This window comes from Sminthopsis crassicaudata, chromosome 1 (genome assembly GCF_048593235.1).
Source record: "Sminthopsis crassicaudata isolate SCR6 chromosome 1, ASM4859323v1, whole genome shotgun sequence".
NCBI lineage: Eukaryota > Metazoa > Chordata > Mammalia > Dasyuromorphia > Dasyuridae > Sminthopsis > Sminthopsis crassicaudata.
This window is the reverse complement of record NC_133617.1, coordinates 738,662,850-738,895,566: the sequence shown is the minus strand read 5'-3', so window position 1 is coordinate 738,895,566 and position 232,717 is coordinate 738,662,850. Positions and strand designations below refer to the sequence as shown.

Here is a 232,717-nt window from a genome sequence, read left to right as displayed (position 1 = left end):
ACCCAAGTTAAAATTATCAACAAAACCTGGTTTGACCCGAGTTATCAGTGAGCCATCCTGACAGTTCAAGCTGCATTAGGCAGCTGCGTTTCATTGGACCGTAGTGCCGACCTTAATGCCTTCTGGGGAACATGAGGAGAGAGTTTAAAATAAACAGAATATTTAAATGTAATCTGGTAAAACCGGCCTTACAAGATTAGACCAGATGATAACATGACTGCTTAAAAATTACGCAGTGTGCAGGATTGGGCAATGATCAGCTATGATAGACCTGGTTCTTCTCAGCAGTTCAGTGATCCACGGCAATCCCAATAAACTTTGGATAGAAAATGCCATCTGCATCCAAAGAGAGAACTATGGACACTGACTCTATACTATTTTCACTTTTTTTTGTGGTTTTTCCCTCTTAATTTTTCTTTCCAAACATGATAAAAATATGTTTTAAAAAAGAATATACGTTTAACCAAAAAAAAAGTTTTTTACATGTAACTGAGGAAAATAAAAATAGCTAAATACATAACAATGCTGTTTCAAGCACCTTTGAAGGCTGTGAAAGAACATGAGCAATTTGGAAGCCAGCTTGCAGCCCTAATTATTGTAAACTAACTTTCCCACTGTCTTTGCATATATTCTTATCAACAGGCAGCAGATTCTTTGGAATATCGTGTCATTCACGAGACAAACCCCACAATAGTTTCAGAGAGTCAGAAAGAAGAAATTATTCCCTCCGTGAGTCTTCATTATATACATATATGTGTGCATGTGTGTATATATATATATATAGAGAGAGAGAGAGACTATATATGCATAATGAATTACTATTCATTGCCATATAATACAGTACATAGATACATTATTATATAATGCATTATGTGTAAGATCGTATAGATAGACCTAAATATAAAATACATTATCCAGAATTCATACAAGGACATAAGGACATTTGCCTGATTGACATAGGCCAAAAGAAGGGCAGTTTGAGATGTATATCAGCAGGTGAGTCAGTCTAATTTGGAGAACCCAAACGCAAGCATTGAATGGGTCTGTTGTAGCTATTGTTCATGGTCGTTTTCAGAGAGGAGCAATTACATCGCAGGGCTGACTTACTTGTGAGTTGGATTTTTTACAAAGTTGTTAGCCCCATTCTCTTTTCCTGACTCGTCAAAGACCGCGGCAAGACAAAAGTCTTGATGAATGGGGATGGCCTGGGATGCAGTGGATGACCATGGGGTCTCAGTGCTCCCAGTGCCTTTTGGTGGAACACCTTGTTCTCCGTCACCCATTTCACCTGGCAAAGGTTTCCTTGCTAGGGGTAGACATCCCTCTCACTAAGGACCCATCAGTTGACTGACCTGTTTCAGCCGTTCTGCCCAGATGCTACCAAGGGATGGTTGACACAGATGCTTTCTGAAGCCACAAGTGAGAACCAGTGCCAAGGTGGACACCAGAGGTGGATGAGCAGTCCTGAAGAGGCTCAGCAAGCCTTCACATCAGGGATCCCAGCCCCCCCCAATACCCTTACACACTCCTGTAACTCTCCTGGCTTCCTTGGAGCATCTCTGGTCAGCCTGACCTCTACCGCAAGCTTTTGGGTTAGATAATTTTATACTCACATAAAACTGGGTTCAATGAAGGATTATACTGTTTTCCCCATAATCCTTTCTTTTCAAGCTTAAATCCCTAGCTAAAGTATAATTACAGAAATAGAAATCCAGGTTATTATTTCAAAGGGAGTTCATTAAATAACCTGATTCAATGACTCATCTAGCTAGAGCCTGATAGAATTCCTTTAAGAAGGGTTAGGGGCCAGATTGGAGACAAACCCTTCCTAATGTCTCATATCAAAGGGATCGAGTTAAGTAGTTCTCAGGGTCTATAAGTCAGGGAACTTAAATGTACACCAGAAAATAGGTACCATGTGAACATGAGTATCACAGAAATTATGATTCCTTCAGTATCACTAAAATTGAAAGAACTTAATTAAGCAGAGTTATAATCTTTTTTTTTTCTTTTTTTGCTGAGGGAACTGGGGTTAAGTGACTTGTCCAGGATCACACAGCCAGGAAGTATTAAGTGTCTGAGGCCAAATTTGAACTCCAGTCCTCCTGAGTTCAGGGCTGATACTCTCTCCATTGCACCAACTAGTTGCCCCTCAGAGCCATAATCTTAAGAGATATCCCCTAAGGAGACAAATCTTGATAGACTCTATAAGTAAACCAAGTCAGGTTATAGAATAAACTACACTTAGAATTTTCATAATGGCCTGATTGAGAGGGGAAATTGATATATCAGTAAAATAACCAAGAAAACTATGTGCACAAGTAGCTAGGAAATAACTAAATCATTTTGGGGAGCTCAGACTTCTCTTTTTGCTTGGGGGATGTTGGTTGACATTATTTCATTAAGTCAGATTTTGGTCAGGTGACATTAATATAAACAGAAGACTTTTAGTTGACCAAAGACTTATAGGAAGAATGACTCTGATCTCCAAACAGAGCATTGCCCTCTGTCAGACATAAATACAATATAATGATGATCATAAATATTAAATAATTTCAAGTCTCCTTGTTCCTGGTCACCCCCCCCCACAATGGCCATTTCATCAGCAACTCTGGAGGGGGATATTCCTAGCAGTTTTGCTTTTCTGATTCCAAGTTACTTGCAGAGATTTCCTAGGCAACTCTGCTAAAGTACTCAATAGATTCAATACGATTTAGTACAACTTCCTAAATTTGGTTTTCTAGTTACAAGCTTATGTGGTGCAAACTAATTCAAATCTTATGTAATTTTTACCCTTACTAAAAATAATTTTTAGATTAAAAAAATGATCTTAATAAAAATTTAAAATGATAAAATCTTAATAAAAATAAAAATAAATTAGGAACCCATAATGTACTCCAAAGTTCAGAGACTTCCAGTTTATACATACCACTTGCCCTACTTTTATTTGAACTCTGATGGACAATGCCATCAACAAGCTGAAAGAAGAATCTTAAAAGGATCTATATATGCCCTTTTGTCTCAATATTATAAAAAAATTTTAATAGGAAAAGAAAACATGATTTAAAATTTTTCCTTATAACATAATTTTACATTATTGCTAAAATGTATTGAAAGCCTCTAAATCCCATTAGAAACATTCAGAAGCTAATCACAGGTAGGTAAATAGCAGTAAGATAGATCCTTGTTCTCAGAGAAAAAAGTGTAATCATATTGTTTTCCTAATGTGAAGTTTACTACTCTATTTAAATTTAAATTTGTGTATCTTAGCCTATCCCCCTCTTTTGAAGATATATTTTATGTCATATTATCCAGAAAGGAGGAGATATTTTAAGGAGCTAACTTTTAACAAGAGGATGAAAAGCCTAGAAAGTCATCTTTTGTAGTTCAGTCATTTCAGTCTTGTCCAATTCTTCATAACCCCACTGGAATTTTCTTGAGAGAGATACTTGGCAGAGATTGGCCATTTCCTTCTCCAGCTTATCTTATAGATGAGGAAACTGAGGTAAACAGGGTAAAGCGATTTGCCCAGGATCACACAGCTACTAAGTTTCTAAGATCAGGTTCTAAAGTCATTCACTGTGCCATCTACCTTGTTGCTTAGCATTTGGAGTTAATGAAGAATTAATATTAGAAACAATAGGATCTTTCATATTTAAATTTCATAATAGTAACTCAAGAGAAGTTTTAGTATTAATCTATTAATAAATTTAGTATTGCAATGACAAAAACATCTATAATTTACTAGCCCTAATTATAAAAGGCTGCTTTGAAAGGAAAAAGTAAGCACACGGTTAGGACAATATCAAGACTTTCTTCAAGGGTCCAGACTGACCTGATGTAAGCATAACAGGGAAAAAGTCCTTTATCTGTTTCATTCCAAGGAAGAGTCCTAAATAACTTATGTTATGAATAGTAAATCATATAACAAAGTTCCACATTAGTCACAAGGTATCATTATCCAGGCTCAGAATTAAACAGGTGGGAAATTTTCCTGTTCAAAATAGAAATGGCAAAATGGGGGAATTGAGTCAAAAGGATCCTCTAAACTGCACAAGATGATCTCCTCAAGTTTTCCAGGTACATGTACAATTCCCAGATTGGCCAGCGTGTGGCCTTTCCTTTGAATGGTAGACTATTTCATGACAATTCGGATAATCATTCCCAAAAGCTAAATTCAGAACTCAAGCCCCAAGAGATTTCACCTGAAATACCAAAATTTTACCAAGCACAGCATATGGTTCCATTATTGCTTTTCTCATGCTGTTGCAATAACAGTTAACAATAAGCACACATGAGACCTTCACCTTACCTTATTTATTATTTTTAGTTTAAATGTATACTGGAACAGAAATCGATCATTTAGAATTTAGGAATAGTCACATTCTAGAATTTCACATAGACAATAAATACATGATCATTCATTCAAAAACTCAGAAAAATATTGGCTACTGTAAGTTTCCAAATTAAATGATATCTCTATTGTCTATTAACCCATAAAACAAAATAAAATCTTTAAAATTAAGATCTGCTGATACTAAACTAGCTCAAACAAATAAACTTCAATATATACCATTAACTTATATTATTATTATTGTTAATAATATATAATATAATTTTATGATGTCTACAAATGATTTTGATAATTTTGATACCCCCTACTCAAATTAATCAGTTTATTCAATTTATTGTAATTTAATGCTATCTGTAACTGTATTAGTGAATTAAATAGAATAATTTTAAGTTTCAGTTATATATGCTATTGCTATTAGGATAACAACTATGAACGATTTTTTGGAACATACTGATGACTATATTTATCAGTTGGATTCATATTGTTGGTTAAAATGTAAAAAGAATTTCTGCATTACTCCCACACACACCCATACACATTCGGGAACATCTATGACAAGGTTCATTTGTTTCCTTACTTCTATGAATCCCAGTAGTCCACTCCTAGTAATCTTTCATTCAAAACTACAACTTCCTAAGATACTGTTCATCAAACACCAGGAGATCTCATGACTTGTGGAAGGCCCTACAATGTTGCTGAAAGGGTCTTCTAACCTTTGGAAAGCCCCTGCTGATATGACCTATGATCTGAGGAATATCTTATGACTTGTGAAAGGACTATTGACTATTGATGGAGATTTTCCCAATCCTAGAATTGACTGATTAGTGAATGCAGTTCCTTCTATTTTTAGTATTCTCCCAAAAATATAAAAGTAGCCAAAGGGAGGGCTTCTGAGCATGAGTAACATCTTGGACCCAATTAATTATTGACTACTTATTCTTGGAGTTCTCAGTGACTTTTGTTATGCATTGGAATTTTCTAGTCCACTCATGGCCAAAGACAATCGATCAATCAGATAAAACTCAATCTTTACTCAAACTTTTAAGTCCCACCCCCCCAACCTTTTGACTAGGAGAGATCTATGGCTATAGGACTTTCCAACATGATGCAGATCCAACAAGATCTTAAGACCTTGGCCAAACGAAAGCTCCCAAGGAAACTCACAGACAAGGTGACAAAGCCTGCACTACATTTTTCCCTAACAATGAGTTATCCATTGTGAAGCAAAACAAAGCTAATTAAACACTTAATAGTTTTCAAACATTATGACCACATTCTTTAACAACTCGATTCATAATCTAACAATATTCAGATTAAAAGAAATTAATTTTCTAATGTATAAAAATGTCACCATCTGGGAACCATTTTTCAAGTTAACAGCATTTTTGTTGTGTGATTGTTTCACAAAATTTGCAATACAAGAAAAAATCAGAAATCTAACAATAACATAAGCAATATTATGTATTTTTAAAACTAACACAAAACTTTTTGCCTGTCAAATAATTATCGATTCAGTTGAATACATTTCCAAAACTTTTTATGTAGGAAAAAACTCATCAATTTGGCATTTTATATTAATTGCATTCAAATACCCAGTATAGAATAGTTACATGTAATAAAAACAATAACTAACAATTTACATAGCATTCACAATATGCCAAGCAAGCACTGTGCTAAGCACTTTACAATTTTTATATCATTTAATCCTCACCACAATCCTAGGAGGAAGGTGTATTTATATTATCCCATTTTACAGTTGAGAAAACTGAGGTAAACAGAAGATCATTGACTTTCTCAAGATCACACAAAATAGTTAAGTTTCTGAGGATGGATTTGAACTCAGGTTTTCTTGATCCTGGCCTTTTTCAAGCATATTTCCTTAATGCTAAATATCAAGCATCAATTATCCTAATAGGAGAACAGACCTCACTGTAAACAAGACCACATGATAACTTAGTTTCAGGACAAATTTCAGCCAAATCAAATCTGTCTTTACAACCACAAATAGTTAACAATGAAAATCTCAATTTTCCCAAGAGCCATCAGCCATCAGCATCTGAGATTATAGACCCGCTGCTTTCCATTAGCTCATTTTCAAAGATTCAGCTCCCTCTTTTAGAGCCCGTAAGGTTCCAAGGTCTACCATTTCTCAAATACTTCCATACTTGCAATTTATTTCTATGGTTTCCATCTGGTAAATGTTATAACTTTCTGAAATTGCTCATAGGTACTTCTCCAAAAAGTTTCTCATGTCCTTCTCACTGAGATAAAAAGCCTTCTCAAACCTTTCCCAATCTCCAAACCCTTTCAAAGTCTCCATTCCCACTCAATGCAAAAGGACTCCAGCGTTAAGCTTCCGCCTATTCTTTTACCTCTGCTAGCTTAAATCTTCTCTCTTGTACTCTCCCCCTCTACTTACCCTCTTCACTTTGACTAGTCTACCAATTTCACAATTAACCTTTACTCTGATTCCATACTTCATCTTACTGTAGTTACTTTTTCTTAAACTCATTTCTCAGTCATATTGTAATTTAAGTCCACTGAATCTTTCCCTTACAGATTTCTACCAATTAATCACTAAATTTTGACTTCTAGATGTGTATAGTCTATTTCGATTTAGGTGATTTAGTGACTAAATTACCTAAACAATCTCATCCTATTGAATCATTTCAAACTAGCTTAATTCTATTTAGTTCCCTATTTTTGGTGAAATAGTTTTGTTTTGTTTTTTTACTGTGTCTCCCTGGACAAGTCACTTAACCCCAATTGCCTCAGGAAAAAAAAAAAGAAAGAAAAGAAAAGAAAAAATGGTTTTTTTAGTACAATCTTCCAGAAAAAAAATGTGCAAATATCACCCTCTAGGAACATTTTGCCTGTAACCTTAATCCTAGCTACAAACCTCCAGAAATCCACCAAGATTTTTAGCAGTTACAAAAACCTTTCAATCATCATTTGGAAATTTCTAATAAAAATGAAATATTTTAGCAACAAATTTAGTCTCTAGTTTTTAATGCCATAAACTTATACAAACCAAGAAAAATATATTTTTGTTTGTCTCTGCAATTTTCAACTTAACCACCCTTGCAAAGGCAGAGAAAAATTATCTCCATTATCCCTCATCTCCCATCATCTTTCAGTCAGCCTGAACGTCTAATTAAAAGGGTCGGTGGAAACGTTTCTGCTTAACGGCACAGAGAGCTGGGAGAGCATGTGTATATGGGACTTCACTGCGCACCCTTCTAAGCATCCTTTCTGGCTTGTTTGCCGCAGTCTTTATGGATGATTAGACGTTCCCTTCAAGTTCTCCAACTAGGCCTTGTGCCCACCAGATGCCATCCAGAGGAGCCGCCGCCATGGAAAGCTGTCCCATTCGAGTTTCCCTCCCTGAGCCAGGCTCCTCCTAAGCGAATGAGGGGAGAACACCTCTGGATGCTGCAACACCTGGTCCCCACTCCACTGCTGACACTCACCTGCTGGGCACTGGACAGGTGCCTTGGCATCAGTTTTTACCTGTGAAATATTGGACCGTATGGTCTGTAATGCCCTGTCCAGCTCCAAATCTACGAACTTGTAATTCCCTTTACAACAAAGTACTTTGTGAGGGGTTAGTTTTCAGATGTAGAGAATGGTTGCTTCAAAAGCATCAGGAAAACATGGGCTGTCATTGCCCTGGATTTCAGCTGGAGAAAGTAGGGATTAGAAAGGCAGAGGAAGCTCCGGTTTCTGGGTCAGCACCTTCTAGTCCAAGAGTTACCTAAAACATTGACTTGTACAGGGTCACCCAGCCGTGTCTTGTTCTTTTGGGGACAGCTCTCTATTCACTATACCCCACTATTAATATATAACATACATGTTGTCTGTATGATCTCTATAATACATGTAAAATATATAATATGTAATAGCCCTACTACAGACTATTAATGCTTTGTTTTTCACTTGAGGAAAGCAGCAGGGAAAAACTCCTCTCTCCAGGTTCCACTCCTGGCTCTCCCAGCTCTTCCACCATTCTCCCTCCCTCCACCATGAGCGCCTTCTCGGCTCCCTCCCATCCTGCTCTTCAGCTTTTTAAAAAATGTCTTCCATCAGAATCTAAGTTCATCAAGAGCAGAAAGTAGCTTTCTTTTTCACTTTTCCTGGCCTCCCCAGCGCTTAGCATGGTCTCTAGCACATAGCACTTAATGCTTGAGAGCAATAAAAAGTGAGAAGGCTTCCTAATTACAAATGAGTAAAGTCAAGGAAAGGAAAATGGGGAAAAGTCGGGTGAGAGCAAGAAGAACAGAGGCAGCCCGTGTTCTCCACTGGCGTTTACGAGACATGAAGGGAAAGTGAGGGAATTTCTGCAAACCAAGAAGACTTTGTAATGAACCGGAAGGAGACCATGGGTGGGTGGCAATCTGCACCACTGCAGGGAAGACCTACCTAAGGAGATCCAGGATCCACTGGAGGATTGAATGAGGGAATGACCACATTTAGAACAATGGCAAGGGAGGAATAATTCCAGTTCATTCTCTTTCATCAGATCCCCAGATTCTTTCTTGTATACATGCACACACCATAAACAGAAGAAAAAAAATCAACTACACAAAAGGAGGAAGGTAATACTTTTTAAAAAAATAATAAAATTTCTTTTCACAATTAAAGTGTGATGAGAGCAAGTTTATCTTGCTAAACACGTGAAGTCCGGATTAACCACAGTGGTTTCTGGGGGGGGGGGGGGGGAAGGTGCCTATAAATGAAGTCTTTTTTTTAAGTGCCCAGGAAGGGCCCTGAGACACAGGTTCTTGGAGGTGGCGGAAAGTCTCCAGGGGCTCTGAAGACACGCGAGGGCCTCAGGGGTCCCGTGCTCTGGGTCTGCCCGGCCTAGTCATCCAGCTGACAGAGCAAAGCCACCCCTCGCTTGATCCAGTGCTGGACAGGGAGGTGTGTCTCTAACATCATGGCGATGACAAAGTTGGTAGAGTGGCCGGTCGTGGACAGGGTCCCTTTCCGCTCACTTGTCTTGTAGAGGGGACACGTGTAGGCAATGGTCTTCATAATTTTGGACTTCTCAACTAGAAAAATAAGAGAGGTCGTAAGTATTCTTCGAAAACAAACGCCAGTGATCGATGGGTAAAGATCAGTTCTTCCATGAAAATCAGAATAGTTGTCTTAAAGTGGACCTGCCTCTGCTCCCACAGCTGGGTAAAGACCAAATCACTGACTCCGCTCTGCCCCTTCACCTCTGCACAAATCTGACTGGGATGTGGAACTTCAGTATTCTAAGTGGAAGGGAGAAGGAGAACGGAACTCCCTCCACAAAAGCAGGTCTTGCCACAGCTCTCCAACTTGAAGCTTTGGGGGTTTCGAGATTAAATAATCTGCCCAGAGCCCCCCCGCTAATCTGTGTTAGAGGCATGTGCCCTTACGTCAGAATATATATATATGTGTGTGTGTGTGTGTGACATATGTAATATATCATTTATATAGCAATATACATATTGTACAAATCCGACCTTAGACACTTAACACTTCCTGGCTGTGTGACCCTGGGCAAGTCACTTAACCCCAATAGCCTCAAGGGGGAAAAAGTCTTCAAATTAAAAATAGTGGTTTTAAGGGGGAAAGTAACTATAGAGTTGATTGTTTTGGACCAAACTTTGGACATGTATGAAGTACTTTACATTACATCATACGATTGAGGTAGCAATTCCGTAAGGTGAAAATTATCCTTTGATCTTTATTATTTCTGTTATTTCCTTTGTTATCTCTTGGTTTTTTAACAGTAGAACTTAATTTCTATATGGAGGCACTTGCTTATGTAGATTTTCATTTTTTTTTACAAGCACTGGTTTAAGAGCTGAAATAAAATTTGGGGGGGTCAGTGACACAAATATTTATAAATGAGAAAAAAGTTTCCCAGCTAGTAGGGAATTGGAGATGGGATTTAAGCCCAGGTCTTCGCTAGCTCAGTTTTTGACCTGCTGTGCTAGATCCTGTCCTTGGGAGGAGAAAATTAATGAGAAAAAAAAAAATGTCAGCTCAGGGTCTATTTAAAGACACCTTCTTAGATATTCAGTAAAGAAAAAAAAAAAAAGGTGCGTGTAAACATGGGGAAATCCTTCCCAAAATGATTCTATATTTAAATGTGTGAAAAAAGCATAATTTTATTGTGATGCAGGTCCAGAAGGGAGGCCTATGAAAAAGTAATGGTGGGAAATGGCCATTGGGAAGAACACGGCCATTTCAGGGGAGACAGGGTCTGAGTAACTCCCACCACCCCTCCCTCAGACCACAAGGGTCATAGCCCGTGGCCCCTGGCCAGCCTTCTGGGTGGGCACCACTAATGGGCTCTGAGGTACCCACAGGTAACTGTCAGATCAGGATCCGGGAGGTGGGAAAGATGCAAAAATTCTATGATTTTTCAACATAAATCCAGGGGGAAAGGAGAAAAAAAGTCTCCCCCCACACTTTGGAAACATTCTTCAGGATGCAGAGGAGAGAAAGCAGAGCAGGTTAGCCCCCAAACACCGTCCCCCACAGCAGACATTTGGGCTGAAGTCCTAAGAACCCTCGGCTCCCAAGCCAAGTCAGCAAGTGTGACAGTAGGCCATCAACAAAGTTTGCTGACAACTAAGGGCCAGGTTCTCCCCCTGTGGCTAAAAGTGCCCGTGAGCAGCTCTGCGGGTTTTGCGGGGGTGGGGAGAAAGACCCTCCCGGATAGACTTCGGAACTTTGAGATTAGACATATTTACTTGGTTTTATCCATATGATGGGCATCGGATCAAAGAGAATTTTAGGGAGCTGTTCAGCGAGCTGTCCCCTGTTGAGAGAAATCAGGAGAAAAGCCATGAGAAACACACGGAGAAATGAAGCTTTAAAAATACAGCATGCACTTGGGGATTTTACTATGATTTTAATAGGGAAAAACAAAGTGAAGGGGCATGTTGGGCTCTGCTGTGGGTTTGATTTTGGTTTGGTTTCAAGGAGAAAGGGAGGAGATAAATCAACTCAACAGTGAGCAATTATTGACTGTAGCTATACTGCCAGGCATCCTAGTCCAAGTGGCAGGAGAGGGAGAGGAAAAAAGGGAGAAAGAAAAAGAGAGGGAGAAGAAAGGGGGAGAGAGAGAAAAAAAGAGAGAGACACACACCCACAGACACAGAGACAAAAATAGTCAGAGACAGAGAGACGAAGACAGAGAGAGAAAGACAGATACAGAGAGACAAGAGACAAAAAGACAGAACCAGGGAGGGAGGGAAGAGAGAACCCTTCTGGTGACCCGTTCACCACCCCCCTCTCTGTGCTCCCCCCCACGCTGAGCTCAATGCCAAGTTCAGGGCAGCAGCTGGAGGGGAACCTCACTGGATCCGGTTCCAGCGTGCTCCATCCAGGTACAAGCCGTGAATGTAAACTCCGTCTTCGGGGGGTTCTTCCATGCTGTCTAAGGGAATCACCTGAAAGGACGAGCATAGTTAGAAAGGGAAATGAGCGTGAGAGCGTCTGGAGCTTCTGTCCAAGCTTTAAAGTCTGATAAGATGCTGTGGCCCCTGGCCCTCGACTTCCCAAGATTTGTTCCTGGAAGGGAATTCTAGCATTGCTCTGACTTAGTGGGCCCCAGTGAACCAGCGAATGGAGGGATGGAGGATGGATGAAGGATGGGTGGATGGAGGATGGATAATTCTGACCTTAGTGACACAGACTCCTCTGTGCAGTAGAGACAATCCAACAACAAAGGTGTGCTCAGGTCTTTATTTAAGATAGCCAAACTAATTGGCTTGTTTTGGATTTCTCGGTGTCTAATCTCATGCAGGAAGAGGATTTGTAGTTAGAATTTTACAAGAAAGACTGGGACCTACTCTGCTGCTCACAAGGGCAAAGTATTTCCAAAATAAAAATAAGCATTATCCATCTCCGCCAGCTCCGACAATTAGAACTCCATAGGTTTCTTTGCTTTCTTGAGAAAACTCCCTTAGATTTTTCCAGTAACTGGCTGAGTCTCTGCTGGCAGCAAATTCTGCCCTAGGGGAAGGGTAAATGCAGAGAACAGCCCTACTGTGTGCAGCCTGACCCCTAAAAAGTCCTGGTCCTCAGCTCCACCAGGCCTGGGGAGAAGGTAGATACTGGGGGGGGGGTTGGAGAGGGTTAGCCCATGGAGCGGGCCTCCAGGTGAGCTCAGGAAACAGGGAGAAGGCATCCTGGCACTGGCTCCAAGTCCCATCTAAACCACCTTATAAGAATCAGTCACATGGGGCAGCACGTAATGGACAGAGTAACCAGGAGGATCTGAGTTCCAATACAGCCTCAGATACTTGACACTTACTAGCTGTGTCAAGCTGGGCAAGTCAGTCACACATGCCAAATAAATGCTGAAAATCACAATTATTTAGAGTCCAACTCCTTCATTTTACAGAAAAAAACACTTTGGGGCCCAGATCTATTTGTAAAGCATTTAGCCCTGTGCCTGGTACACAGTAGGTGCTTTAGAAACGCTAGCTATATGAGCTATTATTGTCCAAAGTGATTCCTTCTGAGTTGGGATGTGACTTTGGGTCTCCCTGACTCCCCCCTCCACACTACACTCTCTAGCCCCTAGAAATAGCAAGTCAAATTGCCTCAATACCTCACATTTCTGGTGATAAATTACAGAAAAATTAGAAAACCAGGGCCAGGGTGTTCTGACCTGCCACTCAGGCCACATAAAAGCCCTGCCTGAATACTCGCAGTAGCCTTTTCCACAGAGCCATCAGAGGCCGCAACGCCTCCGCCACAAGACGAGTTCGTGGAATGCCCGCTAAGTTTCAGGGAGCCCGGGGACACAGAAGAGTATGGATGCCGGCTCGGGAGCCTCCCAGGACAAAACCCTATTCCCACAAACGTGATACACAATGAGATCAGAGTCACTCTACCTGAAACTCATATCCCAGCAAGTCGATGGGGATCGTATACTTCCGAGCAAAATTCTGCATGGCTCCGGTTAGAAAGGCCTGGGTGAAAAAGAAGCCTGAGAGCCAAAATACGGTGGGCTTGCCGACTTCGTACCAGATCTGGAGAGGGAAAGCAACAACAGAGTGGCTTCCTCTTGCGACTCGGCCGAGCTTCGTCTGAGAGTTCCTCGTCTCTTCACGGCGGACTTCATGATTTCACCGAAATTGGCCCCCCACCACCGGGGGGGATGTGCCCCCGGTCTGTGACTCATGGTCTTCAGGACCACGTGACCTGGGGCTGGGCTCCCTCAGGACCCCTGACACAGCGTGCCCGGCTACTACCCCTACACCCATCTCTCTAATGAGGGGGTACAATCAGTGGGCACTTGGAGACCAGCTCAGAGACGTCCCTCTGACCCAGGGAAACGTCACCGTGAACATGTCAGCCTTGCTCGTGTTGGCCGAAAGGAAGAAGCAGCTTAAGGGGTGAGGTTTTGCTTAGGGAGTGAGAGAGACCACCACGGGTCTGGGGGCTCCAATGGGCAGAGTGATTAAGGGGATAAATGCTGTCCCCCAAATACTGATGATCACCCGCGTGATGGATTACTGGAGGCCAAGGATGGGGGTCACACCGGATGGGGACGGTGAGAGATTGGAAGCGACATCCCCAGAGGAAGGGGCCACATCCAGCACGTCAGCAGGGGCCTAATCAATGCTTATTGGCTGACGGACGGACATCAGTGAGATCTAGCAGAGTCTCAAAGAAGACAATTAAGAAAAACAATTAGCTGGGAAAAGAACATAAACATTCATGAGATTTGTACTATTTGTACCACAATTTCCAGTGGTGGCTAATGTGGGTTTAAAGCTCTCCTCACCCCATTTTCAAGAGCCACACTCTGGCGCTTCCCCCACCCCAACAAAGATACCCTTGGCTTTACAGTGATGACATATAATCAATTTTTATGCTTTTATGTGATATTGCAATTATATATTATATGACACAACTATAACATATGTTGATATATGATTATATGTAATATAATTATATATAATTTATATAATAGTTACATATAGAATTATGTATAATTAATATTTGTGTATAATCAATTCCTACTGATCATATGTAATTGTTGAATGCTTCCTACATCTCATTTCTCTAACTGGATAATAAACTGCGGACAGTGAGTGAGCTACCAACTGAAAACCAAGGAAGGGAAAAAGAGTTCTACCTGTTCTACCTGTTCTACCGTCACAAGGAGCTCACAGAATCATTTTTTTTATTATTTAGAATTTTTTCCCACACTATATATGCATGAGTAATTTTTTTAATAATATTATCCCTTGTATTCATTTTTCCAGATTATCCCCTCCCTCCCTCCACTCTCTCCCCCCGATGACAGGCAATCCCATACATTTTATATGTGTTACAATATAACCTAGATACAATATATGTGTGTAAATACCATTTTCTTGTTGCACATTAATTATTAGCTTCCGAAGGTACAAGTAATCTCACAGGATCATTTTTTAAAAAATGATGAAAGAGGAAGAATAAGTCTTTACCAAAGAGTATTTAATATGCACTAAATTTAGCACATATTGTATACAAATCGCTGTGCTAAGAATTGGGATGAAACAAATTAATTGTACACAATTTCAAAGTCCGATTCTTTTTGTACAGCAAAATAACTGTTTGGACAAGTATACATATATTATATTTAACTTATACTTTAACATACTTAGCATGCATTGGTCAAACTGCCATCTGGAGGAGTGGGGTGAGGGGGAAGGAGGGGAAAAATTGGAACAAAAGGTTTGGCAATTGTCAATGCTGTAAAATTACCCATGCATAGATTTGGTAAATAAAAAGCTATAATAAAAGCAAACAAACAAAAAAGAATTGGAATGAAACTAAAAGCTCCCTGGATGGGCAGACTCGATATCACACAATTGGGAGGAGGAAGAGGACTGAGCACAAGCTAATGAGCCCACGCTCCATGAGGAACGTCCACCTGCCCAACCACTGCTCAGAGTCTACAGGGAAGGAGATGCCCCCAACCCAGAGAACGATGGGAAGAGCAAGAGACAGATGGAGGAGTAAAGGAGAGAGTGAATGGCAGAGGAGGAATCACAAAAATTCAACAATCCTGAGTATTTGGAACCAGGCGGGTTTTTTTGGCCAGAAAACTCCAAGAATTTCCCCAAAATTTGGACAGATGAAATTCAGTTGAATGTGAAAATAATCTGGAGAGCTAAAGAAACTCCTTACCCCCAAAATATTGGGGAAAACTTGAACCAGTGCACAGATTGACCAAGTGTGGATGAGATAGTCTGAATGCCTCTGCCCATCACTAAGATCACAAGTTTTCTCTAAAATTTCATAAATATTCAATTTATAAAATCCCAGATTTCATACTTCTAGAAAATGTTTTCTCTCTTTCTTTCTGTCTCTGTCTCTATCTCTCTATCTCTATCTCTGTCTTTGCCTCTCTTTCTAAATCTGTGTCTGTCTCTGTGTGTCTGTGTGTGTCCCTGTCTTTGTCTCTGTCTTCTCTAGCTGTCTGTCTGACTGTCTCTGTCTCTCTGTCTCTCTCTCCCTCTCCCTCTCCCTTCCTCTCTTTCTCCCTCCCTCTCCCTCTCTTTCTCTCTCTCCCCCCCTCTCTGTCTCTCTCTGTGTCTCTATCTCTATCTCTCTCTCTCTCCCCCCCCCTCTCTGTCTCTCTCTCTCTCTCTGTCTCTCTCTCTCTCTCTCCCTCTCTTCCTCCCTCCCTTCCTTCCTCCCCTTCTTAAAAAATACACTACCACCTTTGGAATGCTCAGTATGTACAAATTCTGGCCCCTGAAGACCCTAAGCACTCCTGCCGGCTCCGAAGATCTGATTTCCAGGACACCGGCTGGATTCTCATTCCCATTCAGACTCTACCCCCTCCCCAACAGACCCATCAATTAGGAGGCAGCTTCCTTACCTGTAAGAAGGTCAGCCTGAGGAGGAAGTCTGTGATGTAGCTGCCCAGGGGCTTGAGGCTGGGGTAGGAACGCTTGGCCCATGTTTCTGGCACCTTCCCCACCATCAGGCTGCTGCTCAAGGCCTCAAGCTCCGAGTCCATGACCACCAGCCCCTTGATGGCCTTCTCAAGGTTTATCAGCGAGTTGCGGATTGTTTTAATCAGGCTAAAAGTTTAAAAGCCCAGTTATCAGTAAGTCTGGGTCCTAGTGAGCGCTGGCAGATGTATTTGCAATGAGTCTCCACCTTCCCTCTCTCTCGGGGTTGACTCACTTACATAAAGGGCCACTTGCTACCTTACAGAAGGGATATTTCAAGTCACAATGGAGAGAGCACCAGCTCTGCAATCAGGAGGATCCGAGTTCAAATCCCACCTGAGACACTTACTATGACTCCAGGCAAACCCCTTAACCCCAATTGCCTCTGAAATAAATTCCTTCTTTTTATCTGGAGGAAACAGAGGTCACAAGAGTTTAGAAACCCAAGATGGCCTGGATAGTAACAGCTTGAGCAGGGACGCAGGCCTTGGCCCTCCACTATTCATCACCCAGCTCATCAATCTGCCTGAGCATCTGCCGGTATCTTCATCACTATTTAGGAGCGGAGCTGCTCCCAAGCCTCTCATGTGAGACCCAACCCATCCCTGGTCCAGGTCCTCCAGCTCTGACGTCCCAGAAGTCGCCATCCTGGGGGATTTCTGTCAGAGGACCGGTGGAAAGCTCTGTGCAATCTCTGAAGCATCACAACTATCATCCCCGTTAATATCAGAGGCCTGATCTCAGTCTCCTTTCCCCGTATTTAATGTGGGTCCCATTGTGCACAGATGGAAGAAATGGCCACGCTGGAAGCCCTCTTTCTCTAGACTCACTGAAAGCATCCTAGGTCTCGGCCCAGTAACAGAAAGGCTGACACGGATGGCGTACATCTCATCCTCTGCCCATAGCAATTGGTTTTATTCATTTATATTTTGAAAACCTTTTTTTCATGGAGTTTAAAGTTTAAAGATAAGGCCATCGATCAAAAATATTATTCTTAATTTCTTGTGAATCAGTGTTATGGCCAGGAAGGGATGGGCAACATGGTCCATCCAATAGAGATTATTGGCTGAATTCTCAAGGGGTTTGGTGTGGGATCTATGGAAGGGAGAGTGCAGGCATCTATCCTTATAGGTGGTTAAGGAAAGTGAGCTTAATTTTTGCAGTGAGATGTCACAGTTTGCTTGCTGCAGTATCAATTAAATAAAAAATTTAATATCAATAAATAAAATGAAATCAAAAGTTAAATCAAAAAATGCATTATCAACAAAATCAATTTTTATATATATATATATATATATATATGTGTGTGTGTGTGTGTGTGTGTGTGTGTGTGTGTGTGTGTGTGTGTGTATAAGCCTTGCTTCCTTAAGGGTAAATTTAAGATATAAAAAAAATTATCCATCTGCTTTGGTAAAGGGAGTCTCTGTGTGGGGAAGAGAGTCCAACCTCAGGGAAACACGGCCCAGTGCTTTGTATTTCTTTTGGTTTTTAAGGCAAGTATCTAAAAACCTGCAATCAGTAAGAATATAATTGTTGCTTACTTGTTAAATCTCTCCATTTCCTGCACCAAGACCGTGTTCATGCTCTCCTCATATCTCACAGGATACTTCCATAAGGCTGACTCGATGTCAAAGTCTAAGGGGAGCTAGAGGACGACAAATTTGTACAAGTGACTCTGAGCCATATCAAGGCGCTTCCTATGTCATTAACCTCACTCCCAGAACGGAATGGAGATGGATCTTGTTCCCATTTACAACAGTGGGGGAACTGAGTCCCATGGAATTTCAGGGACTGGCCCCAGATTGCCCTGGAAATGAAACGTAAGTGCTCCAGAGCAGGCTTCCTCAGCTTTTCCCACTCACGACCCCTTTTTACCTGAGAAACTTACACAACCCCAGGCATTAAAGTTTTGTTTTTTTATTTTTTGCTGATAATTTTATTTATTAGCTTATAATTAATCATAATTTCACGATCTCCTCATTCAGTTACATGGCCCCACATGGAGTCACGTCCCACAGATTAAGCAGCTGTGCTCCAGAGGATCTTTGCACAGCTCCCTGCTGCCTTCACGGGTTAGATAAACCGGACTTTTATAAACTTTTTAATTTGGTGAATTAAATATTGATAGACCACAGAACGGGCAATCAAGTGGCCAAGCTTGGAGTCAGGCAGACCCGGGTTCAAATGCAGCCCCAGACACAACCTCTGTCTGCCTCCGTTCCCTCTTCTGTAAAAAAGGACCATACTAGCCCCTCCCTCTCAGGCTTGTAGTAAGGATCAATGAGATCAATATCTGTGAATATACCTTAAGGTGCAACGTAAATGCCGTTATTACAGTTCTGAGACTCCCGAGCTAGAGCTGGAAGGGCCCGGCCTTATCCTCGGGGATAAGGGATCAGGGCAGCCTCGGCTTCCCCAAAACACCACACGCTACAAGGGCCGGGAGAGATCCATGCAGAGGATCCACAGAGGAGGAAAAGCTCCTCCGGGTAACTGAGTCACGTTTGTTGCGAACCCCATCATAATGGCAGCAGCTGCTTCTGCTTAGTTTTCTCGCTTGTAGAGGGCTTTACAAATACCTCATCCAGTCCCCACCAGAATCCCGGGAGGCAGCTACTGTAATTATCCTGAATTTACAGGAGAGGAAACTGAGACAGACGGAGCCTCGGTGCTCAGGGGCACAGAGAGCTTGTTCTAAGCTATTTGGGCCTAAAAAATCCCATATGAGAAGCAAAAATACCCGCTCTGTGCGAGGCCCTGGGCTAGAATCACAAAAAGGAAAAAGAAAGACGGGAGATCCCACTTCAGGACCCTTACGCCCGCTATATGTATGCACAAAAGTAAATGTAATGTGCACCTACGGAATCATGAAAATTTAACAAACTGAAGCCCAGGGAGGCTAGCAGGATGCTCTCGGGGCAGGGATCTGGATTCCAATCCAGCCCCTGGCCCTCCCTGGGCCTCAGTCTACTTGTCGGAGAATGGGGCAGTGGGCCTATAAGACCTCCCAGGCCCTTCCAGCTCTCTGGGAATCGTGTTCCTCACCACCATCACCCAGCTGGCTCCTCAGAGACAGGCAGGACTCCTTGGCCCCCGGTCCTGCCCTGCTCTGCCTCAGGTGCAGGGGCAGAAATCCAGGTCTGCTCTGGGCGGGGGAGGGGAGGGTGAAAACCAAATCAGGGCGGAGGGCCCCCGGGCGGCTCCCTCACCCACCTTGCCCAGAATATCTTCGGTGATTTCAGACAGGGCAGTGTCGGCGCTTCCTGAAGACCCCGACTGGGTGGTTCCCCCTTGGGTTAGGAGCAAAGACTCAAAAAGGGTCTTGGTCTGGTGCAGATCCTTGGAGATGTCCACATTTTCGTGCAGCCCGAATATCTCAGGGTGCTGAGTGAATGGAAGTTTCTGCACAAAAACATGTCGGGACACAAGATCATTCACGTGGCAGAGCTTTACTCCAAGGGAGCAGCAATCCCAAACATCACTCAAAGAAAGCTTTTCTAATGATCCCTGACGGGAACAACAGGAAGGAAGAAGAGTACTACCACTCATACAGAGCTTTAAACCTCCCTGGTTTGGCCCGGGGGGGGGGGGGAAGGGGGACTATCAGTGTTCCCATTTTACTGATGAGCAAACTGAGGCAAACAGAGGGGAAGCACTTTGCCCAGAGTCACACAGCGAGTAACTATCTGAGACCGTATTTGAACTCAAGATTTCCTGTATGAAAATACAGTCTATGTATGTAGAATCCTAGTCTATGTGCCAGGTTCTATGTGTGGTGTTTGGGAAACATGGGATCATACCCAGCATCCAAACCCCCCATTGGCCCAAGAGTTACCTTAATAAATTCAATGTAATCATCATAGTTACTCCGAGGAGGGGCGTAGTAGTTTCCACTGGGAGAAAACATATAATGTGGGTTCTCGATGATATCTCGGTTGTAAAAATCAGCCAGGATGGTGAGCAAGAGGCGCCTGTCCCAATCATCGGTCACCCGTCCTCCATAGTTACACTCCCCCGTGAGGTAAGTGATGGCTTCAAATGGGACTGACTCATACTCATTCACAAATAGCTGGAATCCAGAAAAATGAGGACACTTGAAAACCTCCACACCTGTCTCAACTGTAACTTTTCACTGTGGCTTGCCTAGACTTATTTGTTCCAGAGGAGTTTCCATTGGAAGGAAAAGGAGAATCAATGAGTAGTGAAAGAGATGAAAGAACATGTTAATCAAACTTTTAGAAATACACAGATGAAAGAAATTCAAAAGGAGACAGACCAAATAGTCTTGTTACTATTGTATTAAATGTAAAATTTTGTTTATTTTCAACCACATCTGAGTCTTCATGACCCCGTTTTGGATTTTCTTGGCAGATGTTGGAGAGGCTTACTAATTCCTTCTCTGGCTCATTTTACAGATTAGGTAACTGAGGTAAACAGTTAAGTGACTTGCCCAAGACTGCACTGCTAGTAATATCTGAGGCCGATTTTATCTCCAGAAGAGGAATCTTCCTAACTTTAGGATGGACATTCTATCCACTGCATCATGTAGCTGCCCAAAATTTAATATATGTGTCTTTAAATATATTACTTGACACTTTCAAATGACTTGGAAACCAACATCATTTTATCAGTGGAACTAACAATAATAAAACTTAACTTACAACATTAATTATGTTCCAAGCGAGCATTTTACAATTATTATTTTATTTGATCTTCATAACCATTCTGGGAGACAAATGTTATAATTATCCCTGTTTTATAGATGGGAAAACTGAGGTGTCCAAGGTCACACACCCAATAGTAGCTGTGCCAGGATTTGAAACCAGCTCTCTCTGCCCCTGCACCCCTCCATCAATGGATCAGTGACCTTTGGAGACCTTCCACCCCCAGCCTCTTTGCACAACCCCTCAGAAAGAGTCTCTGACGGGATGGACAGGTGCGAGGGGTTTCCATCAAGGCAGCAGACCCGGCTCCTCCAGCCCCACTGGAGGAACAACCTCGCTTCAGGCTCAGCCCGTCTCCCGGACCACATTTTTGCCTGAATACAGCTCCCAAAATGCACCCCAAATAACAGAAAGCACCTTACCTGCAGCTGCCGGATACTGATGCGCAAATCGGACTCGTTAAACCCGTACGGGATGTTCCACCCAAGAGGGCCAAACTTCTTCCTCTCCTGGACAAGGGCATGAAAAAAGCAAACTCCAAAAAGCAGCTTCTCCCACACCTGCAGGCAAAAAGAAGCAGATCCAAGTCTGTGGATGTATGGATAGATGAATGGATGGATAGATAGATAGACAGATAGATGATAGTTGGAAGGATAGATACATTGATAGTTGAATGGATGGATAGATGGATGGATGGATAGACAGACAGATAGATAGAAGAGTTAGAGTTTATCACTAAAGGGAAAATAAAAAAGAATAGGCAACTTTGGCACAAAGGAAGGCTTGGGTTCAAATCTTCCCTGCTGTGTAATCCTGGGCAGGTCACCTACACATTTTGTCAATGTTTGCCATAATTACAGTAACTGTCCTTCAGATATCTCACACTTGGACTAGTGCAACAGCTGCTGGAGGGGGGCTGCCTGCCTTAAGGCTCTCCCCACTGCAACCCATCCCCCATTTCATCACTAAAAGATTTTCCTAAGGTGCAAGTCTACACCCCTACTCAAGAAATTCTCTGTGGTCGAGTGTCGCCTTAGAAAACCACATATTAATGTTACCTATGCTCTATTATGTTTTCATTTATTAAGTTCAATATCTCATATTTCCATTTTAATCTAGTCAAAGCCTTGGAAGTTTTGAGGGACAAATGTTTGATACCTCTGCTCTGGAGCACACGCTCACAAACTACTTTCTGAACTTTGAGAATTAGTGGAAAAACCTGGATAGACAAAAATCAGATAATGGAGAACAGTTTGATTAGCCCTGATATGGTAGAAAATGGAGTCTATATGTTCTTTAGGAGGGAAGAAACTTGAATAAAGTAGGATTTTATAAAAAAGAGTTTCATAAGATTCCAAAATTTAAAGCTAGAAAGACTCAGGAGGAGGCACATTTTCCCTTCTTAGAGGTCTCCAGGGGGGTAGATGGATGGCCACCTGGTGGCTCGGTTAGAATGGGGATTCTTTTCCTGAATAGGCTGGACCAAAGGGACTCCAAGGTCCCCTCCTGACCCTCCTTCTGTGGTTCTGTAAAACCTGGCTCATCGACTAGCCATAATGAAGGCATGATATAAGAGAATATGGATACAAAGGGGGAAACAATGAGGAAAAACTGATTGGGAGGAATGAGGAAGACCACATATATAGGAGGTTTCAGCTGCAAGTTGGATAGAGGTGAGATGAGGCTGGGAATGTGAGTGATCACCAAAGAGCTCGTCTGAGAGCTGAAGACAGAAGAAGGAGCTCTTCAAATAGAGAATGAAGAGAAAGAAGGGCAGAAGAACTTAAGACTGGGAGAATACCTAGAGTTAAGATGGCAGAGGGGGAAGATAAACCCTCAATGGAAAGGGGTTAGTCAGAAGAGGAGGAGAAGGAGCATGGTGTCTTAAGGAGCACTCAACTGGCGCTCTCTCTCTCTCTCTCTCTCTCTCTCTCTCTCTCTCTCTCTCTCTCACACACACACACACACACACACACACACACACACACACACACACACACACCACAGTACAATTTAAAATAGCACTTTGTAGTTGTAAAATAGCCTCCAAAGGCACAAGATCTGCCGTTTTGTTCACTTCAGACTTGAGTGTCTTAGCAAATTTTGTGTTTCAAGTGGAAAAGTGCTTAAAATTTAAATTATGTTTTCAACAGAAATAAAAAGCTTGACTCAATCAAAAGTAGCCCAGCCCCAGCCCTTGTAAGTCTCAGTCCAGTCTAGCACACGAGGAAGAGGAAAATTATACTTCTATTATCCTGACTTTTCAAGATCAAAGAATGAACAAACTGAAAAAAAAATCTGTGAACATTTCCTCCAAGAAACAAATATTCACCTGTTCCTTCCCAGGACATCCTTTGAAAAACTGAGTATCAGAAATAGGATCTGTGAGATAAGACTGCAGGAGATTCAGCCGGAGACCTGTCGGGGGCTCATTTGTCATTTTAACTCCATTCTGTAGAATTGTTACTGGAAACTAAAGGAAAAAAAAAAAAAAAAAAAAAAAAATATATATATATATATATATATATATATTAGGAGAATGACCAAAAAACCCCACAACTTCCAAGTCCCATAAATGTAGACCAATTGCTAGAAAACAACAAACAGACCCCAAAGAATGAGAGAGGAAAAGATAAAATCGAGTCACTGTAGGCTCCCTTTCGATGTGCAACGTAAAAAGCGCTTACGGCGAGAAGCTGGCTCTGCCCACCACCGATGTACCTTTTCAGACGGGTAGCTGGTAAGCCAAAGCCGAAAGGCCGGCTGGCAGGTCTCAACGCTAAATTCTTCGCAGATTTTTTCAAGCATGGGCATCCACGACACAGCAAGGTGGCAGTTCTGTAAGCAAACCCACGTTCCTGCCTCCATGCTCTCTCTGATCATTCTTGCTGCGATGGGCCCTTGCCCCTGTCCTAGTGAAATGGCTTGAAACTTATTTCCAGACATACTTTTATCATTTGCAAATTTCAGAAGGCCTGAGAAGAACACAGAAAAATTACCTAGTTTATTATAAAATTCTTTTTAAAAAAGTATCAAAGTGCACTTGGTTTACTTTTTTTTTTTTTTTTCTCTGAGGCTGGGGTTAAGTGACTTGCCCAGGGTCACACAGCTAGGAAGTGTTAAGTGTCTGAGACCAGATTTGAACTCCGGTCCTCCTGACTTCAGGGCTGGTGCTCCCTCCACTGCGCCACCTAGCTGCTCCCTTGGTTTACTTATTACTCATAAGTTATAAACAGCTGGGATCTACCAGGAGAAAGAAGTCCCCATAATCACAGTTCCTTGATATATTAGCATATTCTAAAGTTTATAAAATTACTTAAAAACTTAAAAACACCAAATTCAAAATTGCCTTAGGATCTGCATGTTTTAACATTCAAAACCATAATCATCATTTTCCATAAATATCCAAATGACTGAAAAAAGTTCCATACTAATTACTAGTATTTAAATGGTACTCTTTTCTTGTATCAAAGGCAGAACTCAAACCCAGAGTCACTTATTCTCCAAGGTCAGTTCTCTACCCACCAGGCCATGCTGCCTCTTCTTCCAGAACTTTAATCACACAACAAACATTTATTATTATTATTTGTGGGCCAGACACTGTGCTAAGTGCTAGTGATGCAGAGACAAGAGTTAGATAGTCCCTGTCCTCAAGGAGCTCCCATTCTGCTGAGGCAGACAATACAAAGGTATTATCTGTATGTGCATTCAAAATTTGTTTTCGTGTGTGTATGTGTGTGTGTGTGTGTGTGTGTGTGTGTGTGTATGTGGTGTAGTTTGGGGAGGGATCGCCCTGTGTGTGGAATAGCCATTAGGTAGTTGGTCAGACCATAGAAGGTTCACTTTACATGATTTCATTTGGTTCTAACAAGTATGAGCATTTCATACCAGAGATGCAATTATCCCTCTTTTACAGATGGGGAAACTGAGGCTCAGAAGTGATCTGTTCCTAGTCACATAACTGAGTGTCAGAGGAGGAATCTAAACCCAGGTTTTTCCTGATATCAAGTTTAGAGCCATTTCTACATTTCTCATTGAAAGGTAAGGTGCTGTTAAAATATAAATTTGAAGGCAGGGACCATCTTGCTCCCTTGTCTCTGTACAGTGTCTTGCGCACCGTAAGTACCCAGTTAATCCTTCTCCATGCATTTTTCCACTCATTCGCTCCTATTCCAATACAAATTTACCCAAAAGGCAGCTGGCCAGTGTTCCACTTTTAAGCTTCTTAAGGGTCCCCACACTCCAAGCACTTACTGGCCATGGGATCTGCTCCTGGAGACAGCACGAAGATGAGGGGGATGGTGCAATTTGAGTCTAAATAACTCTTTGCCAAATCAAAAGGCGGAGGCTCAACAAATTTCTTTCCCAGTTTATCAGTCACATAATTAGTTATAGCTGGGCTGATCTGTTTAAGAGAGAAAACAAAAAGTTATGGGTTAAGCAGATTTTGACTTTGTACAGGCTCTTGCATTATTCTGAACAAAGCATTTTGTTTTAATATTTAAAGCAAAAGTTTAATGTTTCATAAAAAGCAAAGTGTGCCCATTCATTGATGAAGATGTGAAGGGAGAGGGGAGGAGTAAAACCACAGTAAAAGCCAATTGGCCTCCCTCATGAAAAGGCAGGCATTGAGAAGGGAGAAAGACCTTACAAGACAAATCAACATTTCCCAGACTAGAAAGGATGCGAGACGTCAATACTGTAATCTGACGAAGAAGAGTGTGAATGTGGCTCCAGGCACAAATAATTCCACATTCTGTCCCTGAGCTCTTTGTCTACTTCAGACTTCCAAAAGGGTCTGGTTGGTGAATAACAGAACTGAAGCTAATCACCCTAAGATGACATGGAACAGTTTAAGGAAGGAAGGGACTTTTGAGCAAAGAAGAATCGATGTATCTAAAAGAGAAGCAATATTTTCTCAACTTTTGCCTGGAAATAATAAACAACCTCAAAGCTGAGATAGAGAAGACTTCTCCTAAAACCAGGGGTTATTGTCAGAGCTGAAAGAGGCCAGTAACTTTATGGAAGAAAATAAATAAATAAATAAATAGATAGATAGATAGATAGATAGATAGATAGATAGATAGATAGATAGATAAATGCTCATTGACTGACTGACTCCAGATGAAGAATATGCACAGTCCCACCCATACCAGCCCAGCCAAGGTGGAAAAAAGTCTACAAAAGCCCCATTGGAAAGCTGTGGATTGATCATGAGAATCCTCTGGAGAGACTTTTTTTATAGATGAGGAAACTGAAACTGATAGTTAAGTTATTTGCTCAGTCCCAAAAAACTACTAATGGTCTAAGGCTGGATTTGTCCTGACTCCAGGTCTAGCATTCTCTTCAATGCACAATTTAGCACCTCATGTCAGTGACTTGGTGAAAGAAATACTCTTCTTTTTGAAAGAATCCATCCACCAAAAAATATGTATTAACCCTACTGTGTGCTCAGTACTTGCTAGATGTTAGCAAGATGCTAACATAGATAGATCTCTATCCTAAGATGACAACTTTGATTTCTCAGCAATACAATGATCCAAAATCCTATACTATGCTAGATGCTAGATGGGATCCTGAGCTCCAGTAAGCCCTGGGTCTCAGAACTCATGGAGATAAAACCATTCAGTAGGGCCCAAAGTATAAATAGATAATTATAAAATAAAATATAAAAACAGCAGTCTTTTTTTTTTCAGAGAAAGTGATATAGGAAGACCATAACGATTCCTTAAATCAATTCTCCTATCTACATAGAAAACAGAGTCCCACAAACTCGTTTACCAATTAGATTTATTTCCTCTCATAAATTTTATTTCTCTATCATAAGATGACAACTTTGTTTTCTCAGCAATATAAGGATCCAAAATCCTACTGTGTGTTCAGTACTATGCTAGATGCTAGAGGGGATAATGAACTTCAATAAACCTTGGTTCTAGAACTCATGGATACCAGCACCCAGTAGGGACATGAGGCATAAACAGATAATTATAAAATAAAATATTAAAACAGCAGAGAGTTTCAGAGAGAGTGACAAAGGAGGACAATGATGATTCCCTGGATCAACACTCCTATTTACCTGAGAAAACTGAGTCCCACAAATGGCTTCGATTACATTACTTCTCTTGGCCACCTCTTCATAAATTTTATTGCTCTGTCGTAAGATGATGACTTTGCTTTCTCAGCAACACAATGAAGGACTGTGATGAAAAATGCCATCCATCCTCAGAGCAAGATTGATTATAAATGGAAATATACTTTTTTATTTTTTACTTTTTCTTGAGCATGTTTTTTTGGCCAATGTTTTCTTTTACACCTTGACTATCACAGAAATGTTTTGCATGACTAGGTATGTATAACTTGTATCCAGTTGCTTGCCTTCTCAATGAGGGACATGGGAGAAAGAGAGGGAAATTTAGAACTCAAAAGTTTTAAAATGAATGTTAAAAATTGTTTTTAAATGTACTGGGGAAAAATAAAATACTAAATTAGAAAATGAAAAAAATTGTATCTCCATAATGTGGCCAGTCTGCCAAGCTATTTTAACTGGGAGATTCCCAGGTTTCATGGCAGGGAAAGTTTCAAATTCTCTAAAACAGGACATATCTCCTAGTTAATCCCAGAACTTCATAATCATCAGGTGTCAGTGCATACTGAGGAAGAAGAAACCATTAGGCTAAGAAACAAACCAGTCTCTGTTACCTTATCAGGCCTTAAGCAACGAAGCAAAATTATCTTTTGCAGTTCATTCAGGTCTGTGTCCAGTGGTGGGGGGAAAGGAAGAGAATGTGGTTCTTTACTGTCATAGATATCACGCCAGTCTTCAATATTCTTCCGAAAATGTTCCCTAAAAGAAAAATATTTTCAGAGCTATTATTTTCCTTTTATTTGAAAAAATGATGTAACATAACAGCAACATTTATGAAGTAGCTACCCCGTGTAAGGTGCCTTATTGGATATGCAAAGACAAAAATGGAACAATACCTGCCTTCCGAGAGCTTACACTCTATCTACGTGAAACAAGATTTTGTTTTGAGGGGGGAAAACGTTGGCTCCTACAGGATTATTCTCAAATGCTCAGTAACCACTGGCTTCATTCATGTGGTTCCTCAGCCCCGTACTCTGTGATGTCTTTGCAGTTCAGGTACCTGAGGCCTTTAAAGGCTGGGAGCTCACTTGCCCGGCACAGCTCTTCCCAACTTTTTTCTTGTAACCATGAAGGATCTGGATTTTTCTCAGCAGTCTTCAGGCCAATTCCACCAGTCAAAAGAAACATGAATTCTGCATATTCAATGTCTTTCTTTGCTCTGTATTTCAAAAGCAAACACCATTGGAGGGAGAAGTTGGGAAAGTACTGAGGACCCCATAACAGCATTCTAGAATGTTAGAATTCACTGGCAAAATCTCCAATGAAAAGGAGGGCAGGAGACACACTTCCCAAGGGGAAACTTTGGCGAAGAAAGCCTTGGGTTTGGATTCTAGTTTATCCACTAAGATTTTGTCGGTTAAGCTAAGGTGGGAGATAAAAGAAGGAGTGTCACTTACAAGAGCAGGTTGGCACACAGCAAAAAGGAGAAGAGCAGTTTGTCCTTCTCAAACAGGGACCGACACACATTACAATACAAGTTATACGTGAAGTGGTCATTTAAGTAACGCAGGCGCTTTTCCAAAATCTTGGATCGGTTACTAAATTGATGAAATCAGAGCAAAACAAGAAAAAAAAATCTGGGTTAAGAAAACTCTAATTGAATTTCCAGTGTCACAAACATACAATATGATTATTCCATTGAAAATTAAAACATGATTTCTATTATTTATCTCAACTATTTGGGAAAAAAATACCTGATTTAATTCTTCTATCAAATCACAAGACTGAAATAATTAACAGATTTGTATTGAATATAGGCACCATGAGGAAATGCAAAGACAGTCTGGATTAGGAGATGAGACAGGTACATATGAAATGATAACTCACAACAAGGCAATGTACACATCAATAGAAGACATGAAATAAAGCAAGAGAGGAAGAAACGGGAAGGCAAGAGAGAGATAGAGATAAAGATGGAGAGAGAGAAAGAAAGAGGGAGACAGAGAAGAGGAAAGAGGAGAAGGGGGAGAAAGGGAGGGATGAAGGGAAGGAGAGAGAGAGATGGGGGAGAGAAGGAAGAGGGAGAGAAGTAGGGAGGAAAAAAGAAAGGGAGAGACACAAAAAGAGAGAAAAACAAAGAGAAAGAAGGGGGAGAGAGGAAGACAAAGGGAGAGGAAGAGAACACCATTTTCAGCTGGTGTAAAACCTAGGGAAAGCTCAGAGGTGGTAGAATATCAGTTGTATCTCAAAATATGGAAGATTTGGATCCATGGAGAAAAATGGAGACATGACAAGATGAAAACAAGATGTGAGCAAAGTGATGGAGATGGAAAAAAAGAAGTTAATGGATTTCGCAAACATTTTGAAAAGCAAACAAACAAAATCTATTAATTGACCCCAAGGACAATGGCCTCCCTACCTCTTCTCTCCCTGCCCAAATGCTCACATCCCACCATCACCATAAAGCCCTTCCTGGATGGCTCAGTTTCCAGGTAATCATTTCTCTTCTCTGTAAAACACCTTACAAGACTGGTGATTTGGGGGCAAGAGTCGGCAGTAAAATTCCGGTGAGTAGTGAGATGGAAGCAACAAGCAAGTGGGTTTCTGGAAAGCCAGATGGTCCAGTTGTTTTTAGATGAGTTCTCCAGGTCTGCCCAAAACAGCCTTCGCTTGTTGGAGACAGACTAGTTTAGCTCTGAAGGACAGACAGATCTTTAAGAAGATGAAAGCTGTGGTTCTAGAGGCACCTCCAGTTTCAGGCAGGGTCAGGGAATAGATGGGGCTTTAAGAAATGGGGCTGAAAACTGTTCAGCCATGGAGAGAGTCTTCTGCACCCAGAGAGAGACTGTGGGAACTGAGTGTGGATCACAACATAGCGTCTCCACTTTTTTGTTGTTCTTTGCTAGCATTTCATTTTCTTTCTCATTTTTTTTTTTTGGTTTGATTTGACTTTTCTTGTGTAGCATGGTAATGGTATAAATAGGCAAATATTGGATTTAACATATTTCTATTTATTTAACATGTATTGGATTACTTGCCATCTAGAAGAGGGGGTGGGAGGGAAAGAGGGGAAAATTTGGATCACAAGGTTTTGCAAGGATCAATGTTGAAAAATTATCCACACATATATTTTGAAAAATAAAAAGCTTAAATTTAAAAAAGAAAAAAAGAAATAGGGCTCAACCAAATAGGGTCTTCACCATGTGACATGGGGGGCGGGGAACCATGGCTCTTGATCCTGCAGCGGGGTAGGGTCCCAACAAGCTGCCACCCAGAAGTGGGGGCCTGGGGCTCAGGAAGCAGCAGTTAGCTCTTCAGTCAAGAGTGGAAATCCTCAGTGTAAATGTTGCCATTGAAGCCTTGGGCCTGCTGAGGTGCTGGCCATGGTGCTGATATAACTGCCCCCCTGAGGAGGATGCAGGGGCAGTGCTCTATGGGGCAGTGCCCTATGGAGCAGTGCAGGGGCTGTCCAGAGCCAGCCCTGAGTTCTAGGCCCTGTGGGCCATCCTACAGTTCCTCAACTGTCCCTGACCCTCACACCCCCCCTGCTGAGAGGTCCTTAAGTACATAAAGCTCTTATACTGCCCCCTGCAGGACCGGCCTACCAAGAAATCCAGGTAGGGATTCTCTCCTGACCAGCCACTGGTACAGGGTTTAGGTGACTCTTAGACAGTAAGAACTCCAGATGAAATGAATATCTAAAGAAATTTAGCATTTCTTCCATTATGAACATAGGCAGGAGACACTATTGTGAGAAGGGATCCCTTAGCTCCACCAGACGGGTCCATGACGATTGAAGGCCCCAGGGGTCCCCTGTGGGGATGCGAGGATTCCCAAGCCTGACATTACAAGTCAGGGCTCCCCCAGTCTGCGTGGCTCAGGTGCTCGTGGAGGGGCCTCCTGGTAGTGTGGGCCTCTGGAAGGATCAATGACCTGAGAGAGAAGCTGGCTCCCAAGCCAGTCTACCCCCTGCAGAGGAAAGCCAGCCACCAGAAGGAGAGCAGATGAGACCTCCAAGGGGCAGAAAGATCAGGAGGCCCTGGAAAATGGCCATACTGGGAGGTCAAGGGAGAGAGGGGTGACAGCAAGGAACAGGCAGAAGTCTAAATCAGCACCTTCAAACAAAGTGGAAAATTCCACTTAGGAAAGATAACGGAGGGAAAAACGAAGCTTACCTGTCATGAATCGAGTTGATATAAAGATTAACAAACCAGGTGAGTGAATACTGGTACATGGGGTCGATGTTAGCCAGGTCTGCGATGCTGAAGAACAGTACCGAGGAATGGTTGGCGATGGGTCGATAGCCTTCTCTCGATTCCGCTATTTTGATTTCTGTTTTTTCTGCAATCTAAGACAGTAAGATAAATTAAGAATAGAAGAGGGTTTATATTCATTTTCTGGAATAGTCTTTTCAAATAATGTAATTTATTTTTAAAGCCATATCCCAACAAAATGACCTCACTACCAGAATCAATACATTTTTAAAGTCCATCCCTTGCGAAATTTTCCAAAAACAAAAAGGCCTGATGGACAAGCTTGTGCTTCCCACCCGGATGATCTCTTTCCATCACACAAGCACCAGGAGAGAAAGACATACAATTTAGAAAGAGCAATGCTCTCTACAGAGAGGCGGCCTGGGCCTCTGGACAAATAACTGAACCTGGAGCCGCGACCACCTGGTTTCAAATCCTGCCTTGGACACGTACTCCCCTTGTGGCCCTGGGCTTGCCTCTTCACCCCCTGAGTCTGTTTCCCCTTCTATAAAAGACCCTTCTGGTCTTCTCTAGCACTAAATCAACAATCCAGGATCCCGTGCTTCCTCTGACATTTATTACCTGGGTGACCATGGGAAAATCACTTAACCCTGGGCTGCAACTTCCTCAAATGCAAGGGCTGGACAAATGACCCAAGAGCCTGTCTAGCTCTAAGTCTGTGACCAATTAACCAGAGTGGGCTCTCTGTCCCCTACCCATCTCTGCTACTCTGCTCCTGCAGGGCTTGTGAGCCCACTGTTGGAACACCGACAGAGTCCCAGGCCTGTGACAAGAGCTTAGCATGGGGCTTGACACAGAGTAAGTTCTACGTTTTAGCTAGTATTATTATCATTTTTATTATTATTTGGATGGGTGAAAGATTCAAAGTACTTTTAAAAATTTGTTATCTTGATTCATGGTTACTGAGAGATCCTTTCCCCTCATTCTTACGATTAATGCAACAAATTAGGTAAGGATGATAAGTTTTTAGCCAGAAAAAGTTGGGAATTTTCACAAAAATCACCAAATTTCAGTGTCATACATTTAATTAGAACTCGTAGGGACTCAGAAGCCATCAATCCTAATGCCTTCATTCCCAAGATAGGGAAATAGTGGCACAAAGTGATTAACTGATTTCCCCAGGATTATATAATCCTGAGGCAGCATTTGAACTCGTCTTCCTGACACTAAATTCGCTACTTTTATACTATTCTAATCTAATGCATACATGAACTGAAATCCCTTCTATAGCACCCCCAGAACCCCTAAGGTAGTCTGTGCCAATTTGGAACAGCTTTAATTTTTAGAAAGTTTTTCCTTACATTGAGCTGAAATCTGCAAAATAACAATAATGCTGATACTGATTATAATAGCTGACATTTATGTAGTGCTTTACAAATAATATCCTCATAGTAACTATTATAATAATAAGCACCCATTTGACAGATTAAAAAAAAAACTGAGATTAAGACAAAGGTTAAGTGACTTGACCAGCATCACACAGCTCCTAGGTGCAGGAAGGAGAATCCGAGCCCCAGTTTTCCTGCTCCCAAGGCTAGCCCTTGCCATAGGAGCCTTGCTGACTTGCAGTGGGAGCCCTGTCTCCCGTGGAAGCCCTTTTGTCTGTGGAATAGTTTCTGGCTTCACCTGCTGCTTCTTGGTGATCTCGTTGGACATGAGCTTCGCTGAATCCAAGACTTTGATTGCACTTTCATCCTCCAAAATGTTCCCTTCGGAGGACGACAGAGTTTCCAGAATCTTGCTTTCTATATCATGCAGCTGCTTCTTGTTGGCGGCGGACTGGAGGATTAGAGCATTTCTCTCTTCTTCTAACTCTGGTCTGCAAAAGGGAAGCATCTTCTTTAGGAAGTCGGCTCCATAGCCATCAAACGTGCAGTTTGTCACAACTTTTATAAACTTTGGGAATTAAGGAAACTCAATCAAGGGAAAACCAATCCGGAAAAGCTGCATCAGAGGCAACCCGACCAACCCCTCACAACAGTCCCCTCCAAACAATTGTCAAATAATGTCTCAGACCAAATTTTGGAGCAACAGAGACAAGACAAGGTAGAGTGAAACCCTTTTTCAGCAGAAGAAAACAGAGGTGGACAGAAGGTCCCCAAGACAGAGGCCTGTCTGAAACCACAGGGCAGTACCAGGAGCTCTCAGACCAGAGACAGCATCAGACAATGGCCAGAAAGGGATGACGGGGACCCTTTGCTGGCACTGGGTAGAGCCGGTGTGGGCTGGCAGCTCTATTGCTCAAACACAGTTCTGGGTTGTAATTCCAGGGTGTAGAGGAAGCAGGTGGTCAGGTACAAGGGAGCAGGGACTCTGGTTGCAGGGTTTTTTTTAAAGCTTTTTATTTTCAAAACATATGCACAGATGGTGGCAGTTCTAAGAGAAAGAGTGCACTCATGCTTGTGGCTGTAGGTGACCAGAAGCCCCTTCTGAGTAAAGAACAGAGTGCAAACTAGGAGAAGTAACCATATTTTTCCAGTATCCTTGGAAGCACCAAAAACTTGCAGAACCCCAGAATTAGCTCTAAAAACAAAAAAGCCTGAAGCTTGGGACAATGTCTCCCCACCCCGCAGTGAGCAGAAAGATCAAAACCAAGAAATAGGCTGGGAAAATGATCAACCGTGGCCATAAAGAGCTACTTTGGTGGCAGGGAAGACCAAGACATAAACTCAGAAAAAGACAATGTGACAAAGCTACAAACAAAGCCTCAAAGAAAAATGCTAATCAATCCCCACAAGAATTCATAGAAGAGGTCAAGAAAGAGATTAGAATGATAGAGGACAAATTAGGGGGAAAAATGAAAGCAAAATAAGAAAATTATTAAAAAAGAATTAACAGCTTGGTAAAAGAGGTACCAAAAAAACTGAAGAAAATTACACCTTAAAAAAACAGAGTTGGCCAAATGGGGAAAAAAAGTAGAATTGGCCCACTGGAAAAAGAGGTACAATGCTCACTGAAGAAAATAATTCCTTAAAAATTAAAATTGGGCAAATGGAAACTAATAACTCCACAAGACATTAAGAAACAAGAAACAAAGAGAAAACAATGAAAAAATACAAGAAACAAGAAATATCTCATCAGTAAAACAATGATCTGGAAAATAGAATGAGGAGAAATAATTTAAGAATTATAGACTACCTCAAAGTCATAAATAAGCAAAGAAAGAATTTAGACATCATATTTCAAGAAATTATCAAGGAAAACTGCCCCAATATGTTAGATCCAGAGGATAAAATAGAAACTGAAAGAATCTACTGATTACCTCCTGAGATTGCAAAATGAAAACTCTCAGGAATATTGTAGCCAAATTTCAGAGTTAAGAGAAAATACTTCAAGAAGTCATAAAGAACAATTCAAATGTAGAGCTTCAGTAAGAATCACACAGATTTAGCAGTTTCCATGTAAAGAAATAGAAGGATTAGAATGAGATATTCCAGAAGGCAAAGAAACTAGGTTTACAACCAAGAATAACCTACCCGGCAAAACTATGTATAATCCTTGTGGGAGGAAAATGAACATTTAATGCAGAGCTTCTTAAACTTTTTCCCCTCATGATCCCTTTGGGCTCAAAAAATTTTTACGTGGCATCAGCTACATAGGTATGTAAAAGAGGAATACAGATTAAACAGTTACTGATAATAAATCATAATTTGACGACTTCCACATTCAGTTACGCAACTCCACGTAGAACTGCAACTCACGGTTTAAGAAACTTTGATTTAATGAAATGGAAGGCTTTCAAGGATTCCTGATGAAAAGATTAGAACTGAACAGAAACTCTGATGTTGAAACACAAGACTCAAGAGAAGCATAAACAAGTAAACATGAAAGAGCCATCATAAAGGTCTTAATAAAGTTAAATAGTTTACATTCCTACCCATAATACCTAAGAACTTTTTTCATCATTAGGGCAGTTAAAAGGAGTTTACATAGAAAGAAGACATAAGATGATTATTTTGGAATGATCTCCAAAAGAAAAAGAGGGGGGTAAAAAAAGGGATATAGTGTGGGAAGGAAGTAGAGAGGTAAAATGGGGAAATTTTCTCACATAAAAAAATACAGAAAATCTTTATAATGGAAGAGTAAATGGAGGAGGAGGATGGGCAGTGCTTGAACCTCACGCTCGTCAGAACTGGTTCAAAGAGGGAAGAATATATATACATATTCAGTTGGGTAGAGAAATCCATCTTACCTAACAGGGAATTAGGAGGGGAGGGGGATAAGAGAAAGTAGGGAAAGTGTTAAAAAGGAAGGCAGATTAAGGGAGGCAGTGATTAGAAGTAAAATAGATTTTTGAGGAGGAACAGGATAAAAGAGAAATAATAGAAGAAAATGAGATGGAGGGAAAGAGTCAGTAATCATACCTGTGAATGTGAATGAGATGAACTTTCCCATAAAACAGAAGTAGATAGGATAATGGGTTAGAAAACAGAATCCAACAGTATGTTGTTTATAACAGACACACTAAAAACAGATAGACACATGGAGTTAAAAATAAAGGACTGGAGCAGAATCTATTATGCTTCAACCGAACTAAAAAAAAAGGCAAAGGCAGCAATCTCAAAGAAAAAGCAGAAATAGATCTAATTAAAAGGGATAATAGGAGAAACTACATTTGGTTAAAAGGTAGCATAAGCAATTATCAAATTTTTTACAGCAAGTTTCTCTGATAAAGACCTCATTTCTCAAATATGTACTGGATATAGAACTGAGTCACATTTATAAAAAATAAATAAAAATAAAAGCCATTCCCCAATTGATAAATGGTCAAAGGATATAAGCAGGCAATTTTCAGAAGAAATCAAAGCTATCCATACTTCTATGGAAAAAAATGTCCTAAATCCTTATTGATTAGAGAAAGGCAAATTAATAACTCTGAGATACCACCATGTCACACCTTTCAAAAATGACAAATTTTGGAGGAGATGAAGGGAAAACAGGTGGAGTACTGAACTGGTCCAACCATTCTGGAAAGCAATTTAGAAACTATGTCTGTTTGTAGCTGCTCTTTTTGTAGTGTTAAAGAATTGAAAATCCAGGTGATGCTCATCGATTAGGGGATGGCGGAACAAATTGTAGTATATTATTGTGAAGGAATGCTATTGTGCTATAGGAAATGACAAGGACAGGGGTGGTTTCAAAAAAACATGGCAAGACCTATGTGAACTGACGCAAAGTGAAGGGAGAAGAACTGGAAGGATCATTGTGCACATAACATCGATATTGTAATGAAGATCCGCTATGGAATACTTAGCTACTCTGATCAAGACAATGATTTAAGACAGTTCCAAAAGCGCCCATGATGAAATATGCCAACCAACTCCACAGAGAGAACTGATGAACTCTAAATGCAGATTGAAGTAGATTTTTTCGCTTTATTTTATTTATTCACTTTTATTTTACTTGTTTGTCTAAGTTTTTATTTATTTTATTATATTTATTTTGCTAATATACCTAAAAATTTTGGATGATTTTATGTGTATAATGTATATCCTATGTCTTGCTTTCTTAAGGAGTGAGGTAGGGACTGAAAGAAGAGGAATTCAAAACTTTTTTAAATGAATGCTAAAAATAAGTAATAAATTAGTTTTTTTGTAAGTGAAATGTCACCGGTGATTTTAAGTTCCAGTCTACTTTAATAGTCTATACAGAGTATCATAAATCTTACACAAAAAATTATTTTTAATCCCTAAACAAATCCCCCCCTTTCCATTTTAAGCTCCTCAATTCTCATTCTGTTGCCAGTGGGAACAGCTCTAGACAGCCTTCCGCTCTCTACTACACAAAGCTGAGAACATTTATATAGCTTGTTGGTATAGATGATCCATATTTTTGATGCATACATACACCTATAAGGTGTATAGTTTAGTGTAAAATATAAGGAACCTTCATAAATCATATAAAAATAAAAATATGACATAACTACCCAGAATGCATAGCTATGATTTTTTGTAATTGTAACGGCAATTGAAGCGGGCTCAGTTCCAAAAGAATATAGCCCATAGCCCATAGCTATAACTATAACAATAAATATGACTGTAACAGCTATAATTCGATGACTAGTCCAGGATTTACGACCACCTGGACACATCGCCGACACGACTTACCTCTCCTTGGCGACCACAATCCCCAGCAGCTGGTCTTGCAGTCCCTCTGGCGTTATCATGAAATTCAGCAGAGAAACCTTTGTGGCCAGCTCGGGCATATAATGCGGATTCCTCAGCTTCGTGGTGATGTAGAATTTGAAGTCAAAGGAATATTCGATGATGACTTCCCCGAGCCTTATGCAATCGATGCCTCCTGAGGAAACAAGCAAACACCAGATCAGACCGGTTGGTCTCACTCCCCTTCCTTGAAAGCTCTGTTGGTATTTCTCTTACGACGCTACAATAGGTTTAGTTACTAACAAAGATGAAGAGTGAGTTTAATAATCAGAGAAAATAAGAGGGCAAGCACTAATCCAGGTAAGCAATGCCCTTTGGGCGAGCTTTTTTGCCCCCTCCAGATGCCATCTAAAGGACTTTTCTTCCTCTCCTTCTGCCCCCAACCAGAAATCCAAATAATTACTTACAGATGGCAGATGTCTGGGAAGGGCAGGGAAGGGCCCAGAGAAAAGGCCAGCCATGGTTAGTCCCATGGACAATCTGACATCCGCCCGCCCCGACAGAGCTGTCATGTCAGAGACCCATGACCTCATCAATGGGAGAATTTGCTCCACAAACATTGATTTGTAACTTGTAGTCTTGAGGAGTTGCCTGAGGCTCAATGGGAAGTCTTAGCCCCTCACCCCAGACAGTGCAATGGCCACTTAGTCCAGTCTCTCCTCCCCGGCCGGCAAAGTCACCTTCCCAAAGATCCCTTCCTACTCCACAAACCAGAGGGCATCCCCAGCACTTCCAGGATTTACAGAACATTCTCTGCCACCATTCCGGGGCTCCCGGCTTTCCCCACATCATTCACAGTCTCTCCTGTTACATTTTGGGTTGTTGGGGGCAGGGCTGCCTTTAGACTCTTCCTGCACCCCCAGAGAGAGCCCAGTTCTAGACAGTAAGAGGTGCTCAAGGCGTGTTTGTTGAATTAAAACAAAATTGAGTCTCAGGCACTGGAAATACAAAAATTACACTTTCTCTGTTCCCGAGGAGGAGATCCCTGCAAGGTAGAAGCACGTCCTATGCTGCTGCTGCCACCCAGTCATGTCTGGCCCTTTGTGACCTCTGTCTTTGGGGCTTCTTGCCCAAGATACCAGAGGGGCTCCCCGTTTCCTACTCCTGCTCGTTTTACAGATGAGGAAACTGGGGCAAACGGCAAAGGGGCTCGCTCAGGGTCACAGAGCTAGGAAGTTTCCAAAGCTGGGTTTGAACTCAGAGCTTCCCAACTCCAAGCCCAGCACTCTATCCACTGTGCCAGGCCCATATCTAAGTATGGAGAGAATTTATGCAAGGTACGTTAGGGAGGGAAGGCACTAGCATTGGGGAATGGAGGGCGGGGTAGGGAGGTGCTTTGGGTATGTGAGCTGAGTCTTGGGGAAAAGGAGAAATTACACCTCATGTAATTACATCTACTACTACTGATACTACTACTAGTAGTACTGGTACCACTACAAGTACTACTACTGCTACTAGTACTGGTACTGCTACTAGTAGTACTACTACTAGTGCTGGTACTGTACTACTACTAGTAGTACTGGTATGACTACTAGTACTGATACTACTACTAGTACTACTACTACTACTAGTACTGGTACTACTACTAATACTACTACTACTAGTGCTGGTATTGGTACTACTACTCCTCAGATTTTCCTTTTTTACCTTGTTTAAATGTTTGTCGAAGCAGTAAAGGCTCCAAAGAGGGATCCAACTCTTCCCCCACATTTTCTAAAAGGAGTGGGGTGCCAAATTGAATGCAATTTTCCAATATCCTCATGTAGTCTGAATCTGAGAGCTTAATTACGCTTAGTTGGTTTTCCTTCTCAGAGTTCTTAATCCACTTGTTGGCTTGACCTTGGGGATCAATCATCAGAGGCCTGAAAAAGAGAAGAAAGAAATGTAAAGAGGTCTGAAATTTTAATTGCTTTATAATTTGGGTGTTGCCGAGATAAAATATTCTCAGACAAGATTAATTACTGGCTCATCTAAAGAGAAAAGACAGGGGAAGACTTGGAAAATACATCACAGCTAAAAATATAGACTAAAAAGCAACATGATGGCAAATATTTGGGCAGCAGGGAAGGACAGAAAAAAAAAAAAGAAAAAGCTTCTCTTGCTTGTATTTTCCTCTGAGGTAAAATCAAATTCAAAGAAAATTTACTTAGGTTTTAATTGAGAAAGTCTACAATTGAGATCTATTTAGGAATTTAAAATATGCCTTTAAAAAGAAAGAAAGATAAAACCAACCAACCAACCAATAAAGTTTTGGGCAAGGAACTTTTTACCTGGGAAGCACAGGTTTTCATTTCTGCTACTAATTGGAGAAAAGAATTTCAAAAAAACTTCACTTTTCAGTGATTAGTCACATCCCAGCACCAAAAATCCAATCTTATCTGACACTGCCATTGGGAGGAAAAAAGGTATAGGATTCCAAAAATGAGGGAGAAAAGCAGTTTTCTGTAGCCTGTGGGATAAAATGTGAGAAGAACGACCATTCCACGGGCCCTTACCAACGTCTGGAATTGCTAACAATCACACCGTTGTCTATGGAGAATATATCTGTTGGTAATCCAGCAATATTCCAGGCTCGAATCTTGATTGGATCGCCCAGAGTCTTACTCAGGGAGAATTCCTCCGAGCAAGGGATAGCTTTTATCTGTAAGAAACACAAAGCAATGGAGCGTTCTGGCTTCTTTCAAGTTGCAGCTGGAAAGTTTACTTGAAGTATCCACTTGGACCTCCAGGTAGCCAGGATATTTTGCTGGTGTCCAGAATTCTATGCCGGACAAAAGTAACCCCTGGGGCACGAACGTGGACACAGGGCATGTGAGCAGCTGCACTGGCGGGTAAAAGGCTGGCCAGTGATGATGGCTGACTTTGGCCATCACAACTCACCAAGACTACCTCTAGGGTGGGGCTTGCAAGCTGAAAGGGACTTGGAGACCCTCTCATCTAGAGCCATCATTCTAAAGAGGAAATCGGCCAGTGGGGGAGGTCGTGCATCGAGAACATGGCAGAGCCCAGGCTGGAAGCCCAGTCATCCCGCTCCCAGGTCAGTGCTTCCCTCCCTGGATCCCCAGGGGCCTTCAAGATGAAATCACGCAGCTTCTGAAATATGGGCAAATCCTGTGAATTGTCCTTAGCAAGTAGAAGTATTTAGCAATATGCAAATATTATTGTGTGTGCAAATATTCCAATGTATCTGAGTTCATTGATATGGCATTCCTTTCAGTGATGCAAACAGCAGACCATCCCTGCCTGCCCATCCCACCCTGCCCATCCCTGCCTGCCCATCCCACCCTGCCCATCCCACCCTGCCCATCCCTGCTTGCCCATCCCTGCCTACCCCTCCCATCCCTGCCTGCCCATCCCTGCCTGCCCATCCCACCCTGCCTACCCCACCCTGCCCATCCCTGCCCATCCCTGCCTGCCCATCCCACCCTGCCCATCCCACCCTGCCCATCCATACCTGCCCATACCTGCTTGCCCATCCCTGCCTGCCCATCCCTGCCTACCCAACCCATGCTACTGTAGCCCAGGGATCCACTCCACAAGCTGCTAGCCTTCTTCATGCTCTCTGGCCATTCTTGACTTCCAATCCTAGCTCTGACCTCAAGAACTCTGTGACCTTAAGCAAGTCCCCAGCCTTAGGCTTCCAACTCCTCAGTAGTAACAGATGGAGGTCACATAAGACATCTCCAAAGGTCCATTCCAAATCTAAATGGATGATCCCATAATCTCTGTGACCTAGCCAGCCTTTCTTTTCTTCTTTCATACATTTTCCTGAAAATATTTTGTAATCCTATTTCACTAATATCATCTAAATAAATAGATAGATAAACAAATCAATGGATGGATGGATAATGGATGGATGAATAGATGGATAGATTAATGAATAAACAGATAACTGAACAAAAAGGACTAGAATAAAGTGAGCTCATAAAGGAAAAACAGTAAGAACTTCAGTATTTAGTAATTCCAGTATCTCTCTCCCCCCCACAAAGAGCTCCAATGAGGTCAAAGACAGAAAGAAATGTCCCATGTATTCCAAAATTATATTAGAAATATTCACAGAATATTTTGTGGAAGAAAAAACAAAACTAGAAACCGAGCGGGTGCTTATCCATTAGGAAGTGGCGGATCCACTTGTGGAATATGTGGTGGTTGTTTAGTCATTTTTTCAGCCATGTCCAATTCTTCATGATCCCAGATGGGATTTGGCAAAGACACTGGATAATTGTCTTTTCCTTCTCCAGCTCATTTTACAGATGGGGAAACTGAGACAAACAGGGTCACCCAGCTAGTAAGCATCTGAGGTCAGATTTGAGCTCAGGAAGATGAGCATCCCTGACTCCAAGTGTGCACTACGGCACCCAAGAATACATGATAGTATAAGTAACAGAATACTATTGTGCCACGACTGCGAATATGAGGAGCTCTGAGAAATATGAGAAGTAATGTATCAGCTGATACAGAGAGGGGGAAAAGCAGAAGTCGGAGATCCATACATATGGCAATGACTCCAAAAATAAAAACGAAAAGACTAAAAGACATTTAAACTCCTATGAATGCACCAGAGAAGAGAGAACGAAAGGGGGAAGCAGGGGCCAAGGAGGGGGACGGGCCTGAGCTCTAGGGTCAGATCACTCTCTAGGTCAGTCTGCTGAGCTTCCGAGGGAAGGTTTAGCATCAGGGGAAGCTTTTGGGCTGGGGAGAGGGAAGTGGGATGTGGAGATTATTTACAAAATAGATGTAAATAAATGAAGATTTTTGTCTTCAAATAAAAAAGAAAGAGCAATGTGCTCAGCGACAAAAGGAACATCTTTCGAAGCAACGTCCATTACCTTGCAGAGCAGGCTCCAGTCCTTGGTACACTCCTGGCGGAAGCTCGCGGTGAAAGCGCCCAGGTAGGCTATGACTCCGGCTGAGACTAGAACGTCTCCGGTCAAGTTGTCATACGTGTCCTGAAGGTCATCTGCCGCTTGAGACCATCTGTGAGCAACCCAAGGCAAAGAAAGCCAAAAGGCATTTTAACTATATTATTTGTAACTGCAAAACAAACTAGAAACGATCTATTCAAATTCAAAGGCAAAAGTGAGCAAGTGCAAGGGCAGAGAAATGCTATGGGGAGAAAGGACCCGGCATCGACAGGGTCAAGGAAAGAGGGATCCGGAAAGAAGGGGTTCAGAGAGTCCGCACAGGATCTTCCCCATCGCCCCAATCCTAGAGAAGCCTGAAATCTGGCTGAAGGGTCTCAAATCATGGCATCTGGGTCCCAGACCTTGTTTTCTCTCCACCCAGTCCACCAATCAGTCTGGAAGCTCTCTCCAATTTCTTCGCACACAGCTCCACCTGATCTTCCAGCCGGGCTTTTTCCTCCGTTTTCTCACGAAAGGTCTGTTGTAAATTGTCCAGGCGATCCTCCACCCCCTTGAGTTCTGCTCTCTTCTGATTCAGGAGCTCCATCGTCTCTGCCAAAGACTTCTGAGCTTCGGCTAAACGGGCTTTCTTGGGAGCAACCACCTGGATGGAAAGAATCAGGTGAAAATTCGAATTACTTGGGACCTATACACCATACTCAAGAGACCCACAAACTGTCACCTGGGAGGTAACTGAACCCTTTGGGCAAATCAGTGACAATTGTTTCATGCCACTAAGAAGGAAAAACATTTTTATGGTGATGCATTAGGGGAACAAAAAGGATCTTTTCTTTCTTTCAAGGCAAAGTGACTTGCCCAAGGTCAACAATTAGTAAGTATTAAGTGTCTGAGGACTGAGTTGAACTCGGGTACTTCAGAACCAGTCAGTGCTCTATCCACTGTGTCATGGAGCTGCCCCCAGCAAAAATGATTTTTAAAAAACTTCAGAAAATAAAAGACATTTTTAGGAATCTGTTCTGATGATGCATATTTGTTTCAAAGTTTTGTTTTTCTTGTTTTCTTTTCAATTAAGATGAGGGAGGGAGAGAGGGAAGAAGGAAAGAAGGAAAGGGAGAAAAGGACAAAAGGAAGAAGTCCCTGACTCATTTTTAAATCAATAAGACACCAGAAAGAATCAAAGATAAGTAATATGGTTATTAAATTATTTTGTTCAGTCCTTTCAGTTATGTCTGACTCTTTGTGACTCCATTTAGGGTTTTCTTGGCAAAGATACTGGAATGGTTTTCAGTTTCCTTCTCCAGCTCATTTTACAAATGAGGACACTGAGGTAAACAGGATGAGTGACTTACTAACTTCACAGTCAGTAAGCTCCTGAGGTCACATTTGCACCCAGGTCTTCCTGATATCAGCCCACTCTATCTACTGTGCCATCTAGTTGACCCACAAACTTTTTTTCTGCTTTTTTTCTGCCTGGTTTTGAACCAGGGACTTCCTGCATGTTAGGCAAACTTGAAAATCACTAAAGAAATTGTGCTTCAAAAGAAAAACCAGCTGTTCCATGTTTAATCTTTTTCTGTTTTACTATATATATGGAAATGTTTATTTTATTTGGTGTTGGTTAAGTTCATAGTAAAAAAATTAATTTTAAAGAGCTAACATGGCTTTAATTTCATCATCACAGTTTAAAAAATGCTTTTAATCACTATTGATTAGAGAAATGCAAATTAAAAGAACCCTGAGATACCACTTCATACCTCTCAGACTGGCTAAGATGACAGGAAAAGATGATAAATGTTGGAGGGGATGTGGGAAAACTGGGACACTGATGCATTGTTAGTGGAATTGTGAACAGATCCAACCATTCTGGAAAGTAATGTGGAACTACACCCAAAGGATTATCAAACTCCACATGTCCTATGATCCAGCAGTGTTACTACTGGGCTTGTATCCCAAAGAGATCTGAAAGGAGAGAAAGGGACCCGCGTGTGCAAAACTGTAGAAGCTCTTTTGTGGTAGCAAAGAATTGGAAAAAGAGTAAATTCCCATCAATTGGGGAATGGCTGAGTACCCGTAGAAGAATTATAGACTCAGGATGACACAACATTAAATCCTCCCAGATCCATTTTCAAGCTATGTTAGAGAAAAAAAAATATATAGCAAAAGAATTGGAGGGAGGAGGGAGAGTCACAGATGGCATAATTGCCAAAACAGGATACTCTGGGAGATGACATCAGTCAACCATTGATCCAAGTAACAATTTTCACATCTTGGTAAATTTTTCAGTGAGGTAGCTTGGCAGAGTGGACAAGGGATGGACCTTAGGCATCCTTCTGACACGTACTAGCCACGGGGCCATTAACAGACATTACATTTCTCAGAACTGCCAGGCCATTCCACAAAATTCCACCCCAAAATAAAGTAAAACAAACTGCTCATGAGAAGCTATGGAGGAAACTGCCGCATTGAAGGGTTTCTTATACAGATGGACCTCGGGCCCAGGCCAGGCCAATAAAATGTAAGCATGGTCTACCAAGGGCACCCTTAATGAAAATATGTACAGAAGAGGCTGGGAAGATTATTTTCTCTCTCTACACAGTCACACATTAACTAAAAGTTATAGATAATACAAGTTCCCACTGGTTTCTTTTTTTGTTGATTATCCACAAAAATAAAAAAGCACAACTTTGGAAGAAAAAAACTAAGTCTTAAAACTTCTTCAATCAGGCGTCTCCCCTGCACAGGTTAAGGTCAAACATGAGTCTATATCTGCATAAATGCTAGTGCTCCCCTCTATAATACAGGTTCCTTAAGAGTCAGCATTAGTTCGTTCTTTTTATTTGTATTCCCAGGGCTAGCACAGTCCCTGGCACTAGTCAATGCTTGATAACTGATTGATCCGTCTGTGTCTACATGAATCTTTAGCAAACATGGCTGACAGATGGGGAGCTGGGCCCAGAATTGAATTCTGGGAAAGCCCAGAATGCATCTGAAAATTTGCCCAAACTTCTTATTCTCTAAAACAAAATTCCATTTATACTAATATTTCTCTCGAGACACTTTATATTATAGAAAAAAATTATAGACAAATCACTACGTTGTATTGTACAGAACATTTCCATGTTGGGAATTCACTATGAGATCGCAGGTCTAACGTGTCCATGTATACATGTAGATATACAGAGATGTGTGTTTATAGGCACATTCATACCCACGTAGCTATCTGCTGATTTTCACTTCTAGGAACGTTTTTATCATGGAGACTCTTCCCAAGAGCACCTTCATGAGCACACTCCTTACCTTTGCAACTCTGTCATAGACCTCCATTGCCATGATCCATTTGCACAGACCCTCAGCTGCAGAAGATGCCTTGGCTACTTTAGGGGGGTCAAATTCGGGGTTTGTTAGGTATTCACCTCGAATCTTCTGCATAACACTCACCTACACAAAATTTAAAGGAGGAAAAAAATAATTGCATAAAATTGGAGAATCTTTCTGGAGACTAAAGCAGGCAGTAAAATACCATGAAAGTTTCCAAAGATATCCCTATGCTTGGAGCCAAAAATTACGGTGTTCAGAAGAGACATTTGCACAAAGAATTTCATAGCAGTATTGTTTGTTAACTGGAAAAAACCTGGAAGCAATCTGAATGTCCAATAACAGAGGAACAGCTAAACGAATTGTGGAGTGGTGATAGTTGTTCATTGTACTGTACTTAATAGTGGTGCAGTTAAGACTGACAAGTCTTAACTTGACAAAGATTTGGAAGACCTTTGTGAAGTAACAGAGATAGGAACAGATATAAGGATGGAGCAGGGAGTGAGGACTGAATTTGTGGTTTCATTGCTATAGGGAACCTCAGGATAAAGAAGCTCCTTTCACCAGTGCAGATCAGTAGCTTCTCTGTATCCTATAGTCTTTTTTTTAAATTAAAGCTTTTTATTTTCAAAATATATACCAAAATATACATATATATACATGGATTAATTTTTAACATTTAACATGGATAATTACAAAATCTTGTCTTCTAATTTTTTCCCTCCCCTTCCCGTACCCTTCACTAGATGGCAAGTAATCCAATATATATTAAACATGTGCAATTCCTCTATACATATTTCCACAATCATCATGCTACACAAGAAAAATCTGATCAAAAAAGAAAAAAAAGAGAAACAAAATGCAAACAACAAAAAGAATAAAATCAATCAATAAATACACATTTACTAAGTACCTATTATGTGTCATAGCCACTGTGCTAAGTGTTAAGTTAGCGAGAGGCTGGCCCTAGGATCAGAGGACCTCCAATCATATCCCACCTCAGACACCTGGGTCTCAGTTTCCTCATCTGAACAATGGGAGAGGTGGAGTTGAACTTGATGGCCTCTGCAGCCCCTTCCAGCTCCAGAGACAGCTCTTGGGACACCTCTATACCATCACCCTCTCAAGCCAAGAGCACGAGACAATATCCTAATATTATCCTAATATTACACCGCCTAGATCTACACCATCACCATATAAGGTCATCCAGGGAAAAATGCTGTCTTATCGTATTTCCTCTCTGATTGTATGAATCTGTGGATTTTCATGGACTTTTAAGAAAATTAACATTTGGAAAGAAAACACACTTACTGGAATGTTGTCCTTGTCATATTCTTTCAGGTCTCTTAAGAAATTCATGTCTCCCAGTAACTTTTTGCTGGGAGCCCAATAATCCAAGATCTGTCGGTAAAACAGATGAACAGACACCATTTTAATGTAGGAACAAATTCATTTCGTCTCCTTGAACCGCTGACATAGCAAATCTGCCACAGAAATGATTTGTGCTCTCTCTCACCCATCAGCACTCTGCATTTCATCTGGACACATCAGTTCATTTTCAAAAGGGATTTTCTTGGGAACTTCAGTGTACGGACTTAATGCTTTAAGTTATGGAAAACTCAGATGGTCCGCCATGATTAGAATAGTAGCCCCATCTCTCTAATCACCAACTTCCTCCAAATCTCAGGCCCAAGGCCTTTCCTGGACCCCTGTGGTTGGGGCCAGTCCCCAAATCACTCAGTATTTGCTTTATATGCATTTTTTATTTGCCCATATGTGTACATGCTATCTCCCCAATAGAATTTGAGCTTCTCCAGAGCAGAGACTGTCATGTTTTTGTGTCCGTAGGCACGATGTCTATCAGTTTTTGGTAAACAGAAGACACTTTAAAAATGCCTATTGAATAAACGAGTGAAAAAGGAATTCAGCATTGAATAACACAAAGATATCTTAAAAATTCAGCCAGGATTTAACAAGTTCAAGTAAATAAGGTGGGGGGGAAGGAATCCTCATTATTTTGGGCTATGGTTTTGGGGAATCATTTCTGAAATTTCCCAGCAGGCAGGTCAGCAGCAAGCATTCCTCTTAGTGATAGCGTATGTCTTGAAGCCTGTTGGGGAAAGTGGAAGAACTCTAGATTTAGAAGGAGAAAAGGCTTGGATTCCAGTCTTGCCGCTGTATTAACTCAGCAGGCTGAGGAAGAAAGAGCTGGGGAGCCAGAGCAGGGGAGAGGAATATCCTCAGCAATTTGCAGGAAATGTGCATGAAGTTCAATCCCAGCTTCCTTTGGAAAGTCCACATGCACTTTGTAGCAAATCCTAGAGCCAAAGGCAAAGACTGGCCAGTCCCATGATGCTAGACAAGTCATGTACGGGCAGTGCAGCTCAATGCATAGAATACTGGGCCTGGAATTGGAAAAAACTCCACAAACTCCAGAGTTTAGTGGAAAAAATCCTGAATGTGAACTCTAAGGAGCTGGGTTCAAATCCTGACACCTACTAGCTCTGAGGCCTTGGGCCAATCACTTCCCTCTCTGGTCCTCAGTTTCCTCATGTGTCACATGAGCATGTTGGAATGGATAGCCTCTAAGGTCCCTTCTAGCTCTAGAGTTGGGCCATTCTGGTCCGGCCTCAGACAATTCAGAGGACCTGAAGAGATGGTCTTTGAGAAGTTCCGAGACTCATAGGGTCTGATTGTTGGAGGCCATTCAGTCCAATCCCTTCATTTGGAAGGAGAAAAGGGAAACGAGGCACAGAAAGGTTAACTAACTTGCCCATGGTCATACACAGCTAATAAGGGTTTGAGGTAGAGTCAAACTCAGGTCTTTGGCCAACAACTATTTATTAAACAACAACATTAAGTACCGAATATGTGCCAAGACAAAACTGAACCAGTAAAATAGATGAACAGACACCATTTTAATGTAAGAGCAAAGTTATTTAGACTCCTTGAACCCGACATAGTGAATCCACTGCAGAAATGATTTGTGCTCTCTCATACCCATCAGCACTCTGCATTCCCTCCAGGAACTTACCCAAGAAGAAAAAGTGGGGGTGGATTACAAGTCACCCCATTGGAAAAGAGTATCTGGTCTTCTCCCCTGGACCTCCTCCCTGACAAGTGGCCACCCAGCCTCCTCCTGGAGACGCCATTAAAAACCCGTGATCCCGCCTTTGCACTGCTCTGGTAGGATGCTTTTCCTGCTATCAAACCTGGGGCTCCTGGCTCTGCCCTCCGGAGCCAACCAAACTACGCTAATCCCCCCTCCATAAAAGAGACTTTAAATTCTAGAAGACAGTCCTCAGTTCCCTTCTTCCCCTTCTCCAAGTTAAACACCCCAGAACTTTTCATCCACCGTTCCAAGGCAAGATCCCAATGCCCATCGCCATTATGGCCCGGCCTCCCTCCTCCAATGCCCATCGTTAGTGCCCTCCACCCTTTGGTCCATCACATCCACTGCGTCCAGTTCTCCCCTCTGCTGGAGGAAAGAGCAGCCTGGATGGCCCTGGAGGCCATCTCTTGATCTATTTATATATAAATAATATATATTATATACATATAATAATATACATATAAATTATATATTAATATGCAAATAATAAATGATTCATTAAAGTATTCATAAACCTTGTTGCAAATCTACTTCACGTAGCTTAAACGCCCACACCACGCCATCTCCCAGTTACCTTGCCTCCAGTTCCCGAAGGGTCCGTGATTTTCTCCGGTTTTATGTCTTTCATGACACAAATAGCAGACATCACGAGCTTGACTCCAGATGGGGGATTTTTCATGGACTTCACAATAGTGATGTCAGCGGGCTAAAGGGAAGGGAAAACGGGCATTTTCAGACATCACTTACTGCTACAAGAGAAAGCTGAACAAAAAGCATCGTGTAATCCAGAAGGCCTGGACCCCATCCCTACCACTGGCTACCCCTGTGCCTCAGCTACTCCCTGGGACTTAACAGTCACAAAAGTCTGAACTGCTAGCGAGTTCCTCACATTGACAAAAATCACAATTTCTTCAGGGAGGGGAAAGTTAGCAAAGGAGGATTTTGCCCAGAGATTCACTGGGCAAACCTTGATTGAGCCTGGCTCCGGATTTCTGAGGTAAAGGGTATTCTGGGTATTTCTTCCTGATAAAGAAAATGAACATCAGGCCCCAAGAAGGACACTGCTGTCCAAACAGGCCTACCCCTGCATCGAGGGGAATTGCTGAGAACTATGGAGATTGAATATAAATCAACACATGCACGTTCACTTTTTTTCCTATTTTCTCTCTTGTGATTTTTCCCTTTTCTTCTGATTTTTCTCTCCCAACATGATTCATAAAGAAGTGTGTATTTTAAAAGTTAATATACGTGTATAACTAGAAAAAAATAAAACAATTCTTTTACAAAGAGGAATTGCTGGTTTTGGAAGGGCCTCTCTCCCTGGAGCCAGATCGCCCTCCACACCAGGCACCGTGGGTCGGAAGCATGCTAAAGTGAGAAGGGAGCCTGACCTGCCCCTCACTGCCTGGGGGACCCTTCTCTGCTAGGTGAACTAGAGGGCCCGAAAGTGCCCTCTCAGTCCTCTTGGGGTGATCCCCACTGGAGTTCCCACCCCCGTGGGGCCCCCCTTGCCTTCAGCGTGTCCAATGCAGAGAGGGCGGCTTCCAGGGCGGGGATGGCCTCGGCGAGGTCGCTCTCACACTCGTTTTTCAGGGTCTGGGCCTCCTCGGCCTTCGCCGTCGCCAGCTCCTCGTCTATCTTGACAAACTTTCTCTTGGCTTCCACCTGTGCAGACTCTACCTCGATCACCTGAAAGCGTCCAGCAAAAATCAGCCCTGGCCACCCTGCGAGAGGAGCCTCGGGGGGGGGGGTCACTTTTGGGGGGTGGAGCACCAGCACTGGAATAGGGAGGACCGAGTTCAAGTCCAGCATTGCTCACCCAATGCTTCCTTTGTTGTGTGACCCTGGACAAGTCATTAGCCCCAATTATGACACACAAGAAGAGCAGTGTCCATTTGCCTCAAAAACCTAGAAATCTAAGAGCCGTTGTAGAAGACTTTGGCAGCCCATTTTACAAGCACCTTATTTTACCACCTCCCCCCCAACACCCCTAGGAGAGGTGATGATATTATGTCCATTTTCTGTTTGGAGAAACTGAGTGTTGGGGGTAAGGTTTGAGCCCACACAAACGGAAACCACTTTGGAGTTCAGACTAAGAATGCTGGACACTGTGGAGACTTTTCTCTGGCCGGGCCTGGGACTACAGGCGAGGAAGGTCCCTCTCCAGGCAGGTCAGCCCCATCTCCGAGGCTTCAGGTCCTTAAGGGCTGCTGGGCCGCTTGGCTGAGAAGTGATTGTCCAGCCTGCAGCCACCGAGGGTCAGAGGCTCTGGGACTCGGAGGGCTGCTCTCTCTTGGCTGTTCTCAGCTTTCTCCCCCATTCTGCCCTTGGAAAGGCACAAAGCCCAAACATACCAGGTTTCTGACCCATCAGTCACAGACCTTTGATAGATTTTTACTTAAGTGACTGAGACAATCGTCACCATGAACGATAAATTTGGTCATAGGCTAGAGAGTCAGATAACTCAATGGAACAAAATTTATTTGTTTAAAAAAGAGGAAAAAAAGAAAAATATACTCCAAGGGGAGGTATGGTAGGCTGACCACAAAAGAGGAGGAAAGGGATGGAGGGAAACAAGAATCCCACTCCCCTTCCCAGTGCTGCTCAGCCAGGGCCCTCACTCTCTGCCCTGGGGGGGAGACAGCCTGTTAGTACTTCTAAGTTGGGGGGCAGTGAGGTAGTACAGCACATGGAGTGAAGAAAACTCAAATCTGGCCTCAGACACTCACGAGTCCTGTGACCCTGGGCAGGTCACTTAACCTGCCTCAGTTTCCTGTTCTGTAAAATGAGCTGGAGAAGAAAATGGCCGAGTCCAGTATCTCTGCCCAGAAAACCCCAAATGGGGTCTCTAGGAGGGGGTCACGTGACCGAAAGGACTCCTGGGTCTTGCCATGCTCCCATAGGACATCTAGGGCTTCCCATCACCCCTGCCACTGAACCTTCCTACGAGTGGCATTTCCCTCAATGGGAGTATGAACTCCTTGAGAACAGAGGCTGCCATCTCCTTCTATTTATATCACCAGCACTTAGCACAGAGTCCAGCACCTAGTAAGCATTTCACACAGAGTTTTGTTTTATCTTTAACACTTCCATTCACTCATGATGGCAAGACCTTGGGCCTTTACCCAGACTCGCTGACGGTGAAATCATTAATTTGCCGTTAGGCCACATGCACTCCTGACATCGGCAAAGCCCACGACCCCTGGAAATGCAGGAGAAGCCCACCTTCATCATGTTGGCGTTCTCCACTTTGGCCTGCTCCAGCTTGGGCTGCAACTGCACCAGTTCTAGCTTCATCTCCCCGACCTAAACGGACACGAGGCCGGAGAGTATGTTATCTTGGTGCACTAGAAGCGGCCTCCAACAAAAAGAGAGCAGCTGAAACGGTTTTCCATTATACATGCGTAGGAATATGAATACATATATACATACACACACACATAATATATATATATAATTTTCCCCTATTCAATATTAAAAATAATTTTTAAACTTTCTTTTTAAGTTCTTTTTAAGTTTTGAGTTCCCTCCCTCCCTTCTCATTTCTCTCAAAATCCCCACTTTTCTTCAAAATTCAACTCAAGCACTATGTCCTAAACAATACTCCAAAGCTATTAGTACTCCTCCTCCAGAATAACCCCATATTATTTTGTATCTATTTTGCATTTAATTATCCATGTACATATCATTCACCCTTCCCCGGTTAGAATATAATCTTTAATGGTAGGGACTTTTTTTAATCTTCAAATTCCCAGGGCCTGGAACATGGTAAGAACTTAAAAAATGATTGTTGATTGATTTTCAGTTGTTCTATAAATCCATCCATCTGTATAAACTGGCTATATATGGCAAACTACAGAGGTATCACCGAACATCCAGACTCCATTGAAGAGATTAGTGACATGAGTAAAGAAGTTCCTCTTCTATTTTCATTTTTCATGCCTGAGTAGCCCCACTTGCTCCCAAGTCTGGGGCAGGTTTTCTGCCGAGCGGCCTTGTGAATGCTGGAGGGACGTGAGATTGCTGACAGGCCGAGACATTACGAAGCAATGGGTCCGCAGAAAGTATACATGATACGGACAGGACATTGGTGGGTTGGAAGAATTCCAGGAAATTAGTCCAAAAAAAGCAAGATGGACTTTCTGAACGGCATCTAAGAGACCCCCCCCCTAAAGTCACAAACACGTGGGCAGCCAGCTGCCTGAAAACCGGTAAGAGTTCTGCCAGATGAGATCACTCCGTCTCTCCTCAATTGAGTGATCTTTTCTGATTCCCAGTCAAAAAGCCCCTTGATTTCTGCATATTCTTTAGTTTATTCCACTCTGCAGAATTCTCCCCAATTGCTGCTCACTGCTTACTTTGATAATGAGGTATGTTAGCTTTGAGGATGATCGTTTGAATACCTAGAATTCAGTGAGAAGGAGCTCTGCTGGAAATAGGAAGCTAAGGATAGCCCCAGTCCTGAAAACTATCACAGAAAATGTGATTTATTCTGGCCTCCAAAATATCACACTCCTAGACTCCATTATTTAAAGCACAGTAGATGGACGTGATTTTATAACTCAATAACCTTTTTAGAGAAGGGAATTTAAGGAGAAATAGCCTAACCAATTGCTCCTGGATCCTGCCTAATCCATCCCCAATGATTTCTGGGAGTGATTTGAATCCTTCCACCACTCTTCACAAAGACAAAAATCATTTGGAGATACAGTGAGCTAGAACTCAGATCAAATATCCATCCACGCCATATGTAAATCAGATATATCTATATATGTGTGTGTGTGTGTGTATTTATATATTATATATAATGTATATTCATTTATGCATTTATTTATGTCTATTATTATGTAAATACATACATATTGCATTATATATGTATATATATATATATATATTTATATATGTGAATAGCCATCCACATATATTTTATACACGGTAATGAAAAAATATCAGAAAGTATTAACGGTCTTCTTGTTCTAGTCCCCCCTTCTCCCCACTACTTCCTGCCATTATTAAGAAGTCAATGATTTTACCTGGGATTCAGCAAAAGCTAATTTATCAAGCCCATTGGTATATCTGAATTTGGCTTTCATGACGGCCTGGCGCTTCTGAGTCAAGAGCAGCCGAAACGCTGCGATCAGTTCCAGGTAAGACGTAGGAGTCACGTAGTTATGTCGTCCCAAGTCTTGCAAGAACCTAAAACAGGGGTAGATGACGCGCCCAGTCAGAGTTATTGTCAAGAAGGAAAATGCTACATACTGGCACGAGGAGGAGTCAAGCAAACAGTATATACCGAGCACTTCCGAGTGTCAATCATTGTGCCAGAGACACAAAAATTAAACAGTCTTTACCCAAGCCAAATGAAACAACCTGGACACATAAAAGTAGATGCAAAAGATTCAAAGTAATGGGGGTGGGGGAGAGCCCACTAGAAGTTAGGAGGAAAATAGAAAATATTAAAAGTTGAATTTTCATTTTCTAATTGTGCAAAATGTCCATTTTTCTGAAACACTAAATACATAAATGGACTGGGATTTTAAATGATGAGATGTATGTAAAAGGGTACAGATCCAAGAGGCTGAATGTCACGAGTTTACAATGGAAAACATTTGCTATGCTTCTGTGTATTTTTCTCTAAGCCTACACACTTTTGCAGTTGCCTGTGCCAGTGGGAGGGTAACATAAAATAGAAGACTGGCAAAGGGACAGGGCAGCAAATCCCCCCCATGCCCACCTCCCTGCTCCAGGGAGAATACAAGCTGAGTCTGGCAGAAAACAACATGAGAGTAAACCTTCATGCATCCTAGAAATGTGAGCTATTATCAGCATTAGCTTCCGTAATAATAACCAGTCAATAAACATTTATTTAATGTCTATTATATGCAAGGGACTGTGAAGGAACGGTCACTCCCATGTATTACTGGGTCATCCACCTTCACTATATCCACTATAACACTATAGTGATACATCCAATATTTCATTTGAGTCTCATGCCAGCCCAATGAGATTGACTCTTCAGGAATTATGACTCCCATTTTACAGATTAGGAAACCGAGGCTCAAGAAGACAAGTAGGAAGCAGTCTTGTACAAAAGAAAGAGCACTGCTTCTGAAGTCTAAGGATTCGTGTTCAAATCCCTACTTTCTGTGACACTAGGCAAGTCATTGGAGTTTCTCCATCTGGAAAATACGGGTTTTGATCCACTGGCCTGTTAAGTTCCTTCCTAGGTCTAGACTGCTGAGCCTCCAAGTCTGGCTCTGGGAGAAGTAATAAGGGACATGATTGACGACATTTATGACCTGACAGGGAAATGATAATTTCTCAAGGCAAAAACACAGACTAAAATCCTTCCAGGATGTCCCACCCAACAGACACTCACTCAGGGAAGTGGTTCAACTTGAAGCCTGATTTTTTTTTTCATTTCCTTCATTTCCCAACACAAGAAGGTCACCATTTTTAAAATAACAACCAAGATCCCCAAAAAGATTTGAACAAAGTAAAACACACACACACACACACACACACACACACACACACACACACACATACATGGAATTCCTAAACCTTTCAAAGGGGAAATATTTTAAATACACAAAGAATTACTGTCATTTTTTTCAAAACTGAACAAACCTTTCAGAGAGAGTCATAATGGATGTGTGAAAGTGTTTACAGATGGGAACGACTTCTATCCTCTCATTTTTCGTGAGCTCCAGGGTTTCCAAGAACTTAATGGCCACACGTTCCAAGGCATCTTCAGGCCATGGCTGAAAAAGGAAGCCATCGGGTGAAATGTAAACAATTCTATTCTTTTACTACTGAAAGGCAGCAATGTCTAAAGTTGTTCCCTTTTTAGCAAGACATTTATTGAGGACCTACTATGTGCCGAGCACTGTTCAAGATCCTGGAGACACAAAGACAGAAATGAGACAGACCACAAGGTAACAGTGCACATATAGAAATATCGATCAGTCAACAAGCATTCATGTTTACTCTACTCCAGGCAAGCACTAGGAATACAGAGGCAGAAATGGCAATCTCTCCTATCAAGGATCCTACATTTCTCTGGAGAGAGATGCTATCTACAGAGATAAGTTAATATAAGCCAATTTATACTCTTCTGGGGGGATACTTGGAATCAAAGAATATGAAATAATTTTTCCTTGAAACATTTCTCTGCATAAACATTCTATCTCCCATCCCTCTTAGTAGAGAGGCTTTGGATTTTTGTCTTTGTGTCAGCAGAGTTTCTCACAATACCTGGGACACAGAAGCTGTTCAATAGCTGCTCAATGAATGGTTTGCTATTAAGCAGCTTTTCTAATACAAATCACAGCAATGTAGCTTAATGGAATGAGCCTGAGCTCAAGTCAATGTTTTTGAGATTTGAGTTCTAGAAGAAAGATCAATGGAAGCTCAATGGCCAAGAATGACAAAGTTCTAAGTACGTTGCAAAAATGAAATAAAATTATCTATTAACAAACCTGGAACCAGTCGATGGTACAGCAATTGATGAGGGAGGGGAACTGCCTCAAGCGATTGCGAAAAGCATCCCCAATGGGGCTGAAGGCAACCACGACGTGGAGATTGTCTCGGCACTGATTCACAAAGAAGGCGAACAGGGCCAGTGGACTGAGCTCGCCATGTTTGATGCCAGCCTGGGCTGCCGGACGAACGCCCTGAGGAACAGGAGGAGAGGAAATGGTCACAAAAGGGGGAAGGATGATTAAAGGCTGAAATCTGTCTTCGAGGAATGTTTTCATCATTCTTACTCTCCCCAAATATCCTCAGAAATTGGACATTCTTTATGTGTACAGTCTCAGCTAATTTCCATTCCCATGGTCACTTAGGCTACGAGCCAGGCATTTTGCTAAACTGCTGGATCAAAGGATATCACAGTTTGCTAATCCTTTGGACATATGAACACTGATCAAGTACTTACTGTATATCAGATGCTGTATAAGGATCCCTTTTACAGGGATTTTTGGGGAACAGACTCTTACCTGTGCCAACCTTGGGTTAACTCAGAAACACTTCCAAATCCTTTTAAAGTTGTCAGTTAAGCTTTAAAATGAACACGTCCACAAAATCGTCACCACCACTGGGCGATCTGCTGGTCTTTGCAATTTGTCTGTATGTGTTCTAGGACTAGAAGGTCCTGATAGCACCTGGATGGTTCCCTTGAGTCACCATATGTTATCAGCATGGGGTCTCTGGTTAATATATGATGTAATTTGTAAATTATGCTCTTTTGATTTGGGATAGTTTGTGTGAGACTTTTGGATTCCCCCTTACAATCTGCTATTGCCCCTTTAAGCCTATTCTCCTGAGGAGGAGAGGATGATCAGGGGGTCCAGAACAGGATATAATTTAAAAACCCTGTTGTTTAATTGGTGCAGGACTCATCCACATGGAGAAATCTGATTTGGACATAAATTGAGATAAGCTTCCTTGCCGAAAAGCATCCTGGTATTCTGCATGCAGGCCAGTGCCAAAAATGAAGTGGAAGGGGGGCAACCCCCCAGCCAGAAAGGATAAAGCAGTGTCAGAATAATGAAATGAACTCATCTCACTTACATTTAGCATGTTTGATTAAATAGTAAGTAAGGCAGGCCAGAGTGGGGAAGATCAAAATTTACATCTTGCCTCTCACACCTACTTGGGGGTGCTCAGATTGTCTGGGATATGAAGATGCTGAGCGGGGCCTGATCCTCCGAGTTTTCATCCACAAGCTCCTGATACCATAGAAACTTATCCCCAGCCTACTAGGGGACCAAAAAGTGATATCCTCCCTATCCTCGTAATGAATCTTTAAACAAATTAGATTTAAGTGAATTGTCTTTAAATGGATTTGTTGTGGGTGAATTGAACAAGTGAAAGAGTAATTCACCTTGTGTATGTTGGAGATTCCTTCTGAAAACTAGTCAAGAGACAAGGCAAAGAGCAGATGTGTCTCTGTGACCTGAGCCCAGAGTCTCTTCTGAGCCATTTGAGACTTGTAGACTCATAGAATACCTTTTCTTGCTCCACTAACCTCTGGACCCCTGTCTCTGTTATCCCAGAATCCCTAAAGAAGTCCACTCCTTGGCAATTTGGAGCTATGCTCAAAAAGTTATCAGACTGTGCATCCCCTTTGATCCAGCAGTGCTACTACTGAGCTTATATCCCAAAGAGATCTTTTTTTTCCCTTTTGACCTGATTTTTCTTGTGCAACATGATAAATGTGGAAATATGTATAGAGGAATTGCACATATTTAACATATATTGTTTGCTGTCTAGAGGAGAAGAGAGGGAAGGAAAAAGAGAGAAAAATTTGAAACAAAGTTTTGCAAGGGTGAGTGTTGAAAACTATCTTTGCACGTATCTTGAAAAATAAAAGGCTATTATTATTAAAAAAAAAAAAAAACATTACTCACTGATTAATATAATATTGTTCAGATCAGAGCAGAAGCCAAGTGCAAAACAACGTTCCACATGAATTGCTGTGGCCATTTTGAATGACAGTATTCATTTCATTGTTTTATTGGTGTAGTACATGCTGATCTCCAATAATGCTTTATAAATGACATCATAGGACCAAATGAGGCTAGATTTAGATAATGGACCTTACAGACCACTAAGTCCAACCCCTTTGCCATGCACCAGTGAGAGCTAACACTCAGTGTGGGCTACTGAGGTCCGACTTGTAACACAAATAGGTGCTGCTAACCTGTACGGAAGGCTGCACATGACTTAGTTTTAAAGTAGAATGTTATCTATGTTTCATTATATTTTCATTTATTTTTTAAATATTACATTTTATTTATATGTATATTTGTGTGTATATATGTATATTTATATATGTGTGTGTGTGTGTGTGTGTATATATATATATATATATATATATAATTACATTTATATCTGTTTGGGCAACATGAGAATGCTGTGGACCACATGCAGCCCCTAGGCCAACTTCCCTGGGAGGTTTCAAAACTTGTCTTTTTTACTGTTCATATAACTATAAAATAATTAAAATAGATATTTTTCCTTTCATAAGACCTAGTAAACAAGGTCAAACAAATGGGATGAATTTTCTATCACAAACAAATTATCAAGCAATATATCATGTCTTAAAGGAGAGCTTCTTGATCTGGGTTCTATTAATTTGATTTTTTAAATGTTGATTACTATTATTTCAGTATAATTAAGTCTTTTTAGCTGTCCTATATATTCTATTTTATAGATTTCACCAAAGGGGTTCATGCCCTTAAGGTTAAGAAACCCTGTCTTAAGATGACATTTAAACTAAGTTAAGACCTACAATAAATTTATTTCTCCACTTCTTAATTCACAAAAGAACTCTCCGGAGATCTCATTTTATCACATATGAAAGCCTGCCATACCTCCATCACTTCCTGTTTTTCATCCGCTGCAAAGATGTTTGGGACTTCTCCAGTGTTGAGTACACTGTCAACATCCTCCAAAAACGCTTCCTCCTTGATCTGCGTGTCTGTGATGAGAAACACTGTCTTCAAGCCCCTCATACCAGCACTTCTCAGGAGATTCTAAAAAGCAAAAAAGAAGATTAGAAGGCACAAAACAGTAGGAATATATGATCAATCCCCGAGTTTTTTCCCCTCTACCCTCACTTCTACCATCAGCCTGCAGATCATAGATTTAAAACCGGAAGGTACCTCAAAGGTCTTTTGATCCAATATCCTTATTTTATAGAAAAGGAAACACAAGACCCAGGGAGCCTAAGTGACCGTATCATCATCAAATTCATCATCCTTTCTATATTACACCCCTACAGCCCTTTCTCAAGCTAGGAGATTAACTCAGATATCACAGTATTCCCAGTTACAGAAGATATTCCCAGTTATAGAATGGTGACAAAGAAATCAACTATTATTGATTACTTTGAATTCATTTTTGGTTTGATTATGGGATTAAATTTACCCTTTAGGGAAAACTAACATTAACAGCTAAACCAAACTAATATAGATTATGTCTTAAATCTAGGTTACTTATAAATTTAGTGAATAGACAGATTAAAAAAACTATCCTTTAGCAGATAAATTAGAAGAATAAAATAATCATAAGATTATAAGGTTTTTCAAAAGGCTAAATTCCCCCTTCTAGCAGAAAGGGGATTGACCAGAGGCTAAGATCCATTTCTGGCAGCTGGAAGGATAGACAAACTTCTCTCTCTTGGACAAGTTCCCCTTTCTTTTTTTTTCTTTTTTTTAAGAGCTACAATTTAAGTTGAGTAAGGAATCTACTAAGAATGATGTGGACAGGGGTGCAGGGAGAAAAGACTGCTAACTACTGACCACAAATTCCTCTTTGTCAACACATTTTCTGGTCACAAAAGGTACCACCTGTAGAAAAGACCTTCTGGCAAAGGATTTAAAAGTCTAAGAGGAGCTAACTTAGCATGTGACTTTCCTTGCCCAACTGAATTCTTTTCAAAACACATTTCTGTCATTTTTTTATCCCTCTTTTTTTGTTATAAAAATCAGCTCTGTAAATCACTCCTGTTCTCTGACCTCTGAGGAGTCAGGTAACCTGATTTGGGATGCAAATGGTAACTTTGCAAATTAAATCAGAGATGGCTTGGCAACTTTGTTCTCAGTTTCCTTTTTATTTCAGAGAATTAATTTTTACAGTCGGCACCCCAGATGGAACCTAATGAATTCACTTCCTTAAGTGGTCCTCTCCAAGGAATTTTCCCAAGAGCTCTCTGGTCACTGAGGGACTTCTCAATGGGCTGTGTTGGAGGCCTGGACTCTATCCTCAGTCCAAAGGTAAGGTAAGTCTCTGCTCTGAGAAGTAAACCACCAAAACCACCAAATATTTTACTCTACAAAAGTTAAGTGCAAAGAGTTTTTAGAGGACATCCTCCACATTAGTGGGGAAGAAACTGTATTTTTTGTTTTAGAAAGCCCTTTAATAGAAAATTATTCCCCTGGGGAAGAAAAAGTTTTCAGAGAAAAAACCTTTAAGAAGTAGAGTATTTCATTTCTCTTTTTTAAAATTCTCTTTTTTAATGTGATTTAGCAGAGAACTTCAAAGAAGTAGAATTTTCTATTAGGAACTTGTTCTAAATAAAGTTAATTTTTAAAAAAAAAGGACAGAAAGGAAAAATTTGCTAAATTGTATCCGTTAAATATATATGTGTGTGTGTATATGTGCACTTCTGTATATAAAATATGCATTTCAAATGGATGAATCCAATTAGCAAATTAGACTAAAGCATTTTGATGTTGCTAATTAGATTAAATTAATTAATTCAATTTATTAATAAGATTAAAAGCGTAAGACAAACAGTAAATAGAAGAATTAATCTTGGACTGACAGCAGGACTATCCTAAACTGTATGTATAATAAGAGGAGGCAAGTAAGATCCTAACTTCAAAATCTTATAGAGAAAATTTAGAAGTTCAAGCCTAATTTAATGTTGTATCAAGTCTTGTTATATGTTCTGTGTGTCTTATGAATAATAGATCTAAGTTTAGGAACGATGGATTCTTTGCTTCCAATAGAAAGGGGCCTTATATGCTTAAAAAAATGTATTTTTTAAGAGAATGGGAAATCTGTGCTATCTTCTCTGAGCTTTGTGTTTGTCTATACTGGTATGTGTTTCCAAGCATTTCCTTTGTCCTGTGCTTTTTCCGGCAGAACGGTAAACCAGAGGAGAAAGACTAAAGAAAATAAAACTTCAAAAAGAAATCTTCAGAACAGACAAGTCTCTTTTTCTCGTTCTATTTCCAATACAAGGCAGTGGAAGGTTGCAGAGATGAAAGAGAGATAAAAAATAAGAATTAGAGACTACACTTGTTATTCTTTACTTGAAGATACTTAACAAAAAATGACAGTTTAATTATTCCATAAAAAGAACTTTAAAATGTCCAGAGATTGATTCTGAATTTTAAGAACTGTTTTATTAATCATATCCAATTAGATTTAGTGAAATAGAAATTTCAGTGAAATTCAGAGAAGTGTTAAAATAGGAAAAATTTGGGAAATTGATACAGGACAAATTAGAATAAAATTCCTGTGGATTTAATTTCACAACTCCAAAGTTTAAAAAAGAAATGCATTTGCTAAGCCCTAAGCAGTTTCAATTAGCCAATCTGAGTCTGAGGTTGTGTGAATCACTTTGTGAAATTGGGTTCTTTTTTAGTATAGATTAATGGTATACTTTAAAACTGTACTTAAAATTGGGACAAATTTATTGCAGGAAGGAACTTTGAAATTTTAGAAGGCAAAATAGGAAAACTTTAGACCATCTTCAGATTCCAAAAGAATGAAAGTAAGTAGATTTGGAATTATTTACCCTTCTGTTCCTTATTGCTTTTAAGCAACCAACCTGAAGGAACTTGTTTTGAAATCATGAAGCAACTGAAAGGAGATGAAATATTAAACTGTAACAAATTGTTTAAGGAAATTAGAAATACAGTAAAAGTTGTGTTGAAATCAATGGAAGTAAAAATAGATTCAAAATTATATTTTGGTAGAACTATAATAAGTAAGGCTATAACAAATTAGGGTAAGAATTATCAAAGATAGAATCAAACAAGAAAATAGCAGTAGGAGAAGTATAGGAGTAAATTAAGTGTATTTAAATATATAAACATCTATTCTAATAGATGAAATTGTACTTAAGAACTTGAGAAATTTGGCGTGTTTTAAAAACATGGCATTCTTTAGATTTCTTGTTTTCTAACAGAATTTAGAATAAGACATAATAAAATAATATACAAATAATAAAAAGCTAAGTTCCCCCTTTCTGGTAGCTGGTGAAAGATTAGCCAGAGGTTGGTTAAGTTCCTCTTTCTAGTCTCAGTGGAATAAGATCCCTTTTTTTCTTGAGTTTGAGGTTTAAGTTGAATAATGGATTCTGCTAAAGGTAATGGGGTTAATGGGGGACGGCTAGTCCCCCATCAGGAATCACATGTTCCTCTTTCTGGTTACAAAAAGACACATCTGCAGGAAAGGACTCCTGGCACAGGGGAAAGGAACTCTGGGAGAAGCTAACTAAACAAGGAACTGGCTTTGTACAATAGAATTATATTCAAAACAAGCTTCTGTCACTTTAAAAATCTTTTTTGTTATAAAAGTCGCCTCTGTAAATCACTCCTGTCCTCTGACCTTTGAGATGTCAGGTGACCTGATTTGACACGTAAATACTAGTTTTACAAATTAAATCATAGATGGTTCAGTAATTTTATCTTGTTTCCTTTTAATTTCAGATAATTGATTTGAACAATGTTGCACCCCCTTTGTGTGCTAAATGCTTATGTATAAAGATATGAACTTTACTGAGTGTGTAGGAAGCTGAAGAACACAATGGTTTGACTTCCCCACACACAACTTCACCCCTGGTCTGCTCCTGGTGAGGAAGACAGGGACTAGAAATCCAGTACTCAGGGAGAAGTCAAGGACCAAGCCAAACTTTGCTCCAGATCACTGTCTCAGGTGAGCCGGTTCCCTCCAGCCCCCTGTAGCATTTCATGCCAACAGAGACTCTTCAGAAGGACCCTGCCTCAAAGCTCAAATAGCCTCCCCTCGTGGATGGAGGGGCTGTGCAGATAGCCAGCAGTGGCCGAGGGTCCCAGGCTGGCTGCAACCTGCCAGGTCCATGCATCTGCCTCAACTGACTACCACGGGCAAGGCTGTGGGAGTCTTGGAGTCATTACTGAGCAGCAGCTCCCTCAGGAGTCCTCCTGACTTTCAGACAAAGAGTCCGTCCTTCGTTCCCAGTGTTCTAAGTTCTATGGCCCTGCCTTTGAGCCACAATAGTCACCACTAATCCAAGACAAGAGGGATAACATTATTCTCCTCGTGACCTCCACCGGGCAAACCTTCCGGATTGCAGCTCCATCATTTCTTTCAGCACCATGGCCAGTAGCCTTCTGCAAGGCCAGACTATTGGGACTTCCATACCCATTCTGTTCCTCTCCCATTTCTCATCCCCGCCACCATTTTAAGAACCAAAACCAAGCCATGTATAAAGCCAGAGAATCACAGATTTTCAGCATTCGAGGGGTCTCTGAAGGGGATCTGTTTTGGCCTACTAATTAAGATTCCCAACTACACTCCTAAAAAGCAGCCAGCTAAGGCTCTGTGACCCTTCTACTATTCCTGAGAAGACGCCAACCCAAATTTGGCCAATTTCTCCTCTCTTTCCACAGCTGTGAAAAAAGAAAACTGGACTAGGCGATCACTAAGCCCCATGCACCTGTGAAATTTGTCACTTATGACATCACTATTCAATCCAGCTGGCTCTTCAATCTACATTCTCTCTTACTGGTAGAGAGATCTCTTGAAAAACATTCTTGGTAGAAACTTTATAATCATTTTACCTTGAGGTCATCTCTCCATTCATTCATCCCATAACTCTTGGAGATTTCTGGTTGGAACATCTGCATCTTTGCCATAGATGTGGCAAGACGGGTCATAGATTGGCGGCCACTTCCTCCCAGACCCACCAGCAAAGCATTTCCTCCGGACTGCTTCAGGATGCGGCAAATTCGAGAAAGGTGTTCCAACACATACCTGCCGTGGGGCCAGCATCAACAAAACATGTGAATGTCAAGTAAAATGATTACTGTTTGATCACATAGCTATGTTTCTGTCAGAGGAGACTATATGATCTACCCAAAAAAGTGGTGACTGCTGATGATAAAACACACACACACACACACACACACACACACACACATATATATATATAACTTTTTAAACAATGGTTTCAGCTGGATAATTTGGAGGCAACGGAAAACTAATTAAAAATTAACTCTAGAACAAGGGTTATAAATTTAGGGGGTCCATGAATTTGGATGAGGTTAAAAAAAAAGTACATCTTAACTTTCACTACTTTCTTACTGAAAATCTAGCACAGTGGTCCTCACACTTTTTAAATAGGGGGCCAGTTCACTGTCCCTCAGACTGTTGGAGGGCCAGACTATAGTAAAAACAAAAGCTCACACTCTGTTTCCGCCCCTCAGCCCATTTGCCATCACCCGGTGGGCCGCATCAACATCCTCAGCGGGCTGCATCTGGCTCGCGGGGCCATAGTTTGAGAACCCATGATCTAGCATTTCCTTCAATTATTTAAAAATACAATGAGGTGTTTTTTTTAAGTACATCTTAACTTTCACTAGTCTCTAACTGAAAATCTAGCATTTCCTTCAATTATTTAAAAACATAATGAAGTTTTTTTTTTAAGTACATCTTAACTTTCACTAGTCTCTAATTGAAAATGTAACATTTCCTTCAATTATTTAAAAATGCTATTTTGAGAAGGGGAGCACAGACTTTCCCAGACTGCCAAAGGACTTTGTGATGCAACAACAAAGCTAAGAAACCCATGTTTTAGAGAATGAAATATTTAGTAGGTGGCATTTATCCATTTATAATCAATCCTTTCCTGCATCTGATCTCATAGCTGTGGATATTCCCTCCAATAGCACAATCTCCAGTCCATTTAGCAGATGAAGAAACTGAGGCAATGGTTTGCCCAGGGTCACGCAGTTAATAAGTATCTAAAGCTGAATTTGGATTCAGGAAAATGTGTTTTCCTGATTCCAGGATTGGCACTTTATCCACTTTGCCACTAGTTTCCCCTAATAACCTAATATTTATATAATACCTAATATTTATATAATATTAATAGCTAATATTTATATAATAATGTTTAAAGGTTTATAAAAACACTTTACGATATGATCTGATTATCACAGCCACTCTGGGAGGGAGATACTACTATTTTACAGATGAGGAAATTGAAGTAGACAAGGTCAAGTGACTTGCCCATTGTAGCACAACTTTGTCAAAGCTTGATTTGAACTCAGGTCCTCCTGAGGTCTGGTGTTCTATCCACTGTACCACCACATTATTTCTAGAGCTGGAAAGAATAACCTTAGAGGCTCTTGAGTCCACTCCCTTCATTTTCCAAATTAAGGAAACAGATTGAGAAACACTGAGTCACTTGCCTTGTGTCACACAGCTAGGAAGTTATCTAAAATGGAGTCTGGAGCCAAGTCTTACTGACTCCACATTCAAAGCCCTTCCCTCTACATGGTACCCCCTTTCCTTAGCCAGAGGAGAGGTTCAGGATTTTGGAAGTCTTCCTCTGCACTCAATTTTAAAGCATTCATCTGGCACCCATGTGCCAGGCCTTGCTCTAGGTTCTGGGATCACAAAGACAGACACTGACTCAGGGATGCCCTTGAGGACCTTGGCTTGTATCAGGGGAAACTATGGGGAAGCAAATATGCAAAGGTCTCGCCGGCTGCCCTGTTAGCCCTGGCTCTTGCACGTGTCCCAGGAGCCACCATGCTTATGATAATTATGGCATTATCCTTCAATTATGGTAAAACTGGACAATGGCAAGATGGCTGTTTGGCCATCTCATTTACATGGAAATGGTTCTCCTACCTACCAAAATGATGACTGGGGTAGCAAAGGATTAGTTAGTCTAAAAGACCTGAACAGAAGCCTGAGGGGAGGGTTAAGCTTTGGTCCCCAACGGACGCACCGGAAAATGACAAGGTTCATTCTTGTCTTGTGGGTCTGATTGTATTCCTCCAAACATTGTTCTACTACGTCATTGAAAGTCTTCACATCTGGAATTTCTATGTAAACTCTTTCATCTCCTTCAAGATCTGGATTCATGTAATCCCCAAACAGGAGACTTCTTAAATCCTCCTCTTTTACCTAGAATATCCAAGTAAGGAAATGAAAAACATTCTACATTTCTAATGATAATAGCTAACATTTATTTAGCACTTGAAGGTCTGCAAGATATCGTCCATTGATCCTCGCAAAAACTCTGGGAGGTCAATTACTATTATTATCCCCAATTTACAGAGGACCTGACACTAAAGGAAGTGAAGTGACTTGCCCAATGTCCCACAAAAGCTAGTAGTGATCTGAGACTGCATTTGAACTCAGGTCTTCCAGGCTGCAAGTCTTGTGCTCTGGGTGCTATGGTTATGGTACTCTCTAGTGTCCCTTTACACACTTTGCATCCAATCAATGCCTTCTTGCAGGAATTCTTGGTAATATATAAAAATGCTGATGATTTCTGTAAATTTATTTTGTATCCTGCAACTTTGCTAAAATTGTAAATTGTTTCTAGTAGTTTTTTTCCTAGTAGTTTTTTAGTAGATTCTCTGGGGTTCTCTAAATATACCATCATATCATCTGCAAAGGGTGATAATTTGATTTCCTCCTTACCTACTCTAATTCCTGTAATCTCTTTTTCTTCTTTCATTGCCAAAGTTAACATTTCTAATACAATACTGAATAGTAATGGTGATAGTGGGCAACCTTGTTTCACCCCTGATCTTACCAGGAATAGTTCTAGTTTGTCCCCATTACATATAAAGCTTGCTGGTGGTTTTAAATAGATGCTACTGATCATTTTAAGGAAAACTCCATTTATTCCTATATTCTCTAATGTTTTTAATAGAAATGGGTGATGGATTTTATCAAATGCTTTCTGCATCAATTGAGAAAATCATATGATTTTTGCTAGTTTGATTATTGATATAGTCAATTATGCTAATAGTTTTCCTAATTTTGAACCAGCCCTCTTGCAGGCATTCTTAACAAAGCTAATTGTACTTTGCCATAATTGATTTCCTTTGAAATCTGCTCTATTATCTTGGCAATGTACAAACACAATTTCTAGGGGTCCGTGGGCATTACCAGGCTAGAGGGGGCCGCAGCCTCGGGGGGATGCTCATCTTGTTTCTGTCTCCTAATCTGGCACAGAAATGAATCCTGGATGGAGAAGGCCCGGCCAGGTCCCCCTGGCTGTGACCTCTGTGGCCAGACGTTGCCTTACCGTCTTGTTCTCCTTCCTCAGGTGCGAGAAGACACTGTCAAAGTTCTCTTTGAAGTGGTCCTTGATGACGGCCTTGATCAGCTCAAACAGCCACTCTCGGTCAGAGTCGTCCACCAGACGGTCATAGAACACCCGCAGGACCTCGTGGACAAAGAGCCGCACCATTGTGTGCTTGTGCTCCACCGCTTCCCTGTCGATGAGCAGGCAGCCCAGAATGACCCGGGCAAAATCCCGCAGGTTGAATGTGTAGTGAGACTTGGCTGGGGTGGGCAACAGGTTTTCCATGGACCGTTTATAGATCTTGGGATATACAAAGGAAAACAAGTCAGGAAGCAGAAATAGAACAGTTGTAATCACTGAATCCATCTGCTTATAACATATTGAGATTAACATTTAGCATACTGAGACTCATTAACAATATTATTTTATAATATACATTTATATAAGAATCAATAATAATTGACATTTAGTGTATTGAAACTCAGTGAATATAATAACAATGGACACTTAGCATATATTGAGACTTATTAATGAATAATATAATTATAATTGACACAGCATATTGAGGCTCATTAACAATGTCATAATTATTGAATTTACATCTTGAGACTCAGTAACAAATAATATAATTATTGACATCTAGTGTATTGACTCATTGAAAAAAATATATAATAACTGACATTTAGTATGAGACTCATTAATAATATCATAATAATTAACATTTGGTGTATTGAAACTCATTAACAAATGTCATAATTATTAACATTTATATATTGAGACTCAGTAACAAATGATGTCATAATAATTGAAATTTAACATTGTGATTCATTGATTAAATTATATAATAATAATTGTTGACATTTAGCATATTTAAATACATTAATAAATAATGTTTTGTAAATGAGAAAACTAAGGTTTAGGAACATTTAAGTTATGAGTGAATGAAAATGTGCTTATTAAGTACTTATTATGTGACAGGAACTATACAAAAACAAACAGAAAACTCTATTCTTGAAGCATTGATATCATAAGGTGGGAGAAGATAATAAAGGAGGAGGAAGAGTCGAATATCATAAAAAGAACCTGGATATCAACTTGATTTGGAAATGGCAGAGAAGCAGAAGCAGATTCCAAGCAAGATGAGGCAAAAAGTCACCTATTGGAGCAAAGAATTCAAGCCTAGTTCCTGGAGGAGGAGGAAGAGGAGGAGGACGACAACCAATAATAAGTGTCTGAGGCTGGATTTGAACTCGGGTCTCCCCGACTCCAGGTTCAGCAATCCGTCCGCTGTCTAATTTTACATATAAAGAAACTGAGGCCCAGTTGGATGTTGTTGCTTTATACTGACAGTTCTATAGACTGACCTTTTCCCAGTGGGCTCATGACCGTCCCCAACCTCTATAAAGAGGGAACCAAAATTCAAATGGCTTTTTAAAATTCAAGGCAACAGGCCAAAATGAGGCTCTATGGAGCTTTCAGAGACCCTAGTAGGTCACCAGGTTCTACAGAGTAAGTGACTGCTCAGGGTATGCAACTAATAAGTATTTGAGGAAGGATTTGAACACAGACCTTCCAATCAGTGCATATCCAGCGTCCATGCACTATGGGTCCCAAGAGCTCTCCCTTGTACTCAAAAGCCAAAAAGGTTATATCTCTTCAAGAATTGGAGCTGGAATTTGTTCACCTGTGGCACCCGCATAAAGGGGGCGCTCTAATGCCAGAGGGCAGAGGACAATTTAATGTCAGGGGACAGTCAGATTGGAGAAGCAGGTCATGCCAGGACAGCGGGCAGTGGATGCCTCAGAGAGGAGATCAAGGGCAAACGTGGACCCATGAGAGTTTAGGAGAGGGGGAGATTAGAGCCTGCAATGGCATGGAGACATGGAAGGCAAAGTGAAGGGATGGCTGATACCCTTTCCCAGGAGGAAATCAGTGGCCTGAGACAAAGCCCAGTTAACCCCATGCCAGTTATGACTGGTCAAGCCTCCAGACAAGTCTCTGCTGCTACTGGCATGAACCATCGCCATCCAACAGTATTTATTAAGCACCTACTATGTGCCAGGCACTGGGCTGAGCACTAAGCCATCAAAGGAGTTATCTGCTGCAAAGAATGGCATTCCTCCTCCTCCTCCAACCTGGTGGGGAGCCCAAAGGAGTCCAGTCTGCCCCAAAGGTCCTAACGCAGCCCAGGTCACTCACCTCCATAGTCCCATTGACAATTTGGTTTCCAAGAGCAAAGTACTCTGGTGTGAAATCGCGAGTCCTCAGGTAGAAAGCAACAATGGCGGAGAAGATCCTGACCATGGTTTCATCACTGAAGGTGTTAATTGTACAGATGTTGAAATGGCGGATGAATCTCGGAGTGACAGGATTCCTCCCCCCACCTGGTGGGCCCATGGCGGCAATCAGCTGGATGTCCATCAGCACAATTTTAGTCGTGTCCTTCAAGTCGTACCTTCAAATCACACACAGATTTCAAAACTCACCGTAATTCTAAACAGTCAGGGCTGCCCCCAAAACATCTCTCTGATTGTCCCTGTCTTACAGAACAGCAGACCCACCTCTCAAACAGCCCCCAAAGGACACAGACTCTGACAAAAGATAATTATAATAAGAGGCTAGATGTATATGGCAGTGCAAAGTGTTCCACATGATCTCAACTCTCCGAGAGTGAGTACTATTGTTGCCTGCATTTTACAGAATCAGGCTGAGATTAAGTGACGCGGTCACACAGCTACTAAGTGTCTGAGGAAGAATCTGAAACCAGCCCTACCTGACCCATGTCCAGTGCCCTACCCACCCTGCCACACTGCCTCCTCAGAGCTGGGCCAGAATTACCCAGTGATCAGGGCAGGCGATCGGAGGTGGTGAGGAAGCCCAGGGCTTCGATGTCCTCAACCCTTCAATGAGATGGAGCAGAAAATGGCGAACTCTTCCAATATCTTTGCCAAGAAAACCTCAAATGGGGTCCCACTGACTGAACAATGACTGAAAGACTCCCCATGGTTCACAACCTAGTGGCCAAGAAGGGAAATTCATCCCCGACTGGAATAGCCCTGGCTTCCTCCATCCAAAAGCGCCCTTATCAACGCAGGACACTTGTAGCCTGAGTCAGGAGGGTTTCAGGGACTATCTGGGTTAGCCTCCTCATTTGACAGATGAGGAAAACTGAGGCACAAAGAAATGAAAGACTTGCCCAAGATTCCGTCAAAGCTAAGACGTGAACTCAGGTCTCATGATTCCAAATTTGGGGCTCCTTGCTCTCTCTAAAAACTGAGTGGGAAGGATAAAAAGGGGGGAATAAAACAAAGTGTGCCCTTGATGGAGAGGGATAAAAAAGGAGGGACAGAGAATAATACGAGTGCACTCTGTGCTGGAGAGAAAACTGCAGGAAGGAGATTCTGAGTAGGAAATGATGAGGCAATCAACCCAGTGTCACAGGAGACTCTCACCACTCTTACACATCCTGGGCCCTTCACTCAGGGTGAGGACGTGGAAAATCGGGCTGCTGGAGTGAGAAGGGCCTTGGAAGCCAGACTAGCCTGGCCTGCCTCTGCTGGGCTTGGGCCTTCTTGACCATGAGCCCAGCTCCCTACCCACTGGGCTACCTGGCTGCCCCTGTCCCACCATGACCTCACTTGAATAATTACCAATTTCCATAGTCGAAAAATTGGCGTAACAGTTCAATAGGTGGTTGAGCTCCATATTTCTCCAGGGCCGGCATATTCATGTCATCTATAAATATCACGCACTTTTTGCCCATGGGAGGGCCAAACACTCCTTTGCGCCTCTTGTCCAACCTTGCCATGATAATGTTCTAAGATGCAGAAGAAACCGTAGATGAATTGAATATGGACATAGTATTATTAATTATTACTTCCATTAAAAAGCAGTCTTGATTCATCCTTTAGTTCCTAATAACCCTGACAATAATGGACATCCACTGCTTCTTAATGATGCTGACAGCACAAAAGGTCAGATAACATCAGAACAAAAATAACTAGACTAGGAGCAGCTAGGTGGCGCAGTGGATAGAGCACCAGCCCTGAAGTCAGGAGGACCCGAGTTCAAATATGACCTCAGACACTTAACACTTCCTGGCTGTGTGACCCTGGGCAAGTCACTTAACCCCAGCCTCAGAAAATATATAAAAGATAAAATAGCTAAACTAAAGCTTTCTTAAATTGTGAGTGGTCACCCCTATATGGGGTCACACAACTGAATGTGGGGTCATGAAAAATTGGCAACCATCAAAGGTTTCTGAATGCAATGACCAAAAATTCATTTAAAATCCAACGCACAATAAATCCAAGATGTTTCTGGCAGTTCTTGCCCCTGTTGCATGGAGCACAACTTCACCACAGTCTTGAACACACAACATGTGCACTTTGCACCAATGCTGCCCAAAATACCTCATCGCCACATCAAAATTTCTTGGACAAAAAGGGGTTGCAAGTGGAAAAACTTTAAGAAACCCTGCACCAGACAATGGAAAGTTAATCTTACTTGATAAAAAAGTTATTTAAATAAAGAGAGAATAACAACATACATTTTACTGATTTTAATCTGACCTGAACCTGATTGGCGCTGGTCCTTGCCGAGAAATTAACAAAGAATGGAAAATATTGATCCCTGTTCAAATGATGCATGAGTTTATCCTTCACATAGACTGATTTCCCAGTACCTGTCGGACCCACGAAAAGCAGTGGCCTTTATATTTAAAAGGAAAAAAATAAGATATAAGTAAATCAGTTAAAAGGGAAAATACAGGAGAAAGACTCCTTTGTTGTGAGTTAACAGAAACTGGAGTCTTCTGAAAAGATAGTTATGCGTATACAATGAAAAGACACAGTGTTTGGGGACTGAAGAACTGGGTTAAAATCCTCTCTCTGCTCCCAGCAATATTGGACCGTGAGCAAATCCAGTCACCACCTAGGTCTTAATTTCCTCACCCCAAAAATAAGGAACATGGATGAGAAGATGACCCCCTAAAATCCCATCTAGTTCTGGAGCTCTATAGTGTTAAGGACACTTTAGTTTAAGTTGATGCTCCCCTTTAAAATGACAAGATCCTCAGCAGACTGTATAACCTGTAGCTCACCGTCTCAATTTTTCTGACTTAAATATGAAGAACTTTGACTAAAGCCAAAATTTCTTGAGGTCCATGAATTCTTTAAATGTTTCAATAATTAACTATATTTCAGTATATTTTGTTTTGTAATCCTATGTATTTTGTTTTATACATTGTTACAAGAAAAGGAGTCAGGACACTTCACCAGACTGCCCACAAGTCCATGAAACCAAAAAAAAGATGAAAAATTCCTGGACAAAATGACTTTCAAGTTCCTTTTAGCAATAAAAATTCCCAGGAAATGAAAGATTATATTTACAAAGTTGGAGCATAAGAGAATTGCTTACTTCTGATAGGTAAGACATAAATCCATTAAAAAAGTATATCTAATGGTGTCCCATTGTAGGAACGATAATTTCTTGAATCTTGGTTTTCTTGTCTCCTAAAGAAGTAGATTTTAATTAATTCATTCCAGTGGACCTCACCGGCCTCGGTTCTTTCAACTACAAAAAAATAAATAAATAAAATTTTACATATTGTTAAATCGATGGATTTAATGTAGTTCTTCATCATTTACTTTTTGAATGATCCTGTTTGCTTTGGAACACTTCATACACACACACACACACACACACACACACACACACACACACACACATTATATGTCTTTTGGATTATTTTACTTTATGGCTAAACAAGTGCCACAAAACTTTTAATAGAGTCCAATGATGAAAATTAATCCAGTCTCTTTCATTTCAGACCTCTAACAGGCCTCTTTTCTCCAGGTGTTGCCCTGTCCCTAAGTCAGGCACCAGTATCCAAATCCAGGCTCCCTGCTTCCTCAATACCAGATAAGAACCCCCCCAAATCAGAGTTCCCTCTGCCTCCTGCCTCTTTTCTCACCAGTCTTTCCCCTCCCTGAAATGGGATCACTTTGCTATATCTCTCAAATGATTCTGTCTTGCTCTCCCCTGTGCGTCCTTATACTGTCCTCTGGCATCTCAACTCTTATTCATTCTGTATTAAGCCACTGGCCAAAGTTCTAGACTCCAGGGCTCGAGGGGCTCTCCACCTGGGACCAGCTTTAGCACCCAACCTCCCATGCAGATAATGCCATACCTCATACGTATAGTCATAGACCAGGCCTCTGTCATCAAAGTTGCATTCCCATTTGCCCACCAAAGGTGGTACTGGGTGTTCTTGATCTTTCCCTGTTATAATTTCTCGGACAAAACTATCAAAGACGATACGTCCATTTGAGTCACAGCTTGCCCCAATGGACCAAATCAAAGAGAATATAAAGCAGGCCTGTTTTGACAAAAAGAAAATTTACTATTTTTAAAATGAGTTTTCCATTCATCACCATCATTATTCCAAGTATTCCTCCCTTTCTCCTCCCCAAGAGGCTTCCCCATGACAAATAATATTTTTGGAGAGGAAAAAAAAAATCAGCACAACTGATACACTGAGAAAGTCCAAAAACATATAGCATGTGTGACTACTTTGGACCTCACATCTCCATGATGGGGAAGATTGTGAGTAATTTCTCATATCCTCAATCAAGTCCTGCTGGATCGTTCCACTTTTGTTACATTTACTTTTGATTTGGGGGTATGTGACTATTCTATTTGTATTGTTGTAGTCATTATATATTTTTCCTTGATTCTGCTTATTTCATTCTGCATCAGTTCACAAAGATCTTTCCAGGCTCCCCGCATTCGTTGTATATATCATTTCTTAGACAGCCTGTGATATTCCATTACTTTCATTTATCACTATTTGTTTATTAGCCTTTCCTCAATTTTTAGACATCCACTCTGTTTCCAATTGTTAGCAATCACAAAAACTACTGCTATTAATATTTTAGAGTATATGGGAACTCTTTCCTCAACATGGCTTCCTTGGAAGTAGAAGCCCAGTAATGGAGTCTTTGGTTCACAGGCTAGGAATATTTGGGTCACTTTATTTGCATAATTACAAATTATTTTCCAAAATGGTTTCTATCATAACAGTACATTAGTATGTCTATAATTCTCTAACCTCTCCAACATTAACTGTTGCCATTTGGGAAGATTAAGATTGATCCTGTCTCATTTCCTTATTGATTCTATTTTGTCATTATTCTTTTGTTTCTGAACTTAGATCAAAATTCAACAGGCCCATATTGGATTAAGTTTTAAAATCCAGCTTTCTTGCTTCAAGGAAAGTTGCTAACTTTGGGGAATATAACATGAACAGAAAGGGAGTTGGCTCTGATCTCTTTATTACACTAAGCTAACCTTCAAGACTATCTGGATTGCTGTCCAAAAGTCTCAGCCAATATCTTGTACCCAAACTCAGACAACTTCTTAATCTCAATCTCAAGGGAGGAGTGGTGGGGGTCTCTGTTATCAAAATTCCAACCAATCATGTTGTTTCCTGTGGCTCAGCTCTGTAAATAATCATATTGCCTTTAATCTCACAATGTCATCTACTCCGTTCTGTTCTTTATTCTGTATTTCCCAAAACCCATAAAAGGGGAATTTTTCTTGGGATCTTTGGCATAAATGGAAGCAATTCATCGATCATTTATGGACAAGTAGCATGTCCCTGCTAAAAAAAAAAATGCTGTTTTGTGTGATGATCTGCCTCTGTTTATCCTTTTCTTAAATTCCTATCATGACACATTTTTTTGTTATTTTTGCCATTTTGCAGGGTATGAAGAGAAACCTTAAGAGTTGTTTTATTTATTTTTATATTATATCTCTTATACATTTCTCTTGTTAGTGGTTTGCAGCATTATTTGACAAATACTTTGCAATTCTTCTTTTGAGAACTATTTGTTCATATTCTTTGACCAAATAGCTATTAAGCCTTGTTTATTTATTTATTATTTGTTTCTTAGATAGCAGACTCTTATCAGAGAAATTTAATACAAAAAATTTTCCCCTTTCAATTACTTTCTTATTCTAGATGCAGTAATGTAAGTAACCGATAACTGAGATACTTAAAATTTCCAGGAGACAGAATGCTTCAATTCTCTATTCCTTAATGGGTCTCTGGAGTATTCCTTCAGACACAGCCTCGGGCAGCTGTTCCTCATCCTACTTCAGAACCCACCACAAGCACAACTGGAACTACACCGTTCATCACCACTCTAGCTAATAAATAATGGCCAGCACAGATAGAATCACTTCTCTGGATGATCTCCTTTAGTCCTTGCATAATTTTATAACCCTTTGAGATAAACCTATAATTTTCCTTCTTTTTTTTTATATGACACTGCCCTTTGAGGTCACTAAAGAGTTCTCTTTGAACACCAGGGCAACTAGACTCATTTGCTTTTGTCCCTTTCTTCCCCTGTCCCTGTTATTTTTGGGGGACTAGTTATGCTAAATACCCTTAGAAGTTAATATTTACATGATCATTTTGTTGTATATTTGCAAGCAAACATAAATTGTGCTTAGTAGATTTGCTGTTTAATGGGCAAGTATCTTTTTTATTGTTCTTGTTATAGAAATGCTTGCTTTATCCCATAAATTAAAACTAATTTTTTTAATGTCATAAGCTTAGGATTCCCTGACTCACTGAAAATTTAACAATCAGTTCTTATGCAAGAGTTACAGCTGGCACAAATTCCACCTCTGATGCTTAATCTTAGATTAATCTTAGATATCACCTCCCTGGACCTCAGTTTTTTATCTGCAAAATGAGGGGTTTGCTAAGTGGTCTCTAAAGTACCTTTTCACTGACGGTATCCTTTGATACTATTTGCTAAGGTCACCTATACTGACCCTCTCTTGCCCAGACTTTCTTACCCTGCCAAGATCTGGTCAACCAGTCAAACCCTGCCAGACTAACTAGACTTCCAATCCTGTCCCTATTCTGACCAGTTTCATCCCAATGATCCCTAATTCTTCCGCAGGCCAATAAACCATCTAGCTAATCTCGTCAACTGCTTCCCTTTGTGGTCACCAAAATAGACTGGCTCTGAATCCAAAGGCCTCTTCTATTACTCAGCAGATTTCAAAATGACTGTGAGAAAGAAAAAACTCTTCAAATTGCCAAAATGAGACCAATTAGGTTTAAAAAAAAACCAGCATCTGACCACCATTACTGCTCAAAAAGGATGACCCTCTGGGGTTCAATGTAGAAAAACTTGAAAACCAGGAGTTTGATCCTAGATTCTGGTTCCCAGCAAACCTGAGCATTCTTTCTCAAGTGAAAAGTATTTTTTTAAATTAAAAGACCTTTATCTACCTGTGAAAAGGCCAGGAAATTCCTTAGTCACTTACTGGCCATTTCTTCCCAGAGTCTCCATTTTAGGGAGAGGAACCAATCAATCCCTGATCTCTGGACTTAGATCACCATTCTTCAGCCTGCAGCCCCTTCTGCCCTTGCCTTCTTTCTTGAGGGTGGGTTCTTCCTTGAGCCTCTCTTGGGGCAGCCATCCCTCCTCCTCCAAGCATCTCTCCAGGTACATTCCCAGCCCCCACCCCTGCTTCCCAGATTCCCTTTTATGTGTTTTCCCTATTTGAATGTAAACTCTTTGAGGAGGACTATACTTCTGTTTGCTCATATTTGTAACCCTAGTGCTTAGCACAGTACCTCACATACAGTTAAGTGCCTAAGAGATATTGAGAGAAGCAGAGAGGTATAATGGATAGGAAACTCAAGAGTCCAGAGGACCCCTGTTCAAGACCCAATTCTGGCCCATCCTGGCTGTGAGATCTTAGATAAATGTCTTAACCTTTGTCTGCCCAAATTATTAGTGACCAAGTAGCTGCCCATTTGCAACAAAAGAGGAAAGCTCGTTACATGACTGAAATCACAGAAATAAAAATCCTTTAAGGTGAGCTAGGATATGTATTTCCCAGAAAAAATTTACACAATTAGTTAATATTTCAATCTTAATGTTAAAAGTATAATTCTGGGAGAAAGATTTAAAATGTATCCCATAGAGCCTTGTTAGCCTGTTAAATGTGGCATTTAGAGTTTGGGGAAAAAACTCCCCAGTTTTCTGGGCTAGAAAGTATTTGTACTTAAACTGAAAAAAAAAAAAAAAAGCAATGAAGAGTAGCACCAACAGAACTGTGCTTGCATCACTAAGGAAGGGTTCAGAGCACACAGGCCAATCCAAAACCTCTGACTAGAAGCTGGAGGCAGTCAGAAGCTATTGGACGATATGGAATTCAGATTCCCAAACTCTGTAAGTTCCTTTAATCAATCAATAAACATGTATTATTATTATTAAAATAAGCAACAGACACTTAGGAGCAAGAGAAGCAATGTATAAGGAAAGACAGTTTGGGATCAAGTTGGGACAAGCTCTAAAGTCAGCATACAAGAAAGCTTTTTCTTAGGCCTGGAGAGACTTACTGGAACTGATGCTGAGTGAAATGAGCAGGACCAGGAGATCATTATATACTTCAACAATACTGTATGATGATCAATTCTGATGGATGTGGCCCTCTCCAACAATGAGATGAACCAAATCAGTTCCAATAGAGCAGAAATAAACTGAACCAGCTACACCCAGCAAAAGAACTTTGGGAGACGACTATGAACCACTACATAGAATTCCCAATCCCTCTATTTTTGTCCGCCTGAATTTTGGATTTCCTTCACAGGCTAATTGTACACTATTTCAAAGTCCGATTCTTTTTGTGCAGCAAAATAACTGTATGGACAAGTATACATATATTGTATTTAACTTATACTTTAACATATTTAAATGTTAACCTGCCATCAGGGGGAAGGGGTGGGGGGTAAGAGGGAAAAAGTTGGAACAAAAGGTTTTGCAATGATCAATGCTGAAAAATTGCCCATGTTTTGTAAATAATAAGCTATAATTTAAAAAAATTAAAAAAAAAAAGCTTCTTCTTGTTAGAGCAGGAGGTCCCAGGGAAAAGGGAAAGTGGGAAGAAAAACTAACCAAGATCCAAATGCGGATGTGTTTACTGTTGGGGTCTTCAGCCGCCACCTCAGAGAGCAAGATTTCAAAGAGGCGAGTGAGAGACACGACGACGTTGCTATTGCTTGTGGGAATCAGCTCCTGTAGAGCCACAAAGAACAGTCAATTCTTGCCTCTCTGGAAGGTCACACAGAGTTAGTAATTCAGTAGAAATAGTCCAAGGACCATGAAGCTTCACAGAGTTGCCTTTCATTCACTCATATGTTCAAATGACTCAATGACCTTTATGTTCTTGTCTAAGAATAACATATGAACTCATGGAATCTACAAACTGGGAGAGGATTCACTCCTGAGAAAACTCATGGCTCTAGGTTCACAAAATCTAGGGGTACCTTCTGTTGGTCCCCTTCCTTTGGGACATGCTCAAAACAGGAAGCACATGAAAGCTGTTGGAGCCAAGAGAATGTGGGTTTGAGTCCCACCTCAGACCCTCACTAGAAGCTGGGCTATCATTTAACCTCTGTAAACTGGAGAAAACAATATCACCTATCTCACGGAGTTGTTGAAGGATCACATGAAATAATATCTGAAAAATAACCCCTAAATTTCTTTGTAGACCTTAATTCACCTCCTAAATATCATCATCCTTATTAAAGGAGAATGATGATAATTAGTAATAAGGAGTAGCATTTCTTTAGCACTTAAAAGTTGGCGAAGTCCTTTACAATTATCGTCTCATTTTATCTTCGCAATCACCTAGAAGGTGAGTGATATTGTTATCCCCAGTTTAAAGGTAAAGAAACTGAGAAAGACAAGAGTTCAAATGCTTTGCCCAGGGTCCCGTAGCCAGCATGTGTCTGAGGCCGAATTTGAACTCATCATCCTTACTCAAAGTCCAGGCCTAGTCATGACAGTTTTGACAGTGAGGGAACCCCTTTCACCTCACATCACAACCCTCCACACCTGGGCTGCAGGGAGTCCTACCTATAACCTAATGGATTCATTCTTTTTGCTAGTTTTGCCTGTGTTATGAGAAGTCAAAGTCCAATGAAAAATCAATCAGCTTAAGGGTGGTGGAACAGAACAGACATTTTCAAATTTGGCCAAACTGTTGCTTTGTTTTGTTCAACTATTCCTGTCATGAAGGAGGGCTCTATTCTGAGTTGGGAATGGGAAAAAGGTACTGGGAAATATTAATGTAAAAAAAAGGAAATGAGGGTCACTAAAACTTGGTTTCTAACTCCACAAACCTTGCATTTTTTCTGACGAACCCGTAGAGCCGCAGGTGTCAACCAATCAAAGAGTTCTTGCAGCAGAGCCTGGTGTTCATCTCTGTCCAGAGGCTCCTTCAGGGAACTCAACCAAGAGGTAACGAGAGGCTTCCAGCCTAGCTGTAGGGGTTCCATGTAGATCATACCACAGCGACTGACAGTGGCTGGCTAAAGAGAATGAGGCAAATTTACCTTTCATAGCTGTCTCTTTCACAGCAAAGACAACCAAAAAACTAGGAAAAAGGCAACTGGCAAAGGGGTGCACTAATGCATTGTTGGTGGAACTGTAGTTGGTCCAACCTTCCTGTGGAAGCCAAATTGGGTGCGCCCTTGACCAAGTGTTAGCGCTACAAGGTTCATACCTCACAGATCCAAAACAAATATGGATCAAAGGAACCATATGCACAAAATTACTTATAGCAGCTCTCTCTGTTATCACAGAGAACAAAAAACCAGGGGAGCGCATATCATTTGCACTTGTGGGAAGTAGAGTGTAACAGAATGTTATTGCACTATAAGAAATTACTAAATTAATGATTTCTGAAAAACCTGAGACTTGGGTGGATAGTAAAGGGAGCAGAATCAGAACAATTTATGCAATTACTTTGGAAGCCTTAAGAAGCCTGATCAAAGCGATGAGCAGCAATGATTCCAAGGACCAGTGATGAAGGTGCTTCCCTCACCTCCTGACTAAGAAGGGAGGGAACCAGATGCAGACATGGTCAGTGGGGGGGGGGGGGGAAGGGGGAGAGCATGCTTTGCTCATCTATGCATATTTGTTACAAGGGGGTTGTCTTCATTTTCTTTTTTTCAAATAGGGGTGGGTGGAAAAGGGAGAAGAGGAACAAAAATAGGGTAAGAAAAAAAAAAAGGAAGGAAAGTAAAAAGGATTATTGAGACAATATTTTAAATGAAGAAAGGAGAAGAGGATGAAGGCCAGAAAGTATCACAAAGAGGCAGGCCAGCTTTGACAGCTGAAGGCTGGACTTAATATATGCATTTATGTTATAATATTATATATTACACATGTTATACACAATCAAGATCTCCACTTCCATGAATAAGCTTCCCTTTTCCATTCTTCTGAATATTTAGAAACACCCATTTATTTTTATTTACTTATATATAACATACATTTATAAATATCATGGATGTTTATAATTTAGTGTTTGTTAAGTTCAGAACTTCTTTTTTACCTGTCTGCCTTTTACCACAAATACTCCTAGCCATCCTCAACTCCCCCATTACAGCTGTCAACTTACTGAGGCCTGGGAAAGGTCCATGGCTTCAAAGATGAGGCTCATCTGAGCAGACATCTGGATGATCTCCCCACTCATTAGGCAAAGCTGAAAACAAGGATTTCAAGAAGGACAATTAGGAAAATCCAAAAACTTACAGCTTGTGTATAGAAAATTATCTATCCCAACAAGGTTAGTTTTCCTTTCCCAAAGATGCCTATAAGTAGCCAAGTCTCAGGGTAGCAGCAAGAACCAGGATTTGGAGGCTGAGGACTTGGGTCTGAATTCTTTTTCGGCCATCTAATACCAACATGATCCTGTGCAGATCACCAGAGCCTGCTCTGAGTCTCAGCTTCCTCGTCTGAAAAAATCAGGGATTGGGGCAGCTAGAAGACCCAGTGGATAGAGAACCAGCCCTGAAGTCAGGAGGACTTGAGTTCAAATCTGGTCTCAGACACTTAACACTTCCCAGCTGTGTGACCCTGGGCAAGTCACTTAACCCCAATTGCCTCAGCAAAACAAAACAAAAGAAAACAAAACAAAAAAAAAAAAAAAGGAAGAAGAAAAATCAGGAATTGAAGCAGATGAACTCTGAGGTTCCCTCCAAACTCTAAATCCATCACCCCCTTCTTCTAATGCCATAAATTATCAATCATGTCCCTTCCCAGCCCAGCCCTGCCAGTGGGCAGTTTCAGCTCAACATGGTGGATAGATTGCCTTTGGCCTCAGGAACATCTGCCTCCTCCCCATTCAAGGATCAACTGAAGAAACTTGGGAAGCTTAGTCTATAGATGAGAAAATCTGTGGGAACATAATAGCCATCACAAAGTTTTGGAACAATTGCCAAGTACACGAGAGAGCTGACTTAGACTGTTGGTCCTCAAAGGGTGGGATAGAACTCATGGATGGAAATTCATGGAAATCAAATATTGGATCAATCAATATACGGTAGATTAAAAGTCCTGCTGGAATTTTAAACTGTTAAAATTTATCACAAAATGAATCAGTATCACTGCCCAACAGAGACTGAGAATGGACTGGCTCTGAAGCCAGAGACCCAGGGTTTAAATCCCACCTGTGATGTTTGCTCCCTATGTGATCTTGGGCAAGTCACCTCTCTGGTGGCTCCTCATCTGTCAAATGAATGAATTGGACAAGATGGTCTGAGAGGTCCCTTTTAGTTCTCTATTTAGAACTCTTGATGCTGGAAAGGGCTACTTTAAATAGGAAATCATTAAAAAGAAGATACAGTGGAGATGCAGGAGTCAGGTTGGATGAGATGACCTCTGAGATCTTTACAATTAGCTAAATTAATTTCATTAATTAAATATATATTGATGTACATATGTTGATTCACCTGAGCAATTTTGCAGTTCCTTTACTTTTTAAAAAAAGTTTTATTTTGAATCCCAAATTCCACTTTCACTACAGCTCACTTACCTTTTTGTTGTCATCCAATACCGTGTTCATGCTTTCAATCCACAGGGTATCAATGGGCCCATCAAATACCACCCATTTGCGGTCCGGGGTCTCAGCAAGGGCAAACTCTCTGAAGGTGTTGGCAACAATACCATCTGTCCACTACGAGAGAAGAAGGAAGAAAAGAGTTGGGAAGTTAAGGAAATTCAGGATCCAGGAAAGCTGCTCAGGAGAGGGTTTATGGAGAAAACAGATACAAAAATGGCACAGTCAAGAAGAAGCTGCTTCAGTTTTAACAAATCAAAGAAAAGCCATAAAATAAAGCCAGGATAACTGAACAGAGCTGAGCTTGTATCACTAAGAAAGATTGGTATTAGCTAGTCAAGGAAGAGATGACTCTCATAAAAATGCATAGAATGAGAAAGTATACACAGAACCATGCTCCACCCTCCCCCCCCAAAAAAAAATAATAAAACTAGAAATTTCTTGTTCTAGAGTTAAGTAAAGAATTTGGCAGAGAAAGAGTTGTTTAAATGTGGTTCATTTTTAGTTAATGAATTTTTTTTATAAAAAAAGTTTGTTTTAGGGAAAGTTGAGATTTTTATTCCTGAAACCCCTAGTTTCTTTGAGGGATGAGATAGGACAAAGAAACCCTGGAGCCAGAGGAAGAGAACCAAGACCCAAAGAAGTGAAAAACTGGGCTTTGCCCTCTGGCAAAGACCCAACAGAGAAATATTATAAAAGTTGCTCGAGTTTCCCCACCTCGTGAGACACGGGATCAAATTGCCCAAAAAGCTGGCCCATTGTGATCGACTTGGGGTTCACCGTCCTGTGAATCACCTTCTCTTCCTCTCCATATGATCGCTCATTCATAAGTGAGAGTGTGTCAGCCAACACATGCAGAACTTTGGTCTTCCCCGCATAAGGTTCCCCAACAAGCATGAACCTTTGGATGATAATGACACAATGAAGTTTGGAAGGGGTATGAATGGCAACTGGATTTGGAGCAAGGCTCACTGATCCATCCTCTAGTGTAGACAGAATTCCTTTCGGTATACAAAAGATGGCAAAAAGAAAACAATGAAAAAACAGCCAAAGAAGCTCATGAGACATGAAATGGACAAGCCGGTCTCCTCCTGAATTTTCAAAGTTTCAGATTTCTTGGTCCCTCTTTCTAGTTGAAGTTAGCCAGGATGAACTTGATCCTCAATTATGACCTAAATCTCCATAAGAAGAATGGAGAAGACAGACTCCACCTGGCTAATTTCAGTTGGAAATAGGAATGAAGTAATATGAAGCAATCAGAATTCAAGGAATAGTCCAGTTGGCCCTTAAGTCTCCTACACGATCTTAACCATTTTTGTGTTCTGGACCACTTTGATAATAATGTTTTTAAATGCATAAAATACTTAGAATTACAAAGGATACCAATTATATTGAAAAATGTTCATCAAAATGTTAAAAAGTTCATAGACCCAAGATTTAAAACCTCTGCCATAGACTATGAGTAGGGTTAGGTGATTCTTCTTGCCTTGTGTACTAATTTCACCTATTCTAGTGAATCAGAGACATTAAATTTAATGTTTAAAATTTAATGTTGTGAGATTCTTGCTTCTTTTTGTATCCGTAACATCTAACACATAGTAGGTACTTAATAAATGCTGATTGATCGATTTATTTATTCTATTTATTCAATGAGCCTTGTGGAATCATAAAGGGAGGAAAGATCTATTCTCCCTGCTAATTCTCTGCTTTTTTAATTAATTTTATAATTAAAAAAAATTTTTAACAGTACATATGCATGGGTAATTTTTTTTTTTACAACATTATCCCTTGTATTCACTTTTCCAAAATTTCCCCTCCCTCCGTCTACTCCCTCCCCTAGATGACAGGCAATCTCATATATATTAAATGTGTTACAGTATATCCTAGATATATGTGTATAAAACCAAATTTCTTGTGGCACAGCAAGAATTGGATTCCGAAAGTATAAGTAATCTAGGTAAAAAGACAATAGTTGCAAACATTTTACACTCATTTCCCAGTGTTCCTTCTCTGGGTGTAGCTGTTTCTGTCCATCATTGATCAAGTGGAACTGGCTAATTCTCTGCTTTAAACTGAGCTTATTCCTGCTTCAGAGGAAAAAGTGTTCTAGCTAATGACTTTTGAAGAGTCCCCTAATTGACCTAGTTCCATCTAAAGCCATGTCTTATCTAATACTTGAACTCTTCAGGATCAAAAACGGGAGAGAGGACCCTCCATCTGAGCCTTTCACTGGCCCAATGTCTAGCTCCCCAACCAGGTAGTAGAGGGTGGACAATGTGCTCTACCATTTTGCTCATCCCATTGCTTTAATCTCATTGTTGACAATAAGCATAACTGAGAAGAAAACATCTTACCCGTGTCTAACAATCATCATTTCATACGTCTGAATCATTTTATCGAGAAATACTTTAACGGGCTGAAGATTGTGCATTTTGCAGCACTCGTAAGCACATTCCAGAAAATCCTGAATTAAAACAAAAATGAGAAAGGCTGCTTTCCAATGGGGCAGGAGGAAAAGGTCCTTAACAAAAGCTTGTTAACTTTGGTTGAGATATCAAAAGATGCTTTTCCTTCAGGGAAGTAAATTTATTTAATTGGTGACATTTTTTCTATATGTTAGAATTATGGAAATAATTTTCAAACACTATAAATGGCAGTATCGGAATATTTCTAAAAAGAATTTAATGCCGTGTTTTAAGTTCCTCCTGTGTGTGCAAAACATGTTGGGCACTGGAGAAAGTGCAAAGGTTAGCTAGTACATCATCCATTGTGATGTAAATGTACATCCATCATGCATCATAAATTACAATACTGGTAGCTGTGAATATTATATGATAATAATCACCTGTAATGTGCAGCAGACCAAATTGCCATTGCTAATTTACCTAATTTCTACTTTGACCTGTGGCATTTATCCGATTTGCAGAGCCATAAGTAGAAATCTAGTCCATGAGGCTACAAGAATTGGAGGAGACATTAGCCATAGGGAGGAAGAGGCTTATTCAGCATAAGCCATACAGTCTGGAGGCCAATTCGGTTACACTGGGAGATGGAGAGTTGACCATCACTAAACTCATCAAGGTTGAGATGAAAGTCAGTTCTGGTGATTAGGTCCCTCTCCCAGAGGCCGCCTTCTCTTTGACTCTCCCAACAGGAAGACCCAATATGCGCTTACATCCATTTGAGTTTAGAGTCACTCTGCTCTGGTGATGGCTTATGTTAACAGAACAGCAGTTACCATGAAGCAGCAGCACCCTTCCCTATGTTAAGGGCCTGAGATGAAGCCCCATTCACCCAGTATTAGTTATGGTTCTGATGACTGAGTGTTACAATTCACATTAAGAAACAAAATGTTCTTTTCCTCAGTTGAGACATTTTCTGTGGCTTGAATCCCATTCCCCCTAATACCAAACTCTGGAAAGCACAGACACGAATTTAATCTGCCTTTGAGAAAGTCCCTCCTCCTACAGCCAGAAGCAACTTACTTTTTTAATTAAATTGAGTGAATTAATTCCTCAATGAGATGACTGTTGGGAAAAAAAAAATAGCCTAACACATATACTTACATTATAATCAGCTTCTGGGAGCTTGATACCAGGAAACAAGTCACTTGTTATTCCGTTAAACAAGGGGATGTCATGGGACAGAAACTTGGGTTCATTCACATCCTTTATTGATCGAAGAAGCTGGAAGTACCAAGTACAGAAAGCTGATTAATACACTAAAATCCCCACAAAGCCTGCATTCACCAACATGGATACAGCAAGGTCTTATTGTGAGAATAAAAAAAAAAAATGGGGGGCAGGGCAAGTGCCCGCATCTTGGGAGAGGAGCAAACCCACTGTGCGATCTATCATTGGGTGGAATATTACTGTGCCATAATAAGGAAGGACTGTGAGGAATTCAGAGAAACTCAGGAAGATTTGGATGAACTGATGCAGAGTGAAGTCAAAAAAACCGAAAAACACATCTGCTTTGATTGACAGTCACATAAATGAAACCAAAAAGCAGGTAAATCCAGATTAAAGAGCTAAATATTTGCCCCAAAGAAAAGAAGGTGAAATATACTTTTCTCTCCTCAAAAGAAAAATGGGAACTCTGAGCAGAACCCATTATACACCCACAGAAGAGGTCCCTTGGTCACTAACTTTTCTACTTTGTTACAAAGGAAGGTTTCATAAAGAAATGGATAAAACATTTTAAAATAAAACTCAACAAAATTCTAATTAACATGTAAACTATCTTGAAAGTTCATGTAGATATATTTTACCATGTTGAACATATATTGGATTACTTGCTATCTAGAGGAGGGGGTGAGAAAGGGGGAAATTTGGAAGGTTTTGCAAGGGTCAATGTTGAAAAATTATCCCTCCATCTGTTTTGAAAATAAAAAGCTTTAATTAAAAAAAAAAAAACGTTCATGTAGAAAGTAAAATAGTATGTTGGTAACTAAGGTTTTTCCTTTAAATTATCATTACCATAATGAAATTATCATAATAAATTTGCCACAATGAAATTAATATAAATGAAATTGCCAAAATCATTGCCATAAATTTCACTATCGTAATGAAAAGGGAATTATACAGACGAGCACTTAATTTCGGAGTCATAACAAGAAATTCTGTATCCAAAAAATGCGCCACAAATTGTGCAAGGTAGAGATAGAAGCAAGGTAGTCTGGAAAAGCAGCTCACCCCCACCCATTCCTTGGCAGCATCTTAAATAAATATTCTTTTTTTAATTAAAGCTTTTTATTTTCAAAACATGGAGAATTTTCAGTATTCACTCTTACAAAACCTTATTTTTATCCAAATTTTTTCTCCCTTCCTTCTCCCCTAAATAGCAAGTAATCCAATATTTTAGCTAAATATTCTTGCCAACTAGGGCACTGGTGGGCAATACGGCATGGGGGAGAGAGGGCTGGCTTCAATCAGAACTTGGCTGTGTGACCCTAGGCAAGTCACAAGCCCTCAAACTCGGATAGGGAAGGGAGGATTTCAGTTGGGATTAAAAATCATATAAGAGAGAGTATTTCTACACTGGAATTTCCCCTGCTGGTGAAACTATCAGTAGGGCTCACCTCTGTTGTCTTCACTCTCCCAAAAAATTAAAAGCCCCCACTAGAAGTATCCTCATGTGATCCTCTGAGGTTAAGTCCCAGTCACCTCACCCTAGTTACAGCTCTACCTTTTCCTTCCCCTTTGATTAACCTCCCCCACAGACTTCAGAGATTGGGCTCCCCTCCCAGCTGAGGAATGGACAGTGCCTGTCCTTACCAGGATATCTTCATTTTCATTCGGAAACTTCAGCTTGAGATTGCCGGCGGCCACCAGCACGGCCTTCACGGCCCGCATGCCGTAGTCGTAGTGAAACTGCGAGGAGAGCTGCTCCGAGCACAGCCGGTAGGTCATCACGATCTTCACGGACAGGGGCTTGGCGTTCAGAAACCCGTACGAGTAGAGCGAGATCTCTGCAATGAGGGCGTAGTTGGGCACCATCATGGCCACGGTCCGGAAGAGCACCTGCCCAGTGGCAGAGAGAGGGAGGTTTGAGGCTTTCAAAGACAGAACTGACAATTAAAGCTGTAGACGGTTAACAGCAGAGCTCTGAATTCTCCTGCCACAAACTCCACCGAAGGACAAAAAGGCAAAGAGGAGAACAAAAATGATAACTTGTGCCCTGGGGCAGGATTTCTCTGAAAATGGAGTAGAAAAGGAAGATGAATGGCAGGGAAGCTCTACAAGGTTGACTCTTCCTCATCAAATCTGTTCTCAGGGCAGCCGGTGATCAGTCTTAAAAATGTAAATAAATAGTTCTGCGGCAAATGTCACAGAGCAAAAATAAAGACTGATTAGAGGTACACGATCCCGGATTATCAAAGGTCACCGATTCCAGCTTATCTCTAGGTGGAGCCCATGAAATGGCCAAGAAAAATCCAAAGGCAACATCCACATGGACCCCACCAACAATATACTGGCAATGATGGACTGACCAATTAAGTCATGCACATTTCCCTTACAGAAATAGAGTTTGCACAAGAGAATTGTATAAATATGTTTACACATATTGGATTTAACATATATTTTAACATGTATAATGTATATTGAATTGCTTACCATCTAGGGGATGGGGTGGGGGGGAAAGGGTGGAAATTTGCAACACAAGGCTATGTGGCGATCAATACTGTCAAATTATTCGTGCATATGTTTTAAAAATAAAAAGAAGAGACAGAGAGACAGACAGAGACAGAGAAACAGCGAGACAGGGGGGGGAAGGGAGGAGAAGGGAGGGGAAGGGAGGGGGAAAGGAGAGGGAGGGAGAGGGAGGGAGAGGGAGGGGGGAGAGGGAGGAGAGGGAGGGGGGAGAGGGAGGAGAGGGAGGGGGGAGAGGGAGGGAGAGGGAGGAGGGAGAGGGAGGAGGAAGAGGGAGGGAGAGGGAGGGAGAGGGAGGGAGAGGGAGGGAGAGGGAGGAGGGAGAGGAAGGGAGAGGAAGGGAGAGGTAGAAGGGAGAGGAAGGGAGAGGGAGGAAGAGGGAGGGAGAGGGAGGGAGAGGGAAGGAGAGGGAGGGAGAGGGAGGGAGAAGGAGGGAGAGGGAGGGAGGGAGAGGGAGGGAGAGGGAGTGAGAGGGAGGGAGAGGGAGGGAGAGGAAGGGAGAGGAAGGGAGAGGGAGGGAGGAAAGGAGGAAGGGAGGGAGAGGGAGGGAGGGAAGTATGAGGGAGGGAGGGAGGGAGGGAGAGAGAGAAGGAGGAAGGAAGAAAGGAAATAGAGTTTGCAGATAGGACATCCTCCAGAAGCCCAGACTTAATGATCAATCTATTAGCCAGTAAGTATTTGTTAATATTAATAAAATCCATGATTAGCCGGCATACGTGAGTTGTAATCAGCACCAAAGAAACCCCACTCATACACATCAATGAGATGATCAAAGATTCACTGGAATATCCAATGCTACTTCACAGAGAGCAGAATATCCAGAAGGGAAATCTCAAACAAATGAGAGGAAAGTACAAAAATTCTAATACAGTTTGTTGTAAAGAAATAGTCACTGGGAGGTGGTGTGGTATAATAGAAGCGCTGAATGTTATGTCATGCAAAGAACTGGGTTCGAATCCAGCCTGAGACAATAAATTGTGACTTTGAACAGTCATTTAACTTCTCTGCTCAGTCCTTTCATCTATAAAATGGGAATAACAATACCTGGGAAAACAGTGGGAACGATCAAGTGAGGCAACCTATGAAAAGTACCTTGCAATCACTGTATCTCAATCCTTATTATTATCATTCTCTTTCTTTTATGGAGTTCAGATAGAAATGGTGGTCCTGGGAAAATCCTTTCATTTATCATTCTTTTCTACTCCATTTTCGTGAACTCCTGCCCCAATGCATAAATTATTATTTTGTTATCATCTGTTATTTATTATAATTTTGTTCTCATCTTTGTTGTTTTATTCTCCTTTAATAATGTTTGTGGCAGAAGAATTCAGAATTTTTCAAAAGCCTTACCTTGAGGTTGTCTGGTAATTCAGAGCGCCCAGCATAGCCAGGGTTCATGGTGATGGCTACAAAGCAGTTTGGGTTGAGTTTCAACTCTGTCCCCTCAAAATTAAACACTTCCAACTTCAACTGGATGGCTCTCTGGATGCAAAGGATCTGCTGGGCAACCACCGACAAGACTTCCAGCTCAATTCGATTAATTCATCAAAACACGCCCATGCCCCAGAAGACGCCAAACCTTTAAAAAACTAGGAGGGAAGAGAAAAACATGGTTGGTTTTTGGTAGATGAGTAGTGGAGTCACAGACCATCAGAGCTGATAGGGAGAGCTTGGTAGCCATCTAATTCCAATCCAGTCCTGACCAAGAGTCTCCCTGCAACTTCCCAACATGCCAAGGGATTAGCCATCCTATGCTTTGAGAAGACCCCGCCAAAGGGACATCCCTTCTTTCCCTTGAGGTAGCCCACTCTAGACAGCTCCAGTTGTTAGGAAAGGTTCTGCCATATCTAAAACTGACATTTAATTCACATAAAAAGAACAGAAACTGGGAACTTATCTTTTTAGCTAAACAAAGATTAGCAAGATAGCATCATTCTCTTTTTTTTTTAATTAAAGCTTTTTATTTTTCAAAACATATGCATTAACAATTCTTCAACATTAGCCCTTGAAAACCTTGTGTTTCTGTTTTCCTTTCCCCAAGCCCTCCCCTAGATGGCAAGTAGTACAATATATGTTAAACATGGTAGAAATATATAAGATAACATCATTCTCAAAGTGGATTCTGCATTGGGAAACCCATTGAGTCATGCATATCGATGTAACCATCCTGTGACACTGATTACCTTTCCCATGGCCAAGTAATCTAAGCCATCGGAGCAGTTGAAGACCACACACTGGACCGCCAAGGCCTTAGCCAGGTCCTTTGTAGTTTCAGTCTTCCCTGTGCCCGCTGGGCCCTCAGGAGCTCCACCAAGATTTAAATAAAAGGCTCCTATCTGGAAAAAATAAACAGTGAACAAGTTATTATTAAAATGCAAAATAAGCATGGGAACATGCTTATTGGAAAACATGGTCAGTGGCAACGAGGCCATGGCCCCGCAACAAACGCTGCTGGAATGCTTGGGGCAATGGAGGCCATGGGCGCAAACACAAGGATTTCAGGGGCATTTACACAGTCGATCCTAGATGGGTCATTAGCCAGCATATGATTATGAAGCTCCAAGCTGAAAACCCCAGAATACTCTGCAAGCAACTCAGGATATGTCAGCAACCTGCAGTAAACTTTTATTAAGCACTTAGTATGGGTTAAACAAACCCACAAGGGGCTAACACTCTAAAACTAACCTTTTCTAAGAAATTCAAAGACTTTTGCCTGCAGAATATAAACTCTAGGACTACAACAGAGTGAACCCCCTAAGGAGCCAGCTGATTGACCTGTCTAGCAAAATTGTGAAATATGATCAGGGGATCTTCAGGATAGGAAGAGGAAAAGAGAAGAAAGAGGAGCAGCAGCAGCAGGAGGAGGAGGAGGAGCAGCAGCAGCAGCAGCAGGGGGGGGGAAGGAAGAAGAGGAGAAGGAGGAGGAGGAGCAGCAGTGGGAGGAGGAGGAGGAAGAAGAGGAGGAAGAGGAGGAAGGAGGAAAGAGGAAAAGAAGGAGGAGGGAAGAGGAGGAGGAGAAGGTATATTCAGGTATTTCCGCACACAGGCAGAGTTATTGACCATCTAAAAAGTAAGGACAATGAAATTTATGTGAGCCTGAAATGATCCCCTTCTCCACTAATCCACCATGACACTTTGCTCCCTTCCTTCTCGTTAGGCTTGGGGTAACTCACATAGGTGGGTACATAGCCACCAGAAGAACACTATTAAATGGCAAGTGTTCCCTAAAAGGAAAGAGATCCCCATCTCCCATTAGCCACTGTTCACCAGGACTTCACTATTATTAACTGGTTGGCAACTGGAAAATGCCAAGGACTTAGCCCTCCCCGATGCAGTTTAAAGACAGACCAAGAATATCCCATGGAGGGTGGTCAATGAGCAGAGCCTGAGACCATCAGCAAGTTCTGAATAGCAGGTTAAAGAAGGTAAACCACTGGGACTAGTCACTTGGGGTGGACAGCGTGAAGGGCCCCTGGAGAGATAAATGATCCATTTGCTAATATTATCTTAACCCTTCATATGGTCCTCCAGTCCATCAGCCATTCAGCAAGCATTAGTTAATTAAGGACCACACTAGGCACCAGAGACACAAATACAGTCCCTATCCTTCATGGAAACTCTTAATCCTTTCTTGGAGAGATGGAGGAAGTGGGAGACCCACCATGTAAACAAGACTGATATACGTAGACTATCAAATAATTTCAGGGAATTATTTCAGGAGGAACCAGTGGTGGGAGGGAATGAGAAGTCTCATGAAGGAGGAAACACAGTTAATTTCCATGAGACAAAAACATAAAGGTTATTACACGACCCTGTGCGTGCAATGACTTGGGTTTCTGACACTTCCCTAGTCATCCTTCATCTTCATTTGCTAATCAGATGGATGGAGAACCTACCAAGGTCCGGTAGCATCTGTCTGTTAGAGGCGTGATGACAAGACGAGGTGAGTTGCCAAGGTATTCATAAGCATATTTGACATTGCAGTTAATGATTCGAACCCGGACATTCTCCCGTTCCCAATAATATCGGAGCTGAGCGAGCCACTGGAAATCTGTATCTTTTGAGACACCTAGAAAGAGGATAATTCAATGAGAAGGGGGAAAAATCCTTTAAAGAGGAAAAAGTTTCTCAAAAAAAAAAATTCTCAATATTCTAGAGCTATCATGGAGGGTGGGGGTAATTTGCTCATGTTGTTACAAATTAAAGAAAACTATTTTCAAAGAGGAAAAATAGTCCTTTAAGGCTGATAGACTGAGAGCTCTCCGACTCAAGTCCTTTATTTTACAAATGAGGAAACAGGTCCAAGAGTTCACCAACTGACCCAAGATCACACAGGCAGAGACGGGCACTTGTCCCAACGCCCTCTTGGTAAGGATCCCAAGTAAGAAGACCAGCCCCATACCCATTTCAACCATTTCCATGACAACATCCCGAGCATGCACATCAATGGTGACCAAAGCCCCAAGAGTGATCCTGGTCTGTTTGGACAGTTTCCCTCGGACCAAGTTCACGATGTCATTGAGCTGAAGTTGAAGGTTGTCATAGTATTTTTTTAAGCCCTGCAAAAGGGAAAACACCCACTGTGAAGCTACCTTCTTTCAAAACATTCAACAGTCACCATTTTATTTATACACTTTTTTAAAAATCAATTTTAAAAAGAAGGGATAGAAAGCAATCATTTTGTCTGTAGATTTGACAAAATATAAATAATAAATTTAGGATTTTTTTTTCAATTTGACATTTATACATACTTTTGAAAAGCATTTTCCAAGCATCATGTTTTCTAATGGCAAGCAGAAATGCTAAAACATGCAAATAGGTATTGATATGAACACTCCAATGGATCTAAATAATATGCTGATAACATGAATATTCAGTGGATCTGCAGCTCATCCAAACGGACGTGCTTTAAAATGATAAAGCTCACTACTCACCTTTGAAATTTGGAGGTATAGCTTCCTATAAATCCCAACTTCTTAAGTGTGGGTGGCAACACAAGGTGGGGTGTAGCAGTCATAAAATTATTATTAGCAGTAAATATTTGATCTGTATGCTTATTTGATATACCTATATACCCAGGTATACAAAATATATATACATTTATAATATATATAAATAAGTATAAATAGTAAAATTAAAATTAAAATTTCTCAGGTGAAAAGGATCTGTGAGTGGAAAAAGCTTAGGAAGTTAAAATTTATACCGAAATGAGCAAATGGCAGAGGGCTGGGGCGCGGGGTGTCTACCCAATATATTCTGGTGACTCTTATTTCTCAAGCATTAACATGAAGCACATGTGCTGTCCAGCAGTCACCTCCCTCAATGTTCAAACCAACCATATTTATTTTGGATCCTACATTTCCTTAATAACATTTTTGGTATCACTGGCTTTTGACAGCCCACACCGCGCAGAAATATGGAGGTTTGTCCTCTTCATACCTCCAACCTTCAAGACTTTTAACAGAATTATGATTTCTTAAGTGCCAACAATTTCCCATGTGCACAAATCCTTTGCAGATCTGGTTCATGTCCTGACAAATTCACTGCACTCACTGGAGGCTTGTTCCGCAGGGAGTAGGGCAGCACTTGGGTCCCCCCTCATTCTCACACCCCCGGCCGGCTCTCCTGTTTTTGGTCGTTTAGTCACTTCTAGAGGACCAGCTGTCACTGATAATATCCTCTCTGGAGTCTCCTTTTGCCCACCGGGCGTTATCTCTGAATTACCCACAATTTTGATTTGGGGGGGCAGTTGTAACATTCTGTGACCATCGCCGTCGGGTATCTCCAAAAGAAGAAATCCACAGGAGATATTCTATCTCAAGGAGGAGCTTGATGTTGTTGGAAGTGCTGCTCCATTTTCCACATGAGATTCAACTTGCCCTGTCCTATTCAATCCAAGGCCCACTTCAAAACTGTTCAGAAATGCTCAAAAGCTGTCCCTTCTTTGTAATCTTTTATCAAGTTTTCTGTTTCAAACCAGTATTAGCCACGCCCATCATGTGTCTCTGCCAGGTAAAGGGAGCAACTGAGTGTTTTTGAGACAATTTCTGGGCTCTTGGGGCCTCACAAAGGAACTGAGGAAATTGCCCATTTTTTAGCATCAGTATCTCATTTGAATAAGTCAAGTTGAAGGTGCTAGTGAAATAATCTTCTTTTTGTCTTTGCCCTTCCTTCTAATTTATTTTTATGCTTACCTCTCTCCTACTGAGGGGAGGGTTAATTTTGATGGGCCCCCCAAACTGTTGAGCAATCTTTTACTTCTGCCTGTTAAGATAATCCCTTGCAGGTCATCACGGTCCAAGAATTCTTGACACCATGACTGACCTCCTTCTAAATGGAATCTTGGTACTGAACCAAAGCGAGTCTTCAGCCAGCAGACACAAAACCGTGCCAGCCTGGTGTCCACCATTAGAGCCCGTCCTCCCCTGGCCTGGCCTCTGAGGTCTCAGCATTGCCTTCCAGCAATGATAAGCAGGATTTTCAAAGAAGTAAACTTATGCCACGAGGCCTTAAAGTGGCTCTCTCTGGGAAACCCAGAAACCAAAAGGAAGCTTTCATTTTCAGTTTCCCCAAAGACTTTACCTCCGGTCCACTGCTTATGGTTTCTTGAGTCTGAATTGTCCAGTACATCTGAGAGACGCAAAGTACCACCTGCCCGGGCCATTCTCGTACCCAGTCTTTTCTTTCTGATTGTGGATAAGCCTGAAAAATCAAAGTACATTTATTGTTTTCATCCTCAAATAAGCCAAGTAAAATAATCATCCTCTGATCAGAGACTTAATCTAACCAAAAAGAGGAGGCTGGACAAACGAAAGAACACACAGCAGTCAGCATCTCTGATATTGCTGAATCTATCACTGAGAAATATCATGCAGAAGGGATAAAGATTCTACTCTGACCCAAAATGGGCTATTTCAGACAAGTCAATGAGCTTCCGGGGGTTCTGGGCAATTCTGTCAAAGACTGAGCTTCAGAGAAGGTGCGACTTGCACTGAGAGGAGGAGTTCCTTCTCTGGGAGTTCCTAGTACCCGCGAAATCACAAGTCTAGTCCCTGTCTCTATCAGTCACTGAGCATGCGGTAACCTAAAGCACTTTAACTGTGAGAAACTATGGCATAGACCTTAAGTAAAAGTGATGGGAATCTGGGGAAGAAGCGACTCTTGTGATGGAGAAGAGCTGGCTCTTGTCCAATGCATCCCCTCGATTCTCAGGGAGGGGCTTTTTTAAATAGGAAATGCTTAAAAAGGGAAGGCCCTAGAATTAAATGGAGCTGGGAACGGCTTCCTATGGAAAACTGGACTTTGATTAGGACATAGAAGCCAGAAATACCAGAAACTCTGAGATAAGGGGGAAGAAGGGGACAGCCAGAGAAAATGTCCAGAGCACAGAGCGGGGTCTTCTCCATGGAAGCCAAAGTGGATCAAAGAAAACCCTGACAATGGAAGGAGAAAGTATAAGAAAACTAGAAATTTAGGGAAGGGGCAAGGCTTTGAATGCCATCCAGAAGCTACTGGATGCTGCTGCCAGAAAGCCGCTGAGCTTTATTGATTAAGGATCAGCGGCAGATTGGCTCTGAGCTCTAGAACAATCCCTTTGGGGGCCGGTCTGGAGCAGGAGAGCCCAGAGCCAGGCTGACCCATCGCAGGCCCCAGCAGTGGGCCCCGCTTGGGGTGAGGAAGGGCAGCCTCAGGAGATGGGTCAAGCGGAAATCAGCAAGCCTCCAGTCTTCAGAGAGTTCCCTGGACCCGCCAGAAGCAAGCCTTTGCTGCCGCCCAGACACCTCTCTTTCCAGAGACAAGGCTGCTGCATTATAAAGACTGAGCAGAAGTCATCGAGGAAAGCACAGTAAATGACTCCAAAGTCAGTGCAATTTCCCGAAGCTTTCAACAAGGCAACATCATAGCTCAGCAGCCAGCACACAGTCGGCACTTAATAATTGTTCGTTGCCTTGCCTAGCAGGCGCTCAATAAACGCACCATCCAGGACAGGGCAATGACTTGATGGATGCTCCTCAGCATCAGGTCCTCCACCTGGATGAGCCACTTCTCCACGGCCCCGCGGGCCTCGGCCGTGGAGATGAGGGAGATGAGCTCCACGCGCTCGCCCTCGGTGCTGAACATGGACCGGATGTCCAGGTTGGGCAGGAACTCCAGCTTGGAGATGCCCTCGAAGCACTTCTTCAGGTGCGGCTGCACGCGGAGCGGGTCTTTGGTCTCGGACAGGATCTCCAGCATCTCGTCGTTGGACAAGAAGAAGAAGCTGGGGTGGGACGGGAAAGGGAGCGCTTTAGTCAGGGCGAGGGTGGGGAAGGCACGGGCCAAGGCTCTAGCACTCCCCGGGCCCAGCTGCCATACCGTGGGAAGAAAAGTCGCTTCTTCTCCAAGTAGGCGTTCAGGCCCTTCATGATCTTGTCCAGGAGGTCGTTGCAGTTCTGCAGCTTCTCCAGCAGGCCCGTCAGCGCCGTGGCGGCGAGGACCTGAGAGAGCACAGGCTTGTGGTCAGAGCCCATCTCCACAGAAGCGGCTCTTCCCCCATCACCGACTCGGCCAGAAGGCCCTCCAAGGCCATCGTACAGGTGAGGACAACTGAGGCCTGCAACAGCCTCCGAGGCTCCTCTCTCTGAATACGCCCCCTCCTCTCCTCTGCTCAGAGCCTCAGCCCCCAAAGGAGCCGGGGGAGCTCCTACCTTCTCAGCTCTCTTACACCCACTCCCCAACAGGCCCTCTGTGATCCAGTGTCCTCAGCTGCCTCTATCTCTGGCCAAACCCTGGACCTAGAAGCTTCTCCCTCCCCCTCACCACCTTCCCTCTGACCATCCCCCAAGCCCTAGAAGCTTCTCCCTCCCCCTCACCACCTTCCCTCTGGCCATCCCCCAAGCCCTAGAAGCTTCTCCCTCCCCCTCACCACCTTCCCTCTGACCATCCCCCAAGCCCTAGAAGCTTCTCCCTCCCCCTCACCACCTTCCCTCTGACCATCCCCCAAGCCCTAGAAGCTTCTCCCTCCCCCTCACCACCTTCCCTCTGGCCATCCCCCAGACCTAGAACCTTCTCCCTCCCCCTCACCACCTTCCCTCTGACCATCCCCCAAGCCCTAGAAGCTTCTCCCTCCCCCTCACCACCTTCCCTCTGACCATCCCCCAAGCCCTAGAAGCTTCTCCCTCCCCCTCACCACCTTCCCTCTGACCATCCCCCAAGCCCTAGAAGCTTCTCCCTCCCCCTCACCACCTTCCCTCTGACCATCCCCCAGACCTAGAACCTTCTCCCTCCCCCTCACCACCTTCCCTCTGACCATCCCCCAAGCCCTAGAAGCTTCTCCCTCCCCCTCACCACCTTCCCTCTGGCCATCCCCCAGACCTAGAAGCTTCTCCCTCCCCCTCACCACCTTCCCTCTGGCCATCCCCCAGACCTAGAACCTTCTCCCTCCCCCTCACCACCTTCCCTCTGACCATCCCCCAAGCCCTAGAAGCTTCTCCCTCCCCCTCACCACCTTCCCTCTGGCCATCCCCCAGACCTAGAACCTTTTCCCTCCCCCTCACCACCTTCCCTCTGGCCATCCCCCAGACCTAGAACCTTCTCCCTCCCCCTCACCACCTTTCCTCTGACCATCCCCCAAGCCCTAGAAGCTTCTCCCTCCCCCTCACCACCTTCCCTCTGGCCATCCCCCAGACCTAGAACCTTTTCCCTCCCCCTCACCACCTTCCCTCTGGCCATCCCCCAGACCTAGAACCTTCTCCCTCCCCCTCACCACCTTTCCTCTGACCATCCCCCAAGCCCTAGAAGCTTCTCCCTCCCCCTCACCACCTTCCCTCTGACCATCCCCCAAGCCCTAGAAGCTTCTCCCTCCCCCTCACCACCTTCCCTCTGGCCATCCCCCAGACCTAGAAGCTTCTCCCTCCCCCTCACCACCTTCCCTCTGACCATCCCCCAAGCCCTAGAAGCTTCTCCCTCCCCCTCACCACCTTCCCTCTGACCATCCCCCAAGCCCTAGAAGCTTCTCCCTCCCCCTCACCACCTTCCCTCTGACCATCCCCCAAGCCCTAGAAGCTTCTCCCTCCCCCTCACCACCTTCCCTCTGACCATCCCCCAAGCCCTAGAAGCTTCTCCCTCCCCCTCACCACCTTCCCTCTGGCCATCCCCCAGACCTAGAACCTTCTCCCTCCCCCTCACCACCTTCCCTCTGACCATCCCCCAAGCCCTAGAAGCTTCTCCCTCCCCCTCACCACCTTCCCTCTGGCCATCCCCCAGACCTAGAACCTTCTCCCTCCCCCTCACCACCTTTCCTCTGACCATCCCCCAAGCCCTAGAAGCTTCTCCCTCCCCCTCACCACCTTCCCTCTGACCATCCCCCAAGCCCTAGAAGCTTCTCCCTCCCCCTCACCACCACCTTCCCTCTGGCCATCCCCCAGACCTAGAACCTTCTCCCTCCCCCTCACCACCTTCCCTCTGACCATCCCCCAAGCCCTAGAAGCTTCTCCCTCCCCCTCACCACCTTCCCTCTGACCATCCCCCAAGCCCTAGAAGCTTCTCCCTCCTCCTCACCACCTTCCCTCTGGCCATCCCCCAAGCCCTAGAAGCTTCTCCCTCCCCCTCACCACCTTCCCTCTGGCCATCCCCCAGACCTAGAACCTTCTCCCTCCCCCTCACCACCTTCCCTCTGGCCATCCCCCAGACCTAGAACCTTCTCCCTCCCCCTCACCACCTTCCCTCTGACCATCCCCCAAGCCCTAGAAGCTTCTCCCTCCCCCTCACCACCTTCCCTCTGGCCATCCCCCAGACCTAGAACCTTCTCCCTCCCCCTCACCACCTTCCCTCTGACCATCCCCCAAGCCCTAGAAGCTTCTCCCTCCCCCTCACCACCTTCCCTCTGGCCATCCCCCAGACCTAGAACCTTCTCCCTCCCCCTCACCACCTTCCCTCTGACCATCCCCCAAGCCCTAGAAGCTTCTCCCTCCTCCTCACCACCTTCCCTCTGGCCATCCCCCAGACCTAGAACCTTCTCCCTCCCCCTCACCACCTTCCCTCTGACCATCCCCCAAGCCCTAGAAGCTTCTCCCTCCCCCTCACCACCTTCCCTCTGGCCATCCCCCAGACCTAGAACCTTCTCCCTCCCCCTCACCACCTTCCCTCTGACCATCCCCCAAGCCCTAGAAGCTTCTCCCTCCCCCTCACCACCTTCCCTCTGACCATCCCCCAGACCTAGAACCTTCTCCCTCCCCCTCACCACCTTCCCTCTGACCATCCCCCAAGCCCTAGAAGCTTCTCCCTCCCCCTCACCACCTTCCCTCTGGCCATCCCCCAAGCCCTAGAAGCTTCTCCCTCCCCCTCACCACCTTCCCTCTGACCATCCCCCAAGCCCTAGAAGCTTCTCCCTCCCCCTCACCACCTTCCCTCTGGCCTTCCCCCAAGCCCTAGAAGCTTCTCCCTCCCCCTCACCACCTTCCCTCTGACCATCCCCCAAGCCCTAGAAGCTTCTCCCTCCCCCTCACCACCTTCCCTCTGGCCTTCCCCCAAGCCCTAGAAGCTTCTCCCTCCCCCTCACCACCTTCCCTCTGGCCATCCCCCAGACCTAGAACCTTCTCCCTCCCCCTCACCACCTTTCCTCTGACCATCCCCCAAGCCCTAGAAGCTTCTCCCTCCCCCTCACCACCTTCCCTCTGACCATCCCCCAAGCCCTAGAAGCTTCTCCCTCCCCCTCACCACCTTCCCTCTGACCATCCCCCAGACCTAGAAGCTTCTCCCTCCCCCTCACCACCTTCCCTCTGACCATCCCCCAAGCCCTAGAACCTTCTCCCTCCCCCTCACCACCTTCCCTCTGACCATCCCCCAAGCCCTAGAACCTTCTCCCTCCCCCTCACCACCTTCCTTCTGGCCTTCCCCCAGGCCCTAGAACTTTCTCCCTCCCCCTCACCACCTTTCTCTGGCCTTCCCCCAGGCCCAGAACCCTGTCCTTCCTCATCACCAGTCCCAGCCTCCTTTCAAGTCCCTGCTAAAATCCCCCTCTATCCCCATCCTGTCTCCCACACAGGGTCTTGCATGTTTCTCACATGTTTGTTTTCGTGTCTCCCCTGTTACAGACTGTACTCCCACAAAGCAAGGACTGTCTTACTTTTCTTTGTGTTTCTAGCACTGGCAAAGCCTGGCACATAGTAGGTGCTTGATATGTGTTTACTGATGGTTATGCTCCTGTGACTGGAGCTCAGCCAATTAAGCTAGGTGGACAAGGTGGAGTCCCCCCAGGAGGAGGGGGCTCCGAGATCTATCTGCAGACATCCCCCCAAGCCACCTCCTGAAGACTGACCGATGGCTCCATCACCCACAGCTGCACACAGGCCCACAGAGGGCCTGGCGCTGCCCAGCACTGCCCCTCAGGGGGATGCAGCCTCCTAACTGCCCGGGGGAAGGTGTGGCTAGTCCAGTGCTGAGCTTTGTAACTAAATATGCCCAAGATATGGCCCCCAAAATAACTGGAGCTCAGGGAAGAGATCACAGCAGCACACAGATGTGGGAGCCGCCTGCATGTGAATAATAACTAAAGCCAAAGGCTTTATGAATGCGGACTCAGAGGGAGAGAACGTGGAGTCAGAAGGAAACAGGACCATGGACAGAGCCTTAAGGGACAGGGGACCTGACAGTCAGGGTTCAGCAGGGGGGAGAACCAGGCCTGGGCTTGTAAGGTGAGAGAGGGTGGGGGCCAATCATGTCTAAAGCAGGGGCCATCGCGCAGTCACAAGGACAGTCTCAGCAGAGGGAGAGAAGTCAGATCACTCAGGAGTTTAAAGTGTGGCTGGTGAGACATAAAGCAGCCGGCGCGGCCTTGGCTAGAAAGTGGGGGTGTCCAGGGTAACAGCGAGGGCCGGTAGCAGGGCCAGAGGAAGCAGGACACACACAAATATCTGAAGATGAAAACATGGATTGAGAGGCAGCTGGGAGGCCCAGCGGATAGAACCTGGCTCCCGGGGTCAGGGGGATGTGAGTTACCAGCTGTGTGACCCTGGGCAGGTCACTTAACCCAGACTGCCTCCCTCTCGGCAGAATAGCAAGGGTGAAGGCCAGCCTTTGCTACTCAGAGCGGCCAGCCCAAGGCCCCTACCTTGGGGTCTTTGGCACAGTATCTCATGACGTCCCTCCAGTGTCTGTCCACGGTCTGAAACTGCCGCCCTTCCTCGGGCATCTGCTGCATGATGTCTTCGGAGCAGAAGATAGGCTCCAGATATAGCCACTGGGCCTGCACCTTCAGCCACTCATCAATGGTTTCTTGGATTCGGATCAAACGGTCCTCCCAGGACTTCAAAGAAAAGAGTTCCCAGTTATGTAGCAGTGACCTCTCTGAGCCCCCTGGCCCAGCGGAATGGGGACAAACCACAGCATGTGTCCCATGAGTCAGTGGGAAGCGTCAGGTGCTCTGCCACCCTCAATCTAAATGGCCAGAGAGGACTTCCCAGCCTTCCAGAAGCATTAGAATACAGTCTGGCCGGGGGGTCCAAGCCAGAGAACGAGCAGCTTCTGAAGGTTAGTTACCCCAGGAGGATTTGGTTAGTTTTCATTATTTAATTTATAGTGGGATTGGCTGTGGGAGATAATAAACTGTTCTCCTAGGCTGTGGACCTTCTGGACTGAGACCCTGGTGCATCGGTCTGGACAGCCTCCTCTGCCCCTCAGAACTCCTCTACATCTAAGTAGTGAGACGCAGGGAGTGAGGAGGGGAAATATGGCAGCTCCCCCTCATCGATAGCATCACAGAAAATGAGACAAAAAATTAAAAACAAAGAAAAAGAAAATGAGACAAGGCATTTTAACATACTAATGAACTCAGAGAAACATGGGAAGCCTTGTGTGAGGGGAGGCAAAGCTAAGAGAGTCAAAAGAACAGAATGAGAAAATATACATTCATACACATCTACAGATACGTATGCATGCACACACACACTCACGTATGTATGTATGTATTAATGCAATGACCAATGTCAATACCATACAATAATCAAAGCTAAAAGGCCCATCCTTGTTTTCTGTTACAAAAGAGGGATCTCCTATGAGATGATTTTGCTTAAGCGTCTTCAGGCCATACAGGGAGGCTTGTAGGGGGGGTTGTTTGGGAGTATCTGCTGCATCAAGACCAAAAAAAACCCTATTTTTAAAATATTCAAATTCTAAAAATAAATTTGGGGGTTGGAGGCGGTCGGTGATATCTGTTCTCCCTTCCTCATAAACCCATAGTGATCATGCCTATAGAAATGAAAAAAGAGCAAAGGGAATGACCGGGCCAGAAGCTACTTTAACTCTACCTTGATCTCTTTTTCAAATGGCTTAATGAAGGGTGAGCCTCTCATGGTCTGAGTTTTGATGATCTGTTCATCCAGGATGGCCTGAATCTCATCCACAGCGGAGAGGATGCTGACCCCAGTCTCCCGATACGGACTGATGTGAAAAGTGATGTCATCCCATGTGTCTATCATCGTGTGCATGGCTTTCTCCAAGGAAAATTCCTAGCAAGAGAAATAGGTTGTAGTCAAGGTTCCGGATTGGTTTCTGTTTTTTCTGGAGCAAAGGACCTGAATTCTAATCATGGTTCAGTAAGTCACTATTCATATGATGCTAAAAAAGGCACTTAACCTTTCCCATTTCCCCATTTAGACAATCCCAGTCTTACTCTAGAAAGGACCTCTGAGACAAGCTCAACCAGCTTCCTCACTTTCCAGATGACGCCTCTGAGGAATCTCTGCTCCTTTCTAATATTTATAGAATATTCTAAGATTTTCAAAGCATTTATAAATATATCCTGTTAATCTTTATAATAACCTAATGAGGTAGCTGCTATTATTACCTTATTTTTGTAGATAAAGTGGAGAGAGGTTCAACTCAGGTCTTCCTGACGCTAACCACTGCACTACTCAGCTGTCCCCCAAACATAAAGTAATAATGTGATACATGATTAGACACCAAGGAATTTATTTATACTGCTATGATAGTCCAATTTCTAGTCAGTATCATATAGATCAAAAAAGATTGCTCCCCCATATCCTACCAAAGACACGACAGGGGCAGTAATACCAACCTTCACTGGGTTCTCATTTTTAATACCTTTCCTGCTTACCTTGCTCGCTCCAGCACTGATGACTTCAAATTTGTCCAGAAATGGTTCGAGGTTTAACTTTAATACTTTTCTGAGCGTGGTCCCTGAATCCGGAGTTAAATCAAATCCTGCAATTTCCGACATCTCTTTCCAGTGGCGAGCTCTCAAACCTGGATTACACAGGATGCTGACAGTAGGGATGTTTTCCTAATTATGAGGAAAACATTAGTTTTATTATTAAAAATCAATGCAGTATTGTTTACTTTCACTGAGATACACATTTTAAAGATATAACCAAATATAAACATTCAATCATCTGCTCCCCCACAGCTAAGATGAATTTCTTTATATTTTTAAAAAGTTTTACTAACTTCCCAAAACAATTATTTTTAGGAACAATATTCCTATTTGTCTGCTAAGGTAACAACACTCTTTCCCTGTGATTACTTTCTTTTTTTTCCCCTTTTTTAAAAAAATTATTTTTAGCACACATTGTTTTCTTGATCATGTTGAGAGAAAAAAACCAGAGTAAAAAGGAAAAAACCATGGGAGAGATTAAAAAAAAAAAACAAAAAAAAAAAAAAAAAAAAAAAAAACAGAAAAAAGAAGTGAACACAGCATATGTTGATTTACATTCAGTCTTCTTGGTTCTTTTTCTGGATGCAGATGGCATTTTCTGTCCAAAGTCTATTGGATTGCTCTGGATCACTGAAGTACCGAGAAGAACCAAGTCTTTCATTGTCGATCATCACCCATTCTTGCTGTTACTGTGTACAGTGTATTCCCGATTCTGCTTGTTTCACTCAGTATCAGTTCATGTAAATCTTTCCAGGGCTTGTGATTACTTTTTCCTGGCATCTCATTCTGTTCAGCTCAGCTCCCCCTTTCCTCCAGTCTTTCTATCCTCTTCTCTTCCAGCGCATCCTTTGGAAATCCCTTTCTATCAGGAAAGCACTTCTCTTTGCTCTCCCCGCTCTTCCTGTCCCATTCTTCCCATCCCTTTGGGCACATGAAAAACTGGTGCCCTCCTTTTTCATTCCCAGAATACACTTCCATCCTTGGACACCCTCTCTAGTGCTGGACAGTCTTTCTTTCCTCCCTGCCCCCTACAGCAAAACCCGCACCTCTTCTAATCTTCCAGAACTGGGCACAAGGAGGAATAATGATCATAAATGTCTAATAACTTCCTCATTTCTGTTGCGCGCACCACCATTCTTCCAGTTTCCCAGCTTCTGTTATTCTCCCTCCTTGATTCAAACACCACTTAATGGTCAAACCCTATTGCTTCTGCCTCCCCTCTCCTTCCCTCTCCCGTCCCCATCTGATCTCTCCCCTCAGTGAAGGACATACGGAGTTAGCACAAGTGAAGTGTATCCCCACAAACATAGCGGACACAAGGAGTGGCCTGGAACCAAGAACAACAATGAGGGAGGGGGGCCTGATCCCCCAAATCTGGTGCTGGCATCTATGGGACCTCAAAGGAAGAAGGCAAAACCCTCTGTTATACTGATCAGATCTCTGCGAAGGATGAGCCCCCTTCACACAAAACAAGAGGCGTGAGTGGCTTGGAGACCTGGAGAGAGAACTTGCACTCGTGGAGCACAGGTGCCCTGATGAGGAGAGAAAGTCTGGCCAAATGCTAAGTGTTATCTACCACAGGCCCTCCCTTTAAGAGCTCAGCAGTGAATGTTCTAAGGGTCACTGAACAAGAAAAAGGAAGAAGAAGAGCTTTGTTAAGTGACAGAGATAAAAGGGCACGTGAGGATGGCAAGGCGACTAGCAATCCTAAAATGGAGGGGAGGGTTCTGTGAATAAGAAAGAGCAAACCCCCAAATGTTGTGCAGAAGAACTTGCGCTTGATTTACAGACACAGGGAATGGCTTGTCCCACACCTGGAGTTCACTCTTTCCTTTTGCTTCTTACAATCAAGAGTTTCCTTCAAAGCTCAGCTTGAAATTACTTCTTCCCCGAGGCCTTTCCTGATGTTCTTTGCCATTAAAAATCATCTAGAGCTTATTGGTCATGGGCTCTGTATGTACTTATAAGAGCCCATGTTTTGTTTTGCTTTTTGCCCCAATAGAACAAAAGCTCCTTGAGGGTAAGGCACGGAGAAAGCACTTTGTGACGGCTGAATGACTGAGGGGAAGCTCTCACAGGGCCCCATTACTGCTTTCCTACCTTAAAGTTTTTGATCTGTTCCATGACCGCATTACACATTATAACTGTAGGGTTATCTTTAATGTCTTCCTCTATTTTTTCATCTGTTATGGATCGTCTTCCTTTTGCCTTCCTTTTTTCTTGTGCTTCTTTCTTTTGCTTCAGTTGGAAGAATCTCAGGCTCTTGTAAACTTCTCTGAAAAATTCATCGACATCAGTCTCCATGCTTTCTCCATTAAGGTCCAGAAAGCCTCCATCCATCCACCTGGAGGGAAAGGAAGATTACAGACAATTCCTACAAGCTTTAGAGCTGGAACTTGACTATCACCTCATTAAACTCCTTCCCGTTTGATGAGGAAATTGAGGCTCAGAGAACCCAAGGGATTGCTTGAGGTCTCACAGCCAGCCAGCAGCAGAATCAAAGGGAGGACCCAGAGGTCCTGACACCGACTCCCCTGTCCATTCTACTAGATCAAGTTTCATTTGATGAACAAGAGCTCCAGACTCACAAAAGAGTTTAGATTTTATTATTCATTTGTAATTTCATCCTCACAATTCTTAGAAAGTCAAGAAAAATGCAATATGTATTGACTCTGTAAACCCTAACTAGGGATATTAAGGGAGTCATGTGGGCCCCGAATGTGTATTTCATGCTCCCCTACATCTTCTCGACAAATCTCCAAACATACAGAAAAACCACATATATACCTACAGAATCCTAACTCTGCTACTTATGGGACCATGGGCAAACACTCTGTGTCTCTACCCTTCCCATTTCTCACCCATAAAATGAAGGCAATGGTTAATAAGGTTCTAAGATTCCTTCCAGCTCTAAATCTGTGGTTTTGTGATCCTATTGTGATGAATAGCAAAATGTAAAGTTTGCACAATTTTTTTTAAAAACCCACAAATATTAATTTAGTCAAAAGTCAAGTACACAGGATTGAAATCATTTATACACAAGTCAGAGCCATTTCAAAGCACTTGATCAACCTGTGATTTGAGTTTTTCACGTTCCATTTAAATAGTCACTTCTTACCAAAGTTACAATTACCGTTTTTCTGTCCGTTGCCACTTCAAAATGAAAGAAAAGAACTTCTGATAGGGTTCAACGCTGACTTTTAACTTATCTAGTTCTGGATATTTTGTCTGTTCCCATTTAAAGAGTTCCTCTTCTTTATTAATAAAAGCTACCGTGTCTTCTGCATCCTGGATACGTTTTTGCAGCATTCTCACATCCGTCACATACTGAAAAATTAAGCAATATTTCTCTTTAAAAATATTTGGTGAGATCAGAAAAATATCATTGAATGATTCTAATAGACCAGAATATTGAGCAGGTTCAAATAAGCTTATACTTACTAAGCACGAGTAACAAGCATTTACTAAGCACCTACTGTGTGATAAGCTAGGTAGCAGTCTATCTGAGAAAGGACTGGGGGCATGGACCCCAATCTCATACTAAGCCATCTGTGAAAAACAAAGCCATCTTTGGCTGCATGGAGGGAGGTGTAGTATTCAGAACTAGACAGGAGATAAGTTTTACACGCTGCACTTTAGGAAGAATAACAGAGAAGGTAATCGGGAAGGCAATTTCAGTCTGGAGGAGAGAAACTCTTCAAGTATGTAAATGGCGACATGAATGAGAAATCTCAGACAGGGTAAACTGAGGCTTTCTAATCAGTGGGAAGGACTATAGGAAGGGCTGGTGGGCCAGACTTCATGGCAGGCTTTCATGCAGAGCCAAGATGGTTCTGGGTTAAGGCTACATTATCCAATGATAGACTAGCCTGGACAAGGCCTGTGATGCTAATTCTGGATGCTCGCTGAGGGCAGGCTGCTCCAGAAAATGTCACTGTGACAGAGCATTTGACAAGTGCCTTCTGAACTGAATAAACTAGACAAATATCCTAATTGAAAAATGTTATTACTGGGAGGAAGGGCTAAGTGGGAGCAGGAGGAGGGAGAATAGCGTGCATGATTGTATCTAAGTGTTTTAAATAGCTGAAAAAAATGTTTCCCACACAGAATAGTGACAAAATAAATTAAATCAAAGAGGGGGCAGCTAGATGGTGCAGTGGATAGAGCACCAACCCTGAAGTCAGGAGGACCCGAGTTCAAATCTGGCCCCAAACACTTAACACTTCCTAGCTGTGTGACCCTGGGCAAGTCACTTAACCCCAATTGCCTCAGGAAAAAAAAAAAAAAAAAATATATATATATATATATATATATATATATATATATATATATATATATATATATATATATATATAAATGAATCAAAGAGTGAATGGAATGACAGGATCTTAGTCTGCTTATACCATTAGTAGGAACTTAGCTTCTTAAAAAACACAAGTCTTTCTACCATTAAGTTTTGGAAATGAGACACAGAACAAGAACTGTGATTTCAATAGTACAGGGAGGGCAATCCCCATCCCAGAATAAAAGATACCTGCCCTGGAACTTCTAATCTTAGAAAGCTCTGAAGATCACTGAGATACTAAGTGATTTGTCCACAACCATATGTCTAGTGTGTGCAAGAGCCTGGACCTGCACCCAGGTCCTTATCCACCCAGGCCTGAACTAAAGCTCGAGTAGCCAGTAAGTGTCCGACCTGCTGCATCCGTTCCAATTCGGCATATTCCGTAAACTCTTCCATGCGCCGAGATGCCTTGTCAATCTCCAGAATAAGTTTCTCCCTCTTAGCCACCAAGTCATTCTCGCCTTTCCGCTTCGCGTTCTCAATTAGCTTTGTAAAATAGAATTGGGTAGTTTTAATGACCTCATTACATTTAGAAAATATGCCAAAGAAATATCTGTGAGTGTAGTAATGAAAACAGAGAGAGCTGCAATGATATATAGGAAAAAATATTATTGACTCCAAGTTATCATAATTCCAAATTATAAACATGCAGGACTGTCGAACTCTCTGTGTGAGCTCATTTTACACAATTATTTTTCCAATCAATAGATAATCAATAAATATTTATTAAGCCAATGATATATACCAGGCACCATGCTAGCTGCCCTATTTTAACTTTCCTTCAAAACCATGACAAATTATTTTAAATGTTGACTTACTGGCCATGCCCCATGAACACCAGTAATGTCCTGAGAGCAAGCAGCACACTAGAAATATACTTACATCATCATTGTCATTAAAGATAGGATTGATGTTCCGGGGCCAAAGGAGAACAGAGGCATTTAAATCTAAATCTTCGGGGGGAAATATAAAGACGTCCAAAAAGTAATTCATTCGGCGCTGGCATTCCTACAAAAGAAATGAAAATTTCTATTTTTGTCTTAGTATAATATACTATACAGTAAATCTAAGCCTTTTTTTAAAAAATGGAAATAGAATTTCATGTTCCAGCACTGACTAATAATTTTTTAAATTTCATTTTCAATTAACAAACATTTTCTCTCCACCAATGGAGGTTCTTAATAATTAGGCATACATTAGTTGGTATTCTTTCCAAGTTTCCAAGAGCAGAGGCCCAGACTCATCCTCTGTGACCTCAATTGCTTTCCCCTTACCCACGGACCACAGAAATTTAGCTCTAGCAGATTCCTCTGCATCCTTGTTTTAGAGACAAAGGACCTGGACCCAGAGATTGAGAGCAAGTAGCCATAGTAACCCAGCAGCAATAAGAGAGCAAAGCCAGGCCTCAGACCCATGTGTCCTAACTCCAAAGAGCATCTTTCCACTAGGCTGTGAGCTCCGTATGGACTAGCCACAGCCTCTCACTTTTTTTTGTCTTGATATTTATCCCCAGCAAATGTCTTGAACATAGTAGGTACTTAATAAATGTTTGTTGAATTGAATTGCTCCTTAAAATAGAGTTTCATTGGGCCTGGTACATAGTACGGTGGACAGAGCACTGGACTTGAGTCAAAAAGACCTGAGTTCAAATATAGCCTCAGATACTTGCAAGTTCTGGGACTCCAGGTCACTTGGCATCTGTCTGCCTCAGTTTCCTCATCTTTAAAAGGGGGATCATAAAAAACTTAGCTCCCAAAGTTGCTGTGAGGATTAAATGAGATAATATGCAGAGTGATTGGTGTATGTGTGTGTGTGTGTGTGTGTGTGTGTGTATATATATATATATATATATATATATATATATATATATATATATATATAAATATCTGTGTGTGTGTGTGTGTGTGTGTGTAAATAAACTCTTGTTTTTGCTTGCTAGCACCTCCTTACTATGGTAATACTTTCCAACCACCTGAATTCTCTACTCCTTCATCCCCAGATCCAAAAGATGAGTTTTCATTGTCTCTTTCAAGGGTCCAAGTTTTCACAACATTCTTGGACATCTCGCCTCCCCCCCCTCTCTTCGTGCCCTCCCCCAGCTTTCCAGCTCCCTTTTAGCTACTGGGTTCTCCATTAAAATGTAAACTTCTTGAGGGCAGAATTGCCTTATTTATTAATTATCATTTATTAATTTAATTATTATTTATTAATTGTCTTATTTGCTTGTATTTGTTTCTCTAGCCCCTAGCATCGTATCTAGAACATAGTAAGAGCTTAATCAAGGTTTTAGTATCCCTTTATCTAGTAGGCACTTCAAAAATGCTTGTGGATTGACTAAACTGAATTAAAGGAAGGTCTTTTAAATCAACTTATTTGATAGACTAGAGAGGCTAGACGTTTTCCTCTTGAGTTGGGCAATATTTGCAAAGAAAAGAAAAGTGATGTAGGATTTGTTGGTGTTATGCCCCTCGTAGCACAAATGATCAAAATTTGATTGAATGACTTCACTGATGTTTAAATCTATCACTCAATCAGCAAGCACTTATGAAGCACCTACTATGTACCAGGAACAGTATTAGTTATTATGGATACAACAAAGACAAAAACCAAAAGTATCTCCTGCCCTCAAAAAACTTAAATTCTATAGGGAGAAATAAGTAGAAATATAAGCAAATATGAAATATGTAAATAGAAACATAATGGGCCTTGAGCTGAGCTGGAAGTTTATAAAGAACTGAAGATTTGGATCTTTTGCACCAAGTACAAAAATACTACAAAAGACAAAAAAAAAAAATCTACCTGTATAAATAACACCTGAAAAAACAATAATGACAAACACTGTACCTGGATTCTTAATGCCAGTTTCTGGACACCTTGAGTCCTGGCATTTTCCACATAGCTTATCAATTCCATCATTTCTTCTGTTGTGTCAGGAACTTTCAGGGCATGCTCTTTGATATTTTCAAATTCGAGGCAAATACTGTAAATGACACAATAGTTTTCTGGAGACCACTTTGTACTAAATGCAATGAATGTGAATTACTAAAACTATCACAGTTTAGAAGATAATTACTTGGTTTCTAATCACCCAGCATGGCCCAGAAAGTGCTGGGCTCTGAGGGGAAAGCAGAACTGAATCAGTTCAGAAAAAACTCGAGATGCACAAAGTTAGAGATCCACCTCAAAGGTTGATAGTGACTATTTGTGTCCAAACTCTGGCAACGCATCCCAAACTTGTATTGGTCTAATTAGTCATAATCAGACAGACATACTGTAACTCAACTCAGATATAATGATCTCATTTTGGTCCTCTCTGAGAATAGAGGACAACAACCAATCAATTTTGTTTCTAACACGTTACTCTTTCTTCAAAGAAAACTATTTATCTGGGGAAAAAAAGGTCAAGCCCGGCCTTTTACGAACCATGCAATAGAAGTTGATTTTCCAGGAACAGTAATGGGTTCGTATTGATCTATTCAGCCCTGGTGATCAATGGCTTTTACCTTTTGCAAAATGATTGGTTGGGGCTGGGTGAGGTTTTACTCTCCATCAAGACCTTATTGCCACCCATAACTCATTAATAACTACACTGAAACTAGAAAGTACTCAGAAAGGGGGACTTTTAGTACCTCCAAAATCTAAACTTCCATTTTCTTAGATACAAATTGTTTCAATGTGCCATGGACTGTGAACATTTTTCTCTGTGTGATACATATATAAATATGGTTGTGTATCTATGTATGTATGTGTTATTCACATACACACACACAGAAGAAATAAGTAATACAATTCCTCCTTCCTTTATGTAATCATATACACACACACTTCTCCCTGATTAGAAACACTGATCAGAAAAAAAGAATTCTGAAATATCTGGGGCATTTTCCCACCTCCTAAATCCTCACCCTTCTCTTCCCTTCTGAAACTATCTACAAGAAACATGGGAGTTTTTCAAAGAAAGGAAGTGGTCACGGATTAATGTGAAATGTACTAACAAGGTCCTTGTCTCTTTATCCTGGGTCAGCTCTTCTCAGAGAAGCCTCATTAATTTGTTTAAAGGACATGGAATTTCCAAAATATCCTAGGCTCTCCTCCCCCCATTAGCAGACACTCATTCCCACACACAAGGACTTTGGGGGGATTTAAGGGGAGACCAAATCTGAGATTTCATTAGCACAGTGAATTCCAACAAGGAAACTCCCTATGCAGACATAGCTCAGTGCCTTCTCTGTAATTTATAGTTACAGAAAGTTGCCTGGAAAACAGAGGAGTGAAGCAATGTCTCAGATAAAGAACATGAGTCCAGAATTTGACGATTCTTCCATTTCTCGGGGGTACACCATTAACGACCCTTCCACGCTACTGTATTCCGAATGGCAAAGACCTCATGTGTTCTTGACAGAATCAATCAGAGGTCACAGGTTAGTACACTAACCTGGTTCCCAAAGAAATTATGAGTGCAGATCACCCCAACTTGCAAAGCACCTGACCAAAAAAAAAAAATCACTAAAAAAATAAAAAAGTGACCTTAAAGAAAGCTAGGTCTCAAAAGATTCCTACAGTTCAAGCTACTCATAAATTAGCCCCAGCTACAACCAACACACATCTCAGCAAGGAGTGACTTTCAGTTCTAGAGTTAAGGAAAAAGTTATTCAAATCCAACAGTCTCCCCAAGATGTAAAATTAACCAGAAATATGAATTATTTGGGTTCCCCTTCCTTTGAAAGAGAAGGGGGGAGAAGAGAAAGGAAAGGAGGGAAGAAGAAGAAGATGTGCAATGCCCAATGCTGACATTAGCTGGGATCATCCAAGAGTTAATATGAACCAAAGATTGGCTCCATTCCTAGAATTCAATATATGACTTGGGTAAAATCATTCTACTCACCTTTCATTCTCATTTCTGTGCTTTGTAGCTATGTCATTCAAGAGTAAATTGGAATAGCTTTTTACTTTTTTCACCAGGCCTTGCTTCAAATCATCACAGTCCAAACGTACCATGGGGAAATGAGCCAAATGTGGCAGCAACATGATTTCTTTAGCAAGGTTTAAAAATTCTTCTATCAGCTTAAAAATCAGACATGAGAAAAGATGTTGCAAATGAATGAGCAAATCATAATTTATTACTGATTTTTAAAAAGGTTATATGTAGAATTTAAGTGAAATCCTCATCCTATTGATTTATAATTATAAGCTAATTTTTTATAATTGCCTTCAATATTTCTTCCATGGGCACAATAATGGACAGTTGGTAGAGCTGTGAATTGGACCAATCATTTTGGAAAGAAATGTGAAGCTGAAATGTTAATGACAGGGTGATTTAAAAAAAAAAAATAGGGAGGAAAAGAAAAAAAAAGGAGCAATTATAAAAATGGGGCATGAAAGGAATAACTGATACAGATGAAGTAGATGGGGAAGGGAATTGATCATGGAACCTTACTTTCATAGGATCTGGATTGAAGACAGACCAATGTGTACATTTGCAAGGGAGTAGAACTCTTCTGGACTTGTAGGGAGGTAAGAGAACTTGTAGGGAGGGGAGGTTCTTGTAGCCCAGTATATGGATTAAGATTTAGGAGGATGGGGGAAGAAGATAAGAGAAGGACACTTACAGGGATAGATAAAATTAAGGAATAGGAAGGTAAGGGGGAAAGATAAGGTAACATGGATAGGGCAAAAAAAAAAAAAAGGCTGAGGAGAGTGCAAGTAAAAATAAGATTGAGGGAAATTCATAAATAGTAATTATATCTTTTAATATGAATGGGACAAACTTATCCAAAAATCAGAAATGGATATCAGAATTAAAAATCAGAATCCAAGAAAATTTTAACAACAAACATATTTAAGAAGAGAATTTATTATGCTTTAGCTGATACCAAAAAAAAAAAAAAAAAGCAGGGTTAATATATATTATATATATATATTTTGCTGAGGCAATTGGGGTTAAGTGACTTGCCCAGGGTCACACAGCTAAGAAGTGTTAAGTGTCTGAGGTCAAATTTGAACTCAGGTCCTCTTGACTTCAGAGCTGGTACTCTATCCACTGTATCACCTAGCTGTCCCTAGGGCTAACAATTATAATATCAGACAAAGTTATGACTAAAACAGATTTTAATTAAAAGAGATAAACAGGACAACCACATTTTTATAAAAGGTACCATAGACAATGAAGCAATATCAATACTGATTCTGTATCCATCAAATACTATAGAATCTAAATTAAAAAAAAAAAAAAGTTAAGTGATGTACAGGTAGAGATAGATAGTAATACTATTGATGGCATGAACAGACTCCAATAAAAGCTCATGCCCCTGGTAGTAACCCAGTATCTGAGTGGGCCACGGTGAGGAACAAATTGAACCTATAGAATTATTTTGCACCTCCAGAGCTATCCTGCCCTGATACTCACTGTTATACAACCTGGATGTTAAGCTATCATCAATTCTGAGACTACCATGTATACATAGGACAACCATGACCACCAGTTGACTTACCGACTCAAACAATTAGTATAAAGCATACCTTTCATATAAAAACTCCACTTTCCCCCTTGTTAATTGCCACATGCTAAGCATTATAATAAAGCTTTGCTCTTGACCTGAAGAACATTTGAGCCTGTGAATTCAAGATGACTCCCCACCTTTGTGATTTGTTTGTTGTTCCTCATCCCAACTTGCTAGACCCCATTAGGAAGAGACTTTAATCTTGCCCTATCAGAACCTGATAAATTTAACCAAAAAAATAAATAAGGATGAAATCAAGGAAGTGAAAAGAATTTTAGATTATGTAGGTAGGATATATCTGGAAAGAATTGAATGGAAATAGAAAGGAATACCCTTTTGTTTTTTTTAGCAGTTCATAGTGTTTTTGTATAGTCATACATAAAAATTTCACAGTTAAAATAAGAAAAGCAGAAATATTAAAAGTAACTTTTTTAGATCACAAGACAATAAAAATTATATTTAATAAGGAACTACAGAAGCATATATTAAAAACTAATTGGAAATTAAATAGCTTAATCTTAAAGGATGAGTGGATTAAAGAACAAAATATAATCAAAAATTTCCTTGAAGAGAATGACAATAAGAGACAATATATCAAAATCTGTTAAATACATCAAAAGCAGAGATTATGGGATTTTTTTATCTCTAAATGCTTATAACAACAAATTAGAGAAAGAGCAGACCAATGATTTGGACAAAAAAATTTTTAAAAACACTAGAAAAACCAAGTCCGATTCTTTTTGTACAGCAAAATAACTGTATGAACATGTATACATATATTGTATTTAACTTATACTTTAACATGTATTGGTCAACCTGCCATCTGAGGAGAGGGGTAGGGGGTAGGAAGAAGGAGGGGAAAAGTTGGAACAAAAGGTTTTGCAATTGTCAATGTTGAAAAATTACCCATGCATATATCTTGTAAATAAAAAGTTATAATAAAAATAAATAAATAAATAAACACTAGAAAAAGAACAAACTAAAATCATATAGTAATTGGAATAGTAATTTGTAATAGTAGTATTGGAATAATAGTAGTAAATTGGAAATCCTAAAAATAATAATAATAAATAAATAAAATAAAATAAAATTTTATTTTTATAAGGTGTTTTTAGAATTCCACCTCCACCACCCATCAAAAGGGACATAGAGACAAGAGAAAAGGAGAGAGGAGAGAAGGGAGGAACTTCCTCTTTCTTATGGGCGCTTCCACAGGCCACCTCCTAGAAGCCTTCACTCTCCCTGCCAATGCTAGGCCCCAACAAGTGCAGTCTGCCATTTTGTTGTGTTTCTAAAAACTCGTGGCAAGGAACTATGGGTAGTTTAGACATGGCAGTCCAGAAAATCTCTAGAAAAACTCACTTTCGCGAGAGAAAATACTGAAAAGTCTATGTAATCTGCATGTATAACTTCACTTATTCTCTAACATTTTATCTTTTTCCCTGAATATTCAGAAAGTCCACCAAAGGGCTGCTAAAACTAAAGATTCTGTTCTCAATGCTTCCCTTTATTTTTGTGTACAATTGTTTTCACTTTATCTTGATCTTTAAACTAACAATGTTTTTAAATGTATAAAATAAAATACAGAGGATTACAAAGGAAACTATGTTGAAATACAATTACCTTTAAAAAAAAAAAAAAAAAAAAACTTTTAAGCTCACAGCTCCAAGGTCAGATGAAGATTTCCAGAATGTAGGCAAATTCTTGGTAAAGGATTTACAGGAGAACATAGATCAAATTCACAGTGGGTGTTTGGTCTATTTTTGCCTATGATCTCATATTCAGGTTTTCATTATACAGAATGACATTTTTTTACATGGGCAATATAGGAATTTGTTACAAAAGGCTTTTTAAACCTGTTTTCCTTTCCCAGAGAAGTTGATAGATATGGGGAATAAGAGAAAATACAATAATATTCCATTACATTCTCATACTATAGTTTGTTCAACCAATCCCCACTTAATAGGCACACTGTACTGTACAGTTCTATATCGCCTTTTGTGTCTAATTATACACAGCTACTTATTTCTATTACCAATTATGACTCCTGTCCCCAATGTAAAAAGATATGACTTAAAAAATACATTATTAGAAAGGAAGCTGGGATGATTTGTTAACTGTATCACTGATGAGAATGGGGGCCAAATAAACTATTAAAGCACCTATGAATTTAGGAAAATTAGATCCGTGAGCAGGGATCTCACTGGGAACAGAAAAGTCAGTGAGTGTCCAGCTGCTTCATTTTACAGATGGGAAGGGTGGGTACAGAGAGACATCCAAGTGACCCAGCAGAAAGAATGCTCATCTTGGAGTTCTGATACTTTTAGTTATGTGACCCTGGGCCAGTCATATAACTCCTTTCAGCCTCATCTGCAAAATGGGGATAATAATAGCAGCCATCTCCCAGATTTACTATGAGGATTAAATGAGATAACATTGTTTACAGTGTTTTACCCACCTTAAATTGCTACATGATATCAGCTGTTAATAAGCCACTTGCTTTCAAATTAGGCAAATCTCTTAACCCCATTAGAAGATGGCCATGAGGAAAAAGGACCTATATGTGAAAGAATGTTTTTGGTGGCCCTCTTTGTAGTGGCCAGAAACTGGAAACTGAGTGGATGCCCATCAGTGGGAGAATGGCTGAATAAATTGTGGTATATGAATGTTATGGAATATTATTGTTCTGTAAGAAATGACCAGCAGGATGATTTCAGAAAGGCCTGGAGAGACTTACAGGAACTGATGCTGAGTGAAATGAGCAGGACCAGGAGATCATTATACACTTCAACAATACTGAATGATGATCAATTCTGATGGACGTGGCCTCTTCAGCAATGAGATGAACCAAATCAGTTCCAATAGAGCAGTGATGAACTGAACCAGCTACACCCAGCGAAAGAACTCTGGGAGATGACTGTGAACCACTACATAAATTCCCAATCCCTCTATTTTTGTCTACTATGTTTTTTACTTCCTTCACAGGCTAATTGTACACAATTTCAAAATCCGATTCTTTTTGTACAGCAAAATAACTGTTTGGACATGTATACATATATTGTATTTAACTTATATTTTAACATAGTCAACCTGCCATCGGGGGAAGAGCTAGGGGGAAGGAGGGGAAAAGTTGAAACAAAAGGTTTTACAATTGTCAATGCTGGAAAATTACCTATGCATAAAATTTTTGTAAAAAAAAAATAAAAATTAAAAAAAGAAGTCTGCCTCATATATTGCCATGTTTTTAGAGAAAAAGAAAATACATCCCAAATTTTAGAATTAAGATTTCACGTACAGGGAAGAAAGTTAAAAACTTACTTCAGTATACTCATCAAAAGTGTGATCCTCTTCCTGAAATTTTTTTAATTGTTCAACAGCAGTCCCATCAATAAGCCAACTATATTTGTCAACTGAAAATTAATCATCAAATTAAAATTACATCAAAATTTAAAACTTCCAGTGAATTTCGTGTTTTTAGTGCTGATTGGGGAATGAGTACTCTGCCACATTGAATAATCTGGTTGTTTGAGGTTTCCTAATAAGCCATTCACAGATAACCAGTCTGCAAAGAACTGGACCACAAAGTCCAGCACTCAAACCAGACTCTTTCCATAAAAAGCCATGAGGCTCTTGGTCACTTCCCAATGTCCAGGAACCAGCAATGTGCCCCTAAAAGACTCAGAACTTACCGAGGAGTTAGGGTTTGGGATATGAGGGCTTTCATTCCAACCTCCATATTCAGAAAAGTTATCGAAAGAGGCTGTGTGCATTAAATCCCTGCAGCTTCCTGCTTGGGGGAGGGAGACCACCATATAAGGCAGAGCCTGCTTGGCTGAGGTCTCAGGAGCCCCAGGTCCCAGCCCAAGATCTGTCCTTGTGAGATTTCAGCCAAATCACCTTATTTTTGTGGATCTAAACGTCCTCAATCTGGATAATTCTGGCATCAGACCAGACCATCTAGTTCTATCACTTAATGACCCACATCTCCTCCTGAGTAACAGACAAATGCTAAAATTCCAATACCCAAAAACAAGTTTGGGTTATTTTTGTTATTGATCTTTTAAAGTTGGGGGTTGAGAGCCAACCTGGGGCCACGTACCGTATTCATTAAAGTGTGCCTTGGTCCTTCCAAGTTCAGATTCACTGCCGCCTTTAGAGTATCAAGGGCCCAGTTCACAACGTGGTCAGGAAGCTCTGTGCTAAGGGTTACGGTCGTAGGTCCTCCTGACAGCCAAGACTGCACGGTCTGGACATTCTAAAAAATTCAAAGGAACACTTGGGTTATCAATTAACAGCCACCACAATGGTCCCACTCAACTGTTTAGGGAAGAGAGGTGACCTGGGACCTCAGCTCCCAGCAACAAATCCCCCTCTACCGAGGCACATGGGCCCTTTGTGCACCTTTGTAATCTTAGGGAATTGCCGAGGGCATCGAGAAGTCATTTAGTCAAGGTGGGTCTCTCCTCCATATGTATACACGTATAGGAGAAATATATGTGTGTTCACACACACCCCTCGATGACGGTATTTTTTGAGTATTGTGGTAACTCTGGGCCCAGTTTTAATGCCCATCCTTGCATCCCCCTGCAGCTTCTAACTGCCCCATTCCCAACCAGAGACAGCTCTAAGAACATTTCTGCCAGCTTTTTTTTTTTTTGGCAATTTCCCCACACCTACAACACTTTCCTCCTGCAGCTCTATGCTTCCGGACCACAGCCCCTGCCTCCCTTCTCATCTCTCAGACTGGCTATCGTGAAAGGGAAAAATGATAAATGATAGAGGAGATGTGGGAAACTGGGACACTAATACATTGTTGATGGAGCTGTGAACAGACCCATCCATTCTGGAGAGCAATCTGGAACTGTGCCCAAAGGGATTTTTGACCCAGCTTTTGATGCCTAATTTGATGCCCAGAGTATGGCTCTGACAACACATCAATCAAATTTCTAAGGTACAGTCCAGCTAAATAAGGAAAGGATCATCTCCGAGGCTGATTAGCCATTTTGTGATGAGCAATCTGGCCAATATCAACCCATTGGAAGTACGGAAACATTCTAACTTAAAATCATTCTAAGAATGAAAAGGGAAAACATTACAAGACTCCAACTCTAAGTGGCTCTAGATCTGATATTAATAATGACCCAAACCAAATTATTCACTTTGGCAAATTATTGTTTCAACTGTAAGTATAAAGAGATTGCCCTACCTGCAGAGTTTCTCCAATTCGCTCCACCACACCTCCCACGACTTCTTGCAGATCTTGAAAAGTTGGATAAAAGTCCATTCTTTCATCATCAAATGTCAATTCCATCTTGAATATTGGCAGCCATTTTTGGTCATTAGGATCAAAAAGATCTACAAATCCTTCCACTGTTCTCTGTAATAGATCTCTCAGCTGGATCATAGGATAAGTTAATGTTATTACTTTAATAAATGCAAACTTTACCTTTGGTTTTTTACATAATTTTTCAAACAAAATTTAGTTATCTTATAAGGTCCTTATTTTAGCTTATTCTGCCCCCTCTAATAAGTATACTCATATCTCAATGGTTTTGCTCTTCATTCATTAGTTTCTGAAGAAGCTGTGCCCTCCCTAGCCATGGCAAAGAAACGGTACCCTTCACCAGCAGCTTCTTATGAGAAAGCTCAGAGGCAGAGACAATTACTCCTTAATGAATATATTACACATCCCTCTTCTCTTTCCTAGCAGGATGCTGTTCCCACTGTTTTCCAATGATTTTCTCCCTTATGGCCTCATTTAACACTGGGGCTTTCGAGAACGAGGAGAAATAAGGGTCAGGAACACAAAAACAAGAAGAATCTTTTCCAGGAGAGGAAGAGATCGCCCTTGTTTTTCACAGATTTTTCTGGTACAAGACAAGTTCTACTGATACAATTCCTGATCCAGAGCCAGATCTCCCAAGATTCATGGGCAAACCAATGGTGCATTCCACTTCATGTAGTGGAGCAATCCGCTATAACAAATAAAAATCCAGATTTCAGACTCAAGAGCTTTTCAAACCCTTCAGATACTCAGTTTTTTTTTTTTTTGTTTGTTTGTTTGTTTGTTTTTTAACAATAATAGGAAATGGACCGGCTTTCACTGCCTTGCACTTACAAAGGGAGATGTATCAAGATGTATCAACAGAGGCCTCTAAGGTCAATCTTCTTCCAGCAGCTTTCTTAAGAGATCTGAACCAGCTAAAAGACCCCTCCCCATGGCCCTTCTAAATTCCAAAGCAGAGGCCCTTCCCCCAATGTCAACAGTCTGCCACTGGTGCAATTTTAGTAAGAGCTGCTGCTCAGTCATGTTCACCCAGGGCTGACTCTCCATGCCCCCCGTTTGGAAAGCTTATTTCATAGACGGGAACCGCAAAGCAAACACGGCTAAGGGACCTGGCCAGGGTCACACAGCCACCAAGTTTCTGAGACCAGACTTGAACTTGGATCTTCCTGACTCCAGATCCAGCCATCTAGCCGCCCTTGATAGGAGAGCTGCAATATACTTTGTTTCCTTTCTAATTCTACTTTATTGTGCATACTTTAAACATCATTTTCAAAGTAACAGCGATGTTCTGGGATGACCAGCTGTCAATGACTTTGCTATTCTCAGCAGAACAAAGATCCATAAAATGTCTCTCTCCCTTCCTCCTTCTCTCTCTTTCTCCTTCCCTCTTTCTCCCTCTCCTTTTCCCTCTGTTTTTCTCTCTCTTTCTCTTTTTAACTTTATATTTCCAGAGGGTTTTTTTTTTATTAGGATGGGAGATCAATATTTTCTTTCACAACATGACTTCTATGCACAGCTTCACATGAGGTTTCCCAATGGGGCCGAGAGTAGGTAGAAGGGATAGAATCTAGAATTCCAAAGTTTTAAAAACAAATAGATAAAATTCCAAAATTTCCCAAAATGTAACAAATGTAAAAAATTGTTTTAAATGTAACTGGGGGGAAAGATTAAATATTTTTTAAAGAAAAATTTTAAATTAAAATAAAACATCATTCTGAGAAAGGATGTATAAAGTTCCATAGACTGGAGAAAATCTTCCAATGTCCATGGAGAAAAAAAAAAATTAAGAATTCCTGATCTAAAAACAATCAACACTCCAGCCAAAAGGGACTGGTCTTTGTCCCACAACATGCCCCTCTATTCCCTATTCTCACCTTTCTGCCCAATGAATGCTTACTCCAAGACCTACCTCAAACATTACTCCTGCCAAGTAACAATCTTCTTCCCATTGCATTCAGTCTTACAACTTCCTAACAAGTATCCTGGTGGGTACCTTCCTAGACTATAAAGCCCATGAAGGCAAAGGATATGTGTAATCTAAATATATTATCTCCCCCCTAGGAATATTGCCTCTGCATGAGATAGAACCCAAATAAATGTACGCTGAATGAACAAAAAAACAAAAAACAAAAAGCAAAAAAAAAAAAACTGAACCTCTCCCCAAACTAGTAATAATAGATTACCTTTCCATAGCGCTTAAGATATACAAAGCACTTTCATCAAAAGTCAGTAAGTTAGCCCAAAAGTTGTGGTTCTCCATCTCACAGATAAGGAATTCAAAGATTCAGATTGCTAGACTTCCCCAAAGGAAAAGATATATTCACCTGATTTGACATTAGTGTGGCTACACAGTTATAAAAAGAATCCATTTTTTCTGGTTTAATATCCTGAAGAGCTTCCTTCTTGGTGAAGAGATTGATCACCCTGGGATACCAGGTATTCATTAACTTCTCTTCCGTTTTTCTGGCATTGATAGACACATCATTTCTCAAGGTTTCACATTCCATTGGACCTTTAGCTCTAGTTGTAAAGAAGTAGAAGGAAATTAAACACCACAGCAAAGTTAAGATCAAAATAGCTTTGAAAAAAAAATATTTTAATTCATAAACGACAGAAATAAATTAAATTTTTAAAATCCTTTAACTAGTTATTAAACATGATCAATAAAAGGTGATGTAAACAAAAATAGAAAGCTAAAGATGAATGAATCAAGAAATGAATGAAAAAGCATTTATTAAGTGGGGTTTTTTTAGATGCAAAGCACCAAAGAGACAACTAGAAGAATCTGGAAGAACAAAAAATCCATGAACTGATGCTGAGTGAAATGAATAGAACCAGAAGATCACTGTACACTTCAATACTGTATAAGGATATATTCTGATGGAAGTGGAAATCTTCAACATAAAGAAGATCCAGCTGATCAATGATAGACAGAAACAATTACACCCAGAGAAGGAACACTGGGAAGTGAATGTAAATTGTTAGCACTACTGTCTATCTACCCAGGTTACTTATACCTTCGGAATCTAATACTTAACGTGCAACAAGAAAGTGGTATTTACACACATATATTGTATCTAGGTTTTACTGTAACACATGTAAAATGTATGGGATTGCCTGTCATCTAGGGGAGAGAGTAGAGGGAGGGAGGGGAAAATCTGGAAAAATGAATACAAGAGATAATGTTATATAAAAAATTACTCATGCATATATACTGTCAAAAAGTGTATAATTATAAAATTAATTTTTAAAAAGAACAAAAGATCAAGAATTTCAAGGGCTTTAAGGGGAAAAATGCAAAGGAAGATGGTCTTGCTGAACCAGACCTAAAACTATATTATAAAGCAGCTGTCATCAGAATTATTTGGTACTAGCTAAGAAAACAGAGTAGTTGATCAGTGGAATAGGTTAGGTTCACAAAACCCAATGACTATAGTAATCTGGTGTTTGATAAACCCAAAGACTTCAGCTTTTGGGATAAGAACTTATTAATTGACAAAAATTACTGGAAAAAATTGTAAAATAGTATAGCAGAAAGTAGGAATTGTTCAACACGTAACAGCCTATAACAAGAAAAGATTGAAATGGGTTCAAAATTTAGACATAAAGAGTGATACTATAAGCAAATTAGAACAAGGGATAGTCTACCTCTCAGATCTGTGGAGAAGGAAGAATTAGAGAACATGATTAAAATGCAAAATGGATAATTTTGATTATATTAAGTTCAAAAGTTTTTGTAAAAACAAAACTAATGCAGACAAGATAAGAAGGGAAGCAGAAAACTGGTGGAAAAAATTTTATATCCAAGGGTTCTAATAAAGGCTTCATCTCTAAAATATATAGAAGATTGACTCAAATTTATAAGATAAGCAATTCTCTAACTGATAGTCAAAGAATATGAACAATTTTCAAATGAAGAAATTAAAACGATGAAAACTATATGAAAAAATACTCTAAGTCACTATTGATTAGAGAAATGCAAATTAAGACAACTTTTTGAGGTATCCCTACATATCTTTCACATTGGCTAAGATGACAGAAAAATATAATAATAAATGTTGGAGGGTATATGGGGAAAACTGAGACACTAATACATTGTTGGTGGAGTTGTGAAGTGATCCAACCATTCTGGAGAGCAATTTGGAATTCTGCCCAAAGGGTTATCAGACTGTGTACATACCCTTTGATCCAGCAGTGTCTTTACTGGGACTGTATCCTAGAGAGATCATAAAAAAGGGAAAAGGATCCACATGGGCAAAAATCTTTGTGGCAGCCCTTTTTTGTAGTGGCAAGATATTGGAAACTGAGTGGATGCCCATCAGCTGGAGAATGGCTGAACAAGTTATGGTATATGAATGCTATGGAATATTACAGTTCTGTAAGAAACAACTAGCAAGAGGATTTCAGAGAGATCTGGAGAGACTTACATGAACTGCTACTGAGTGAAATGAGTAGGACCAGGAGATCATTGTACAGGACAAGGACAAGATTATACAATGATCATCACTGATGCACAGCGGCTCTGTTCAACAAGAGGGTGATTATAGGTGATTCCAATAAACTTGTGATAGAGCATCCAAAACCAGAGAGAAAATTATGGAGCCTGAATGTGGATTACAGTATTATTTTTTTCACTGTTTTTGTTGTTTGCTTGATTTTTTTCCCTTTCTCATTTTTTTCCCTTTTTGATATGACTTTTCTTGTGCAGCAGATAAATGTAGAAATATGTTTAGAAGGATTGCACATGTTCAACCTATATTGGATTACTTGCTATCTAAGGGAAGGGTGGGGGAAGGAGACAGGATTTTGTAGGGGTGAATGTAGAACTATTTTTGCATATATTTTGAAAATTAAAAGGTATTTTAAAAAAATTGTAAAAGAAGCAGGTAGTTCTTGTTCTCAAGGAGCTCATACTTGAGTTGGGCTAGAACCCCCATACTCTAGAGAGAAGTGGGCTGTAGGGTGGATGGCAAGACCCAGAAGGCACAAAGATGCATGGATGACAAGCCCAGGAGCTCAGCATATTGGAGGGCATCTGCCACACAGGGTGGGAAGCCTGGAGGGACAGGAGGGCTAAGGGTCAATGAGGAGCAGGGATTTGGCAGGGGTGGGCACAGGGAATGTCATCTACAAATGCTCCTTGGAAGGGTCTCACCATAGGCTCATGGGTCTAGAGAGAAAGGGACCTCAAAGGCCTTTTGCAGCTAATGACCCAGAGGAGCAGAGGAGTCAAGGGGCCTGTCCAGACAGGTAATAAGAATCAAAGGTAGTTTGGGCCCTGGGACTCAGTATCCGCTTTCATGTGGCCTCAGAGGTCAGCCCTTCTTGACTATTTTGTGGTGCTGCCCTGGCTCTTTGGGCCGCCCTGTTCCTCTGGGCCGTCCTCCTACCACCCTGACTCCTCCCTCTCTTTCCCCTTCCATTCTCCTACCTTTGACCCTTGAGGTCAAAGACTGTCTTATTTTTGTCTCTGGGATCCCGCAGCACACAGTGGGTGCTTGATCCATATTTACTGGATCAACTTAAAGACCAGATTCTACCTGAACCCCGTTAAGTCCAGTAAAAGCTTGTCGGCAAATGTCGCGTTGCCCAGGTCCAGTAACATCCTCAGGATGGGATGAAGGACGTGCAAATGCTCCGATATCTGGTTTCTGGCTTGGACGTAACTGCTGTGCCAAGGCTGGGAATAATCCAGACCCCTGAGGGAGAAAAAAGGCAGAATCTTAGTCAGAAGCAAGAGGCCGAATGCCTGGGTCAGAAGGAAGAAAGTTGGGGTTTGGGGGGAGCAGGAAGAGGGGAGGGGGAATCTAGTTCGTGATGTGATTTTTCAAAAACAAAACAAATGAGCCCCATTTGGAGGGGCAAAGGAACCCACGCCCTCAGTCCCTACAACTGGGGTGGGGGAGCATATAAAGGAGCCTCGGCCTTGTCGCCTTCCCCAGTGTGCTCCCTGAGAGTGGCCGCTGCCTCCTTGTGTCCCTGTGTCTCTGCCCCTAGAATCAGAGCAGTGTCCGACTCCCTGTTATCCAACAAAGGGCCCACACTGTTACATAGTCACATCTATGGGACCAAGGACCACAGCTGCCAAGGCTGCCCGTGGATATTTGTCAGCAGAGAGCCCTGGGCTATCCCCACTGAGTCGCCCAGCTGCCTGGTCGATGCACAGAAGAATGAAGCCCCCACAAAGGCCATGAGACTCAGCAATAAATGAGAGGGGGGCAGGTCAAAGGGCAGCCACAGGGGCTTGGGGTGGCTTGGACACAGAAGTGTCCAGACTCCGCCTCTGGTACACAGAGGTAAACATTGGGCTCCGATTGTTTACATAAAGTCTCCCAGCTCTGGGCTCCGAGACTGAATGGAGCCGGGAAGACACAGATCACCAGCGTCCCTCGCCCGCCCTTGCTCCATCAAGGCCCCGGCCTTCCTCCTGTTTCTGGACCCGAGTATCTGGTGCCAGGCGGGAGGGAGGCGGCGCATCCCGGGTTCGAGGCTGAAGTGTCCCTGGATCATTCCTCAGTACTCACAGAGGGGATTCTGGCAGCGGGCCGCCCTCATCTTCCAGCCACGATACGTCTGGTCTCACGAGCGCGCTTCGCACTAAGAGATGAGCATGGAGAACATGTGCTGGGGCCCTCCCCACAGGGAATCCCCCCACGGCAGGTCCTCCGAAACACTGGGATGGAGGGGCCCCACCCTCAGGAGGGAGTGCATTCCCCTTTGGGTTCCCATCACAAACTAACATCAGGGTTAACACTTCAGTCAGAAAACGCTCTGGACCCTGCAGGACCAACTCTCATCAGTCTGTCCAGTTCTGAACCAAGGTTCCCCCCTGCATCCTCTCCCCAGCTTCCCCCCCCAACCAGAACCACTTTCTTTCGCTACCCTGGGCAAACGTAGAAAAAGAAGGTTCTGCTCTGAACCAGAGGACGGGCCTTGTTTGGTGCACCCCTTGTCCCGGCCTCCACAACATAGGGGGAATGAGCAGAGAAATCAGGAGTTCTTAACGTGTGTTATGGTTTGGAGCCCTTTGCCAGTCCAGCTTCTCTGAATGATGTTATAAATGCCCAAATTATGAAAGAATTATGAAATTATTATGAAAGAAACCCATTTTATTTTTAACTCTGGTGAACTGACCTGCCTAGACCTACAGAGCTAGCAAGGGTCTAAGGGGCAATCTGAGGCCGGGACAGCGGTTCAATAGGTCCACTGCATTGGGGTCAAAAATGGCCCAGGCCCAGTTTAAAAGTATGGAGGGGCAGAGGGTAGAAAATGAATGAAGTGCAGAAGGCCAGAGGTGAGATTTGAATCCAGATGTTTCTAAGTCTAAGACGGATACTCTATTATGCTTTTGATGAACATAAAGAAGAAAATACAGTTTTCAAGACTGTAAGTCACAAAAGAGTGACCAATCTGCATAGGTGAAGGGAGTTTCCACACTAGGAATTCTACCCATAACTATGAAGTGATGGTTCCAGACCAAACTCTTGCCACCCTTCTCTATCCCTCCTCAAAAAAATAAATCCTTTAATTAATACAGAAATCAAATGCTTGGGTTGGGGGGACGTTTGTTTAATCTTCATTTGGTGAAAGTTAATCTTTTATTTGCCTCATTTTCTTCAACCATAAAATAGAAATAACAATAATAATAGTACCAGGGTTATGGAGAGGACAAAATGAGATAATATCTATAAAGGGCACTATGCAAATGCTAGCTACTTTTGGTCTAAGGAACATAAGAAAAAAACATAAGTACCATTGGTCAAAGACAACTTACCCATATATCTCTTCATACTCTTTTCAAATTCATTTGTGATCTCATTTAAGAGGCTCTCGACAAGCTCCTCTCTATTTCTGCCATTCTTTAATGACTGAGGCACCAGCTTCAACATGTTGTCCAGCCACTGCTTCTGAATGGGGACGATGGGGTTACTCTCCACACATTTTTCATAAAAACATAATTCTCCTGAAAAGGCACATTGGAACAAAATTGAATTGAATTACTATTAAGCAATTATCTGACACAACAAAAGAATTGACTAAGGTTCAAGACAAGATGGGGGATTTCAATTAAAAAAAAAAAAAAAAGCCCCAAACCATGCACAGAATCACGAAGGACAGGACTTCCAACATGGGACCGAGACTTCTATGAACTAAGCAGATAGCATTGCACTGGGTCTCAATTAGTGCAAATAATGAATCCAGGGAAGTTGTCTCGATATTTGAATATGCACTAAATATTCCCATGTGGTAGAGCTAATTGCCATATTTTATATAATTAAAGTTTGGAATGGTGTGAATCCTAATAGAAGCTCTTTAATGAGAATCTCCATTAATTGCACTAATTAGGACTTTGTTGTATGTACAACTATTTGCATGTCGTCTCTGCAATTAAAATTGAAGGTATGTTTTTGCCCCCTTTTGTGTGTCTTCAGGCTACACAATGTCTAGCTATGTGCATTAATAAGCAAAGATTACCAAATGCTGTTGTTGATGTCATGGACTGTGAGCTCCTTGAAAGTAGGGACTGTTTAATGAACTGAACCAACTACACCCAGCGAAAGAACTCTGGGAGACGACTATGAGCCACTACATAGAATTCCCAATCCCCCTATTTTTTGTCCACCTGCATTTTGCGTTTCCTTCATAGGCTGATTGTACACTATTTCAAAGTCCGATTCTTTTTGTAAGGCAAAATAATTGTATGGGCATGTATACATACATTGTATTTAATTTATATGTTAACATATTTATTTTTATTAATTATAGTTTTTATTTACCAGATATATGCATGGGTAATTTTACAGCATTGACAATTGCCAAATCTTTTGTTCCAATTTTTCCCCTCCTTCCCCGTCCCTGCAATATGCATATATATATATGCAATATGCAAATGTAACAAGTATTGGTCAACCTGCCATCTTGGGGAAGGGGGTGGGGGGAAGGAAGGAAAAAGTTGGAACAAAAGGTTTTGCAATTGTCAATGCTGTAAAATTACTCATGCATTTATTTTGTAAATAGAAAGCTATAATTTAAAAAAAAAAAGAAAGAAAAGAAAATAGGGACTATCTCAGTTTTGTTGCGTACACAGCATAGTGGCTAACACACAATAAATGCATGTTGAAAGACCCCAAAATGACAATCAAGAAGACCTTAATAACTATGACAGATGTGATTTTGTCATCTTTTAAACTCATTCCAAGAATGAGATTTCCATTTATTTACATTTGTCCTAGATAAATGTGTGTGTCTATGGATCTATCCATAGAGATACACAATGAGAAAAAGAAGGGGTGAGCCTTCACAAATATGAGGTAACTCCTAGAGTTGACTAAGCTGGAAGATATGAGAGAAGCAGAAGAGGAAAAAAATATATATCACAAAAGGGAGTGTGTTTTAAAAGTGGGGAGGAGCGAGAAGAGATGTCTAAAACAAAGCTTTTTAAAAGATTCTAATTTAATGGGAAAAGGGAATTTTCAGCAAGAGCTTGTCACATGTTCTATGAGGTCTGAGGTGGGGAGGAGGAGGAGGGTGCAGTTCTAGGAGGTAAGCCCCCCCAAAACTGGTGGCAATGATCATAATATCATAAGCCCGAGACCAGGAAGTTCGGCAGGATTGCCACCAGCCAGGAAGACAAGGACGACAGGACACTGAATGAATGTTAAGATAGGACTAATTGATAACATTAATTTAAAATAATTACAATAATAATAATTGATAATAAAATAGTAAACTCACCCCTTTTTTTCTTAGTTCACTGTACATCTAAAAAAAAAAAGACAAATATGTTAGAGAAATGAAATCCATTCAAATCCATTGAAATAAATCAGTGATCTCCCAAAAATTAAGTTGACATTCTCATTTTCAAGATGAGATGTTCCATTGAAAATCATGGATTTTTAGGGGCCGATATCATGTTGGACTCACAGTGGAAGGGTATTCTGGTTCTGGAGGTACTGGACCTCTTTTCTTCTTCTCCTCTGCTGTTCTCGCAATTTTTTTCACTGCTCCTGCCATTCTAAAATGAATGAGAAATTACAGGATGACTCATTTAGGATTCACTTTAAGATAATAGATATTGGGGCAGCTAGGTGCATAGAACACCAACCCTGAAGTCAGAAGGACCTGAGTTCAAATTTGATCTCAGAGGCTTAGCACTTCCCAGCTAGATGACCCTGGGCAAGTCACTTAACCCCAATTGTCTCAGGGGAAAAAAAGATAATAAATATCACAAAGTTTCCAAATGTTTAAATACAGAAACCGAGACCTTGATGCAGTGCCTTGTGTGGCTAGAAGCCAGAGCCCAGAGTTTTGATCCTGCCTCTGTTATTGCTATGTGACCACCAAACCAGGCAGCTAAGCCCTCTGGGACTCATTGCTTTCATAGGGTTTGGACCATCAACTCCACAGCCTCCCCAGCTCCTGATGCTCTCATTCCTTCTGAAGTTGGATCCAGCAAAGCCAAAATCCCCAGATCAGCTAGTCTGACCATCTCTCCCCCACCTGAAACTTCTCTAGTTCTTGAATGAACATCTGACCTTGTAAAATTTCATCTAACTCAATTCAGCCCTCGGACAAAATATGTTTACGCCCCTGCTTCTTCCATTCACTGAGTTAGCTCCCCCTAGGATCGCCTGCAGATCTCTTGTAGTCCCACACTTTGTCCGAGTCTTTGGTCAAAGTCTTAAATGCACAGATCCCTGGGCATTCCTCCTCCCAAGTCAACATCAGACTAACAATTCCTCTGTGAAACTGGCTGTTCGGCCAGTTCTGAATCTGACAAATGGCACTGTCATCAAACAGGCAAGACCAAATCTCAACATCTCTTCCATGAAAATAACATGAAACTAGGTCAAGTGTTTAATTTTAAAACCTACATAAATTTTATCTACAACAGTCCCCTAATACGACCATTTAATTCTGCCAAAAAAAAAAAAAAAAAAAAAAAAAAGGGATATCATCACAGCTTTTACCTCAAAGTTAATTATTTGAAGATATTTATCATTGAAGATTAAAGGGGGAAGAGGAAGGGAGGGATAAGTGGCCATGAATCGCCATCATTCAGGAAAGGTACTCAGGTGCTAGAGTCTGCTATCTGGGACTACTGGGGGGCCGACCACAAAGGTACATTTATTTATCATTGCTGACAGAATCTTTTTGGAATTCAATCAGCCAAATATACAATAAAATTTACAAAAATAATCATAGCCTAATAACTCCATTGTATTAGACTGAAAATGTTAATACAAAGGGAAAGAGGGAGAGGTATCTCTTCAAAGATATTTATCATTGCAATTCTTGTTCATTGCCAAGAAGCAATAAGCTCTGAAGGCAGTAATGTCAACACCGGGAAATAAATAAATTATACATTGAAACTGAAAAAATACTATAATAATGGGATTAAGATCAACAAGTCAGAGGAATATAAATATGACAAAGATTTTTGTGAAATATTACAAAATTTTTAAACAGAAGGATAATAACAAAGGAGTGCCTACCAATTCTGACCATATTAAAAAAAAAATAAAAAATGGAAACAAGAGGAAATCACTAACAAGTTGCTTCAATTTCTCATTAAAATTGATTAGATGAAAGTGAAGTAGTTGTAAAACTAATTTAATTGGATGCTCTGATGTTAAATATAAAGTTTATGATAAATCATTAAAAATAAAACCTGCATAATACAAAGTTTCAAGATATCTGTATAAAAATAATATACAAATATCTTGAAACTGTATTTTTATAACTTTGTATTATTGTTAACTTTGTATTTGTAACTTTGTATTATTTTTATTCTATTTATCTGTCAACCATGTTAGTTGTGCATGTAAAAGCACGTTGACTCTTAATCCATAGGAATGTGTCCCATGCACTTATTTTTCTAATTGGATTGAAAAGGGTTTCTGTAGAATAATAGTGGCTGATATATGTTAAACAGATGTGACTAGTAATAGGGGATAAAGCAATGGAAACTGAAATAGGAAAGATCTGAGTTCAAATTGATGTCAAGTACTTGCTACTCTGTGATGGTAGTTAAGTCCCTTAATTGCTCTGTGCCTAGGTTTCCCCATTTGTACAAATGAAAATAATAATGGTACCTCCTTCCCCAGGATTGTTGTCTCAGGAGATAAGATCTGTATAACATCTTTGCAAAGCTTAAAGCACCCTAAAAATGCAATTATCAGCAACTAAAGCAGGGGTTCTCAAACTGCAGTCTGCTGAGTTATGGCAAATGGGCTGAGGGGCGGAGACAGAGTGTGAGCTTTTACTCTGGCCCTCCAACAGTCTGAGGGACAGTGACCTGGCCCCTATTTAAAAGGTTTGAGGACCACTGAACTAAAGTTTCTAAAAGCTTTCTCTCATAGCTCCATGGTGTGGTAGGTTGTATAAATAAGAATATCCTGATCTCTGGTCAGAAAAGGGAAGTGATTTACCTAAGCTGATACCGTAGGGGATTAATTCCAGCCTTGCTGGGTTCTCTTCCCATGGAAAGATTGCTCCTTGAAAGCAGCCCCATTTTCCACGAGTATCCAACTCAACGGGTATTGATCAGACACCTGATACGTGCCAGGAATGATGCCAAGTGCTAGGGCTACAAACACAGCAACACAACTTTTTCTGGGCCTAAGTGGATAGCGTGGGGCCTGGAGTCAAGTTCAAATGGCCTCAAACACCCCCTGCCTTTATTAATTGATGTCTGCCCGAGTCTTCCCATATGCTAAATAGGGAAAATAACAGCACCCACCTCCCAGAGTTGATGGGAGAATCAAATGACAGCATAAATTAACAACATATAAATATTGGCTATTATTTTGATTTTGAAAAATGAGAGGTTATGCTTTATGCACTGACATTAGGCAGAATGTGAGTAGTTTCCCGAGCAAGTTATTTGTATTCATGGTCCTTGTTGAGTGTTCATTTATGAAGTGCCTCCTCTGAGCCAAACAACTGCTGAAAACAAGTGATCTCCTTCTAATTCCACTCAGTACCGGGAGCAGGCTAGGGCTCCAGTCCAGTTCCAGGGGAAAGCGATACTTACACAATCTGATTGAGCCTCTTTGCCTCATCCTTGATTCTCCTGTATTTCAAGAGCTTCGTTTGCACTGGGGTTTCCGTGGCCTTGTCTTCGGGAGGATACACAATGGGAGGCAGCTTCAAGTTCAGAGCTTCCTTCTCGGCAGCAATCGCTTCTTGCTCTTCTTTATCCGGGTCGAACATCTTGGGTCCCCTGAGTTTAGATTTTAACGTTTCTTACTCTGGGAAGGAAAAAAGATCCTATGGCTTATTTGGATGGGGAAAGTGAGAGAATTCCCTTTTTCCGGGTGTAGACACTGGCAAAAACCATTCTAATTGGGTTCGGTGTTTACTCCAACTGCTCAGAAGTGAGACAGAGGGAGGCCTCGGGCCGTTGGGCAGACCCCTTAGAATGGGTACGAGCACCTAGGATACTACTGTCTGTCCTGCATTCTCCAACAGGCCCAATGACAGCAGGCGGGTGAGGTGGTGATTACAAGCGAGTGGGGCTTAAGACTCCGGTCCTCAGCCTCCCTCCTGGGAGCATCGGAGCGTGGCGGGCACAGGCCGGTGAGGAGATGGCCCCAAAGGGCCTACGGTACAAGCAAGGAACGAATGGGCGTTTTACTGCTCGGCTTATTCTGGACAACCCAACGCGGACGTCCTGGCCTGCCCCTTCCAACAAGTGCGGGAGGAGACCGTTCTGTCCTGAAAGGGGCGGAGTCTTTAAGAATCAGTTCTGCTTTTAAACAAAAGGGGGGGAGGAGGGGAGGGAGAAGAATCTTTTCTGGAAAATACAAGTGAAATCAGCTCTGAGGTTGGTTTCTCTTTTGATTGATTTCAGGGAACTTAGTTAAGGGCTGCTTCGCTTTGTTTAAAATGGGAGTTTTACTTGGGGGGCTCAGGAAAGGAGAGCAAATGCAAGCGGCTCAAATCCCTTCTAGGGATGGGGGGCGCTGCCTGCCTTGTTACTGTAGGCAGGCTGTTTTGTTGGGTAGTACTTGAGGGCAAGAGCCGGAACCTTGGAGACTCCCAATTTACAGATGGGAAAACTGAGGCACTCCTTTTCCTTTCTGGGGCTGCTCAAAGGAAGGTGATATTTGGGGCACGACGCTGACACAACCAAAGGCGGTTAGGAAGTTTTGGTTTTTTAACGAGATGCTGTGTTTTATTTCTATATTATCAGGCTCAATGCTCCAACGTCTAGGTGGAAAAGGCCCCACGGGGGCTGCCCGCCCCCCCCCCCCCGCGGCTGCCGGGGAGAGCAGGTGCCCCCGCAGGCTCCTTCCCTCAGAGGGAGGGAAAAGCTCAGGAGGGAGAGCGCCCTGGACGGCTCGCAGCGGGTGCAGTGGGGCAGGGGCCCCGGCTTGGGCCGGGCCGGGCCGGGGGCTGGGGGAGGTTGCAGCAGGTGGTTCCCGGCCGCGGCAGGCGGGGGGGGGGGAGGTACAGGAGGCCAAGATACCTGGGCGCTGGCTCCGGGCCGAGCTCTGCCTGTGCTTGGAGGTTCGCCCGATGGCCGGAGTCCTTCGAACTGTCCCGGCTCCTGGGCGGGAGAATGGAAGATGGGGGGGTGGGGGGGAAACACACTGGTTACCTTGGAGACGGAGGGGGCGGAGCCGCGGGCTTCGGGAGAGCGAGGGGGGACGGTCGGCGCCGGGAAAGCCCCGGGCAGCGTAGGGTCTTCAGCCCGGCCGTGCGGGCCGTGCGGGGGCAGCCCCGCCCACAATTCCTCCCGCTCCCGACTCTAACAAACCCGTTTCAGGTGCGGAGCGTGCTTGGGCCCGGGCTGGCGAAGGCTCCCGCTGGTGGGGGTGCTGGGCGCGCCTCGGCGGGGAGGTTGGGGGGGACCCCTCCATCCCACTAGCGAGGGCGGGGGCACAGATCGGCAGTGGCGGCTAAGCCGTTCCTGGGTTTTTTCTTTGGACTGGTACCCCCCCTTATCCCCCTTCTCCCCCCCCCCCCCCCCGTTGCTAAGAGCAAACCAACTGTGTAGTCTATTGAACACAAAAGTATTCCAAGTATCAAAGAGGTCAGAAGTTCCATTTCTACATTTAAAAAACAATAAGTGCCAATAAATGGCTCCAGTTCTATGGCCTCCATACTCTGGGTAATAGAAAGTACTCGATCAATCAAGTAGCATTTATTAAGCCTCTACTGTATGCAAGTCAATGGATTATGTATATAATAATGGAACCACGTTTGTGTGGACAGAGAAGGCAATGGCGATCATCCATCGGATGTAGGACTTCATCACTCAACTGAAATCGCATTCTCCAGTTACCAATGACTTAATTGTCAAATCATATTTTTCGACTCAATCTGCATCCTCCCTGACCTTGCTGCATTAGAATTGTCAATCGACTCTTCTCCCAAAGTTTCCTGTTCTCAGGCTTTTCATAGCCTGGGCCAAATCTTCCTGTCTTGTACCTACTACTTCCCGGGGTGCCCCAAAGCTCTCTGGGGGATCTTCTTTTTACTTTATACTGTCTCCCTTAATCTCACCAGCTTCCCTGGGTTTGTCTCTACACAGATGACCACAAAATCTATTGATCATCTGAGTTGCAGACCTGCACCAGGGCACTAACGTGTAATAAACTTGGAAGGACAGGCAATAAATGTGGAACCTGACCAGATCCACAGACTATAAAAACAAAGGCTGAGAGGAAACTGGAGAGCAACTCCCTTCACGTATTGATCAGATTGGGATTTTGCAGTCTTAAAGAGTTCTGAATATGAAGAAGCATATAACAGGACTGGGTTTTTTCCAAGGCCAGACTTTTAGGGGGAAAAAAATCCCCAAAATGTTAACCCTCCCCCTCCCAATCAAAATAAAACACAAAAACCTTGTATTTATTTTGCATATAAGTGTGCAAAGCCTGATAATCTCCCAACCTAATAAAATCTGCTGACTCTTTACCACATTTGAGGTTTTCTTGGCAAAGATACTGGTTTGCCCTTTCCTTTTCTAGATCATTTAATAGATGAGGAAATGAGGCAAGCAAATGGCTTGCTCAAGGCCACCCAGTCTGAGACCAAGTTCCAGGTCCGGCACTCTGTCCACTGTGCCAATTAATTGCCCAATAAACTGCATTGGTTGCCTATTGCTTTCAGTGGCATTCAAAGCTCTTCTTACCTTAGATCCCTTTCTCCCTTCCCTGTCTTCGGCACCTTACTTCCCAACATACACTCCGGCCATGCTGCTTCTCAGCTCCAGGGAGTGGCCATTTCCCAAGCCTGAAATATTGCTTCTCCTCTGCTCAGACTACTGACTTCCTGGGCTTTAAGTCCCACCTAAGTCCCTCCTTCTAGAAGTCTACTCCTACCCCTCATTAATTCCATGCTTACCTATTCTTTATGCAGCTTGCTTTGCATTTATTTAATATGTTGTCTCCCCCCCCCCCTTTAGATTGTAAGCACTTTGAGGACAGACTGTTCCATTGTTGTCTTTGAATATCCAGCAAGTGCCTGGCACATAGTAGGCACTGAATAAATGCTTGTTGACTGAAGAGTTAAAAAAAAAAGTTTTTTAAAGGTAGGCTGGAGCCAGATTTAGAAAGATTTAAAATGCCAGAGAAGTTTTGGGAAGGAGCCACTGGGAGCAGAAAGGAGTGACACAGCTTTGTGAATGAGAGGGAGATCAGATCACCATTTCTTATAGAGTTTCTATCTTTATTACAAATATGTAGACAAGAACATAAGAAATGGGTTCGAGGAGATGCTCCAGTCCAGAACTCATTTTACTGATGAACAGCATACAGATGACACGGCACTTGGTCACACATTGAGTCACCTTCCAACCTGGGAAGAGAATACAGGATTTTACAATCCCGCCCTCCCCAGGAGAATTTATCTCAAGTCTTCACCCCGTGCCCCACCCCCTCCTCCAATTCAGAAGGATCTTTCCCTCCCTCTCAGCCCTGAGGCCAAGGCCCAGAACAGCGGCCAGATGCTGGGAGGCGCCAACACTCCTGGGAGGAGGTGGTGGCCCAGACACTGGAATTTCGAGAAATTCCTGCCCAACAGTGACTCCCGGGGCAAGTCGGGGCTCCCATGAACCTGTTTCTCCAACTCTAAAATGGGGGTAACAATCCTACCTCAAGGAAGGGGAAAATTCTATCCCCCCCTAGGGATGTAAAGTGATTACAGTTACCTGCTATGAGCTGGATCACATTTATTCCGCCTGGGGCATGCCGGGCCCCAAGTAGCCAAGAGCCTGGATGTGGCCCCGGGACCGGGAGCTCTGGGCTTTTAGAGAAGGAAGGGTCCCACCCCAGGCTGCCACGGTGGGAGTGAGGGGGAGCAGCAGCAGCATGTTTTACCCGATCCCGGAGGATCCGTGCTATTAGGATCAGGAAAAACCCTCTGCCAACCCGGAGAAGCCGGCTCCGCTGCTGGGTCTGGGGGCAGGGCTCACACTCTCGGGGCGGCTGTCCAGCTCTTTCTGGAAGCCGAGGAGATGCAGAGCCCGCGGAGGGACTAGACCATGCTAAGGGGGCCTTTCAAGACCTGATGCCACCTTGAAGCTGGTAGAGACCACATAACCCATGCCCATTTTACAGAGAAACTTCAGAAATGTCCATCCCGGTGGTTGTGGGCCCACGGAGCCCCTCGCCTGGAGCGGCATTCTGCGGGTGGCGGGGGCGCAACCAATGAGGACTTTCGGGCGTCCCGGGGTCTTCTTCAGACCGGAACACACCCACGACCCCCGAGCCCCGCCCACGCAGTCGGCTCCAGCAAGCAAAGCCGCCCAGCGCAGCGTGGGAAGGCCCCGCCCCTGACAGCGACCCCGCCCCCTGACGTCACCGCGCCCAGCCGCTCCACAGACTGTCCCCGGCCCCAGAGCCGCACTTTCGACACAAGCCGGTCGCGGGGATCCCGAGCCCAGCGCCGTTCCCCGCCGTCCTCCCACGCCGGCCCCCCGCGGATCCTCCCACCGCCCCCCGGGAGCGGACCCCCACGTGCCGCCGCACGCCCAGCTTTCCCCGAGTGGTGCCGAAAGTGCGGGCGCGGATGCGGCACGACGGGCAGGCGGCGCGGCCCGGAAGCGGCTGAATGGGCCACGGCGGCTCGTGCGGGCACGGGTCCATGTGGAGGCTGCGGGCCGGGAGCAGCGCGCTGCGCGGCGGGGCCGGGGTGCGGCTGTGGGCGCGGGCCAGGGCTGAGGCGGGCGCCGCCATGGAGCGCGCCGTGGTGCGCTGCGTGCCGTCCGAGCCCAAACTGAGCCTGTCGTTCGCGCTAGCCGACGGCAGCCACAAGCACATGCAGCGCGACCAGAGCGAGCCTCTGGGTCGCGCGCTCAGCCGCATCGCCACCAACGCGCTCAAGGGCCACGCCAAGGCGGCAGCGCGCAAGGGGCGCCGGGGACCGGCCGTCGCCGGAGCCGGGGCCGAGCCCGCCGCCGAGCCTCTGGTAAAGCTCTACTATCGCGAGGAGCCCGTGGGCGACGACGTGCTCAACGTGGACGCGTGGCAGGATGGCGCCGTGCTGCAGATCGGGGACGTCAAGTACAAGGTGGAGCGCAACCCGCCCTCCGTCACCGAGCTGCAGCTGCCGCGCTACATCATGGCCGGCTTCCCCGTGTGTCCCAAGATCGGCCTCGAGTTCGGCGAGCCCGAGCGCTCGCTCTTCCGCTGGTTCCGCGAGGCGCGGCCTGGAGCAGCCGGGGCGCCGAGTGCGCCTGCGGGCACCGCCCCGCCCGCCTCACCCCCGCCCCCGCCGGCCGACGGGGACGCGCCGCCTCAGGCGGATGCGAGCGCGGGGCCTGCGTGGGTGGAAGTGGCCGGCGCGCACGAGCGCGTCTTCACGCCTTCCAACGCCGACATCGGGCTGCGGCTGAAGCTGCGCTGCACGCCGGGCAACGGACAGCGGCTCGGGCCGAGCCGCGAGCTGGAGAGCGCGGGGCCCGTGGAGGCCGGTCCCGGCGCGTGCACGTTCGACCAACGCCACCTGTACACGAAGCGCGTGAGCGGCGACGGGCTCCTACGCGCCGTGACGTACAACGTGCTGGCCGATGTGTATGCGCACACGGAGCACTCGCGCGCCGTGCTCTACCCGTACTGCGCGCCCTATGCGCTCGGCCTCGACTACCGCCTGAACCTGCTGCAGAAGGAGCTAAGCGGCTACAGCGCCGACGTGCTGTGCCTGCAGGAAGTGGACCGCTCGGTGTTCCACGACAGCCTGGCGCCCGCGCTCGACGCCTTTGGCCTGCAGGGCCTCTTCCGCCTCAAGCAGCAGCAGCACGAGGGCCTGGCCACGTTCTTCCGCAGGGACAAGTTCCGGCTGCTGGCGCAGCACGACATCGCTTACCAGCAGGCGCTGACTGGAGACCCGCTGTACGGGCCGATGCTCGAGAGCCTGGCTCGCGCCCCGCAGGCCCGGGACCGCGTGCTGCAGAGATCTTCGGCGCTGCAGGTGAGCACTCGAGGGGGGAGGGGAGGGGCGGGCAGGTCCTGACCGCGTGACAGCACGAGGCTGAGTGCCGTTGAGGCTGGGTGCCGATGAGGCTGGGGGACCTGGGCCTGCAGGGCTGGTTTTGTCCTGGTCTCCTGTCCTCCTCCAGTGAAATCAGAGCCCGGAGGTGAGGGTGGTTTCATTTAGGGTTGGACTTCGGCTGGGCGTGGTTGGAGTCTGAGGACCCCTTTTCTTGGGATCCTCAAGCGGGCTCAGTAAGGCCTGCAGTCCTGCCTCGGTGGTGGGGTGGAAAAGTGATTAAGGGACCCCAGAAATCAAGGCAGGGGCCACCTGTGCTCGCACAACTCTCTGGCCCCTTTTCAGGGACTGCACAGACTTAGGGCCTCCAGGGCAGCTCTGTGAAGGAGGAAGTTCCTCCCAGGCCAGTTGTGGGTCCTGTGACCTGAAATGTCAAAGCTTGTTTAAGTTCGGTGAAATAGCTCTGGAGGAATAGAATTTAAATCTCACCCCCTTCTCTGCACCGGGACGGCCAAGCCTCGGCTTTGAGTGAGAGGCCCAGAATTTCCTCCTCCAGCCTGCTATTCCTTCCGGGGCAAAGGTGATTACGGCTCTCTTGTTCATGTGACGTGCACCTCTGTGTCAGCCCCAGCTTGTTGGTACCCATGGGTCACTTCATTGTAGTTGAACTCCAAGATGATAAACTCCTTCCACCACTAAAAACTCAGGGACGGTTGTGCAGCTCAGAGTCCTGGGTGTGAGTCACCGAGTCCCACTGCTTGAAGGTAGCTGAGGACAAGCTGGAAGCCGGGCCCTGAGGCTGCTCTATTGAGCATTTTGTATCTAAGATTTGATCAGTCACCATGAAATTGAAGTAAACTCTGTCCCTCGTATTCAGGATCAGATTGTGACGTTAATGACAAGTGTAAGACACTTCAAAGGCCGTCTTGCTCTGTGTTGTAGGTTTCAGTCCTTCAGTCTACAAAGGACCCTTCTAAAAAGATCTGTGTTGCAAACACACATCTCTACTGGCATCCCAGAGGTAAGCACCTGGGTGGGGGGGTGACAGGTGAGAAAGAGAAAATGCCTTAAGCGTCACTTTTCAGCATTTGAGTATTTTCTTATACCACGTTCCTAGGTTCTGTCATTTGTGTGCCGCCCCCAGCCCAGGCCCTCAGTCACAGGTATCCTCCTTTATCTTTGCAGGTGGGCACATTCGTCTGATTCAAATGGCGGTAGCCCTGACTCACCTCCAGCACGTGACACAAGATCTGTATCCCGGCATCCCTATCTTATTTTGTGGCGATTTCAATAGCACGCCCTCAACGGGAATGTATAGTTTCGTCATCACGGGCAGCATCTCTGAGGACCATGAAGACTGGGCCTCCAATGGTGAAGAGGAACGCTGCAATATGGCCCTCATCCATCCTTTCAGACTGAAAAGTGCATGTGGCGAACCTGCCTACACTAATTACGTGGGGGGATTCCACGGATGTCTAGATTACATTTTCATTGACTTCACTGCATTAGAGGTTGAACAGGTGATACCGATGCCAAGTCATGAAGAAGTTACCACCCATCAGGCCTTACCCAGCGTTTCACACCCCTCGGACCACATAGCCCTTATTTGTGATTTAAAATGGAAATAGACCGGACCTGGGCAGGGCAGGCGGTGGTTGAGTTAGAACAAGGATTTCACTTACTGAGGATCTAACTGGAATGGAGGTCTACATCAATAACCTTGACAAAAGGGGATGAGACTGATTGTGGGGAAATGTTCACACTCTTAGCACTGGCTCTGTTCTAAACACAGTCTTCATTTATGTGGTTGTTCATGACATCTGCATGGCTCCCTTTCTCTTTTCTGAACAGAAGAAAAGAAAGCAAATATATTTAAAATTGCACAACAATTGAATGATCACATAAATTTTTTTAAAGAAGGGATTTTTAAAGTGATTAAGAGATTATTTTGTCTTTTTAAGAAACCTGAGTGATTCTAATGTGATTTCTAGAATAGGGTACCTTTTGAACATGAACCATGTTTTTATAGTTCAGCAAAATGAGTAGTAACCAAGTGCAAAGTGAGTGTGGCCAGAGGGGAATCCTTGGAAGGGAAGGAACATTAGCAGGTCTTTCCCCATTTCCTTCGGGATGAGTCGCTTTAGAAAAGAGCTTTAAGAAGACACTAAGTGTATTTTAACATAGGGTCATCTCTCTTTTTTCTGTCTCACTTCTCCAATTCTGCAGCCAAAACAGTCTAGTATGGGTTTGGTTTCTGGTAACTAGCTTTTAGGAGGCGTATTCCTTTAACCATTCTTAATGTGACCATTGAAATTTTTAGACTACAAACACATTAGCAAAAGTCATTCCATATTAAACCTGTAAATTAGTAGACTTGATTTCATAGTCATTGGTATGCAACAGTTTCACTCTCTCAACCATACATTTTGTATGACTAGAATATTTGACTTATTACAGATCAGTTTTAAGGTGGATCAGATACAAGTCAGAAATCTTAATACTCTATTGAAGTGGACTAAAGTTTTTAGATAATTTATTTAAGTTTGATGTTAGAAATGTAGCTGATAGGTTTTTCTTTATAAATCAGAATACTACTACTAAGAGTGTTTGGGAAGAATTACCAGGACTAGGTAATTAATAAAATTAAATAATCCATTGAGTTATAAGAAAGTCCTAGATAGAGACCTCTTGCAAAAATGTTAACCACAAAGTCAAATGTTTTGCTTTTCTATTTGGGGAAGATTTAATTTTGAGGTTTGCTGTTGATTGTATTTATTATGAGGCAGTGACCAAACCCTTTCCTAACTAGATGTTCTGCCTGCCACCAGGGTTTCTTTGGCCTGGTTGAGGCCTGACCTGGCACACTAAGCTCTATTGGAGCCACTTCTCCCTTAGGTTTCATTTTAACCGTTGTCAAAGGTACCAATTTCCCAAAAGTTAGAATAGTTCTGATGTTTTCTATCCAGGTGGAAGTAATGGTTTAAATTCTTTTTTTTAATTTATTTTACTTTAAAAAAAAAAAAAAAAAAAAGACGACAATGACAAAACAGAACATCAGGGAGGATTCATAATATATAACAATAAATCACCCATTCAAGAAAGGATATAAAATAGAAGAAATGTCCATTTTTCCTTCACTGTAGGTTCTTTTGTTCTCTGCTGTGCACATTTTTTATTCTTTTTTTTTCCTTTTTAGTCTTCCCCCTACCTATCCTAAGTAGCCTATAGTTAAGCAAAGATATATTTATGTATACCTATACAGATATGTACATAAGCAGATCTTTTCTGCTAACTCTTTGCTTTTAATCTGCTCCTTAACTTGCCTTAACCTCCCTCCCTTATCTTTTTCTCCCACCCTTTGTTTCTCACTCTTTGACTATCACTCCCCCCCTTACTTTTTTATAGATTTTGGAGGGGGCTGTACTCCTTCAGGTGTATATGTGTGTATATGTACTGTTGCCTGTAGGTTTTCAGAACTGTGGATCCTGTTCCTCCTTCAAATGCTTCTGTGTCTATTTCTTCTCTGCACATCATTTGTATAACATAATTACTATTTTTACCATAACTCCACCCTAATCTTTCTTTTGAGCTACCCAGTTGCTGATGTCAGTCTTAAACATGGTATACATTTCCATGTTAAAAAAAGAAAAAACAATTTGTCCAAGTTAAGTTCCTTGAAATTGATCTTTGGTATTGGCTCTTATATGTTAAATACTCTATTGAGTTCAAGTTGGGTTGAAAGTCCTGAAAACCTATTTTGAATGTTCTTTGAATGTCCTTTTTTTTTTCCCATTCAGTGTTGTGGATGATTTTGCAGGATATGACATTATTGGCTGCAGGTCTAGTTCTTTTGATTGCCCACATACGTGATTCCAGGACCTGCGGTCTTTTATTGTGACTGCTGATAAGTCCTGTATAATTCTAATTGTAGCTCCAGTGTATTTGTGGGGTTTTTTTCCTGTTTCTTGAAAATTTTTTTCTTGGATCTAGGGATTTTGAAATTTCACAGAAATTATTTCTGAATGTTTGCTTCAAAGAAAATCTTTGAAGTGGTGATGGGTGTGTTTAAGCTTTTCCTCAATGTCATTTGATTTTTAAATTCTTTTTTGAGTTCTGCAGATTCTTACTTCGTTGTCCTCTGAAGAGGAATCCTATTCTTCCCTGTTCCCATAGAAAAGTTCTGTGGTTCAATTTGTTGTTCTTTGCCAGTTAATTTTTTTTTAATGAGAAGTATACTTCTAATTGTGGAGTTGGGGAGATGGTGCCTCTAGTTTCACTTCACCTTTCCCCTCTGACCTGGACCCCCAAACAAAAAGCTCTACTCTTGTCTCTGCCTTCCCTGTGTGCACTGGATTCTTCTCACCCAGGGCCGCCCCTACAGCATTCCTGATCAGCTCTGTTCCCAGTCCAGGAAGTGAAGTTTCTGTGGTTCCTCCTGAGACTCTACCCACAGCCAGCTCTCCCCAGGGGGCCTTGCTGGTGTCTCTGGAGTTAGCTCAAGGTGTTTGCACTATCCACAGGTTAATCCCTCCCTGTCTTGGGATCTTGTACTGGGGGGGGCCCTCTTCTGCTCCAAGTTTTACTGGTTTTTCACCAGTCTGTGTTTTATTTGTGGGGGAAACCTAAAGAAATTTAAAGTTTTAATTTACTCTGATTTACTCTGCCATCTTCCCAGAATCCTCTTCTCTCGTAGTTTTAATTCTTGGCTCTATTTTTGCTATTGAGCCTGGAATCGTAACAAGGAACTTGACTTTCATTGATGTTCTGTTTCTTCATCTACTTGCTTTAAAGTGCTAGTGATTTGGGGTCAGAAGCTTCCAGGGATCATGTAGGCCCTACCCCCTACACTCCTTTCCTTAGAGGCTCATCACATTGTAACTAAAATCACTGTAATCAAACCAAGAGGCAGTGAAGCACATTTAAAGGCTGAATCGGGACCCAGAGGATCCGAGTTCAGGTCTCACCCAGATTCTCTCAGGTCAGGTAGTATCTCAGTTTTAGCTCCCTCCCTCATCTGAAAGAACTGGACTAAATCCTAACTCCTAGGTAAGAGTAAAGGTTTATAGTTTTCTATAATTTAGTCTTTTAAATAAAGAGGAAGCTTCAGGTGGCAGTTTTGTGTAATTCTAGTATAGACCACTTTAAATATGAATTCAGTGTTTGAACTGTGCTTTTAAAAGCATGGGGAATTAAAACTATGGACAAGTGAGCTGAAGTCTCAGACATTCAGAAGGGTCAATGGGTTACATAGGCAGTCCCACTGAAGCTTTCCAGGTAAAGCTCTCCAAGTCTGTTCTAATCCATTCTCTCTTTGGCTTTTTTTTTTTTCCTGTTAGTCCTATCTCATTTTCTCTAGTGTTTCCTTATAAGAAAATCTATTAATACATTGTGCCATGAGCAAGAAACACTGAAAAATAACGCACAATATCTTAATACCCAGTTTTGTGGCCATTAAAGGCCAAGTCAACTACCATGCAAAAGTTTACTTAAGGAGATGAAGGCTATATAGTAAGTAGAAAAACTATTACTGGCATTTTCCATGAGTCATAATACCTTATTATTTCAAAGGGCTCATTAACAGTTTTAAACATTTAATGCCTTATTCTCACTAAATTTCATTTTGTAGTACATTTTAAGTTTGAGTAGAGGAAAGCCTAGTAATTCTTTCCAGAATAAACCAAATTTTATAATAACCAGAAATTGCCATTTAAATTAACCAAATAAACTTTTAAAAATTATGGTTGGTTGAATTTAGATAGTTGAAAATGGCACAAGAGAATCCACGTAGATTCTGTTTCCAAGCCATTACAAGAAAACCAGCCTGGCTGAATTTTGATGAATTATAATTTAAGAAACATGGAAATAGTGAGATTTTTTTTAAAATGTCAGAACTTGCTTTCACCAATCTTGATTTGTGAATGGGTTCTCAGAAGACAAGGTGAAAATCAGTCTGAGCTAATCAGGGGGTACCTAATTAGCTTGCCCTAGGCTAATGAATCCAAGACATTTCAATTTACTAACAAAATGTATCTTTGATTTGTTGTGTATAATATATGCTTGAACTAGGTATCCAGAGCTGAAGCTTTCCAATTTTAATTGGTGGTTGTAAAGACAAGTAGGGATCATTTCCTACTCTGCTCTCTCTAGAAAATAGTTGTGATCCTATGATTTGGTTAATCTTATGGCACCAGCTCTCAAGAAACCTGCTCAAATTAACTATATAAACTTTATATCCATCAAGGTCTTTTGCTTCTTTTTTCCCCCTCAAAACATAGCATAGTACCTGGCACATAGTAGGTGCATAATGAATGCTTATTGACTGATTTCATGTATGTACTCATTGAGAACAGACTTGATCGGGATGTGCTTCAGGGCTTCCCTGTGTGAGAAAAAAAGCTCCAGAGAATGTGCTCTTGGATCCATTCCAGTTGCTTTCAATGGCAATCGGTGGAAAGGATAGAGCTCTGGCCTGTGGGCCAGGGCTAAGACAGGATGAAACAGCAAAATAGGTTCACGAGTCTGTGCAGAAGAGAAAATAATCAGAAGTAACTTTGCCAGATGGTCTCTTGCCGTGTTATTTACCCCCATAGTAACATAGTAACCAGGTAGATGGCCATCCATCTTCAAGTTTTGGTTCCTTTGGGACTTAAGGGTCCATCAGAATTATTCACCTCAATACAGGAAGGCAGGTAGACTGTTAATGATCTTGGCTGATTCATTGCCTCTTAGCTTTGGTTATCTGTAAAGGGAGAGCCCCAGGAGCTATAGACCCCACTACTTAGGGTCATTGGGCCCAAATGAGAGAAGGTAAAGTATTTGGCACATTTTAGTTAGGTGTTATTCATGAAACAATCTTAAGGCTGATGTTTACAGAAAATAATGAGAGCTTTATCCAACTACTATTCCTTAAGCAAAACAAATCCTTGTCTCTGGATTTTTAACCAAGGAGAAATACTGGGCATTTTACTTAAGAATAAACAGAAGAAAACTTAGGAGGAGAGAGAAGGGACAACTGACTTTCTGGCCATTAACTAGGACTACATTACCCAATTCGGTGCTTTCCTCTCAAAGGGCCCCATTTTCTACTTCAGTTTACAATGATGTAATTTGGCAGATTGGGGAAAGTCAACTTAGCTTGATACTGTCAGGATGGGGGGGAGGGGGTACTATGCAAACATTTCTACAATCCCCACCCATCTCACACAGCAAAGTGGGAAATATAGGCGCCTTAACTGGACTCTCTCCCTGTCATTGCCTTGGAGCAACATCTTCAAACAAGTGAGCATTGCTGAGAGATTAGAAAATTGTGACAAATCCTAGGGCCCATAAGTTAGGACTTGGAGAAAGAAGTGAGACTCCAGGCAAACAAGTACATCCATCCGCTAAGGTTCCATGTTGGAGCGCATAAAGCATAAGCTCATTGGTTCAGATGGAGATTCCCAGTGTGGTCAGACCTTGAACTGAGGCTCCATGGTCAAGGATGAGTCACTCAGGGCTCCTTTGTCTTCTGAAAGGAGATTGGTCTAGACCCCTCTGGGGCATCTAAAGGCTCTGGGCCTGGGAAGTGACTTGCCCAGAGTTTGAACCTTCCTGCATTGAGGTCCAGCCTCCTAGCTCCTGGTGAGGAGGATTTTCACCTGCTCCAGGGAACCTAGGATAGAATAGGAAACAAGTTCCTAAAGATGGAATTGGGATCCAAGTGTAAGCTCATGTCATTTGATCTGGCTGGACACATGGAGCAGAGAGCATGGGTAAGGATAAGGACACATTGGAAGGCATAGGAGTGAATTTTTCAGGGCCTGAGTTTCCATGTTAAGTGTTACTCGTAGTCTTGGATTAAAGCAGATGATCAACAACATTGTGCATCATATTTTAAATTGCAAATATGATGTTCTTAGTTTTCGTTTTTTTCCTCTCCATAGTATTAAAACTCCTGTGGCTTTGCAAAAGCACATTATTTTATATATGGGCTCATCTCATTTTAACTCACATATACTGGTTAAACAAGGAATCAGCGAGTATGGACAGAACCACTTCTGTTACTTATTCCTAATTTATATTCGCTTGAGAATGTTTTCCAGAGAGGGGGCTTCCTTCTCCACTACCAACCACTAGCCTCTTTGTTGAGCTTTCTCTCAGCCTTGGTTATTGAGACAGAAGATGATAAAAAGTTGACAAGGGAACAAGCTGCTTTGGGTGCTATTAAGTTACAGATAGTCTGATTAGAATGCTTGGCTTGCTTTCTGTTGCCATCCTCAGGTAGAGGTGCTAATTAAGTGATCCCAAGTTAGCAAGAAGCAGGAAAGAGCCCCCAATTCCTAAATGATTCTGAGGAAGCAAGATTGTCCTTAGTTTTCCGCTTCCCTCGTTAAGTAAGCCCATCTCTCAAGATGGCAGGATCATAGACTTCAGAAACCATCTAGTCTCCTTTTACAGAAGAAATATGTCCGTGTCCCAAAGAATTGGTAGCTAATGACAACCACAAGCCCAAATTTAAAATAGAATTTCATCTTCAGTAATGGCATACCTTGCCCAGAAAGATAAATGTGTTTGTTCACATTCTTCTACAGCTGACTTAGACCATTATTTGGGTCCAGAATGAGTCCAGTGATCACAAACAGAAACCTCTTAAGATACAAATCAACATTCCTGAGTAAGAATGGACCACAAGGTGGGAAGGATAAAGGAAAAGAGCAACAATCAATCCAGTGCAAGACTGATGTTATCGCCAATATTTATAATTTTACAAGATTGACGATAGTTTAAGTCTGAGCTTACTCTCGATTCACTGTAAATTGGTAAGGGACTCATGGGAACAGCCAGTTTGACTACTATAGGTATTCCCAAGTCAGTTCTTAACATCCCCAAATTTGTGACAGGGGATTGAATAGACTAGCTGAGCTAGGTGACATTATGGATAGAGCATTGGCCTAAGGCCAAGAAGATGAGTTCAAATGCACCTTCCTACTGTGACCCTGGGCAAGTCATTTCACTGTGTGTGCCTCAGTTTCCTCATCTGTAAAATGAGCAGAAGGAATATCGAAGCACTTCAAATTCCCAAAAACATTCCAAATCTGGTCACAAAGAGTTGAACGCCACTGAAAAGTGAATGAACAACATCTCTAAAGGATTTAGCATCTTTTAAAAGATGCTTAATGGCACTCACTGAGTACTGGTGGTTTTAAAAGGCCGTCTTCAATATTTGACTGGGGAAATGGTTATCTTTTGTCAGTCACCATACTCACAATAATACATTTCCTTGGAAAACACACTGAAAGGTAAAAATTCGTTGATTTTTTTTCCATCTGGGGCACTTAAGAATAACCCCGTCTCATTCTATGTTTCTTCCTGTCCTAAAGAATCAGTAGTCCTGCACGGCTGTCTTTGGGCCCATGGTGGGTGAATTAGCAAACCAGATAAAGACCTTGGGCCCAGAGATCCAAAAGCCTAGTCTCTTTCTGCTGTTTGCTCATGTGAAGGACTGGGGTGAGTTGCTTGAATTAATTTTGGATAAAATGAGTGTGTTGGTAGAAGCTGGCCTTCCTCTAAGCAATCAGAGTAAAGTTAGTGCTTGTACACCATGTTACTTAGAAGTAAGTGTTCTTCATGGCTTATGTTGTCATTTTGAATATAAACAAGCGAACAAAGCATGTCTGACTCCTGAGAAATTTATCCAGTGTCATAGTCACTTAAGACTTCTTGAACCAGAAAGACCTGGGTTCCTTACTTTATATATATATATATACAACTCAATTTCAAACTATCCTGACCCCCTACCAACCCCCATACTGAGGAAGCCTTGGCTTTGCTTGAAGGTGAAGGTTTACCCAACTGGCTAATTCCTCTTCCTAAATGGCTGCCATGGAGTGTCAGTAAGTCCATAATGATAACTATAGTCAATTCATTTGTTTATTCTCTGTATTCCTCTCTATAGTTTTGCCGTACATCTGTGATGTTGATTGCCCCAAACAATAAAAACCTGAGAAAAGTCATCCTGGAAGGAATTGAAGGATTTTTTAATTATTTTGCAAACAGTGGTCTTTTGTGTCTCCTTAGTAGAGCTCAAATCCCACCACCCCTGTCCAGGGTTCAATTTCCTCTGAAATGGCCCAGAGGGAAATGTGTTGGTCAAGGTGATAAAAATGGTAAAGGGAAGAGCCATGGCTTCTGAGCTCAGTTTCTGCAGGCCCACAAAATGGGGGGAAAGAGAACTTTAAGTTCGGAAGCCCAGGGAAAGCAGCCCCTGAGTTAGTTCTTTAAGGAAGAGGGAAGCACTTGAAAGCTTGGCGTGTTACAAGAGAGACCAGAAACAACTCAAATAATCCCACTGGAATCCCAACTTCATTAAAATGATTTAGTAAAAATTAACCTTTTATATAGCAATAATTCTAAGTATTGCATGAAGGTAATGTCCATTTGTTCAACAGTGGATTTGAGACAAATTTATTATAAAAAAAGACAATTTGTACTTTCCTTTCAACATTCATTTAAATCTGATGCTTATCTATCAACAATATAATTTACATAAAATACCTTGAAACTATCAACAGCCTTGGTTAAAAAACAAAACACCCAAAGCATATTTCAAAATGTGTTAAGTACCAGCAGTGTGTGAAAAACAAAAAACCAGCCCCCATCAACTTCTGCTATGATAATCAGTATTTTTTCTCCTTACTATTGGAAACTCATGAATCTATCATCCTCAATAACTGGAAACTGAACTAGGTCATAGGTCCATGTCTTCAAAGGGACTGCAGCACCCCCCCACCCCCCTCCGCTTCCTATACTTTATTAGGTGCCTCCATAACTCTAAGAAAATTCATCACTTTTCTCTAATTGCTCAGCAAGGACTTTGGTGAGGAGACAATGTTGCTTTCAACAGGTCTGTTTTTAAAGACTCTGAAACTTGGTGCAAGTGAATCAAACTCTGTTAGGTTCTTACTAAGTGCTAATGAGATATTAGGTTCTTACTAAGTGCTAAGTGGGTACTTAACAATTCTCTAGTTCCAGCCTTTACTGGGAGTTTTACTCCGGTGAACTCCTGAAGAGGAGCTTACATGCTTAGGAGGAGCAAGTTCATTGGTTGAAGTAATTTTTCCCAGAAGCCCTTGCGTTATCCTGCCCCCATTCTCTGGGAGGATAAAAGAGGGAGGCACTGGAGAGATAGAGTCTTGTCTGGACCAGACTTGAGGTGGCTCTCTGGAGGAAGAAGTCACTACTCTGGACCAGAGTTGGCGGCAACTGTCTGGAGACAAGGGCTCTCTACAGGAAGAAGAATCTGTCTGAGACAGCAAATCTCCTCCCAGAGAGCAATCGGCAGTCCCTGGAGACAACAGCACATTACAAAACTCAGGCTCAACCTGCATAAACTCTCTTAATCCCGTCTAACGCACCAGAGGACAATTCTTATCTCCCTTAACTCTAGAGCCTTCTAAGGTTTCCTCCAATTTATCATTATTTCACCTACCTAGTGGTTGGCATGTTGGCTCCCAGCAGAACAGGTACTATCGTTGAATCCCTAATACTCAGCACAAGGCCTAGCATGCAGCTGGTACTTAATAATCATAATAAAGCCAAGTCAAAAAGCATTTAACAGAAACTCATAAATTCAGGTTTGGGACAACTTATTGTGCCTTTTATTTTTTTAACTTTTAATCATCATAAAACTTTACTATCAAGTATAAACTTCCGAGATTAAAAAAAGGACAGACCCAATTATATATTTTATCATTTTATTAGGAATAATTTCAAGTGGGTTATGAAGAAACTAATTCATTATTGAGTTTGATGAATTTTCCAAAATCTCTTAATGAAGATATGTTCACCAATAAACAATAAAACATCAGCTGAACTATGATACACTGGGCAAAAAGTCAGGCTGATACCAAAAGCAACATGCAACATAAAAAAAGATACAATATAAAGGAAGACAATCTGCTGAGTATTAAAAGCCACCTCAGTATCAAGTCTTTGCCACCAGCACAAAATTAATTACCCATAAAGTCCAAATCACACGAAGATAAGCAGGGCTGGTTAATAAAAAAGTTCCAAAGTCCCTCAGTTGCAGGAAATCTGAATAGTGTTTTAGAGCATTTTCTTGGCTGGCAGCAGCAGTATTAGAAAGTCTTTTTGGCAAGGGAGAGAAATAAATACAAATGGAATGCTACGTTTTGAAATCAGCAGACTGTCCAAGGAATGACATAAGGTATCAGTAAAATAGCAAGGGGAAACTTGAAAACATTATTTATTGGGGCTCAAAAAAAACATTCAAAACATATTCATTTAAAGGTTGTCACAATAGCTACGTCCAGGCATTTAGGCCGAGGGAAGTAAAATCATAAGAGTACACTTTTTTTTTTTCAAGTTAAGGAGAAATTTTTTTTTTTAATCCCAAGTATAACTGCCAGAATAGCAACATTAAACTTGGTAAACAATAATTGGCAACAAAATAAGTTTAAATGCTGTAAAATCCTGCCCAAACCAGTTCCAAGATACCATTTAATAACCAAGATGCAAACTAATTTTGTTGTAACAAGCCTAGATCCAATTCTATCAAACATGTCCTTGGTTAGTTATCCAGTTGGATTTAGCGTTTTGAGAGCTCATTTGACAGCCAGTCAAGACCCTCATACAGACCGGTTCCTTGTGTGGCACAGGTAGCTTGAACATACCACTGTGTAGAAATAAGAAAATAAAAAGGCCAATTAACATGAGAAAACAGTCTATTAAACTTTGGAAATATTTTCTAAATCAGAACAAAGCAAAAAAATGGATTTCCTACAAGAATATTCTAAAAGTTCATAACACAGAAGAAACTGAAATTTTTATTTGCAGACTATGCTAAGATTCTCTCTTTGAAAGCAAATATATATATTTTTCCTGAGACAATTGGGGTTAAGTGACTTGCCCAGGGTCACACAGCCAGGAAGTATTAAGTGCCTGAGGCTAGATTTGAACTCAGGTCCTCCTAGTGTCCTATCCACTGCACCACCTAGCTGCCCAAAAGCATTTTTTAAGGTCAATAACTGATGAATGCTTTGCAATTCCAAGCCCTGTTCTGTCAAAGAGTACACAAGATTACAACCATTTTTAGAGACCGGACAGACCTCATGTTGCTTATGTCTCCTATCTTTTAACATCTCCATCCAATATCTAATTAACTCTTGTGTGATTTTAAGTCCTAGCTCTGGGACACAGCCTTCTTGTCTATAAAGGCTTCTCCAACTTAGTGGATAATTGTTAAATAGTTAACTAAATCTCAATAAAAATAAGAGCAATCAAACAGAATTATACTAGTCCAATTAAAAAAAAATTGCCTTTTATATCAGCAGGCTACAGTTAAAGGGACTTGGGCATATTGGTTAACCTAACTCTTTAAAAATAAATAAGAACCAACAATATAAAGCACCTATGTGCAATCTGCCTTCTGGAGGGGAAAGCTCCTTAGGTGCTGTCTCTGGAAGGGAATTCAACACCCCTTACAGAGCCAAGTTAAAGAAAATGGGAGGGGAGAAGGCCCTGCCCTCCTTTGAGCCTCTGCTCTGGGTATCACACATTCCTTGCCTCTTCTTCCACCATAACAAAGTCTCCAATGAGCTATTTCCAGTAAACCTTTGGCTCTGCCTGGTTTGGTTGGGCCCACGGGCCAGCTAAGCACATGGTTCCTGATGCTGTCCACCCACCGCCTAACGCCCCCTGGTTTGGCTCCAACACTTACAGTTCTGTTGCGAAGAGACTGCAGGCCTAGTTTATCTGTCATTTCACTGATAGCCATGGCATTTGGCAGGTCCTGCTTGTTTGCAAAGAGCAGCAGCACGGCATCCCGCAGTTCATCTTCCTGAAGCTAGAAATAAATTGGCGTTAATGGCATAATTACTTGTAACAAAGTCAAACATCCATCATTAAGGTGAGCAAACCTTTCCTCCCTCTGTTCCAATCTCAGAGAATCCCCAGACGCCTTCAAACCCCCCCTCAGGGCCACCTAACAGCCCCAGCTCACATCACTCTGCAGCTACTTCATACTGACTTAGCCATGGTGCAAGTAGTTCCCCCTAAATAAATAGTTAGCTTTTTAAGGACAGGGATCTCTGGGGATTTTCCTTTGTAGCAAATGGTGCTCATGTAGCCCCTGAATAAATAAAAGGTAGCCAGGACAAGCTTAAAGCTTCAGACTCTTCACCATCAAACTCAAGGCAAAATCACATGAAGACGACCTTGCCTCGTTGCCCAAAGAGGGTTAGGGGATGGGAGATAGCAGGCATGAGGCAGGGCAGGGGCTGGAGTTTAACCAGTGCGTGCTATTCCCTATCTCCTTCACTCCTCCTGCCCTTTCCCCTTTTCTTCAGCCAAGGAAGATGGCAGCTGGAGACAGAAGCTGGTGGGAAGTCTGTACCTCCCCCACCCAGGAGTTCCTGCTGTGAAACTGATACACGAGGACTCACAATGCAAACAGGCCAAGAGCAGGCGCCATCTCTCTCCTCAAATATGCCTGGAAGGGCAGGACAAACAGGACAGCACAAGAGGGTCCTCTGCGCTCAGTTGTGCCATTAAGGCCAAAGGGTTTTTTGACACAAATGAAAGGTCACGTGGGGCAAGTGAGCTGGGTGTGACAGCAAGCACACATGACCTCATAGAGCACAATTTTTTCATCTCTAAAATAGGGGGTCTGATATTAGGGTTCCCAATGTCCCTTCTAGCACTCAATTTCCATGTCTTCAGACTCCAAGATTAAAATGTTACTGTCATCACTACTTGGTGGCACTTACTCATTTCTTTACTCTGAAAATCTATCTAGTTGAACAACATGCCAGTTTAATTTTTGATTTAATTATCTTTTTATCAATCTTTTAATTTATCTTCTTACCATTTTCTGTAGTTCTTCGGCTCCTTCTTGAATTCTCTCACGATCATTGCTATCTACCACAAAAATAAGTCCCTGGAAGGAAAAAACACTTCTGATGAGCTAATGATCAAGTAAACATACCCCCCCAAAAGCTACCTTATTTAATTCAGGATTTATTTAAAATGAATCATCCCAAATAGCATGCATAAACAACCAATTTATACCCCAAACTTACTAAATATGCTCCAAAGTCATAAAACTGACTAACTTAATTTTACTAAAATGCTTTCTCCTTCCTTCTAATTTTTCATGGGAGTACCCATAGAAATTCAAAAAGCAGGACAAAACCAAAGCATCTAACCAGTCAGGTTTTGATGATTTAATCAATAATTAACCCACCTAATTAAATATATAAAATTATAATTTGATCTACACAGATCAAAAAAGAAAATGCTAGAAAACTTGAAAAAAATATCCTAAGAATAAAGCTCATATTCATAGAACAATTTATGGTTTAGGAAATAATTCCCCAAAACTATGTTGAGAGGTAGCAACCTAACCCACTGATTGATGGAAAGGGAATTGTGTCACAAAGTCAAAAAGGAATTCTCTATCTTAAATGAAGGCCATTAACAAGGTGTTTATTCAGAAAGCCCAAGGCATGGGTAATGACTTCTCCATCTGTGTTTATGTATCAGTTCAAAAAAAGTAAAATTTGCCTGAAATTAAAGTTAATTAAAATCTTTATGCCTGAGTAGAGATTGGAATAAAGATTTCTAAGCCAGGTATTTTTTGCCACAGTATGATGATACTTAAAACTAAGCTTTCAGAACAAGAAATAATTACCTTGAGTCCTGTGTAATACTGTGGGACTCCAATTTGGATTCCCAAAGAAATGTAAGCCCCTTGTATATCTAGCTAACACTGGAAAAACAAAGAACCCCATGGATACAAAATGTAACTTTTAAATAATAAACTTTTATATGGGGGAAATGAACCATATTGTGTTATTCTTCTAATAATGAGCATGAGGAATCTGGAAAAAAAGTTTTTAATACCCAACTGATTTCATCTTGTATTGATAGCATATGGGTAGGCAAGGGGAATAACAGTTCCTCTCTAAAGCTACTACCTTTCAACTCTGGACAGCTAACAACGGTCACCAAATAATCAAGGGAATATTCAGATAAATCTCAAGTATACTTAATGATAATAGAAACAGTGTCTAACCACAGTTTCCAGAGAGCAACATAATAGCAGTGCAGAAAAGGAATTACTTTGAGCAGTAAGGAAACCTCAAAGACAACCTGACACCTAGAATCTTTCTTGCCACTTTATCCCTTTTATTGCCAAAGGGTTCCTGCTCTACTACCATACTTCTGCCAGCCTCCTCAGCCTCCACCTCTGGGAAGGTGGGTCCTCATAATTCCCCATTAGAATCCTCCTCTTCCCTACAAGACTCTTCCTCCCTGGCTTCTCTCTAGAGCTAAGCACAACTTCTCACTATTTCCCAATATACCAGGACATGAGGGATCTACATAGTACTGTTATTCATTGCTTCCCCATCTGAAACCACATGCTTGTTTTTAATTTTAGAAGGAAGTACTTTAAAATTCTCTAAGTGGTATACAATTGGACCTGACATCCAACCCAAAAAAAATCTCACTTTTTTATATCCCCTTTTCCTCTCTCCTGTTCACCTTGAACCTCCTCCTTTCCTGCTCCATTCTCTCTCTTCTAATGCCTCTTATAAAATTTTAGCGGCCAGAAGGGCCAATAATCATCTGTAACTTGGTAGATATTTTACAGAGAGTCCGGACGGTTTCATTCTCACTTCTGAGTGTCAGCCCTTCATGAATGCTTTTCGAATCTAGCTAGTGTTTTTCCCCACTGGAGCTAGCTGGACAGCTGTTCAAGTCCATTAGTTGTGGGTATTCCTCCTGAAGCAACAATAAATGAAAAATAATTTTTTTTCCCAGAGAGAACATATTTCAAATGCCAGTCAAAGGAAGCATGCCAAGATGTCCACTCATGCCTGGCAACACAGTGCAGGTGGACTAAAGAGGGGGAAGCCAGATCATATTCTTAAGTCTGTTATGTAGAAATCTCCGGGGGAAGATCCCTTATTTGCTGGCCACCCTGCAGTGTCCTCTAGCACATCACTTTCCATTCACTGCTAATTCCAGACCCTCCTCATATGGAACTCTCTCAGTAACCTCTCCTTGGATGCTTACTCCCATCCATGACTATTCCCTTTCCTTTTTCTAAGAGTCTATTACAAGGATCACTGGTGACTTCTTCATCGCCCTTCTCTATGCTGGGGTCTTTTCTCTACCCACCAGTGGCCCCTCAAAAACACTCCTGTCTTCCCAGTTCACCCTCCTCTGCTAACTCCCAAGATCCACATTAACAATCAAGCTCTGGCTCTCACCACCAACTATATCTGTTCTCTCTCCACAACAGACAAGCCTGAGTTCCTGTCTCTAAATCCATGACTACGATTGGTGCTCCCTTCTTCGTCCATCCCTCTGCCTCATTGTATTCTTCTCTCGGCACTCTTGTTGCTCCACCTCACTTAACCTCCTTCTGCAGTCTTTTTTAACCATCCAGTTTACAAGTCAACATGAGTTTCAAAAGGGTGTGTTAAGAGATGGTCTTGAAAAATTTGGAACACAAGGTTTTGCAAAGAGGAATGTTGAAAACTATCATGCATGTACTTAGAAAAATAAAAAGCTATTATTGGGGAGAAAAAGAGAGAGAGAGACAGAGAGACAGAGACAGAGAGAGAGAGAGAGAGACACAGAGACAGAGACAGAGAGGGAGAGAGGGAGGGAGGAAGGAAGGGAGAGAGAGAGAGAGAGAGAGAGAGAGAGAGAGAGAGAGAGAGAGAGAGAGAGAGAGAGAGAGAGAGAGAATTCCTCTCTTTAGTACTAAATGACAACTCATATATACTTTAATTTTTGAAAAGTCTAATCAGTTATAATTAATAGTAATAGTAGACTTATCACTGATAAGTCTAATATTAAGCAATCAACTATTACCAAATTATTAATACAATTAACATTAACAACAAGAATGTTGAGTTGTTTTGTTTTTTGTGAGGCAACTGAGGTTAAGTGACTTGCTCAGGGTCACAGCTAGCAGTGGCAAGTGTCTGAGACTAGACGTGAACTCAGATCTCAGCTGTCCCAAAAATAATAATGCTAATAATTGTTAGTAATTATTTAAGTTATAATGTTCTAATAAATAGCTTTATTTGTTTTTTAAAAGCACCTTCCTTTCATTAGACTCTGACAGTACAAACCATTTGACTATAGGTCCTGAATCCTAGTAAGGGACTCTTACCTCAAACAGCAAACATAAGCAAGTGCCAGAGTCATCTTACCCTTTTACTGGCTATAAAGATTTACCTTCAACATCTATTTCTTTCACCAGACTGTGGTTTCATCTCGCTTAAAAAGCTCCCAAGTGAAAAAACTTCCTGAACCTGGGAGAGCTGCCTGGGGTTGGGAGAGGGTTCCTGGGTTCCTCAACCAGGATGCACGGGAGGTGGCTCTCTAAGCCAAGTTTTCCAGACTCTCTATACTTCACTATTTCCCAGCCTCAGCTCTGTATTTATTCCCACTATGCTATCTTCGGTCTTCAATGACCTTAGCTAATTAAAATCTTTCAACCTCTAGCACTTACCAAAGATCACAGCTTAAAAGATGGAAGGGCTCTGAGGACATAGAGAATCCAGCTCCCTCATTTTACAGATGAAAAAATTGAGGCCCAGAGAAATATGTGATTTTTCCAAGCGGGACTCGAACAAGATGTGAATGTAGGATTTCATTTAAAGAACAGAGACCGGGACAAACTACCCTCTGCACAGTTAAGCTTATATTATATATTATTTGCAAAGAGGAATGTTGAAAACTATCATGCATGTACTTAGAAAAATAAAAAGCTATTATTGGGGAGAAAAAGAGAGAGAGAGACAGAGAGACAGAGACAGAGAGAGAGAGAGAGAGACACAGAGACAGAGACAGAGAGGGAGAGAGGGAGGGAGGGAGGAAGGAAGGGAGAGAGAGAGAGAGAGAGAGAGAGAGAGAGAGAGAGAGAGAGAGAGAGAGAATTATACTATATAAACATTATACTAGTTTAATATCTCATTGAATATAATCAAAAGGTAAAAAGCCCATACTAAAGTTCCAGTTGGATATTAAAAGCTATAATAGTAACAAAAATAATTACTATCCCCATTTTGCAGATGTGAAAGGTGAGTTGAGGAGATGTTGAGTGCTTTTCCCAGGATCACATAGTTAGTGAGTGCCTAAGGCAAGATTCCAACCTAGGGTTCTTGATCCACCTCCCCCTTCTACTCCTGGGACACTCGGCAGAGAACACATTCACACTTTCCAAACTGGTGTGTTCTCTCTCCCCCTGCCTCAGCTCCCTCCAGCTTTCTTGAACAGGCTGGGTCTCTTCTCTTAAAGGTAGAGACCATCATTGTTGCTTGTCTTTGTATCCCTAGTGCCTAGCACAAAGCCTGGCACACAACAAGAGATTAATAACAGCTCTTACCAACTATAATCAAAAGGCTTTGATGACAGACAAGAGGTTTCATCCCATGAGTAGCCTTAATAAAGAAGGGCAACACGAGGGAAAGAGGGGGGCGCACACACAAAAAGCAAGGAAATACCAATCACTTCATGTCCACAGTTACGTAATGATAAAAAATACATGAGCTACATTAGATTTTTAAACAATGCAGAAACTACATCCCCAAAATAGCCTTTTTTGGGGTGTGGGGCAAGTTAAGTGAAGTTGCCTTTTTTTTTTTTTTTTGGGGGGGGGGGTTTGAGGCAACTGGGGTTAAGTGACTTGCCCAGGGTCACACAGCTAGGAAGTGTTAAGTTTCTAAGACCAGATTTAAACTCAGGACTTCCTGACTTCAGGGCTGGTGCTCTATCCACTGTGGCACCTAGGTGCCCCCTCTTCCCTTTTCTTTTTTAAGAAAACTGTAACTGATGAAATTAAAAGTCTTCTAAAGTTTGGATTCGGTACATGAAAATGAAATTTAACTAGGTAATTACTAATATTCTGTTATTTTCTAAATTAAGGCTAAAAGTCAGTAAAGTGAGATAGTCACAAATGGTAAGTGGCTAATTCACCATTTGGGACCCAAAAAAACCCTTCTTATGGTTACTTAACCTACTTCTCCAGGCCAAATTTAGTCCATATATGAAAAAGGTGGAGTCCACCCAGAGACATGAAAGTAATGATAAGAGGAATGCTAACTCATGTGTGAGAAACAGCTTATGATATACAAATATGTATATATTTAGTATAGATATATATTCAGAGTATATAAGAAAACCCATATCATACCTGTGTGTTTTGGAAGTAATGCCTCCAAAGTGGTCTAATTTTATCTTGACCACCAACATCCCATACTGTGAAACAAATATTTTTATATTCTACTGTTTCCACATTAAAACCTAAAAAAGAAAAAAAAAAGTAACAGTCATGTAAATTGATCATTAGAATCCAATGTTGCGTATTCTATTATTCTTTTAAGGTCTAACGAGTATTTAGCAAACTTTCAAAATTAGTTTGAATTACAATAGTTTCATTACTCCCAAATTTTATACTTTACAAATTAGAATGAACCGTAATTTTCCTTACCAATAGTTGGAATGGTGGTGACTATCTCCCCTAACTTCAGCTTGTACAAAATCGTTGTCTTGCCAGCAGCATCCAAACCAACTAAGGAAATGAAGAAATTTTTAGATATTAATCTAAAGTCTGAACTACAAAATTATTTTACAAACAAACCTTACAGAACCTGAACATTAATTTTTTCTTTAATAAGTAACAAATAGAAACTTTTCTGAGGACAAATGTAAAATGACTTAACTTTTCATTAACAGCCACATCAAATATGAAAATATATAAGAATATAAACAAACAAAATTCTACTTCTTTGACTAGTATTATAAAAGAGAGGAATAGCAACAAGAAAGGATTCCCAGGTATCAGGGCAAAAATAGCCTTAGTGTCTCTAAACATCATCTTCCCCATGTAAACCATAAGTAACAGCAGAGTGTGAAGGGTAAATCTATACTGAAATCCTATACAATACACTGACCAACTGTGTGACTAAGCAAGACCAGGTAATGCTGTGCTTCAGTTTACGCATTTGTAAAGATGAAATTGGACTCAATGGTCTCTAAGCATTTTCAGCATTTAGAATATAATACATAATATTTTAAAACCTTAATAAATGTTTAGTGACTCTCTAAAATCATTTCCAGCATTGAATCTATGATCCTGTGAACCATCATCCAAAAATCAGAAAACTAAAAGAATTGGAGTAAAATTCCTCTGAAACAAAGAATACTTTTGTACTTCAGAACAGAGTATATAATAGGCCTGTTTTAAAATCTGGAAGGTAAAAAACAAAGAAACTAGAACAGGGCATATTGGCACAGTGCATGAGACTGACAAAACATTTTACTTATCTACTGCTTCACAAGATATTAAGCATTTCAGACATGCTATTTCATGTTAAAAAAGAATTACACATATCTATCAGATTGCTGGCTGTCTTGGGGAGAGAGAAAAAAATTTCAAACACAAACTTTTTTACACAAATGAATGTTGAAAATTCTCTTTACATGTATTTGGAAAAATAAAATACTGTTTTAAAAATGGGAAACGCCTTATTTCACAAATGAGAAAACAGGCCCTGAGGGTCTGAGCAAAATAGTTTCAGTCCACCCAGCCTTTTGCAACAAAGACTGAAAAGACTTGGAGGCCCTAGGTCTCCACAGCACAGTGGAAGGCTTCCCAGCATAGGGGGGAACTGAAGGAGGGAAGTAAGGAGGGAAAGCTTTCTTACTAACAAAACCCACAATAAATAAAAGAAAAAAAGGCAGCTCTAGGTCTCAGGTTGTGCAGTTATTACAGAAGGCATCTAGACACAAATAATTAAATTCCACTTTGTCTATCTTTACTGAATATCCATACTATATTTTGAAAAGAGCTTCTGAGACTTTATCCTGGCCACAGAATTAGCTATTAATTTGCAGCAGTTGAAAAAAAAAAATACCAGCTAATAATTTAAAAGAACAGAATAAAATGATATATAAATGCAAATCTTGGGAAACCTGACAATCTTTAAATATCAATTCTGAGCATTCATTTAATGAGTGAATAACAGCACACAATGATTATAACTTTTTGAGAAAAAACATCAAATTTCCCCATTTGGTTTTTGTTATATTACTGAAGACTCAAACAAACTAAAAAGTTGTTTTTTTTCTACTGAAGTAGAAAAAGCCCATGCTTTCAAACTAATTTTAATTTATTATATTATTACTCACTTGACCCATCACCTCAAACACTGATAAATTAATTTTCAATTTTCTTTCAAAAAGGAAAGGGGGGAGGTAGAGGAAGAAAGGAGCAGCAGGGCCTGTGATTTCATCATCATAAGGAAATCTTAGCATAGAATTCTCTCGAAGACCAGTAATTTATAATCTCAGAGTTAGCTGGATCCCAGAGATTAGGAAATTTGCCCAGGCTTCATAAAGCCAGCACAGATCAGAATGGGACACTCTTAAACCCAAGTTTTCCTGACACCAAAGTGGGATCTCTAACCATCATCATGCTGTCTCTCATGGGCCCATTACTAAATGTAGTAGAGGATCATTAACTTCTGCAAAGAAATCCTAGTCTTTACTTTCTCTTTCCTTATTCATCATGCATCATGGCTTATACTTTTAACCACTCTTTCCATAGTCACTGTTGCTGATTTTTGTCTTAGAGAGGAACCTATTACCTTCTCTAAGTATGTCAAACAAATTTAGACATTTTGAAGAGTGAAATTTTTAAAATGTGCAATACACCACTAAAATAGCTCAACTCCCTTGAGCATCTTCACCAGGACTACAGGGAGCTCCAATTTCCTACATAGCTAAACTCTATCCATTAACTATCTGGCATCCCCAGTGGTAGTGGGAGGGAATAAGGAAGACAGAGAGCTTAGTCCATGACAGATAAAATCCAAAGTGACTTTACTCAATCAAAATTTAACACTGAAGCAAAACTAATCACATAAAGTTGTTGGTTTAAGAATTAATTACCTACTAAGTACCAGAATATGTGTTTTAAAAATAAAAACCAACGATGACAACTAAATTTTAGTATCTTTGTAAATCAATATATAAAAAGACTAGTAAATGGCAACTAAATGGTGCATCATGAAATTGCTTCAATGATCTATAGTGTCTAATAAAATGTGTTTAATAACACAGGATAAACTGATATTATGTACAGACACCCACCCACCCTATATTTATTAATTAGAATACTACTAATTCACTAGTGCTAACAATTTGAATATGAACTTCCTAATGTTTCCACATATATAATATACATATATACAATGTAAATTATATACAAGTTTGATTAAAACATATATTATGAAGTTATTAATTTCTATTTCTGTTATAGCTGAATTTAAAAATTATACATAAGACAGTGAATTACCCACAGCATTTTATGATACTTGACACCCCCCAATACTCTGGCCCCTGGAACAGTGCAGCAAGTGCTATGAATCCAAATGTAGCATACATGTAGTAAAGAGCTGTGCTGAGCTCTGGCAAGGGCCAGTGGAATCTGCTTGTGCCCAAACAGATCAGAAATAACTGCTGGTAGACAAGCACCCAGACAGGAAGGTAGCACCCTTACAGGGCAGATGCTCTTTATCTACATGACTACACTAAGTTAAGGATAGAGTTTCAACTCTTAACAGCATAAAACTGAAACTTGGCAAGTTCTTGCATCAACTTTAAATTTTTGGTATTCCAGAAACACCCCCAAGCCAAAGTAAATATTGATTTCTCAGACAAAATGTTTAGATGTCAAATATTTAGATGAATATTGAATTGAATGATTTTTTAAAATATCCTGACAGTCTGACAGTCACTGAGGGGGAAGGGGTGGGTGTCAATAAACCAATTCTGTCAGTACAGGGAACTTTCACCGAAATAAAGTCAGGCTAGATAAGAATCTCGGCTTCTGCATCATCAGCAAAAATTTACCTTATAGTTTGAAGTTTTCACTAAAGCTCCTTTCACTTCTAAAACTGTAAAAAATGCTGGATATCTCAATATAAGGAGAATAAAACCTTCCAATTTCTTTCCATGAGTTTGTTATGAACCTTCCTAAAAGGAATGGAGATCTAGAAGCCTGTGCTGTGGTTGTCCTTGCCACTAACTTACTACGAGACTGTGGACAAGTCATATCCTTCTACCAAGACTCTACCAAGAATAATGGATTGGATTAGATGACAGTAAAGAAATCCCTAATTGAAACTCGCCCCCAAAGACAAGCAAGTTCATGCTCTTCACCATTTCCAGAAAGCCTAGTCATGCCAGCAGGTTGTATAATTCTCTTCTATCCACAAGACCCAAAGCCCCTCGGTAAGATCCCTGAGGGCAGGGAGTGTTCTGTGTCGGGCACATAAAATAAGGCATGTGAAATGAATAAATGTTTACTGATTTAAAACATGCCACATTTAATATTCTCTGTGTGTCTGTGAGAGAGACATAGAGACAGAGAAAGAATGGAGGTGTGTAATATTCCATTTGAAGAAAAAGAAAAAAAAAAAACAGGATCTGAAAGCGTTTCATTTTTGGAGCTCATTAGATGTGTTTAGTGCTAGTGGATCCGGGGAACATAAATAAGACCAGTAAGTAGAAGATGTGCTTCACTGTTAGGAGGTTTATCACTCTATTCAAACAATGTTTAACATGTTTGGAAAATTATGAAATGGAATCATTTATTAGGTAAGGGTTTCTAAATAACCAACCTGTAAAATAATGGAACTGGGTTAAGGTACCTTCCAGATCTAAAAAGATGATCCTATGACCTTAGAAGCTACTTCCAAGAATTCCTGCATTCAAATCTAGCTTTAGACACTTACTAGCTAAATAACCCTGGGCAAGTGATTTCATTATGATCTAACCTCCCAGGTTAAGAAATAAGCTATCTGTAGAGCATTTTGCAAACCCTGAGGAATTATATTAATGCTAGCTATTATCAGTAATATTCTTATTTTGATAAAATAAACACTAAACAGGACATCTTATCAGTAAGATATACTCTGACTATCAAGTTCAAAACAGTATTATAATCTGCCCCCCCCCAAAAAAATTTCTAATTCATATCTCATCAGAAATCCAAGTTAAGGATAAATCATTTTCCAGACAAAGTCAAGTATCATTTCTACAATTTCTCCTTTATAACTTCATTTTGCTACAGCAGTTTAATTGGTATTAAATAGCTTAAAGCAAAAGTGACCAATTTCTTATAACTACTGAAAATTATTTAGAGACAAAAGGCAGAAAATAGAAAACTCTTAAAAAAAACATTTCTATAATAGTCTGGTAGCTAAGTGATCATAACCCAATTTCCCTTTTAAAAGTTACTGGCTCAGCAGGTCTGAGGGTTACCTCATAAAAAGGAACAGGTGGAAACACGTGCAAAGTGCATTCTGGTTGCAATGAACAAAATCATGCCCTTTAAATTTTAAGATTTTGGAAGGGCAAGAGGTTTCATCAGATTCTCTCATCCTAGCTACACTTAAGACAAAAGAGAAAACCTCAATCTTGAAATTAAAACAAAATTCTTCTTAGTTTTTATATATATATAAACTGTAATATCTTTGAATTGGAATGTATTTAATCAATAATCTTCCATATCGAGGAACATGAAAATCATTTTAAATAAAGGGAGCCTGATAATCAGCAGAAGTACAAATGAAAAAGCAGAAAACCTAAATGAAAAAAATTTCAATTTAAATTTAGAACAAGAGGTTTCTTTTGATCTAGGAAAATGATAAGTAGAAATATAAGTAGTTGATACTTCTATAATTCTTCCAAAACCTTTTACATACTTTCTCACATGGCAGTAGATAAAATTAAAACTTCCCTCAATATCCTGCCCCCTTGCTTTCAAATCAGGGTTTTCACACTCTTCACACAGCACACTCCAGAAAAGAGTCCCTTTGGCCAGTTTGGACAAACAGTAATTAAGACAGTGGGGACTGAAAAAAAAACCTCAATTCATTTCCTATGGGTCTGAAGTAAAAGGACCTATTCACAGTATTTTTTGCCAAGAATATAATCAGGTGTAATTGACTATCTTTATCGTAAAGGTCAGAAATTAAATTACAGTTCAAAGTCCTTCCAGATTTCTAATCTCTCTCCATGTGGCCAGATTTCAACCATTTAAAGTTGGGTTGGTTCACAAAGTAAAAACTGAAAACCAAGCGCCCATTCATGCACTGGGACGTGGGTAAACAATTGGTGGTACACAAATACAATAAACTTACTGCACCATGAGAAAAGACAAAGAGAAACATGAGAAGAGTCAAATAAACTAGAAAGGAAAAGGGAAATGTATGCAATTATTATAATAACGTAAATGAAGGGGGTTGGGGTTGGACCTATGATTTCATTGGCACAGGAAAGTACCAATGAGTAAGCTCCTTTTCTCTCAGTGCAGCTCAAAACTTCTGGGTAACTTAGAGTTAGGAGAGCTATGAGGCACTGAGGGCTTCCTGCTTCAAAGCAAGTTCTTTGTTGGCAATGCCAGGGTGCACTCCCGTAGAATGAGAACCACTAAAGGTTTCAGAAGTGAGATTTTTACACACAAGCGTTTGGGTTCCCGAGAATCAAACGCGTTCTGAGATGGTGGATTCCAGGTCTGTACTACTGAATGTGTTTATCAATTTGTTTAAACTGTTCTTACTCGGTTATAAGAAAAAGGCCAGGAAAGGGGAGATGACTGGGATCAATGACTTAAATGAAAAATACAAGACAGCATGTGAAAAAAATCTGTGTTGGGTTGAAACTGAAATCTAACACACAAGTGAAGCCTCTTCACAAGGGAAGCCCCCAAAATAAAGCCTTGAAGAAAGACCCCCCTGACTCCTTTCTAGCCTATCTTCAGCACTAACTATCTTCAGCACAAAATCTGGAGAAACAAGAGCAAAAACCAGAGAAAAAGAACTCAACGTTAAGTCACATTTCACACGGACTTACCTTGTTCTCATGATCCTTTAAAAAGTTTCTTTTTAAAAGTCTGATGTCACCGTAGTGATCATCACACCAGAACATTTTTTCCGGGTGTAAGAACAGAAACAATTACAAACTACACACTGCTAGTTCCTTCCAATCCCTTTTTCACTCTTCCGGCGGCGGGGACCTGCCTGAACATGGAGGGCTCTGAGGAGAGTCGCTTTTCCTCTCCCTCGGAGCCAGCCACCTGGCCTTTACCTGAGTGAAGAGACCCTAAAAAGCACCCCATAAATTCAGGGATGTTTTAGAGAGTTTCTGAGTTCGTTCGCTCTGCTATCAGCTGCAGTCAAGGGGTCAACAAGGAGGCGTCAAGCACCTACTGTGTGCCAGGCGCGGAGAGTGCACACACAACTTCTAGAAGCCGGGCTGGCGCCCGAGGACCTGGTACAAACTCCGGCTCTATTCCCTGACGTGACCTTGGGGAAGCCAATGAGTTCCCTGGGCCTCAGTTTCCACATCTCTAAAATAGGAGGTTTCCACGCCCCCTGAATCCCTCCCCATTCTAGATCTGGCTGCGAGGTTTGAGTTGGTCGGGGGAGGCGAGAACACGAGACACCCGGTCTGGCCTCCTGCCTCCCCGCACACAACTCGCGATCCCCTCCTCGCTTCCTCAGTAGGTCCCTGCTGACCCACCCCGGCGAGGGCACAAGGCTGGGGTTCCCAGAACGTCCACACTGAGGGGGGCGGAGGACCGGCCAGCCCCAATTCCCCATCCCCCACCCGGAGCCTCGGCCCGGCCTCACCCATTAGGATGCGCATCTGCTTCTTGCCGAAGAGGCGGGAGAAGAGCGACGAGATGGTGAGGCCCATGGCGGCGGTGACGGGAACAGAAGCGGCGGTGACGGGAACGGACGGGGGCGGCGGGCCCCACGGCCTGCGTGGCTCTGCTCGCGGCTTCCGTGCGGAGGGGCAGCCCCGACACCGGCGGGCTCGGGCTCGGCTCGGGCTCGGGTTCGGACTCAGAAGACGACAGCGGCAGTCACCGGCGGCGGCTCGGCGGGCATTTATTGTAGTACTGGGGCGCTTGCGCTCGAGAGCTCGCGCTCGGGCTCTGCCACGTCACGCGGCGGCGGTCACGGCGGCGGCGGCTCCAACGCGGACAGAATCGCGTCAGCGCTTCCAACCCCGCCTCGCCTTTCCCCGCCCCCTTTTCCTGCCGGCTGGACTCCACCGCGTCTGCGCCCAGGCGAGAGGGCGGGGCCTAGAAGGGAGGGGAGGAAGTGACAGCACGATGCCCGCCCACTCTCTCGCCCTACACCGGTCGGAGACCAATGGAAGGCACAGGCGGCCCCGTACCGTCCCCCTCCACGTCCTCTTTTTTAATCAGCTGTGTGCCGATTCCGCAGCTTCCGCTCCGTGGAATTATGGGAATTAAAGTCTTTTCTCGCCGCCCCGCCCTTCAAGGGCGCGGCCACTTATTGTGGATAGTAGAACCTACTCTGCGTCGCTCCGGAACCGCCCCATCCGTCACGTGACGGGTAGAGTGGGTCAAAGGAGGAGTGGTTCCTCTGACCGGAAGTGGGGCAGGGTCATAGTTAGCCCAGGGGTAGAGCGAACTTCGCGTGTCCTTCCGGCGGGCGACGCCCTGGCCACGCAGCTGACTCCCTGAGCGCTGATCCGGTCTGACCCGGAGCGGGCAGGAAGCCGAGCCCCGGGCCGCGTTTTCTTGTTTCCGCTCCGGAACGGATGGGATGGAGGAAGGGAGGGAGGAAGCAGCCTGGAGGTCGAGCCGGAAGGAAACGGCGCAGAGGCTCAGCCTACGCACCCCTATTGGACAGATGAAAAAACGGAGGTCCACAGAGTGGGGGCGGGGGTCCTCAAGATCCCAGAGCTAAGCCGGAAGGCGCCGGCGCAGAGGCCAGCCTCCTCGCCCCCATTGGCCAAACGAGTAAACTGAGGGCCTCGGGAGTGTGAAGGGACCTCAGATCCCAGAGCTGGCGCGTTCTCAGGAGTGCTTAGTCCAGTTCCGTCTCAGGACAGAAGAATGCAAAGTCCCTCAAGGAGAAGGAAAAAGGGGTGTTTGAAAGCGGGATCGCCCGCCCCGGAAGAGGGTGGCGGCCCCCTGCTGGGACCCCGGGCTTAGTCACCTGCCCGCGGACGGGGGACGTCCTAGCCCGGCTTTGCGCCTGGATCCCTGGGATCAGGCCAACCCCTCTGGGGCCCAGCTGTCCCGCTTGTAAAATGCGGGAGCTGGGGTCTGAGCGCCGGCGGCCCTGCCCCTCCCGAGCCCTCCTCGCTTGTCCTCCCGCGAGTACCAGGCTTCGGAAGGGGAGACAGAGCCGCCCGGGCCCTGCCTGCGGCTGCTGCCTCTACGGGCGGCACCGACCTGGGCGTGGCCACCAACCAAAACAGGACTTTATTGTAAAGGGGGGGGAGGGGTGCATACTTAGGGCGCAGAGAACTGGGGGAGAGGGAGATAGTTGGTTTGGAGCCTTGGATGCCGAATCTGCTTTGGGTGTTAACCTAATTTTATCCTAAATTTCTATTGTAAGCAAACTCTCTGTTTATCACTATAATGTTATACCACGGGATGATATTGGGGAGAAAAATCAAAGGAGGATCCTTAAGGTAACTGTCTTTTTAAGAAATAAAAAAGCACAATGGGACCCTATATTTTCTCTACTTCCAGCTCTCGTATGTATGATAAGATCATAAGATTTCTTAATGAATCTTCATCAATATCAAAAGAAGATGCAATGAAATGTATATTTACAAAGGTAAACACCTTTGTGTTAGTCTCTGGAGACAGAACTACAAAAAATGAAATCCTTTATACATAGGGAGGTCTTCCATATATTCCAATTTGCAGATATTTTGTCAGTCACCAAAGTTACTAAGTCCCTGTTACTATGCCAGTCGCTATGCTAAGGCTGGAGATAGAGAAAAGACTCCCTGCCTCCAAAGATGATCCAACCTAACCAGGAGACAGTATGCAATTAAATATGTACAAACAAGGAAATAAGAGAGGGGAGGCATTGGAATTAGGAAAGACTGCCTGAACAAGATGGATTTGAAGGAAAACAGGGAAGCCAGGAGGTGAATGATAACGCTCCAGGCATTGGAGAACAAGCCAGAGAGAATCCCAGGAGCTGAGACATGATGTATCCTGTTTGTGGAACAGCCAGGAGGCCAGAGTACTTGGCAGGCAGAAAGGTATAAGAAAATAGGGAAAGAAAGGGTGGGGCTCAGTGGTGCAGGACTGATTATCAAGCAGAGGATTTTGTAGTGGATCCTTGAGGCAATAAGGAGCCACTGGAGGTGGCTGGGGAAAGAATGTTTGGAAATGGGGGGAGTTGCACTGGACTAATCCAACAAGCCCCTGAATATTTGGAGACGTCCTCAGACAGATCCTTAGCTAATCAGAAGTTCAGTCTAACAGGGCAATGGGAGGGATGATTAATGGATGCAAGTCAAACATATGAAAAAATGCCTGCTGGTCATATGTAGATTATTAGATTTACAATGGACTAAACTATCAGCCTGTTGTCTTTGTATCCAAGGACAAGCATAGCATATGGCATGAGTTGGGCCCAGAAGTAAACAGGAGAAAGACAGCAGGGATATTGTAGGGTATTTTCAGAGATCTCAGTCTTTCCTGACTCTAAAATCCATCTTTTTAACGTTTTTTTGAACATATTTTCTAGAAATTTGCATGATTGTAGATAATGAGACAATACATATTATGTAAGGGGCAATGGAGGGATGCATAATGGACACAAGACAGCTACAATAGAGTATGGCTTATGTGCAAATAGTATTATAAGACCTATCATGCAGGAAACATGGGACCAAAAAAGGAGAGAGACCAAGCATGTGTCTTGAGCAAGGAAAAAAACAGCCAACACGGATGCCTTACTAGGACCCACAAAATTGAAGAAGCCCCTGAGGTCTTTTTTGAAGATCTCCATTTCATTAATGGCACATATTCTTCATGGAGGATTTTCAGAAGGAGCTGAGCAAGATAGGATCAGGTGGTGAAGGGCCACTGTGTGCAAAGTCAAAGAGTGCCCATAACGGTGAAATAGTGAATCCAGTCCAACAGAGAAAACATTTTTCAAGCATTTGAGATTAAGGCATTATGCTACATTATTAGTCTCAACTTTTATGAATGAAATTACTTATTAAATGTTAATTATTAATATGTAATATAATGATAATTATTAATATATATAATTATATATATTAATATACTAATTATCATTTGATAATTTAAATAAATTAGTAAATTAAATATGAGATTAGTTTTATTTAGCAAATATCAGGTTGAAAAACTCCTATGAACCAAAAGAGGTGGTAACATAATCTGAAGTCATTATGTGCAAAGAAACTTTTATACAAAGATTGGAATCCAGGAAAACTTGGTCAGAAAAGTGAAAATGTGACTGCAAAGGAATCATCATAGTTTTATATGGACATATTTATAGACAGAAAAAGGTCGTTTCTTTTTCATCTGAAAGTTTAAATCTTATTTCATTTAATCCAGAGTCTACCCGGATTGGTTTGGTTAGCAAGGAATGACATTAAGAAAGCATTGTAAAGCCTTTTTTGTAGGCTATATGTAGACAGTAATAAGCTCTGTCCTATTACAGATACATTTGGCCCAATCTTTTGATGCCAAAATTCTTTTAAAGAGGTGACTGCAGCTAGCAGAGCCCAGGTCTAGAAGCTTTAGAGGAGTACTAAATAAAATGGAACACATAAATCAGAATAAAGAAAAACAGAATGTCAGCAGTCAGATTTAAAAGGGAAAGGTACCTAAGTGTCTCGAGAGTCATTAATTCTTGCTCTGATTCTACTTTATTATGAATAGGAATTAGAATCTAATTCATATGGTACAAAATATTAATGGTAGCACTATTTATGATCACAAAAAGAAATAAAATTTGTGCCCACCATTTGGGGAAAATGACTGAACAAACTGTGGTATGTGAACTTAATGATGCTATAAGGAATGCTCATCATGAAGAGCCCACAGAAAGATGGAAAAGACTTATGTGAAGTGATGTAGAGTGAAGAAAGAAGGGCCAAAAGAACAATAACTGCAACGATGCAAATAAAAACTAAGAAGTGATATTTGGGTTGTATACAGTGGATATCACTGATACTTTACAAAGTGAAAACATTTTCCTTTGTTCAGTACATTACTCCTTTTTGGCTATCTGGACAATCCAAATCAGTATTATATAAATGTAAGTTACAATTATTAGTTGTACTATACTAATCATAATACATTTCTGTGCCCTTCCAAACTAGTTTGTTTACCAAGGCTAAATTATGGCAAGAGACAATAGTTTCCAGATTTCCATTTGGAAATAAGGAATAGCTACTGGCTGATGGAGAAGACAAACCCCTGAAGGTGAAGTGAATGATTTATTAATGTCAGTTATTTAAGTACACAAGTGAGAAAACAAGATACCAACATGTACACACATACCTAACTACATCCTAATTCAAATACTGAACAGACCCATGTAAAAAATGAGGCAAGGCGATGAAAATGGAGTACTTTCTTACCAGGAGAACAGTGAAAGCTCTGTTTGTTAACCATTACTCCAGGAATTTTCTCCCAGCTTTTACTCTTTATCTTCATATCTCAACATTATGGAATAACTGTTAAAGCATTAGAGTAGAGATCAGGAGATTTAAGTTTTCAGATCTGATTCTGTCAAGCAATCCCTCTTGAGCTTCAGTTCCTCATTTAAAAAGTGAAAAAGTCAAACTAAATAATTCCCAAGGACCCTGCTAGTTATAAAACTGTGTGTATCATAAGAAAGGAACTTAATGATTTGCTAGATGTTTTAGATCAAGATGGCTTTTTCAATATTTATTATGATAGCTGAGGATTGAGAACTAATCATTTAGATGACAGCATCCACTTTTTAATACTTTTGATACTTTCAAAGTTATCAGAACCTTTAGTTTATGGTTTAAAATGTTCATGCCTAATCCGTGGCACAGGAAACATGCAGATTGATTAAGAATTTTTCATGGGACTTATCCAACTATTCTGGAGAGCAACTGGGAACCATGCCCAAACAGTTATAAAATTGTGCCTACCCTTTGATCTGGCACTGCCATCACTGGGTCTTATCACAAAGCAATCATAAAAGAAGAAAAAGGACCCACTTGGGCAGAAATATTTGGAGCAGCTCTTTCTGTAGTGGCAAAGAACTGGAAAATGAGTAGATGTCCACCAATTGGAGCTGATTAATTTATGGTATATGAAAGTAATGGAATATTATTGTTCTATAAAAAATAATGAACAAGCAAGCTGATTATAGAAAAGCCTGGAAAATTTTACATGAACTAATGCTGAGTGAAGCAAACAGAATCAGGAAAATGCTGTACAAAGCAACAAGATCATACAACGATCAGATATGATAGACTTAGTTTTTCTCGGCAGTTCAGTGATCCCAGGCAATCCCAATAAGCATTGCATGGGAAAACCATCCGCTTCAAGAGACAGACCTACAGAGACTGAATGAATGTATCACCTTTTTTTCTTCCTAATGGGTATTCCTTTTTGTTCTGATTTTCCTTTCCTCACCTAACTCATACAGAAATATATAAAAAATGAATGTAAATGTATAACCTAAAAAAATATATAAAAGAGAAATATTTCAAAGGATTATCCCGAACTTTTTCTCTCTACAACCCTCCCCTCATCTTCACTTTCCTCTAGAAATTTTCATATGCATTGTGACTAATCAATTTCTGTTACAAAATAAAAAAATAAGTAATCTACCTGGTGACTAATGGGCTCTTAGGATGAGAAATTCTTATTTTAAAACTTGTGCTACATGAGAAGATCCAATTCAGTTCCAATTGATCAGTGAACAGAACACCCAGAGAAAGAACAGTGGGAAAATGAATGTGGACTGCTTGCATTTTTTTTCTTCCCAGGTTATTTTTACCTTTCTAAATCCGATTTTTCTTATGCAACAAGAGAACCGTATAAATATGTACACATATATTGTATTTAAGATATACTTTAACATGTTTAACATATATGAGACTGCTTGCCATCTAGGGGAGGGGGTGGAGGGAAGGATGGAAAAAGTTGGAACAGAAGTGAGTGCAAGGGACAATGTTGAAAAACTACCTATGCATTTGTTCTGTCAATAAAAAGATATAATTTAAAAAACAAAAGTGCTACTTAAACCTCCAGTATTCACTGAAGCAATACAGTGCTTACTTACTGGGGGTGGGGGGGATGCTAAGAAATTATCATCTAGGCAGTCAAATGGATGTAGCTAGACCAATTTCATTCCTGATGAAAAACTTCTCTCAATGTAGACTGTCACTTGCTTAGAAACTTCAAGTCCCACTTGCCAAACAATACTGAAATCAGAAGTCCTACAACTAGTAGATTTCAGAAGTAGAACTTGAACCCATCATTTCTTATTGGCCTTTTCATCGACTTCTTGCTGCCTCTATTTTGTCTTAAAATGTTTTCATTCCCATCCTTTCTCTAAAGCATTTATTTCAGCTCCTGACACTAGAGACTGTTATTCAGAATTAGAATCGCAAACTGAAATGTTGCCTGTTCGATTGCTTTACCTCTGACTTTATGTTATAGAAGGGGCAGTGTGGCCCAGTGAGAAAAATTGGATTTTGAAATCGGGGTCCCTTAGCGCTATCTTCTACAAAGTTCTTAACCTCGTCTGAATAACAAACCCATGGGAAGTCATGAAGCCTTGGGACACATTTTTAAATGCATAAAAAGGAAACCAAGTAGACTGAAGTACAGGTATCAAAATCTCAGAAAACCCAATTACAAAGACCCCAATTAAGAACTCTTGGCACTAGATTGCCTCTGAGGTCTCCTTCAGTTGCTCCAGGCGAAGAAAGGAAAAAAAGGAATATGGCTGGCCAACGGCTGGTACTACCTCAAAAACTGAAAATGAGTCTTTCAGGTTGGTGGCAGCCCACAATGGGAATTTAGAGAGTGGGTAAACTCCAAATAATGCAAAATCAGATCTACCAAGGGAAATGTCCCTCACCTCCCACAGGTACTACCTCTGAAATCAAGGCCTCTGAAAAACAACGTTGAAGGCAGAGCTTTTGTCACTCCTATCAAACTCACTTCAAAGCTGTTTATTAAACCACTAGGGAACTTAAAATGAACGAATGTGAAAAGCACAGATTCTTGATTTCTAACCAGTTCCTCAAGGAGTGAAATAACTGGAAGATGTAGGAAGAAATTAGAATCAGGACTAAATCAACAGGTGCTTAATGCTATTTGCCCAGGATGGCACTGTAGCTTCAGTACGTCAGCGAATCTGTGATCTCACCCACGTTTACCTCTTTGGGATTGGCTTTACTTACTCCAGTACCTTTTATCGCTATATCCAATGAGTCGTTTATTCAGCAAATCCTGAGCACCTCATGAGGCAACTTGGGCAGGTAGCCTCCCAGTTTGACACTAGAGGAAGCTGTTGGAGAGCTGAAGTCACTTGTCCATTTTCCCTTAGGCAGTTTCTAAGATGGAAGTTTTACTTCTTGACACAAAGTCCAGTGCTCTGTTCACTGCCCCACACTGCCTCTCATGGCATCACTGAACTGGAAAGGGCTTTGTGGCCCCATGGGATCCAGTGGGTCCCAGGAGAGAACAGCCAAGTGCCCGTCCTTTGTATTGTAGTTGTTTGCGAACCTGCCTTATCTGGATTATTAAATCATAAACTCTCAGAGGCTGCAGGTACTCAAGTCTTTGTTGAATAAGTGACTGACTGGACTTGGTGATAAAATTTAAGTAAAAAGGAGCAGAAAGGATGAAAAAAAGGATTTTTCCCCCTTAAATAATACCAAGTCTATACAGTCTTATCCTAGTGACATTCTGAAGTCATCACAGCCTGAAGTGACCCTGATTTTTTCAAAGGTGATGCATGGGGAGTAGTGCAAAATCTGCAAAAGCTTACCACAAAGGCCCAGGGAAGACTGTGGGTCTGTCATCCTGTGAGTAGTAGCTGGTCCCCAGGCTGGCCGCTTTGGGGCGATGCAGTCTCAACTCAAGAGGGGCTTCAGAAGGGCTCCGATCTGTATTATGGGAGGTAGGACCCACACAGACAAGTCACAGATCTTGGAATATCTAAAAGTAGCAAGGTGGTGCTAAGCCTGGAAAAATCTCAGTTCAAATCTGGCCTCAGATGCTTGGAGCTGTGTGCTCTGGGTGAGTTACTTACCTCCTGCCTGAGTTTCTTCAGCTATACAATGGGATGATAATAAATCTTACCTTCCAAGGTGGATGTAAGGATCAAATTGAGATATTTGTAGAGCGCTTAGTATATTTTCTTGCATATACCAAGTGCTATATAAATGCTTATTCCCTTCTCCCCATGTAGAGGGCCACAGATAGTGGCTTTCCTCTGGCTGAAGGTTCTTATATCTTCTTATACCTTATTATCTTATTATATTGAAGGTATAAGACCCTTCAGTCAGAGGAAAGCTGTTATCTATGGTCCTTTATATCCTCCCTCGTGAGGATCAAATGAATTCATATTTGCCAAGTGCTTAATTAAGCACAAAGCCTAGCATAAAGGAGGCGCTGCATAAATGTGTCTCCTCCTTAGCCCAAAATGACACAGAGAGTTCCAAAATCTTTTTAACAAGACTTTTTTAATCATCCACTCGCAGACCATGACTACAAAGTCCTCCTCCTCCTCAGAACTTCTCTTCATTTGCTCAGTCAGTAGAAGGCACAGAACATTCCAGAGCAGCCATAAAGTCAGGATCTCTTCAGATGCTGGTGATGGTGGCCACAAGATGTGAGGTGGTTCAGACGCTAAACAAACAATGGTTTCTCTGACATAAGAAAATCATCAAATCATTAAAAATTAAAAGCTTCAAATCAATCTCAACTTCCTAGTGACTTTATAGTCCTTTTGCAAATTCATAATTTTTAGACAAGCAATAAGCTATGGCAACATAATAATGGTTGTCAATATGGATTAGGCTACAGAGAAATACAGTATTTAAATGTAAAGAAACTACCGCCATACTAAGAGGCATTCTTTAACGTGGCTACTCTATCTGTGCAAAACAATGGAACATTATAGTGGTATAATTTTAAAGACATTCATGATACAACACTATGAGATATCAACTTCTGGTCACAAATTGCATACAAACTGTTACGAATATTAAAATACATCTTTTTAAAAAATATACAATGGTGACCATTTGTACCTAAATAATGCTTCTCAGAAATATATGAAATCCTTTATAATACAAAAGTAAATGCCCTTTTCCCTCAAGGAGAACTTCAGGCTAACAAAATACCTCACCTGATCCAAGGCAAACTCTTTATTTAAAATAGGATAAGAGCATATTTTGATAACTTTGAGGTATGATCCAAGAGACCGTATCCATGAGGAAAAGGTTTATGTACTCGGATTCTCCTGGTGAGGAAACAGCCTAAGAGTCAGAACCAAGAGGGAACAACTCCTACTGCTCACCACAGCCTTAACAGTTGTTCTTGTCCTAATGACTTCAACTAAATTTGGTTTTGTAGAGGATGATGGCATATAGAGCCAGTAATACACTACTGCTGGGCCTGTTTATGAGTGGCCTTCACAGGGAACTCCTTTTCAAATGCAAACCCAACAAATGGTATTTTAGCAGCCCATCTTCTACGGTCTGTTGGCCTGGTGGGTAAGAGGTCCAAAAGGTACTTGTGATGGGGAAAAAAAAGGATTTGATATCAGTTGACAGAAGAAAAAACACTAAATTGGGTTGTTTTAAAAGACAAAATAATGACACTGAGGATGAAATCAATATAAAGACGACAATACAGAGGGCCTGTGAATGTTCTCTTCCTAAGAATATTTTAGTTAAAAATACTTTCACTGTGAGGTTTGTAAGTTAGGAGACATGGCTTTGAGGACAAGCACCCAAGCTAGTTCATTTAAAGGGCCAAAGGTAACAGTTTCTCCTTCTAATCCATGATTAGTTTTAGACACTTTCTATCTTTGGGGAAATTGGTAAAATCTTAAAATTGCAAGAAAATAATGGAATGAAAAAGTATAGGACAATAAAAGCATCGCTATCAATAAATGTTTTGGGAAGGAGGCGTTCGTGATTTGTGAGCAATGATTATTCAGTAAATTACTTGGTGAGTTTTGCAGCAGGGGTGAGTCAAGACCAGCAGCTCAGTTTTGTGAAAATGTAGGAAAAAGGAAGGCACTAATTATGCATTAATTAGTTATAACTATACTAGGACAGCTTGAGACCTATTCCTTCCTTTAAAGTTAAAAAAACACAGCCAGTGTGAGTGAGACATTGTTTCTCCCTGAGTTTTCCCATATTTTGACATGATTGGGCCCAGCAGCACCACTGGTCAAAGGCCGCAATGCCAGCACTGCAGGCTGGGCTCTTGCTGGGCTGGCTTCGGCCTCCCAGGCCTCACTTGAGAGCACTTGGCTTAAGCACAATTAACAGCCAGAAAGGCCATTGCACACGCAGACTTCCACTTCAAAACAATGCAAGTGTTAGAGTTGTTAGAAAAACAGCGGTGCCCGCTGTCCTCCCGGCTCCTCTGCCGTGGCTGGGTTACTGGGGCATCTTTTTGTCGTGTCTGGGGCTCCCATGTTGCACCATCCTTCTCCTCTGGGAAACGCAGGAGGCAGCCCTCACTCTGCTCCGCTTTTGAGCAGAATTCCCTGCAAGTCATCTGGCAGAGCCAAAATAATGGCATCGATGTGAGTCCGCAACTTCTCCATTGTGCCTGGCTTCACGGGCAAGTGTTCTTGATGAGCCTGTAACTAGATGAAGAACATGTGACAGGTTTTCATGATCTCTTCTTCAATCCAATAAAGTGCCATGTGCCGGCACTGGGCTTAGCACTGAGGACACAACTGAGACAGTCTTTGCCTGCTCTCAAAGAGCTTACTTGATCGAAAAGATAAACTTACAATCTAAAATAATTTGAAAAGTCAAGCAAGGTGGCGCAGTGGGATAGAGCACCATGATGTGTATTGAACTCAGGAGGATCCGAGTTCAAATCTGTGCTCAGACACTTAACACTTCCTGGCTGTGTGACTCTGGGCAAGTCACTTAATCTCAACTGCCTCAGCAAAAAAAAAAAAAAAAAAAAAGTCAATTACTGAATTTGCAGCAAGGTTTTACATCTTGTAAGAATTTTTAATTTTCGGTAGTGAAAAATTTCAAACTGCCTCTCCCCTGCATTTAATAAGCTTCCTTTAGCAGGTACTCTGTTAAAGCTGCAGAACCCAAATTCAGTAATAGCCTATGCGTGAAGTGCTGGGGCAGAGAAAAGGGATAATGGGTTTGTAAAGCTGACCTTGGTTTCCTTGTTACACATACTGTATGGAGAGTGTACAAAGCACTCCAGTCTCAAGCCCTAGCATGAAGAGCAATACATGGGTAAATTCCTCACACACAAGTCAATCCTGATTTAATTCTCACATCCACATACCAATTTATTCTTCAGTTTCAATACAAGGTCAACTGTCTCTACTTCCGTGTGTTTCTGGATCCAGAGAAGCAAATCCTGTAAAAAATATACCAACCCAAATAAAGATATCTGTAGAAGTCTTTTCATACAATTTTATATGCTGGTAATTTAAATTAAAAGGAGAAAGAGAATCTCTTTTCAAGAGGAAGGTAAACAATGCCCAGGAACACAAAACTAATGAAATCAAGAGCATTCTCATCCTTCATTTCCAACATCAGATAATGATTCAAATTAGCCTTAAAAAATCATCATCTTAGCCTTACCCACTCAGACCACGGACGGGCACATAAGAAATCTGGGAGCAAACAGGAGTGAGGAGATAAAAGTTTCCTCATGGAGGCCACACCCATGCAGAGCTAAACCATCCAAAAACTGCATTAACGTCTCAAAATCAATGTTTCCTGTGAGCCTTTTATATAGCTTCCTTCAATCTAGTTTCTCACTCAAACACCATTAGTATCCACTGCTCTGTCAAAGCTAGTTCTAAATTAAAATAAGCTAAATTTTTACATTTCAAAGTTTTGTTTATAACACTCTTTAATAAAATTTTATTAGAAAGCTATATAACACTCTTTAATAAAATTTTATTAGAAAGCTAGTCATCAAAAAACTGATAAAACAAAAAATAAAAAAAAAATTAAAAACCCCACAAACCCTGATAACACATTTTCACATAATTTCGATTCCACATCAGATGTTGAATGTGGACTTTGCAGAATGGAACTATCTATTTTGCATTTCTTCATATTAAATAGAGATTCAAAAACATCTATAAGGGGATATATTTTTCCACCTAAAAACACATATTTTAGCTTTCTTTTTCAAGGTACTTAATACAAAAGACATTAAAAGATATTTTCTAACCTCTTCACAAAGAGCTTCTAAATGTAGTGCTTCGAGTTTCTGGGTCATCTCCTTCTTTCGGGTCCTGAACCAGCCATCAAAGTTTGGAGATTTTAGAAAATGTCTTGAGAGAGAGAGAGAGAGAGAGAGAGAAAATGAAGAAAAAGTCAAGCAAATATTAATTCTGACTTTGTTACTTCTCCAAATCAGTATCTTTCCTAAATATGGTTCAGTGAACTATGCACAGAAATGGGAGTCCACATTCTGGCAGTTTGAACTTTGAACTTGTGACTAGAGGAAAAATCAACTGACCTGTAAAGTCCTCTCCAGTCACCCTTCAATCTGGAGGTCAGCTGGGGTCCTGCTTTCTCAAGTGTTTTCATAAATTCTTCTGGAAGAAATGGTCTCAACTGTGGTGGGCTCTAACAAAAAGGACAGAGGCTATTAAAGCACTGGAAATTAATATGTTCATGGAAGTTAATTCACAGGTTGGGAATCAAAAAAATAAATTGGAATTTTGTGAAAATATGCTTACCTTCCATGGAGAAATGCTCTTCTGCAGAGGCATTAAGCTTGCGACATATCTTTCCTAAAACCAGAAATAACACAAGTTAATATGAGGGTTCTATGTCTTTGTTCTCCATTCCTTTCATCAGGGTTTTTCCACTGGCAACTAATTTCTGAAACATTTTCAAATTGAACTTCTAAAGAGATGTGCTTATAGTGAAGTAAATCAAATCAGGAAAAAAAAAATATACACGAGTAAAACAATGTTAATTTTAAGGAAAAAAAAAAAAGGAAACAAATCCCATTTAATTACAATGATTAAGCTTGTTCTCAAAAATGAAAAAATGCAACTTCTTTGTTGCATTGTCTGTTCTGTCAAGCTCAATATGTTAGTTTTACTAAAATGCCTTCTTTTCCCTTCTAAGTCTTTTTTTTTTTTAAATCACAAAGCATGATTCATTGGGTAAAAAAGGATATATTCAAAAATCAAAATCAAGATGATGTAGAATCAAGACAGCAATGAAAATCTAAAATTCTATGTCTGCTTAAACCAAGGAGATAAAAGTGGTTAAAAAGCATTACTCTGCCCTATCTCTCCTTGAGCATCCCTATGGGATCCTACAAATTTTTGTCTATGATTCTATCTTATCTAAACAAAAAGCACAATGAACTTCCTGTTTCTCTATCAATAAAATAAAGGCCAAAACAAAGAGGAGGCCTGTATTGGGAAAAAAATCCAATAGATGGATGTTATCTACTTATTCTCCTCCCAGACTGACTTCCAGTGACCTTGCAGTGTCTCCAGACCTACCCCTTCTCATGAGTAATGGCACCTATCTCTTGCTGAATTTAATGGAGGAATCCTGCAAAGACCCTCCCACTCAGAGATCCTCTATCTTGGGGGTGACCACTGGCCTAGAACTAAAAATGGTCTCCCTAGAGACCTTAGAAAGCCAGTATCCTAGAAAAGCACTGTCTCAGCAGTTTCACTCTGTGACATAAATGTATAAATCTCTAATGCCACAACAAATCTGGAAGGGGAATAAAATGTACATGAACATCACTAAAAGGCACAGTTCTGTGGGCAGGGGAAGAAGGGTTAAAGAAAAGAAAAATGTTTAAATGAGAAATGATGAGAGGAGAAAGGAAAAGCTCCTCAGTGTTAACTCCATTGGTCTGACCAAGGAATATGCCTTCTCTATCCTGAACTCCCTCAAGGCTGGCTTTTATAAGGCTGTTCATGCAGCCTGGGAGCGACTCCTGGTCCCAAAAGCACAGCCTCAGATTCCAGGCTCTCCTCTCCAGCACCAGCCACAGCAGATAAAACTCCTCCTCCCCCCTACCCCTCCAGGTTCCTTCTATGCTGGAGCTGGCAAAGTCAAAGAGCCAGATGCACTGAGCTTGTAGGGCCCTCCGGGCACGCTGAGCAAAGCTCCAAAGACTCGTCACGGCTGGACATGGCTCCGTCTAGAGATGGGCTGTGGAGGCCAATGCCCTGGCCGGGCTCAGGCTCTCTCCCAGGAGCTCTGCACCCACCTCAAGAAAAGAAGGTCAGAGATCCCAACAAGTCAGGGGCTTTTCCCACCCCAAAAGTGAAGGAAGAGCCTAAAGGGAGCAGCAACTGTAGGAGCCTCCGCCCAGAGCCCAGCTCCGCATGTGTGTCACCACCTGCCATCTCTCCCCTTTCACAGGTTCCCTTTAATAGCATGACACCTCAGTGTCATATTAAAGGAGTAATTAGTAACTAATTTAGGATAACATCTTTATGGAACTGAAGCCATTTCTTCCAATTTGGTCAATTTTTTTTTTATTAAGTGTGGTACCATTCTATAAAATTAATTTTCAGTGTATGTCTATGTAGTTTTCTTTTTTTTTTGTATAGCTTTTTATTTATAAGAGATATGATGGGTAATTTTTTAGCACTGACAACTGCAAAACGTTTTGTTCCAATTTTTCCCCTCCTTCTCCCCACCCCCTCCCCCAGATGGCAGGTAGACCAATACAATACATGCTGTCTATGTAGTTTTCTTTGAAAGAGATATTGTTTAATATACTTTTTTTTTTTTTTTTTTTTTTTTTTGCTGAGGCAATTGGGGTTAAGTGACTTGCTCAGGGTCACACAAGCTAGGAAGTGTTAAGTGTCTGAGGCCATATTTGAACTCAGGTCTTCCAGACTTCAGGGTTGGTGCTTTATCCACTGCACCACTTAGTTACCTCTGAAAGAGTTACTGTTTTAATGCTTTTATCCTAATCAACATGACAAATACAATGTTCCCTAAGCACGGAAACATATGGAATTTCAATTAGGCAAGGTAGAGGAAAGGGAAAAGCCTGAGTCCAACACAGAGGCAAGGTTAGTAGCAAAATGCAAAGAGGAGCAGAAAGTATGAGAAATCCTGTGAGATCCAGGAAAAATTAGGGGCTGAGATCAGACCTTTGCTCCATACCAGTGTGCCTGACAGAAGAAAATATAGAAGGCCTTAACTAACCAAGGCTGTGCTCCCTGTGCCACAGTTCCATCAGTTCTGTGCACAAAGTAGGTACTCATTCAAATGCTAAATTAAAGTAAATTAGACAAAGTGAATTAAGCAAAGATGGAGTCAGGTAAACTACAATGACTGGAAAATTCAGTATCCTTCTTAAGAATAATAGTTTGTAGTTCCAGTTTTTCAGTGAAGAAAAAAGCCATCTATCTACACCCAGAGAGAGGTCTGTGGGAACTAAATGTGGACCACAGCATAGCATTTCTACTCTTTCTGTTGTTTGCATTTTGTTTTCCTTCTCAGGTTTTTTTCTTTTTTTTCTAGAACATATTTTTCTTGTACATCAAGATAACTGTATAACTATGTATACATATAGTTATGTATACATAACTTTAACATATATTTTAACATATTTAACATGTATTTGACTACCTGCCATGTAGGGAAGAGGGTGGGGAGAAGGAAGGAAAAAATTTGGAACAGAAAGTTTTGCAAGGGTCAATGCTGAAAAATTACCCATGTATATGTTTTGTAAATAAAAAGCTTTAATTTAAAAAAAAAGAGGAGGAGAGGAGGAGAAGAGAGCCAACCAAGAAATTCTTGTATGTCTTCAATCCACCCCAGAACAATCTACTTTTGCTAATTTACCAGTGGAATGATGAAACTCTGGGTCAATTCCAAGAAGTAACGTCGAAGGATTACACTTTGGGCCTCAGAAGGACGCTTCTGCTGTACTCCCTGAAACGAGAAAATTAAATCTATAATCTATCTTCAATTGTTTGGCAAAGAAGCAAAGTGTCTTTCAAAAGATGAAGGTTTTAATTCATAGACAAACAGCCATTTGTTCTTATTCCAAAAACTCAGAACTCTAGTATAAACATATTTATGAGTCATATTTCTATAACTTATTTATATGAGGTGTGTGTGTGTGGGGGGGGGGTTGAATCCTGTGAAGTCTTTCAAAATCAGTGTCAAGATTAACATCGCTTTGACTCTGTGAAATCTCCTGAACTTTGCTCCAAAATCTCAACCCACAAGGAAAACAACTTCTCTGGTCTCGATGCCAAGGCTAAAGTGTGCAATGAATAAATGGATTGTACATTCATGTCTCTGGTGAGAGGATGAAAAACAATATCTCTTCAGTGCATGCTCTGAGCCTTGAATATGTGCTGGGCACCAGGCACATGTCCCTGCCCTCAAGGAGCGTCCAACCCCTAGAAGAAGGTCCAGCTGCAAGAGAAGACCCTGCAGGTACAAGGAAAAGATCGTCCCCTCCTGTTTAATGGGACCTCCACTGATGACAAGAATAAGAGCTAGCATGGACCAGACAATCAGCATGTGCCCGGCCCTGGGCCAAGAGCTTGACAAATATTACCTCATTTGATCTTCACACAACCTGCACAGTAGATGCTGTTATTGCCCAATTTTACAACTGGAGAAACTAAGGCAAACAGAGATGAAGTGACCTGGCCAAAGTCATAAAACTATTAGATGTCTGAGGCTGGATTTGAACTCAGGTCTTCGTGACTCCCTTTGCTCTATCCATTGTGCACCTCTCTTTTAATCTGTCTGGATTGTCTTTGGAGAAGAAATATATTCTTTCACAGGCTACCTTGATGGTTTTCAGTGACCACGCCACTGAACACCATATTCAGCTCTGAAAATTTGATAAGCTCTTAGTCCCAAGTCAAAGAGAAGCTATTTGTGAAGGGTACATACAGCTGCTTCTCAATCAAAATGATCCTAGAAACCACTATGCAAAAATGACATCAAGAACTGACCTGGTCCCTGTCAGTCTGGGTATGTCTACAGAACCCCTAGAGCACCTTCTCCCCCACTCAGAAGAAGAGGGTCCTCTGTTCTGGGCCTCAAAGCCTTTCCAGGGGAGGAAGCTGGTCTTTACTTGCTGCTCTTTCACTCTCCTTACTTGAAGCTTTTACACAAAAACCACCACCAAGTGACCAAATTCTTGGTGGCCACACACACACACACACACACATTCACACCTACACACACACACCCCACGTCCTTTTTTGGGGAGAGTTATACATGTACAATAATTTTTCATAATGAATCTTACTGGGAAAGAAAAATCAGAAGAAAAAGGAAAAACCACAAGAGGGAAAAAAAAAAAAAAAGTGAACATAGAATGTGCTGATTTACATTCAGTCTCCAGAGTTCTTTCTCTCTATTTGGATGGCATTTTCCACCCAAAGTTTGTTGGGATTGCCTTGACCACTTCATTGCTGAGAAGAACCAAGTCTACCATGGTTGACCATCGAACACTCTCACTGCCACTATGTACAACGTTTTCCTGATTCTGCTTGTTTCATTCAGAATCAGTTCATGTAAATCTTTCCAGGCCTTTCTAAAACCAGCCTGTTCATCATTTTTATAAAACAACAATTATCCATTACTTTCATATAGCATAACTTTTCCAGGCATTCCCTAAGCGATAGGGACCTACTCATTTTTCCAGTTCTTTGTCACTATAAAAAGAGCTGCTACATTTGCCTTCTAACAGATTTCACCTCTTAGAGATAAATTTAGAAATATTTTTTAAAAATCACTTTCTAGAGAAAGCACACCAGCCTTTGTTGAGGTTGGAAAACGACCACGTATCTGAGAGCGAGCTGACACAGAGTTAGGTGCTTAATAAATGTTTTCTGACCTGCTGACTGACTGAACTTCCTTCCCGACCAGTTGGGCACAAGCAAGCTAAATGGATGCTCAAGGAATTATAAAGGTAATTCAGGTTTGAGGATTTCAAGCTCATCCACAAGGTTCTCATGAACCAAGGGAAAGGAAGGAAGCAGGACCCAGAGAACAGGGTCCCCAGTGACTACAAATACACAAGGGAAACATCTCCCCGGAGAAGCAAGCCCGACTTCAGTTAATGAGAATGCCCCAGCTGGCTCTCAGAGAAGACATATTGTTCGAGCCTCCCAACAGAAAAGTGGGAGACACTATGCAGGTGAAGTACTGCAAACAGTCCCAGATGAAGTCATTTTATTAGTGAGCTTTGCTTAATTCATTTTCTCTTTTGAGGTTCAAAGGAAGGTTCAATGTATGTGGGGACTGTGACTAATATAAAAAATTAAAGGTATCAGTAAAACTAAAAACAATTTTAACTGAAATAAACAGCTTATAGTTATCACATTTTCCTTGCCTAGGAGAAACGTCAGATCAATACAGGGGAGCTGATCAGCCCACAGATCTCTTACAGAGAAGTTGCTATATTCATGATGCTAATCCCTCCTCCTTACCCCATCCCCTACCTGTACATGAAGTTTAATAAGTCTTGGTCAAATAAAAATAATTTTTAATTACCTTCTGTAATTGTTTTATGATATCTTCATCTCGGTTTAAAAATGGCTTATAAGAAGTATAAACTCCTAGAAGGAGGAAAAAAGAAAGCAATTTTTAAAAATGCCTTTATACATCAGGACAATATTTAAAAGAATAAAAGTTATTACCAGGCTTAGAATCCAAAGTCTTTAGGTTTTTCAGTTTTTTCACCTTGACCTGTTTGGGAATTTCACCTGCAAAAATCATAAGAGCCTTAAAATTTTTCTAATAATACACATTATCAACTATAGTCAACCTAAAGAGAATACAGTCTTTTGCCCAGCTTCATTATTTAGCCTGGAATGTTATCATGAAAACATTTTTCTCAAGTTCAAGATAAATTGTTTTTTAAGCCTTCAGGTAGATACCTTGGAATTAGAATACAGAGAAACTGGGAAACATTTAGAGTAACTATGCAAGATCTTCCACAGAAATCCAGGGTCCCACTGTTATCTTCCCTGCTTTGGAAAACAGTTTAGTTTAATCCTACCTGAAGCCATGCCCTGCCTCTTTGAGTGCTACATCTTCAGGACAGCGGCCCTTGTGACAACTGGGCATTTGAAGATTTTTCTGACTTTCACAACATCCTCTCTGCAGTGCAGGGCCTTCTACTACACTATCTGCTCCGAGTGGGCCGTGGTACTGCTGACACAGACCAAGCCAACATATGAATGTCGGTAGCGCCCTAAGGAGGACCCTTGGTTCAGGAAGACAATGGAATGCTAAGCCTGAGAACAAATGGAAGCTTGCAGGGAACAAAAGACCATTGGGGGAGCAGAGGGGCCCACAGGCCTAATGCTCTGGGGAGGCGAGACTATGATGGAAAAAGTCAGGGCTGCTCAGCGCTGAACAGACAAGCATGGCTGAGAGGGACTCCAGAGTCACCACCTGCCCCTTAGGAACAAGGAACCTAACCCAGGGGGACTGCTGGAGAGTGCGCTGAGAGGACCATGGTGATATGATGAGAGTCCCAGGCACTGATCTTGCCTCGGTCCATCAAGATGAGGTCTTGCCAGAGAACTTTCTCTCCTTTAGACAGAATAGCCATTCGGTAATGGAGAGAGGAATAAAGCCCAACAGACAGAGGACCAACCTTGGAACCACAAAGACCCCCATTCAAATCCTGCCTGGAACATATACTAGCTGTGGACATGGGCAAGTTCCTTAAACTCTCAGTGGCAACCCTCTTAGACTGTAAATTACAGATTAGTTTGAGAGAAATGATGATTAAAAAACAATTATGAGGGAGGGTTGGATGTTTTTTTCCTGTTCTATTTCCCTCTTTGAAGCCCAGCCTTTGAAGGACATTGCTGATCTTTGTCAAAAATTTATCTTATCTAGGTGAATTCCTTGTGTTCTAGGCAGGTTTAATTGGGGATAAATTATTTTATTAAATTACCCAAGGCTGGGGGGTCATATATGTCCTCCATCCCTCAGTAGAACAGGTCCACCTCTCATTATAATATTCATTCATTCATTAACCAATGCAAGTTGATTGCCACCCTTAGAAACACCCACTTTTATAAGGGCAAATAAACATTGAATGGATCCCATGAGAAGTCTTTGGCATTTAAGAGTCACTGACCCCTTTTATTAATAATGTTAGCATTAGTAATAAAATGATTAATTAACCACAAACTACATCTCTCAAACTTTTAAAATGTCACAAGTTACAGACTCAATCAGTGGAGAAAATTTCTGAAAATCCAAACTCAGATTAGGGGAATGTTACAGGTGTAGTTAAGTATCTGACAAAATCATCCCAATTACTAGAAGAAAAGTCAGAGAGTTGGGCCAAGTATAAGGCAATGCTAAGTGTGATTACTACTGGTTTGACATCAGTTTGGCAGAAGGTATCCAGTGGAGCGGGGATGTGGGGGGAGGCAATGCTCCTTAAGGTTTTCAGCAGTGGTTTCTATAAAGACAAAGAATGCCTGCTCATCAGATTTGCAGATGACTCCAAGCCTGGGAAATAAGATTACAACACTAAGTCAAAGTCAGGATTCACAAAGATCTTGAAAGGCCTGAACAAGAGACCAAATCTAAGATAAAACTGAATAGGAAAAAACGGTAAAGTCTTAAAGGCCAGCTCTACTCCTGCACTTGAGGGCAGTGAGGAAGAAGAATCAGAACCCTTGGAAACCATTTCTTTAACTGCTGAAATGCTGATAACCAACAACGGGAAGAGTTACTGAGACTTTAAGCTAGAGTAAGATTGACATTTTCTCTTAAAATGAAGCAAAGGAAGAAATAACAAGTTACCACTAAATGGAAAACTGGCTGGTAGATTCTCCTCAGCAAGCAAATAAAGGAGGTGCAGTGTTTAGTTTTAAAAGGAGGACAAAGCACAGCGATCCAACTGACCAAAATAATTCCTCAAAACATTTTCCTCATATTTTAAATTTAACTTGGATAAGTACTTTTTTTTTTTTTAAATTCAAAGCAAGGTTGATAAATTCAGTTAAGAACTGAATTGCTAGTTAGAAGGAAAATAAACCCTGCCTTTTACTTTCCTTCCTCTCTCCAGGCCTTTCCATATTTTTCCTAGTTAGGATGACAGGACTGTCAGCTTGCGATCATACTTACAATTCAAGCAACCTTTTTTTAATGGACCTATAAGGTTGGCACTAGGCAAACTCCATCAGGAAGTAAAAGTAGTGGTCATCCATTAGCTAACACAATTGGCAGAAAGAGTTCAGCTAAATATACCTATTGATTGATTAAACTAAGGGGCTTGGACACAAGTGTCACCAAAGTCTTTGTTTTAAAATTTAAAGATTCTAAATAGAAAGAAGGAAAAAAAAAGACTCAAAAGAGAAGATAAAGAGAATTTTTGCTGTTAAGTCTGTTTTTTTTAAGGCACCAGCGAAACATCAATCCTGGCAGTGCTTCTAGAGTGAAGCAGAGAACTGCGTCTGCAGCTCTTGCCTCAGATGCTTTGTCTTGAAACTCATCCCAGTGTGGGAATAAAAAGCAAAATCTCTCCTTCACAATCTACTACTTCTTTAAAACGACGATGTCAAAATCACAGCCGTTATCTTGTTAACCTTTCCAAGAAACCACACCAACTGAAAACCAAAGGAGTGTCACTTTCTGTCCTTAGCTACCCAGCAGCAAGTCTCTGCTCCCACGCAACAATCCCATTTAATGCCACACTAACAAAGGGAGCAAACAGCTTCCTTTTTGAGAGTAACCAACAAATTAACTATTATCAAGGAACATACTTTGTAAGTTAACAACAGCAAGTTAACAATCCTTGGACTGTTCGTTGATGAGCCTCTGTTGGGTTAAACCAAGATACATGAGTAATGGTTTTTGTTTTGTTTTGTTTTTCCATAAGGAAAGTATTCTTTTTAAGAAAAAGACTAAATTTCTTATCTGGATCCCTATTTTTTCTAATACAGACATAATATGTGGAAATCCCTACTAATGAATTCATGATAAAGCTCTATTAATTTGTGTACAGAAATCATAGAGAGATTTTTCTACTGAAAAAAAAAAAAAAGAAAGAAAGAAAATTCACAACCGAAGACTGTATTACAATCACTTCAAGTGTTTCCATAAGTAGGACAAATCTGCTGAAATCAAACGTCAATTTGGGAGAGGTGGAAGAGGAAAGCAGAGACGGCCTTTTCTTAGAGCCTGCCCATCTGCATTGATGAGCGAAGTTCCTCACTAGGGGCTCCTTAAACCTATAAAACAGTTTTGGGTCAAAAACCATTCTCTCATTTGACCAGCTCAGCCTAAAGAACCTTACTCTTTAAAGGAGTAGTCTTTTTAAATTTGACCAAAACAAACAGGTCAGAAGTTTTAAACTGTTTTCAAGGCAAATATTATATTTTTATATATGCAAAGTAAGGGTATTTAAGCAATTAAGGATTTCAGTGAAAGATAAAAGTATAATCAATTTATATTAAATGAACAAAAGTACTTTTACAAATTATCTTGGGGTATTTCTATTTAGATTGTTCTGAATGCCATTAAAAACAATTTTACAAAATTGCATTTTAGAAATGCATTTTAGACATAACATCCCAGGTTGAATAACAAGGAATCAAAGGGAGAAAATACATTTTTCCACTACAATGTGAAACAGGAATCAAAATTTACCAATGACGAACACATGGTCATTCATTTAGTATTTATCTATATTAATATAACATCCAAAAGCCCTGGAAAATTATAAAATGCTAAATATTCAACTTAAAATGTATTCAAGTAATTACATAATAGACACTTTAGAAATAATTGTTGATTCATATATAAAAATAGATCTTAAGTCCTAACATTTCATTCTATTTTTACTCAATACTCAGTTTCTGTACATTATTCATAAATCCATACATTCCACCAATAAATGGTCCTTTCCACCAGCTCACTCTCCAATTACATGATAAGGAAATCCATTAATCAAAATTTCAATATAACTAAAGTCTGAAAATAGAAGGGTAGAGAGACTCAAGGGTAATCATGAAAACCAAACAGAAAGGGCATACTGTACCTGCCAGTTTAATATCTCCAATTCGAATGATGTGTGGCCAGTGCTGGAGCGTTTTAGCGAAAAAAGGGTTGGTCACTCCTAAAATAACTGAGGGCCTAGATTGTTTTAAAAGACAAAAAACAACACAAATTTGTTCAATAGATACAGTAAAGTTTAATCTATAGAAAAGAAAACAAAGAAACAATTGAAAATGCCTTCACTAGGGGCAGCCAGGTGGTGAAGTGGATAGAGCACTAGCTCTGAAGTCAGGAGGACTGAGTTCAAATGCAGCCTCGGACACTTAACACTTCCTAGCTCTGTGACCCTGGGCAAGTCACTTAATCCCAACTGCCTCAACAAGACAAAATAAAACCTTTGTTCTAATAAGAGAAAGATTTATCTCACAGTAAATCTTTTTTTTCTCCCATTAGTAATGCAATTCACTTAAGTTTTTTAAAATTACTCTCAAAATACAAAGAACTACTTTAGGATAATTGAAAATGAATACCATCTAGCTAAAGTTTCATCTTCTAGGCAAGATGGCAGATGGAAACAAAGGAGCCAACATAATCAAAAAGATAATGAAGCAACAACTAAGTGGAGAAAGGGCTGGCCTTGGCAAGGCTGGCAACAAGGAGAGAATAAGGGATGATACAAAAAAGTTTTGAGCCACATTTAGAATATGGAACAGGGCAGATGAGGGAGCTTTCTGTTTTTTTGAGTAAATTAGGAAGAGAATTCTTCTGCTGAGATTGAGAGCCTGGGGAGCCATATGGATGCCAGGAGGAAAAGGGAAAGCTTTGGAAAAGAGTCAAGTGGGAAGAATTAAAGTATTGCCATGCAGTCATACCAGATGAGATTAAATAATGAGACAATAAAATTTGCAGTAAATAATAATTAGGTAAGTAAAACTCAACAAATGGAAAAGTGAAAAGAAATTATAAAAATTATAAAAATAAGATTATATAAGGAATACAGACTTTTAAAAATATATCAAAATCTATAGGATATAGCCCAAAACAGTATTAAGAAACAAACATATCGAAAGCAATTTAAGTCTGCACCTAAACTTTAAAAAAAAAAAACAATAATAATGGAAACAGGCATACTCAGAATGAAGTAAATATTAATGAAAATAAGGAAATGTTAATGATAATTCAAATACCTATTTGTTCTATTTTATTTTAATATAAAAGAGGTAGCAAATCTAATCTGAAAATAAAAGCAAATGCAAATCACTAAAATTGGGGTGGGGAGAAGAGCAGATCATAGTAAAGGCAAAATAAAGAAAATTCTCAAAAGTTACTACATTTTTTTTTAACTAATCTAAGAATCCAAACTAAAGGAATGATTATCTACAAATGCATAAAATACTCAAATTAACAACAACAAAAGAGTATATAACCTAATAATCTTAAAAAGGAAAATTGCTCTATGGCAAAATATATAGATGATTTCACAGGAGAACATCAGCAACATTTTAGGGAACAAGCAAATACTACTTGTTTCTGTGGAGTAGATATCATCTTGAGCTCCAAAATGGAAGGAAAAAGCTCAAAAGAAAACTACAACCTGTTATTATTAATCAATACTAATGGGAAAGTATTTAATCCAAAATATTATCAATCATAAGCAAGTAAGATTAATAGGAATATGAGAGTGATTGAATACCAAGAACATAATCAATAGAAAAACCATATCAATAAGAAAAAACTAACTTCCCTATTATATTTCCTACAAAAAGGAAGAAGAGAAAGAAAAGGTTGTTAGTATATGACAGAAAAAAAAAAAAAAAAACAAAAGAGCAGAAGGAAGTCTCAAAGAGCACACAGATGGAGGACACAGTTGGACCCAGCTGAAACGACCATATGAAATTTAAATCTTACCAAAAATTATACACAGTAGGAAAAAACACTGGACAGATAAAAGTTTGCAGTTTCATATACTCTCCTCTTTTAAAATTTTTCTTTGTAAATTAAAATGTTAATGTCGATTGGTCGATTTCAACAAACATTTTTAATGAATTTTTTTCAAATTTTTTCCAGTTTTTTCCCTGCATGACTTTTCTACAGCACCTGACACTACCATCCATCTTTCCTTACTCCTGGATACTCTTTCTTCCTTTCGTTCTCAGGATACTGCTTTTTGTTCTCCTCCTTCCTCTCTGACCACGTCCCCTGCTTCTCCCTTACTAGACCATCACTAACATCACATCCTTCGCTCAGTTCTAAGGTCTCTCTTCTCTCTCCACTCTCAATTGGCAACCTCACCAGCATGAATTTAAAAGTTTGGAGTTGATAAAAGTATTGTGTAACTATCTACATACAATCCAACACTCTCTCTTTGGGGACCCAGCTCTGGGTCTCTCCAATGTCTGCCAGGGCTAAATACACTAATGGATCCACTCCAAGTGCTGCCCTTGCAGGTGAACATCTAAGAACAAATAACAGTTTTATTCACTGAGTTTCTCTGTGTGAACTTTTAGAGGTCATCAAATGGTTAATAATCTCTTTTAAAAGCTCTGCAGAAAAGCTCACTCACAAACAAGGGCATCCAGAGGGGTATCACCATCTCAGAGGAACTATTTCCCCATCCCTGCTCTGCCCAGCACATTATTCTCCATGCCAGTAGCAAATAGCTTTGTTGAACACTTGTGCCTTTTCTTTATGACTTGCCCGGGGTTGATAATCAGAGCATAAGTCAAAGCAGTCTAGGCTGTGGCACCTATCAAGGAGTCATATATGATCTCAACAAGTTCAGACAACAGCCTGTGTATTTTATTTTTATTTTATCTAATAAAAATCCTTTTTAAAAAAACAGCCAAACAAGCAACAAATTGAGATCTTGTCCTTCCCTCAATTAAACAACTCTAAAATCACAGAGCTTCTGAATGTCCTTTTCACACCTGGAACACCTCACTCAATACATGAATAGTTTATTCTTCTGAAGATCTGGGGGAATGGTATAATTATTCATGTATACGCCATCAGTCTTTTTTGGTCATAATAGCTTCCACTATTTTTTTCCATGCATTTACGATGCTCTCCTCTTTCAGATGCAATGAGAATCAATTCTTCAGTAACCTCAAAAGTGTGATCCCTCCAGGATGGATCTCTTGGTATCCATCTCTGTGTTTCAAATGCTCCTCCCACCTCCATATTCTTTTGGGACATTTCTTCTTTCTCATGTAGCCCACAGGGATTGCAATGTTAGGGTTCAAATGAGACACAATCAGCCAACAAAGAAACAGCCACGTATAGAAAGGCCAGGTCTTTTCTACTTTTCTCCTTTCTCCACTGTTTTCCTTCCAATTACATCTTTAAAATGTTGATTTGATATCATATCGTATAAAAAGATAAAGAGATGATTTGGATTAATTAGGCCTCACACCAAGATTTCTGCAAATTTTTTTTTGTTTTTGCTGAAGCATTTGGGGTCAAGTGATTTGCCCAGGGTCACACAGCTAGGAAGTGTTAAGTATCTGAGACCAGATTTGAACTCCAATCCTTCTGACTTCAAGGCTGATGCTCTAACCACTGCACCACCCAGCTGCCCCTTTTTCTTGTTCTTTTTTTTAAATGAAAGCTGTTTATTTTCAAAAGATATGTATAGATAAGGTTATCAGAGCAAGTCTCAGGATAGGCCTTTCCCACATGGTTAAGTTTGCAAGGTTTACAGAATGATAGCAAAGTCTCCAAAACTCCAATCACTTCCATGTTAATCTGCCACAGCGTGGGGTGTCCATGCTCTTTGTGAGTCTGTATATCTGGGCTTGATGGTCAACCTTCTTTTTGCTGCTTTTACTTCCCAGTAGTTACATCATCTTCCATATTTTAAGCTGGACTCAGTAACTCCTCCCCGAAGTATCTGACACAAAGCCCGGCACTTTGAGGGGTCCAGTGGCAGGGCTGGGCCCTGGAGAGAGTCTCTGGCTGAGACTGCCCAGTGGGTGAGACCATCCCATGGCTGAGGTTGACCAAGGATCAGAGGAACATGGACATCTGCTAGACAAACAGTCCCAGGCAGCAGCACCCTTGCTCTTGCAGCGCTCAGGCTTTGTTTGGGTGGGGACAGCACAGGCAGTCATTTCTGTAGATGTGATCGCCACTTGGAGGGAAGCCTCCACCAAAGAACAAACTGAGAGGTCCACAGGAGGGATGTCAGCCCCAGGGCTCTGAGCCTGCTGGGCAAGCCTGGCTCTCCTCACCCCCAAGTGGCCCAACTGCCTTCCTCCTCAGCCCAGTGTACCGTGGCCTTCAAAGTCCTCCGAGGCCCTGGAGTGGTTCTTGTCCAGGTGAAATCCAGGAGCCAGCTTTAGGGGTGAAACTTCCTCCTCCGAAGTCTCTCTGCTCCCACTCAGGATCTTACAGGAGACTGTGCAGCTTCGCCCTTCTCACAGCGTTCACCTGCACCCCTCGTGCCCTCTTCCCCAGCCTCACCATTGGCAGACGCCATTTCTCTCCCATCTGTTTTCTGTGCTCTCTGACCTGGCCTGGCACCACCCCTGGCATCGGCTAAAGCCTCTGCTCCTTCTTGGAAGAGTGGTGCCCGTTCTGATTGGTGGCTCGGGATGGCGCTGAGGGCAATGGTGATCCAGCCCTCAAATTCATATTTAGTGGATTCCATTCAGAACAGGAGCATGAGACGGTGGGGGGAGAGGGGAGGTGGAGGGGGGGAGCGGCAGACAGAGGCTGATGGGAAGGGCCACTAAATAAATTCTCAGTGAATCAAAGATCTGAGTATAAAAGACTAGAAGAAAATGGCATAATGCATTTGCTCAACTTTAAAGAGCAATGTCATTTTGACAGAAGAAAGAAGAAACTGCATCATGGATCTGATTATACAAAAAAAAAAAAAAAAGAATTTTGCAAAACAAAAATATATTTTGTAAAATTAAAAGAAAACAGAGTGGGAAATATTTGCAAAAAAACATATCTGATACAAATGAAAAAGAACTGTTCTACAACTGTAAGATACACAGATCCCACTGATGCATTTGTCAAACCATTTGAACAGATGATTTTCAAAAAAGAAAAAATATATAAACTGTGAATAATCCCATAAAAAGATGCTCAAACTCTCTAACAGAAATGCAACTAAAAACATCAAGATATTATCCTACACCCACCAAAGAGGGAAAACCAGTCATAAATTGAGGAAGTTCAATGTAAGGAGGTTTATAGGGAGAAAGAAAGCTCTTCCCCATATACACAGTGTGAGTGTCATATCACAAAATTAATACTTTCTGAACTCAAACATAATAGCTAGAACTGTATCCTAAAAATATTGTAAAAAGCAAAAAAGACTTTTTACAAAAATATTTTGCTTTTTATTCATTTTAAATCTTATTTTCAGTGAAGCCTGCTGTTTTATATCACATTCTTTTTCAAATATGCTGTGCTCTCTGACCTCTACGAGTCATTTATCATAAAAAAAGAAAAAAGAAAAAAAAAAAGATTTTAAAAAAGAAACAGAAAGTTCAATAACCAACATGCCCCACCCTCTTCCCTGCTCACTGCCAAGAAAAGGAGGAGATTCTCCTTTACTTACAATAAGAAAAAACTGGAAATCACTTATGTGTCCTATGCTTATCTGTTCTATAGGTGAGCAAAGCATAATAAGTTAAAACAATGGGGATATTATGATATTATAAAAATGATCAAAACCACAAAAATAAAGAACATGTTAATAGAAAAATCATTCTAGCAGCTCTTTTTGTAATTTTCAAGAATTAAAAATTGAGAGAATGAATGCCCATCAATTGCAGAATGGTCGAACAAGATGTGGTTATACGATTGCGATGCAATACTACTGTGCTATAAGAAAAGATAAGCAGAATGAGTTCAGAAAGAAAGTGGAAAGATTTACATGAACTGATGATGCAAAGTGAGCAGAATCAGAAGAATTCTGTACACAGTAACACTATATACTGAAGAACTATGAATGACTAACTATTGTATACATTGATCTAATACAATCCCAAAGGACTCATGATGAAAAGTATTCTCCTGTCTCCAGAAAAAGAACTGATGTTAGACCAAAGCACAATATTTTTCACTTTCTTTTGTTGTTGTTGTTGTTCAAGTTTTCTTGCATAAAATGATGAATATTGAAATGTTTTACAAGACTACGCTTGTATAACCTATATCACACTCTCACTGCCTCAGGAAAGCAGAAAAGGATAGAATTCAGAACTCAAAACTTTTTTTTAAAAGAATGTTAATGTATTAGTCTACCTTCCAACTAGGGGAAGGGGTGGCGGGGTAGGAGTGGAAAAGTTGGAACAGAAGGTTTTGCAAAGGTCAATGCTGAAAAATTACCCATGCATATATCTTGTAAATAAAAAGCTATTAAAAAAAAAGAAGAAGAAGAATGTTAACTGTTTTCATGTAATTAGGGAAAAATATTTTGTGATTTAAAATATATATTTTTGACATTTCAAAGAAATTATAATCATTTCTAGTTATATAAAAATGCTCTAAATCACTACTGAACAGATAAAGGCAAATTAAGATAACTCCGAGGTACCACAACACACCTTTCAGATTGGCTAAGATGATGGGAAAAGATAATGATAGATGTTGGAGGAGATGTGGAAAAACTGGGACGCTAATACATTTTTGGTGGAACTGTGAAGGGATCCACCCATTCTAGAGAGCAATTTGGAACTATGCCCAAAAGGGTAAAGAACTGTGCATACCCTGTGACCCAGCAGTGTCTCAACTGGGTCTGTATTTCAAAGAGATCAGAAAGAAGGGAAAGGGATCCACATGTACAAAAATGTTTGCAGCAGCCCTTTTTTATAGTGGCTAAAAACTAGAAGCAGTGGATGCCCATCAGTTGGGAAAGGAGCGAATAAGTTATGATATATGAATGTTATGGAATATTATTGTTTCATAAGAAATAATCAGCAGATTTCAGAAAGGCCTGGAGAGACTTACAAGAACTGATGCTAATTGAAGTGAGTAAAACCAAAAAAACAGTATAAATGGCAACAAGAAGACTATGTGATGATCAACTGTGAAGGATGTGGCTCTTTTCAGCAATGAAGTGATTCAGGCTAATTCCAATAGACTTCTGCTGGAGAGAGCCATGTGCATCCAGAAAAAGCACCATTGGGACTGAATGTGGATCACAACATGGTATTTACACCTTTTTTGTTGTTGTTTGCTTGCTTTTTGTTTTCTTTCTCATTTTTTCCCCTTTTTGATCTGATTTTTCTTGTACAGCATGATAATTGTGGAAATATATACAGAGAAGAATTGCAAATGTTTAACATATATTGGTTTACTTGCTGGCTGGGGGAGTGGGTGAAGGGAGGGAGAAAAATTTGGACACAAGGTTTTTACAAGGATGAATGTATTATTTGCATACATTTTGGAAAAAAAGCTATTATTTAAATATATATATTTGGCAATTAAAAAGGAAAAAGAAAAGAAAAGGGCTACATCGTGTAGGTAAGAAGAACAGAAAACAAGTATAAAAGATTTGGGTATGCAATGAAGTGAAGAAACAAGATCAGCAGACCCAACAACTCTGGGGAAAAGAAGCCACCAAATTGGAAAATACTGGAAGAATTCTGCCAGAGGCCTAAAGTCACTGCAGATTCCATGTGTTAATGTGTTGAGTTCTATTTTATTAAATTCCAAAAAGTTATTATAAGATTTCATTCCTTATTTCATAGTTTTTCAAAATTAATTGGTTTTTATAAATCACTGCAAAGTTAATAGATTTTCTTTAAATTCTGCCTTTTCAAAAGACACATACAGACTCAAAATTTATACAAAATCTTTAGATTTTGGTTTCCAAGGTAAAATTTAGGCGGTGCTATTTACTTACGGAGCTTGTGTCCGTGTAGTGTACTCCTTGAATTCACTGTCGTGTATGGTAAAGTAGGGTCTGAAATCACTGTAGTACTTGAGTGGCGAAATACAGCTGTGGACAAGAAAGATCATGAAACAAAATTCACAGCTGACTGTAGAGTCTACTCGATCATTATAACATAAAGGGACAAATGGATGCATTATTCACTTAGAAGTTTTAGTAAAACGGAAGAGACTAACCTAACAAGAGCCAATACGGTTTCTGAAGATTCGGATGGGGACGGCGCCATGACAACGAGGGGCTCTCCCAACAACACCAGCTCCCAAAGCATCTGGCTGTGCAGGAACACAGGACAAAAGCACCTGGAATTCACAGAGAAAATGCTGTTATCTTCAGTCCTCCTTAATCCCCCATCCTCAGCCAAGGATGGGCCGGGCACTGTGCTAATTCCTGGGGGAACACAAATACAAAGAATGACATGATCCTTCCCCCAAAGGAGCCGACATTATAACAGGACAGAAAAGCAAGCCTGAGAACACACACGATAAACAGAGGACAAAAGTACGTGAGGGAGAGAGGGTCTCGGCAGATGGTGGTACCCCACACAAGGCAGCATTCAAGTTGGGGCTTGAAAGGGAAAGAGGGATTAGGTGACATGAAGGTTTGGTTAAGAAGGGGGTGGACAGTTCCTACAAATATAGAGATAGGCTGAGCCATGCGCGTGAAGAACAGAGGGGAAGGCATCTGGAAGGGGGTCAGAGTACAAGAAGGGGAGTGAAGCTCTCAAAGCTGGAAAAGCAGGTTGGAGCACCACATTCAAGGCTCCGTAGAATTTACAGAGAATGGGATGAAGTGACATGATCAGATTCCTGCTTAAGAAAGACCATCTGGGCCGCTGTGGGGGGACAGGATGGAAAGGCAAGAGACTTGGAGAGATGGTGAGGTGCTGCCATGATCTATCTGTCGCCAAAGGAACATGGGGGGCTGAATTAAAGCAGCAGCTATGTGCGCTGAGAGAAGAGGGATGGTACCGAGACAGGAAGTACAAGGCTGTGAGGGGTCAAGTTGGCAAAGGAAGGGCCCTGAAAGCCTGGCAGAGGGATGGGGCCCTTGGCAGGACGAGAGAAGGAGGGAGAAGGCAGGGGGAGAAAGGATGGGGTCTCCTGAGAGAAGATGTCCTTGGGACATCCAGCAGGGATGGGGCACTCAAGTTTCTCCAAAACCAACAGGAGGCTTGTTGCTGTTCTCATTTTGAGGAAGAAAGGGTTAATTATATTCTAGAAAAAAAATTAGGAAAATTCAGAGCAATGATGCAAAAACATAAAACCATGATTCCAGCAGTCCCTTCTAGTCAGCCACTGTTCCATCAGACAAAAGACAAAACGAATTTAATGACAGCTACTTTTCTGATTCAGAAAAAAAAATAAGTTCAGACCTCTTTTTTCCCTCTACATCAGAATGTTATCTCACTATATAGACAACCAACCAATCACAAGCATTTCTTTAGCATTTAATAGATGACAGGATATGGGTTTCTTGCGATTTCCTGTTCCGGGCAGACAAAAGAGCTTAGATTTGTTTGTGACCATGAGAGGTTAAGTGACCTGCCAACAGTCACACAACTTGTTTGGTGTCAAAGGCAGGATTAGAATCTGTTATTCCTGATTCCCAGATGGGCCCTGATGGTACAATATGATAAAGAGTACAGGAATATAAAACAGAGGCTTAATTATCCTCTGCAATAGATTTACTCTTTTATTAATGCTTCCCAAATTCAGCACAGTAATTAAATTCAAACATTTATCAGTTGTTTGCTAGGCCTGAAATTCACTTCTATCTGGGAGAATCTCAAGCCTCCTCCATAGTTCGGTCCAAGAACTTGATGTCTCCTTCAGGAAATCCATGCCCTTCTCTCCCTTATTTCACTTCCAAAAAATTGCTTTCCTTTGTGTCAGCTTCTTTGTGGTTGTGCTAGGCTGTGAGGTCCTGGAGGCACAGGTGTGTCTGTGTTCCCAACAGCTGCCATGGGGCACACAGGGTCTAACCACAGGCCAGGTAGAGAGGAGGGCCGGGCTGACCAACACCCAAGCTCTAGCTCCGAGAAGCAACAATGGAGACTGAGATTAATAAACACCAGAGAAGCACGTGAGAAGTGGGAAGACACTTTCTCAAAGAGATTTCTACCAGCTCTGAAACGGGATTAGGAAAAGGCTAAGGAGAAGGACACACTCAAGAGCCAAGAAGAGGGAAGGAGAAAGCGCCTAGCCACAAACAGCAGGGATCCAAGGGTCAGAGTGTCTATTTTTCTTACAATCAAAGGTGCCAGTATGGCCAGAGTACATCAGAGGAAAAGATGTCCTCCTTACATCTTTCAAGACCACATCATTAGGTATCTTTTTCTTATGACAATAAAATTCAGATTAGGAAATTATATTTGACTCTGGAAGTGTAATCTCTGTAGAGATCTCTTTATCAGCTAACAAAGAAACTGAAACCCCTGAGTGCTTGGGCTCCAGCAAACTGTGGAGAAGCCACCACCAGAGGGAGAAAGCAGTTGGACCCGAGTCCTTTCTGCATAGCAGGGCCCCCTGGAACTCCTCCTAAGAGGGGCGCCCCCTGTACATCCACAAGGCCTGAGCCATGTGGACACTGGTCAGGACACAGCCAATCCTGCGTTGTGGGGCCAGGAATGAGGGCCCCTTCTCCTGGGGCTCCCCCGCTTTTACACTAATCTATCCTTCGTCGTGAATCTGAGGGTGAAAGACAACGTGCTGAGCCTTGAAAGACTCAACAAGCAAAGGGACACAAGAGTGGCACCAGTCTGGAAGACCACAAGTGTCGGGCGGAGAAAAAGCAGAGATCTTATTCATGTGACTTGGAAAAATGGGGGATGCTTCTGACAGCAAATTACATCTTAATTTCCTGAATTCTGAGGAGGCAAGATCAGAAATATCACTGTTCAGACAAGTCTTAAACAATTCACCATTTCCACAGGCCTGATGAGACTCCGTTGTAATGGTTCATAAGGATAAAATGCAAACTGTGGCTAAGCATGGAGATGCTGAGTCCATGTGGTGAAATCCCAATCTGTATCTGAATCTGACTTCTGTTAATTTTAGGGTGATACACCAAGAACACCGCTGGTTATAAACCAAAGTATAATATTAATTTAAAGTCAAGCCAACTAAGAGAAATGTTGAATCATTGGTAACTTAAATACTTTTCAACATTTTCCCTTTCTATTCCCACTGACCCCTGCCATACCTTCATCCCAGGAGAAAAATGGACAAACTCCCAAGTCGATCACTCATGAAATCTCCTGACATTAATGAAGAAAAGAAGAGAGACTAAAATGACTACACCAAATAAGCTTTAAATTTTCACCTGAAAAGATCCACTTCATGAATAGTAGGTAAAACCATAGAGATCTGTGAGTCTGTCTAAAAGAAAGGAAAAAAAAAAAACAACACAAAAATTGAAGATGATCAATATATCCAGGCCTGATGATAAAACAAATTTGCAATACTAAGAGAGAACACGAGTTTTGGAAGGTAGTAGGTCTCCAGCTTTACGGTACACAAACTACAAAGCTGGCTAATGCAAACAAAGGAGAAAATGAGCTGTCGTCATTTCCTCCATTTCTATGTAAATAATCTAGTAGTATTGGGGATACTATTGGGCAGTGAATAAATAAATTCAGACTTTTTAAGTGAAAAATTCCCCTCCACCCACATATGGACATCCTCCTAAGGAATAACTGAAAGCTTATTCAATCCACTGAATCCTTCTGACCAAACTTCCTAAATGGGAAGCCAGCTGGCCCTGCTCCACGAGATGCAGAGAAGCATCTTTCCCCCAGCTGGTCTTTGCTGAAGTATTCACCCCAGCCTGCCAAGTACTAAAGACATTTCTGAATTCTCAAATATCCACCCAACAAAAAGAGGAAGAAAAAAGTAGAAATTTCAAGCAGTTTACCATCAAAGTATTTCAATAACATACACAAAATACTGTATAAACACAAGTCTCTGCTATTTCAAAATGATCAGCTGAGAGCCCATGTGTAAAATATGTGACAACCCTCATCACACCAGATAAACAATAATTAAAATCATTTTTCCCAACAAGTCTGCTCGATTTCCCCTCCCTTTGTAACATCCACCTGCTGGGTCAGCTGGGCCAGCTGGGTTGTTCCAGGCTTGTCGTGGCACGTCGGAATCCGCACCTTCGGAGGAAGATAGAAGACATGAACATTCCTTAGAAAACGGCTCGTCTATATAATTATAACTAACTATATATAGCTAACAACTTGCCAGAGAAATTAAACTGAAGAATCAGAAAATCTCCACTCTACTAAAATTAGTTTAGGGGTAGACCTAAGATGGTAGAGGTTTAAAATTAGTTTAAACAGTATTGTCAACTCTAACACACATAAACTAACATCTCTAATAACAAATACTGAATCTGGATGGGAAACTAACAATATAAAGAGAGAAATGAACCACTAACATATTACTTTATTCTGATTAAGCCAATTTTCTTTTCAATATCCACACATCCTTACACAGGCTCTCCAAACTTCTTAATAAGTTTTGGGATAAATTGTCCAAAGAAATAATAGAACTTTCAAGCATCCACATCTCTACCAAAGCTTTAACTTAAAATTTTTAATTCTATTCTTGACAAATTTTACAGTGTACAGCAGTATACATTCAAAAACGAAGCTTTTAATTACCAGGTACTTACTATATACCAACACAATTTTTAAAAAAAAAGTAAAATGCTTGTGAATAAAAAAAAAGCCTGAGAGCATTCATACAAAAACAATTTTGTATGAGTAAAATGCTTAAATTCACTTAAGCTAAAATTATTTGAAAAAAGTTAACAATACCCTTAACAAAGAACACATTAAGAAAAGCAAAAAGAAAATAAAGCTATGCCTTTGTTGATGACATGATGGTTTACATAAAAAAGTCATAGGGAATTGGCAAACAAATTAACTGAGACAACAGCAAAATAAATACACAAAAATCATACTTCTACATAGTAAGAAAATGAAGAACATCAATAAGAGATAGATAAGTATCATCCTTGGGTTCAAAATTTATAAAATATCTGAATACCAAAGTACACTCAATTCCTGTTTCAATACCATTCAAGACACTCCGTAAAAAACAAACAAATTTGAAGAACTGGAGAGCTCTTCCATGATGCCCAGAAACCATCATGACCAACGTTAATTTACACATCTGGTCCTGTGCCAATCATGTTATAAAATGGACACTTACAGACTTACAAAATAATGACAACATTCATCTGAAGAAATACAAGAATGAAAAAGATAGTAACAAGAGGAAAATAGCATCTCCACATGTCACACTATACAAACATAATTTCCAAAAACTTTTAATACTGGTTTTAAAAAAGACAAATAGATCAACAGAATTGATTAACTTAGTAGAATGAAAAATAAGTGAACTCAATAACCAGTATTTGATAAAAGTACAAAACAAATTACTTAGGAAGAAATTCCTTATTTGACAAGAATATCTAGGGAAATGGAAAGCAATATGGCAAAAATCAGGATTCACCCAACATATTAAACTAAAAACAAAGTCAAATGACTATATAATTCAAATATTAAATATTATTAAAAATTAAAAGAGAAGCAGATCATATACCTTTCAGAGCTACTGTTAGGGGGTGAATTCTTAACTAAACCAGGAAGAAAGGGAAACAAAAGATAAAATAGATCATTTATATTACATGAAATTGAAAATATTTCGCATAAACAAAATTAGTGCAACTATAAGAAAGGGGAAACTGTTAACTTGAAGGGGGAAAAAACCTTTTAATCAATATCCTTTTTAAGATTCTGCTATCTTGCACGTTTAACATATATTAGATTGCTTGCTGACTGGGGGAGGGGGTGAGGGAAAAGAGAAGTAATCTATCTAGGGCATGAGGTTTTGCAGGAGTGAATGCTGAAAACGGTCTATGCATATATTTTGAAAATAAAAAGCTAAAAATAAAAGACTCTCAGATAAACAAATAGTACTTATGATCAAAAGATATTTTTGAATCATTAATTTGATGCAAATGAAAATCACCTTGAGGTTTCACCTCATAGCCAATAAATTGGTAGAGATGACAAAATACGACATAGCCAATGCTCAAGGAGCTAGAGAAGGCCAGGAACACTGATTCATCATTGCTGGAAATATCTACTGGCAAAACCCTTCCAGGAAGCAATTTAGAATTATGCAAAGAAAAGGATCAAAGTTCTCACCCCTTGTTCCAGAGATTCTGACTGCTGGGTGATATATCCCAAGGTCAACCACAGAAAGGAAGGCCCTAAGCATACAGAAACTATTTAGAGCACTTCCTATAGAAGTAACTTGAATCAAAGAAGATGCCCATCAGCTGATGAATGGGTAAATAAACTGTGGCCCATGAATGTAATGAAGTATTCCTATGCTTTGAAAAATATATAAAAGAATGGGAGAACACAGAAAGGGTTGGAAAATTCAGTCAGCAGAAGCAGAAAAATAATAAAACTTCTCCATCGCATAAATGAAAAGAACAACAGAGCTATCTAGTGTTTTGAGGAGATGGGGCAGCTGCAATATGAAAGGGAGAGGAGTTGAAAACAAAAGAGACTAATAAAAAATTGTTTTAAAAACCAAAGAACTGGGGCAGCTAAATGGGGCAGTAGATAGAGCACTAACGCTGGAGTCAGAAGGACCTGAGTTCAAAGTGGCCTCAGACACATAACTTTCTAGCTTTGTGGCCCTGGGCAAGTCACTTAACCCTGATTGCCTAAGAAAACTATAAAGATTTAGGGGGGAAAAACCCCCACCAACCAAAGAACATGCTTAGTTTGGCTTTCAATAGTTCTCCTAAATCCATTTGGCACTTCCAATCCATTCTCAGAGATTCCTCTGGTGGGATGGTCAGTTTTTTACAGATTCAGACTCCTACAGGTTTTATGAAAGTTTGGAAAGATGCTGGGAAAAAAAAATCCTTGACATTTCAGAGCAGGGGAAGCAGGGATGGGCTTGGCTCTTGGTGAGATATGAAAATAAAATTCACATTTTTATTTTCTCTTAACAACCAGGCTAGAAATAAGTAATCAACAAATTACCTTTATAACTACCCCCATGATGGGCAAGTGTAACATCTTCCCTGGTATTGGAGCAGGCCAGCGATCAACATCATTACAAGCTAAGAGAAGAATGAAATATCATTTGTAGAAGTGATAAATTTTTTTTAAAAAATGAAATACATACTTTACAAATGAAATCAGAATAAAATAACTCCAAGGAGTTAGCTAAATATCCATACCAGTATCTTTCTATTCTTCAGAAAAGAATCTGTTTAATATACTTCATGCTGCAAATGAATGAAAAAGTAGGGCTGCAGCAATTCTGTGGCTTAGTGGACAATCAAGAAGACTTGAGTTCAAATCCTATCTCAGAAACTTACTAACTATATGACCTTCAGAAGTCCCTGTACCTTCTTACTCTCAGTCTCCTCCTCTGTAAAAACTAGGATTACAAAGCTCACCCAGACACCCCAAGGTTATTGTAAGGATCAAATTAGATAATACAACATATATTTTAATTATTAGTATTTATTGATATTATTATTGTAAAGGCAAATATAGTGGGGGGGGGAGGAGTGAGAGTGTCTTCCTTTTGATTGACATATAGAGTTTACTCTCTTGGGGTTCCCAAATTTTATGCCAGAATTGACTTATTGGTCATCAAGGATATATTAAAAAATTACAAAGATTGGGGCAACCATAAGATTGCAATGCCTGATACGAGAACTACTGATAAAGAAAATTAAGTTTAAAAGAGTTCATTAATCTGTTATCAACAATTAAATATTTAGATAATCTTAATAAAATAGTTCCACATATTTCACTCTAATTTATTTTTTCAACTGGCTACATGGGTCTAATACTTCAAAGCATTTATAAAGTTTATAATAATAAGTTTAATTCCTCCTTGTCTTATTTAATTCACAGCTCTTGAAATCTTCCCTGTGATCTTCAAAAAGTTTTATTTTTTCATTAAAGTGTTAAAATTCAGTGTCTGTTAATCTATCCACAAGGTCACATCATCAACACAAAGTTTTACTCACCTGCCTCCAAATAAGGTTCACTCTTTTCGAAATATTCAGGTGCTATTTGTTTAAGCACCGTGTGAAAAAAATGTGTATATGGCAGCTTGCTGATCAAAACCAAGGACTGGAAAACAAAGAACAGAAAAAGCTGAACCATCTTATTTTAATTTAACCTTACTATTCATTTCCTATACTAAGAACTGCCAGAAAGCCTTAATGATGAACGTATACAGAGTCTGACTTGCAAAGAACCATTTGTAAGAAGCCTTTAGTAAATGGAAATAAACCAAAAATGGTCCCAAAAGGCTGAAAAGCTCCTCCTAGTCTTCCCTCACAGTGGCTGCTTAATTAGAAGTAAAAATAACTCCACTGGATAGTGGATAAAGACAGTAAGTGCAAACAGGGACTCAGGAGTGAGTGACCTGTAGCTTTACTGGACAGAGACCTAGACGAAGACCCTCTCTGCACCAGGGCACCGTGGTCGCCTCATGGCCACTGAGAACCTCAAAGTCCCCTGGGCACATGAGGCTGTGTGTCCACAGCCAGGCATAAAGGAGGACATACTGGGAAACCTGGGAGGCTCAATAAATAAAGCCCTAGAAAGACCCTAACTGACTGGGTGACTCTGGGTGAGTCACTTAAACTCCCAAGCCTGCTTCCTCATGGGTAAAAGTGCTCCACTACTTGAGCATGCTCCGTTTCTGTAACTAGGGCTATTACTGTCACTGACAGGGAAGAAACTGTACTTCACTAACAGAAACGTAAAATCCCATGGACGCCTCCACTTTAAGTAGCTGTGTGAGCTGCAGCATCCAGGCCTGCCTGAGCAAGCACCCTTTGTTCCTCCATTGAAAATAAGTTCAGAGATGACAGATCCTCTAGCCCTGAAGAGGCCCCAAAGGGGCGATCCCTTCTACAGGAAGAAGGTGCAAAAGTACTCCCAGCTTCGACTCTCCTTCTAGCCCAAGCCTCTTGGGAGGTGGCCACAAGGGGGACGACACCGTGTGTAGGCTGCTCATACCTTATGCTCATCTGTCATTTAAGGTGGCTCAATCCATTAGAAAAATACATAGGAGGCCCCTGTGTGTGCAAATACTTAGAGCAACAGGTTTTGTTCAAACACAAAATTAGAGACCAAGAGGGAGAGCGTCAGTTAGGGAATGGGAGCACAAAGCGTGCCACAGCCATGGCAAGGTGGGAGCCCGATTCAGAGATTCCTAGCAACTGATTTAGAAAAAAGGGAGAAGAAGCGGGAGCGCAGGGTGCCCAGCAACTGTAAGCACATGATGGAGAGTGATTCCAATATATTTCAAAACTGATCAATGCCATGAGCACTGATAACCACAGGTATCCACAACAAAGTGCTGTCTGGGGTGATGGGACGTTATTCCTTTGTTACAAGAGAGGCTGTTTCTGGTGGGAGGAGGAAGGAGTTGGTGATCAAAACAGCAATGAAAAAATGAATAAGAAAAGCAGGAAAATATATTTTTCAAAATAGAATAGAAAGAAGATCAGAAGGGAAGAGAAACATGAGGGGCAATTTTATTCCTATCATTTTTAAGCTTAACATCCACTTTTTTTTAAAAAATGCAATAAAAGTTCATTTTATATACAATTCTAGTCTATATTTTGTCAACTAAAAAGTTCATGTCTAACTTCATAACAAAAAAGAGAATTTTTTAAAAGATTATAAATTACCAGGGGCACCTAAGTGGTGCAGTGGATAGAATACCTGCCTTGAATTCAGGAGGACCCGAGTTCAAATCTGGTCTCAGACCCTTAACACTTCCTAGCTGTGTGACCCTGGGCAAGTCAATTAACCCCTACTGCCTCAGCAAAAAAAAAAAAAAAAAAAAAAAAAAAAAAAAAAAAAAGATATCAAAGATTATAAATTACCTTCTGAAAGTAGCCTCTTTTTAGTGTTTTATCTCGAACTTGTCGGAAATACACATAACCATAAAAATATGCAGGATCTTTCTGTCAGAAAAGTAAAATAAAATTGAAATTCTTATTTCAGTTGTTTTTAAATCATATTTCTTTGCACTCCAAAAATAAGATGAGCCTCAAAGGGTCAGAATATTATATTATATCAAAATATTAAAACATTTAAGTACTATACATAGAATTCTGGAATTGATTTTGCTTATTCTTATCCAGGAATAAAATAATCATATGAGCAAAATGCTAAAAGACAAGAGAAATAAATAAGAAAAATTTTAAAAAGCCATAGGAAAAATAAAACCCATCTAGGAGAGAAGTTTCCTTCTCTCCCTCTCAACACATATTATGTGAGGGTAAACTCTGTGTTGTATCAAGTGATAACCTGGCAAAAAACAAAAATAAATCACACTTGGTTCAGACTCCCAGTCCAGACAGAAGAGCTATTAACAAAGTAAAAAATAATCCCATTCTAACTTATTCCTGAAATTTTCCAAGAAACTTTCATATATATATCAAGAACTTGTAAAGGCTTCTCTAAGCTCTTGAAGAATCAACTTCCTTCACTCTACAGCCTTTTTAGGAAGCTCCAAAAGGAAGTAAACAAAGCACAAGCATTTCTGCCAAATACAACCAATGTATGAGACTGCAAACGTCCAATTGATACTGATCTTTTTCTCTACCACTAAGACTTTTCCTGTTTTTCTAACCTTTAAATACACGGGAGAGTCTCGATCCAACTGATCCAGGATACAGTGCATTGACATCCTCCGGCCAGACGACTGTCGAAACCTGAAACAAAACTGCGTATCTCCGAGACAGCCTAATGAAAATAAAAAGGAAAAGGAAAACTGAGGACCTCTTAGGTTAACAGCTTTTTTATGCAGAATCAGAGAATTTCAAAGCTAAGTTTCACTGGCTCTAGTGACTTGTCTAAGATCACACAACCAACCTGTGAACAAGCCAGGGAAAAAACCTCAGTTCCCGGTACTACATTTCCATGATTGATAATTTTCTTCTGAAATGATTATACAGAAGGTTTAAAAAAAAAATACATATACATATATATATATATATATATATATATATATATATATATATATATATGTAAAATTCAAGAGGAGAACAAGCCACAAGCCAATTGCTTTCTTAATTATAATTTATTTTTAACTTAAGTTTTAACTGAATTAATTTCATAATTAATTAATAAATTAATTTAATAATAAAGAATTAATAAAATAATTAAATCTCCAATTTAAGAAGTTTGTCCAAGGTCCAGAACCAAACAAGGTTTCACCAGAGGCATTCATAACATTTTTAAAACAATAAATCCGTTCCACACCATCACAAAGAGATGCCTGAGACCTGCAGCTAGATTAGCCTGAGGATTACTGGTTCCCAGGGCAATGGCCAGGCTTCCTGTACTACCTATGGCTAAAGACAAAGGGGCCTCCATGAAGGCTACTAAAAGCAGCCCAGTGTGGAGGCCGTGCCCGTCCACTCTGGGGCCGCCTACACGTTGCTCTGGGACTGACCCACAGAAATCCCAGCCTCTTGTACCCCTTTTCCTTCAGTAAGCCAGACTTTGGGAGCAGCCCTGTAGGACGACTGGCCTAAGAGCAGGGGACCTAAGAGCTTCCCTCCTAGGAGCCCAGACCAGGTTTAGGGGATGACTGGGGACCCAGCTCACACTCCAACAAAGGCCTGCCTTCACCAAGAATGGATTCCCAGGTGGCAGCTAGGTGGCGCAGTAGATAGAGCACCAGCCCTGAAATCAGGAGGACTTGAGTTCAAATTTGACCTCAGACACTTAACACTTCCTGCCTGTTTGACCCTGGGCAAGTCACTTAACTCCAATTGTCTCTGCAACAACAAAAAAAAGAATGGATCCCCAGTCTTAAAAACCATGATACTTCTACCTTTCGTACTGTTCTCACCAAGATGTTAATTAGTAATTGCTTATTTCCACTGCAAAGAGCTTTTCAGGACTTCAGGAATCATAAAATAAGGGCAGGGTCTCCAGAGATGGATCCAGCCTCAAACCCTCTTTCAGGGATAGGAAACACACCCAATGACTAACTAAGGTCCCAGGGTAAAAACAAGCAGAGACCAGGTTCGAATCCTGCCTCTGACCCAAACTGGCCGAACAGCCTGAGACAAGTCCCTTAAGCTCCTGAGACTGAAGTCCTAAAGGTATCAACCAATATGAGTAGAGGAGTTTCTACATCTGAAAGTTGCTTATTCCCAAGATATCAGAGGGACAGTCCTTTCTCTATTCAGAGATTAGAACTTACAAAGAATTAAGAGTCCATTTGAAAACATATTGCTAAGATAACTGTATAAATATGTATACATATAATGGATTTAACATATTTTAACATATTTAACATGTATGGGACTACCTGCCATCTAAGGAAGAGGGTGGAGGGGAAGGAGGGAAAAATTTGGAACAGAAAGTTTTGCAAAAGTCATGTTGAAAAATTACCCATGCGTATGTTTTGTAAATAAAAAGCTATAATAAAAAAAAATGTGGAATTCAAAACAAAACAAAAAAATATTGCTAGAGAACACGAGGTATTACTAAAAGTGATTTCAGAGAATTTCAGTTCTTAGTTATGCTTTTTCTAACTCCTCCAAAAGAATAAAAAAAAATTTATATATTTATTTCATAGCCAAGAAAATCCTCATCTGATATATCTGCATTTACAATGCAGCGTGTGTGGCTGCCCCAGAGCTGCTTTGGTTTTGTTTTTTATACATTATTAAAACCTAAATGAATGATGAGCTTTTCTAGTGGAAAATGCCACGTATTTATTTCATTAAATGAACTTTAGGTAAAAACTTAAGTGAAAAAAATAAATCCATTAAATTGAAGACAGGGACAACGGCTGTATTATCTCTTTCTTTGCCTTTCCTGGGTTTTTAGGTGAGGACACTAGTCTGGGGTAGCACCTTCCTTTCAACAAGGCCTCAGAACAGAATTTGGCGGGAGCTTCTTGTGAACATTCATCACCTGAGCTGGGAGACCTGCCCCACTTCAAAGATTCCTGAGCACATGGGATGCTTATTTTGAAGGCTGCTTTTAGAATATTCAGAAAGAGAAGCCCATAAGGGGAGGATTGTTTAGAACGGAAATATGATGTGGCTCATTTTCTCCACTAAGACTTCAAGGCAGGTCCCATTAGCCATGAAGACCACTTTTTCCCCCATGTTCCTCTGACTCCACCTTTCAGGAGCCTCTGAGCTCCTAAGCTTGGATCCCAGCGTCAAGCACATGGGAGGCACTTCCAAGGCATTTCAGAACCAAACTGCATTCTTGGGTCTCCCACACCCTGAGTTAAGAAATATCTGTAGATATCAAAAGAAAAAATTCCTCTCATCTTGTTGCAGTCTGCACAGGCCAAAGGTAATGAAGATTCAGCTCAGGGAACAAGGATTCCCCAGGTCCACTGCTAATGAGCAATAAGAAAGGGTCTCTCTAATGGCTCTAAGCTATGGGTAAAAAAGAGGAAATATTTAAATAAAATGTTAAATTTGAGAAGAAATCCTATTTGTTGTTATATATTTTGAATTCTCCCTAATGTTCTGCTGCCCACATGACAATGTTCTTTTTTTTGTTTTGTTTTGTATTCCTTTTCTATTTTTTAAAAAATAAAATAAAATAAAAAATTAACCATTAATAAAATTTTTAAAATAAATAAATAAATAAAATGTTAATATTTAAATAGAAAGATGGTGGTAAAAGTTCCTTAGAGCCAAGAAGAATGGGAGGAAGAGATTTCTTTGGAAATTTGATGAAATCTTCCCCACAACATGTCCCTCATGCACATTTTTCTTGACTTTCTGTAAATGAATGATCTAAAATGTTCTATTTTTTATGCTGAATCCATAGAAACCAAAACTCCATTTTTACCGTTTCCTGAAGACTGCCATACAGCTTCTGGGTTTCCTTCCATAACAATAAAAGCTATTTGGGATTTTTTTTTTTTTAAGAGTAAATCCATTTCAGAACTGGCACAGTCATAACCACCTCCATTTAATAAAACACATGAAGGGCAACAAGCTGTTTAGAGAGTCACCAAAGAGAATAATGATCTAAATCACATTCCAAATGTGCGGTCTCTTGGCTGCCTGCGCTGATGCTCATCTGTTAGGATGACAAGATGCCTGATTTCAAGAGATCAAGTTTGCTCAGACCATCCAAACCTCAGGGCAGACTGCCAGCCTTCATTTGGGGGATCAGGTCAGAGGATCATTGAGCTGGACCCAAAAGAAACCTCATCAGTTCTTTAGCCAAGATCTTTTTTTTTTTTTTTAAATCCTCCCTTCAAAAAATATAAAACAGATGTGGTCTGCACACATCTGCTGAGAACACAACAGATACAGTCCATCTGTGGAGATATACACTAAGCCTCGATTAAGGTAATGCTTTGATGCCTCTGCCTGGCACAGAGAGCCCGCGCCCGTGGAGGCCAATGGCCAGGCCAGCAGAACAAGGCTGGGAAGGCCACGGCCAGTCCCGGCAACGGACGTGGTGGCTGCTGTCCAAGCACCCACCCAGTTAGTTCAGACAGGCTCCATCCAGACCTGCCAACTTCTTTGGCCACAGGACTCCAGCTCCGGCCTCCTGAGACACGGAGAGGTAGGTGGGAAGGGTATTCACACTGACGTCCCACACTTTCTCAAGTACTGAAGGATCTCTTCAAGAAAAAAGAGACAGAAGGTTCAGGCCTCAGCCTCACCTTCCTGAAGTGGGCAGGGTGAATAAGTGGTTAACTCAAAAAAAAAAAAAAAAAGAAAGAAAAGAAAAAGACTAATGATAATTACATATTAAACCTCCATTGAGACTACTACTACACTACTACTATACTACTCAGCCCTGGCGGCCAGGTGAATAGTTAAGCTCTTTCCTTTGAAAGCAGGAAATGCATCTTATTTTATCTTTGTTTCCTCCATAAGCATTTATGTGGCGCTTCAAGATTTATAAAAGCACTTCATAAATGTTACTTCATTTGATCCTCACAACAACCCTGGGCAGTAGCTGCTATTATCATCCCCCATTTCACAGATGAGAAAAATGAGATAGACAGAGGCCAAGCCCCTTTATTCATACAGAGCGGTTACTTCATATGCCCATGTTGACATAGTGCAGAAGGGACCAAGATGACCAGCTAAGGCTCACAGGAAAGCCACTGGGACTGTATAACATACGACCTCAACCAAGAAGGGAGATCACATGGAGCCTGTTCAGCTTGTGCTAAGCCAAGTTCACTGATTATGGGAAATGCTTTTGATAAGTGAACAGCAGATTATTCAGAAGTGCAGATGCAGCCCAACAGGGAAGGAATCTAAGGCACAGCCTGCAGCTTATCTGATTCCATAAAAACTAGCAGAGCCATTAATCTGCAGGCAAAAATTCTAAATATTTGGGTCATTCTGATTAAAAGGCAAGACAGAACCAACGGTTTATAATCCTTACAAGTCCCTCTAGAATCTCTCAAAGGCAATAATAACCCAAAACATTTATCATTCTTAATTCTGCAAAAAAATTTTATTAGTTCATAAAAGGCCTGCCACAGAGAGACACCAATTTTATGTAACAAATTTTAGAAGTGATTAAAGAAGTGTCTGTTTCAACAAGTTCTAAATTTATAGGGGAAATTCAGAAACATGAAAAAAAAAGTGCAGTTAAAAGAACAGAGAATGTTAAAAATGGTTTCTAAGTCCCCCAAATTTGAGAACAGAATTCTTATTTTAGAATTCTTTAACTGTCTACGTAGCAGCATGCAAAAACAGCTCTAAATATGCCTGCTTCACCAGGTGCTGTCCTGGCAGTGGGTGGCCTGGAGGGAGCTGGAAGTTATCGGCAGCCGGACCACACACAGAGAGGATAGGCCAGAGTACCCCATAAAGAAGCAGCCTGATTGCACATGCCTTATCAGCCTTCTGGACCCTCCCTTATAACCGATTCCAGATTCAGATCAGTCTGGTCACTAACATCCACTGAAGGCCAGCCCTGAGGGCAACCTGAGTTAATCCATCTGAACATGAGTCCACTTGTGCTCTCTGGATTTCCCAATGCCTTGTTTCACCATGTAAATTGTCTTAAAGTCAAAGTGAAATCAAACAAAAATTTTCCTCTGAGAACTTATTGTGAATTCTGCCCTTCCCAGGAGGGGCAGAGAATCTTAGCTTGCTGCACCCAACCCAAGGCCACCAAGGACCCCACGGGGTAGGGCTCCCTCCCCGGGATTTCCTAGGCAGCTCCAGCCCCCACACCACATACACACCTGTAGAGTGACACACAAAAGCATTACCTGAATTTGAATCTGGAAAGGACAGATAGCAGATATTTGTTTTCTGAAAAAGAAAAAAGAAAACAAAAATGCACGTGCTGCCAAGGAACCAAGCAGAAATGAAGCAAAAAAGGACAAAGACTTACTTCTTTATCACTAAGTTTGGAATGCTCAGGATAGATTACCTATAAAACAAGGGGAAAATGTATTAGAAAATAAGGTGAACGTTGACCTTCCCACTTAGCAGATCCTTTAAAGTAATATAGTAAGCTAATAGATTGATTTACTAATAGTAAAATTTTTCTAAAATGAATTTTTCTAAAAATTGGAATTGGACTGGCCCAGAGGCTGTCTTAGAGAAAACAAACTATCCACAAATCATTAATAACTTAGCACACCTCACTTTTCCCTTATAGTCACCTATGGTCATGACAATATGATCTTATGAAGAGGCCTGAATTTGGAGGCCTAGAGGCCTGCTGTTCAGGGCGGCCTTTCCAACTTTGGATGCTCTGGGAAACTTGCCTTTCCCAGACTGACAAAGGGAGCTATCCCAGAGGCTTTCTCAGGCCTCCCCCGGCTCTCCCAAGAGGCTGTGGAGATCCAATGAAATGATGTACATACAGAACAGCCCTAAGCAGCACTGCTGACCTCCTGAGGCCTGAAGGGCCTCTCTCCATCTTGAAACCAAATCTACCTTTCTTGCAAGTGCAGGAGTCATACATAGCAGCACAGACTTGGAGCTGGAAAGAACCCTCCAGTCTTCCAGTCCAATTTTTACAGAAGAGGAAACTGAGGCAATGGATAGGAAGTGAATTTCCTGGAGTCCCACATGCAGTAAAGGCAAATGTGACAGTCTCCATTTTACAGAAGGAGAGACTGAGGCTTAGAGAAGAAGGGTCTAACCCAAAGTCACACACTCATGAGTTAAGTTCAGGGCCTCTGAATCCTGTATTTTTTCTACTTTATTACAAATAATGACACTTTGATGACATTAATGGTTAAAAATAACAATAGAAAATACCTTAAAAGTATTTGGGGAATTATTATACACATACATACTTGGTTTTTTTTTAATGGATATTTTTTTAAATGAGTAAATCTATTTGAACTTTTAGCTAATAAGCCAACTGTGAGAATGTAAACTTGAACTTACCGAGTTCCTTGCTCCTACATTTCTTTATAATGATTCCTATTCTGTCTAAAAGCATGTCAATTTTCCATCAAAACTGCTTCTTCCTGCTCAACCTTCTTGTAAGGCAGTAACTCAAAAACTATTAAATGCTTTAAAGATGAGGAAGCTGAGGCTCAGAGGAACAAAGTGATAACAAGAAGCCAGGCTGCAGTGGAAGCCTCATAGTCAAGCCCTGATTTAGCTGGCAGATATCTGGAGCCACAAACTGACTTAGAAAAGCCCAAATGAGCAATCTCTGTGTTGTAACACATGCACATTTACTTGTTAAGTATTTCCCAATGATGCTTTAGTCGGGGGGGGGGGGGGGGGGGGGGGGGGGGGGAACTTTGGTCTAGACATCTCTAAGGCAGAGGGATCAACACAGACCCCAGATGCAGATGAGAATGTCAGGGGAAACGGTTAACAAAAGAAATACAAGCTCCTGCCACTGACAAAATGCAGGCTTTCCAAGGCAGTGTGTGGTTCTGGAGGCTCCTGGCCTCCTGGCTAAGGCTTGTAAGCTGCAGATAAGGGGCTGACCCCCACGAGGAGTCTCCATCACTATGGCATCCTAAACTTTTAGGTCTCAGATCTCATTTATACTCTTAAAAACTGAGAACTCTCAACAACTTTTGATTATGTGGGTTATAGCCCATTGAAAGTTACCATATCAGAAAAGATAATGATAAATGTTGGAGGACATGTACAAAAATTGGCACATAATGCATTGTTGGTGGAATTGTGAAATGCTCCAACCATTCTGGAGAACAATTTGGAACTCTGTCCAAAGGATCATCAAATTGTCTTTATCCCAGCAGTGCCATTACTGGGTCAATAGCCTAAGGAAATCATAAAGGAGGGAAAAGGCCCCACATGTGCACAAATGTTTGTGGCAGCCCTTTTTGTAGTGGCTAGAAACTGGAAACTGAGTGGATGCCCATCAGAGTGGCTGAATAAGTTATGGTATATGAATTTTATGGAATATTAATGTTCTATAAGAAAAGATCAAATCAGAAGGATGATTTCAGAGAGTCTGGAGACTTACATGAACTGATACTGAGCAAAATGAATAGAACCAAGAGAACATTGTACACAGCATCAAGATTATGTGAAGATCAACTGTGATGAACTTGGCTCTTTTCAACAATGAGATGATTCAGGCCAATTCCAATAGACTTGGGATGGAGAGAGCCATCTGCATCCAGAAAGAGTGAGGACTGAATATGGATCATCACACAGTATTTTCACCTTTTTTATTGTTGTTTACTTGTTTGCTTTTTTCTTCCTCATTTTTTCCCTTTTTGATCTGATTTTTCTTGTTCAGCATGATAAATATGGGAATATGTTTAGAAGAATTGCACGTTTAACCTATATTGGATTACTTGCTATGTAGGAGAGAGGGAGAGGCAGAGAGAAAAATTTGGAACACAAGATTTTACAGGAATGAATGTTGAAAACTATCTTTGCATGTATTTTGCAAAATAAAACACTATTATTAAAAATAATTCTAGTCAAATTAAAAAGCAGTTATTACAAGTATATGTGCCAAGAAATAAGCTAATCAGACATGGTCAGAATCACTGAATAAAGTTATCTCAATGATGCATCGACTATATTTTGTATAATATTAATATATATATATGGTAGATAACTTGTTGGAGGAAACCTTTAAATCTGCATTTTCTCCTTTACAAATAAAATGTTTTGTTTTGTTTGGAAAAACAGGCATTCCCTATTTTTAAAAAGATATTTTTATTTTAAAATTATTTAAATTATTTAAAAATATATTTTAAAAATATTTAGAAATATTTTTTAAAATTTTTTTTAAAATTGATTTTAAAATCAATTTCATTTTTGTGAGATTGTTCAGTGCTCACTTCATCCAGTTTTTCTTAAGTGTATCCAAGATAAACAGTGACAGAGTTTCTGATTAGAGTTTCATTTCCAGAAAACCAAAGCCTATTTTTCATCATATTGCCCCATGCCCCACCTCACAAAAAAGTTGAGTCAGTCATGTTAACCTGGTATTCAGTTTCAATTTCTTCTTAACCAGCTTTCTGGTCTCCCCCATATTCCTTCTTAATGAAGGAAAGAAATGTCCAGAAGGAGGTGAATGGTTTTATCTCAAGCAGACGTCCCTGGGGAATTCCCCAGCATATCAAACCCTGAAAAAGCCAGCTGGACAGCTAGCTGTGTGCAGGTTATTGTGTTTGTGGCTTCCAGTCACACTCCTCTGCTATCGGGAAGTCTCTAATATAATAAAGTTTGTCCAATAATACCAAAGGTGACCTTCTGACAAAGCAGCCCATTGACCCATTAACCTAAGGAAGGGGTAGTCTGAGAGACCCAGACGTAAGATATAACTGGTGAGACTGGCACGAATAACTGGTAAAATAAATTCGGAATCATGTCATTAATGGAATGATTTGTGACCACTAAGAAAAGTTATACACATATAGCACTTTAAAATTTGCAAATCATTTTAAAAGCATTCATATAGAGTCATTAAGATTAGTCACAGCAAACAGGCTTTATTTCCTTTTCTCACAGGGTTACTAGACTATCTAGAAGCTCAAAGGCTGTCACAGTTATAATCTATTGATTTCATCAGATCATGAAAGGCAAGCTTCCCATAAAAACCTAGCGGACAAAACTACAGACTAGATAATGGTAAAGCTCACTGGGTATGGGAATGGTAAAGTGGCTACCCCAACCATCAATGTCAACTTAAATAATCTTGAATCCAGAGCATCCTACGCCTCTGGCGCTGGCCAGGTCTGCATTATATCTTTATGCATAATGATTATAACTAACATTTATATAGCACTCACTGGGTCCCTGGCATTATGCTAAGTGCTTTACAATTATTATTTGACTTGATCCTCACAACAATCCTAGGAGGGAGGTACTATTATTTTCCTCATTTTACAGATGAGGAAACTGAGGCAGAAGCAAGATGAAGGCATAAATTTAAATCTGCCAATGACACAAACTTGAGACAGATAGCTAAGACGCTGATTAATGAATGACAAAATCAGGATCCAAAAAGATCGACAGAGTCTCAGAGAGGCCCAAAGTAACAGCCTATATTTGAGTTCAAAAAGTCAACTCCCCAACGAATGGAGCAAATCAGAAAACCATTCAAGCAGCGCAGTTGTGGGGTTCAACCTGAGTTTATAGCAAGACACCATGTTGGTTTCTGACATTTTACTGCTTGGGTACTGTCTGGAAGCAGATCCTGACGTGCCAGAAGTAGCCAGGTCTTCGGAAGGCATCTGATGCAGAAATGTGTTTGCACGAGACACAACTCACTGTGGGCTCCAAAAGATTCTGCCTTCCTCAAACTCTTTAAATAGTTCTGGACTATTGTCTTTCTACCTAAGTTACTTTTACCTTCTGAATCCAATTCATACCGTGCAACAAGAAATTCGGTTTTACACACATATATTGTATCTAGGATATACTGTAACACATGTAACTAACATGTATGGGATTGCTTGTCATCTAGGGGAGGGGGTAGAGGGGAGGAGGGGGAAATTCAGAAAAGAAGTGAGTGCAAGGGATAATGCTGTAAAAAAATTATCTATATGTACTGTCAAAAAATGATAAAGTTAATTTAAAAATCATGATGACTTATAAAAAATAAAATAAAATAAATTCAGACTTCTTAAAAAAAAAAAATAAAATAAATAGTTCTGGGTAACCATTTGGAGTCCTGCTTAGAAGGATGGACACTGAGAAGCAAGTGAGCACCCAGAGAAGAACCGGGCTTGGGAGGAAAGGCGTCATGTTGACACATATTAAAACTAAAGAAGTTTTGCCCAAAGAAACAAGGCTGAGGGGAGAAGTTTACAAGGACAGAATATCACAGCCATTTTCAAGTATCTGATGACTGTCTTACAGCAGGAAGAGTCTATGTAGCCTCAGGATGCCTAACTTTGGCTCTTCAGAAAGAAAAGTTTCTGACAAGTTCCAGTTGTGCAAATAGGGCAGGGCTGCCTCTGAGAGCAGAGTTCCCCTCATCACTGGAGGTCCTGGAGCAGAAGTTAGCTTTCTGGCTGGGAAGGTAAAATGGGGGATTTATGATCCACACGGGGGCTGGATTGGGTGACTTCGGAGACCCCTTCTACTCTATCACCCCGGAAGTCATCTTGCTTTTACCTCAACATCCAGCCAGAAATCCTGCTTTCAGTTTTCCCACTCCATATCTCAACCGACAAGATCACTGTTACTTACTTAAGACCCAGCAAAAGTCACTCCAACTGAGTGGTATGCTAACCAATATTTCCTAATCCATGCCAATGACCTTCTTTATTACAAGAAATTATAAGAAGTGACTGCATAACACATCAACACTGAAGAAAGATTTAAAAGAAAAACAGCATAAATAAACCTTCACTAGAAGGCAAATAAACAATGCCAAGACAGTAAACAAAATTCGTATCAACACATCAAGGACTTGTGATTTTCTACATGACCTTCCTTGGCCGTGGGCTCATATTAATAACCCATCTATGACTTTGGCGGTAAATTGGGGAGATTCAGAAGTTAACGGATTTGCCCATGATCACACCGCTAGAAGATGTGAGGCAGCCTGGATGGTGCAGCAGATAAAGCACAGACCCCGAGTCAGAAGGACCTGAGTTCAAATCCAGCCTCAGATATTTAACACTTCCTACAAGTTTTAAACCCACATATGATGCCAACAGTATCAGTCTAACTACTGCATGAGGCTGCTTTTATTGTTTAATCTATAAAACTAACCTTTAAAAATCTGTGCTAAAGTCACTGCCTGAAGGCAGTTTAAAATGTGCCATTCATTTCCTACCAAGGATCCATGTGGATCACTGCCACCGTTCTCACATCTCCACTAGTCCCTGCCCAGAACTTTGCTCCAGGGTTTCCTATACCTCATCAGTGGCTCCCCCATACTGTACTGGACCTGCCCATCTGATCCTGTGTGTTCTCTCCACCTGGAAATATGCTCATGGCCTGGGTCTCTGTATCAAATTCCCCTGGCCTCTGTCAGATCTTCCAACATCTGATACCAACATGTCCTAAAGGAAGAGGACTAATTCAAGAAGGAAACAAAACTCTAAGAGGGAAACCCAGTTGACTTTAAGAACTTAATCTTGAAGCATAGCATATTCTCTGAATTCAGTCTTTCAAACAAATGTCAGAGGCACCCGAAAACATTTTAAGAGGATCTTCCAAACAAGTTAAAGTCTAATGCTGAAAATGAAAAGGCAGAGATATTAGTTCGCATTCATTTGACATTCACAATAAGGTACATAGTTTAATGTTTAATAATTTTTATGACTTTGGTTGGAGGGAGGAACGGGAAGTATGAAGTGATGAGCACCTGTTACATCTGAGACCAAATACTAGTACTTAAGTATGAGAAATTCTTCTGTATCTCTTTGCTTCTTCATAGCTATTTTAAAACTAATCTTTGCGAGATTTATTGCTCCTCAAAGTATATTCACCGAGCATTTCAACCTCAGCATCTTTGCTATTTTTAACAGTCCCTTCCCAGATCCCTTTGCTTGTCAAAATCCTATCTACTGCCCTCCCTCACTTGACTACAATTCACAGCAAATCCTACATCATCCTGGGGCCTTCTGGGCCCAAACTGAAGTGTGTGCACACATATAGACATCCCAAAACTTAACAGGAACTATAATCTATTTGTACCACTCATAGGCCACACCAAACTTTGTATCATTTAGGAATTTGTCTTCCCTCTCCTTGCTTGATGCCCCCTGCAAATCATATGAGCATGTCTTCTTCATCTTAAAACTACAGATACAAATGCTGAGCCCTGTTGGGTGGCATCCTTCTTGATGTCAAGAGAAAAGGGGAAAAACTCAGCACCCTGGCTGTATGGAAAGGGGGGAGGCCCACTGACCAAATGGGCCAAGGTTCAGGTGATAAAAGACAAGGAGGTGAGAATGGTGACCTATGTAACAGAAATGAGATCAGCGACCCACTTACATGCTTAAACGTTAAAGCAAATATTCCTCAGAAATATAGCCTTTATATAGTTACAAAGCACTAATAATTACTAGCATTATCTATCACTTTAAAGGTTACAAAACACCTCACATATGTTAAACTCATTTGAACCTCATAACCACTCTTCGAGATTAGGAGTATAATTATCGCCATCTTATAGATGAAGAAACTGAGACACTGCCTAAATGATTAACCCAGGGTCACACAGTTCTTAGTAAATCTCTAAGTCAAGATTCAAAAATCTTCCTGACTCCAAGTCCAGAGCACAATCCACTAAAACAAAGATGATCCTAAAATTCAACGAATGACATGAGATGTTCAGGGTTCTTAAGCAAAACACTAAATATGAATAATAAACCTTTTCCCCAAAGTATAGCTTTCTTTTTATGGGTTCAAGTGAGTTCAACTGGGTCACTGATATCATCTGAGAGAACCATAAAAATCTCCTAAAATGGAAGATTCCAAATTCCTGGTTTTTCGGAGTTTGAGTTACAATATGGTTTGCAAGTTTCACTTGTCAAAAACTTTTCATTTTCACTTTAATCTCAATGCATTAATTTTTCATCCCACTCATTCTTTAATGCTTAGAATAGTCAACAAAAAGCTAAGTAACTGGAACAAGTTTGTATAGTATAGCCTTCCCCGTTCCTTTTCCTTTTTTATCAGTAGGAAAGTCAACAATGGCTTGGAAAGACCTCCGGATGCTCATATGACCAGGGTTCAGGATCCTTCCTCAGTCTTTCCCTAGAGTTCTAAGCAGCTATTTGCATAATTACTTCAAGTGGAAACAGGAAATGAACAGTCAGGATTTTGCATAATTTATCCTCCACATATCAAATAATTCTGCTCTATTTTCCTGTCTTCTTAAAATATATTGTCAACATTCAACCAGCTAACAAGCAACTTCATTTGGTGCCAATGTGCCAAAAGCTAAAGATAAAAAAAAATTCCTATCCTCAAGGAACTTACTTATCTCAAAGTTTTGTGTACATACCCTTTGTCCCTCTACTAGGTCTACACCCCACATGGATCAGAAAAGGCCCACGGGTACAAAAATCTTTATAACATCTCTTTTTGACATAACAAAGAATAGGAAGCTCAGGAGCTGCCCAACAACTGGGGAATGGCTGCCCACATTATGGTGTATGAATATGATGTTATTTAAAAAAAAAAAAAAAAAAGCTATAGGGAATGGTTCCAGATAAACCTGTGGGGACTTGTATGAACTGAGGCAAACAAAAGTGAGCAGGACCAGAACAGTTTTCACAGAAATAGCAATAACAAAAAGATAATCAACTGTGAAAGACTTAGGAACTCTAAGTTCCATGACTAACTCAGCACACCGATGGGTGGGAAGGCCCAGTGACCAATCAGGTCGAGACCAAGGTCAAGGCCTAGGGCAGTAAAAGACAAATAGGTAAGAAAAGATAGTGACCTATGGAGCATGACCAATGACCAACCACAATTCTGAGTGAAATTTGCTCTAAATTTCCAAGCAGAGAAATCATGGACTCAGCAAACTGAAGCCTATTTTCTTCTCTTTCTTGCTGCTTCCCTTTTCTTTTCCCAGGGGGAAGAAGGTAAAGGGGTATTGGGACTGGAGTGGAGACATGGTTAATGCAGAAACAGGTTTTGTACATCTATACATGTTTGTTATGGTTTTTGTTTTTCCTTTCTTCTCAATGGTTGGGTAAGGGAGAGAGAGAGTGAAGAGACTCGGAACTGATAAAATTTAATTTTTAAAAAGTTTTGAGTTTACTAGTTTAAAAAATATTGTCCTGTTGTAAAAGCATAGATATGGCTTAGTTCTAGATCAAAACAACAAAATCTGCAACATGTATATTAGACAAGGCAGTCAAGAGAATTGTGTTCAAATTCCAACTTTGCTACTTAGCACCCACGGCAAATTAAGACGGTTATTTGCTAAAAAAAAGACAGTTTCAGAGGAAGCTGGGCACATCTGCTTGGATTGTTGCAAAATAGAATATGGAGAAGCAGAAAAACAATGTATAATACCAACACTGCAAATGACAAATTCTGAAAGACTTAAAGAAATCACAATTGCAGAAGAATGCTACCCATCACCCATTGGAGGTAATGGCCTAATATGCCGAATGAGATACATCTTTCAGATAAGGCCAATATGAGAATTTGTCTTACTCAACTACTTATATTTCTTGCAAGAGTTCTGGTTTTCTTTCCTTTTATTTTCTTCTGGGAATGGCAGAGAGTGTAGAAGAAAGACAAGGCGGGTGGGTGGGAAATGAATGCATAATTTGTAAACTAATATTTCCTTTTTAACAAGAGCTTATATTTATTCCTCTGAGGGAGGTAAGAGGAAAGAAAAGTAATAAGATTTTATTTTTTTAATTTAAAACAAGCCATGTGATCTTCTGAATCTCAGTTTTCCCATCTGTAAAAGAAAGGAACTCAAGACCTCTAAGATTATCTATCTGTCGATTTTAAATCTTGTGATCCCAGAAGATAGTCTAACCTTTATTTATTAAGTGTTACAAGTTATACAGTCTTCCCCTCAGAAGGGCCACTATTACCCTAGCCCAAGAATCAGTTCTGAATTTGTAATGCTGAGTAACTACATTCAGAAATCCAGGAATGCCTTTTTCTTTTCTAAATCTCGACCTTGTCATATATTGGGTCAATTTCAGTTTCTTCATTTACCAAATGGAGAGATTCTCATCACTCACTATATTATTGCAGAAATTCTAAAAACAAATTGGGTATACAACATTCATGTTGGTGCCAGGCAGAAGTAATTTCCTTCGGCTCTGCTATATAATACTGGGAAGAAATTTCCTATCTGAAAAGAGCATTGAGTGCAAGATTTAGGGATGACTAAAGAAGTTGTAGCTTGTCAATGGAACAGATTATTCCACAACAAAAAAATTACAAATATGAAAAATACAAATAACTATTAGGAAGCATTATACAAATGAGAGAAAATAAAACATTCATTATTTTTTTTTTTTAAAAAAAGACAAAAGTCTGTTAAATGCACAGATGAAAAAAATCAGAGAGGAACAGAGCAAAAAGTTTTTGCTTATTTTGTTTGTTCCTTTTTTTGCAGATACTTTTCATTTTAACAAACTACATGAAGCTTGTTTTCACATATACTTTGGAACTTTGATTTTTGAATGAACCTTATTAACTTTTAATTAAGTTTTCTTTATAAACAGAAGAATCAATTATAAAATTGACTAGCGAATGACTTTGCTATTCTCTGCAATACAATGATGCAAGACAATTGGGAAGGACTTATGCTAAAAAATGGCATCCACAGCCCGAAAAAAAGAATTGTGTCTGAGTACAGACCAAAGCATTTTTTCTTCTTACTTTATTTTTCTTGAGAGGTATTTTTTTTTTAAGAGGAAGAGGAATCTGTATTTTCTTTCATGACATAGACTTTTAAGGACATGTTTTGCATAACTTCACATGGGCCTCCTCAGTGAGGGGTGGAGATGAAGAGGGAAGAAAGGAGAGAATTGGAAAAGTTTTGAAAACAAAGGTTAAAAATTATTTTACAAGTAAGTGGGGGAAAATAAAATATTAAGACATAATTGATTAGCTATAATTTTCAAGAGATTCAAATCTGTCACTGCCCAGCTCTTTCAATGTCTCTCCAGGACTTCTAAGGGCTCTGTCACGGGGGTACAAACCCCAGCCAGCTCTAATACACTGGGACAGCTTCAGGTATAACTGCCAGCCTGCTGCTCTGGGGACCCCAAGAAGTGCCCGCTTGGGCCGAGGAGTGGCACCCAGGGAGCACTTCATAAATGTTTACTAACTAATTAGAAAGTCTGGCAAGGCCAATCTGACTTTCACCTACTACCATTCTCCTCCCAAGAGCTCTGTCAGCCCCTTCAGTACTCTCAGGCTCTGACTTTTCTTCCCTCCTCCAACCTTAGCTCAAAACTAAGTCATTTCAGTTCTACTCTGGAGTCTGTGCTCCCTTCCCTCCTCCTCCTTCCCTGAGGTGCTGACCCCCAAGATGCTTTTCTCCTGTAAGATCTCTTCATCCTGGACTTTGTACCTTCTCTAGAACCAGCTGGTGACTGGGCACATTCCAAACTTGGCAGGCCAGGCCTTCCCTCCCCCCTACTCCCGGTCCTCCCTAAGTGACTCCCCACCTCAGGCCCACAGAACCTTTCATCCTTTTCCCACTCCCTACCTCTCCTTCTCACCTCAGCAACTGCCTCTTTCCCTTCTGTTTTCAAACATACTTATGTCTTTCCCATCCTTAGCAAACCTTCACTGAACTGTACCACATCCCGTACTATCGCTCCTTAAGTGACTGTCTCAGCTTCCCCTCCCTTTCATCCATTTATTCCCCACCCCCACCCTGTTTGGCTCACTATCACCTCCAGGATCAACTATAAAGGCCTTTGCTTGGCACTCAAAGCCCATTTTGGCCTGCACATGCCCACACACGACACTAGATTTGTTAATCAAAAAGAGCATTTTAATTCAGCTAAGTAAAACTGGGAGGCAGGTGGTGGCTGCTGATCACTGTGGGGCTGAGATAAGACCTCAAAAAAGTTTATAGCCTAGGAAAGGCATATGCCACAGATAGTGACATGGAGACAGAAGCATCCCTAACGCATTAGAGAGCTACAGAACTCGAGTGGAAGGGGAACAAGTCGCTATCAAAGGTGAGAGTCAGGAAAGGCTTCCCAGAGCGGGGAGCACGGGGCCTAGACTTTAAAAGTGGGGTCGAAATTCAACCAGAGAAAAGAGATTAAAGGCCCTGCAAGCAACTGTATTTGAAAATATTAACAATGGTTGACATTTGTATAATGCTTAAAGGACTTTCCACATGTAGAATCATCCTGGGATCACAGATTTGGAGCTGGAAGTAGCAAACAGCCAAAATTTCTATGTGGTACCTGCTATGGGCCAAGCACTGTGATATTCCAACCTCACAGCAACCCCGGCAAGGAGGTTTACCCTTTTACAGATAAAGAAATGAAGGCAGACAGAGGTAAAATGAATTGCCCAGAGACACAAAGATATGTAGCATCTGAACTCAGATCCTCTCAGCTCCAGGCCTTATGTTCTCTCTCAATTGCCTAATTCAAACAAAGGCAGATTTCTTCACCCACACACACCCTTACCAACAACCGCTCACCTCTGGCCTCCCCCACAGGCTTCTCAACATCCCACTCCTTTCTGAAGCCCCTGGCAGCTGACTTGGGAGCCCACCCACTAAAGCTCCTCTCTCAAAACCTCCCAAGCCCTTTCTTCATGACTAAATCCAAGGGTCTTTTCCCAGTCTGTGATTTCTAACACTGTAGATCCCCCATTCTCTTGCAAACTCTCCCTCCAAGCTTCAATGAATCTATCCACTCCGAAGCCTCCTTTGCTTTTTGAATCACCATGATTTATTAAACTGCTACTAAAGCAAGGCACCATGCAAAGCCAGGTCACACACACACAGATAAAGCCAAAAGAAGTCTCTACTTTCAGATGGCTTGTATTCATTATTCTCTAATCCTACTGGTATTTCTTAGAAGCAGTTAACTTAGTTACTAATTAGAAGCCTGATTACTTAGATGGTTCCACTCTGCAATGGGAAAATGCACTGAAATCAACACCAAGGAAGGTAGGCCAGAATCCCCCACCAACCATTTCTGTATAGCTACAATTTGACTCAGACCTCCTCATCGTGAGGAAGGCAAAAGGTTTAGAATTCACAGAAGCAATGCTCCCAGTGAATATCAGAGGTTTCTTAACTAAACAAAATAAGTTCAGGTATAAGTAACTGCCAGCCTGCTGCTCTGGGAACCCCAGCTGTAAAAATAAAAATAGATAACTTGGAATTCAGGAAGTTGAATGCTTCTATACAAGAAAATTAATGCAGCTATGGTAAGAAGGGAAGAAATGGAATGGGGAAAAAAAAATCTTAAATCAAATTTTCAGCCCAAAAGTTGGTATCCAATAGAGCACCAGCCCTGAATTCAGGAGGATTTGAGTTCAAATCTGGTCTCAGACACTTAACACTTCCTAGCTGTGTGACCTTGGGCAAGTCAATTAACCCCAGCCTCAGGGGGAAAAAAAAAAAAAAAAAAGTTGGTATCTAAGATATAAAGATTATTAACGGATCTATGACCAAAAGCTACTGCCCAAAAGATAGATGGTCAAAGGATAAAAACAGATTTCACAAAAGAATTATAAACCATTAATAACCATATAAAAGAATGCTCTAGAGCACAAGAAAAATGCACATCGAAATCAATGAGGTTTCACTTACTATCTGGCCAATTGGCGAAGAGGACAAAAGGGATCGATTACTGTTGAAGGACTTGGGGAAAACCGGATACACCAGTGCCTGGCTAGTATGAATCAGTACAACCATCCAGGAAAGCAATTTAGACTTCTGCAGATAAAGTGACTAAAATGCCTAGACCGTTAGACCCTTAGAATCTCACTGAACACATAAACCAATGAGGTCATTAATAAAGAAGTCCCCATATGCACATTGACAGCAGAATTTTTTGAAGTGGCAAAGAACTGGAAACAAAGTCAAAGTCCATCAACTGGGGAATGGCCACATAAACTGGGGTATCTGAAAGTAACGTGATATTAATTACTATGTTTTAAGAAATGACAAACACAATGAACACAGAGAATCCCAGGAAAAACTTCTCTGAACTGACAGAGGGAAGCCAGCAGAGCTAAGAACACTACACCATATATATGACTATATAACTATCTATGACTCTAACAGCATCAGTGAAAAGAACCATAAACTAACGGAAAATGAAATCTGCAGAATTACAAAGAAAATGGCTGGTCCCAAATGAGAGCTCTGAGAAGACAGCTCCTTCCCTACCTCCCACACTCTTTCCCAGAGTCCTCTGGTAAGAACAATGCACATATTTTCAGACTGTTTAAGTGTATTAATTGGTTTCCCTGATTTCTTTCTCTTCTCCCCCTCACTTTTTAAAAAATTGTTGTATGTGATGGCTTTGTAAAAGAAAAAAGGGAGACATATTTGAAGAAATTTGTGTCATAAAAATAAAATATATCCAATCTAAAAGAAAGCACATCAGGTGCACATATGCATGCAATCAGCCTCAATTCCAAAGTCCAATTTGAAGTGCATTTTCTCTCATTTAAAAAGTAATTTCCAGGCTGATGGTTGTCCTTAAGTGAACTTTTCCCATTCAAAAGAGACCTTAATATTTTTCAAGTATATTTCATCTGAACCAAAATGTTCAGATATCTGTTCCCAGTGTGAGATTTGTGGAATCCCACAACCCACTAAAGATTATCCTGCCACACTGGTAAGAAAACTGGAGAAGGACATATGAGAAGGATTAATCTAATGCTATTCTGCAGGATTGGAGTAGGGATTGGGGAGGAGGGGAGAAGTATGAGAAGTGTAGAGACAAGACTGGTTTCTAACAGGGGACAAAAGCAAAAGGATTTCCCATGGCTAAGCAGAAAAACCACTGAACCTCAATAGCACATTTCTCAGGAATTCAAGTGCAATGACATTAAGAAGTATATAGAATTTCAAACTGACAAGCACCATTTAAAAAGGTCTTCATTCTCCAAATCTTCAAAAGCTGTTGCCACTTGTTGATCAATTGCTCACTCTCTTTAATTCTTTAACTGCCTCACCTACGCAGATTCAATAATGATAATCTTTAAAAATCTGCTTGGAGGGCAGAGCTAACCAAGGTCCTAAACTTCAGGGCAGGTATCTTTCAGGGACCTATCTCAATGGCCGAAGGAGTTCCTTCTACTAATGCAGATGGGTCCCTGTTCAGCACTTTCAAGTCCTGGAGAGCTTCCTGGTCCACCAAGAGGTTAAATGAGCATCATCGGGTCCCTAAGCTGACAGAGGTCGGAAAAGGGGCTAGGGTTCAAGTCTTACCAGCCAGCAAACTAAGCCAGTTCCCTGTCACTAAGTCCCAACACAAGAACACCTCTTCCTCAGAAGAAGCTCCTGAGGTCAGATTGGGCCATTTCACGGTGCTGTGCCTGGCAAGGGAAGACACAGGCAATAGCAGTCCGAAATTCAACAAGCAACTGCCTGAGATAAGAAAAGCTCCGATCCACAGTCAGATTGAAACCTTCCCCCTGGCCAGTCCAGGAGGTCACAGGATGAAATACAAATCCCACACTAATATTGAACCAAACCACTTGAAATGCACACCTTAAATATAGTGAGAATCACTTAGCGATACTTGCACCCATTTTAAAAAGTATGTTCTTTGGGATTCCTTATAGAAAAAGGACAAACCAACCCCAAATTCCTTTTTGCCTAGCCCCTCTGCGCCAAAAGTGAAACGAAGGCAAGGTTTCCTTTTTGCCACCCATCCTGACATTTACTTCCTAAATTTTCCAGAAATGCTCATGCTATATATATATATATATGTATCAAAAAAAGGAAATGGATTTAAATAGAAAACACTTGCTATGATGAGAGCTGTCCAGGATTAAAGACTCTGTGGAAGGGCAGAACGCCCCAAGAGTGAAAGCCTCAGTGTCCATCTGTAAAATGGAACGGGGTGGGGGATGGGCTGGGAGAAAGTCAGCCCACCTTTCCTACAAACACCCAGTTCCAAGCTTCCTTCCCATCCACCCCTGTCCCCTTTGAAGTCAGTCAATCCACAGGGGTCAGTGACCAAGAACAATGAACACAATCAGGCACCGTCTCTGCCCTCATCCTCAGCAGTGTCAGTGACTACAAGGCCCAGAGGGAATGAGCTGAGATCCAATTCCACCTGACACTACTGGGGGATCCTGGGTAAATCCTCAGTTTCCTCCTCTGTAAGGAGAGCGCCTGGGCTAAAGGCTCCTCCGTTCTCTGGAGCTCTCCAGTCTTTGCTAGTTGTCCCTGCAGGGCTGCCTGATGTTTGTGACCCTGTGGGGTTTTCTCAGAACACCAGAGGGGCTGTTTCCTCCTGGGGGGATAAAGACCAGCAGAGGCGGAGTGGGGCCAGAGCCCCGCGGCTGGGGGTTCCTGAGCAGCACTGGCCAGGCGGCCTGACTCAGGCTAGAGCTTGGAGCAAGTGCAAAGAAACCCTCGTGGCCTCTTCCCACTCAAAAAAAAAGGGTTCTAGGCAGACTCTTTATTACAGCAACTGCTTTCTCCCACTTCATTAGGACTCAAAGCATCCTCCCTGCGAAGCTTTCCTCGTCAAGTCAATTCCCTGAAAGTGTCAGTGAGAAACGCCACATCCATGAGCAAAGCAGAGGAGACGGCTGCCCCTGGTCTCCACCCCAGCCCAGTCAGCGAGATGCAAAGAGCCCTGGGTGTGAATCCTGCCCACGGCCCTGGGTGTGAATCCTGCCCACCGGCCCTGGGTGTGAATCCTGCCCCACCTGCTTGTGCGATCATGGTGGGCAAGACCCCCAATGCCGCGCGCCTCGCAGCGAGGAGAGTGGCGCCCAGGGGCTTGACAGCTTCAGGGCTATGAGTAACAACCAGCAGCGGGCTCCAAGGGGGAGGGAGCCGTGGGAGGAGGAGGGAGGGGGCAGGATGTGGAGGCTACAGGAGTGGGGGGAAAGGGGAGAGGGGAGCGGGATGAAGGGGGAATCTGGAAGGGGGACGGCTGGGAGGGGACGGCTGGGTGGTGTCTAGGAGGGGGTGACAAGGCGGAGTGGAGGGCGCAGGGGTATGGAGAGGGAGGCGGCACGGAGGGGGCGGAGCCCCGCCGTCTCGCGGGGAGGGCGGCGGGGGGCAGGGGCTCCCGGCCGCTCTCGGGCCTCACCTCCACGGCCTGGCCCAGCTCCAGGTCGAAGCCCACCACACACACGCAGTGCAGCCAGGCCGAGAAGCTGTCCCAGCGCAGCTGGCCCCGGCCCCGGCCTTCCTCCTCCTCCTCCTCCTCTTCATCCTCCTCCTCCTCTTCTTCCTCCTCCTCCTCTTCCTCCGTCGCGCCCGCGGCGGCCTCCTCTTCCTCCTCGGCCGCCGCCACCTCTTCCTCCAGGGGCCGCCAGGAGCCCGAGCCCGAGCCCGAGCTCGGGTTCGAGCCCTCCAGCCCCCGCCAAGCCATGGGCCGCCCCCGCCGGAGACTGGCTCCGGAAGATTGCTTGAAAGCAGCGCGCGTGCGCGGGAGCAGCGGGGCGGGGCCTGGGGCGGGGCCATGATAGCACGTGACCTCGCGAAAACTGCACGGAGGAGAAAGAGTAGGAGTAGAGACCCGGGAATCGAAGAAAGAGGAGGAAGAGGGAGATTAGAGGGGAAGGAAAAGGAGGAGGGGGGAGAGAGAGAGAGAGAGGAGGAGGAAGAGTGGGAGGAGAAAACATCCACCTTCCCCTCCCCCTCTCCTAATAATAATAAGGAGGAAGGATGCTCGAGGCCCCGCGTCTAAAGGACGGGGGAGGGGCCCGCCTTGGGTACCACGACCAGCCTGGGATCGAACTCTCCCTTTTGGGCTCCTGGGTGGCGCTGGGCGGGGCCTTCGCTCCCCAAGTCCCTCACCCTTTTGAACTTCAGTTTCCCAATCCGTAAAATGGGACGGATGCCCTCCCCCCAAACGGCTGCCGAAGACCCCACAGTCAGGATCGTCAGACCGGAGCCGTGACCCCCGAGCCGGGCTCCACGAGGCCTCCAGAATACACAAAGCCCCCAGGAGAAACAAGTCTGCCTAAATCCGTCCGTCGTCTCTTTTCTGGGCCCGATTGGTCAGCCTCCGAGGAGGTGACGGCGGGGCGCCCGACCTCGCCAGCGCGGACCCCGTCCTCCCGGCACTGAGCGGACGGTCACCCACACGCGGAGTAACCCGGACACTCGGGTCCGGACACTCTATTGGGGCAGCCCGGGACGTGTCCCAG

The 232,717-nt window shown here is 41.4% G+C and overlaps 4 protein-coding genes across 5 annotated transcripts; 1 reads left to right on the top strand and 3 right to left on the bottom strand.

Moving 5' to 3' along the window:
- Positions 1-8,945: 8,945 nt before the first annotated feature.
- Positions 8,946-134,597, bottom strand: DNAH12 (dynein axonemal heavy chain 12). The gene is given in 78 exon segments (XM_074284299.1): positions 8,946-9,405; positions 11,086-11,153; positions 11,696-11,787; positions 13,240-13,377; positions 16,227-16,431; positions 17,844-17,947; positions 19,516-19,704; positions 20,138-20,371; positions 21,389-21,526; positions 23,299-23,439; positions 23,688-23,941; positions 25,221-25,371; positions 27,666-27,810; positions 28,112-28,270; positions 28,509-28,649; positions 31,227-31,399; positions 32,952-33,144; positions 37,433-37,625; positions 39,137-39,351; positions 39,985-40,130; positions 42,319-42,466; positions 42,756-42,997; positions 45,652-45,792; positions 46,981-47,070; positions 49,356-49,487; positions 50,294-50,470; positions 52,007-52,087; positions 53,815-53,977; positions 55,412-55,545; positions 56,263-56,457; positions 59,161-59,322; positions 64,126-64,318; positions 66,303-66,481; positions 67,617-67,916; positions 69,816-70,071; positions 71,267-71,433; positions 72,188-72,326; positions 73,035-73,084; positions 73,086-73,145; positions 73,147-73,183; positions 73,802-73,995; positions 78,602-78,721; positions 79,831-80,019; positions 81,114-81,197; positions 82,530-82,670; positions 83,271-83,454; positions 84,908-85,017; positions 86,120-86,239; positions 87,830-88,075; positions 90,056-90,246; positions 90,249-90,294; positions 90,889-91,041; positions 92,602-92,774; positions 93,108-93,264; positions 95,288-95,407; positions 96,683-96,965; positions 97,061-97,182; positions 101,796-101,990; positions 102,991-103,191; positions 103,800-103,985; positions 105,957-106,200; positions 106,990-107,183; positions 108,553-108,687; positions 109,084-109,209; positions 111,046-111,181; positions 113,087-113,265; positions 118,020-118,111; positions 118,801-118,818; positions 118,821-118,956; positions 119,908-120,096; positions 122,313-122,508; positions 125,529-125,687; positions 126,513-126,585; positions 127,763-127,948; positions 129,720-129,750; positions 129,913-130,003; positions 133,025-133,241; positions 134,462-134,597. Coding segments are annotated over 77 exon segments (11,895 nt in total). The 5' UTR covers positions 133,204-133,241; positions 134,462-134,597; the 3' UTR covers positions 8,946-9,214.
- Positions 134,598-137,314: 2,717 nt separating this feature from the next.
- Positions 137,315-141,317, top strand: PDE12 (phosphodiesterase 12). The gene is made up of 3 exons (XM_074284297.1): positions 137,315-139,410; positions 140,371-140,449; positions 140,614-141,317. The coding sequence occupies exons 1-3, from the start codon at positions 138,052-138,054 to the stop codon at positions 141,054-141,056; spliced, it is 1,881 nt and encodes a 626-aa protein (XP_074140398.1). The 5' UTR covers positions 137,315-138,051; the 3' UTR covers positions 141,057-141,317.
- Positions 141,318-151,146: 9,829 nt separating this feature from the next.
- ARF4 (ARF GTPase 4) lies at positions 151,147-169,005 on the bottom strand. The gene is made up of 6 exons (XM_074284298.1): positions 167,148-169,005; positions 159,938-160,018; positions 159,641-159,750; positions 154,292-154,363; positions 153,146-153,271; positions 151,147-152,101 (listed from the first exon to the last, which is right to left on the bottom strand). Exons 1-6 carry the CDS (start codon positions 167,212-167,214, stop codon positions 152,015-152,017), a joined length of 543 nt encoding a protein of 180 aa, XP_074140399.1. The 5' UTR covers positions 167,215-169,005; the 3' UTR covers positions 151,147-152,014.
- A 6,995-nt stretch (positions 169,006-176,000) lies between these two features.
- On the bottom strand, positions 176,001-231,976 carry DENND6A (DENN domain containing 6A). Of its 2 annotated transcripts, none has more exons than XM_074284295.1 (20): positions 231,652-231,976; positions 214,869-214,907; positions 214,744-214,786; positions 209,137-209,249; positions 208,385-208,465; positions 206,507-206,612; positions 205,503-205,582; positions 202,521-202,583; positions 201,746-201,801; positions 198,601-198,723; positions 198,377-198,472; positions 190,559-190,653; positions 186,186-186,251; positions 186,040-186,104; positions 183,358-183,447; positions 180,255-180,308; positions 180,032-180,141; positions 179,741-179,843; positions 178,838-178,912; positions 176,001-178,163 (listed from the first exon to the last, which is right to left on the bottom strand). In XM_074284295.1, exons 1-20 carry the CDS (start codon positions 231,934-231,936, stop codon positions 178,032-178,034), a joined length of 1,875 nt encoding a protein of 624 aa, XP_074140396.1. In that variant the 5' UTR covers positions 231,937-231,976; the 3' UTR covers positions 176,001-178,031. The 2 variants fall into 2 exon arrangements, with proteins under 2 accessions (XP_074140396.1, XP_074140397.1); XM_074284296.1 differs by having other exon boundaries at positions 176,001-178,157.
- Positions 231,977-232,717: the final 741 nt, after the last annotated feature.

Bases quoted from the DNA above. Each gene is read 5' to 3' on its own strand.
- PDE12 (XM_074284297.1), top strand. From the start codon at position 138,052: ATGGGCCACGGCGGCTCGTGCGGGCACGGGTCCATGTGGAGGCTGCGG. The intron at 139,411-140,370 runs GTGAGCACTCGA...TCTGTGTTGTAG, and splicing joins AGAGATCTTCGGCGCTGCAG to GTTTCAGTCCTTCAGTCTAC. The intron at 140,450-140,613 runs GTAAGCACCTGG...TTATCTTTGCAG, and splicing joins TCTCTACTGGCATCCCAGAG to GTGGGCACATTCGTCTGATT.
- ARF4 (XM_074284298.1), bottom strand. From the start codon at position 167,214: ATGGGCCTCACCATCTCGTCGCTCTTCTCCCGCCTCTTCGGCAAGAAG. The intron at 154,364-159,640 runs GTATGATATGGG...TTTTCCTTCCAG, and splicing joins ATTACTTCCAAAACACACAG to GGACTTATTTTTGTGGTAGA. The intron at 152,102-153,145 runs GTAAGTGTTGGA...ATTTCTACACAG, and splicing joins AGTCTCTTCGCAACAGAACT to TGGTATGTTCAAGCTACCTG.
- DENND6A (XM_074284295.1), bottom strand. From the start codon at position 231,936: ATGGCTTGGCGGGGGCTGGAGGGCTCGAACCCGAGCTCGGGCTCGGGC. The intron at 205,583-206,506 runs GTGAGTAAAACT...TTCTTCTCTTAG, and splicing joins TGAACCTTATTTGGAGGCAG to CTTGTAATGATGTTGATCGC. The intron at 186,105-186,185 runs GTAATAACTTTT...TCCTCCTTCTAG, and splicing joins GACTTTGGATTCTAAGCCTG to GAGTTTATACTTCTTATAAG.